Source organism: Ranitomeya variabilis, chromosome 1 (genome assembly GCF_051348905.1).
Source record: "Ranitomeya variabilis isolate aRanVar5 chromosome 1, aRanVar5.hap1, whole genome shotgun sequence".
In the NCBI taxonomy this organism is placed as follows: domain Eukaryota; kingdom Metazoa; phylum Chordata; class Amphibia; order Anura; family Dendrobatidae; genus Ranitomeya; species Ranitomeya variabilis.
Window position 1 is genome coordinate 863,725,602 of NC_135232.1, and position 288,358 is coordinate 864,013,959.

At 44.4% G+C, this 288,358-nt stretch overlaps 1 protein-coding gene and 1 long non-coding RNA gene across 2 annotated transcripts; one reads left to right on the forward strand and one right to left on the reverse strand.

Moving 5' to 3' along the window:
- Positions 1-238: 238 nt before the first annotated feature.
- LOC143788001 (uncharacterized) lies at positions 239-7,773 on the forward strand. The gene is made up of 4 exons (XR_013218528.1): positions 239-410; positions 486-547; positions 1,380-1,805; positions 7,674-7,773. It is a non-coding gene; the product is annotated as an uncharacterized LOC143788001 (long non-coding RNA).
- A 5,467-nt stretch (positions 7,774-13,240) lies between these two features.
- HPGDS (hematopoietic prostaglandin D synthase) lies at positions 13,241-143,014 on the reverse strand. Its single transcript, XM_077277305.1, has 6 exons — positions 142,886-143,014; positions 97,456-97,596; positions 28,441-28,533; positions 24,199-24,299; positions 19,490-19,579; positions 13,241-13,618 (listed from the first exon to the last, which is right to left on the reverse strand). The coding sequence occupies exons 2-6, from the start codon at positions 97,586-97,588 to the stop codon at positions 13,454-13,456; spliced, it is 582 nt and encodes a 193-aa protein (XP_077133420.1). The 5' UTR covers positions 97,589-97,596; positions 142,886-143,014; the 3' UTR covers positions 13,241-13,453.
- Positions 143,015-288,358: the final 145,344 nt, after the last annotated feature.

The following is a 288,358-nucleotide window of genomic DNA, read 5'->3' on the forward strand; positions in this document are numbered from 1 at the left end:
GAGCAGGACAAGTATGTGGTGAATAGTAGAAAGGAATTCAGTTCACGCAATATTGATATTGATGATTCTGTTGGGAAAGAAAATGGAATAGTATAGTATAGATAATGGAATGTATAATGGAATGTATAGTTGCTCACTATAATGTGATATACAATCACCAGCGTTCTCTGGATAACACAGACCAAGCCACTCCCCGCCAGTGGAACACAAATCATCTCCACTTCCGCCCTGTGGACAGCATGTGTCCCCTCCTGCCTTCCATCCCAGGCTGCAGCTCACAGCATGATGGGCTGCACTCTGCTTTCTATAGATAGCCACCAGCTGTTTTCCCCTCACAAGGCTTTGTCTTGCAGTGGACAGTGGTGGACACCCTGACATATACTCTGATACTCCGCAGATATCTAGTTTGGGTAAGTTAACTCTTCACTGGCTTTGCTGCTCTTCTCTAAGAGCTATCACAGTACTAATTATAACCTATTGTTTAGGTCACAGTATACCTGATTTCAGGTCACTGACCACCCACGCTCTGGGCTACATCGTTAAGCTGGTATGTCACAATACACTTTGGCTCTTTCATAGTATTATCATGGCCCTGTAATTTACCTCCTCTTCTCTCTACTCTAGATCTTTGGCTACTGTTTGTGTTCTACTCACAATAGCATCTAAAAATTAACCCTATGTAGGTGTGCTCTGGCTCCCTTTTATTGATTTTGATCTCTAGGATGTTCTCAAGCATATTGGATTGTTCTCCCTTATGGTTATCTTCATAGATTGCTGTATTTATTTGACCTGTGAATATGTATATACTTTTTTGTTTATTATTGCACTTTTTCTTTTGTAGTACACTGATGATGGTCTATCACGGCCGAAACGTTTGTAACTAGTTGCTACTGTATGTATTAAATTTTGATCTTGCACCAAAAATCCCTGAGTGTGCCCGGTATTTGATACTTAACTATAAGGTTTGGGAACCTACTGTGTGGCACCTCCAAGTTTGGCTGTGCTAACATTTATTCTTATACGTAGCAACCCTTATGTTGTGCACACCTTCAAGGTCATGAGCTCACTTACCTTTTCTTATAACCCGGATGAGACTTCCAATATCATTGCCCTTTCCAAGGTCCCAAGTGATTTTCTAACAATCCCCCCCCCCCCCCCCAATGAAACTAGGGGACGGGATTGGGAAAGGGCAGTCCGTCACCACACTGGCTTGGAGCTTCACGGGGCTACTCTAACTGAATACCTCAAATCACAGAGAATAACCCGGGGTCTCCGGGTTTCACTCCTCCCCACTCTCTTTAGCGAATCCACTGAGTTTTGCTCTAAATTTGAATTGATTTTAAATAAATGTTCTTTTGATCTTATGGTTCTTACATTAGAACACCTCCATAAAGAGATCTCCGCAAGACAAGAAAAAGTTAAAAGCATCGAAAGTCAACTCTCTACCACTATCCCCGCTGAAGAATTTCCGCTCCTTGAAATCTAAAATTGAGACTAACACCAGCCAACACTGCAGAGACATCGAACAGAGAAAAAGGGCTAAGTTTCAACGGGACCTAGAGGACTACCAACTTGGCAGGGTATACAGATGGCGGGACAAGCCTACATCCAGACAAACCTTCAACAGACAAGGTCACCGATCTTCAGTAGATTTTTCTACCTCTGGCTCGGACATGGAGAGGCCAGAAAGAGCCCCCTACCCAGGTCGTTTTTTAGGAAGACAACGGCAACTAAAAAGAAGAGGCCCAGACGGAGGAGTCGACGTTCAAAGAAATCCAAACTTTCAACGAGTGACACGCTCACAGGTACTAACTCACTCGTAGTTAATATTTCCTCTAAATCACGGTATAGCAGAACACCAGGTCCTCCAAAAAGGGCTATCTTTTTGTCCTAGTTACAAAAATAGCACCTTCAATCTCGAAATGGACCTTCAGAGATTTTACAGATCACTACGTCTTAAATTACACTTTGCCAATAGTGACACAGATAACACTGGCCAACAGTGAAAATGTGTCTGAAATGAAAATAGCTGGTTTGTAATAATTTTAGCATCCTAAAAACGAATATGTTACTTAAAAATCATTATTAGCTCTTGTTGCTGAGATACATGTCATCCCTTCACCCCCGGAGCTTTTTCCGTTTTTCCGTTTTCGTTTTTCGCTCCCCTCCTTCCCAGAGCCATAACTTTTTTATTTTTCCGTCAATTTGGCCATGTGAGGGCTTATTTTTTGCGGGACGAGTTGTACTTTTGAACGACATCATTGGTTTTACCATGTCGTGTACTAGAAAACGGGAAAAAAATTCCAAGTGCAGTGAAATTGCAAAAAAAGTGCAATCCCACACTTGTTTTTTGCTTGCCTATTTTGCTAGGTTCACTAAATGCTAAAACTGACCTGCCATTATGATTCTCCAGGTCATTACGAGTTCATAGACACCTAACATGACTAGGTTATTTTTCACCTAAGTGGTGAAAAAAAATTCCAAACTTTGCAAAAAACAAAACAAAACAAAATTGCGCCATTTTCCGATACCCGTAGCGTCTCCATTTTTCGTGATCTGGGGTCGGGTGAGGGTTTATTTTTTGCGTGCCGAGCTGGCGTTTTTAATGATAGCATTTTGGTGCAGATACGTTCTTTTGATCGCCCGTTATTGCATTTTAATGCAATGTCGTGGCGACCAAAAAAACGTAATTCTGGCGTTCCGATTTTTTTTCTCGTTACGCCGTTTTGCGATAAGGTTAATGCTTTTTTTTTATTGCTAGATCGGGCGATTCTGAACGCGGCGATACCAAATATGTGTAGGTTGGGGGTTTTTTTTATTGATTTATTTTGATTGGGGCGAAAGGGGGGTGATTTAAACTTTTATGTTTTTTTTATTTTTTTCACATTTTTAAAAACTTTTTTTTTTACTTTTGCCATGCTTCTATAGCCTCCATGGGAGGCTAGAAGCAGGCACAGCCCGATCGGCTCTGCTATGCAGCAGCGATCATAAGATCGCTGTTACACAGCAGAATTGCAGGTGTGCTGTGAGCGCCGACCACAGGGGGGCGCTCACAGCCACCGGCAATCAGTAACCATAGAGGTCTCCAGGACCTCTATGGTTACCTTCCTGATGCATCGCCGACCCCCGATCATGTGACGGGGGTCGGCGATGCGCTCATATCCGGCCGCACGGCCGGATGCGGTAGTTAAATGCCGCTGTCTGTGTTTGACAGCGGCATTTAACTAGTTAATAGCGGCGGGTGATCGCGATTTCACCCGCCGCTATTGCGCGCACATGTCAGCTGTAAAAAACAGCTGACATGTCGCGACTTTGATGTGCGCTCACCGCCGGAGCGCACATCAAAGCGGGGGTCCCGACATGTGACATACTATACCGTCACATGTCGGGAAGGGGTTAAGATTATTATGCAGGAAAATAGGGAAATTTTGAATTTTCAACAAATGTGTATTGGTAAACCTGATTACAGACCTGTTGAACCAATGTCAGCCATTTTATTCATTGTGTCTGCATAGTTTGTACTAATTGAAGTCTCTTTCTCTTGTTGCAGTAATTTTGTGGAGAGAATTTACACTTTGAAAATGCCTCGTAAATGTGCAAATATTGTTAACAATTTTTGTTACGTGTGTGGTTATGTGACATTTGCCAACCAAAGAAGACCAATTACTCCACTTGTGAAGACTGCTTACCATCATTACTTTGGTGTAAAGGTTGGTGATCAGGAGAAGCCCTGGGCTCCACACATTTGCTGCAATAGTTGTTCAGTAAATCTGGTTGCATGGTTGAAGAATAAAGGACGTTCTATGCGTTTTGGTGTGCCAATGATTTGGAGGGAGCCAAGAAATCATGTAGACGACTGCTATTTCTGCATGGTTGCTCCTCTTCAGCATGGCATGTCAAGAAAAAAGAAGGGGACTATTGAGTACCCTAACATCCCCTCGGCTATAAGACCAGTCCCACATGGGAAAGATCTTCCCGTTCCTCGCCCTCCAAAGGAATATGTACTGGAATCAGATCAGGAGGAAGAATCGCCCGGAAGTTCATCACAAGATCTTGAATATGATTCACAGTCTGCATCAAATGAACCACATTTGCTTTCTCAGGGTGAACTCAATGATCTGATACGCGACCTGGACCTGTCGAAAGAAAAGGCAGAGCTTCTGGCTTCAAGATTAAAACAATGGAACTTTCTACTGTACAATGTTAAAGTGACTGCCTATAGGCATCGACAAAGAGATTTACATGTTTATTTTAAAAAGCAAGACAATCTCGTTTTCTGCACCAGTGTTGATGGTTTAATGTCCGCTATGAATGTTCAGTACAACCCACTAGATTGGAGACTTTTCATCGACGGTTCAAAGGTTAGTTTAAAAGCTGTACTATTGCACAATGGAAATGTTCTTCCTTCCGTTCCTGTAGGCCATGCTGTTTGCATGAAAGAAACCTACAACAATATGAAACTGCTTCTGGACGCAATAAAATACAGTGACCACCAATGGCAGATCTGTGCAGACTTGAAAGTGGTTGCAATATTGTTAGGCATGCAGTTGGGATACACAAAATATTGCTGTTTCCTATGTGAGTGGGACAGCCGTGCTAGATCTTCTCACTACAATATAAAAGTGTGGCCTACAAGGGACAAAATGTGTCCTGGAATTAAGAATGTTCAACACTGTCCACTTGTTGAACGCAGTAAAATCATTCTGCCGGCGCTACACATTAAACTTGGTCTTATGAAAAATTTTGTTAAGGGAATGAACCAAGAAGGAAATGCTTTTAAGTACCTCAGAGGGAAGTTTCCACAACTCAGTGATGCTAAAGTGAAAGAAGGTGTCTTCATTGGTCCTCAAATTCGTGACCTACTTAGGGATGGAAATTTTGACGAGATCCTACAAGGCAATGAGAAGGCGGCATGGCAAGCCTTCAGAGATGTTGTACGTGGCTTCTTGGGAAACAGACGAGTTGATAACTATGTTGATATTGTGAATAACCTTCTTACGAAGTATCATAAATTAGGCTGCAACATGTCATTAAAAATACACTTTCTGGACTCTCATCTGGATTTCTTCCCGGACAATTGTGGTGCAGTAAGCGATGAGCATGGTGAGCGATTCCACCAAGATATTTTAAATATGGAACAAAGATATCAGGGCAAGTGGAATGCTTCCATGCTTGCAGACTACTGTTGGACATTAATCAGAGATGTACCAGAAGAAAACTTCAATAGACAAGCAAAAAGAAAGCGTTCTCGTGAATAGGTCTTGTCTGAACTGTTGTGTTCAGTTAATGTATTGTGTTCTTGCTATTTTAATCATATTTTAAACAATATTTCAAGTTTGAACATGACATTTGTGTGCAATTTATACTCTTGTAATGAATGCTTCTCGCTACCTACAGCACATACATCCATGGCGTGTATCTAAAAAACGAGAGCTAATTAAACAATTCTGTGGGTATATTTGAGTTTCTCGACCCAAAATTAGTAATATTTGCCTATTTTCATCAAAGAAACATAAAAAAAGTTGTTTTTTGTTGGCCTGTGTAATCAACCCTCAACTGCCTCCTCTGTTAAATGTTTGTCCGCTGCAAGCCTTGGCCTGCGCAATAAGAGCACATACAGGCCTCCATTAGGCTCCCACGCGGTCGAAACATTTATTCAGTTTGGTGATACTGCTTTCCAGAAACTACGTAATGATACTGATAGAGGACTACTACATTAACACCTTAATCTTTCTCCATTAGACCGCCAGGCTCTCAGTTCTTTACAACAGAAAGACCTCATTATAAAGCTGGCAGATAAGGGCTGCGCCATCATGGTGATGGACAGAGCGCTCTGTCAGTGAGGTCTGCCGTCAACTTAATGATGTTAATACATACAAGAAACTCACAAGCAACCACACTAATCAGATTCAAAGGGATATACAGAATACCCTGCAGGAATTCCTAGCTAGGGGTGTAATTGACAAAGAAACATGTAATTTCCTGACGAAAAAATACCCTATTACACCAGTCTTCTACGTCCTGCCTAAAATTCATAAGAGCCTTGTTAATCCTCCTGGCAGACCAATAGTAGCCTCTACTGATTCCATTTTGTCCCCCATCTCAATATACTTAGAAAAGGTAATTACCCCACTTATAAAGAATACACCCTCCTTTCTCCTTGATACCGGAGCATTTCTTGTTAACATAATGAAATAAGTCCTGTTCCACCAGATGCAATATTAGTTTCCTTTGACGTGAAGGACTTGTATACGTCCATACCTCACTCTAATGACATAGCCTCAACACGCCACCTCTCTAACTCCAATATAGACCCAGACCAAATCGACCTCTGCTGTGACCTCTCTATCGTCCTCACTAAGAATTTCTTCCTTTTTGAGGATTCTTACTACCTACAGGTAAAAGGCACCGCTATGGGCTCGAACGTCGCACCCCCATATCCAAATGCTTATATGGCCCACTATGAGGAGTTTATTTACATCAACGATCTCTTCCGGACCCATGCGAGGGTATGGAAGAGATTCATAGATTACATATTTTGCATCTGGACAGGGGACCTTACATCTCTAGAATGTTTCTTCACATTCCTGAAGACCTCTTGGCCCGGTCTGGATTTCACCATGACACATCATAGTGAACAAATTAGTTTCCTTGACACTTTGGTCATCAAGGACAGCAGGGGCAATCTAACAACTGACTTGTACTCTAAACCCACTGACAGGAATAGCCTTCTACATTTTGATAGTTTTCATCCTACAAGAATGAAGGAATCCATACCGCACTCCCAAATCAAAAGGGTTACCAGAATAGTTACTGACCCCCAGTCACAAATACTTTGCGTCAGCGAGATGAAATCTAAATTTTTGGAGAGGGGCTACCCTCCGCATGTCTTTGACTCTCATATGAACACAACGCCTTCTAGGGACAAGAATACCAGTGGACGTATACCATTTGTCCACCATTATCATCCATCACCATACCTCATTCACAAGTCAATAAGAAAAAATTGGCACATACTACAAACTGCCCATCCATCCATTGAGGCATTTAAACAACCCTTTTTACCCTGCTTTAGGAGGCCACGCAACATATGGGATACCCTTGTTAGAGCCAGTATTGGCACAACTAGGCCAGACACTACGCAATGCTTTCTCTGAAATCCTAAAATGGGCACATTCCCATGCCTTGACTGTAACCAGTGTGTAACAATGTTCTCAAAGGGGACATTATCCACCATCCGCACACTGGCAAAAGATACAACATTAATAAATTCTTTACCTGTGTACCTGATCAAGTGCCCATGTGGTCTGCTCTATGTGGGAGAAACCACACAATGTATTAAAGATAGAATATCAAAGCATAAATCTACCATTAGGTGTAAACCCCCTTCTACCCATCCCCCACCACTTTGTATCAATGGGACATAATATATAACAACTGCGCTTTCAAGTAATCAAACACATTTCCGCACCACGACGTGGTGGAAACCGTATTAACCTATTGAAATGCAGGGAGGCGTTTTGGATCCACGAATCAAATACCCTTGCCCCGAAAGGACTTGATAGGGATTATGATTTACAATCGTTTGTTTAATGCCAAACTGTACATTTTCTTTTTTTTCTTGTGATATTCTTATTGCCATCGTGTTCTGATTCCATTTTCTTTCCCTACAGAATCGTCAATATCAATATTGCGTGAAATGAATTCCTTTCTACTATTCACCACATTCTTGTCCTGCTCTGGACCCATTGGATCCACCTCTCCACTTAGGGTACCGTCACACATTGAAATTTCCATCGCTACGACGTTACGATTCGTGACGTTCTAGCGATATCGTTACGATATCGCTGTGTCTGACACGCTACTGCGATCAGACACCCTGCTGAGAATCGTACGTCGTAGCAGATCGTTTGGAACTTTCTTTCGTCGCTTGATCACCCGCTGACATCGCTGGATCGTTGTGTGTGACAGCGATCCAGCGATGTCTTCGCTTGTAACCAGGGTAAACATCGGGTAACTAAGCGCAGGGCCGCGCTTAGTAACCCGATGTTTACCCTGGTTACAAGCGTAAACGTAAAAAAACAAACCGTACATACTCACCCGTCGGTGTCCTTCAGGTCCCTTGCCGTCTGCTTCCTGCTCTGAGTGCCGGCCGGAAAGTGAGAGCAGAGCGCAGCGGTGCTGCGCTCTGCTCTCACTGTACGGCTGCACTCAGAGCAGGAAGCAGACGGCAAGGGACCTGAAGGACACCGACGGGTGAGTATGTACTGTTTGTTTTTTTACGTTTACGCTGGTAACCAGGGTAAACATCGGGTTACTAAGCGCGGCCCTGCGCTTAGTTACCCGATATTTACCCTGGTTACCCGGGGACTTCGGCATCGCTCCAGCGCCGTGATTGCAACGTGTGACCGCAGTCTACGACGCTGGAGCGATGATCATACGACGCTGCGACGTCACGAATCGTGCCGTCGCAGCGATGAAAATTTCAATGTGTGACGGTACCCTTAGTTCCTCACTATACTGTGATATACAATCACCAGCGTTCTCTGGATAACACAGACCAAGCCACTCCCCGCCAGTGGAACACAAATCATCTCCACTTCCGCCCTGTGGACAGCATGTGTCCCCTCCTGCCTTCCGTCCCAGGCTGCAGCTTACAGCATGATGGGCTGCACTCTGCTTTCTATAGATAGCCACCAGCTGTTTTCCCCTCACAAGGCTTTGTCTTGTGGTGGACACCCTGACATATGATACTCTGATACTCGGCAGATATCTAGTTTGGGTAAGTTAACTCTTCACTGGCTTTGCTGCTCTGCTCTAAGAGCTATCACAGTACTAATTATAACCTATTGTTTAGGTCACAGTATACCTGATTTCAGGTCACTGACCACCCATGCTCTGGGCTACATCGTTAAGCTGGTATGTCACAATACACTTTGGCTCTTTCATAGTATTATCATGGCCCTGTAATTTACCTCCTCCTCTCTACCCTAGATCTTTGGCTACTGTTTGTGTTCTACTCACAATAGCATCTAAAAATTAACCCTAGGTAGGTGTGCTCTGGCTCCTTTTTATTGATTTTGATCTCTAGGATGTTCTCAAGCATATTGGATTGTTCTCCCTTATGGTTATCTTCATAGATTGCAGCATTTATTTGACCTGTGAATATGTATATACTTTTTTTATTTTTGTTTATTATTGCACTTTTTCTTTTGTAGTACACTGATGAAGGTCTATCACGACCGAAACATTTGTAACTAGTGGCTACTGTATGTATTAAATTTTGATCTTGCACCAAAAATCCCTGAGTGTGCCCGGTATTTGATACTTAACTATAAGGTTTAGGAACCTACTGTGTGGCACCTCCAAGTTTGGCTGTGCTAACGTTTATTCTATTACTCCAAAAGAAACATAAAAAAAAGCTAGATTAATGTTTGCAAATGCACACTGGAACAAAGACCTTCATTTTTGGAGACATGTCTTTTGGTCTAATGAAACTAAAATTGAACTTTTGGGGCATAATGACCATCATTACATTTGGAGGAAAAAGAGAGAAGCTTGGAAACCTAAGAGCACCATCCCAACCATGAAACTTGGGGGTGGCAGAATCATGTTGAGGGGTTGTTTTGCTGCAGGAGGGACTGGTGGAATTTGCAAAATAGATGGCATCATGAACTTGTGGGGGGTTTCCACTGTTTAGGCACATCAGGGGCTCTCCAAACGCGACATGACATTTGATCTCAATTCCAGCCAATTCTGCATTGAAAAAGTCAAACGGCACGCCTTCCCTTCCAAGCTCTGCTGTGCGCCCAAACAGTGGTTTACCCCCACATATGGGGTTTCGGCGTATTCAGGAGAAATTGCACAACACATTTTATGGTTCATTTTCTCTTTTTGCACTTTTGGAAATAAAAGAAATTGGTTCTGAAGTAAAATGTTTGTAAACAAAAAAAAAAAAAAGTTAAATGTTAATTTTTTTCCTCCCACATTGCTTCAGTTCCTGTGAAGCACTTAAAGGGTTAATAAACTTCTTAAATGTGGTTTTGAGCACGTTGAGGGGTGCAGTTTTAAGAATGGTGTCACTTTTGGGTATTTTCTGTCACGTACACCCCTCAAAGTGACTTTAACCCCTTCACCCCCAGAGCTTTTTTTGTTTTCGTTTTTCGCTCCCCTCCTTCCCAGAGCCATAACTTTTTTATTTTTCCATCAATATGGCCATGTGAGGGCTTATTTTTTGCGGAACGAGATGTACTTTTGAACGATACCATTGGTTTTACCATGCCGTGTAACAGAAAACAGGAAAAAAATTCCAAGTGTGATGAAATTGCAAAAAAAGTGCAATCTCACACTTTTTTGTTTGGCTTTTTTGGTAGGTTCACCAAATGATAAAACTAACCTGCCATTATGATTCTCCTGGTCATTATGAGTTCATAGACACCTAACATGTCTAGGTTATTTTTTATCTAAGTGGTGAAACAAAATTCTAAAATTTGCTTAAAAAAAAAAAAAAATTGCTCGATTTTCCGATACCCGTAGCGTTTCCAATTTTCGTGATCTGGGGTCAGGGGAGGGCTTATTTTTTGCGTGCCAAGCTGGCGTTTTTAATGATACCATTTTGGTGCAGATACGTTTTTTTGATCACCCGCTATTACATTTTAATGCAATGTCGTGGCGACCAAAAAAACGTAATTTTGGCGTTTTGATTTTTTTTCTCACTACGCCATTTAGCAGTCAGGTTAATCCTTTGTTTTTATTGATAGATCGGGCGATACCAAATATGTGTATGTTTGTTTGGGGTTTTTTTTATTGTTTTATTTTGATTGGGACGAAAGGGGGGTGATTTGAACTTTTATATATTTTTTATTTTTTTTATATTTTTAAACATTTTTTTTTTTTTTTAATTTTGGCATGCTTCAATAGCCTCCATAGGAGGCTAGAAGCATGCACAACTCGATCGGCTCTGCTACATAGAGGTGAAGCACAGATCACCTCTATGTAGCAGAAATGCAGGTGTACTTTGAACGCTGACCACAGGGTGGCGCTCAAAGCAATCGGCCATCAACAACCATAGAGGTCTCAAGGAGACCTCTGGTTGCTATGGCAATGCACCGCTGACCCCCGATCATGTGACGGGGGTCAGCAGTGCGAGCACTTCCGGCCGCGCGGCCGGGAGCGCTAGTTAAATGCCGCTGTCAGCGCTTGACTGCGGCATTTAACTAGTTAATGAGGCACCTGCCGGATCGCGATTCTGCTCACGCTCATTGCGCGCACATGTCAGCTGTACAAAACAGCTGACATGTCACGGCTTTGAGGTGGACTCACCGCCGGAGCCCACCTCAAAGCAGGGGATCTGCCAGCTGACGTACTATTCCGTCAGCTGGCAGAAAGGGGTTAAAATGTGAGATGGTCCCTAAAAAAAAAAATGGTTTTGTAGATTTTGTTGTAAAGATGAGAAATTGCTGGTCAACTTTTAACCCTTATAACAAAAAAAAATGTTTACAAAATTGTACTACTGTAAAGTAGACATGTGGGAAATGTTAACTATTGTGTGACATCTCTGATTTACAGGCATAAAAATTAAGTTTGAAAATTGCTAAATTTCAAAAAATGTTGCCATATTTCCTTTTTTTTCATAAATAAACTCAAGTAATATCGAATTTACCGCTATCGTAAAGTGCAGTATGTCACGAAAAAACAATCTCAATTAGTGGGATCCGTTAAAGTGTTCCAGAGTTATAACCTCATAAAGTGACAGTGGTCAGAATTGTAAAAATTGGCCTGGTCTTTAAGCTGCAAATTGGCTCTGTCACTAAGGGGTTAAAGGAATAAAACTTTATCAGTTTAAAAATTGTGAATTTTGTAAATTTTTACAATATTTTAATAAACACATAAAGTACAATGATTCACAAAAAGCAGTCTCAGAATCACTAGGATATGTAGAGGAATACCAACTTTATTACCTTATCAAGTGACACGTGACCTTTCATAATTTTGCCCTGATTGGGAAATTGAAAACTGGTTTAGGCAGGAAGTGGTTAGCACATCTAGATAGGACCTTAATTGTAACAGTGTATCCAACGCAGTAATGAAGACCACCAGACAAAAAGTAACTTATAAAAATAATATATGTAAATGATGAATCTGTTACTTTGTGTAAAATGGATAAATATTGGCCAAAACTGAATGTTAAAGGGAGCCTGTCATGAGCTGATCAGATATATATACATTTTTGTAGTAAAACTTTCAGTAAAACTTGCATTTTATTTGCTGAAATCCCAGGTACTTGTAGCCTATGAGTCAAGTGGGCAGTCCTACTTGGTGATTGACAGCCTTCAGTGTATGACCTAGCATGAACATATAGATTCCAATCATTGAGTAGGACAGGAGTCTGCATACTAACACCAGGGATTTCACTGAATTAATACAAGTTGCACTGAATCTTTTCAAATCACACCATATATCATTTTGCTCAGCTTCTCCTCTATACCATACTGTCTCTGTGATTTTGTTGGTTAAACAGCTGTTTCCTTGCAAGATAAAGTGGAAGCCTTGCATTGGCACAGGACTATTGTGGTTTTCAGCCTCCGCAAGACAGCTGCTTGTGAACATAGCCAGTGAAATAACTTGTGTTTTGGGCAAAATTCATACAGCTGTATTTTTGGTCCGACATGATCTTGAGGAAGAGAAGGATCTGGTCTGTTGGGTTTCAATGTCGGCTATTTTTGGTTCTCCTTCGGGATAGGAAACACCGGTTCAGTCGGTTGAGCACTCCTGTGAATAGAGGCGGCGGGAGGGAATCTGTCAGCCAAATGTTTGTTCAAACAACTGCTATCTAAGGTATGTGGAGGCCATTATTTTGGGTTCTTCTCAAATGACTGATTAATAAAGAGTAGAGTAAGAATAAGGCTAGGTCTACATGGTGACTTTGCCAGCAACACCAGTGATGCAATCAAAGATTGCTAAGTATCGCTGAGTGTCTCATTCCAACCACAAGGATACCGGGTTGAGCAAGTCGCTAATAATCTGACATGATTAAACTTTTTTACTTGCTTGCTGTGGGCACAGTACCCTCATGGTCATAGTGTGACCCCCCATTTCTTTGTATTGAGCTGCGATGTACCAGCGACACCTAGTACTCTTTGGCAGAGCGAAAGTCGCCATGTAACCCAAGCCTAAAAGATTTCATTGTAGGATGTAGCTGTTAAGCTGATGAAGTAATTAGGATAACCACATATTACACTCACAGTTCAACCCAACTTTATTTAGAAATATGCTATTGGCGTTTTACTCAGGGATTAATGCAGAACACAATTTTCAAAATTACTTTGGTTATTATATTTGCAATATGAAAAGCAGCCACAAAATTATTAAAGGGATCACAACAACATCTGGTCTTTAGGAACACCAGAATAATTGTAACTTTCAATATGATTTCTCCCAGTCTATTGCTACATTAATATGGTGTCTGGGGTCTTCTCTTTATCCATGCAGCAATCTTTGGTAGCTCCTTCACCCTTTTCTTCAGAGACAGAAGATTTGGGTAATCTTTGAAATATCCAGGTTGGTAATACTCAATGCTATCACTGCAGATGTCCCAATAAAGATCAGCCCAGGTTACCTGATGAGAAACATGAATTCCAAGAATTAGAAGAATTTAGATTTGTTTAAAATATGTGCAAAAAATATATATAAGGGTTGGCAATTATTATGGAATGCATTAAATCATTAAATTCATATACACTATATAGAAACAGTTATTACTATTGATCAATTTATATCTGCTTTTTTTTGCTTTAAAAGAAGTTACCTTTTCTATATAAAGTTTGCATTTTGTAACAAATCTTTTTTTTATTTCCTTTTGTTCTAGTCCCATAGGTGGATTTATAATTTTGATTATTTTTTTACTCTAAAATGGTGGCATTTAGCAAGTATAGAGAGTGGTGGATGTGACTGTACCCTCAACACTGACTGACAGCAGGCTCAGCTGTCAGTCAGTGTCGGGGCGCTCTCGTAGCCGCTGTTTTCTATGCACAGAGCGGTGACTGAAACTGTGTTGGCTCTACTCCGATGACTGAAAGAGTGAGTCTATCAGGGGGAATAAAGTTCATTTGCTCCTGGCAGTTGCGCTCTTAATGCGAGCACTGCACAGTGTCAGAATGCTATTAAACCTGCAGATTAACCTTAGATTAACCTATGCTTGCTGTTTGAAGGACTAGAAGTACTATCTACTCTAAGCGAGGGCTTCTGAGCAGAGAAAGGGCTGTCTTTAAGTACAGAGCTACAGCTAAGTACATAGTTAAAACGCAATATCATAGTTTAATGCAAGAGCATAGTTTGGTGTATTTTCTGCTTTTATCTGTACGATTTATCTCCATTGAATAATTGCTCCATGATAAATGCAACCCGGTGTGCGTCTATGAGATTTATGCATGCCTTGAACAGCCATGTGAGGGTGAATATGTCTGCACTCGATGTCAGCGAGTTACATGTTTGCAAGCCCAGGTAATAGATCTAAGTGTGCAGCTTGCCTCAGTCAGGAGCATTGCAAACTTAGAGAGGAGTTTAGAGCTCACTGAGCTTGGGAAGGCTGGGGCCAGTGATATGGAGGAGGGTGGAGGTGGGGAAGATCAGGATAAGTATGTAGCTGAGTAAATGTTGAAATAAGCAGTAGGGGGAAAAGTGTCGGGGAGCTCAGTTCTGATCTGCCACAACCCAGTAAATATGCCTGTTTGGCTGATATTAGGAATGCAAGCCCAGGACTGGGATCACTACAGCAGGAAAACGATTGGTCTTTGCGGCACTCCTACATCCCTTTTTCCTGCAGCAAACAGATGTTGGTGGTAGGGGACTCTATAATTAGTTGGACAGAAAGGGTCAACTACCGTCCGGTAAGCCTAACATCAGTCGTGTGCAACGTTTTTGAGGGCATTATAAGAGATGACCTGCAGCAATATATTGTACATAATATAATAGCTGAAAACCAGCATGGATTCGTGAAGAAGACGTCATGTCTAATTAACATGTTGGTAATGCAGCTGATGTAATTTATTTGGACTTTTTAAAGGCATTTGATACTGTTCCACATAAAAGCTTTAAACTGAAGCTACAGAAACAAGGACAGGGGGGATCTATATGCAGATGAGTAAAGAATTGGCTAAGTGACAGGAAAAAAGTTTGCATAAATGGTACATAGTCAGCAGTGGGGTAAAACAGGGATCAATGCTAGGGCCGATTCTTTTTATCTTCTTTATTAATGAGCTTTTGGATGGGATTGAAAGTAGTGTGTCAGTCTTTGCTGAAGACACCAAACTATGTAGGATATAAAAATTTTGACCTTGATATTACAATATTACAATTTTACAACGATCTGAATAAGATATCTGAATGGGCTAACACTTGGCAAATGAGGATTAATGTAGATAAATGCTGCGTAATGCACATGTGTCAGAGTAATCCTATTGTTGCATATACATTAAATGGGAGTATACGCAGGACTACAGAACAGGAGAAGGACTTGGGTATTCTCGTTACAGGTAAGCTGAGCAGTAGCACTCAATGTCAAGCAGCAGCTGCAAAAGCAAACAAATTTAGGGTATATAATAAGAGTTATAAAATCCTGCGATCCCAATGTATTGTTACCCTTTTATAAATCACTTGTGAGGCCACATCTAGAATTTGGGATCCAGTTTTGGGCCCCACATTTAAAAAGGACATTCAGAAATGAGTCAGTTCAAAGGCTGGCAATTAGATTATTACAAGGGCTGGAAGGCCTCTGATATGATTAGAGGTTGAAAAAGTTGGGCTTGTTAAGCTTAGAAAAAAGACGCCTCAGAGGAGATCTGATTTACATGTATAAATATACACTCACCGGCCACTTTATTAGGTACACCATGCTAGTAACGGGTTGGACCCCCTTTTGCCTTCAGAACTGCCTCAATTCTTCGTGGCATAGATTCAACAAGGTGCTGGAAGCATTCCTCAGAGATTTTGGTCCATATTGACATGATGGCATCACACAGTTGCCGCAGATTTGTCGGCTGCACATCCGAAAGATGCTCCATACAAGGCAGGATGGATCCATGCTTTCATGTTGTTTACGCCAAATTCTGACCCTACCATCCGAATGTCGCAGCAGAAATCGAGACTCATCAGACCAAGCAACATTTTTCCAATCTTCTACTGTCCAATTTCGATGAGCTTGTACAAATTGTAGCCTCAGTTTCCTGTTCTTAGCTGAAAGGAGTGGTACCCGGTGTGGTCTTCTGCTGCTGTAGCCCATCTGCCTCAAAGTTCGACGCACTGTGCGTTCAGAGATGCTCTTAGGCCTACCTTGGTTGTAACGGGTGGCGATTTGAGTCACTGTTGCCTTTCTATCAGCTCGAACCAGTCTGCCCATTCTCCTCTGACCTCTGGCATCAACAAGGCATTTCCGCCCACAGAACTGCCGCTCACTGGATTTTTTTTCTTTTTCGGACCATTCTCTGTAAACCCTAGAGATGGTTGTGCGTGAAAATCCCAGTAGATCAGCAGTTTCTGAAATACTCAGACCAGCCCTTCTGGCACCAACAACCATGCCACGTTCAAAGGCACTCAAATCACCTTTCTTCCCCATACTAATGCTCGGTTTGAACTGCAGGAGATTGTCTTGACCATGTCTACATGCCTAAATGCACTGAGTTGCCGCCATGTGATTGGCTGATTAGAAATTAAGTGCTAACAAGAAGTTGGACAGGTGTACCTAATAAAGTGGCCGGTGAGTGTATGTGTGGTCAGTACAAAGGACTGATGCATTACTTATTCCTTCCAAAGACCATACTGAGGACCACTCATTTTGAGTGGAAAAAATGTGATTCCGACAGCTAAATAGGAAAGGGTTCTTTACAGTTAGAGAAGTCAGACTGTGGAATGCCCAACCACAAGAGGTCATAACAATAACAGTAGGTGGAGGCTTTTGGGACTATTATTCCACTGCCGCTAATAACAGTGACCCGCCATCTGCGCTATAAGTAAATAAATTAATGAAAAACCCAGCGTGGGTTCCCCCATATTTTCTATAACCAGCCAGGCAAAACTCAGCTGGGGGCTGCAACCCTCAGCAGTCAGCTTCAGCTTCAGGCTGGTTGTCAAGAACAGAGGGGTCCCCACGCTGTTTTAAATTTTTTTTTATAATTTTAAAAAACAGCATGGGCCGCCTACGTTTTTGACAACCAGCCTTGCTGGGGCTGGTATTCTCAGGCTGGTAAAGGGGCTATTGATATAGGCCACCCCAGACTAAAAATAGCAGCCCTCAGCTGCCCAGAAAAGGTGCATCTATTAGATGCGCCAATTCTGGCGCTATGCCCAGCTCTTCCCAATTGCCCTGTAGCGGTGGCAAGTGGGGTTCATATTTGTGGGCTTGATGTCACCTTTGTATTGTCAAGTGACATCAAGCCTACGGCTTAGTAATGGAGAGGTGTCTATAAGACTCCTATCCAATACTAATCCTATGGTTATATGGTAAATAAAGACACAGTCAGAATAAAGTCTTTTATTAAAAAAGGAAAATTGTTTTATTTCTATTTAAAAACAACAAACACAGTTATACTCACCTAATTCCACCGAAGCCCTTGTTCTCCTGTAGTAAAAAATAAAACAATAATATCCCTCACCTATCCATCCTGTCCCACACAGTAATCCATGTCTGGAGGATAAATAGTTTTCAACCTGGATGGTGCCAAGATGCCACCGTCCAGGCTGAGAACCACTGGTGACTGAGCTGCTGCGAGAATCATTGACCAGCGGTGACATCATCGAGGTTGCCGCCAGTCAGTGGGGCAGTGTTCCCAGCCGGGCTGAACTGTGTTGACCTCAAGACCATGGGAAAATGCAAATGATGAAGTAATCGCAGTTCAAGCTCAGCGTCTTCACAGCAGATCACTGTGAGCTCATCTATTGACTAAAATGTCCTTTGTTTGTGGGACAACCCATTTAATGAAAAGCATGCATGAATAAGATGCACCAAATTCATGAAGAGATGCACGCCACTTCATGAATTCAGCACATCATATCAGTGTTGTGCGCCTTGCCAGAAATGTTGCTCCAGTAATAACGATATTCTTGTTTGGGATCTCCTGTACCCCCTCATTGACATTGGGATCTTAGATTTACATTATTGTATACATAATTCTATAATGAAGAACCAAATAAACCACTGGGCATGGATCAAAGAAAGAATTAGTGATGGGGCAAGGTGATAGAATAAAATACCTTTATTGAAAAGTGGGTGGTAAAAGTTGGCATTGTGTGACGAAGGACTAAGTTCCGAAATGCGCGTCGGGGTGTGCGCCTCACTTTGAACCAGGTACCACCACTAGACCACCACCAGGTAATGCCTTTTGATGTTATTTATTCTTACATCATCCTCTCCATATAGATTAAGCGGTACACATGTCTCTCCGTATACTTGCTTCCTATTTTATTTAGGAGATTGACTGATGACAATACATCATGGATTTATTTATGGATCTCATAGACATACCCTTCATAGGATTAGTATCATCCTGCATTACATTGTACCCATACAGACTATATTGTGCCTACGCCCTGCATGCCTCTAATATTATTTTGCATTACCTTGTACATGCCCCACAGATCAGCTGTCATGTGCAGGGAAAGATGCGAGCTGGATGCCAGAGCCCACATCAAAGGCTAGGACATAACCTTGGATATACCTATACGTCCAAGGTCATGAAGGGGAGGACCAATGTGGTAATGGTTTGAAAAATCATTAGATGCCAAAATCAGAAAGGGTTCCTGTGGATATGCTTCCACCCTGCTGAATGTATAAAGACATCAATCCAGACATAAGATGATGAAAGAAATTTGTGGTTTATTCTGTGTTCTATGAATTTCGAAGTTACAATCACTTCTTCGGGAAGAAACCACATGTACGCAGAAAATAGAGGGATGTTTCTTATATATATATATTTTTTTTAATCTGGGCGCCAACGCAAAACATGACAGACATGTCAGAGTTCAGAGTGGCACTACAAGATTCAACACCTAATATACACAATTGAAAAAGGAAATTTACATATAGTTTAGGTATTGTCATATTAAGTTATCAACTTTAATTATCATAAATTAGTTGAGTGAATAAAATATAAAGAAAACTATGTATTTATCAAAATTGGGTCTAGAATCTGTGTTTCACACATCAAAAAGGAGTGAGTTTGGTGTCTATAGTTTTTCTCTATGTAGCAGAAAAACTAGTTCTGTTAAATATACTAACCAATCAGAGCTTAGTTTACATTTTTAAACTACTGTGGAAAATTGTAAGCGTTGCATTGTGGACAACAAGGACAGTTTTATGAGATCCTGTATTCTTATAGCAATGTCCTACAAGTTGAAAGATTTTAGGTTCCTCACTAAAGTTATCGTGCTCTTACTACTTTTAACAGTTGTACGCATTTGTTTTTTAGAATTAGACACATACTAAAATTGTACTTACATATTCACCAGCGAACCACTTATTTTCTCCCAGTTCCTTCTCCAAGCCAGATGTCACACTACCATTTTTATCCAAGTACTCCTTTATCGCCTAAAGAATTGAAAAATATTTCTCCATTTCAAGAACATATAAATGTAATAAATGGTAATGAGAAATATGAGATAATTGCAGTTTGTGGATGAATAAAGCAAAAATAAGACTATATTTATCTTGGAGGCAGAAACTAGTTAAAATTTGGTCAGAATTCTCTTATTGAATACACACACAGGAGAGCCCTATCGGTCACTCAGAGCAAGATGAGGAGAAGCCAGAGAGACAAACGAGCCATAAATCATCTGCCATGTTCCTTTAAGTTGATTGAAAAAGTTGGAGGAAAATCAAAATGCAAGATTTTCCCCAGGTGCCTCATCTAAAACAGTCATGGCCAAAAGTCTTGGTATGTTTTGTTAGGGCTGTCCCACACGTCCAGATAATTCCGGTACCGAAATAAATCGGTACCGGAGTTATCCGTGTCCGTGTGCCTGGGAACTCACGTAGGCCATACGTGCGGCACACGTGTGCCGCCCGTATGGCGAGTGGGTACCACACGGAGCATGTGGTACCCACGCGTGTGGTACCCTGCATCGTGCTGAAGCCGTGATTCATATGTTCCCTGCAGCAGCGTTTGCTGCAGAGAAAATATGAATAATAGTGTTTAAAATAAAGATCTATGTGTAATACGTGCGCTCCCACGAACACTGACATGTCTCCGTGTTTGGCACACGGAGACACGGTCCGCAAAAAATCAATGACATCTGAACAGATGCATTGATTTTTATGGGTCTACGTGTGTCAGTGTCTCCGGTACGTGAGGAAACTGTCACCTCACGTACCGGAGCCACTGACGTGTGAAACCAGCCTTACACACATGTTAATAATAATAATAATAATAATTTTATTTATATAGCGCCAACATATTCCGCAGCGCTTTACAACTTATAGAGGGGACTTGTACAGACAATAGACATTACAGCATAACAGAAATCACAATTCAAAACAGATACCAGGAGGAATGAGGGCCCTGCTCGCAAGCTTACAAACTATGAGGAAAAGGGGAGACACGAGAGGTGGATGGTAACAATTGCTTTAGTTATTTGGACCAGCCATAGTGTAAGGCTCAGGTGTTCATGTAAAGCTGCATGAACCAGTTAACAGCCTAAGTATGTAGCAGTACAGACACAGAGGCTATTGACTGCATAAAGTGTATGAGAACATGATGCGAGGAACCTGATTTTTTTTTTTTTTTTTTTTTTTTATAGGCCACACAGGGATAGTTAGGTTAATGCATTGAGGCGGTAGGCCAGTCTGAACAAATGCGTTTTTAGGGCACGCTTAAAACTGTGGGGATTGGGGATTAATCGTATTAACCTAGGGAGTGCATTCCAAAGAATCGGCGCAGCACGTGTAAAGTCTTGGAAATGGGAATGGGAGGTTCTGATTATTGAGGATGCTAACCTGAGGTCATTAGCCGAGCAGAGGGCACGGGTAGGGTGGTAGACTGAGACCAGAAAGGAGATGTAGGGTGGTGTTGAGCCATGGAGTGCTTTGTGGATGAGGGTAGTAGTTTTGTACTGGATTCTGGAGTGGATGGGTAGCCAGTGTAATGACTGGCACAAGGTAGAGGCATCGGTGTAATGGTTGGTGAGGAATATGATCCTGGCAGCAGCATTCAGGACAGATTGGAGCGAGGAGAGTTTGGTAAGAGGGAGTCCGATTATTAGAGAGTTACAATAGTCCAGACGAGAATGAATAAGTGAGACAGTAAGAGTTTTTGCAGAGTCAAAAGTAAGAAAAGGGTGAATTCTAGAAATATTTTTGAGATGCAGATAAGAAGAGCGAGCCAGTCATCGGATGTGGGGGGTGAATGAAAGCTCGGAATCAAGGATGACCCCAAGGCAGCGGGCATGTTGCTTGGGAGTAATGGTGGAACCGCACACGGAGATGACAATGTCAGGCAAAGGTAGGTTAGTAGAGGGAGAGAACACGAGGAGTTCAGTTTTTGACAGGTTCAGTTTCAGATAGAGGGAGGACATGATGTTAGAGACAGCGGTAAGACAATCACTGGTGTTTTCTAAGAAGGTCGGAGTGAAAGCAGGAGAAGAGGTGTATAATTGGGTGTCGTCAGCATAGAGATGGTACTGGAAACCAAATCTACTGATTGTTTGTCCAATAGGGGCAGTATACAAAGAGAAGAGGAGGGGGCCTAGGACTGATCCTTGAGGAACCCCAACAGTAAGGGGAAGGGGAGAGGAGGAGGAACCAGCAAAACATACAGTGAAGGATCGGTCAGAGAGATAGGAGGAGAACCAAGAGAGAACGGTGTCCTTGATGCCGATGGAGCGGAGCATAGTGAGGAGGAGCTGATGACTATTAGATTTAGCTGTTAGTAGGTCATTAGAGACTTTAGTGAGGGCAGTTTCAGGAGAGTGTAAAGAGCGGAAGCCAGATTGAAGAGGGTCGAGAAGAGAGTTATCTGAGAGATAGCGGGTAAGACGGGAGTGGACCAGGCGTTCCAGGAGCTTAGAGATGAAGGGAAGATTAGAGACAGGTCTATAATTAGCGGCACAGTTTTGGTCGAGGGAGGGTTTTATTTCCTTTGCGTGTATTGAAACAATACAAAAAAGAGAAAAAAGGAAAATTGGACATAAATTCACACAAAACCCCAAAAATGGGCTGGACAAAATTGTGGGCACCCTCAACTTAATATTTGGTTGCACACCCTTTGGAGTAAATAACTTCAATCAATCACTTCCTAACCATCAACAAGCATCTTACACCTCTTAACTGGAATTTTGGACGACTCTTTTTTTGCAAACTACTCCAGGTCTCTCATATTTGAAGGGTGTCTTCTCCCAACAGAAATCTCTCACAGATGTTCAATGGGTTTTAGATCTAGACTCATTGCTGGCCACCTCAGAGCTCTCCAATGCTTTGATTCTATCCATTTCTGGGTGTTTCTTGAAGTATGTTTATTATCATTGTCCTGCTGGAAGACCCATGAACTAGGATGTAAACCCACCTTTCTGACACTGGACACTACATTGCAAGCCAAAATCCATCTGTAATTTTTAGATTTCATGATGCATTGCATACTGTCAAGACACCCACCATATTTGACTGTCTGTACTGTGGGGGTTTTTGTAGACCTCATTGCATTTTTGGTAAGCAATAGTATGATGAGCTTTACAAAAAAAAAAAATCTATCTTTGTATCATTTATTCACAAGATGCTTTCCCAGAAGGATTTTAGTCTACATACATTTTGGCAACCTGCAGTCTAGCTTTTTTACAGTATGTATCTCTGGCATCAGTGGGGTCCTCCTCGGTCTCCTGGCATAGCATGTAATTTCAATCAAACATCGATGGATGGTATGTGCTGACACTGATGCACCCTGAGCCTGCAGGGCAGCTTGAATTTCTTTGGAACTTGATTGTGGCTGCTTATCCATCATCCGGACTATCCTGCGTTGCAATCTTTCAATCGTTTTTCTTTGTCGTCCACATCCAGGGAGATTAGCTACAGAGCCAAGAGTTGTAAACTTCTTGATTATGTTGCGCACCATGGACAAAGGAGCATCAAGATCTCTGGAGATGGACTTGTAACCTTGAGATTGTTGATATTTTTCTACAATTTTGGTTCTCAAGTCCTCAGACAGTTCTCTTCTCTTTCTGTTCTTCTCTCCCTGCTTATTGTGGCACACACAGACACATGATGCAAAGATTGTCAACGTCTCCTCTTTATCTAGTAGCAGGTTTGATTTTCACACTGCCCACACCTGTTACTTGCCACAGGTGAGTTTTAACGAGCATTACGTGCTTGAAACAAAGTTGTTTAACCACAATTTTGGAAAGGTGGCAACAATTTTGGGGCTGTGTGAAGTTATGTCTAATTAGCCATTTTTTCAGGGTTTTTTTGTGTTCCAATATATCCAAAGGAAATAAACTTGCATAACAAAACAAGTGTAACTGCAATAATTTTCTGCAAGAAATAGTTCAATTTTTGGAACAATTTCAAGGGTGCCAACACTTCCGGCCATGACTGTATAGAGAGGTGCTTGAAAATTTGTGAACCCTTCAGAATTTTCCATATTTCCACCAACATTTCACACAAGTCCTAAAAGTAGATAAAGATAACCAATTCAAATGTCTATGATTGGCAAAAGTATGTACCTTTAGGACAGTACATAATGTCAAGATCCGCTTCTGGCAACTCCTTTTGCAATTGCCGACCAATGATGTCTCAGATGTGCTGAATGGGGCACAAGTCCAGAGACATTGCAGTCCATGGTAGCACATTTAGGACTCACAGGCTGCTCACAGCAGCAAGAGCATCAGAGTTGAGAAATGGGCCACTTTGGAGATATGGTCGTATCACTGATTCATTGATTGATACATTTTATGCTGCAAATGAAATTGGATATCTGGCTCAGAAATGGCAGCAACTAGTGGGATCCATCTACATCTGTCTACTGTTTGGAGAAATCTGGCCAAAAGAGGTCTTCATGGGAGAATAGTGACCACAAACTATACCTTCAACGTGGAAACAAGGCCAAGCGACTCATCTATGCACAAAAATAAAAGTGAAGAGCAGGAAAATTGCAGCAAAATGAATAAGAACCCTATTGATATTTCTGAGCCAAAGAATAAGCCTGTGTTTAATCATTTCTATACCTTTTCATCTCCACTCCATGGAAATAATGATATGAAGTCATCAATGGTGTCTAATAAGGCATCAATGCGAAGGTCATCCAAATCAGTCTTTCCTGTCAGACCTAGGGAACAAATCAGCCAAACATTTTAGGTACACATGTACTTTATATCTCCATATATTATAAGTACAGGGCTTTGAGTCTAGTTTATCTACAAGGTCCAATAAACCAGCTCATTCTACCATACAATACACAAGAACAGTATACAGATTTATTAGGCATACGAAACAACCAGAACACAACAGGCAAAATAAAGAAGCATTTACTTTTTCACTAACTTTCTAAGAAAGATACAGATTTGTACATTTTTTGCAAGTTATATATTAATATAAATCCTTTATGTATCACTGGTCCACAATACTAGAGTGTGGATGATATATTGTCATTCATACTTGTGTAGGTTTGCTGCAAATCATTGTTATTCCCACTACTGATGACAATACTGCATTTTTTTTACAATGTCTAAGCTTACGGTATATTTAGTACTTTACTAAGGTTCATGGAAAAACAGTATTCTAAGCTATCTGGGTCACTTGTATTCATCTGTTGTGGAACATCTGTTATTATGGTGCTCAGATTATTATTTACCCTTTTCATGGTTCCTGGACCATTATACTAGCAATAAATGATAAAGGTTCTATGAAATTCTTAACTTTTCACTGTTGAGGTTTGCACTGTAATAACAAGGTTACACAGTTAGGTCCAGAGACATTTGGACAATGACAGAATCTTCGTGATTTGGCCTCTGCATGCCACTGATTATTTAAAATGAAACTGAGAAGCAATTGAAGTGTAGACTTTCAGGCTGAATTAAAGGGGTTGAACAAAAATATTCTGTGGAATGTTTAGGAATTGCAACCATTTTTCTACATATTATTTACCTACAAATGTACAGTAGCAAATGCCAAGTATTTTTTAAAAAAGTACTTTTTTTTTGTACTTTTTTTAAAAAAAATACTTGCATTTGCTTCTGTATATTTGTAGGTAAATAATTAATTGTGTAAGTGCCATTAAAAAAGCTAGGTCATTTTTTAGCTTGGTTGTACATTTTTCTACAAAGCCTCCTCATTTCATTGACTCTAAAGTAATTGGGTAGATTAACTTTGCCATAAATAAAATGTTCATTTTTAATATTTTGTAGAGAATCCTTTGCAGGCAATAACTGTTTGAAGTCTGGAAGCCATGGACGTTACCAAACGCTGGCGCTGGGGTTCCTCCTTTGTGATGCTTTGCCAGGCCTTTACTGCAGCTGACTTCAGATGTTGCTTGTTGAGCTTTCTACCTTAGTATGAAATGCATACTGGATGAGGTTGAGATCTGGTGCTTTACTCAACCATTGCAGAATATCCCACTTCTTTGCTTTAAATAACTCCTGGGTTGCTTTTGCAGTATGTTTGGGGTCATTGACTATCTATACTGTGAAGCGCCATCCAATCAACTTTCTTGCATGTGGTTGAATCTGAGCAGAAGGTATAGCCCTATAAACTTCAGAATGTATCCAGCTGCTTCTGTTTTCAGTCACATCATCATGAACACTAGTGACTAACTGCCATTAGAAGCCATGCATGCCCAAGCCATCACACTGCCTTCACAATGTTTTACAGAGGATGCGATATGCTTAGGATCATGAGCCATTCCAAGCCTTCTCCATTCTTTCTTCTTCCCATCTTTCTAGTACACATTGATCTTAGTTACATCTGTCCAAAGAAAGCTTTTCCAAAACTGGGTTTGCTTCTTTAGATGTTTTTTGGCACACTTTAACCTGGCCTTTCTATTTTTAAGGCTGATTAATGGTATGCACATTGTGATGAACCCTCTGTATTTGCTCTCTTTAAGTATATCATAAAGAAAAGACTTCAACACCTACTTCCTGGAGAGTGTTCTTCAATTGGGTGAATGTTGTGAAGGGGTTTTTCTTCATCATGGAAATGATTCTGTGATCATCCACCTCTGTTATTTCCATGGACGTCCTGGATTTTTTGAGATCCCAAACTCACAAGTGCTCTTTTTTTTTTTTGCTGAATGTACTTTAAACAGTTGATTTGACCAATCCTAACATTTCTGATTTCTCTCTGATAGATTTCTTCTTTTTATCTGCCTGATGATCTTCTATTGAGAGCTTATTTGATTGCATGTTGTGGGTTCAGAGCAACAGCTTCTAAATGCAAATGCACACCTGGAATCACCTCCAGACCTTTTACCTGCTTAATTGATAATCAATTAATGAGTGAAAGACCATTAAAGAGCTTTTGAGATAATTGTCCAATTACATTTGGGCCTTTGAAAAAGAGACAGCTTCATATTAAAGAGCTGTCATTTCTAAACTCTTACTTAAACTAGGATGTGAATACCCTCAAATAAAATTAAAGCTGAGAGTCTGCACTTTAAGCCCATATTTATTACATAACTGTATCTTGAATGTGTTTTATTACACAACTAAAATGAAAAAATATGTCACTGTCCAAATATTTCTGGACATCAACTGTAAGTATTGGTTGGGGCTTACAGTAAATTGCATGTCAATGTTTAATACAGATTACAAAATGAATTTGCAGGTCAATGGATAAAAAAGTATAATGGGGTAGATAAATTGTCAGTAGCTTACGTTTAATACTTTACTGAGGTTCATGGAAAAACAGTATTGTAAGTTATCTATGTCACTTGTACTCATCTATTCTGGAACATCTGTTTCTATGGTGGCAATAGTAAGATTTACCCATGTCATTGATCCTGGACAGTCATACTAGCAATAGATGATAAAGGTTCTGTGAAACTCTTAACTTTTCACTATGATTTGTGCCTAATAGTACATCGCATGTCTATGCTTAATACAGATTACAAAATGAATTTGCAGATCAGTGGGCAAAAACATTGTTAAAAGGGGTAGCCAAATTGTCAGGTCTCATAGTCTTAGTAAATCTAATATAACTAGAAATCTAAATAACTAAAAATAAAGAAACTAAATAGCTCTCTGAACAATAAAATGAATATAACAATTGTATATCAGTGAAAATATGGTGATCATATGGGGTACAGGTTCTGTATGATCTCAGATACACACACACACACACACACATTATAATATGTGTATATATATATATATATATATACATACATATATATATATATATATATATATATATATATATATATATATACATACATATATATATATACATGAAAAAGGATCTGTTACCAGATGTCAAAGTATAAGGTGCATACATAATGAAACGCATCTCTTAAAACAGATGAGGCTGAAGTACTTACTTTAGTATTCCATTTCAGAATGGTTGCAAAATTGTTATTGAAATATAAGCCTAATTTCCCATCCACATAACCTGATTAACAGCTCCTCAATGTCCCTTCTCCCTGCTGTCGCTGTACAAGCTGCATCTGTCAATAAGGCTGGGTGGCTGGAAATGTAATACACTTGGACTCCTGAGTTTTCTCATTCTCTATATGGAGTCATAAAATTCCTATTTTAATATTCAATATTTACAGCCATTCTGCGTTTTCAGAGTAAGGACACCAGCCTCGTTAGGTCTGAGAGATTAATTCAATAATGTATGCAGTTTTTATTGTGGAATCTGGTGACAGATCAAATTAATGGTCAGCTATACACTAATTCTTTTTATTTTCCATTCACAAACATTTAGCATTATGTGTTAAAACTTCTCCACAGAAACGTGAGCAAAAATATATTTGACCTCTCATGAAACTAAATCCCAAATCACTTCTTTTTCTCAGAATATATCAAGTCTTCCAAACCCTTTTCTGTCCATCAGAGACAGATTTTCCCATCAGTGTATTTTAATGCTTAAGTAAAGATGGTAAAGTGCAGAAATCTCTCTGGTACTCTTTTCACTTTTCCGTTTCCTTACGCCTAGCTAATTCTGATTTTAGAGTTGTGTTTCTACTTCACCAGTTTCAAGGTTAAACTAATTTTTTACATATTACACCCACTTGTTACAATGTAGTCTGTGCATTTACTTTGTGTCATTTTCCAGTGTGACATCAGAGATGTGACTTAAAACCCCTCTGCCCCAATGTAAAGTCTCTAACAAAGCCACAGGTGAAACCTTGATGTCTTCCTATGTCGTAGAGGAGCTTTTTGACCCACACAGCCCCTGAGTGCAATTGCCGCTACTTCTCCGACTCTTAACCACCATACACAACCATATATATGCATAGTAAATTATATTACCTGCTTTTTTAGCTAGAAATCTCCCAATGGCAAGGCTTTGATAGTACACAGTTCCATCAATTTCTAAAACTGGAAGTTTTCCAAATGGGTATTCTGAGGGGAAAAAAAGGTTAAGGTGAATTCTAATGGAATTTGTGCAACTATTAGAAGCTCTTACACACATTATTCATTAACCCTGCTGATGGCAATTTCTTTACTGTATGAAAAGCAGGCTTATCTTCCATTCACTGGTCCAGTGTTTTATATCAATTACAGCAATGGTGTTCATGTACAGTGATAAAGTTGCCATGTAAATGAAGTATGTTTGGCCACAACAGAAAATAAGCAGCAATTTCACTGTATGAAATCTATTGTGAAGAAATGCAGTCACTAAATGCTAAATAATGGTGGCCGAGAATAGAAACGCAAGCTATGATTATGTAAGACAAAACCTGATGACAAGTTAGCTTTGTCACATGTTCTTATTGTGCCATTACTTTAGCTAATGAAAGTCAAAGGTAACATAGTCTGATAGTATGAGACAAATGGAAAGAGAGAAACAGTGAGACAGTAAGAGAGAAAGAAAGTAGGAAAGTGAGCTAGAAGTAGTGATGGGCGAACCCATGGATGTTTGGGTCCAGCAAGTTCGGACAAACATATCAAAAATTGTCTGGTTCGGGTAAAAGAAAAGTAGCTGAACCCAGACCCTATTCAGGTGAATTTGGATTAGGATTAGGCATAGGGCGAGTATAACTGTGCTTCTTTAAAAAAAAAAAAGAGTTGTGTCTTTCTTTCAAATAAAAGATTTTATTCTGGCTGTCTTTTTTTACAATTTAACTATGGGTTTAATAATGGGGGTGTCTTATAGACGTCTCTCCATCGCTAACCCCTGGGCTTGATGTCAGTTGACTATACAAAGCTGACATCAACCTTACAAATATTACCCCACTTGCCACCGCACCACGACATGTGGGAAGAGTGAGGCTAAGTGCTAGATTTGGTGCATCTTGTTAATGCAACATTTCTGTAAGGCTAAGTTGATATTTTTAGTGTGGGAGGGGGACAATAATCATGGCCCTTTCCTAGGCTATTAACATCAGCCCCCAGCTGTCTGTTTAGAATTTGCTGGTTATTAAATATAGAGGATCCCCCCACATCATTTTTGGGGGCTTTCAGCCCACAGCTGTCAGTTTTGCTGTGCTGGTTATCAAGAATAGAAGAGACCCCATTTTCTTTTTTTAAATTTAGTGTGGAGGCCAGAGACACAAGGCAGGCAATTGTCTCCCCAGAGCTCCAACATGGGTTAAGTTTCCAAGCCAAGGGTTATGTGTTCCCGAGTCTGGCACTTTTTTTAAAGACAGTCCAATTAATAAAAAAAAAGGCCATTTGCAACATCTGCCATGCCAGCATCAGCAGAGGCAGCACAACTACAAGCCTGTCCACCACCAGCATGCTCAGGCAAATGCAAGCAAAGCACCTGACTACATTGGCTAAATGCCAGGGTCCCAAAACTGCAAGTGACACTACTGCCTCTTCCTCTATTCTGTGGGCTCACTAGTCCCTTGTCCATGATATAGGCGAAGATGACTCCCACCCTGTACCTGTCTTTGCACATCTGCAACCACCGTCAGCAACTATGTCCTTGTCCCAGCACAGCGTTCAATTGTCCCTACCCCAGTCCTTGGAACGTGAGCGTAAATATGCAGCCACCCACCCACAGGCTACAATACTATCAATACTAAACGGCCAAATTTCCAGACTGCTTGCCCTGGAAATGTTGCTATTTAGGCTTGTGGAGACAAAACCTTTCTGCAACCTCATGTTGGCAGCCATCCCTCAGTAGTTGATCCCCAGCTGCCACTATTTCTCCTGGTCTGCCACCCCCGCCTTACACAAGCACATGTCCCATAACATCAACCTTGCCCTGAACAATGCTGTGACTGGGAAGGTCCACTTAACCACCAACATCTGGACATGTGCTTGTTACCACGGATGCTGCATTTCCCTGATGGCACACTGGGTGAATATTGTGTAAGCCGGGACCCAGTAGGACAATGGGATGGAATACGTGCTACCAACACCAAGGAATGAGGGTTCTGGTTCAATCAGGGTTGCTCCCACTTTCTACAGCATTTTTGGCACCTCCTCTTCCTCCATTCCACAAATATGAGTCACAAGCTGGAAGCACTGCCTTGGCCAAGCGGCAACAGGCTCTGCTGAAGATAATCTGCTTAGGTGACAAACCGCACACCTCCAGAGTTGTTGAAATGTCTAAAGGTACCTTCACACGAAACGACTTTACAACGAGAATGACAACGATCCGTGACGTTGCAGCATCCTGGATAGCGATATCGTTGTGTTTGACACGCAGCAGTGATCTGGATCCTGCTGTGATATCGCTGGTCGTTGAATAAAGTTCAGAACTTTATTTGGTCATCAGACCGGCGTGTATCGTCAGGTTTGACACCAAAAGCAACGATACCAGCGATGTTTTACGCTGGTAACCAGGGTAAATATCGGGTTACTAAGCGCAGGGCCGCGCTTAGTAACCCGATGTTTACCCTGGTTACCAGCGTAAAAGTAAAAAAAACAAACAGTACATACTCACCTGCGCGTCCCCTGCCGTCCGCTTCCTGCTCTGACTGAGCGCCGGCCCTAAAGTGAAAGTAAAAGCACAGCGGTGACGTCACCGCTCTGCTGTTAGGGGCCGGCGCTCACACAGTACAGGAAGCGGACGCCGGGGGACGCGCAGGTGAGCATGTACTGTTTGTTATTTTTACTTTTACGCTGGTAACCAGGGTAAACATCGGGTTACTAAGCGCGGCCCTGCGCTTAGCAACCCGATGTTTACCCTGGTTACCCGGGGACCTCGGCATCGTTGGTCGCTGGAGAGCGGTCTGTGTGACAGCTCTCCAGCGACCAAACAGCGACGCTGCAGCGATCGGCATCGTTGTCGCTATCGCTGCAGCGTCGCTTCGTGTGAAGGTACCTTAACAGACCAGACTGATCTGTGGTTCTCACCCCTGAACCTACAATCAGGCATGGTCGTGTGTGACAATGTCTGTAACCTGGTGGCGGCTCTGAAGCTTGGCATCCTCGCACACGCACCATGACTGGCCCACGGGCTCAACTTAATGGTTCAGTATTTACTCAAAACCTACCCAGATCTGCATGAGCTACTTGTGAAAGTATGCCACTTTTGTGTCCATTTCATCAAGTCAGCTACAGCTGTCGCCACCCTAGCAGTGCTGCAGCGTTTCCATCACACCGACTGATGTGGGATGTCACCACGCATTGGAACTCAATGTTATATATGTTGGCAAGGCTTTGTGAGCAGCAGAGGGCAGTAGTTGAATACCAGCTACACCATGCCCGTCTGTATTCCGGTCAGCCTCCGCACATTAGAGCTGATGAATGGGCATGGATGTCTAACATCTGTGCGGTTCTCCAAAACTTTGTGGACTCAACCAAGATGGTAAGTGGCAATGACACCATAATCAGTGTCACCATCCCGTTTCTCTGGCTATTAAAACATTTGCTGATCACAAAAAAAGATGAGGCTTTGCAGACAGAGCAAGTTTTGATGAAGCAAAAAACAATATTGGGTGATGCTACACAGCCCAAACTCATTTCATCTTCTCAACGTGGATTGAGTGATAATCAGGAGGAGAAACAGGAGCTCATTGTCTACACTTCACACGGTACTACCCTCACCACCTTCATCCCGTCTCATCAGCGTGTATGGCCTGAAGAGGAGAGGGAGGAGGACCTGGAAAACAACATGGACCGTTGTCCTTTTGGTGGGGACAGGGAAGTGTTAACTAATGGTAGTCTGCCATACATGGCTGAGTTTAAGTTCCACTGCCTTTCCCATGACCCTCATTTTCTACATATTTTGGCCAACACTAATTATTGATTGGTCACCCTTCTAGACCCGTGCTTTAAGGAGAATTTTACATCTCTTCTTCCCATGGCGGAGAAGTCTAATAAAACGTTGCAGTACAAAAAGGCCCAAGTTGAAGAATTATTTAAAAAAAAATCCCATGTGACAATGCTGGCGACAGAGGTCACAGTTAGACAACCAAGGAAGTGGAGACTAGGGAGACACACCAGATGCAAAAAAGACAGGGGAACACTCTCAAAGGTCTGGGACAGTTTTCTCAGATCCTCCCAGCGCCCTGGCCCTGATGCACGGGGTACTCCGTGATTCCTCTGTACCTTACAACTATTGGGTATCCAAGCAAGACACGTGGAATGAACTGTCTCTCTATGCCTTTGAGGTCCTGGCCTGCCCTGCTGCTAGCATTGTGTCAGAGTGGGTTTTTAGTGCCGCCAGGTGTATTATAACTGATAGGTGCATCTGCCTGTCAACTGAAAATGCTGACAGGCTGACTCATCAAAATGAAGGGCTGGATTGACTTCTGTACACCACCAGATGACAGCAGTGGAACATAAACTCAAATTCAGTGTTTTTTTTTCTGGTCTATTCCCATGCACCTCTTCCCAGCCAAACATTGGAATACACTTCAGTATTTCAGCTTCAGTTTGCTCGGCAATAGGGAAATGGCCAATGCTGTGGTTCAGGTCTACTGGGGCAGATGGTGACAAAGCAGAGATGTTTCAGCTCTCCACAGGTAGAGCTAGGCTTCAGGGCAGTTAAAGAGTTAAAGTCAATGATGGTGAATGTTGTGATGCAGGGCAGGTGATGCAGTAATAATTCAGAGGACACAGCAGGGTGCAGTTTCCACACTTTTACTCACAGTACATAAATGCAGTCCCAGCCAGGTGCTGTGTCCTCTGGGTCTGTGGACCAGCCAGCTCTCAGGTAATTTGGGGTCCACTTTGCCAGAACCCCCTTATGTGCCTTCCCTTGTCGTCTCACTGCCCTGGCTTCTGCCTCTCCTGCCCTAAACCTTCACGCAGTGTCCCAAGCCAGCAGCCTCGGATCCTGTCGAGCGATGTCCTCCTGGTCCCCTTGATCCTATGTGGCTGCCTTTTCAATGAGTGTGTGTGGTTCTGGCTGTGGAACGTACAGATACTACAGCCTCCAGCTGGCTAGCTGAGTCATGTAGTTCTCCACTAGTCTGGGGGCCGGTTTCCCCACTGTGACCTGGTCCCCACCACCCAACTACAGTCGGTGTGAATATGGGCCCCATGGGTGGATTCCTCACTACCCGTGCCCCTAGGACCCCTTCTCTCGCTTCTTTCTGTCAGGAGCTTCTGTTCTCACCTACTCCCTAACTCCTCCCTCTAGTTTCCATGACAACCCCTCTCTGTCACGCAATCTAGTCACTGACTCCTCCCCTCTCTACTTCCTCCACCCACACCCTCCTAGTTCCCTCCAGGCCTATAGAGGTCTTGTGTTGCATGCTAGTGTGTGGGTCCTGGGTAGTGTCCCCTCCTTACCTAAGAGCAGAATACCACACCTCTGGCTGAGGTGCAGTACCTCTGGTGACTGGACCCTCAGGGGCGCCACACAAATGGGGGAGAGGGAAAAGGGAAACAACATGTCGACCCGTTTCAAACACAGACAGCATTTTTCCTCAAGGCCTGATGGGAATGGATTACTGTTATGACCCCAGTGGACAGGGTCTCAGAGGAACGTGTAAGTCTGCGAAATACAAAAATCCTGCTCATAGGGCTGTGGTAACTGGGTTGACCAAATAGCTACTCCTAACGCCAACACTAGAAGTAGCCGGGGATCATGCCTACGGAGATCGCTAGATGACTCGCGCCAGCCGGAGAATCTAACTACCCCTAGGAGAAGAAAACAAAGACCTCTCTTGCCTCCAGAGAAAGGGACCCCAAAGCAAGATACAAGCCCCCCACAAATAATAACGGTGAGGTAAGAGGAAATGACAAACACAGAAATGAACCAGGTTCAGCAAAGAGAGGCCAGCTTACTAATAGCAGAATAAAGCAAGATAACTTATCTGGTCAACAAAAACCCTATAAAAATCCACGCTGGAGATTCAAGAACCCCCGAACCGTCTAACGGTCCGGGGGGAGAACACCAGCCCCCTAGAGCTTCCAGCAAAGGTCAGGATACAGATTGGAACAAGCTGGACAAAAATACAAAACAAAACAAAAGCAAAAAGCAAGGAAGAAGACTTAGCTTGAAATACAGGAACCAGGATCAAAGGACAAGAGCACAACAGATTAGCTCTGATTTCAACGATGCCAGGCATTGAACTGAAGGTCCAAGGCGCTTATATAGCAACGCCCCAAGAACTAACGGCCCAGGTGAGGATAAAGAAAAAGACAGACGCTCCAGAGTCAATTCACTAATGACCACTAGAGGGAGCAAAAAGCAAAATCACAACAGATTACCCATAAATCTTACATACATGAGGGGCTGATTTCAATTGGGTGCAGGAATCACATGACATTTAAAACAAACATCTAAATACAATGAAAACAATGGCATAGAAAACACAAAACAAGAGATGAGAATGAAAAACTGAAAATATATAATACTCCAAAAAAAAGCATCTCTGAGTCCCAGGGCGTTGCAGAGAACAATGTTGTCCGAATATTACGGCACTTTTACCGACTGCTGTTGGCATTTGACAGCGGCACTTAACATGGTAACAGCCGTGGGTGGATCGTGATTCCATCCGTGGCTGTTAGGGGCACATGTCCGCTGATGCCCACATCAATGGGGGAGACCCAACATGCACCATATATGTATGGCCCATATCGTGAAGGGGTTAAGGAGTGGGTATCCTAGACTGCTAATGCCCATGCACTAAGTGCATGGGGTGAAAAACACTTGCCTCTGATGGGTATACATGTATATAAAAGAATGTTCAAGGTAGGCCTCTAAAAATTGTCAATGCAAGTATCATAAACACCCTTAAAAATTTATAGCTAGGGTAGCATGTTGATATGGTGGTGGTGGAGGAGGAGGAGGAGGACACAAAAAAGCTGCTTTGCACACTCTTGGCATTCTCTTGATGAGCTTCAAGAGGTAGTCACCAGGAATGGTCTTCCAACAATCTTGAAGGAGTTCCCAGAGATGCTTAGCAGTTGTTGGCCCTTTTGCCTTCACTTTGCAGTCCAGCTCACCCAAAACCATCTCGATTGGGTTCAGGTCTGGTGACTGTGGAGGCCAGGTCATCTCACTCTCCTTGTTGGTCAAATAGCCCTTACACAGCCTGGAGGTGTGTTTGGGGTCATTGTCCTGTTGAAAAATAAATGATGGTCCAACTAAATGCAAACCGAATGGAATAGCATGCCGCTGCAAGATGCTGTTGTAGCCATGCTGGTTCAGTATGCCTTCAATTTTGAATAAATCCCCAACAGTGTCACCAGAAAAGCACCCCCACACCATCACACCTCCTCCTCCATGCTTCACAGTGGGAACCAGGCATGTAGAGTCCATCCGTTCACCTTTTCTGCGTCGCACAAAGACACGGTGATTGGAACCAAAGATCTCAAATTTGGACTCATCAGACCAAAGCACAGATTTCCACTGGTCAAATGTCCATTCCTTGTGTTCTTTAGCCCAAACAAGTCTCTTCTGCTTGTTGCCTGTCCTTAGCAGTGGTTTCCTAGCAGCTATTTTACCATGAAGGCTTCCTGCACAAAGTCTCCTCTTAACAGTTGTTGTAGAGATGTGTCTGCTGCTAGAACTCTGGGTGGCATTGACCTGGTCTCAAATCTGAGCTGCTGTTAACCTGCGATTTCTGAGGCTGGTGACTCGGCTAAACTTATCCTCAGAAGCAGAGGTGACTCTTGGTCTTCCTTTCCTGGGGTGGTCCTCATATGAGCCAGATTCTTTGTAGTGCTTGATGGTTTTTGCAACTGCACTTGGGGACACTTTCAAAGTTTTCCCAATTTTTCGGACTGACTGACCTTCATTTCTTAAAGTAATGATGGCCATTCATTTTTCTTTACTAAGCTGCTTTTTTCTTGCCATAATACAAATTCTAACAGTCTATTCAGTAGGACTATCAGCTGTGTATTCACCAGACTTCTGCACAACACAACTGATGGTCCCAACCCCATTTATAAGGCAAGAAATCCCACTTATTAAACCTGACAGGGCACACCTGTGAAGTGAAAACCATTCCCAGTGACTACCTCTCAAGCTCATCAAGAGAATGCCAAGAGTGTGCAAAGCAGTCATCAAAGCAAAAGGTGGCTACTTTAAAGAACCTAGAATATAAGACATATTTTCAGTTGTTTCACACTTTTTTGTTAAGTATATAATTCCACATGTGTTAATTCATAGTTTTGATGCCTTCAGTGTGAATGTACAATTTTCATAGTCATGAAAATACAGAAAAATCTTTAAATGAGGTGTGTCCAAACGTTTGGTCTGTACTGTACATGTATTTCGTGACATATTGGGCATCATGTTAGTGTTAAATTTAGGTCGATAATTTCTGAGTTTATTTGTGAAAAAAATGGAAATTTGGCGAAAATTTTGAAAATTTTGCAATTTTCACATTTTGAATTTTTATTCTGTTAAACCAGAGAGTTATGTGACACAAAGTAGTTAATAAATAACATTTCCCACATGCCTACTTTACATCAGCACAATTTTGGAAACAAATTTTTTTTTTGCTAGGAAGTTATAAGGGTTAAAATTTGACCAGTGATTTCTCATTTTTACAACAAAATTTACAAAACCATTTTTTTTAGGGACCACCTCACATTTGAAGTCTTTTTGAGGGTTCTATATGGGTGAAAATACCCAAAAGTGACACCATTCTAAAAACTGCACCCCTCAAGGTGCTCAAAACCACATTCAAGAAGTTTATTAACCCTTCAGGTGTTTCACAGCAGCAGAAGCAACATGGAAGTAAAAAATGAACATTTAACTTTTTAGTCACAAAAATGATCTTTTAGCAACAATTCTTTTTTTACAAAGGGTAAAAGGAGAAACTGGACCACGAACGATGTTGTCCAATTTGTCCTGAGTACGCTGATACCTCATATGTGGGGGTAAACCACTGTTTGGGCGCACGGCAGGGCTCGGAAGGGAAGGAGCGCCATTTGACTTTTTGAATGAAAAATTGGCTCCAATCTTTAGCGGACACCATGTCGCGTTTGGAGAGCCCCCGTGTGCCTAAACATTGGAGCTCCCCCACAAGTGACCCCATTTTGGAAACTAGACCCCCCTAGTTACTTATCTAGAAGCATAGTGAGCACTTTAAACCGTCAGGTGCTTCACAAATTGATCCGTAAAAATGAAAAAGTACTTTTTTTTCACAAAAAAATTATTTTAGCCTCAATTTTTTCATTTTCACATGGGCAACAGGATAAAATGGATCCTAAAATTTGTTGGACAATTTCTCCTGAGTACACCGATACCTCACATGTGGGGGTAAACCACTGTTTGGGCACATGGTAAGGCTCGGAAGGGATGGAGCGCCATTTGACTTTTTGAATGGAAAATTAGCTCCAATCGTTAGCGGACACCATGTCGCGTTTGGAGAGCCCCTGTGTGCCTAAACATTGGAGCTCCCCTACAAGTGACCCCATTTTGGAAACTAGACCCCCAAGGAACTTATCTAGATGCATAGTGAGTACTTAAAACCCCCAGGTGCTTCACAGAAGTTTATAACGCAGAGCCGTGAAAATAAAAAAAATATTTTCTTTCCTCAAAAATTATTTTTAGCCTGGAATTTTTTATTTTCCCAAGGGTAATCGGAGAAATTGGACCCCAAATGTTGTTGTCCAGTTTGTCCTGAGTACGATGATACCCCATATGTGGGGGTAAACCACTGTTTGGGCACACGGCAGGGCTCGGAAGGGAAGGCACGCCATTTGGCTTTTTTAATGGAAAATTAGCTCCAATCATTAGCGGACACCATGTCGCGTTTGGAGAGCCCTTGTGTGCCTAAACATTGGAGCTCCCCCACAAGTGACCCCATTTTGGAAACTAGACCTCCCAAGGAACTAATCTAGATGTGTGGTGAGCACTTTGAACTCCCAAGTGCTTCACAGAAGTTTATAACGCAGAGCCATGATAATAAAAAATAATTTTTCTTTTCTCAAAAATTATTTTTTAGCCCACAATTTTTTATTTTTCCAAGGGTAACAGGAGAAATTGGACACCAAAAGTTGTTGCCCAGTTTCTCCTGAGCACGCTGATATCCCATATGTGGAGGTAAACCAATGTTTTGGCACACGTCAGGGTTCGGAAGGGAAGTAGTGACGTTTTGAAATGCAGACTTTGATGGAATGCTCAGCGGGCGTCATGTTGCATTTGCAGAGCCCCTGATGTGCCTAAACAGTAGGAACTCCCCACAAGTGACCCCATTTTGGAAACTAGACCCCCAAGGGAACTTATCTAGATGTGTGGTAAGCACTTTGAACCCCCAAGTGCTTCACAGAAGTTTATAACGCAGAGCCGTGAAAATAATAAATGTATTTCCTTTCCTCAAAAATATTTTTTTAGCCCAGAATTTTTTAATTTTCCCAAGGGTAACAGGAGAAATTTGACACCAAAAGTTGTTGTCCAGTTTCTCCTGAGTACGCTGATACCCCATATGTGGGGGTAAACCACTGTTTGGGCACATGCCGGGGCTTGGAAGGGAAGTAGTGACATTTTGGAATGCAGACTTTGATGGAATGGTCTGCGGGCATCATGTTACGTTTGCAGAGCCCCTGATGTGCCTAAACAGTAGAAACCCCCCACAAGTGACCCCATTTTGGAAACTAGACCCTCCATGGAACTTATCTAGATGTGTGGTGAGCACTTTCAACCCCCAAGTGTTTCACAGAAGTTTATAACGCAGAGCTGTGAAAATAAAAAATAATTGTTCTTTCCTCAAAAATTATGTTTTAGCAAGTAATTTGTTATTTTTGCAAAGGTAACAGGAGAAATTGGACCCCAATAGTTGTTGCCCAGTTTGTCCTGAGTACACTGGTACCCCATATGTGGGGGTAAACCACTGCTTGGGCGCACGTCGGGGCTTGGAAGGGAGGGAGCACCATTTGACTTTTTGAACGCAAGATTGGCTGGAATCAATGGTGGCGCCAAGTTACGTTTGTAGACCCCTGATGTGCCTAAACAGTGGAAACCCCTCAATTCTAACTTCAACGCTAACCCCAACACACCCCTAACCCTAATCCCAACTGTAGCCATAACCCTAATCACAACCCTAACCCCAAAACACCCCTAACCACAACCCTAACCCCAACACAGCCGTAACCCTAATCCCAACCCTAATCCTAACCCTAATCCCAACCCTAACCCTAATCCCAACCCTAACCACAACTGTAACCCCAACACACCCCTAACCCTATCCATAACCCTAACCACAAGCCTAATCTTAACCCTATTTCCAACCCTAGCCCTAATTCCAACCCTAACTCTAATTCCAATCCTAACCCTAAGGCTTTGTGCCCACGTTGCGGATTCGTGTCAGATTTTTCCGCACGATTTTTGAAAAATCTGCAGGTAAAAGGCACTGCGTTTTACCTGCGGATTTACAGCGGATTTCCAGTGTGTTGTTGTGCGGATTTCACCTGCGGATTCCTATTGAGGAACAGGTGTAAAACGCTGCGGAATTCGCACAAAGAATTGACATGCTGCGGAAAATACAACGCAGTGTTTCCGCACGGAATTTTCCGCACCATGGGCACAGCGGATTTGGTTTTCCATAGGTTTACATGGTACTGTAAACCTCATGGAAAACTGCTACGAATTCGCAGCAGCCAATCCGCTGCGGATCCGCGGCCAATCTACTGCGCATCCGCGGCCAATCCGCTGCGGATCCGCAGCCAAATCCGCACTGTGTGCACATGCCCTAACTAACCCTACCCCTAACCCTACCCCTAACCCTAACCCTACCCCTAACCCTACCCCTAACCCTAACCCTAACCCCAGTGGAAAAAGAAAAAAAATATTTTCTTTTTTTATTATTGTCCCTACCTATGGGGGTGATAAAGGGGGGGGGGTTATTTATTATTTTTTTATTTTGATCGCTGTGATAGAACCTATCACAGTGATCAAAATGTACTTGTAAGGAATCTGCCAACCGGCAGATTCGGCGGGCGCACTGCGTATGCGCCCGCCATTTTGGAAGATGTCGGCGCCCATGGAGAAGACAGACGGGCACCGGGAGCCTCGGTAAGTATAAGGGGGGGAGATCGGGGCACGGGGGGGACGTCGGAGCACAGGGGGGTGGCATAGGAGCACGGGGGGAGCGGACAGGAGGACGGGGGAGCGGTGGCTTGGGGGGGCGATTGGTGGGGTGGGGGGGGGCTCACATCAGTGTTTCCAGCCATGGCCGATGATATTGCAGCATCGGCCATGGCTGGATTGTAATATTTCACCAGTTTTTTAGGTGAAATATTACAAATCGCTCTGATTGGCAGTTTCACTTTCAACAGCCAATCAGAGCGATCGTAGCCATGGGGGGGTGAAGCCACCCCCCCTGGGCTGAAGTACCACTCCCCCTGTCCCTGCAGATCGGGTGAAATTGGAGTTAACCCTTTCACCCGATCTGCAGGGACACGATCATTCCATGACGCCACATAGGCGTCATGGGTCGGATTGGCACGGGTTTTCATGACGCCTACGTGGCGTCATGGGTCGGGAAGGGGTTAAAAAGATGAGAGAGGCCTGTAATTGACATCATAGGTAGACCACAACTATGAGACTCAAAATGAGAAAACAAATCCAGAAAATCACCTTGTCTGATTTTGCAAGATTTAGCAACTCCTAGCGCCAAAAAGGTATACATTTCCATTGTAAAATACTTCAATGCAGTCCAATAATTTGACAATCCTTTTTAGTTCTGTATCTTAATCATCTAAACCATTGTATTAGATTAATAAATAATCTTTGGTTAAGTTACAGTTGTGTCATCTTCTGCGCCATGGCATCCACGCGCCTTAAGTGACGTCCAGCAAAGAATCATTTTCTTGAGTTTGTTTTTTGGTTGTAACTTCTTTATGCTCTATGTGGCTTTACTTCATTTTTCTTGCATAAAAGTTTGAACATTTTAGGATTTACAATGCTGTGTGTTGTCTGTTTCACAAAATATGTTCTGACAAGCCAGTGAGCAAAACTAACTCCCACTGAGCATTTTGCCAGAAAATCTGGAGGAAGCAAGGCTAAAAAAAAGGCTACAAATCTATATTAAGATTGTCAACATAGTTCATAATACTTATGGCCATGTGAGCAAGTTCTTAAATAAAGAGACTTCTATATACTGTATAACAATCTTCACATTCTGCAAGCTTCTGTGAAAAAGTAATGCAGCACAGTCAAAGAAGCCTTCATAGTGCAGGATGAGGGAGCACAGGCAGTTCTCTGTTCCATGGCTTCGGATTTCTATCTTTGTACGTGGCATGCATACTACAGCCAGCCCGAGTTTGGTTTTAAGTTTATTCTTTATCCTCTTGACTGCATTATGCTTCTTAGTTCAGATGGGAAAGTTTAATGTCCAACCCTATGTACAATAAAGCAGCTGAATATTATGAATTCCTAATAACTACTGTTGCAATCAAAATGTCTCTTTATGGTTATAGTGGATTTTCTCTATGGAACTAGTATTGTATGTGCATGAATAAGCATTTTTGTGTAGAGCTCTGCAGACTTATGAATCCCCCCAGCGTACGCACTCTGCACTGCGGAGATTCGTCAGTTTCTGAGCCAAGAGCGGTAAGTACTCATGCATTATGCATACTCCTGGCCAGAGCCGGACTAGTGGCGTGGCTTGCTCCACTTGTATTGAGTGAGGCCACACCTCAAAGTGTGACATTCCCATTGGACAGGTGCATCACTAGATGAGGACTGGTCTCGCTCTAAACAAGTGTATGGAGCAAGGCTGCGCCCACTGGTCGGGTTGTGGCCGAGAGTATTCATAACTCATACATACCCGCTGCTCCCGGCTCAGAAACCGGCGAATCCCCACAGTGCACAGTGCATGATTGCAGAGTGACTGCAGACTTAGCATTTTTGACCGGACAACCGCTTTAAATATTGTGCATCTGCAATAAGCTCCCACTAGTGGCGAGAGGAGGCAGCCTAAAAATTTACATCTTTGCTGGGAATTGAGAACTCAATATCAGAAATAAAGTTGCAGTTGTTATATATTAAGAAATTGACAAATAATTTTAAATGAACAACTAGAGTTGAGGATAACATGTATTATGATACCAGCAAAGGTATACAAAGGTAAGTCACCCATAATTCTCTCGGTAATTAATGTGTATACAGCAAGAGTACCTTAAAACGTAACATTTAATCAAACCAAATACAGTAAAACCCCCAATCAGGATTCATATTAGTTAAAAGCAGACAATACATATAAAATACATGGATTTAAATATATGCAGATATAACATACAGATGCTTCCTACAAAATTAGAATATCATCAAAAAGTTAATTTATTTCAGGTCTTCAATACAAAAAGTGAAACTTATATAGAGTCATTACAAACAGAGTGATCTATTTCACATGTTTATGTTAATGTTGATGATTATGGGTTGCAGCCAATGAATGAAAACCCAAAATGTTTCAGATATATATACATATACTAGATTGTGGCCCGATTCTAACGCATCGGGTATTCTAGAATATGCATGTCCCCGGAGTATATGGACAATGATGATTCCAGAATTCGCGGCAGACTATGCCCGTCGCTGATTGGTCGAGGCAATCTTTTTGACATCATCGTCGCCATGGCAACCATTATGACATCTACGTCGATACTGTGCCCGTCGCTGATTGGTCGAGGCGAATTTGCGGCAGACTGTGCCCGTCGCTGATTGGTCGAGGCAACCTTTATGACATCATCGTCGCCATGCTGTGCTTGTCGCTGATTGGTCGAGGCCTGGCGGGATTTCCAGGACAGACAGACAGACAGACAGAAAAACCCTTAGACAATTATATATATAGATATATATATATATATATATATATATATATATACAGAGAGAGAGATATACACACTGTGTATATATAGCTATCTATATCTATATACTGTATATATTGTGATGCAGTGACCCCTGTAACAGATAGGGGGCGCTGCGTGGTCTCCCCAGTATACGCAGGGAGGCGTATTGAGGCCATAGGAATGCATGGCAATCGCAGGCATGACTGTGGTAATGTGATAAAGTCTGGCAGTATTGTGAATGGCCCTATATGTGTGTCGCAGAGGAGAAGACTCTACGCTGCCAGCCTGAAGCAATGTGGTGTTCTGGGACCTGTAGTCCTACTAGTATAGTGTTGTATAATAGTCATGGGAGGCTGGCAGGGCTAGTTATGTGAGATGGGCGGGACAAACTAACCACACACCCACACTCCCACCCAGGGGAGTGGTTACACCCAGATAATGTGACCAGGGTGTGGGTCAGGGGGTTCACTGTGAGTTTCCTGTTTGAAGCCTGTGTTGGAAGACCTGGGATGAGGCTTCCTGAAGAGCACATGGTGGGGCTTCAGACCTGGTGGCCTGGGGTGTTGGACTAACATCCTGAATATCACCCGGACAGGTCATATGCCTGGGGTGTTGGACTAATGTCCTGAACAGCACCTGGACAGGTCACATGCTTGTGTGTTGGGAGGTCCTGGGAGTAGGACTGGATCCCTGTGCAGCGCACAGTGAAACTGTGGACCTGGAGGGTCTGTGTTGGGGAAGCTACCGTCCTTCGGTGGGTCTGGACTGACTAAGGTGTGCCGACCAGGCAATTTGGTGATCCCCGTGAGGCAGCTTTCCCAGAAGAGAGGACTGACAATGAGTCAGCAGGTGGAGCAGGAGCTCCCGTCAGGTACCTATACAGACTGTTGGTGCTTGTGATGTTCTATGAACTGTGTGGTAACCCACGGCAACTGGTCACGAGAGGACCAGCGTGTTTAGTTGCTGCAAATGGATAATGTATGGCATGCGGTCACCCATGATAACTGGACACAGAGGTTTGGCATGTTTAGTGACCGCGTTTTAAAGCCATATACTATGATGTGAAGATTGATGTAAAGACTGTTTGCTTGTTGTTCATATTTTCTGTGGTTTATGATGCCATAATACACCATGTGGACTGTTTAAGTGGAGAAACCGTGGCTAAGTGCTTGAATCCCGTGCCAAGCGAGTGTCCCCCAATACACTCAGTAAGTGCAATCTCACAATATATACTGTACATACAAAGATTTTTTTTTACTTTTTTTATTTTTGGTTAGTCTCTCTATGAGATTAGAACACTCAATAGTCTGATTGCTGATTTAATGAACCGCAATACTCATGTTACATTTAGTTGTACACTGATAGGACACCTTTTAGACCCCGCTTATGGCCTTGCAGACCACTATATCTGGCTGACCACAAAATCATAAAAACCATTGGCAAACCATGATTACGTTGAGAGGTTCCAATAGAGAATGGAGTGAGGCTAAGTTCACATTAGCGTTCAGGGGCTTTGCGGAGGGCTGCGTATGTTCTCCGTTAAGCCCCGCATACTTCTGCATGCGTCCTGCATACCTATCTTTAAACATTGGGTACGCAGGACATGTGGATGTATGCAGATGCGTTGTTTTGACGTGCCCGCCGACCGCACGGGAACGCAACAAGTCACATAGAGTGACGGTAGACTTTCATCACAAACAATCACTTTTTACAATGCAATTACATGTGATCTCTGGGACTTCACATCAGCGTTACATCCACTAAATGTAGGGATTTGCTCATGTAGGCATTAGGCAGCCTTCACACAGGTATGCAGTTTCTTTGTCCAAGCAGGCAGATTTATTACAGTTCATAAATCTTTTCTATTCAAAGAGATAAGCAGCCTTTTGGCATAGGGCAAAAAAAAAAGTCATACAGTTATACAGGGCTTACCCCATCGAAATATTGTCCGTATTCTCACCGCACAGTCTGACCAGAAGAAGAAGGTTTCTCCAGCTCCCACATAGACCAAGTCTCAGAGATCTTTCCACATCTACAGACAGTTATGAGCAGGTCAACTGCACTTTTAACCCAGGTGCACCTGATAGATTGGAGGATGGGAATGACCTGACCCGCTCATCACCAGTCATTCCTGACACCGTAACCCTTTTCTGCTCTACTAAATAAAAACTCAGCACACTATCAGTGCTGGACCTATTGCAGGTGTCATATCAACGAGGCCAGGTACCTCGGTGACAAATCACTCCATCTAGGACTTGTTGGCAGCAAATGCCATCTTGCTAACTGTCTACTCTACAATATATGCAATATATATATATATATATATATATATATATATATATTGTGGTGCAGTGACCAATGTTACAGCCAGGGGGTGCTGTGTGTGCACTTCAAGATGCACTTGGAGGCATAGTTGTGATGAAACAGTGACTGGCAGTGTTGTGAATGGCCGATATGTGTCGCAGAGGGAGTTTGCGTGGTAAGTCTGATGTAACGTGGTTGTTCTGGGACCTGTAGTCCCTGAAGAGTTTGTGTAATGTTGTATAATAGTCAAGGGAGACTTACTAGGCTAGTTGTGTGAGATGGGTGGGACAAACTAGCCACACAACTACACTCCCACCCATGGGAGTGGTTACAGGTAGATAATGTGACCAAGGTGTGGGTCACATGTTCCTGGGAGGTTCCTGTGCTTGGCACTGAGTGGCCTGTGTGCTGTAGGTCCTGGAAGCACCTAGAGACCGTAGACCTGGACGGTCTGTGTTGAGGACCTGGGACTGATGTGAAGTCAGCGGGGAGGAGTGGAACTCCTGAAAGGTAACCCCGGACAAGGGGATTATAATATACGGCAGAGAAGCCTATCTGCTACATGAACTGACTGATGTCCTATCATGTTTCATGGCTGTAATGAAACGGACTGTACCCTGTCTGGTTTATGCGGGGTTTAAATAAACCATTTGACCAGATTTGTGTGAGGTACCGTGCCTGAGTGCTTGAATCCTATGCCAAGCGAGTGTTCCCCAAGACCGGTAGTGGGTGAAATGCTACAATATACATATACATATATATATATATATATATATATATATATATATATATATACATACATACAGTATTTCATATATTTCACATTGACATGCTTTAGCACTACAAAGTGCAACTTTTTATGTTTATTGTATATGGATGTAGCTGCTCCTAGTTGGCACCAGTTCACATTAGCTTGTCAGTCTTTTTTGTCATTGTATATTAGCTTTCTGATCAAGCACTCCACCCTTCAGCATGTGGTGGATTTTAATTGCAGCAAGGTCCTACTTACCCACAAAATCAGACCTGGAAGAGAGGTAGTCACATCACATTTTATTTCATTAAAAGACTTTATTCTTAACGTGTGTGTATTTTTTTTAACCCATTCATACTATTGGGTTAATAATGGAAAGGATTCTTATTGACACCTCTCCATTATTAACCAGGCTTATGTCACCTTACAATGGCAAGGTGACATTAACCCCTTATTACCCCATATGCCACCGCTACAGGGTAATAGGAAGAGAAACGCTAAGTGCCAGAAAAGGCGCATCTTACAGATGCGCCTTTTCTGGGGTGGCTGGGGGCAGATGTTTTTAGCCGGGGGGGGGGGGGCAATAACAATAGTCCCTCTCTAGGCTATTAATATCTGCCCTCAGTCACTGGCTTTCTCTCTCTGGCGGACAAAATTGTGCAGGAGCCCACGCCAGTTTTTTCCGTGAATTAATCCTTTAATTTAACACCTACAGCTCCAAAATTTTACACACACACTACTAACATTATTAGTGAGGAACATATAAAAATCTGACGGATATGCAATGGTTTACTGTATGTAAACCACGTTTCATATCATGTCGGGTTCGGTAATGATTTTACAGAACCCGACAATTGAATTATCAGCTATTCTGCTATCTAGCTCTGTATGAAATATAAAGATATATATATATGTGTCTCACTGATATATATATATATATATAGACTGTATATATGTTTTCATGAATATTTGAGGCCATGGATCCATTATATGTCCATTTTGCAAGCCAGCGAGAAAATCTCGCCATACGGATGACATGCGGATGTTACACGGATACTTAGATGAAAAAAAAATTGCATCCTTACATTGCACACAGATGACATATGGATCACTGTTCGGGAACATTTGTGCGATTCTTGGCCATGAAAAATAGACCGATTTTTATATACGTTATGTGTGACTCCAGTTTTAGAGAGGTATTCACATTAGACATGTTAGGACCCATCAGTTTTGAGACCACCTTGTCGTTGGTTGATGGGCATGCATGAATTGGCCAAATTATGTGATAAGCATCTAATTTTTTTCTTAGTATCCAGAAGCCGTATTGCTATACATATTTCATATATTTCACATTGACATGCTTTAGCACTGCTGAGTGCAACTTTTTTGTTTATTCCAAGTACAAAAAAATATTTGGGATATCACCATGCTCTTTAGAGTTTGGTCTAAACAATGACACCTAGATCAGCTCTACGTTGTTTAGCATAAAACAAGATTTCATATTGCAATAATTAAAATAGCGATACATGTTACCAGTTGTAAAGAAGAGTAAAGCAGGGTTAGGTAAAAAAAAAATAACCCAAGCTCTGAACATCTCCTGGAGCACTGTTTAATACATCATTCAAAAATGGAAAGAGTATGGCATAACTGCAAACCTAAACGGAGAGGCTCATGGTCATTCTGGAAGATCTACAGAGAACCATAGCTCAGGTGGGAGAATTTGTCCACAGGACAACTATATATTCATATATTCAACAAAGTCTGGCCCTTATAGAATAGTGGCAAGAAGGAAGACATTTTTGAAAGGAAGCCATAAGAAGTCCTGTTTACAGTTTGCAAAAAAACATGTAGGGGACACAGCTAGTATGTGGCAAAAGTAGCTTTGGTCAGCTGAGACCAAAGTCAAACTTAATGGACTAAATATCAAACGCTATGTGTGGTGAACTCACACTGCACATCACCCTGAAACACCATCCCCACCATTAAACGTGGTTGTGGCAGCATCATGCCATTCCAATAGGGCAAATACTGTGAATGTACTGCTAGAGATATAATGGAATGGTTTAGATCAAAGCACATTCATATGTTTGAATGGTCCAGTCAAAGTCAAGACCTAAATCCCACTGAAAATGGGATGCTCTCCATAAAATCTCACTAAGCTAGATGTCATCATCTAGATGTGCAAAGCTGGTAAAGGCATACCCCGAAAGACTTGAAGCAGTAATTATAGCAAAAGGTGGTCCTACAAAGTAGGGGATTAAATACACATGCACATCACAATTTTCAGATTTATATTTTAAAATAATTAGAAAACAATGTATAATTTCCTTTACACTACACATGTGGGTGTAACGTGAAAAAATTTGGAAAAGTTTGCAGGGTATGAATACTCTCTCTATATATACAGATTTTATACAGCGTCATATTGCATAGCACTTTACAGTGCTGTCCCAAAAATTTATGTCTTTGGAGTGTAGTAGGAATCCCACGAAAAGACAGGGAGAACATAGAAACTGCTTATGTAACACCCCAGGTAACCGGTTGTTACAGTGATGTTGCCTTCCTTTCTGGGAGGGTGATGTCATGCTTGAGGCAAGGAGGATTCCCTTCACCAGGTAAAGCACCTACATGCAGCACAGTCTGAATCCAGGCCAGAAGGGGGACCTCTGTGTTGTGAACTCTGTTTTCAGGCTCCCTCTTGTGGTCACTGGTGGTATGGTGTGACTTTTGCTTTGGGCTCCCCCTGGTGGCTTTGTTTGTTATCCTGCTGGTCTCTGGCTATCAGCTGGTTCGTTATCCTCTGGGAGGTTCCTATATAGCTCTGTTTTACTTTCACTTGTTGCCGGCTGTCTATGTAATCAGTGCTACTCAGATTCCTTCTGACTACCTTGCTCCCAGTCCATCCAGGACAAGCTAAGTTTTGTTTGCTCATTTTTTGATCAGCAGTGTTTATCATGTTTTCTTGTCCAGCTTGCTAAAATGTGATTCCCTCGCTTGCTGGATGCTCTAGTGGACTGAGTTTCTCCCCACACACCATTAGTTGGTGCGTGGGTTCTTGAAATCTCAGGATGGATATTTTGTAAGGGTTTTTTATTGATCGCATAGACCCCTGCTCTATTTTCTGCTTTCTAGTACTAGTGGGCCTCTTTTGCTGAATCTGATTTCATCCCTATGTATGTGCCTTCTTCTTACTTCACCGTTAATATTTGTTGGGGGCTTCTAAATCTTTGGGGATTATTTCTCTGGAGGCAAGCGAGGTCTTTCTTTCTCGTTAGGGGTAGCTAGTTCCTCAGGCTGGCTCGAGACGTCTAGGAATTTTTTAGGCACGTTCACCGGCTACCTCTAGTTGTGTTGGATAGGTTCAGATTTGCGATCAGTCCAGTTACCATATCCCTAGAGCTTGTCCTTAGTTTATTCACTTGCTGGTCTATTTGTGATCCTCAGCCACTAAGGATCATAACAGTACAGCCGGCCAGTAAAGTGTTAATTGCATGGCAGAAGCAGGAGAAAAGAAGCCTTGAGAATTTTTTTTTTTTTTTGTTGCCGTGTGTCTAGCTGTTGTGGCTAGCTTCTCTCCTCCTCTTAATCTTGGTGTGGCTCTGAGTTCAGCTGCTGACATAGATGTCCAGAGCTTGGCTTCCAGTCTGGATCATCTTGCTGCTAGGGTTCAAAGTATTCAGGATTTTGTTGTTCACAGTCCTATGCCAGAGCCTAGAATACCTATTCCGGAGTTGTTTTCTGGAGATAGATCTAGGTTCCTGAATTTTAGGAACAATTGTAAGTTGTTTCTTTCTTTGAAACCTCGTTCCTCTGGTGATGCCGTTCAGCAAGTTAAGATTATCATTTCCTTTTTGCGCGGTGACCCTCAAGATTGGGCCTTCGCATTGGCGCCAGGGGATCCTGCATTGCTTAGTGTAGATGCGTTTTTTCTAGCCCTTGGATTGCTCTATGAGGAACCTAATCTTGAGAACCAGGCTGAAAAACGTTATTGGCCCTCTCGCAGGGGCAAGATGAAGCAGAGGTGTACTGCCAGAAATTTCGGAAATGGTCGGTGCTTACTCAGTGGAATGAGTGTGCCCTGGCTGCAAATTTCAGGGAAGGTCTTTCTGAAGCCATTAAGAATGTCATGGTGGGGTTCCCTACGCCTGCAGGTCTGAATGAGTCAATGACTCTGGCCATTCAGATTGATCGGCGTTTGCGGGAGCGCAAACCTGTGCACCATTTGGCGGTGTCTTCTGAACAGACACCTGAATCTATGCAATGTGACAGAATTCTGACCAGAAGTGAACGGCAAAATTATAGACGGCAAAATGGGTTGTGCTTTTCCTGTGGTGACCCAGCTCATGTTATCTCAGCATGCTCTAAGCGCAAAAAAAAGGTTGATAAATCTGTCACCATTGGTACTTTACAGCCTAAGTTCATTTTGTCTGTTACCCTGATTTGTTCCCTGTCATCTTACCCGGTTAATGCTTTTGTAGATTCAGGTGCCGCCCTGAGTCTGATGGATTGGTCATTTGCCAGGCGCTGTGGTTTTGATTTGGAGCCTTTAAAATTCCCTATTCCACTAAGGGGAATTGATTCTACACCATTGGCTACGAATAGACCTCAGTACTGGACACAAGTGACCATGTGCATGGCTCCTGTTCATCAGGAGGTGATTCGCTTTCTTGTACTGCATAATTTGCATGATGTCGTCGTGTTGGGTCTACCATGGTTGCAGACTCATAATCCAGTCCTGGATTGGAAAGCTATGTCGGTGTCAAGTTGGGGTTGTCAGGGAATTCATGGTGACGCTCCTGTGGTGTCAATTGCTTCGTCCACTCCTTTTGAAGTCCCTGTGTTTTTGTCAGACTACCAGGATGTATTTGAGGAGCCCAAACTCAATTCTCTACCTCCTCATAGGGACTGTGATTGTGCTATAAATTTGATTCCTGGTAGTAAGTTTCCTAAGGGACGACTTTTCAATTTATCTGTGCCGGAGCATGCTGCCATGCGGAGTTATATAAAGGAGTCTTTAGAGAAGGGACATATTTGCCTGTCCTCATCCCCTCTTGGTGCAGGATTCTTTTTTTGTGGCTAAAAAGGATGGTTCCTTGAGACCCTGTATTGATTATCGCCTTTTGAATAAAATCACGGTCAAATTTCAGTATCCTTTGCCATTGTTAACTGATTTGTTTGCTCGCATTAGGGGGTCTAGTTGGTTCACCAAGATAGATCTTCGTGGTGCGTATAACCTTGTGCGTATAAAACAGGGTGATGAATGGAAAACTGCATTTAATACGCCTGAAGGCCATTTTGAGTACTTGGTGAAGCCTTTTGGACTTTCTAATGCTCCTTCAGTCTTTCAGTCCTTTATGCATGACATCTTCCGTGAATATCTGGATAAGTTTATGATTGTGTATCTGGATGATATTCTGTTTTTTTCGGATGATTGGGAGTCTCATGTTAAGCAGGTCAGGATGGTCTTTCAGGTCCTGCGTGACAATGCTTTATTTGTGAAGGGCTCAAAATGTCTTTTTGGAGTCCAGAAGATTTCTTTTTTGGGTTTCATTTTTTCTCCTTCTACTATTGAGATGGACCCAGTCAAGGTTCAGGATATTCATGACTGGACGCAGCCTACATCTGTTAAGAGTCTTCAGAAGTTCTTGGGTTTTGCTAATTTTTACCGTCGCTTCATAGCTAATTTTTCTGGCGTTGTTAAGCCTTTGACGGATTTGACCAAGAAGGGTTCTGATGTGACTAATTGGTCTTCTGCGGCTGTGGAGGCCTTTCGGGAGCTGAAGCGTCGGTTTTCTTCGGCTCCAGTCTTATGTCAGCCAGATGTCTCACTTCCCTTCCAGGTGGAGGTTGATGCTTCAGAGATTGGAGCGGGGGCTGTTTTGTAACAGAGAAGCCCCGATGGCTCTGTGATGAAGCCATGTGCTTTCTTTTCAAGAAAGTTTTCGCCTGCCGAGCGGAATTATGATGTCGGTAATCGGGAGCTGTTGGCTATGAAGTGGGCATTTGAGGAGTGGCGACATTGGCTCGAGGGAGCTAAACATCGTGTGGTGGTCTTGACTGATCACAAGAATTTGATTTATCTCGAGTCGGCCAAGCGGCTGAATCCCAGACAGGCTCGTTGGTCGTTATTTTTCTCTCGTTTTGATTTCATGGTCTCGTACCTGGCGGGTTCGAAGAATGTGAAGGCTGATGCTCTTTCTAGGAGTTTTGTGCCTGACTCTCCTGGAGATTCAGAGCCGCCTGGTATCCTTAGAGAAGGGGTGATTTTGTCTGCCATCTCCCCAGATTTGCGACGTGTGCTGCAAAAGTTTCAGGCGGATAGACCTGACCGCTGTCCACCGGAGAGACTGTTTGTCCCGGATAGATGGACCAACAGAGTCATCTCCGAGGTTCATTCTTCAGTGTTGGCGGGCCATCCTGGAATATTTGGTACCAGAGACTTGGTGGCCAGGTCTTTTTGGTGGCCTTCTTTGTCGCGGGATGTGCGTTCCTTTGTGCAGTCTTGTGGAATTTGTGCTCGGGCGAAGCCTTGCTGTTTTCGTGCCAGTGGTTTGCTGTTACCTTTGCCTGTCCCGAAGAGGCCTTGGACGCACATTTCCATGGATTTTATTTCAGATCTCCCTGTCTCTCAGAGAATGTCTGTCATCTGGGTGGTGTGTGATCATTTTTCTAAGATGGTCCATTTGGTGCCCTTGCCTAAGTTGCCTTCCTCCTCCGAGTTGGTTCCACTGTTTTTTCAAAATGTGGTTCGTTTGCACGGGATTCCTGAGAACATTGTTTCTGACAGAGGATCCCAGTTTGTGTCTAGATTTTGGCGGACCTTTTGTGCTAAGTTGGGCATTGAATTGTCTTTTTCGTCGGCCTTCCATCCTCAGACGAATGGCCAAACCGAGCGAACTAATCAGACCTTGGAGACTTATTTAAGATGTTTTGTTTCTGCTGACCAGGATGACTGGGTTACTTTTTTGCCGTTGGCCGAGTTTGCCCTTAATAATCGGGCTAGTTCTGCTACTTTGGTTTCTCCTTTTTTTTGTAATTCGGGGTTTCATCCTCGTTTTTCCTCGGGTCAGGTGGAGCCTTCTGACTGTCCTGGAGTGGTTGTTGTGGTGGATAGGTTGCATCAGATTTGGAATCATGTGGTGGACAATTTGAAGTTGTCACAAGAGAAGGCTCAGCTCTTTGCCAACTGCCGTCGCTGTGTGGGTCCCCGACTTCGCGTTGGGGACTTGGTGTGGTTGTCTTCTCGCTTCGTTCCTATGAAGGTCTCCTCTCCTAAGTTCAAGCCTCGGTTTATCGGTCCTTATAAAATTCTGGAAGTCCTTGGCCCTGTGTCATTCCGTCTGGACCTCCCGGCATCATTTGCTATTCATAATGTGTTCCATCGCTCGTTGTTGCGGAGGTATGTGGTACCTGTGGTTCCTCCGGTTGAGCCTCCTGCCCCGGTGCTGGTTGAGGGAGAATTGGAATACGTGGTGGAGAAGATCTTGGATTCTCGTGTTTCTAGACGGAGGCTCCAGTATTTGGTCAAGTGGAAGGGCTATGGTCAGGAGGATAATTCTTTGGTTGTCGCCTCTGATGTTCATGCGGCTGATTTGGTTTGTGCCTTCCATGTGGCTCATACTGATCGCCCTGGGGGTTTTCATGAGAGTTCGGTGACCCCTCCTTAAGGGGGGGGTACTGTTGTGAACTCTGTTTTCAGGCTCCCTCTTGTGGTCACTGGTGGTATGGTGTGACTTTTGCTTTGGGCTCCCCCTGGTGGCTTTGTTTGTTATCCTGCTGGTCTCTGGCTATCAGCTGGTTCGTTATCCTCTGGGAGGTTCCTATATAGCTCTGTTTTACTTTCACTTGTTGCCGGCTGTCTATGTAATCAGTGCTACTCAGATTCCTTCTGACTACCTTGCTCCCAGTCCATCCAGGACAAGCTAAGTTTTGTTTGCTCATTTTTTGATCAGCAGTGTTTATCATGTTTTCTTGTCCAGCTTGCTAAAATGTGATTCCCTCGCTTGCTGAATGCTCTAGTGGACTGAGTTTCTCCCCACACACCATTAGTTGGTGCGTGGGTTCTTGAAATCTCAGGATGGATATTTTGTAAGGGTTTTTTATTGATCACATAGACCCCTGCTCTATTTTCTGCTTTCTAGTACTAGTGGGCCTCTTTTGCTGAATCTGATTTCATCCCTACGTATGTGCCTTCTTCTTACTTCACCGTTAATATTTGTTGGGGGCTTCTAAATCTTTGGGGATTATTTCTCTGGAGGCAAGCGAGGTCTTTCTTTCTCGTTAGGGGTAGCTAGTTCCTCAGGCTGGCTCGAGACGTCTAGGAATTTTTTAGGCACGTTCACCGGCTACCTCTAGTTGTGTTGGATAGGTTCAGATTTGCGATCAGTCCAGTTACCATATCCCTAGAGCTTGTCCTTAGTTTATTCACTTGCTGGTCTATTCGTGATCCTCAGCCACTAAGGATCATAACACCTCTGAACCCAGATTCAGGGGGCTTCCCTCAGATAGATATATCTTGGTCTGGAGGAGGAGTTAGTCAGTTGTTCAGAGACAGTGGAGGAGAGAGGAGTGTGAGCAGAGAATGAGGCCGTGCAGCCACATGTGAGCTGCAGCTCCAGGAAAGGAAGATAACCTGAAGGGTTGGAATGTAGTGAGCATCTGAGAAACAAAGCACAGGAGAAGGAAAGGGCTTAGAGGGGAACTGTGACTGGGCACCCTCTGAGCCAAAGCGCAGGAACCAGGCACCGGGAGCCCAAGGCTGTGTTGTACTCCAGGTCGCACAGCAGAACCGGAGGGCAAAGGACTTTATGTAGTTTGCCTGCACCCACACCTGAAGGTGAAGCAGTACACTAGGAGCCCGGGTCGTGATAGAGACCCTATAAAAAGGCTTGCACTGCCCACCATACAGGTAACAAGACAGGAGAGAGAGGACTTTGTAAGGAAGCCACAGGCAGCAAGGACCTCGCATATGAGCACAAGTAGGAAGGCTTATGGACCTCCCCCGGGAGAGGAATCCACCTTTGCCTCCAGGCTGGCCGGACCATATCACCACCTGTTTCTGGTACCCTGGACTGTGACCTGATACCACCAATAAACCAGGTAAAGACGTTACCACCTTGTGTCCTCCGTTTATTTGCCGGAATTCACCACCCTTGCAATACACATTGGGAGCCCTGGGGACCCCGCTTCACCTGTGGGAAGCATCACCATCTTTGCTGCAGTAACATCATCATTTAAGCAGCGTCGGTCCCCTCTGACCGAGAACCACAGGTGGCATCATGAACACAAACTTTATTACAACTCTCTTAAAAGACTATTCCCCTTTTACTTGGGCGCCCAGGGCCACGGACCGGGTCGTTGCCACCATGACCAATCCTTTAATTGCGACCAGACCCGGTACACCAAGTACCCCACGGCCCTGGCGGACGACTCACAGATGTAGGATTTGAACCCAGTACCTCATCTCTATGGGGCTAATCACGAGTCACTATAACGTTCATTTCAGGAGACTGTTGTGAGTCAGATATGTTATGTATTGTATCTGATCCACATTGCTGATTTCTGGCTAGCGCAGGTCATCACATAGTATCCTATTGTCCTGCTCAGCTGCAGTGAGTTATAACCCTGAAGTTATATAAAATTGCTACTGTAAAACATTTCTTATTCATACAAAAATGTATTAAAGTATTCTTTCTTTTCCACAGCTGCTAAAACATATCTTCCCAGAGGAATTTCACGCTGTACTTTTCTCCCTCGCACAGTTTGATTGGGATACAATATTTTTGAAGCACACTGTCCAAACCTCTGAGATTTCTCTCAGCGAGCTCATCCCAGTACTTTATCAGTGGCTTCTGCTTATTTTAAATACAACAGAATAAAAGACCAGGCACAGCAATCAGATACATAGCTCTGAAGTAAGCATGTTACTCCTAACAAATATCCAATGTAAAAGTAGATTTTATACACAGTGGATTGTTTTTTACTGGCCTGCATAGTCCTAAAGAATGAAAGCATGATTATGGCTAGTAAATTACAGCTGACCTAGTATTACATATAGGAAACATATATATCTTGGTACTGTGTTAGCCAGTGAACAGAAAAATATTTAGAATTGAGAGTCCTCATTGGTTGACATCTTTTAATGGCTAACTGAAAAGATGGTAACAAATTCAAAGCTTTCGAGACTACTGCGGTCACTTCATCAGGCATAGACTAAAAGAAATTCTGAAGAATCACATACCGTATTTATGCACAATACAGCATAGAAATAATGCCATAGATAAGACACGTGATGTGAAGCAGAACTACCCTTACCACATAATGCTTCACGTCACCTGTCTTATATGGCATTATTTCAGTTAGCCATTAAAAGGTATCAACCACTGCAGACTCTCAATTCTAAATATTTTTCTATTATTACATAGGCATATACAGGAAATTGCAAAAATAAAAACTGTAATGTAGAGTAAACATTTGTCATATAAGGCTATATTCAAAAAATGTTTTTTAGTAGTTTTTTTTTAAGCAGATCCTCTGAAATAATCATCTACAAAATCTCTTGGAAAAAAATTCCAATACTTTTATATGGGAAATCCATTTTGGTATTTATTTGAGGAGTTTTTTAACCTTTTTTGTAGGAATAGGTTTTGAAAAACAACAGGTGGGAAAAGAAAGTACATGTCAGTTATTTGAAGAGGATCCTATAGGAAACCTTTCTAAACTAAACATTGTCTGATCAAAAAGCTGCAAAGAACACTACAGTAAAAAAAACTCTTCCAAAATACATCAAAACTAAAGATGAGCAAGCTCTAAAAATGCTCAGTTGCTCATTACTCGAACCGAGCAATTCCAAATGCTTGGGTGCTCGTTTCAAGTAATGAGCATAATGGGAGTCAATGGGAAATTCAAGCATTTTTCAGACAGACCCTACAAAGAGGTCTGGAGGGCAGTGAAAATATTGAAATGCATGGAAAAAGTGCTGAATTAAGGGAGAACAGCATGGGGAAGACCCTTGGAAGCATCTCTGACTCCCACATTGCTGCTGAGAACAATGGTGTCACATTTTTACTCAACTTTAACCCCTTCCTGACATCCGACGTACTATCCCGTCGAGGTGGGGTGGGCCCGTATGACCGCCGACGGGATAGTACGTCATAGCCGATCGGCCGCGCTCACGGGGGGAGCGCGGCCGATCGCGGCCGGGTGTCGGCTGCATATCGCAGCTGACATCCGGCACTATGTGCCAGGAGCGGTCACGGACCGCTCCCGGCACATTAACCCCCGGCACACCGCGATCAAACATGATCGCGATGTGCCGGCGGTGCAGGGAAGCATCGCGCAGGGAGGGGGCTCCCTGCGGGCTTCCCTGAGCCCCCCGCAGCAACGCGATGTGATCGCGTTGCTGCGAGGGTCTTACCTCCCTCCCTGCCTGCTCCAGACCCGGATCCAAGATGGCCGCGGATCCGGGTCCTGCAGGGAGGGAGGTGGCTTCACAGAAGCCTGCTCAGAGCAGGCACTGTGAAGCAGCCTGCACTTCTCTCAGATCGGTGATCTGTCAGAGTGCTGTGCAAACTGGCAGATCACCGATCTGTATTGTCCCCCCCTGGGGCAAAGTAAAAAAGTAAAAAAAAAAATTTCCAAATGTGTAAAAAAAAATAAAAAAAAATATTCCAAAATAATGAAAAAAAAAAAAAAATATTATTCCCATAAATACATTTCTTTATCTAAATAATAAAAAAAAAACAATAAAAGTACACATATTTAGTATCGCCGCGTCCGTAACGACCCCACCTATAAAACTGCCCCACTAGTTAACCCCTTCAGTAAACACCGTAAGAAAAAAAAAAAAAAACGAGGCAAAAAACAACGCTTTATTACCATACCGCCGAACAAAAAGTGGAATAACACGCGATCAAAAAGACTGATATAAATATCCATGGTACCGCTGAAAACGTCATCTTGTCCCGCAAAAAACAAGCCGCCATACAGCATCATCAGCAAAAAAATAAAAAAGTTATAGTCCTGAGAAAAAAGCGATACCAAAATAATTATTTTTTCTATAAAATAGTTTTTATCGTATAAAAGCGCCAAAACATAAAAAAATGATATAAATGAGATATCGCTGTAATCGCACTGACCCGAAGAATAAAACTGCTTTATCAATTTTACCAAACGCGGAACGGTATAAACGCCTCTCCCAAAAGAAATTCAGGAATTGCTGGTTTTTGGTCATTCTGCCTCACAAAAATCGGAATAAAAAGCGATCAAAAATGGTCACGTGTCCGAAAATGTTACCAATAAAAACGTCAACTCGTCCCGCAAAAAACAAGACCTCACATGACTCTGTGGAGCAAAATGTGGAAAAATTATAGCTCTCAAAATGTGGAGACGCAAAAACTTTTTTGCTATAAAAAGCGTCGCTGGTTTCACACTTGCGTTTTTGTCTGCAGCGTTTTTTGCACAAAAAAACGCATGCGTTTTTTCCCTATATTTAACATTGAAAACGCATGCGTTTTTTTTGTACACGTTTGGTCGCGTTTTCAAACGCATGCGGTTTTTTTCTGCATGCGTTAATTTTCAGAAATACAACCTGCAGTATTTTCTTGGTGTTTTTAAGCACATGCGTTTGTTTGCGTTAAAAACGCATGCATTTTTATCGAAAAAAAACAGAAAACACACTGAAAAGCCACCCACCACCATCAAGGTGATAAAGGGATCCAAACCCTAACCCTAACTCTACCCCTAACCTCACCCCTAACCGTTTAATGAACATTTTCTGACAGTCATAGTGCCACGTATTTCAGTGCCACGTATTTCAGTGCCACGTATTTCAGTGCCACGTATTTCAGTGCCACGTATTTCAGTGCCATGTATTTCAGTGCCATGTATTTCAGGGCAACGTATCACGTATTTCAGTGCCACGTGTTTCAGTGCCACGTATTTCAGTGCCACGTATCACGTATTTCAGTGCCACGTATCACGTATTTCAGTGCCACATATTTTAGTACCACGTATTTCAGTTGCACGTGTTTCAGTGCCACGTATTTCAGTGCCACGTATTTCAGTGCCACGTATTTCAGTGCCACGTATTTCAGTGCCACGTATCACGTATTTCAGTGCCACGTATTTAAGTGCCACGTATCACATATTTCAGTGCCACGTATTTAAGTGCCACGTATTTAAGTGCCACGTATTTAAGTGCCACGTATTTAAGTGCCACGTATTTCAGTGCCATGTATTTCAGTGCCACGTATTTAAGTGCCACGTATCACATATTTCAGTGCCACGTATTTAAGTGCCACGTATTTCAGTGCCACGTATTTCAGTGCCACGTATTTCAGTGCCACGTATTTCAGTGCCACGTGTTTCAGTGCCACGTATTTAAGTGCCACGTATCACATATTTCAGTGCCACGTATTTAAGTGCCACGTATTTAAGTGCCACGTATTTCAGTGCCACGTATTTAAGTGCCACGTATTTAAGTGCCACGTATTTAAGTGCCACGTATTTCAGTGCCACGTATTTCAGTGCCACGTATTTCAGTGCCACGTATTTCAGTGCCACGTATTTCAGTCACGTTTAGGGTTAGGGTTAGGGGTAGGGTTAGGGTTAGGGTTAGGGCTAGGGTTGGAGGTAAAGTTAGGGTTGGGGCTAAAGTTAGGGTTGGGGCTAAAGTTAGGGTTGGGGCTAAAGTTAGGGTTAGGGTTTGGATTACATTTACGTTTGGATTAGGGTTGGGATTAGAATTATGGGTGTGTCAGGGCTAGGGGTGTGGTTAGGGTTACCGTTGGGATTAGGGTTAGGGGTGTGTTTGGGTTAGGGTTTCAGGTAGAATTGGGGAGTTTCCACTGTCCAGGCACATCAGGGGCTCTCCAAGCGCGACATGGCGTCCAATCTCAATTCCAGCCAATTCTGCGTTGAAAAAGTAAAACAGTGCTCCTTCCCTTCCGAGCTCTCCCGTGCGCCCAAAAAGGGGTTTACCCCAACATATGTGTTATCAGCGTACTCGGGACAAATTGAACAACAACTTCTGGGGTCCAAGTTCTCTTGTTATCCTTAGGAAAATAAAAATTTGGGGGGCTAAAAATCATTTTTGTGGGAAAAAAAAGATGTTTTATTTTCACGGCTCTGCGTTATAAACTGTAGTGAAACACTTGGGGGTTCAAAGTTCTCACAACACATCTAGATAAGTTCCTTGGGAGGTCTAGTTTCCAATATGGGGTCACTTGTGGGGGGTTTGTACTGTTTGGGTACATCAGGGGCTCTGCAAATGCAACGTGACGCCTGCAGACCAATCCATTTAAGGCTGCATTCCAAATGGCGCTCCTTCCCTTCCGAGCTCTGTCATGCACCCAAACAGTGGTTCCCCCCCACATATGGGGTATCAGCGTACTCAGGACAAATTGGACAACAACTTTTGGGGTCCAATTTATCCTGTTACCCTTGTGAAAATACAAAACTGGGGGCTAAAAAATCATTTTTGTGAAAAAAAAAAATAATTTTTATTTTCACGGATTTGCGCTATAAACTTTAGTGAAACACTTGGGGGTTCAAAGTTCTCAAAACACATCTAGATAAGTTCCTTGGGAGGTCTAGTTTCCAATATGGGGTCACTTGTGGGGGGTTTGTACTGTTTGGGTACATCAGGGGCTCTGCAAATGCAACGTGACGGCTGCTGACCAATCCATTTAAGTCTGCATTCCAAATGGCGCTCCTTCCCTTCCGAGCTCTGTCATGCGCCCAAACAGTGGTTCCCCCCCACATATGGGGTATCAGCGTACTCAGGACAAATTGGAAAACAAATCTTGGGGTCCAATTTATTCTGTTACCCTTGTAAAAATACAAAGCTGGGGGCTAAAAAATCATTTTTGAGAAAAAAAAAAAAATTATTTTCACGGCTCTGCGTTATAATCTGTAGTGAAACACTTGGGGGTTCAAAGCTCTCAAAACACATCTAGATAAGTTCCTTAGGGGGTCTACTTTCCAAAATGGTGTCACTTGTAGGGAGTTTCAATGTTTAGGCACATCAGGGGCTCTCCAAACGCAACATGGCGTCCCATCTCAATTCCAGTCAATTTTGCATTGAAAAGTCAAATGGCGCTCCTTCCCTTCCAAGCTCTGCCATGCGCCCAAACAATGGTTTACACCCACATATGGGGTATCAGCGTACTCAGGACAAATTGCACAACATTTTTTGGGGTCCAATTTCTTCTCTTACCCTTGGGAAAATAAAAAATTGGGGGCGAAAAGATCATTTTTGTGAAAAAATATGATTTTTTATTTTTACGGCTCTGCATTATAAACTTCTGTGAAGCACTTGGTGGGTCAAAGTGCTCACCACACATCTAGATAAGTTCCTTAGGGGGTCTACTTTCCAAAATGGTGTCACTTGTAGGGAGTTTCAATGTTTAGGCACATCAGGGGCTCTCCAAACGCAACATGGCGTCCCATCTCAATTCCAGTCAATTTTGCATTGAAAAGTCAAATGGCGCTCCTTCCCTTCCAAGCTCTGCCATGCGCCCAAACAATGGTTTACACCCACATATGGGGTATCAGCGTACTCAGGACAAATTGCACAACATTTTTTGGGGTCCAATTTCTTCTCTTACCCTTGGGAAAATAAAAAATTGGGGGCGAAAAGATCATTTTTGTGAAAAAATATGATTTTTTATTTTTACGGCTCTGCATTATAAACTTCTGTGAAGCACTTGGTGGGTCAAAGTGCTCACCACACATCTAGATAAGTTCCTTAGGGGGTCTACTTTCCAAAATGGTGTCACTTGTAGGGAGTTTCAATGTTTAGGCACATCAGGGGCTCTCCAAACGCAACATGGCGTCCCATCTCAATTCCAGTCAATTTTGCATTGAAAAGTCAAATGGCGCTCCTTCCCTTCCAAGCTCTGCCATGCGCCCAAACAATGGTTTACACCCACATATGGGGTATCAGCGTACTCAGGACAAATTGCACAACATTTTTTGGGGTCCAATTTCTTCTCTTACCCTTGGGAAAATAAAAAATTGGGGGCGAAAAGATCATTTTTGTGAAAAAATATGATTTTTTATTTTTACGGCTCTGCATTATAAACTTCTGTGAAGCACTTGGTGGGTCAAAGTGCTCACCACACATCAAGATAAGTTCCTTAGGGGGTCTACTTTCCAAAATGGTGTCACTTGTAGGGGGTTTCAGTGTTTAGGCACATCAGGGGCTCTCCAAACGCAACATGGCGTCCCATCTCAATTCCAGTCAATTTTGCATTGAAAAGTCAAATGGCGCTCCTTTCCTTCCGAGCTCCGCCATACGCCCAAACAGTGGTTTACCCCCACATATGGGGTATCAGCGTACTCAGGACAAATTGTACAACAACTTTGGGGGTCCATTTTCTCCTGTTACCCTTGGTAAAATAAAACAAATTGGAGCTGAAATAAATTTTGTGTGAAAAAAAGTTAAATGTTCATTTTTATTTAAACATTCCAAAAATTCCTGTGAAACACCTGAAGGGTTAATAAACTTCTTGAATGTGGTTTTGAGCACCTTGAGGGGTGCAGTTTTTAGAATGGTGTCACACTTGAGTATTTTCTATCATATAGACCCCTCAAAATGACTTCAAATGAGATGTGGTCCCTAAAAAAAAATGGTGTTGTAAAAATGAGAAATTGCTGGTCAACTTTTAACCCTTATAACTCCGTCACAAAAAAAAATTTTGGTTCCAAAATTGTACTGATGTAAAGTAGACATGTGGGAAATGTTACTTATTAAGTATTTTGCGTGACATATGTCTGTGATTTAAGGGCATAAAAATTCAAAGTTGGAAAATTGCAAAATTTTCAAAATTTTCGCCAAATTTCCATTTTTTTCACAAATAAACGCAAGTTATATCGAATAAATTTTACCACTAACATGAAGTACAATATGTCACGAGAAAACACTGTCAGAATCGCCAAGATCCGTCAAAGCGTTCCAGAGTTATAGCCTCATAAAGGGACAGTGGTCAGAATTGTAAAAATTGGCCCGGTCATTAACGTGCAAACCACCCTTGGGGGTGAAGGGGTTAAGGATTGACAATAAAACATTCAAAATCGAACAGAACTTGTTGCTTACAGGAAAAAAAATGTTAAACATTTTTTTCCTTTTTTATGACTTGTATATAAGGAAAAATTTAAAAAGTATTTAAAAAAATAGTTTAAGTAAACCAAAATTGAATTTTTGATGTCATTTTTTTAGAAAATGTTTGTGCAGTTTATGAAAAAAGCAAGAAGTGCCAAAAATTAGGGGCTTAGATTAATCCTGTATTAGACATAAAGGAGGGCCTCATACACTTTCTGTTCGAATTGTCATGTAGTGGTACTCCTATACTCATAAAGGCTATGCACTAAATGCAAAGGCTGCCAAAAATTACAAGCTGTGTCATCCACACACCTTTCAAGGCACTAACTGTACTATCTCATTCAAATTTTGCAAACAAAGTGTAGTTGTGGTACTTCTAAACTCATAACAGCTCTGCACACAGTGCCAGGCCTGTAAAAATTTATAAGGAGGGTAATACAGTCATCAAAAGACTCTTGAACGCACCTATTTGCGGGTCTAATTAAAATATTTTGAACATATACTTGATGTACACTTACACTCATAAAGGCTTGAACATATAGTTGATGCACACCTACACTCATAAAGGCTTTGCACAAGGGGCAAAGCCAGTAAAAATTCTAAGGCAGGTCATCCATACACCCTTGAAGGCAACAACTGAAGGGCCTCATTCAAATATTGAACATTAATAACACTGCTGTCCTCTGGTTGTGTGGAAAAGTGAAGGCTAATCAAGGCTTTGTTAATTTTTATCAGAGTGAGCCTGTCAGCACTTTCTGTTATGACCCCCAGGGTGACACTAAAATCCCGCTCAGACAAGATGCTAGCGGCAGGGCAACACAACACCTCCAAATTATAAAAGGACAGCTCATGCCAGGTGTCATGCTTTGAGACCCAATAGTTGAAAATCAAAGAAGAATTAGGCAATGTGCACACGTTGCGGATTGGTGTGAGGATTTTTCTGCACCGTTTTTGCAAAATCTGCAGGTAAACCGCACTGCGGATTACCCGCGGATTTGCAGCGGATTTACCACAGTTTTTCTGTGTTTTTTGTCCCGATTCCACCTGCGGATTCATATTGAGGAGCAGGTGTAAACCGCTGCGGAATCCGCACAAAGAATTGACATGCTGCGAAAAAAACAACTCTGCGTTTCCACGCTTTTTTTCTCCAGCATGTGCACTGAGGATTTTGTTTTCTAAACGTTTACATGGTACTGTACAACGCATGGAAAACAGCTGCAGATCCGCAGCATCAAATCCGCTGCCGATCCCCAGCAAAACCCGCAACATGTGCACATAGCCTTAAGGAGTATGCTGGTTTGGTCGCTCATAGCTGATAAGCATTTTTGTTGCACATAGCAAAGCTGCAGCCCTTCTATGTGAAACACAAGCGATCAGAAGATTGCAGCATCTAGTCTCCCATAGGTACTATTGAAGCAAGTAAATAAAAAATTTAAAAAACATAAAAGTTCAAATCACCACCCTTTTGCCCCATTCAAAATAAAACCATTAAAAAAATACACATTAATGCATTAACGCCTGATCTATCAAGATATAAAAAGAATTAAACCAATCGGTATACGGGGGTAGCGAAAAAAAAATCAAATTGCCAGAATTAATTTTTTTAGTCGCAGCAACATTGCAAGAAAATGAAATAACAAGTGATCAAAACATGGTATCTATCCCATAATGGTGCCAATAAAAATTTCAGCTCGGTACCCAAAAAATAAGCTCTCACTCAGACCCGTCCTGAAAAATGGCGACTTTTTTTTGTTTTACAAACTTTGAATTTTTTTTCACCACTTGAGTAAAAAAGAACTTATGCGTGTTTGTTATTTACGAATTTGTAATGACCTGGGGTATCATAATGGCTTGTCCGTTTTAGCATTTAGTGAACATGGTAAGAAAAAAAAAAAACAATTGTGGAATTCCACTTTTTTTTTGCAATTTCATCACATTTAGAATTTGTTCTTGTTTTCCAGTACATGATATAGTAAAACCAATGGTGTCGTTCAAAGATAAAACTCATCCTGTAAAAAACAAACCCTCACATGGCCATATTGATGGAAAAATAAAAAAGTTATGGCTCTGGGAAGAAGGGGAACAATAAACTGAAATGCAAAAATGGAAATTCCCCCAATCTTTAAGGGGTTAAGTAGGCACAGTAGCAGGATAGTTGTGCCTAATATGGTGTCATCGCTGCTCACCATCTTTGTAGAGTCCTCAAAGTCTTGGAGAACCACACATATGTCCGACACCCATGCCCACTCTTCTGTTGTTATTTGCAGAGGCTGACCAGAATAATGACGGGCGTGTTGGAGCTTGTACTCAACATCTGGCCTCTGCTGCTCCCAAAGCCTTGCTCTCATGTGAAGTGCTGTGTTCCAGTGTGTAGGCACGTCGAACACCAGTCAGTGAGCTGGCACTTGCTGCTGCAGCACTGCCAGAGGGGAGTTTGCTGAAGCTGACCAGCAGTAATGGGCGTTGACACAGCGTACCTTGACCAGAAGTAAGTTTATGTTTAAGTAACTCTGCTACAGAGTGTGGTTTGTCTCCTTGACAAATTAGCTTAGGCAGTGCTGCAGAGCTTTCAGCTTTTGGCTGATAGGGACGACATGCTCAGAGATAATACATCGGAGATGAGGGATGAGGAGGAACAGGAGGGGGTGCAGGAACTAATGTATGATGTGGAGGAAACTCTGATAGAAATAGGTACAGCAATCATCGGCGTCAGGAGCACATGTGCTGTGCCAGGGTGGGACTCGGCCCCGGTTTCCACAATGTTCACCCAGTTTGCCGTCAGTGAAATGTAGCATCCCTGACCACAAGTGCAGTCCAGATGTCTGTCGTTAAGTGGACAATAACAATAACTATGTTGGTAAGGGCAAGGGTGATGTTCCTGGTCACGTGTTGGTACAAGGCGAGGACCACACATAGGGACAAAAAGTGGCAGCTGGGGACCGAGTTCCTAAGGACCACTGCCACCATGAGTCGGTTGAAATCCTTGTTCCAACACAGCAAGCAGTCTGGAAATGTGCCAGTTTAGGGTTTGTGCCTTTGGGTGGGAGCAAGCTTTCTCTTTCTTTCCAAGGCATGGGGTAGGGATAGCTGAACACTGTGCTAGGACAAGGATTTGGATGGACCTGATGATGGTGCATCAGAATGTGCAAGGACAGGTGCAGAATGGGAGGCATCAGCACCAGTGTCATGGACAGGGGATTGGGAAGCACCTAGCACAGGGAAAGAGAGAGTATTTGCTTGCACCAATCGTGCACCCAGGCATTCAACCCACTGAGTCGGATGCTTAGATGACATTTGCCTGATTATGCTGGTGGTGGTTAGACTCTTAGTGGTCAGGTCCCTGCTAATCTTGGAATGGCACAGGTTACAAATGTCCATTTTTTGTCTCATAACTCTCAATAAAAAACTCCCAGACAGGGGAACACCTAACTCTTTGACGGAGAAACTCAGGAGTGTTGGTGCTCTGTGGAACATTTTGTCTGCCCTCTCCTTCTGGTTACCCCACTGCCTCTTCCTGACTGCTTTGTTGCTGCCAATCCCTTCCTCTTAGCTCTGCTGGCCTCTCCCCATGCCAGCTTCCCAGGTTGGGTGAGTTACTTCATCATCCACCACCATGTCTTCCACCGCTGCACCCTGGTCCTCCTGGCTTGGAGACTTAACAACCTGATGTATCAGCAACTGTGTCTCATCATCATCTTCCTGCCTTGACAAAATTCTTGACAATGGCTGTTCTATGTTTTGTGCATCACTAAACAGAATCTCCACCTGTCCCTCTTAGAACATGCAGGGTGAGAGCCCACAATCAAGAAGTGATGTTGTAAAGTGCTCCACGGAGTGTCCTAGTGTGGGATCACTAGTTTCAACATGGTGCTGCCACCATGTTTTCAGTCACTGCTCTGTGTTTAGAGAGCAGCGGCTGTAACCGCATCTGGCACTGACCGACAGCCAGCTCAGCACCGTCGGCCCCCAGTAGCTATCCTACAAATAATAGTGCTTCTTAAGTGCCTAGTAAATATTTAACCAAGTGTCCTCAGTCCCCCTATATACAGTAATAATGGCTCCACATCACTGACGTGAGCAGGGGGTCATGTGACGACTCTTTCAGCTACTCTCAATTCTCTTCAATTGAGAGAAGTCAAACTTATCTAGTCGACACTTGCAAATAGCAAATGTGGAGGCATGACCGCCTGATAATGCCAGTGATATTGGGATCTCATGACAGCAGGTGCACCCTATCATGATTTGGCAGTCATTTGTCGCAAGCCATTAATAACTTTCTAATAATAAATTGCTTATCTTGAAATTCTTAAATAGAATGCAGCTTGTGGATACTGTATTGTTATACTTGTTAAGGGGCAGACAGACAGACGTATTACTCGTGCGAGCATTGCATCACAATCCTTGGACTGACCGTCGGCTCTTCTGACCTGAGCGTGACAGCTGCATAGTAATCCAACACGATGTCACGCTCATGTCAAGAGCGGTGCCGGCCAGTCCAAGGATTGCGATGTGATCCTCGCATGAGCGTAGTTGTGACCGCTGTGTGCCCTGCTGGTGACCTGGCTGTGACCTGCCTAGGATCGGAGGGATCCTAGGCAGGTGCCATGGTCACCAGGGCCTGCAGGGATTGGTGGGATCGATGTTATCATTCGATCCCACCAATGACAGCTCACACCAGCGGTGTGACCGCTCTGTTACCTGTCTGTCACCTGCAGGTGACCTGTCTGACTGCTCTGCAGGGGTCCCCACTCTAGCTGAGGACTCCTGCAGAGTGGTCACACAGCCAGATCTTGTCTTGCTGGGCCTTGTGGTGCTACAGAAGCCTGTAACACCACAATCCCCTGCGTTAGAAAAGAGTGAAAGAAAGAAGAAAGAAAAAACGAAGAAAGAAGAGAGACTACAAACGTAAGTGTTAACAGCCCCTACCCGATCTCTCTTCACCCCCCCATCCCCCCTTCCCCCCCTTCCTCTCCATCCCCCCTTCCCCCTCTTTTTTAACCCCCTGCGTCCCTCTTTGCGCTTCCTCCATGCGCACGTTGAGCTATACCGATAACTTTTACTCCAGTATCCCACTCTACAAATCTCTCTCTGCGCAAGGTACCGCAGCCTGTGGTACTGTCCGCAAAAATCAGAGAGGCCTCCCGAAGACGCTACTTGGGCAGACTCTCAGAAAAGGTGAGAGCAAAGCCCAATGTAGTGACCACCTGATGGTGGTCAAGTACAAGGACAAAAGGGATGTCCTTCTATTGACCACCATACACGGTGATGGCAGCGCCCTCAGCACTGTAAGGGGTACCTCTACAGAGGTCAGCAAACCGACCTGTGTACTGGGGTACAACAAAAACATGGGGGGCGTTGATCTCTCTGATCAACTCCTCCAACCGTACAGTGCTTTGAGAAAGGCCAGGGTGTGGTACAAAAAGCTGTCCATGCACATTGTACAAATGGCAATGCTTAACACTTTCCTGCTGTCACGATGTGCACACAACACCGATACGTCGTACCTTCATTTCCAGGAGGTAGTGGTTAAGGCCCTGATGTTTGGCACGAGGGAAGGAGCGGGCCCCAGTACTTCTGGAACTGAAGGTACACGTATCGTACCAGGTCAGCATTTTCCGGGGGTGGTCCCACCAACTGGAAGTAAAGGTAAGCCGCAAAAAAGGTGCCGAGTGTGCTACAAAAGAGGAATACGCAAGGACACCATCTATCAATGCGACACCTGCCCTGAAAAACCTGGCCTGTGTATGAAGGATTGCTTTAAATTGTACCACACCTCCATGCACTACTACAGGAAACAGATTCATTCCAAAGGAGGCACATCTACGTAAGTTCTTTGGGGGCCTACTTTCCAAAATGTTATCACTTGTGGGTTTTTTTCCTGTTTAGGCACATCAGGGGCTCTGCAAACGGAACATGACGCCCGCAGACGATTCCATCAAAGTCTGCATTCCAAAACTTCAGTACTTCCCTTTCGAGCCCCAACGTGTGCCCAAACAGTTTTTTCCCACATATGGAGTACCACTTTACTCAGGACAAATTGGACAACAACTTTTGCAGTCCAATTTCTCCTTTTACCCTTGGGAAATTAAAAAATTGGGGACTAAAAGATCATTTTTGTGGGCAAAAAATAGGATTTTTTATTTTCACACCCGGGCGTTATACACTTTAGTGAAACGCTTTGGGGTTCAAAGTTCTCACCACACATCTAGACAAGTTCCTTAGGGGGTCTAGTTTCCAAAATGGGGTCACTTGTGGGGGGTTTCCATTAGTTAGGCACATCAGGGGCTCGTCAAACGGAACATGACGACCGCAGAACATTCCATCAAAGCCTGCATTCCAAAACATCACTACTTCCCTTCCGAGCCCTGACGTATGCCCAACAGTAGTTTTTTTCCCACATGTGGGGTACCAGCGTACTCAGGACAAATTGGACTACAACTTTTGCAGTCCAATTTCTCCTCTTACCCTTGGGAAATTAAAAAATTGGGGACTAAAAGATCATTTTTGTGGGCAAAAAATAGGATTTTTTATTTTCACACCCGGGTGTTACAAACTTTAGTAAAACACTTGGGAGTTCAAAGTTCTCACCACACATCTAGACAAGTTCCTTCGGGGGTCTAGTTTCCAAAATGGGGTCACTTGTGGGGGGTTTCCACTGTTTAGGCACATCAGGGGCTCACCAAACGCGACATGGCGTCCGATCTCAATTTCAGCTAATTTTAGCTTGAAAAAGTCAAATGATGCTCCTTCCCTTCTGAGCCCTTCCATGCGTCCAAACAGTGTTCCCCCCCACATATGGGGTATTGGCGTACTCAGGACAAATTGGACTACAACTTTTGCAGTCCAATTTCTCCTCTTACCCTTGGGAAATTAAAAAATTGGGGACTAAAAGATCATTTTTGTGGGCAAAAAATAGGATTTTTTATTTTCACACCCGGGTGTTACAAACTTCTGTGAAGCACTTGGGGGATAAAAGTGCTCACCACACATCTAGATAAGTTCCTTAGGGGGTCTAGTTTCCAAAATGGGGTCACTTGTGGGGGGTTTCCATTGTTTAGGCACATCAGGGGCTCACCAAACACGACATGGCGTCCGATCTCAATTCCAGCTAATTTTAGCTTGAAAAAATCAAACGGCGCTCCTTCCCTTCCAAGCCCTGCCATACGCCCAAACAGTGGTTCCCCGCCACATATGGGTTATCAGCATACTCAGGACAAATTTGACAACAACTTTTGCTGTCCAATTTCTCCTGTTACCTTTGGGAAAATAAAAAAATTGTTGCTAAAAGATCGTTTTCATGACTAAAAAGTTAAATTTTCATTTTTTTCCTTCAACATTGCTTTAGCTCTCATGAAGCACCTGAAGGGTTAATAAACTTCTTGAATGTGGTTTTGATCAGCTTGAGGGGTGCAGTTTTTAGAATGGTGTCACTTTTGGGTATTTTTTGCTATATAGACTCCTAAATGTGACTTCAAATGTGAGGTGGTCCCTAACAAAAATGGTTTTGTAAATTTTCTTGTAAAAATGAGAAATTGCTGGTCAACTTTTAACCCTTATAACTCCCTAACAAAAAAAAAATTTGTTTCCAAAATTGTTCTGATGTAAAGTAGACTTGTGGGAAATGTTACTTATTAAGTATTTTGGGTGACATATCTCTGTGATTTAAAGGAATAAAAATTCAAAGTTGGAAAATTGTGAAATTTTCAAAATTTTCCATTTTTTTCACAAATAAATGCAGGTAATATCAAATAAATTTTACCACTATCATGAAGTAGAATATGTCACAAGAAAACAATGTCAGAATTGCCAAGATCCGTTGAAGCGTTCCAGAGTTATAACCTCATAAAGGGACAGTGGTCAGAATTGTAAAAATTGGCCTGGTCATTAACGTGCAAACCACCCTCGGGGCTTAAGGGGTTAACCTGCATTATTCTGCTTGTTATACTAATACTTATAAAAGACCCAGCTCACAAGTATAAAAAGCCCTCTACCTCCCCGTCTCCAACCCCCAAAACAGCAACTATTTCATGTGATGGAGTGCATAAAATCTCATAACATTAAACAATATAATAATCAGCCCCAAGCACCTCAACACCCACAATACCCTCATCCTCTCACATTCACCCCTCAGTGACCATGACATGCCTAAATTGAATCAATCTAATAAATTCCATCCCCACTTACCGAAGCAGTTTGCAGGCAGGACCAGGAAGTGTTGAGTGAAATGCAAGGTGGGCACTAGGACCCTGCCTGCCTGAGCCAATCAGAGTCTGCACAGCTAGAAACTAACTGCAGCTGCTACCAGCATGGAAGAAGCTCCTCAGGTCAGACAGCACCTCACACAGCACGGACTGAGGCTCTGCAACGGGCTACTGTGCAGAGTCTGTCAGACAGGGGAGCAGGCATTTTGCTGCTCTCTCCCTGACACCTCAGACTCGGCCTCATGACAAAAATGACCGTGGCTCCCGGTAGGCCCCTTCATGTGATGGGGCCTGGGGCAACAGCCCCCTCTGTCCCCCCAGTAGCATAGCTACTGGGTCTACAATATATAATATCATTACTAAAGGCATACATTGGAGTTTTGGAATAAAGTTGATTCTTAAAGATTTTCATCATCATTTTGCAATTTACTACATGGATCGCTGAGTAGCAAAATTGAGCTATGTCGTGTTGACTGTCCACATCTAGATCTGCTTTAGTTATACATCTCCTGATAGGAAATGTATTGCATAAACCTTGATTCGGTATGTGTCTTACTGAAGAGCTCTGTGTAAAAAGTTACACTGAGAACTCATTCAGACGAGCGTGTTGTACAGATGTGCACTGCCCATGTGCACCACAGACTGCATAGGGAAAGCCATGTGCCAGTGCACATGGCCAATTTTTCACATAGACCAGCTATTGCAATATTTATTTCTCTGCCCCTCTGCCAGTATATGTGCATCCAGATATGTTCTTCTGTGCTGAGCTACTCACAAAAGTCTCCATCAGGAGACCTGCTCTTAATAAATGTTTGATAAACATGGTGCAAATACACTAAGTTGGCAGACAGCCACAAGCCTCATGTCTCAGGACTGTGAGCCATGTCCCTCCCAAAACACAGGTTGGGACCCCTTCTTTAGGGTTGTATCCACCAAGAATTTTCCACTGCAGAAAAACCACTTGTGATTGCATTGATGTGTGACTCTAGTGATAATAACAAAAAATACTAGGCCTAGATAAATGGCACTTCCAAACTCAATATAACCTACAAATTCTACATGGAAGTAAATGCCCAAAAGTATATGAAAACTATATAAATTTTATTTCAACTACAAATTACATAACACATAAAATCAATACATATAAAAGGAATACAGACACAAAAAAGCAAACACAGAACATGTATCAAAAAGCAAAAAAATGGGTCAATGAGGCTAAAGTCAAGATTTTACCAAATATGGGTACCTATAAGCATAGGCTTTAAAATTTAACAATTCCAAGTGGGTTGCATAGAATTGTTGTTCCAACATTCCAATGAATTAATATGTATATAGAAATAATCCCCTTACTAGGACCCAATATGATAGAATTGTATGCCTCCTATGTGAATTCCGTTACTCCATCTACATCTCAGACTCTTAACAAAATATAATGAATTCATACACAATGTATCAGCCATAGCAGTGGAGAAAAAATAAATAATAAATAAATATTTATGCACCAATGTGCTTACTTTATATCATTAATTAGACCTAGAACTCCTGCATCAAATGTATGGATCATTCGAAAGAGTGCAAATATATGTAAAATTACACAATTAAAGTGCCAAGTGCTGAGTAAATATACAGGTGAGCAGATATTAATTATATAGCATACTTTGCACCAATGTGCTAATTATGTGCCAACAAATATCTACTGCAAGTAGATAGAAATAAATACATAAGAAACCAAAATAAATTGCCAGAGTGCTTAGTAAAATACACTTAATGATATGGCATACTTTGCACCATGTGCTGATTATGTGCCAACAAATATCAACTGCAGATAAATAAAGTTAAATCCATGAGTCCAAAGTAAAAAGCCAGAGTGCTTGATGAAATGCACCTAATGAAGGAATTCAGCTGTATGGCAAACTAACACGCAAGATGGAAGCATGAAAAAAGGCTGAGAAGTAGTGTTGAGCATTCCGATACCGCAAGTATCGGGTATCGGAATTCCGATACCGGGATTCCGATACTTGCCGCGTATCGGATACCGGAATCGGAAGTTCCAAGATTCAAAATGCAGAAATTCAGCCAATGAGAATGATTCCAAGTGTGGGCACATCCTGTTTAGCATGGAGGGCATGAAACTACTGGCAAGGCTGTGATTGGCTGCTGAAATGATGTCATGATGCAGTTTAAAAGTCGCTGGCGCCATTTTGCGATCACTCTGCTGTGAATTCAGTTAGTGACAGGACGCTGTTTGCTGACTGAGGGACAGTTTAGAGATAGCGATTTGCTTCTTTGTGCTTTCCAAAGGCTAATTTAGCAACCGCTGTGTTCACCTACTATTCACCTTGCTTTTGCCTTGTAGCGCTGTTTTCACAGCGATCTGCAAGGTCTGTGTGTGTGTGTGTGTGTGAGTGCAGCCCACTCTCTAGTCTGAGTGCAGCCACATAGGCCATCCATAGCTGGTTGTATTCAGTTCAGGGAGGGTGGTTCATTGCCTCATACTGTTCTTTTTTTTTTTTTTCAAGTAGTGTAGTCTGCTGCTAATTTATTCAAAAAAATCCTATTAGTGTCTTTCCACCCGTCTCCAGCTAATTTGTGGAAAAACACTACATAGGATAACGTAGAGGAGGGTTTTTGGGCCTTGCAGCGCCGTTTACGGCTGTCTGCACGGTCTCCGTGTGATTGCAGCTCGCCCTGTAGTCTGTGAGCAGCCATAGCCTGGTTGTCTCCAGCTCAGGGTTGTTCACTGCGTCATACTGCCAAATCAATTTTCATTTTGTTTTAAGTAGTGCAGGCTGCTGCACATTTTTTCAAAAAATTCCTATTAGTGTCTTTCCACCCGTCTCCAGCTAATTTGTGGAAAAACACTACATAGGATAACGTAGAGGAGGGTTTTTGGGCCTTGCAGCGCCGTTTACGGCTGTCTGCACGGTCTCCGTGTGACTGCAGCTCGCCCTGTAGTCTGTGAGCAGCCATAGCCTGGTTGTCTCCAGCTCAGGGTTGTTCACTGCGTCATACCGCCAAATCAATTTTCATTTTGTTTTAAGTAGTGCAGGCTGCCGCACATTTTTTCAAAAAATTCCTATTAGTGTCTTTCCACCCGTCTCCAGCTAATTTGTGGAAAAACACTACATAGGATAACGTAGAGGAGGGTTTTTGGGCCTTGCAGCGCCGTTTACGGCTGTCTGCACGGTCTCCGTGTGACTGCAGCTCTATCTGTTGTCAGTTCAGCCCCCAAAAAATAAATAAATAATAAAGTTCACCAAACACACCAGTTACACCACTTTACATTTGTGTAGGCCACATTAGCTCATATTAAAGTCTAGTCCACACTTTAGAAAATTAGTGTTTCTTATACCTGTAAGGAGGAGTTGCTCAGGAATAAGCACACAAAGCCGTTAGTACTTTTCTGCTTATCTTTATCAGTCAACCAAGATGAAGAAGGCAGTGAGTAAGGCACGTGGGCGTGGGCGTGGGCGCGGAGCAGGGAGGGGACGTGGGGATTCTGTGCCTGCTGCGGGCACCGGTGACTCATCAGCACCCACTTTCACAAGGGAACAGTCATTCATGTGCAGCTTTGTGTCAGAGCGCCGTACACCGCTGCTGCGTGAAGAACAAATTGAAGCCGTTGTCGGATGGATGGCAGCTAATGCATCAACTTCCATTAGTGCCACATCCTCTCAGACACAGAGCACTGGAGAGCAGCCATCTGTCTCTTCACCACCTGCCAAATTGCCCAGGCAGACAGAGAGCCCAGGACAGGAGCCGTCTCTACTTCTGTTCTCTGAATCTCTTGGCTTGGAAACAGGGGGCCAGCCAAGCAGCATTGGAGAAATGGAAGAAGAGGCAGGGTGCAGTGATGCCCAACAGCTTTTTCTCTCTTCCTGTGAAGAGGCGGGTGGGCCAGTGGCTCCGGTCACCACATCGCAGGCCGCATCAGCTGATGATGACACTCAGGTGCCACTTACTGGTGCGTGCTCTGCTGCTGAGACTACCCAGGAGGAGCAGTTGGGGGCAGAGGGTAGTGTAGATGATGAGGTCCTTGACCCATCTTGGCGTGAGGGACAGGAAGGTGGTGGGAGCAGCTCTGAGGAAGAGATTCCCCGTACGGCCCAAAGAGGGAGAGGGAGGGGGAAGACTGCGGATCCTGCAGCCTCCGCTTTGGCACCCGTTAGGAGCATGTCTCTTCCAAAAGCCAAAAAGGGCGCTCCCAAGACTTGCAGTGCCTGGTCCTTTTTTGACACAGTTGCAGATGACATTTGCTATGTCAGATGCAAGGTGTGTCATCAAAAAGTCAAAAGAGGTCGAAATGTCAGCAACCTCAATACCTCCAACATGTGGAAACATGTGCGCAACAGGCATCCGGCGGAGTTAGAAAAACACACTGAAGAGCTAGGCCAACCAACAGCGGCAGCTACCACCTCTTCAGCTCGTGTTGCCTCTTCCTCTAGCTCACACGCAGCTGGTTCGGCTTCCTCCCAGGATCGCCGTGGAAGAACCTCTGGCCCTGTTGTCCAGAGACCCGCTGTAATTCCACCCGCAGCACCACTTTCCCAGTCATCCACACACTCCCAGCCCAGTCTACAGCCATCGGTAGTACAGGCATGGGAGAAAAGGCGGCCTTTCTCGTCAAACCACCCACGAGCACAGGCTCTGACTGCAGGCATTGCCAAACTTCTGTCACTGGAAATGCTGTCATTCAGGCTGGTGGAGACTGACAGCTTCCGTGACTTGATGTCATTGGCAGTCCCACAGTACAATGTGCCCAGCCGCTTTTACTTCAGCAGGCAAGCCGTCCCTGCCCTGCACAAGCATGTGGAGGGACACATAAAACACGCGCTACTGAACGCCGTCAGTAGCAAGGTCCACCTCACCACCGATGCGTGGACCAGTCAACATGGACAGGGGCGATACCTTTCCCTCACTGCCCATTGGGTTAATGTCGATGAGCCGGGTACAGACCGTGCGAGTGGCGCAGGACGTGTCCTGCCCACTCCAAGGATTGCAGGAATCCATTCTGTACGCACTGACTCCTCCTCTTACACCAGTTCCTCAGAATCATCGCTGCAGGAGCCGTCACAGTCCACCTCCACATGGACCCGTGATGAACGTGTACCTGTTACGACCGACATGAGCACAGCCGTGGCCAAACGTCAACAGGCCGTCTTGAAATTAATTTTTTTGGGGAATCGTAGCCACACAGCGCAGGAGCTCTGGAATGCCATCAAGCAGGAGAGCGATGTGTGGTTTGTGCCAGCGAATCTCCAGCCAGGCATGGTAGTGTGTGATAATGGCCGAAATCTGGTGGCAGCTCTGGGCCTCGGCAACCTCACTCACATCCCATGTCTGGCACATGTGCTCAATTTGGTCGTGCAGAGCTTTTTGAGGGACTATCCGGATCTTGATGCACTGCTGCACAAGGTCCGCCTAGAGTGTGCTCACTTGCGGCGTTCCAGCACGGCAAAAGTGCGCATTGCGGCTCTGCAGCGCCGACACCGCCTGCCGGAACATCGCATCATATGTGACCTACCTACCAGGTGGAATTCCACGTTACATATGTTGGAGCAGTTGTGTGAGCAGCAGCAAGCTGTAATGGAGTACCAGCTGCTTCAGGCGCAAAGAAGTCGCAGTCAGCGCCGTACAGACTTCACAACCACAGAGTGGGCCACTATGAATGACGTCTGCCAGGTTTTGCGTCCCTTTGATTATTCCACGCGGATGGCGAGTGCAGATGATGCACTAGTCAGCATGACTGTCCCCCTTATCTGCCTGCTTGAAAAATCACTGCAAGCGCTAAGGGATGATGTTGTGGAAGAGGTGGAGGATGAGGATTCACCATTTCCATCATCTTCTGGACAGTCAGCGCCACGTGGTTCCTCACAAACGCGTAGGCAGGGGACAGTTTGTGAGGAGGATGAGAAGGAGTCAATGGAGGAGGAAAACATCCGTCCAGAGGAGGGAGTTACCGAATTGTCCAGTACTCAGTGTGTACAGCGAGGGTGGGGTGATGACGAGCGGGCAGAGATCACGCCTCCAGCAGGGGACAGCGTTTCTTGGGCAGTTGGCAGTCTGCAGCACATGGTGGATTACATGCTGCAGTGCCTGAGAAACGACCGCCGCATCGCCCACATTCTCAACATGTCTGATTATTGGGTGTTCACCCTCCTCGATCCTCGTTACCGGGACAACGTAGAAAGCCTCATCACACCGTTGAACTGGGAGCGAAAAATGCGGGAGTACCAAGACACACTGGTCAATTCCATCATCTTCTCCATTCCAACTGAGAGAAGTGCTGCTAGTGCATTCCAAAGCAGCTCAGTGCGTCCAGGCAGTGGTGGAGGCTCTGCACAAAGAGGGAGCAGAAGCAGTGCCTCTGCCCAAGGCAAGACCAGTATGGCCCAACTGTGGCACAGTTTTCTGTGCCCCCCACAAAAGTCTACACCATCACAGATGGCTCCAGTCAGCAGGAGGCAACGGTTCCGTCAGATGGTGACAGACTACATGTCTTGCCCTCTTGCTGTACTCCCAGACGGCTCTTCCCCTTTCAAGTTTTGGGTCTCAAAGCTGGATACATGGCCAGAGCTAAGCCAGTATGCATTGGAGGTGCTGTCTTGCCCTGCGGCCAGTGTATTATCGGAACGTGTCTTTAGTGCCGCAGGTGGTGTACTAACTGACCGTCGCATGCGACTATCCTCCGATAACGTTGACCGGCTTACTTTCCTGAAAATGAACAAGGCCTGGATCTCGCAGGAATTTGCCACTCCTCCTCCTGATTAAATAATTAGGTCACTGTATACGTTATCCAGGTCTCCTGTTGTGTTCATCTTTCTACCACCTGAACTTAAATTCCTGGGCTCCAACACCGCCAGTTGAGGCTCAGAAGTGCCGTCTGCACAGTCAAAACATACGACCCAGTGTTATTGGGTTTCAGTAACGTCAGCTGATCCCCAGCTGTGTAGCCGGCAATGTGTCATGCGACCGCCACGCTGACACAACAACTGAAATGTAAGGGAATCTGTCCCCCCCCCAAGGCGTTTGTTACTGAAAGAGCCACCTTGTGCAGCAGTAATGCTGCACAAGGAAAAGGTAGCTATTTTGGTTTAGCTCCTTGCACACGCAGAACTTAACACTTATAAAATGTGTCCACTGATACCATAAAACCGTCCCGGAGGTGGGACTTTCCTTCGTAATATGACGCAGCACAGCCGTCATTCCTACCCCCCTGGCGCCGCGCCCCGGCTCCTCAGCATTGTTTGATTCCGTCCCGGAGCCTGCGCTGTTATCTTATCCCGTGGCCAGGCACACTTAGCGCTGCCCGTCTTCTGGCATCATTTGGTGTCAGGATGGCTGCGCCTGTGCGGCCGCGCTGGCCGAGAGCCCGCCTCGCATTGTCTTCTGATTTAATCCCACTTTGGGCCTGGGATCCATGGACATGCGCAGTGCATATCTGAACCTCCACCTCTCACTCATCTCCCTATGGCTTCTTCAGACTGTTCGGTGTCAGCTGGTCCCTAATAGCATGCCACGGCCGTGACACCGCACAGTCTTAAGAAGCCGTAGGGAGGGGAGTGAGAGGCGAGGATATGCACTGCGCATGGCCATGGATCCCAGGCCCCCAGTGGGATTAAATCAGAAGACAATGCGAGGCGGGCTCTCGGCCAGCGCGGCCGCACAGGCGCAGCCAGCCTGACACCAAATGATGTCAGAAGATGGGCAGCGCTAAGTGTGCCTGGCCACGGGATAACATAACAGCGCAGGCTCCGGGACGGAATCAAACAACGCTGAGGAGCCGGGGCACGGCGCCGGGGGGGTAGGAATGACGGCTGTGCTGCGTCATATTACGAAGGAAAGTCCCACCTCCGGGACGGTTTCACGGTTTCAGGGGACACATTTTATAAGTGTTTAGTTCTGTATTTGCAAGGAGCGTGATGAAAAGAGCCACCTTTTCCTTTTGCATCTTTTGTGCTGCACAAGCTGGCTCTTTCAGCTACAAACGCCTTGGGGGGGGTAAAAGGTTCCCTTTCGACTTTCTCAGGCTTCGGCCTACATTGTGTTCCTCTGCTTTTCCACCTGTCCCTGGGCTCCAACACCGCCAGTTGCCGTCCAGAAGTGCTGTCCGCACAGTCAACAGTCCCTCCTCTGTTATTGGGGTTCAGTAACGTCAGCTGTTCCCCTGCTGTGTGTGTGGCAATCCCTCCTACCTCCTCCACCTCCTCCTCCTCCACCTGTCCCTGGGCTCCAACACCGCCAGTTGCCGTCCAGAAGTGCTGTCCGCACAGTCAACAGTCCCTCCTCTGTTATTGGGGTTCAGTAACGTCAGCTGTTCCCCTGCTGTGTGTGTGGCAATCCCTCCAACCTCCTCCACCTCCTCCTCCTCCACCTGTCCCTGGGCTCCAACACCGCCAGTTGCCGTCCAGAAGTGCTGTCCGCACAGTCAACAGTCCCTCCTCTGTTATTGGGGTTCAGTAATGTCAGCTGTTCCCCTGCTGTGTGTGTGGCAATCCCTCCTACCTCCTCCACCTCCTCCACCTCCTCCTCCTCCACCTGTCCCTGGACTCCAACACCGCCAGTTGCCGTCCAGAAGTGCTGTCCGCACAGTCAACAGTCCCTCCTCTGTTATTGGGGTTCAGTAACGTCAGCTGTTCCCCTGCTGTGTGTGTGGCAATCCCTCCTACCTCCTCCACCTCCTCCTCCTCCACCTGTCCCTGGGCTCCAACACCGCCAGTTGCCGTCCAGAAGTGCTGTCCGCACAGTCAACAGTCCCTCCTCTGTTATTGGGGTTCAGTAACGTCAGCTGTTCCCCTGCTGTGTGTGTGGCAATCCCTCCTACCTCCTCCACCTTCTCCACCTCCTCCTCCTCCACCTGTCCCTGGGCTCCAACACCACCAGTTGCCGTCCAGAAGTGCTGTCCGCACAGTCAACAGTCCCTCCTCTGTTATTGGGGTTCAGTAACGTCAGCTGTTCCCCTGCTGTGTGTGTGGCAATCCCTCCTACCTCCTCCACCTCCTCCTCCTCCACCTGTCCCTGGGCTCCAACACCGCCAGTTGCCGTCCAGAAGTGCTGTCCGCACAGTCAACAGTCCCTCCTCTGTTATTGGGGTTCAGTAATGTCAGCTGTTCCCCTGCTGTGTGTGTGGCAATCCCTCCTACCTCCTCCACCTCCTCCACCTCCTCCTCCTCCACCTGTCCCTGGGCTCCAACACCGCCAGTTGCCGTCCAGAAGTGCTGTCCGCACAGTCAACAGTCCCTCCTCTGTTATTGGGGTTCAGTAACGTCAGCTGTTCCCCTGCTGTGTGTGTGGCAATCCCTCCTACCTCCTCCACCTCCTCCTCCTCCACCTGTCCCTGGGCTCCAACACCGCCAGTTGCCGTCCAGAAGTGCTGTCCGCACAGAGCCAAACACCTCGCCAATGTGTTAGTGGGGTTCAGCACCGCCAGCTGTTCCCCTGCTGTGCAGCCGGCAACGTGTACTGCGACCGCCACGCAGGCACAACAAGTTAAATTTAAGGGAACCTGTCCCCCCCCCCCCAGGCGTTTGTTACTGAAGGAGCCACCTTGTGCAGCAGTAATGATGCAAAGGGAAAAAGTGCCTCTTTTCGTGGTGCTCCTTGCACATGCTGATCCTAACACTTATGAAAAGTGTCCCCTCCTACCGTGATACCGTCCGGTAGGTGGAACTTTCCTTTGTGATGTGACGCAGCACAGCCGTCATTCTTAACCCCTTGGCGCCGTGCGCCGCCTCCTCAGCGTTGTTTGAATCAGTCCCGGAGCCTGCGCTGTTAGGTTAGCCCTTGGCCATGCAAACAATTTGCGCTGCCCGTCTTCTGACATCATTTGGTGTCAGGCTGGCTGCGCCTGTGCGGCCGCGCTGGCCGAGAGCCCGCCTCGTACTGTCTTCTGATTTAATCCCACTGGGGGCCTGAGATCCATGGACATGCGCAGTGCATATCTGAACCTCCACCTCTCACTCATCTCCCTACGGCTTCTTCAAACTGTGCGGTGTCAGCTGGTCCCTAATAGCATGCCACGGCCGTGACACCGCACAGTCTGAAGAAGCCGTAGGGAGATGAGTGAGAGGTGGAGGTTCAGATATGCACTGCGCATGTCCCTGGATCTCAGGCCCCCAGTGGGATTAAATCAGAAGACAGTACGAGGCGGGCTCTCGGCCAGCGCGGCCGCACAGGCGCAGCCAGCCTGACACCAAATGATGTCAGAAGACGGGCAGCGCAAATTGTGTGCATGGCCAAGGGCTAACCTAACAGCGCAGGCTCCGGGACTGATTCAAACAACGCTGAGGAGGCGGTGCACGGCGCCAAGGGGGTAAGAATGACGGCTGTGCTGCGTCACATCACAAAGGAAAGTTCCACCTACCGGACGGTATCACGGTAGGAGGGGACACTTTTTATAAGTGTTAGGTTCAGCATGTGCAAGGACCATAATAAAAAGAGCTAAGTTTACCTTTTCCAGCATTAGTGCTGTACACGATGGCTCTTTCAGCTACAAACACCTGGGGGGGGGGTTAAAGTTTCCCTTTCAACTTGCTCCAGTGCAGGCTTCGGCCTACACTCTGCTCCCTCTCCTCCTCCTGCTGACCCTAACACCGCCAGTTGGGGCCCAGATGTGCTAGCTGCACAGAGCCAAACACCAGCCAATGTGTCAGTGGGGTTCAGCACCGCCAGCTGTTCCCCTGCTGTGTAGCCGGCAACGTGTCCTGCAACAGCCACGCAGACACAAGAACTGAAATTGAAGGAAACCTGTCCCCCCTCCCCCAGGCGTTTTTACGTTTTACAGCCACCTTGTACGACAGTAATGCTGCATGTGTGCAAGGTGGCTCAGAAACTTATTCTCCTTGCCCATGTTGAAGTGAACACGTCTAAAAATGAGTCATCTGCGACCATTAAAACGTCCCTCAGGTGTGATTTTCCTTTGTATTGACACGCTGCAACCCCCTTGGTAGCGCTGCCCGTCTTCTGGCATCATTGTTTGGCTGCCTGCGCCTCTGCGGCCGCCCTGACCCACACAACGCCCCTCGGTGTCTTATTTATTGGGACTGCGAGGGTGTGATTGATGGGCATGATCAGTGCATCAGTTCGCCTGTCCCTCATCTCCTTCCGCCTTCTTCGGACTGTGCGGCTTCATGGCCGTGGCATGCGATAAGGGATCAGCTGACACCGCACAGTCTGAAGCGGGTGTAAGGACCCGAGTGTGAGAGGCGAACATATGTGCTGCGCCAGGCCCTGAATCCCAGCCCCGCAGTGTTTTAACAATGTTAAGACACTGCGGGGCTGGGATTCATGGTCATCGCGAACCGCACCGGCCGACATTAAATGATGTCAGAAGATGGGCAGCGCTAACAGCGCTAGGCCAGGGGATAACACGACAGCGCAGACTCCTGTACAGCAAATAACAACGCTCAGGAGGCTGCACCCAGCACCAAGGTGGGATTCTTGACATCTGTGCTGCGTCTCATTACAAAGGGAACTCGCGCCTCCAACACAGTTTGACTGTATAAAGGGCTAAATGTTATACGTGTTTCATTCAGCGTGTGCAAGGAGCAAAATTAAAAGAGCAACCTTTGACTTGTGCAGCACTACTGCTGCATAAGCTGTGGCTCTTCTACTTTGTAACCCCTGAGGGGGGGTTAAAGGTTACCTTTGAAATTGGTTCAATTAGGCTTCGGCCTACACTCTGCTCCCCCTGCAGAGCCCGGGCTCCAACACCGCCAGTTGGGGCCCGGTACTGCTAGCTGCACAGAGAAAAACACCAGCCAATGTGTCAGTGGGGTTCAGCACCGCCAGCTGTTCCCCTGCTGTGCAGCCGGCAACGTGTCCTGCAACTGCCACGCAGGCACAACAGACCCAAAAGCTGCCGCCAGTGCAGGCTTCGGCCTACACTCTGCTCCATCTCCTCCTCCTGCTGACCCCAGGCTCTAACACCGCCAGTTGGGGCCCGGTACTGCTAGCTGCACAGAGAAAAACACCAGCCAATGTGTCAATGGGGTTCAGCACCGCCAGCTGTTCCCCTGCTGTGCAGCCGGCATCGTGTCCTGCAAAAGCCACGCAGACACCAGAACTGAAATTGAAGGGAACCTGTCCCCCCTCCCCCAGGCGTTTGTACATTTTCCAGCCACCTTGTACAGCGGTAATGCTGCATGTGTGCAAGGTGGCTCATAAACGTATTCTCCTCGCACATGTGGAACTGAAAACACGTCTGAAATGTGTCCTCTGTGTGACCATTTAACCGTCCCGGTGGTGTGACTTTCCTTTGTAATGACACGCTGCAACCCCCTTGGTAGCGCTGCCCATCTTCTGGCATCATTGTTTGGCTGCCTGCGCCTCTGCGGCCGCCCTGACCCACACAATGCCCCTCGGTGTCTTATTTATTGGGACTGCGAGGGTGTGATTGATGGGCATGATCAGTGCATCAGTTCGCCTGTCCCTCATCTCCTTCCGCCTTCTTCGGACTGTGCGGCTTCATGGCCGTGGCATGCGATAAGGGATCAGCTGACGCCGCACAGTCTGAAGCGGGTGTAAGGACCCGAGTGTGAGAGGCGAACATATGTGCTGTGCCAGGCCCTGAATCCCAGCCCCGCAGTGTTTTAACAATGTTAAGACACTGCAGGGCTGGGATTCATGGTCATCGCGAACCGCACCGGCCGACATTAAATGATGTCAGAAGATGGGCAGCGCTAACAGCGCTAGGCCAGGGGATAACACGACAGCGCAGACTCCTGTACAGCAAATAACAATGCTCAGGAGGCTGCACCCAGCACCAAGGTGGGATTCTTGACATCTGTGCTGCGTCTCATTACAAAGGGAACTCGCGCCTCCAACACAGTTTGACTGTATAAAGGGCTAAATGTTATACGTGTTTCATTCAGCGTGTGCAAGGAGCAAAATTAAAAGAGCAACCTTTGACTTGTGCAGCACTACTGCTGCATAAGCTGTGGCTCTTCTACTTTGTAACCCCTGAGGGGGGGTTAAAGGTTACCTTTGAAATTGGTTCAATTAGGCTTCGGCCTACACTCTGCTCCCCCTGCAGAGCCCGGGCTCCAACACCGCCAGTTGGGGCCCGGTACTGCTAGCTGCACAGAGAAAAACACCAGCCAATGTGTCAGTGGGGTTCAGCACTGCCAGCTGTTCCCCTGCTGTGCAGCCGGCAACGTGTCCTGCAACTGCCATGCAGGCACAACAGACCCAAAAGCTGCCGCCAGTGCAGGCTTCGGCCTACACTCTGCTCCATCTCCTCCTCCTGCTGACCCCGGGCTCTAACACCGCCAGTTGGGGCCCGGTACTGCTAGCTGCACAGAGAAAAACACCAGCCAATGTGTCAGTGGGGTTCAGCACCGCCAGCTGTTCCCCTGCTGTGCAGCTGGCATCGTGTCCTGCAAAAGCCACGCAGACACCAGAACTGAAATTGAAGGGAACCTGTCCCCCCTCCCCCAGGCGTTTGTACGTTTTCCAGCCACCTTGTACAGCGGTAATGCTGCATGTATGCAAGGTGGCTCATAAACGTATTCTCCTCGCACATGTGGAACTGAAAACACGTCTGAAATGTGTCCTCTGTGTGACCATTTAACCGTCCCGGTGGTGTGACTTTCCTTTGTAATGACACGCTGCAACCCCCTTGGTAGCGCTGCCCGTCTTCTGGCATCATTGTTTGGCTGCCTGCGCCTCTGCGGCCGCCCTGACCCACACAATGCCCCTCGGTGTCTTATTTATTGGGACTGCGAGGGTGTGATTGATGGGCATGATCAGTGCATCAGTTCGCCTGTCCCTCATCTCCTTCCGCCTTCTTCGGACTGTGCGGCTTCATGGCCGTGGCATGCGATAAGGGATCAGCTGACGCCGCACAGTCTGAAGCGGGTGTAAGGACCCGAGTGTGAGAGGCGAACATATGTGCTGCGCCAGGCCCTGAATCCCAGCCCCGCAGTGTTTTAACAATGTTAAGACACTGCGGGGCTGGGATTCATGGTCATCGCGAACCGCACCGGCCGACATTAAATGATGTCAGAAGATGGGCAGCGCTAACAGCGCTAGGCCAGGGGATAACACGACAGCGCAGACTCCTGTACAGCAAATAACAATGCTCAGGAGGCTGCACCCAGCACCAAGGTGGGATTCTTGACATCTGTGCTGCGTCTCATTACAAAGGGAACTCGCGCCTCCAACACAGTTTGACTGTATAAAGGGCTAAATGTTATACGTGTTTCATTCAGCGTGTGCAAGGAGCAAAATTAAAAGAGCAACCTTTGACTTGTGCAGCACTACTGCTGCATAAGCTGTGGCTCTTCTACTTTGTAACCCCTGAGGGGGGGTTAAAGGTTACCTTTGAAATTGGTTCAATTAGGCTTCGGCCTACACTCTGCTCCCCCTGCAGAGCCCGGGCTCCAACACCGCCAGTTGGGGCCCGGTACTGCTAGCTGCACAGAGAAAAACACCAGCCAATGTGTCAGTGGGGTTCAGCACTGCCAGCTGTTCCCCTGCTGTGCAGCCGGCAACGTGTCCTGCAACTGCCATGCAGGCACAACAGACCCAAAAGCTGCCGCCAGTGCAGGCTTCGGCCTACACTCTGCTCCATCTCCTCCTCCTGCTGACCCCGGGCTCTAACACCGCCAGTTGGGGCCCGGTACTGCTAGCTGCACAGAGAAAAACACCAGCCAATGTGTCAGTGGGGTTCAGCACCGCCAGCTGTTCCCCTGCTGTGCAGCTGGCATCGTGTCCTGCAAAAGCCACGCAGACACCAGAACTGAAATTGAAGGGAACCTGTCCCCCCTCCCCCAGGCGTTTGTACGTTTTCCAGCCACCTTGTACAGCGGTAATGCTGCATGTATGCAAGGTGGCTCATAAACGTATTCTCCTCGCACATGTGGAACTGAAAACACGTCTGAAATGTGTCCTCTGTGTGACCATTTAACCGTCCCGGTGGTGTGACTTTCCTTTGTAATGACACGCTGCAACCCCCTTGGTAGCGCTGCCCGTCTTCTGGCATCATTGTTTGGCTGCCTGCGCCTCTGCGGCCGCCCTGACCCACACAACGCCCCTCGGTGTCTTATTTATTGGGACTGCAAGGGTGTGATTGATGGGCATGATCAGTGCATCAGTTCGCCTGTCCCTCATCTCCTTCCGCCTTCTTCGGACTGTGCGGCTTCATGGCCGTGGCATGCGATAAGGGATCAGCTGACGCCGCACAGTCTGAAGCGGGTGTAAGGACCCGAGTGTGAGAGGCGAACATATGTGCTGCGCCAGGCCCTGAATCCCAGCCCCGCAGTGTTTTAACAATGTTAAGACACTGCGGGGCTGGGATTCATGGTCATCGCGAACCGCACCGGCCGACATTAAATGATGTCAGAAGATGGGCAGCGCTAACAGCGCTAGGCCAGGGGATAACACGACAGCGCAGACTCCTGTACAGCAAATAACAACGCTCAGGAGGCTGCACCCAGCACCAAGGTGGGATTCTTGACATCTGTGCTGCGTCTCATTACAAAGGGAACTTGCGCCTCCAACACAGTTTGACTGTATAAAGGGCTAAATGTTATACGTGTTTCATTCAGCGTGTGCAAGGAGCAAAATTAAAAGAGCAACCTTTGACTTGTGCAGCACTACTGCTGCATAAGCTGTGGCTCTTCTACTTTGTAACCCCTGAGGGGGGGTTAAAGGTTACCTTTGAAATTGGTTCAATTAGGCTTCGGCCTACACTCTGCTCCCCCTGCAGAGCCCGGGCTCCAACACCGCCAGTTGGGGCCCGGTACTGCTAGCTGCACAGAGAAAAACACCAGCCAATGTGTCAGTGGGGTTCAGCACCGCCAGCTGTTCCCCTGCTGTGCAGCCGGCAACGTGTCCTGCAACTGCCACGCAGGCACAACAGACCCAAAAGCTGCCGCCAGTGCAGGCTTCGGCCTACACTCTGCTCCATCTCCTCCTCCTGCTGACCCCGGGCTCTAACACCGCCAGTTGGGGCCCGGTACTGCTAGCTGCACAGAGAAAAACACCAGCCAATGTGTCAGTGGGGTTCAGCACCGCCAGCTGTTCCCCTGCTGTGCAGCCGGCATCGTGTCCTGCAAAAGCCACGCAGACACCAGAACTGAAATTGAAGGGAACCTGTCCCCCCTCCCCCAGGCGTTTGTACGTTTTCCAGCCACCTTGTACAGCGGTAATGCTGCATGTGTGCAAGGTGGCTCATAAACGTATTCTCCTCGCACATGTGGAACTGAAAACACGTCTGAAATGTGTCCTCTGTGTGACCATTTAACCGTCCCGGTGGTGTGACTTTCCTTTGTAATGACACGCTGCAACCCCCTTGGTAGCGCTGCCCGTCTTCTGGCATCATTGTTTGGCTGCCTGCGCCTCTGCGGCCGCCCTGACCCACACAACGCCCCTCGGTGTCTTATTTATTGGGACTGCGAGGGTGTGATTGATGGGCATGATCAGTGCATCAGTTCGCCTGTCCCTCATCTCCTTCCGCCTTCTTCGGACTGTGCGGCTTCATGGCCGTGGCATGCGATAAGGGATCAGCTGACGCCGCACAGTCTGAAGCGGGTGTAAGGACCCGAGTGTGAGAGGCGAACATATGTGCTGCGCCAGGCTCTGAATCCCAGCCCCGCAGTGTTTTAACAATGTTAAGACACTGCGGGGCTGGGATTCATGGTCATCGCGAACCGCACCGGCCGACATTAAATGATGTCAGAAGATGGGCAGCGCTAACAGCGCTAGGCCAGGGGATAACACGACAGCGCAGACTCCTGTACAGCAAATAACAACGCTCAGGAGGCTGCACCCAGCACCAAGGTGGGATTCTTGACATCTGTGCTGCGTCTCATTACAAAGGGAACTCGCGCCTCCAACACAGTTTGACTGTATAAAGGGCTAAATGTTATACGTGTTTCATTCAGCGTGTGCAAGGAGCAAAATTAAAAGAGCAACCTTTGACTTGTGCAGCACTACTGCTGCATAAGCTGTGGCTCTTCTACTTTGTAACCTCTGAGGGGGGGTTAAAGGTTACCTTTGAAATTGGTTCAATTAGGCTTCGGCCTACACTCTGCTCCCCCTGCAGAGCCCGGGCTCCAACACCGCCAGTTGGGGCCAGGTACTGCTAGCTGCACAGAGAAAAACACCAGCCAATGTGTCAGTGGGGTTCAGCACCGCCAGCTGTTCCCCTGCTGTGCAGCCGGCAACGTGTCCTGCAACTGCCACACAGGCACAACAGACCCAAAAGCAGCCGCCAGTGCAGGCTTCGGCCTACACTCTGCTCCATCTCCTCCTCCTGCTGACCCCGGGCTCTAACACCGCCAGTTGGGGCCCGGTACTGCTAGCTGCACAGAGAAAAACACCAGCCAATGTGTCAGTGGGGTTCAGCACCGCCAGCTGTTCCCCTGCTGTGCAGCCGGCATCGTGTCCTGCAAAAGCCACGCAGACACTTGCTCTTGTACCTTCTGCTCCCCATCCTGGTTCCAGTACCGTCAGCTGGTTCCGGGCAGAGCCTTTGGCTTAGGTGCCTCCCTCTGGGTATCCGAGTTCCACCAACGTCAGGTGGTCCTTGGTAGTGCTTTCAGGCACGGGTACCTCCTGCTTAGTAACCGGGTTCCAGTAACGTCAGCTGGTCCTCGGTAGTTCCATTGGCTCTTGGACCTTCGGCTACCCATCCGGGTTCCAGCACCGTCAGCTGGTTCTCGGCAGTGTCTTTTGCTCTTGTACCTTCTGCTCCCCATCCTGGTTCCAGTACCGTCAGCTGGTTCCGGGCAGAGCCTTTGGCTTAGGTGCCTCCCTCTGGGTATCCGAGTTCCACCAACGTCAGGTGGTCCTTGGTAGTGCTTTCAGGCACGGGTACCTCCTGCTTAGTAACCGGGTTCCAGTAACGTCAGCTGGTCCTCGGTAGTTCCATTGGCTCTTGGACCTTCGGGTAGCCATCCGAGTTCCAGTTCCATCAGCTGGTTCTCGGCATTTTCTCAGCCTTCTTGTACCTTCTGCTACATTTCCAAGTTCAAGAGACTAAACACGATGACCCGGAAGACCACCCCTAAGATGACGACGACACCAGAGACGACAACCACCGTGATGACGACAACCCTGGAGACGATGACCCTGAAGACCACCCCGATGACGACGACCCCGGAGACGACGACCTTGAAGACCACCCCGATGACGACGACCCCGGAGACGACGACCCTGGAGACGACGACGACCTGGAAGACCGAGAAGCAGAAGAACAAGAGGCTGCAGAACAAAGAGCAGAAGAACATTAAGCATAACACTAAATATCAGAGCAAAAAATATTATCTAAATTATAAGCAGAAGAAGACTAAGCAGTGTATGGGGGTGAGTCCATTCCTCCTCGTGGTGCCCCTGGATAAAGCCTGATGCTGCAGGCCAAACTGAACGCGGACAAATGTAACTCTTTTGTGACAGGCAGAACGGAAGGTGTAATCTTCAAACTTTTATAGATAACAACTACGGGAATGCCTGTCACAAATAAGAATATGATGAAGAAGTAGAATATGATGAAGATAATAGTAAAATAAAAAGAATATGAACAATGTAACCAAAAAAATAATAGGTAGAAGATGAAGAAGAAGATGAATAAGGTGAAGAAGTTGATGTCAAAGAAGCTGATGATGAGGATAATGAAGAAGAAAGTGTGGGAGAAGTAAAAAAGAAGGTGAAGGGCGTGGAAGTAGTGAAACATCAATATCTGACATAAAAAAAAAAAAAATTAACATAGTCAAAATCTTTCTAACGCCGAACGTCATAAAAAAAAAAAAAATCCTGCTATTCTATTACATTGGGCTAAACCTCTGTGCCTTTAATGTCTCCGCCACGTCCCCCAATAGATCCTACATTATTCTTAGTTGTTTTCCTTCATGTAGAATGAACCTACAAGTTTATAAAGGGTTTATTTTAATTCCGATATTTTCGTCCCATTGACTTGCATTGGGATCGGGTATCGGTATCGGATTGGATCCGATATTTTGACGGTATCGGCCGATACTTTCCGATACCGATACTTTCCGATATCGGAAGGTATCGCTCAACACTACTGAGAAGTAGTAGATACATGACCTGTGTGAGCAGAGTGTATTTCATCAAGCACTCTGGCTTTTTACTTTGGACTCTTATGAATTTATCTTCATTTATTGTTCTGTGTTTGCTTTTTTGTGTCTGTATTCTTTTTATATGTTTTGATTTTATGTGTTATGTAATTTGTAGTTGAAATATAATTTATATAGTTTTCATATACTTTTGGGCATTTACTTCCACGTAGAATTTGTAGGTTATATAGTGATAATAAGTATGTCTATGGTAAATACCAATAGAGATAGATAGTGAGACGAGTCATTTAATTATGTTTGTTCTGCAGCCAATGCCAATAGAGTGAATCTGCGTAGCGTCTTGTCTATCTATCTCTATACGCAATACTCAGCCATGTGTCATGCCAGCTTCGGACTCGGTTCACACTGAGGAGTCTGATGTGCCGTCTTAGGCTTGTTTCACATTTGAGTTGGGCAGAGCTGCGGAGGGCTGTGTACTTCTTCCGTGAAGCCCGCCCACTGCCGCACCTCTGCCATTAAGCTCCGCCTACATCTGCATGCGTCCTGCGTACCTATCTTTAACAACATGTTGCATTTTGTGGCGGTCGGCGCAGCTTCAAAACGACGCATGTGGACGCATTCCCATACACCCGCATGGCCTGCGTACCCAATGTTAAAGATAGGTACGTAGGATGCATGCAGAAGTAGGCGGAGCTGAATGTAAGAGGTGTGGCAGTGGGCGGGGCTTCACAGAAGAAGTGCACAGCCCTCTGCAGCTCTGCCCAATGCAATTGTGAAACCAGCCTTAGACCTTCCTATTGCTCAGCGTGAGTTTGGGCGTCGGCGTTGGTTTGTTCTTGTTCAGCTTTGCAGGAGTTAACTTTTTGATTAGTGTCAATTCTAGGCTGAGGCTGCTGGGAATGCCTTCTCCCTTTAAGTATGGCTCAGAACATTCCTGGATGCCAACTATAGCATTTGCATGCCTCCTGCTTACCGGTCCTGTGTTGGAGTAGCTGTTCATCCTCAAATCTTTGTTTGGAAACTGATGAAGCATACTTTGTTGTTTGTTCATTTCCCTATTTGTATTGTGTTCTCTCTACCCACATATTGTGTTGTCCTGATAGTTTGCTTTGTGGTGCAGTTCACTTTATCTCTGTCGGTCAATATCAGTGTTTTCCTTTACGGTTCACCTTCTGGGGTGGGGGTTAAGCTCATGGCTGGACAGGAGATAGGGACAGGTTGGTGACTAAAGGTACCTTCACACGAAGCGACGCTGCAGCGATAGCGACAACGATGCCGATCGCTGCAGCGTCGCTGTTTGGTCGCTGGAGAGCTGTCACACAGCGACCAACGATGCCGAGGTCCCCGGGTAACCAGGGTAAACATCGGGTTGCTAAGCGCAGGGCCGCGCTTAGTAACCCGATGTTTACCCTGGTTACCAGCGTAAAAGTAAAAATAACAAACAGTACATGCTCACCTGCGCGTCCCCCGGCGTCCGCTTCCTGTACTGTGTGAGCGCCGGCCCTAACAGCAGAGCGGTGACGTCACCGCTGTGCTTTTACTTTCACTTTAGGGCCGGCGCTCAGTCAGAGCAGGAAGCGGACGGCAGGGGACGCGCAGGTGAGTATGTACTGTTTGTTTTTTTTACTTTTACGCTGGTAACCAGGGTAAACATCGGGTTACTAAGCGCGGCCCTGCGCTTAGTAACCCGATATTTACCCTGGTTACCAGCGTAAAACATCGCTGGTATCGTTGCTTTTGGTGTCAAACACGACGATACACGCCGGTCTGACGACCAAATAAAGTTCTGAACTTTATTCAACGACCAGCGATATCACAGCAGGATCCAGATCGCTGCTGCATGTCAAACACAACGATATCGCTATCCAGGACGCTGCAACGTCACGGATCGTTGTCGTTCTCGTTGTAAAGTCGTTTCGTGTGAAGGTACCTTAAGGCCTCCCTACCATCAAGGGTACCCCTGAGTTAAGGAAAGACAGGGCTCCTCTAGCCTGAGGGGCAATTCAGGGGCACAGGTTCCTTATCTCCTGCTTTCCCTTTGCTCCCCGTGATTCCATGACATTAATGCTGCAATGTTTTCACGGCAATTTTAACAATGCGTTTTTATTTTCTTCACAGATGTTAAACAGTCTACACTTAAAGAACTTCAATAAATAGATTGATTATTTAGTTACAGTGATACCTGAAATGGGTCGTACTGTATATATTAGTCAGTAACCGATCAGCACAGTCAACATCACCACCCAGTGCACCCGGGCAAGTGCCGTGACGTGGGACAAATGGGGGCCCCACTCGCAGTCGGGGAATCAGCACACTGTGGAGCCAGTGAGTCAGAGGAGCCCGGGGCCAGTGCTGGCACCTGCCATCCTCAAATACTCATCTCTCCCCGTTCTCCAAAGTTCCAGTATCTTCAGAGTCTGCAGACTCCCTGTGACATCTCAGGGCAGAGGGCGCAATGATGTCACTATAGCGTGCCCTCTGCCGAGCATTGCAGAAAGTCAGAAAACACTGAGAAGATCTGAGCAGTGGGGAATAAGGAGAGGTGAGTATTTGATATTCTATTTTTTATATATAGACCAATATATAGGGCATGTTATACTGTATGTAGTAATATATGGGGCTCATTATACTGTATGTAGCAATATATAGAGCCCATTATACTGTAGGAACATTATATAGGGCCATAATGCTATATGGAGCAATATATGGGGTTACTATACTGTAAGAAGCAATATGTGGGGTCATTATAGTGTATGGAGCACTATATAGGGCCATTATACTGTATGAAGCAGTATGTGGGTCCATTATACTGTATGAAGCACTATATGGGGCCATTATACTATATAGAGCAATATATGGGGTCATTATACTATATAGAGCATTATAGGGGACCATTATACTGTATGGATCATTAAATAGGCCACTATACTGTATGGAGGATTATATAGGGAAATTATACTGTATGGAGCATTATATGGGGACCATTATACTGTATGAAGCATTATATGAGGCCATTATATACTATATGGAGCATTATTTGGGGCCATTGTACTGTATGGAGCATTATATGGGGGACATTGCGGTATTTACTGTATGGAGCAATATAAGCAGTCATTATATACTATATGGAGCATTATATGGGCCATTATACTGTATGGAGGATTATATGGGGCCCATTATATTGTATGGAGCATTATATGGGGCCCATTATACTATATGGAGAATTATATTGGGCCCATTATACTATATGGAGCATTATATGCGGTCATTACACTGTATGGAGGATTGTATGAGGTTCAGTAGACTTTATGGAGCAATATATGAGGCCATTGTATACTATATGAAGCGCTATATGGGGCCATTATAGTATATGGAGGATTATACGGGGTCCATTATACTGTACGCAGACTTATATGGGGCACGTTATCTGTATGGAGCATCATATGGGGCTCATTATTGGCTATGGAGCATTATATGGGTCCATTATACAGTATGGAGCATTATATGACATCCATTATTCTGTATGGAGCAATATATGGGGCCCATTATACTGTATGGAGCAATATATAGGTCACATAATAATGTATGGAGCAATATATGGGACCCATAATACTGTATGGAGGACACTGTGGTGCCCATAATGCTGTATGGAGGACTATGTGGTGACCATAATACTCTATGGAGGACTATACTGTCTGGTCTAAAATGAAAAGTGTGCAGTCTGTGTGACCGCAGACTTTTAAATCCACCTGTCAGGACTCTGAACATTTTTTATTACCTTTTGTGCATTACTGCCCTTTTCCAAGATGGCATCTTTGGTCTCATGTGCACTGTGTCTTCCTGCTATAAAACTCCACCCCAGCCTTCAGTCTGTGCTAGAGTATTCTGCCTTGCATCCAGCTCCTGATCCTGGTGACTCCCTGGCTATATACCTGCTCCTGTGAACCTGTGTGGTGATCCTGCTACTCTGCTCTGAGTTCCTGCTGCATTCACCAGTTTCCAGTAATCCTCCTTCATCTGCTGCTCATGTTTACTTCCATCTGCATTTGCTGGACATGTAAGCTGTTGCTGCTCTGCAAAAAACTGAGACCTCACTGGTTGAGCTAAGATATTATTTGAACTGCCTTATAAGCATATCTATCTGTGTTTGGACTAAAACAAGGACTTATTCGTGTCAAGTATCCTCAATAATAATTGTGCTTCATAGACTTTCTGCATGATTGCATTTTCCTCTGAAGTTTCTTATAGACTTTTAAGCTGCGTTTTATATTTACACCAAGTGTTGTGGACTTGAGTTTCTCTCTGCACCTGTTTGAATCACTGTGTGATAATATAGTCTTTACCACTTATAAAACTGTGTCCTGTAGTTGTCTTGTTCCATGCAAAGAGTCTCCTGAGTTATCCCCTATAATTATTACACCGCCGAATGCACGCACTGTGCCCTGCGAAGATTTGCCGATTTCTGATCTATTGTAGAATTTACATAGCTATCACTCATGTAATGTAGGAAGTAAGTGAAATCTTTGGCATTGTACTATACCTATATTTCTTTGCTTTATCTGTGCATCATGAATCATGGCATGTGTTAAAGGGGCCCACTGAGATTCTTTCGCCAGGGCCCACAAAAACCTGGAGCTGGCCCTGACTGACAGATATTGAAGTTGAAGTTTTGTAAACTAAAAAATTAGGCAAATGTTAAGATGTGCCATGATGTAACAGCTATAAGGCCTCTTTCGCATGTCCTGGTGATTTTGGTACTGGAAAAAACAGAACTGATGAGATCCATGGTCCGTGTACGTCTGCCATCCGTGTATACGTATGGGACATCCATGTGTCTGTGTCTGTGTGTCAGTATGATGTCAGTATGAGGAATGAAATGCAGCATAGGAATTAAAGAGTGTTATGTATTAAAGATGTTCAAAGATATAGTGATGAAGAATATGAAAGATAGATAGAAATATTTCAAAAAATAAACGTGCGCTATATTATCATTGCTTTTTCATTTTTAATTTTCATAACCAGCAGAGGAAAAGCCGACTGCTGGGGGCTGATATTAATGGGAAAGGGCCATTAGCCCTAAATGCTCACAGGACTTTGCTTAGCCTTCACTGGTAGGTTTACAATGGGACCCCAGAAAAAATGACATAGGGTTCTCCTATAAATTCTAACCAACAAAGGCTAAACAGACAGCTGTGGGCTTATATTAATAGCCAGTTAATGAGCCTTGGATATTGGCCCCATCCCAGGCAAATAACATCAGCCATTTGCGGCCCCAGAATTCACGAAACAATAAGAAGCGCCAAATCTGGCGCTTAGCCTCGCTTCTTCCTCTTGACATGGTTTACCTTCCATCACTGGCATCGGCCAATGGAATGACTAAATATGCTTATGTATTGTAATTTATTTGTGTTTTTTTTATTCTTTAATCCCTTAACTCCCAGGCCATTTTCCATTTTTGCGTTCTGTTTTTTTGCTACCCTTCTTCCCAGAGTCATAACTTTTTTATTTTTTGGTCAATATGGCCATGTGAGGGTTTGTTTTTGGCAAGACAAGTTGTACTTTTGAATGACACCATTGGCTTTAACATATCATGTGATGGAAAACAGGAAAAAAATCCAAGTGCGGTGAAATTGCAAAAAAAGTGCAATTTCTCATTTGTATTTTTATTTTATCATGTTCAGTGAATGCTAAAAATGGCATGCCGTTATAATACTCCAGGTCATTACGAGTTCCCAGACTCCAAACATGTATAGGTTCTTATTTATTTACGTGGTTAAAAAATAAAATAAAAAATAAATAAATGGCGCCATTTTCCGAGACCTGTATTGTCTCCATTTTTCATGATCTTGGTCTGGGTTAGAGCTTATTTTTTGCACATTGAGCTGACATTTTTATTGATACAATTTTGGTGTAGATACAATGTTTTGATAGTCCGTAATTTTTTTCTCGTTATGCCATTTAGCGATCGGGTTAATTCTTTATTTATATTGATAGATCAGGTGATTATGAACGTGGCGATACCAAATATTTGATTTTTTTATTGTTTTATTTTGAATGGGGTGAAAGGGGGTGATTTGAACTTTTATTTTTTTAAATTTTTTTTAATATTTTTAAAAACATTTTTCTTTTACTTTTTGCATGCTACAATAGTCTACATAGGAGACTAGAAGCTACAGTTTTTTGATAGCCTCTCCTAAAAAAAGGCAATGATCAGATCGCAATGGCAATGACAACCACAGAGGTCTGCTGATGGGGTCACTGATGGGCGGGATTAGTGACACCCTTCCTGTAAGCACAAGTTAAATGCCGCTGTCAAAGATTGACAGCAACATTTAACTATTTAGCAGCTGCAGGTGGATCGCAATTCCATCCGCGGCTGTTGCGGGCACATGTCAGTTATATAGATCAGTGGTCATGTGCCCGGAAATGTGCGGGCTCAGTGCCTTAGCCCGCCCCAAACAGGAGGAATACGAAATGTGCGTATTATTACGGCACATGTCTGAAAGGGGTTAAACTACCAGAGAGCTGAACCACTACATGAATGGATTGTTACCAACATCTAGTGAGCACTTTATATCAATAGCACCTTTAGAAATATATTTACTTAGATAATTGGTGATGTGTCCAATACTTATTTCACCATCTGTATCTGTATATCTATTTGTGAAAGTCTGACAGTTACTTACGTAATTTCTTCATTATAACTTTCACATTTAAATTTAATCCAAGTATGTATAGCTCTATAATGATACATTAGACTTCAGAACTTACCATCTTTGTGTGCAGGCCAGTCTTTATAGTCAATTCTATGGTCTTCGAATTCAGTGTTTGTATAGGTCAGCAGGTAACGGAGAATCTCTGCTCTGCCTCTGAAATTGAAATATGTCAGCTTGTAATTCGACATGATCAATCCTGGAACAGAAGAAATACATAAACACATGAGGATTGAATCCATTTTAAATACAATATATGAGAAAGTAAGCATCTTTAAACTGTAATCACCTGTGCTTTTGGGACTTAATGCTCTCATTCAAACACTGATTGTAGGGATTTTAGCTCACAGGTAAGCTTAAATTTCAACAAAGTCAAAGGTCTTGATGCAAATATAAGTAATTTTTATTGCCTTTTTCTGCACTTCCACTGAAATTACTTTCTTCAGCACAAGAAGATACGATATAAACAGTCTTTTTTTTGGGCTAGGCAACACAAAGAAACTGTAACAGTCTCACCAGTCTCAGTGTCACAGGCAGGATGAACTCAAACAGTTTTAAATGCTTTCAGACACAAAACACAAATGTTCACCTCCAGCACAGAACACCTTCTGAGCTTTGTAAGCTGCTTTTCATCAGGCCAGGAAGATCTGGGGTATAGTATGGGAGTGTGGCGCCCCTGAGGGTCCAGTGACCACAGAGGTACTGCATCTTAACCAGAGGTGTGGTGCCCCAACTCTCTGGTAAGGAGGGGACACTGTACAGAACCCTAACACTTGCACCCATCACTAGACCTCTCCAGGCCAGGAAGGGATTAGGTAGAGGGTGTGGGTGGAGAAAGAGGACAAGGGAAGGAGAGAGTTAGGAAGTCAGAGGAATTGTTGAGGAGAAGTGAATCAAAGCAGACGTGGGAGTCTGAAGCTCCGGACAGTCTGAGAAGAGGGAAATTAAGGAAAGAATCTCTCAGAGGGAACAAAAGGGTCCTAGGGGCACGGGAAGTGTGGAAACCACCCGTGGGGCCCGCATCCATGCTGACCATTGCCAGGTGGAGGGATCAGGTCGCAGTTGGGGAACCAGCCCCTAAACTAGTGGAGGAACTAGAAGTCCCAGCTAGGAACCCGGAGGCTGTCGTGTCTGCAAGTGCGACAGCCACATGCGCATCTACTTTGCCGAAAAGGTAGATACAGAGGTTTCAGGGGACAGTGAAGATGTTGCCTGACAGGACCCGCGACTACCGGCTTGGGACACTGGGTGTGAAGCACGGGGCAGGAGAGGTGAGAGCCAGCACAGTGAGTTGGCCAGGGAAGGCACATACTAAGGGGGTTTTGGACAAGTGCCTCAAGTTACTGGAGAGTTGGCTGGACCACTGACCTGGAGGACACAGCACCACGGCTGGGGAATAACATCTGAACTGTGAGTAAAAGTGTGGAAACTGCACCCTGCTGTGTCCTCTCAATTCTTTCCTGCATCACTCGCCCTGCACCACTACCCTCCATCAATAACTTTACCATGCACTTCTTTAACTGCCCTGGGGACCTTGCTGCTTGTGTAAATGCACACTAAATGTTTCTGTGTAATGGTGCAATTTGTTACCATTTGTGGCTTCATTTTTAATTTTTGCCCAGGGCTATACTTTGTCTGAAATTAGCCCTGGCAGTAGCCTCTATTGAAACAAACTCAGAAAGAGGGTAGGAAAGGTCCAATAGCTGGATGTTCTAATGGACAGAAATGTCCAAGAAGGATGGGAAATTTTGCTAAATGAAATTCTCACTGCACAATCGATAACAATCCCGAAAAGAAGGAAGAATTGTAAGCATTTAAAGAGACCAGGACGGATAAACACAGAACTTAACCCCTTTCCGAAATGTGCCATAATAGTATGCACATGTCGGACTCCCCCTGTTTGATACCGTCATACAGGAACCACATCACTAATTCCGCCCATCAGTGACCCCGTCACATGATCGCGGGTCACCAATGGGTCGGCATGACAACCAGAAGTCTGCAGCAGGTTTTATAAATGAGCGCGCTATCTGTACCACCTAAAGTTCAGTCAGAACAGCAGAACATATAACAAATCAAATGATAGATAATGTCTTATTGAGCATGATAGTACATCTGTTGTTCATATGCATTGAAATTTTGAGAGATATAATGATTGAAATCTGATGTAGGGGAAGGTATACCCTATCAAATAATCTCTATAATTGTAAAAGAATCAATAAGAGGACTTGATGTGGTATAAGTCCAAAAGCTGTAAAAAGGATAATAATCTGTAAAAAATCCGAACATAGGAATAACAGGGGTAAATAGAATTTACATGGCATCACACTGGTTGTGGTAAAAAATCCCCCTGTTGTATCCATTGGTACTATATGTTTTATTGCCACTTTTTCCATATTTTGCACTAGCACTTTACTTTGCACGGTTTGTTATGCACTTTAGATAATGTGTGGTTGTTTTTAAGGAAAGTAGAAGTAAAAGTTACGTTTTATAAAACCTAAACCCACTGATATCCTATTAATTTTGGTTTGGGTTGACTCAAAGCCCCAGCTAACATACGATTTTGACATCTGCACGATAAATGTAGATCCTGCCGAAAATGATGTAAACCAGAGCACAAAGTGACTCTGCTTCATTAAAGTCAGTAGCCCCACAGGTGACTATGCCGGATTCCATTGATTTTCATGACTTTAAAAACAATCATCAAAGGAGCAGCTAATGACATGTTGACCGTTTTGATGTGTACCTGGCCTTACATGTATTGGGCATTTTTCAATAAACATTTCCACACATGTTAGGGCTAGCAGAATACACTGACTATAGGTGGGAAGCAACAAGGTGCGTTTGCAGCCCGGGGTCCACCGTGCAGAGTAATGGCGGATAAACTCTGAGCTTCACCCCATGTGAACTGAAAGCGATCTCTGTTGCCGCACAGAGTCGCGCTGTACACAAAAACTATAGCCCTAACTAGGGTTGTGCTTGCACGCAAGCCAACGGCTAATTGCCCCCACTGACGCTAACTGCCTGCCTGAGTGTACAGTCCCAGCGCTACAGTCTCACACCACATGTATAAAGAGTGGTATAGTATCCACTGGCCTAAGCTATACACATTTGATACTAGCACATCGCATGGCCGTGAGGCCATGCAAACGTTTTATAGTTGCAGCTCTTCAGGACCATCCTGGAGACCCAATAGGAGCTGCTACAGGGCCTGAGCATGTGACCCCCGACATCCAATGAGAGGTCCTCCCGTGAGCATGCTCAGTGTGTGCAAAGCAGGACTTAGTCCCAGAAAAGCCTGCTCACCGCTGACCAGCGCTGGCTACAAAGGCAGAGCCTGGAAAGGCAGCAGTAACCATTCGCACAGTACCAGGCTGAGCCAGACGCTGGGACTGATGTCTCCGCTGAGCAGGCTCCACTGCGGCCGATGTAGAATGAGAGACCGCACCAGACATGGTTCGAGATTCCCCCTGTGCAGCGGCAGGAACTCGACACCTAACATTACCCCCTTCCTAGGGCCTCGTTATGCTTGAAAGCTGCATTGAGCAGCGGAGCCCAAATGTGCTACACAGGTTCCCAGGTTCTGTCCTCGGGACCGTGACCCTTCCAGTCCACTAGATAGTATTTTTTGCCACGTACCACCTTGCACCCCAAGATAGAGTTCACCTCGTGGATAGTGTTGAGCATTCCGATACCGCAAGTATCGGGTATCGGCCGATATTTGCTGTATCGGAATTCCGATACCGAGATCCGATACTTTTGTGGTATCGGGTATCGGTATCGAAACAACATTAATGTAAAAATGTGTAAAAGAGAGAATTAAAATAAAAAATATTGCTATACTCACCTCTCCGACGCAGCCTGCACCTTACCGAGGGAAGCGGCAGCGTTCTTTGTTTAAAATTCGCGCTTTTCTTTCCTTACGTGAAGTCCCGGCTTTGTGATTGGTTGCGTCGCAGTCACATGGGCGACGCAACCAATCACAGCAAGCCGTGACGTAATTTCAGGTCCTTAAGGATTTTAAAATTACGTCCCGGCTTTGTGATTGGTTGCGTCGCAGTCACATGGGCGACGCAACCAATCACAGCAAGCCGTGACGTAATTTCAGGTCCTTAAGGATTTTAAAATTACGTCCCGGCTTTGTGATTGGTTGCGTCGCAGTCACATGGGCGACGCAACCAATCACAAGCCGTGACGTCACGGGAGGCTGGACACGCGCGCATTTTAAAATGCGCGCTTGTCCAGCCTCCCGTGACGTCCCGGCTTGTGATTGGTTGCGTCGCGATCAACCGATCACAAGCCGGGAGGCTGGACACGCGCGCATTTTAAAATGCGCGCTTGTCCAACCTCCCGTGACGTCCCGGCTTGTGATTGGTTGCTTCGCGGTCAACCAATCACAAGCCGGGAGGCTGGACACGCGCGCATTTTAAAATGCGCGCATGTCCAGCCTCCCGGCTTGTGATTGGTTGACCGCGGAGCAACCAATCACAAGCCGGGACGTCACGGGAGGTTGGACAAGCGCGCATTTTAAAATGCGCGCGTGTCCAGCCTCCCGGCTTGTGATCGGTTGACCGCGAAGCAACCAATCACAAGCCGGGACGTCACGGGAGGTTGGACAAGCGCGCATTTTAAAATGCGCGCGTGTCCAGCCTCCCGGCTTGTGATTGGTTGATCGCGACGCAACCAATCACAAGCCGGGACGTCACGGGAGGCTGGACAAGCGCGCATTTTAAAATGCGCGCGTGTCCAGCCTCCCGTGACGTCACGGCTTGTGATTGGTTGCGTCGCCCATGTGACTGCGACGCAACCAATCACAAAGCCGGGACGTAATTTTAAAATCCTTAAGGACCTGAAATTACGTCACGGCTTGCTGTGATTGGTTGCGTCGCCCATGTGACTGCGACGCAACCAATCACAAAGCCGGGACTTCACGTAAGGAAAGAAAAGCGCGAATTTTAAACAAAGAACGCTGCCGCTTCCCTCGGTAAGGTGCAGGCTGCGTCGGAGAGGTGAGTATAGCAATATTTTTTATTTTAATTCTCTCTTTTACACATTAATATGGATCCCAGGGCCTGAAGGAGAGTTTCCTCTCCTTCAGACCCTGAGAACCATCAGGAATACCGTCCGATACTTGAGTCCCATTGACTTGTATTGGTATCGGGTATCGGTATCGGATTGGATCCGATACTTTGCCGGTATCGGCCGATACTTTCCGATACCGATACTTTCAAGTATCGGACGGTATCGCTCAACACTACTCGTGGATGAACCTGATGTCCCGGCAGATGATTCGGAAAACTGGGACATATAGACGGACTTTAAGAGGGATACATGGAAAGTGTTGGTGATACCTAGGCGCGGAGGAATAGCCAAATGGTAGACTACAGGGTCAACCTGTTCCAGAATCTTGAAAGGGCCTATGCAGCGAGGTGCAAACTTAGTGGACTCAACTCAGAGCCTGATGTTACGGGCGGAGAGCCACACTATGTTGCCAGGAGCAAAGGTCGGAGCGGAGTGCCGGTGTGCATCGGCAGAAACCCTCATTCTCTCCTTGGAGGCCCGGATGGCATCCTGTGTGCGGTCCCAAATGTCACGTGCCTCCACTGCCCAGTCTGCCACCCTAGAATCGGTGGGTGACACGGGCATGGGCACAGAGACATGTTGATGCTGGCCGTAATTAAGGAGAAATGGAGTCTGCCCAGTGGAGTCAGCTACAGCGTTGTTCAAAGCAAATTCCGCCCAAAGTAGCAGAGATGCCCAGTCATCTTGCCTAGCAGAGACAAAATGGCGCAAATATGTCACCAGAGTCTGGTTGGCCCTCTCTAGCAACCCATTCGTCTGGGGATGATATGCAGAAGAGAGATTCAGTTCTATGCTGAGTAAGCAACAGAGCTCTCTCCAAAACCGAGATGCGAACTGTGGACCCCGGTCACTGACAATTTTGTCAGGCATGCCATGTAGACGGAAAATATGTTTTATGAACAAAGCTGCCAAGGCCCGTGCAGAAGGTAACCGTGGAAGTGGCACCAAGTGCACCATTTTAGAGAAATGATCGGTGACTACCCAGATAACAGTGCCACTACGAGACTTAAGTAAGCCCACCATGAAGTCCATCCCGACCATCTCCCAAGGCCTGTCTGCCACCGGCAGGCGGTAAAGTAGACCAGCAGGCCATTGCCGAGGAGACCGATTCTTGGAGCAGGAGACACATGCTGGAATATAGTCCCCGACGTCACAGGCCATATGTGGCCACCAGTATGTCCTCGCCAAAAGCTCAGATGTCCTCTTGGTTCCAAAATGTCCACCGACCCTGGACGAGTGAGCCCAAGAGAGAACCTCCGATCGCAAATTAGATGGATCGAAAGTCTTGCCTGGGGGCACAGACTCTAGCGAAACAGGAGCCACAGTTCTCAGGCTCTTTGAAGGGTCAATAAGCCGAGGCTCCTCCTCCTCCTCAGATGACACTATGGAGCGGGAGAGAGCATCAGAGAAAATGGAGAGAAAATGGAGGGTGAAATGGAACCGGGAGAAGAACAGGGACCATCTGGCCTGGCGAGAATTTAGCCGCTAGGCTGTCTGTAAGTAGACCAAATTTTTGTGGTCAGTAAAAACTTGGAAGGGAAAACGAGCCCCCTCCAGGAGGTGTCTCCACTCTGAGAAAGCCAACTTCATAGCTAGCAACTCCCTGTCCCCGATGGAATAATTCCTCTCCGCAGATGAAAAGGTCTTGGAAAAGAAGAAGCAAGGATGCTTCCGACCTTGAGCATCCTTTTGGAAGAGGACTGCTCCAGCACCAACGGATGAGGCATCCACCTCCATTATAAATGGCTTATCTACATTGGGGCGATGTGGATGGGAGTGACTTAATACAGAGAAAGGCCTTGGAGACCTCCTCCGACCACAATTTGGGATTTGCTACTTTCTTGGTGAGGGCAACCAAGGGAGCTACCAAAGTTGAGAAGTGGGGAATGAACTGGCGATAGTAATTAATGAACCCCATAAAGCGCTGCACCGCTTTAAGAGCATGGGGTTCCTGCCAGTCCATCACAGCCTGTAGCTTGGCAGGATCCATAGCCAATCCCTGGGCAGAGATGACATAGCCAAGGAAAGGCAAGGACTCCTGCTCAAACACACACTTCTCTAACTTGGCGTAGAGGGAGTTTGTCCATAAGAGGTCGAAGACTTTGCTAACATCTCTCCGGTGGGAGTCAATATCTGGAGAGTAGATGAGAATATCATCCAGATAGACTATGACCAAGGTGGTGAGCATATCCTGGAAGATGTCATTCACAAAGTCTTGGAAAATGGCTGGGGCATTACAGAGCCTGAAGGGCATCACCAGATATTCATAGTGCCCATCCCTGGTGTTAAAAGCCGTCTTCCATTCGTCCCCCTCACAGATGCGAATCAGGTTGTAAGCACCCCGTAGATCTAATTTAGTAAATACTCTTGCTCCCCATAGCCTATCAAAGAGATATCAGGGGTAGTGGGTACTTATTCTTAATGGTGATGGCGATAAGACCCCTGTAGTCTATGCATGGACTTAATTCCCCCTCTCTTCTTCTGCACGAAGAAGAACCCAGCCCCTGCAGGTGACACTGACTTCCTAATGAATCTTCTTGCCAGATTTTCTTGGATGTACTGGGACATTGCCTCTGTCTCCGGAAGAGAAAACGGATAGACTCGACCCCAGGGAGGCTCAGTACCAGGCAAGAGGTCAATAGGACAGTCATAGGGGTGGTGAGGCGGAAGGGTCTCCGCAGCCCTTTTAGAGAACACATCCGCATAGGACCAATAGTGCTTGGGGAGAGAGGAGAGATCTGCGGGTACCTCAGTTTTAGCAACCTGAACGCACTGCCTCTGACATCTACCCTCACAGGATTTACTCCATCCCAGAATTCTCCCAGAGGGCCACTCTATATGAGGAGAGTGGTAGCGTAGCCATGGTATCCCCAACAGGACCTCATCAATTCCCTCGGGAATGACTAATAGGGAAATAATCTCCTGATGAGATGGAGACATGGAAAGAGTAATTGGAATGGTTTGGTGAGTAATTTGTGAGGGTAGTGTACCACTTGAGTGGTCACTGGTTTGGCGAGCATCACCAGGGGTATTGCGTGTCATTGGGCGAAAGCAGATGACATAAAATTGCCCTCCGCCCCGGAGTCCATGCAAAGCTCTACCATAAGAGTGGATGGGCCTATGGTAATTGTCCCCTTGAAGGACAATTTGGAGGAAAACGTCACCGTATCTAGTGTACCTCCTCCAACAACAACTAGACGCTGACGTTTTCCCGACCGCTGAAAACACCTGGAGGCAAGGTGTCCTGACTGCCGGCAAACATGACACACCTTAAGTGCTCGAGCGGTCTGGGACTTAGACCCTGCTCATGACACCTCTATGGCCTCATGTTACTCGGATGCCTGGACCAGAGATTCCTGAGGTTTGGTGAAGGTGGGAGCCAGCCGAAACCTCTGCCTACACTGGGCTCACTCCAACCTTCAACCTTAAAACGAAGGTCGATGCGAGTTGATACAGCTATGAGCTCCTCCAGTGTGACGGGAATCTCCCTAGTGGCCAAAGCGTCCTTCACATGGTCAGCCAGCCCCCTCCAAAATACCGGGATGAGGGCTTTATCCGGACACTCCAGCTCAGATGTCAAAATCTGGAAGTGGACGGAAAAATGGCTGACCATGGACGTACCCTGAGTCAATGCCAGCAGTTGGAGCGCCGTATCATGGGTGACTTGAGGTCCTAAAAAGACCTGTTTCAGAGGGCTCAAAAACTGAGGAGCACTCTGCACCACATGATCAGCACGCTCCCACAGCGGCGTAGCCCACTCCAACACCCTGTCCGACAGAAGAGAAATAATGAATCCCACCTTTGCCCGCTCTGTGGGAAAAGGTGCAGCCAGGAGCTCGAGGTGAATATCGCACTGGCTCACGAAACCCCTACATGACTTACTGTCACCAGAGTATTTCCCTGGCAGTGGGAGGTGGGATAAGGTCAGAACAGGGGTGGCAGTGGTCAAAGTTACTGCAGCCACACTAACAGCCTGAACAGCTATTGTGGTAACATCCCCCGCTGATGTTGCACGCTCGAGAACCGCCAACCTACTCTCCAGCAGCTGGATGTACCCATGCAATTGCTGTTTGTCCGCCATTACTTAGCAGCTCAGGGTCCACTGTGCAGAGATATCTGCTGCAAAGTAATGACGGATAAACTCTGAGCTCACACGTGAGTTAAGCTTCACCCCGTGTGAACTGAAAACGATCTCTGTTGCCGCACGCTGTACACAAAAACTATAGCCCTAACTAGGGTTGTGCTTGCAAGCAAGCCAACGGCTAATTGCCCCCACTGATGCTGTGTGCCTGAGTGTACAGTCCCAGTGCTACAGTCTCAGACCACATGTATAAAGAGTGGTATAGTATCCACTGATCTAAGCCATACACATTTGACATTAGCACATGGCCGTGAGGCCATGCAAACGTTTTATAGTTGCAGCTCTTCAGGACCATCCTGGAGACCCAATAGGAGCTGCTACAGGGCCTGAGCGTGTGACCCCTGACCTCCAATGAGAGGTCCTCCCGTGGGCATGCTCATTGTGTGCAAAGCAGGACTTAGTCCCAGAAAAGCCTGCTCACCGCTGACCAGCGCTGGCTACAAAGGCAGAGCCTGGAAAGGCAGCAGTAACCATTCGCACAGTATCAGGCTGAGCGAGACACTGGGACCGACGTCTCCGCTGAGCAGGCTCCACTGCGGCCGATGTAGAATGAGAGACCGCAGCAGACATGGTTCGAGATTTCCCCTGTGCAGCGGTGGGAACTCAACCCCTAACACATATGCAAGTAATTACTGAAATGTTTTGGTTTGAACTCTAAACTCAAAGACCGACTTGCTGTTAGTGTTGAGAATTCCGATACCGCAAGTATCGGGTATCGGAATTCCGATACCGAGATCCGATACTTTTGTGGTATCGGGTATCGGTATCGAAGCAACATTAATGTGTAAAATAAAGAATTAAAATAAAAAATATTGCTATACTCACCTCTCCGACGCAGCCTGGACCTCACTGACCTCACTGAGGGAACCGGCAGCGTTCTTTGCTTAAAATGCGCGCGTTTACTTCCTTCCGTGACGTCACGGCTTGTGATTGGTCGCGTGCCGCCCATGTGGCCGCGACGTGACCAATCACAGCAAGCCGTGACGTAATTTTCAGGTCCTCAATGCCTAATTCTAGGCATTCAGGATTTTAAAATTACGTTCCGGCTTGTGATTGGTCGCGTCGCGGTCACATGGGCGACGCGACCAATCACAAGCCGTAACGTCACGGGAGGCAGGAAACGCGCGCATTTTAAAATTACGTCACGGCTTGTGATTGGTTGTGTGCAGCCCATGTGACCGCGACGCGACCAATCACAGCAAGCCGTGACGTAATTTCAGGTCCTGAATGCAGAATTAGGCATTCTCAGACGATCTGAAATTCTCTCCAGTATCGATCTTTGAAGGTGATACAGACTCGGAAGGAAATCCTGGGTTCATCTGGTCAGGGCCTTTTATTGTAGGTCTCCTGGGAAACCTGGGGTCCAGTGACCCCCCTTACAAGAGGGTGTAGTGTCACGATTAGTGTTGAGCGATACCGTCCGATACTTGAAAGTATCGGTATCGGAAAGTATCGGCCGATACCGGCAAAGTATCGGATCTAATCCGATACCGATACCCGATACCAATACAAGTCAATGGGACTCAAGTATCGGACGGTATCCCTCATGGTTGCCAGGGTCTGAAGGAGAGGAAACTCTCCTTCAGGCCCTGGGAACCATATTAATGTGTAAAAGAAAGAATTAAAATAAAAAATATTGCTATACTCACCTCTCCGACGCAGCCTGGACCTCACCGAGGGAACCGGCAGCGTTCTTTTCTTAAAATGCGCGCTTTTCCTTCCTTCCGTGACGTCACGGCTTCTGATTGGTCGCGTGCCGCCCATGTGGCCGCGACGCGACCAGTCACAGCAAGCCGTGATGTAATTTTCAGGTCCTTCTAGGCATTCAGTATTTTAAAATTACGTTCCGGCGTTGTGATTGGTCGCGTCGCGGTCACATGGGCGACGCGACCAATCAGAAGCCGTGACGTCACGGAAGGAAGGAAAAGCGCGCATTTTAAGAAAAGAACGCTGCCGGTTCCCTCGGTGAGGTCCAGGCTGCGTCGGAGAGGTGAGTATAGCAATATTTTTTATTTTAATTCTTTCTTTTACACATTAATGTTGTTTCGATACCGATACCCGATACCACAAAAGTATCGGATCTCGGTATCGGAATTCCGATACCCGCAAGTATCGGCCGATACCCGATACTTGCGGTATCGGAATGCTCAACACTAGTCACGATTCCTCTTATCTATGTGTCACAGTTAAGCTGTCCAATCTAGTGCTGGGCTTGCTGGGCAGTCAGTATGGTGATGGACAGCTTAGCCGTTTAATTGGAGGCTGGGGCATGCTGAGTTGTCAGTGTTGCAAGTGACAGTCCAGCTGCCATATCAAGGCTATGCCATGCAGGGTTTCCTCCATTTGTCTCCTTTTCTGACTTATTACCTGGCTATTTAGATGGCTCTCTGCTTCCAATTACTGCCAGTTGCAGCTTAGCTCAAGTGATGTGCGTTTGTTGTGTGTTCTGAGTTCTTATATTCTGATCTATGTTGCCTGACCTTGGATTTGCATTTGACCATTCGTTTGCCTTGGCCCTATGTCTTTATCCACTTTACCTTTTTGGAATTCTGACTCCTGACTGTGATCTGACTATGCCTTTGTCTTACCACTTTGTTTATGATGAGCTCTCTTGGTATCTGACCCCAGAACTCTTGAGTACCCTGCCTAATGGCTTGCCCATGAATAGTGACTAGCGTTACAGTAACAAATTGACATGACAATTCTAATTTGCCATAAAAAGATTAAATTATACACATATATGAAACAATGTAATCTATTTATGGCAGATTGATATTGTGATTTTCAATCATTACCCCATAAAATAACTATTTTAATGTAGTACAATAAAAGTTACACTTTATTGACCTGCTAGAGAGAGGTCATTTCTAGTGGGACTTTGTCCCTTTAGGCCTTTTTGGATCATGCCATGATTTATTTTATTGCTCTATTTCATGTATTCTGCATTTTGTATTTTTTACATTGTTATATTTTCCTTGTGCATTGAAATTTTATCCTTGTTTGTTCACTCCCTGCCATTCTTAGATGGGGCAGCAAAAACCTGGTGACACATTCTCTTTAAGATTTTCTTGTTTCAGATTCAATGTATAAACAAAACTTAAGTTTGTTTCCATATGAAAAGGTTCACTGCTATATTTGATGGTATAGAAAAACTTCTTAAATTGTAGACTTTTTTTAAAAACAAACAACAAGGCTTGCACTCGACTTTGCCCATGTTTTTAATTTTGGCCCACTGAGTATTTTAGTTTGACATCCCTGCTCTAACTAAAGGTGACGTAAAGGAACTGATGCTGTTCAGAAACGAGCTCTGCCGTTGGGGTTCAAAGACATTTGATATTGTCTGCTTGGTTGTCCCTGCTAAATATCCCTGCAAGCTATTTTTTTAAGGACTTCATAACAGTTTAAAAAATCAATTTGCTCCTATGACATCTGAATCAATATGTAATTTCCATTTTAGCATAAGGAATAAGGTTCCAGGTGAAATCATTGTGGTTTATACTGCTGAATTGTAGAAATTGACAGTAACAGTTTAGAGTTCCTATTATAGGAGAGACTCGTGTGTGGTGTCAAAGATGAGGAAGGAAGTTGGCTATGCAAAACCTATCCTGCACTATAGCACAACAGGAAGCACGAGCCTATGAAGCGGCTAGTCCAGTGCAAGCTTCAGTTGTAAATCTGCTGCATGATAAGGTCATGTTCACATGTTGCGAAAAATTTTCTCAGAGAGTTTGGATACAAATCTGTGACAAATCCCCAACAAACCGCAAATGTAATCCACATGTTATACTTGAAGATTTTGTTGCGGATTTCATCTTACTCCATTTATTAAGCATTGTATAGGATGATAGCCTCAAAAAAAATCCGCACAGAGCCAAAATACTGCAGATTTTACATCCACACTTTAACACATTTGACATCCACATGCTTTCGTTTTCGTGTGGATTTATTTCTTACAACATGTAAATGGGATTTTGAAGCAACCATTCAGTTGTTTTGTACTGTAAATTGCAATGCGAACTCTGAGATGAAAATCCACGACAAATCGGAGACAATCATGTGAACTTGGCCTTAAGTGTACGATGCCACATTAAAATGTAAACTAAGCAATACATCATAAATACAAAATGGATATTGCTACAGGTGTGGTGGAGATTACAGACGAGATCAGTGCCAAATGTCATCTGCCACCAGGATAAACATCACAGTCAAGAACATGGACAAAAAGCATGTCTATATTGAGAAAATTCACTAGCCAAATCATTCTGTAAGGTTATTATATCAATGATGTTCCTGAATTAGATGGCAGTGTATATGTCTCAGAAAATGTTAACATTTTAGAAACAGGCACAATTGGACAAAAAGAAGCATACAGAAGTGACAATGAATAGTGTGAAATGAAAACTAGTGGTAGATTCTGGAACTGAATATGCCATGATCTCTGAGGAAATCTTTCATACCTTGTAGTTAATAAATAATTCTTCTAAAGTGCCATGTGAAGTAAGACTTATAGGTTATAATAAACAGTAAGCAAAAGTATTGGCGTCTGGTTAATGGAAAAGACATGAAAAAGGAGGAGGCAAGCTTGCGCCTCATCATTACTGAAGGTGAACGTGGAAGTTTACTAAGAATTGTAGAATGGTTTGGGTTGAACCTCTAGCTATTCAATGAATACTGAGTTTGTCGCCATTGTGAGGTACATACTGTATATTTTGGAGTTATGCGCCTGACAGTGTGTACTATTAGAATGGCTGCCTAGACTGTGATATCTGTCCACCATGGGGACCCATTTTAAAGAAACTTATCCCCCATGGTATTTGTTTCTTTGCAGTTGCCCTCTGTATAGGAAAGTACCGTCTGCTGAGCATTCTAATAGAGTAAAACCAACAGTATGCTGATGCATACCGGCCAGATGGAGGCTGAACACACTTTAGGCCTCCATCAATAGAATGGTCGCCTGTGATGAAAGAGCAGTATGTGTCAGTAAAGCTCTCCATGTATACTCTAGGCTAGTCTGCACCGAACCTTAAGGCATACACAATGTAGAGCTGGCCTTTCTGCAACATGTCAATAATAATAATGCTATTTATATAGCGCCAACATATTCCACAGCACTTTCCAATTATACAGGGGATTTGTACAGACAATAGACATTACAGCATAACAATAAACACAGATCAAAACAGATACCAGGAGGAATGAAGGCCCTGCTCGCAAGCTTACAAACTATTAGGAAAAAGGGGAGACACGAGAGGTGGATGGTAACAATTGCTTTCGTTGTTCGGACCAGCCATAGTGTAAGAATCGGGTGTTCATTCAATTCTGCATTAACCAGTTAACAGCTTAAATATGTAACAGTACAGACACAGAGGGCTATTAAATGCAAAAAGCGTATGAGAACATGATGCGAGGAACCTGATTATGGTTGAAGTTTTTTGAATGGGCCACACAGGGTTACTTAGGTTAAAGAGTTGAGGTGGTAGGCCAGTCTGAACAAATCCATTTTTATGGCACGCTTAAAGCTGTAGGGATTGGGGATTAATCGTATTAACCTGGGAGTGCATTCCAAAGAATTGGTGCAGCACATGAAAAGTCTTGGAGTCCGGAGTGGAAGGTTCTGATTAATGAGGATGTTAAAGAAGAAGTTGTGTTCAAAGAAGGTCTTGACAAATTTAAAGGGGGCTATCAGGAAGGTATTGTTGAGTCAGAACACAAACAGGTGAAAGAGGCGAGTAGGTTACCCCTACTCAACCCAAGGGACAAACTCAACTCTGACCCTATGACAGGGCTTATCGGTATGTACGATGACCAGTCTAGTGAAGTCATGGAGGTCCTTAACAGACATTGGGCAATTTTGAGAGTTGACACAGACAACAGTGACTTTATCTCCCCTAGATCATCGGTCACTTTTAGAAGAGGTAGGTCCATCAAGAATTGTATGGTGTGAAGTTTTTGTCAGTTTGTCTGTCTATCTAAGAACTTCTCTAGTGCCTACTCTAAACGGGTATATAACATGAAATGTTTTGCCAACTGCAAAACTGTGGAGGTAGTATACATGTGTACCTGCAAGTGTCCCATGGACTATGTGAGCAAGACAGAACAGAAATTATGTGTCAGGATTAGTGAACATCTGGGTGACATTAGACATGTCAGAGACACCCCATTCGCATGGCACATAAACCAGAAACATGGGGGAGACAGTAGTAATATTTCTTTCCAAGTGTAAACCAGAAACATGGTGGAGACAGTAGTAATATTTCTTTCCAAGTGATCGCATAAATTCAACCCGCAGTAAGACAGGGAGTGTCACGAAGTGACTGACCCGGTATAAAATGACCCAACTGTAGGTCCATCACGAACAGCGCAACACACAAGGGAACACCGGGGACACAATTAAAACGGTGGGCCCTGTCGGTAGGGACTGGGGGAATGAGCACCTCCTGCACTGACCTGCAGATGTGCCCTGATCTTGCTACCATCCCTATATGGGTTCTTTCAACCCGTCACCGACCAGGATACCTAGTCTCTCACTTGCCCTGCACCTATCCCTAAGTAAGGAACTGGCAGGTGACAGCACTGGTCCCACCACTGCACTAACACAACACGGGGTAAGGAAATACAGACAAGGTAAAGCAAAACAACACTTAGCTTAATGCTGCAAGGCACAGCACAGCGAGAAGAAACACCAGATTCACCGGACACAGCAGAAGAAAAACTGTTCCCAGCAAGCTCCTACTCCCAGCTTGGTCGCTGAAGAATGAACTAACACCGACAGTCAGCTGATGAACCAGGTGACCTCTTAAAGGATGGAGGGAGTGGTCACCACCAACATCAGCTGACCCAGCAGCAATGCAATGCAATAACACCAGCGGCCACCAGGGGGGGGGGACTGCATAAACCCCCGATGACCAGAAAGGAAAAAAGGTCTTAAACTGAGGGATACCAGATCTGCCACAATTCCAAAATTGGATCGTGACAGTGAGATTGGGACCGCAAGATTATTCAGCACAAAACACGCTGCATTTTCCGGCTGGATTCTCTCAGCCCCAAAGGTTTAAATTTAAGTTTCTCTAGCTTTATCTAACAATATGGTCGCAGATACGTCCAGCATACTTTATGTACTGTATATGGGCCTGTTTTTTGAGCTATGATGGTAGAATTATTGCACCTATTAAGGTTGCTTCTTTTTAAATTAGTTTTTTTTAATTATACTGTGTACATACTTCCTCATGCTTATGCACTATATATATATGTTTTGGTGTAGGTGGTAAATACAGAAATTCTATTGATTGGGTTAATACGTTATTATAAGAAATTTGCCATCGTCAATATATACCCCTTCCCCCCTTCCTTTCCTCCCCATGATCATTTTCCCAGTTTTCTACTCAATATAGGACAAGGAATGAGGGGCATACTTGTGCCTTGTTTTCTAATATGTCGAGAGGTAGGAGGAGCGTATTCGCACCCTTTCATTCATCTCCAATTATGCCCGAAAGTGCTTTAGTGGAATGCAGTCTGCGTTCTACACGCTGCCTCTCAAAACCGGAAGTGACTTCACTTTCCACACGTGGGTATGTGACACACAGTCTGCGTTCCACATATCATCCCACGGCGCAGGTAATGACGATGTCAATATGGAATGGCGCTGCAGTCTATTATTTCAACGTGGATGAAATGCAATATGCATTCCACATATCGACTTGCCATGCCTTGGAGGTGGAAGTGACATCTAATAGTGGCAACTGACATAAATTTGCCGCACCTACACCTCCATCTTGCCACACACAGCATTGATCTTGGCAAAAGAGAAGTCATTGGAGCCCTCAACCCTGGATCTCCTGATGAACCCTTGCATCTTTTAAAAGGGAAACGCTTTGGGAAAAAGAGGGAGCTAAGTACCACAATTTTATGGGATAACTCTTTATGGTAATTTAATGTTCATCTTTATCATTGTACCCATATGATCATGTTTGGTAGCAAGGGGGAATTATTTTTTGTGTCTATGCTATAGGATTGTTATCACATTGATATTTGTAAAACACTCATCCCCCTGCTATTATAACAGTTATATGAATTACAATTAGAGATGGTCTCCATCTTTAGAGAAAAGGGACTTATTATCTAGGCTATTGAGACATCTATATAAGTCTTTCCTTTGCTACATCATTGAGGATAAAAGTCAATTGTTATTCAAGTGATCGCACGTTTTGGCTCTATCCCCCCCCCCTTAGTCACTACAGCGGTTGACGCCGCAAGGGCAGCATCACTACAGGCTGCATCCACTATTCACTAGGCGCCATCCAACGATTACTACATAGACTTTTGATTATCTACAGCCACCCTACGCTTTATTTCCATCTTCCAAAGTACGTTACTGATGAAGATCTCCTGTTGGGACCGAAACGTCTGACTATTTTGGGACTGGATAAAACCAATTCCTTCTCACTGCAAAGTTGAGTGCTGGGTTCTGATTTATATACAACAAGGGTGCCAACCTCCGCTGACAGGTAGGGCGATTTCTTAGGGCTCTTCTAGGGAGAGACTAGTCCTTATATTATAGGTTACTATACTTAGTCCCTGCTGGCCCATATACTCTTACACTGCACCACTTTTTAAGTAAAAGTTGATTTTTAATATATCAATTAAAGTTATTTTTAGAGGTCTTTTTTTCCTTTGGTTCCTAACAAATTTAAAGGATCACCATTTTCTTTTAAATCAGATCCACAAGCAGTGACCCCTAGTGACACTGAGTAATAATGCAATACTACTAGAATTTATAAAATATCAGAAAATGTGTATTGAAGCCTACATTTTGATCTATAACGGCCTGAGCCTGCACTACAGATATTAATAATAACACAGCCTTTTCTGCCTTCTGTCAGTTACAGTGTTATCGTGGAGGCTGTGTGTAGTACAGAAAATGGCATTAAAAGTTCTCAGTATTGCAGGCTTAGGCCTCAGGACTGAAACTTAAAGTGATCATATATATCATTTCTTTTAAAGGGAAATTGAGAGAATGGATCTCTTCTCTTATCCAATTATCACAAAAGTTTAATGTAGAAAAAAAATAAGCATGTTCTATCATTGATAATGCACTTTAGACTAGCGAGCAGTGTTTATAAAATGAGATTAGTAGTTCCTTGAGTTATATTAATGTTTCCTTCCTTGCAATTGTTTTCTTGTTTTACAAGATATCTGTCATATATTGCAAAGCAAGTATAGTACAAAACTTTGATTGAGGATAATCCTTTTTCTTGGAATCGCTGCATTTTTTTCCTTTTTTAATTCTTCCCTTTTGAGCACAGATGATGACCTTCTATTGTTTTGGAGTTTTTTCTCGTTACACCCACAAACCTAAATTTTATTGGGACTTTATCTGATATACCAACACTAATTAGCAAGTATTTGTGAAGTGTAAAGGAAATTATACATGGTTTTCTAAATATTTTAAGAATATAAATCTGAAAATTGTGATGTGCATTTGTATTATGCTCCCTGTAGTCTGATAAACCTTAAGAAAATCCTGAGTGACCAATTGCCTCCAGAAGTCACATAATTAGTAAATTGAGTTCACCTGTGTGTAATTTATTCTCAGTATAACTACATTTGTTTTGTTGGGTTAAAAAACAAATATGCCAAGCTCTAAACATCTTATGGAGCAGTCTTCAATGCATCGCCTAAAATTAGAAGGAGTATGTCACAACTCAAAAGTAGTTGAGCATTCCGATACCGCAAGTATCGGGTATTGGCCGATACTTGCGGTATCGGAATTCCGATACCGAGATCCGATACTTTTGTGGTATCGGGAATCGGAATCGGAAGTTTCCAGTGTATGGTTCCCAGGGTCTGAAAGAGAGGAAACTCTCCTTCAGGCCCTGGGATCCATATGAATGTGTAAAATAAAGAATTAAATTAAAAAATATTGATATACTCACCTGTCCGGAGGCCCCTGGACATCACCGCTGGTAACCGGCAGCCTTCTTTGTTTAAAATGAGCGCGTTCAGCACCTTCCAATCCCTTCTAGGAATTTAGGACCTGAGGGATGACGTCACGGCTTCTGATTGGTCTCGTGGTGGTCACATGAGCGGCACGCGACCAATCAGAAGCCGTGACATCATGGAAGGTGCTGAACGCGCTCATTTTAAGCAAAGAAGGCTGCCGGTTCACAGCGGTAAGGTCCAGGCTGCGTCGGAGAGGTGAGTATATCAATATTTTTTATTTTAATTCTTTATTTTACACATTAATATGGATCCCAGGGCCTGAAGGAGAGTTTCCTCTCCTTCAGACCCTGGGAACCATCAGGGATACCTTCCGATACTTGAGTCCCATTGACTTGTATTGGTATCGGGTATCGGTATCGGATCAGATCCGATACTTTGCCGGTATCGGCCGATACTTTCCGATACCGATACTTTCAAGTATCGGACGGTATCGCTCAACACTACTCAAAAGCTATCAAGACATGACAGTCCACCAAAACTGACATCCCAAACAAGGAGAGCACTATTTAGAGAAGCCAATAAGAAGCCCATGGTCATTATGGAGGAGCTGCAGAGATCTACAGCTCAGGTGGGAAAATCTGTCCAAGGGACATCTATTAGTGATATACTCCACAAATCTGGCCTATCTGGAAGAATGTCAAGAAGAAAGCCATAAGAAGTCCCTTTTGCAGTTTGGAAAAAGCCATGTAGGGGCACATGTAGCATGTGGAAGAAGGTGCTCTAGGCAAATGAGACCAAAGTAGAACTTTTTGGGCTAAATGCAAAATGTTATGTGTAGCAGAAAACTAGTACTACACATTATCCTGAAAATACCAGGGAAACTGGTCAGAGTTGATGACTGCAATTGAGAATCTGTGGCAAGACTTGACAATTGCTGTTCACAGACGCTCTTCATTTAATCTTACTGAGCTAGAATTAGTGTGCAAAGAAGAATCGACAAACGTTTCCGCCTCTAGATGGAAAAGCGGGCAGATACATACTCCAAAAGACTTACAGCAGTAATTGCAGCCAAAGGAGTTCCTTCAAAGGAATGAATACTTTTTCAAGGCACTCTATGATGCAGAACTATTCTCTAAGTACTCTGTACTTCTATCATGGGTCTGGTCAAGTTCAAAATTTACATTCTATTCTTTGTGCCAGGATAAAGATAATGCATTTTAGACTAGCGAGCAGTGTTTATGAAATGAGATTAGTAGTTCCTGGAGTTCTATTAATGTCTCCTTCCTTGCAATTGTTTTCTTGTTTTACAAGATATCTTTCATATATTGCAAAGCAAGTATAGTACAAAACTTTGATTGAGGATAATCCTTTTTCTTGGAATCACTACATTTTTTTCCTTTTTTAATTCTTCACTTGTGAGCACAGATGATGACCTTCTATTGTTTTGGGGGTTTTTTCAGGACATCTGGCAAAAATAAGGACAGTTCAAAATGTTTCATTTCTCACCTCTTCAAATAGATTAAACACCCCATGAAAGCCTGCTGTTAGAGGTATAGACTTATGGAATATATGTCACTAAACAGCCGGTTATGGAAGTCATACAGTGACATTTGTTACCAAGCTGCTATATCAATACATACTGTAAATATAATAAATAATAAATATATTTAAAGTGTTTTTTTTTTGTGGCCCTCTGTAGAAGAAAGCACAGTCTGTTGGGCATCCCTGTATGGCTGAAAAAAGATATGCCAATCAGGGACAGACATACTATTGGTGCAACCTATGCAGCTTCACAGGAGCCCGAGAGGTAAATGGGCCACTGCTACTTCAAAATCAGGTGGAGTAGTGCACTATGGTGAGCTATTGGACTGCAAAGGGCCCATATATATTATTTTTGGACAAGGGTCCTCTGTCTGTCTCCATTCTTGATACCAATGTTTGCTTGATACAGGCTAAAAGGACACTCTTTGGGACTCCAGTGATATTTTTAATGCATATGCTATGATCTTTTCCTGGTGAACATTTTTCTTGTAGTGCTCAAATGCAGTGCACTTAACCTCTTCTTTACAGATAGTGGGTGGCTTATCATAATAACAGGATAGTAAGAATGGACTGGCCATAGTGCAGCCAGAGAGAGAAGGCTCGAAGATTAAATAATTCCCATTCTCTTCTACTAATGTAATGCCCCAAAGTTGTTGTGTTTGTGCCTTTAAGGGGGTTGTAAAAAGGTCACATGGTTAGACAACATGACCGGGTCAAAGACTGAGCAGTGAAGGAGGAGACAATTTGTGCAGGAGTGTAGGCGTCCCAGGGAAGCTAAAGGAGCATGTAAGGGAGAAGCCATAGCTCCTGTATATAAGAAACCACAACCTCCATTCAAGACAGCTGTGTAATCAGGACTATGCATATAAGCAGAAGTTGAAGCTCAGAAGTCTCTGCACCATTTATATATCTGCATTACTATACAGGGAAGTAACTGATTGCTGCATAGGAATGGAATCTCTGTTCAATCATTGTTTATCTGGATGTACCTGTGTATTCGTGCAACAAGTAAAAGTTATCAACAGTCCTTCTGGCCTCCCTGTTTTCTAGACTATTTGGAGTACACCACATTACATCACACTACCTAGATGCAGAGGTTAATTAAGTGCACCCTGGCATCACAAACTTTATTTTCTTTTATTTTTGTCACTACCATAGCAAAGTGATAACGTCCGCACACCACATGGTGCGTGACCTACGGCATATTGCAGTACACATGCATGACACATTGTCTCCTACCCTCTACTGCTGCACCTTTAAAAGGTCTTTTGAACTAATTTACCTCTACAACTTGAAATCATGTCTGTCAACATACAATAAGTGATGTGACACAATGTCATGTAACTGTGAGTTTTAAGCAATCAGCAATACAGAACCTCAGTAAGTGACTGAAAAACTGAAAAAAATGGAGAATATTAGCCACAGGTTCCAACTTATGGGCATTGACTTTGTTCTAACCTATTGTAATTGTCCTTTTGTTTAGACAATGTACAGTATATATGTTGGATTGTTACACTTATGCCTAAGTTAGCCTATAACTAAGGGTGTGTATACATCTGAAACGCATCAGGTACGAGGCCTCGCCTTTAAGGCTATGTGCACACATTCAGGATTTCTTGCAGAAATTTCCTGAGCAAAACCGGACATTTTCTGCAAGAAATCCGCATGTGTTTTTCTCGCATTTTTAGAGCATTTTTGATGCGTTTTTTGTGCGTTTTTTTCCCGGAGCTTCCCAATGCATTAAATAGCGGGAAAAACGCAAAAAATCAGCAAAATTAATGAACATGATGCGTTTTTTACCGCAATGCGTTTTTTTTTGCGGAAAAAAAGCATCATGTGCACAAAAATTGTGGAATGCATTCTAAATGATGGGATGCATAATGCATGCTTTTTTTATGCGTTTTTATAGCGAAAAAACTCAAAAAATCTGCAACGTGTGCACACAGCCTTAATGTTTTAACTGCGTTTGAATAAAGAATTCATTTTATCTCTGGATGGTTGTGCTGGAATCTTTCCCAATTTCCCAGTCAGCTTTTAGTCTTATTGCTCCACATTGATTGTTAAGAGTGGCATAAAAAACCCATTCCCCATTATTTGGGCCATAATATGGTTTGAGTGTCTATATGTTGCAATGTACCTAGTGAATCTATTGCTATCCATTGCATCATAATGTAAGTGAAGATGACAAGCAAGTTTTAGTGGCTGTGAAAAAATTCCAAAGAACCTTGTGGGAAAAAACAGAGAAGTAATTCTAACTATTTTGCCTCTCATTTGTCTCAATTTGATACCACAGACAGATTGATACAAGATCCCAAGTGTCTTCTAGCTGTAGCAAGTTCATGCGTAATAATATTTCCTACCATGTATGAAATAAAGTCAGATAAAACTGCAATATTTCATTTGCTAATGTTGAACAAGTTGTCTGTTTTAAAGGAAGGTAAACCATGCAATTTATAGATTGAATGTTTCCAATTGTGAAATCTCCTTGTAAATTTGCAAGACCTTTGTACTCCACATTTAACCAAATAAATATGTCTTATCTTATTTTGTTGTAAACCTTTTTCTTATCAAGTTAACCTATAAAAAAATTCACTAAAAGACCATTTTGTTTTATTTGTCAATTAGATTATGCCAGCAACCACAGTTGTGGCAGAGTGTAGTGCGCGACTATTCACAAGGAAAGTATTGTAAAGGCAGACAGTGTACAGTAAGAACTGGCAGTGCCTTGAAAAAGTATTCTTATGCCGTGAACTTTACCATATTTTTTTTTTCTCGTTACACCCACAAGTCTAAATTTTATTGGAACTTTATCTGATATACCAACACTAATTAGCAAGTATATGTGAAGTGTAAAGGAAATTATACATGGTTTTCTAAATATTTTAAGAATATAAATCTGAAAATTGTGATGTGCATTTGTATTATGCTCCCTGTAGTCTGATAAACCTTAAGAAAATCCTGAGTGACCAATTGCCTCCAGAAGTCACATAATTAGTAAATTGAGTTCACCTGTGTGTAATTTATTCTCAGTATAACTACATCTGTTTTGTTGGGTTATAAAAAAAATATGCCAAGCTCTAAACATCTTATGGAGCAGTCTTCAATGCATCGCCTACAATTGGAAGGGGTATGTCACAACTCAAAAGCTATCAAGACATGACAGTCCACCAAAACTGACATCCCAAACAAGGAGAGCACTATTTAGAGAAGCCACCAAGACGCCCATGGTCATTATGGCGGAGCTGCAGAGATCTACAGCTCAGGTGGGAAAATCTGTCCAAGGGACATCTATTAGTGATATACTCCACAAATCTGGTCTATCTGGAAGAATGTCAAGAAGAAAGCCATAAGAAGTCCCTTTTGCAGTTTGGAAAAAGCCATGTAGGGGCACATGTAGCATGTGGAAGAAGGTGCTCTAGGCAAATGCAAAATGTTATGTCTGGCAGAAAACTAGTACTACACATTATCCTGAAAATACCAGGGAAACTGGTCAGAGTTGATGACTGCAATTGAGAATCTGTGACAAGACTTGACAATTGCTGTTCACAGACTCTCTTCATTTAATCTTACTGAGCTAGAATTAGTGTGCAAAGAAGAATCGACAAACATTTCCGCCTCTAGATGGAAAAGCTGGCAGAGACATACTCCAAAACACTTACAGCAGTAATTGCAGCCAAAGGAGGTCCTTCAAAGTATTGACTCAGGGGGGCTGAAAGCAAATGCACAATACAATTTTCATATATATATATATTTAAAATAATTAGAAAAATATGTATCATTTTCTTTACCCTTCACAAATACTTGCTACTTTGTGTTGGTATATCTCATAGAATCCCATTAAATACATTTAAGTTTGTAGGTGTAACGTGAAAAAATGTGGAAAAGTTCACAAGGAATGAATACTTTTTCAAGGCACTGTATGATGCAGAACTATTCTCTAAGTACTCTGTATTTCTATCATGGGTCAGGTTAAGTTCAAAATTTCCATTCTATTCTTTGTGCCAGGATAAAGAGACAAAGACAAATAATAGAGGGCAGCACACAGCCACAAAAGTCATTTCTGTGAACTCTCTATTTGCAAAGCTTTGCAGACATTATGAAAACTAGTTCCATATTAACTAAACGTGACCATTTAGGCTGAGCTTCTACTGGTAAATTCTAACATATTATTAGAACCTTATCAAATTGCAAACAAACCTTCTAAGGCTACGTTCACATTTGCGGTCAGCGCCGCAGCGGCGCCGCATGCGTCATGCGCCCCTATATTTAACATGGGGGCGCATGGACATGCGTTGTGCTGCGTTTTGCGCCGCATGGCCGCAAGCGTTGGACGCAAGAAACGCATCAAGTTGCATTTTTTTTGCGTCCAACTTTCGGCCAAAAACGACGCATGCGGCGCAAAACGCAGCGTTTTAGCGTGCGTTTTGCCGCATTTTTGTTTGCGTTGTGCGCTGCGGCGCCGACGCTGCGGCGCACAACGCAAATGTGAACGTAGCCTTATGCCAACTTTTCAAAGCAGGAAATGTGATCTGAGGTAAAGCCTTAACTTAAAATTCCTGGGACTTCAGTTACAGCACCACACTTCACTTTGTAAGCAATTAATATTTTAATATTTTAATAATACTAGACAATAGAAGTGTGACCTCAAATCAACTCACTACAGGGGGAAGAGGCATACAAAGATAACCACTTGAAAAGGATTATTTAAAAAAAATAACATGCTTTATTAATTAAATGCCTCTTGTGTGAGGGACTGAGGAAGTTACTACGAAACGTGCGATGGGGTAAAGGGAAGCACTGTCAGACCCCGCAATAATACGGGGGATCTTCATGGTTTCCTTTACCAATAGGTACAATTTACAGTCATCTTATGTTTCTTCCATTTTCTAATAATTGAGCCAACATTTGATGCCTTCTCACCAAGCTGCTTATCGATTGTCCTGTAGCCCATCCCAGCCTTGTGCAGGTCTACAATTTTGTCCCTGGTGTCCTTAGACAGCTCTTTGGTCTTGGCCATGGTGGAAAGGTTGGAGTGTGATTGATTGAGTGTGTGGACAGGTGTCTTTTATACATGAAACGCATTCAAACAGGTACAATTAATACAGGTAATGAGTGCACAGTAGGAGGGCTTTTTGAACAAATACTAACAGGTCTATGAGAGCCAGAATTCTTTCTGGTTGGTAGGTGATCAAATTCTTATTTCATGAAATAAAATGCAAAATAATTATGTAAATTTCATACAATGAGATTTTGTTTTTTAATTTTATATTAAGACTCTCACAGTTGAAGTGTACCTAAATTACAGACCTCTCCATTCTTTGTAGGTGGGAAAACTTGCAAAATCGGCAGTGTATCAAATATTTATTTTCCCCACTGTATATCTGAGATCTTGAAAAAGTACTATACTGGGTAGCAAGAATACCTGATTAAGGGTCTATTTACACTGATTAGTAATTTGGAATGACTGTTCTTAGGAATTATTGCCAATTATTGGTCTATTTAAAGGGAATCTGTCACCCGCTGGAATGCTTTTAAGCTATTACTGTGGGCGTATCGGTGACAGCATTGTTAAAAAAGTCCTACCTGTGTGTCACATACCTGCAGTCTTGTTGCTGAGAAATAGACTTTTAATCTTTTTTGCTAATTAGTTCTTCCAGGATTCGGGGCATTTGGTGCCTGGAAGAAAACTCTGCTTCTGGTTTTAATTTGTAACGGCGCAGAAGAACGGTGAAGACACTGCCCATAGAAGGGCAGAAAAAGCAATAATAATAGTGCAAATGCAGAGCACAGGTGTGAGATTCCAGTGCCATCATTGCACGTCACATGCAAAAAAACCACACATTGCTATATTGACACTGCAGTCCTGTGCATCCATTTGAAGTGGGCACATTTTGCTGGCATTGTAATACAGCATTTTTTTTGAGTAGTGAAGTCTTATACCACATTTATTGTGCTACAGTTGAGCCTCAAAACCACAAAAAAATTTTTTTTGCTAAATAAATCTCATTGCTATATTGATACTGCAGTCTTATGCATCTATCTATAATTGGCAAATTGTGCTGGCATTTAAATAATGTCTGCAGCGTTTTCTCAACAGGGATATATCATATGCAATTTAAAATGGGCAAGCTGGAAGTACTGCAGCACTGGCTCGACCAAGCAGCAACAAGCTCTGCTTAAGCTAATCTGCTCAGGTGACAAACCAAACACCACTGCAGAGTTGCTGAAACAACTAACGGACCAGACTGATCTGTAGCTCTTGCCCCTGACACTACAACCAGGCAGGCATGATCGTGTATGACAATGGCCATAACCTGTTGGTGGCCCAGAAGCTTGACAATCTCGCATTCATACCATGCGTGGCTCAAATGCTCAACTTAGTGGTTCAGTGGTTTCTCAAAACCTTCCCAGATCTGCCTGAACTACTTGTGAAAGTGCGCCGTGTGTGTGCCCATTTTCGCAAGTCAGCTACAGCTGCTGCCGCTCTAGCAATGCTGCAGCAGTGTTTGCAACTTCCAGCTTACTGACTGGTGTGCAAAGTCACCATACATTGAAGCTCAATGTTACATATGTTGGCAAGGCTTTATGGGCAGCAGAGGGCAGTAGTTGAATACCAGCTAAACCTGTCGGTATTCTGGTCAGCCTCCGCACATAAGGGTTGATGAGTGGGCATGGATGTCTGACATCTGTGTGGTTCTCCAAATCTTTGAGGACTTGACCAGGATGGTTATCTGCAATGAAACCATAATCAGCATCACCATTCCACTTCTCTATCTACTGAAACGCTCGCTGCTCTGATTTAAAGAGGAGGCTTTGCATGCGGAGCAAGTTGAAATGCATCAAAAAACTATACTGGGTTATGCTACACAGCCCAGCCTCTTGTCATCTTCTCAACGCAGATTGGGTGATAATGAGGAAGAGGAGGAATAGGAGCTGGTTGTCTGTCCTACAGACTGTAGTACTCACACCACCTTCATCCAGTCTGGTCAGTGTGGATGGCCTGAATAGCCCGAAGATGCGGAGGAGAGGAATAATGAGGAGGATGAGGAGGAAAACATGGACTGTTGTCCTCTTGGTGGGAACAGGGAAGTCTTGACTATTGGCAGTGTGGTACACATGGCTGAGTTTATGTTCCACTGCCTTTCCCGTGACCCTCGTGTTGTATGCATTTTGGCCAACACTAATTAATGGTTGGTCATCCTTCTAGACTCATGCTACAAGGCGAACTTTGCATCTTACCTTCCTGTGGCGGAGAGGTCAAATAAAATGTTGCAGTATCAAAAGGCCCTAGTTGAAGAATTATTTAAAAAAATTCCATCTGACAATGCTGGTGCAGAGGTCACAGTTCCTTGAACAACCAAGGAGTGGAGAATAGGGAGACACACACCAGATGTAACAGACGCATGGGAACACTCTCAAAAGTCTCGGACAGTTTTCTCAGGCCCTCCCATCGCCCAGGCCTTTATGTGTGGGGTACTATGACAAGGAGCTAAAAGTTTTAGAAGATGCTGAAGGAGTACCTTGACAACCGGCATCCCTCTTGATTCCTCTATGCCTTACAACTATTGAGTGTCCAAGCTAGACACGTGGCATGAACTGTCTCTCTACACCTTGGATGCCCTGACCTGGCCTGTCACTAATGTTTTATCAGAGGGGTTTTTTAGTGCCACTGGTGGCATTATAACCGATAGGCAGATCCACCTGTCAACTTAAAATTATGATAGGCTGACTTTTCAAAATGAACAAGGGCTGGATTGGGCCAGACTTCTATACACCAACGGATGACAGCAGCGGAACATAAACTCAAATTGAGTGTTTTTATGTTTCTTTAATGATCTATTCCCATGCACCCCTTCCCACCCAAACATGGGTATATACGCTTCAGGATTTTGTCTTTTTTGTGTCGTTCTCCTCCACCATCATATTAAAAGGGTGATTATGCAACCCTCGCTATAATTTTTTTAAGGATGTTTATGATGCTCACATTAACAATTTTCTCTAATCCCCTCCATGACAGCACATAGGAGGTTGCCTCCCAATCCTAATTAGGGATGGAAATACAAGAGGTTTAAATAGCCCTCCCCTTCCCTCTATCCTCAGTGTTTTCCTGTCCCTAAGGGATGAAGAGGTGTTGTGTTTTTCTCCTAAGAGCTGAGCCGGCTACAGACTTTCTTGCAATATACCTTTTAAGCTGGGCAGCCTGGGTCAATCGTACTGGACCTTCCTCCGGCAGCTGCTACTGCCCGAGGTGGGACGCACCATTCTCCGGTGCCTGTTGGGCAATGCTGGGTGGTGAGGAGTGGCTGGGGGGCTCCAGTAGGATCTCTCCCCTCGTTCCTGTAAGCTGGCAGTGTCTTCTCGTGGTTCTCTGGCAGAGCTAGGCGAACATAAGAAGTGACGTGCACCGCTGAGTCAGAAGGCGTGGTGTCACTACCGGCTTGCCTTCCACGGTGCAACACACCACCATTTTGGCAGGAAATTTGACATTTCAAATCGTGAAAGATGCCTAGAACCAGGACCTGATGCAGAGGGGGAGAGATCTCATCCTATTGGATGAGAGGAAGCGCTAGGTCTCGATTCTTGCATTAAAGGACCCTGACTGAAGACTCCATAAGGTAAGACTAAAGTTCTAATAATGGATGTGTCTTCACTTAGATCTGCATCTTCAGAGCCCAGCACTAACCCTGGCCCAGTGACTATACCTGGTAAGGGTAGGTCTTTTTGGTACAGGATCCATCCCTATGGATTTCCCCTCTCCTAGTGACACAAGGAGAAGGCACCAAAATCAAAGGAAAAATCTGAAAATCGCAAATGTTTCATTTACAGTAAGAAATTCCCATCCAACCATAGAAAAGCTTTATGTCAGCTATGTACGGAGAAAATCATCCATGAGGAACAGCCATCCCTGATGAATGAGGTTACAGGAATGGTGCGACAGGAAATCCAGTTGTCCCTAGCTACCTTCTCCTAGTCCTTTCCAGGGGGCCCCTCTGTCCCAAAAAATAGAAAATATGCCCCTGAAGATAGCTCAGACTCAGAAGCTGAAATATCAGGTCCTGAAGAATGGTTGGGAGAGGGAGAGCTTACTCCAAGTCATATGGAGGATAATAAAAAATTCTTGTTTTCCTCTGAGGACATGGAGGAATTATTGTTTGCGGTCAGAAATGCGATGGTAGTTGAAAAGGAGAATCCGTCCCACACAGTCCAGGATAAGATGTTCGGGCATCTGAAATCTAGAAGGAAGATGGTATTTCCCATCCATGACAATATTCAGAATGTAATCCTGAATGAATGGGAATTGCCAGAAAGGAAGCTGAACGTTCCAGGTGATCTGAAGGATAGCTTTCTCCTGGATGAAGACATCTCAAAGTGCTGGACTGAAATTCCCAAAGTGGATATCCAGGTGGCTAGGGTAGCCAAGAAAACTACCTTACCCTTCGAGGACTCCTCCCAACTCGAGGATCCACTTGACCGCAAGATGGACAGTCTACTGAGGAAGTCTTGGGAAGCTTCAGCGACCTCCTTAAGGACAAATGTCGAATCCGCCTGCGTCACGAGAGGAGAGCCCTATTTCTCTGGTAAGAACAGTTGGAAGACCATATTAAGGGAGGTACTCCTAGAGAAGATCTTTTGGCCTCGTTATCCCTCTTTTAGAAAGCAACAAGATTTCTTGCAGATGCCTCTGCTGAATTGGTCCGCATTACTGTGAGAACTTCTATGCTCTCCAACACCACAAGAAGAGCCCTATGGTTAAAGATGTGGAGCGGAGACATCCTATCCAAGTCTAAACTATGCTCTATACCCTTCAAAGGGAAATACGTGTTTGGTTCTGCCCTGGACGAGTTGTTGGAGAAAGTGGCAGACAAAAAGAAAAATCTTCCTCAACCAAAATCCCTGAAAATGAGGCAGTTTCTTCCATCTCAGACGCAAAACCAGAATACAGAGGGAAAGGCAAATCTGGGTGTTGGAGTTACCCAAAAGGAGGTAGAAGTATTTTTCAAAACCCACGTTCAGATAGGCAATGATGCCGAATGAGTAGGGGGAAGGATTTCAAACTTCTTCCCAAAATGGCGGGAAATAACAACAGACCGCAAAACCCTGGGCTCAGTCAGGAGGGGAATGAAGATGGAGTTTTCCTCCTTTCCCCCACAGAGACTAGAAGTGACATCTCTGCAGTCAACAAGGTACAGAACATCCTGAACACAGAGCTCCATCAAATGCTATCCTCTGCAGTAATATCTCCAGTTCCAGAAGCAGAGCAAGGCCAAGGTCATTACTCCAGTGTGTTCCTTATAAAAAATCAAGTGGAGCCCACTGTATTATTATCAACTTGAAATGGCTGAATCAATACATTGTATACTGACGATTCATAATGGAATTTGTAAAATCTACAATCCCATTGATTTGGAAGGACTTCGCCATGGCCACTATAGACCTCCAGAATGCATATTACGATGTACCCATTCATCCAAGCTAAGATTAATATCTGAGGTTTGCCGTAACTCTAGGCCAGGAGTTGAGTCACTTCCAGTTCAAGGTCCTTCCCTTCAGCATATCTTCTGCTCCTCGAACATTCACAAAGTTCATGGTGGAGGTAGGAGCCTTTACATCTGCATCGTTCCCTACCTGGACACCCTTCTCATCATGACTCCTTCTACTGTGATTCTAAGGACACATCTCCAGTCAGTCCTACATACCACTACACACTCTAACATACCCCTACATACCCAAAGTATGAACAGAGCAAGTAGGACCTGGGGTCCTGCCATCCGGCTCAGGGTCATCTCTCTATTTCTGGTAAGCTCTGTGCCCTGGTGCTACTTGTTTATACAAATCAGTTATTTTGCACTTCTGCCCCTACTTCCTCTGTTCATACTTTGGAACCGACCTTACTGGTATATACTACCTGCTATACATGCACTTTCTATGCATTGTTATTTAACATATACAATGTTCGATTTCTCTTTTATATCTGACAGGTTACCCTGTTATATCTGTTTGTCTTTGCATTGCATCAATTAAACCTTGTTACCCGTTCTTATTAATGTTTTTCTAATAAAAACGTATGCTTTTATTGTATTCATCTGTTACTCCTCATTCTCCTAATAATTTCATGTTTTTTGAGTTGGTGTTGTCTTCTATAGGGTGGGCCACTACTAGTGTCACCACCCTTGCTTCCAGTATGCTACTGGGATTTTTGCTCTTATACCCTAACATCTTTAGGCTGCATCATAAATCAGAAAAAAATCAGATCTGACCTCATCAACCGAGAAGGTCTTTTTAAGGATCCTCTTAGACTCTCAAAACCAGATATCCTGTCCTCCGGTCACCAAACAGTTAAACATAAGATCAAGAGTTCGGATCCTAAACAAAGAATAGAAGGTGTCCTTAAGATTTGCCATGATAGTCCTGGGATCAATGACAGCATATATTCAGGCAGTTCCCTGGCCCCAGGCTTGTTCGAAGATCCTCCAAAAATGTATCCTCTTTCACTGGGACAAAACTCCAGAAGCACTCAATACAAGAATCTCCCTTCCTCACCAAGTAAAATTATCCCTCAACTGGTGGCTCAGCTGAGAAAATCTGGTGAAGGGAATACCTTGGATCCAACACTCGGTCTCTTTGGTAACAACAGATGCCAGCAAATGAGGTTGGGGAGCAGTGACATCATGAGAAGTCTTTCAGGGAACTTGGCCCAAAAAGATGGATAACCGATCTTTCAAGCAGCAAGCAGCAGCAAAAGCGATACTCCAGGGAACCCATGTCTGAATCAACTCTGACAACATGACCACTGCGGCCCATCTATGTCAACAGGGCAGCACAAGATTCGAGAGTCTGCAACAGGTCTCAGCAAGAATTTTTCTTTGGGCAGAACATCATCTTCTGTCCTTGTCGGCTCTTCATCTAAAGAGATCTGACAATATTGAAGCAGACTTCCTGAGCAGAATGGATCTAGATTCAGATGAATGGAGCCTCAGTATGAGAGTTTTCTGGTCAATAACCAAAAAAGGGGGTCGCCCAGATGTGGACCTGTTTGAGAATCAGCAGAACGCAAAAGTATTATGTCTCCATAGGTCCAAACGAAACCAAATCAAAGGTGGATACCTTCTCTCACCCGTGGAATTTCAGGTTGGCCTATGCGTTCCCTCCAATTCCGTTATTGCCAAGGACGTTACAAAAAGTCAGAACGGACAGGGTCAAAACCATTTTTATAGCCCCTTTCTGACCATAGAGGAGCTTATTAGGGGCTCTGAAATTCCTGACCTCAGAGGACCTTTTACCCTGCCGCTAGACCACGACCTTCTACATCAAGGTCCCATTTTCCTTCTGGCTCCCCACAGCTTACGCTTGGCAGCCTGGCTTCTGAAGCCACAGTCCTGAAAGCCAGAGGCCTCTCAGATGCCATCATAACCACTTTGCAAAAAAGCAGGAAACAGGTCACTAATACCATCTACTTCAAAATATGGAAGATCTGCTCGGCATGGTATGGATCCACTCCTATCGATCCTTTCCACCCTGACATGGCTAAAATACTAGACTTCCTACAGGATGGCTTATCAAAAGGACTAAAACCTAGTACCTTAAAGGTCCAGGTGTGCTCTGAACTCCAACTTTGATCAGAACCTGGCAGACCACCAATGGATAAAGAGGTTCATGACAGCTGCCTCCAGAATCTGCCTAAGAAAGGCCAATGTAATTCCAACTTGGGACTTGAATATAGTGATGAAAAGTCTAACTATTCTACCCTTAGAGCCTATGGACCAGGTCCAAATAGACAAACTCTCCTGGAAGGCGGCTCTATTAGTGGACATTACAACAGCAAGATGGGTGGGCGAGATACAGGCCCTATCTATTACTGAACCTTATTTGAAAATTCTGGATGACAGATTAATCTTTCATCTAGATCCTTCAGTCCTTCCAAAAGTATCTTCTGACTTCCACATGTCCCAGGAAATAATTCTACCTTCCTACTGTGACAACCCAAAGGACGATAGAGAAGCAGAATTTCATTCTCTAGATGTTCGGCGAATCATTATCTTCTACTTAAGTCAAACAAGACCTTGGAGGAAAAATCAGAACCTTTTTGTCCAATATGGTCGACCAAACAAAGGAAAGAAAGACTCCAAGAGCTCTCTGGCGAACTGGATTAAAAAAGTGATCATGGAAACATAAAAATCAAGATTTATCTCCTCCAGAATCGCTAAGGGCCCATTCCACTAGAGCTGGAGCCGTCTCCTGGGCTGAAAAGGCCAGTGCTTCCATCGAGCAGATCTGCAGAGCTGCTACCTGGTCCTCAGTCCATAGCTTTACTAAGCACTACAGATTAGAACTAATGTCTATAAGAGTTCTAGCCTTCAGCAGAAAAATGTTTAGAATTGAGAGTCCTCAGTGGTTGATACCTTTTAATTGCTAACTGAAAAGATGGTAACAAATTGCAAGCTTTCAAGACTACTCAGGTCTCTTCATCAGGCATAGACTAATACAAATTCTGAAGAATCACATATTTATGCACAACAAAGCACAGAACAAAAAAAAAACATGGATAAGACAGGTGGCATGAAGCAGAATTACCATGAGTGATAAACAGTTATGTCCATAAATGTTGGGCCAGTTCTTAGATAAGGAATGTTTTATTGTCCTGATTGGGGTCTCTGTTGTGATGACCCCTTATAGTCTGAGGGGCAAGTTCTTTAGTTGATGTAAAAAGACATAAATCCATGCGACACATTCATTCCACCACTAAGACAGTCAAAGGTCGCCATCAGTTTATATTCCCAGACTCTTCTGTCTCTCTGTGTTTTGAAGTTACCTTTCAATACAAGTAATTTCATGTGCATAATGCTATGATTTGGGAAACAAAAATGTATTGCCACAGGTAGATCCATTCTTTTTTCTCTTATTGTATGGCGGTGAGAATTCATTCTTGTTCTAAGCTTTTGCCCTGTCTCCCCCACATACAGACCCCCAGTTGGACATTTAGTACATATAATTAGGTACAACACATTAGATGTGATGCAGCTGAAAGTACCTGGTATCTTGTAGTCCTGATGTGAGTTGGGGATCTTTATCTTGTCTGTGGTCAATATAAATGGACAGGTTTTACATTTTTTTTGATTGCAGGGAAAGGTACCTGCAGCTGTTGGAGAGGACAGGGAGCTCTTGACAATGATGCTTCTTAGATTTGGGGGCTGTCTAAAACACAGTAGTGGGGGGTCTGGAAAAATGGATTGTAATCGGGCATCTTTTTGTAGTAAAGGTTATAATTTCCGTGCAGCTCCCCTTAGCACCTCCAGATTTGGATTGTAGGTAACTACTAGAGGTACCCGGTTACTTTCTTCTTTAGCTTTGTAATGTAGCAGGTGATTCCTTGATATTCTGGTGGTTCTTGTAATCTTGTTTTCAATTGTTCTTGGATGGTAGCCCTGATACAAAAAGGTCTTTCTGAGGTGGCCTCATTCTTTTATATATATGTATACCCCCAGATGTTTTTCTGTCTATGCACTTAGTGCATGGGCATTACCAGTCTAGGATACTCACTCCTTAATAATGGGAACATTTATTTTCTGAGGCCCTCCACTACGTCTCTTAAAATAGGTATTGGAGTGCCTTCTTCTAATTTTTTGCATCAATTGCACTTAGTGTATATGCTTTGCCAGTGTTGGAGACCCATTCCTTAATAATGGGAAAAAATGCTTTTCTGTAGATCCACCTTCTAGTTGAGGGAAAATTTTTTGAAACCAAAAGAGCAGATAAGTTCTATTATGCGATCCAGGGCCTTGTTGTGAGCTGTCAGGTGGTCATCACATAGGGAGTTCTCACCCTGCATACAGGATTTTACAGTGGTACAGGAGAGTTTGTACATTAAGTACAGAAGATCCTAGTATACTCCATATCAAGCAGAGTAGATGTGAAATCTTCCATTATACTCCCCAGCAGGGTTGATGAAATAACAGTTCTTGATTCTGCTACATTAAAATTTGCTGGAATCATTAGTGGACGCCATGCCATGTTTGAAGAGCCCCTGATGTGCCCAAACAGTGGAAAACCCCACACAAGTGACCTTATTTTGAAAACTAGAGCCCACAAAGAATGTATCTAGATGTGTGGTGAGCACCTTGAACCCACAGGTGCTTCACAGAATTTGACAACGTTGATCTGTGAAAATGAAGAAATAATTTCCTGCAAAAATGTTTGTTTTGTCCCAAATTTTTCATTTTCACAAGGGTAATAGGTGCAAAATGGACCATACAATTTGGTGTGCAATTTCTCCTGAGTACATCGATAGTCCATATGTGGTTGAAAACTACTTTTGAGGCCCAGCGCAAAGTTCAGAAGGAAAGAACTGCCATATTGGAGAAATCCCCCATAAGTGATGTCATTTTACAAACTACACCTCTCAATATCAACTACACCTCCCCCACTAACATGTATATCATGAAGGAAGAGAAATTACATGATTGTTATTTTTCATTGAATAACGGGAATCACGTGATTGGGGACCGGATAATCTGGCCCTGATCGTGTTCTCCAGGGTCACAGCTACCCATGGTAGCTGAGACCCCATAGATTATTTGACTCTGTGGGATGCTGTAGGCTTATTCCCTCATTGCCGCTTCAAAACGGCAATAAGGCTCCTTAGCGGCCGCCATTTTAATGTGAATCAGCAGTCGTTAAGTGGTTGAACAAACCTTTCAGGCCTTTACAGCCATAGTTACACTGAGAATAAATTACACACTGCTGGATTCAATTTACTAAGTATTTTATTTAGGGTTATCAGACTACAAGGGGCTGAATACAAATGCACGTCACACTTTTCAGAATTATACTTTTGAAAATAACAAATTATACTTTACATATAACAAATACTTGTTACTTTGGTATATCACATAAAATCCCAATAAAACACATTTAAATTTGTGGGTGTAATGAGAAAAAAATGTGGAAAAATTCATGAGGTATGACTACATTTTCAAGACACTGTACTATACACATGAATAAACTTACATACGCTTACCCTACACATGTACACACTTAAGCTGCATTTACACTGAAATATAATCGTGAATGAGCATTTTTAAGGGTGTCGGTTTCTCAATAATCTTTTATTGTAGACAGTTTGTTGATCCCTGAGTGAATGAGCAAAACATTCATCTGATGAAATTATGTTTTGTGAAAAACAAAAAATCTTCAGTCTTAGTGGTACAACGTCTTGTGTAAACAGGACTCACACTGCCGAGACTCATGGCAGTTTGTGGTCATTGAACAATCTACTACAGATTGCTCTGTGCATATCATTTGCTGTGCTCTGCCTGTGTATATAGGCTATTAAAAGACCCCCTATCAGTAAAGATTCAACAGTTGTTTAAGGCCCCGTCTCACACAGCGACGCTGCAGCGATACAGACAACGATGCTGATCGCTGCAGCGTCGCTGTGTGGTCGCTGTGTGGTCGCTGGGGAGCTGTCACACAGACAGCTCTCTCCAGCGACCAACGATCAGGGGAACGACTTTGGCATCGTTGAAACTGTCTTCAACGATGCCGAAGTCCCCCTGCAGCACCCGGGTAACCAGGGTAAACATCGGGTTACTAAGCGCAGGGCCGCGCTTAGTAACCCGATGTTTACCCTGGTTACCAGCGTAAATGTAAAAAAAAACAAACAGTACATACTCACCATCTGTTGCCCGTCAGGTCCCTTGGCGTCCGCTTCCCGCTCTGACTGAGCCGCCGTACAGTGAGAGCAGAGCGCAGCGGTGACGTCACTGCTGTGCTCTCACTTTACGGCGGCTCAGTCAGAGCAGGAAGCAGACGCCAAGGGACCTGACGGGCAACAGATGGTGAGTATGTAGTGTTTGGTTTTTTTTACATTTACGCTGGTAACCAGGGTAAACATCGGGTTACTAAGCGCGGCCCTGCGCTTAGTAACCCGATGTTTACCCTGGTTACCAGTGAAGACATCGCTGGATCGGTGTCACACACACCGATTCAGCGATGTCAGCGGGACCTCAACGACCAAAAAAAGGTCCAGGCCATTCTGACACGACCAGCGATCTCGCAGCAGCGGCCTGATCGCTGGTACGTGTCACACATAGCGAGATCGCTACTGAGGTCGCTGTTGCGTCACAAAACTTGTGACTCAGCAGCGATCTCGCTAGCGATCTCGCTATGTGAGACGGGGCCTTTAGAGCTGCTGCTTGGCCCATAAACACTCGCTCACCATACACATGAACATACTGATTACTCGCTTATCACATACATGGACACATTTTTATACTTGCTCAGTAAACACAAGGACACACTTATACACTTGCTCACCATACACGTGAACGCACTTACATATACGTTCACAGTACATAAGAACACACTTATTCAATTGCTCAACATACACACATACTGTATATACCTATGGAGCCATTTTCTGGCGCTCCATATGCATACACTGTAAAAGCAACTTGCAGCTCCCACATAGGCCCGATTTATCAAGTCTGGCGTTGTTAATGAGATGTGCTGGAGTCAGGTTCCACTGATTCATGAAGAGGCATAGGCCTCTTCAGAAATCAAGAGTGTAGGATGAATGGTGTATAACACTGTGTGTACCATGCCCCAAAACCTACTACATTCCCTGCTGGAGAAAGATTTGTAGTATAGCAATCACGGCTGTCCATTAAATGTATGACTTTGCTATGTTCCCATGCCTACCCCCCAACCTTCCCACTTTGCTGGAGATGGTAAAAATTGTGTGAGAATGCCAAAAGTAGCAACATTTTTGCGCAGCCTCAGGTTGCACCAAAACTATGTAACTTTTCAAAGCTTTTTACAATAGAACACTGGAGTAAAAGCTTGGATGAATCAGTCCCATAATAAACCCTGGTGTGGTCCCCTGGTGAGAGTCGAAACTTCAGTCATGTGATTCTTAAGGGAACCGCAGTGGCACTGGAAAACTGAGATGATAATGAGTCTGTGAGTATATCAATGCACCTACACTACACTGCATATACATTCTCACAGGATTAAACCGATAAACAATTGAATGGGAGTACTTCTTTAAGTTTAAAGAGGTTGTCCATTACATTCTATAATGCGCCCACTGATTTAGAATTTGTAATGAAGTATTTCTGTAAATACTCTTCTTGCCATCTCTGCCTGTGAGCGGCGCTATCGCTGACTGCTCACTTGGCATCACGTGACCCCAGCCAGTATCCAGAGCTCGCTTGTGGCTAATGAAAGCAGAGGAGAGAGCATGTGCTGGATACTGGGCTGTGATGTGCTGTGAAACTCCATCCACAGTCCAGTCAATCAGGAGGGGTGTGCATGACAGTGGATGTCAGCGGAGGCAGCAGCCAGGGTCATGTGATGCCGAGTTAGTGGTCAGCGATAGCGCCGCTCACAGGCACAGATGACAACAAGAGATATTTGCAAAAATACTTTGTTACAAGGTTTAAATCAGTGGGGGCATTATGCAAAGTAGTGAACAACCCCTTTAAGATGCAGGACTGAAGGAAAGAGGAATGCAGATTTGATATGTACTATGATGGAGTCATATCTCCAGCCAGGCCTATACTATGTTATTTTGCTGTTAGCAGATAAACCTTGTACATTCAAATTACTAAAATGTATTTCCCTATTTCTTGTCATGTGAAATGCTATCCATTTCCTATTCCACACAACACAATTCATTCTCTGTGAAGCAATGAATCATCTAATGAGAGAGATCACTGTTTTCCAGCCCATCACAGGTATAAAGTCTGTTACTGTCCATGTTTTATAGATACAGGCTAATATCTCCATATGGTTCATGCTAGAATGTGTTGGACAAGCTGGGATTCAGACTGATAATGCTGTATGCTATGATTGCCTAATAATCTTTTGGTGTCAAACTGAAGGAAAGGAAAACAGTACATAGTACACAGATATCAACTTTTTTATTGTGACCGTTGGACTTAGAGAGACCAGTTTATTTATGAAATCAAGTCATACAGAGGTCTAGGAGCCCACACAAGGCTTTTTTATATGAATCCTTTAGGACGTTTAAGTTTTGTTTATGAGGCACTAAACATCAGTGAACTGAGCTTGTAATAGCTCACATGGCATTTAGTGTGGACCACAACAAGACCATGTATCCATTAAGACCAAATGTAATAGCTTCTCTACAACTTGCCATTTGCTCTCAGTCCATAAGGTAACCTTAGACAGAGGTGTAAACAGGTTTTCTAGCACCCCGGGCAAGAATTCATTTTGGTGCCCCCTTCACTCCTCCCCCTCTCAAGTGGTTTGAGTAATTATCATGTGACCACTTATATGCAATTTGCATATTTAAAGTCATGAGCCAGGATTGGAAGAGCGAATGGTTATGTAAATGCAAGTATGCGATTTGCATACATCAGTCACATTCCAGCTAGATGTGTCCTGCCTCGCTCAATTCACTTGAATTGAATGAGTCCACACCTGTCTAGTTGGCATATATGTGTAAGGAAGAGAGCCAGCGTCACCGTGCCTTGTCCGGGATGAGTCCGGAACTATCGGTGCTGTCACCCAAGTTGCAGGGGGGAGAGTTTAGTGACCTTTGAACTTGAGATCAAGGGGCGTGAAGAGTATAAGAGGGGAACAGTGAGCGAGAACAGGAACTCGGTTGGCAGAAAGCTGTAGTGTGCGGAGGCAAAGTGAGAGCCCTCCTTTGCTGAACAGTCAGGACACATTAGGCTTAAGTCAGAGAGGCCTATGAAGACTTACCAGAGACTGTAGGAAGAGTCATCCCCTAAGAACCCTGACATCTACTCCCGCAGTGTCACTGAGTGTGATTGAGCCCTCCCCATGACCAGACCACAGAGGCGCCGTTCGAGACTCGAGATCCCGGGCCTAACCAAGTGTGGCCGTCGTACGTAGACTCTCCTGCCTGTATTAGCGTGGTGCCGATGCTTAAAAAGAATGGACTGTCCTCTCTCCATCGTGACACATCGTGGAACCAGGACCAACGAAAGGACCGTCCAGGACCCTCGCCGACACCGGAACCCAGGACCCATCTCCGACAAGGACGCCGACGGATTCTTCAAGCGTTCAGGCTGGAACACCACCGCTATCTTCACAGAGACTGATCCTCAACCATGCCAGACTGTTAAGTTTGATACCTTTGTACTTTCCTCAACCCTCTATTGCCCCTGCTATACCTACGTTTTAGTATCCTTATCTCCCCCATTTACCCTCTCCCTGCGTGGAGTAACACTGTTCCATTAAAATCCCCTGTTAACCCTTGTTCTCCCTCCATCCGTTACTGCATCCTGATACCTGCTCACATATGCATATATGCAAATCTCAGGTTGCATGACCTCCTGCTCTAACTGCGAGGACCTGAGACACCTGACAGTGGGCAGTGAGTTTGTTGTGAGAATTCAGAACAAACATGGACAAACCCTTTAATACTTCTAACATAAATACAAATGTAGTAACTCTTAACTTGCCGGACATTATGCCGGACGGCATTATACTATGTAGAGTCTACCTATGGGGAGTGCATTATACTATATAGAGTCTGCCTATGAGGGGTGCATTATACTATATAGCATCTGCCTATGGGGAGTGCATTATACTATAGACAGTCTACCTATGGGGAGTGCATTATACTATATAGAGTCTGCCTATGGAGAGTACATTATACTATATGGAGGCCTATGGGGAGGGCATTATACTATATTAAGGACTATCTAGTGCATTATACTATCTAGTGGCCATGACACGAAGTGGAGATTACAGTATGCCTTCAATTTTGAATAAATTCTCAACAGTGTCACCAGCAAAGCACCCCCACAACATCACACCTCCTCCTCCATTCTTCATGGTGGGAACCAGGCATGTAGAGTCCATCCGTTCACCTTTTCTGCATCGCACAAAGACACGGTGGTTGGAACCAAAGATCTCAAATTTGGACTCATCAGACCAAAGCACAGATTTCCACTGGTCTAATGTCCATTCCTTGTGTTCTTTAGCCCAAACAAGTCTCTTCTGCTTGTTGCCTGTCCTTAGCAGTGGTTTCCTAGCAGCTATTTTACTATGAAGGCCTGCTGCACAATGTCTCCTCTTAACAGTTGTTGTAGAGATGTATCTGCTGCTAGAACTCTGTGTGGCATTGACCTGGTCTCTAATCTGAGCTGCTCTTAACCTGCGATTTCTGAGGCTGGTGACTCGGATAAACTTATCCTCCGAAGCAGAGGTGACTCTTGGTCTTCCTTTCCTGGGGCGGTCCTCATGTGAGCCAGTTTCTTTGTAGCGCTTGATGGTTTTTGCCACTGCACTTGGGTACACTTTCAAAGTTTTCCCAATTTTTCGGACTGACTGACCTTCATTTCTTAAAGTAATGATGGCCACTCGTTTTTCTTACTTAGCTGCTTTTTTCTTGCCATAATACAAATTCTAACAGTCTATTCAGTAGGACTATCAGCTGTTTATCCACCATACTTTTGCACAACACAACTGATGGTCCCAACACCATTTATAAGGCAAGAAATCCAACTTATTAAACCTGACAGGGCACACCTGTGAAGTGAAAACCATTCCTGGTGACTACCTCTTGAAGCTCATCAAGAGAATGCCAAGAGTGTGCAAAGCAGTCATCAAAGCAAAACGTGACTGCTTTGAAGAACCTAGAATATAAGACATAATTTCAGTTGTTTCACACTTTTTTGTTAAGTATATAATTCCACATGTGTTAATTCATAGTTTTGATGCCTTCAGTGTGAATGTACAATTTTCAGAGTCATGAAAATACAGAAAAATCTTTAAATGAGAAAGTGTGTCCAAACTTTTGGTCTGTACTGTATATCTGTGTTCAGAACAACTTACTACTGTTATCAGTTCTTTACAAATCTTATTGCAAAGAGTCAACTGCGCTTGATACTGACGCAAACCTGGAAAAGTAGTTTTGAATAGCAACATCATCAATGCCACCTAATGTCTTATGTCTCCCCAAAAAGAAGCAGCTCCAGCCATCACATTAGTGATAAGTTAATTAAATGCTTTGACCATATATACCGTATTTTTTGGACTATAAGACGCATCAGACCATAAGACGCACCTAGGCTTTAGAGGAGGTAATTAGAAAAAAAATTTGAAGCAAAAAATGTGTTCAATTCTAAACTTTAGATTCCCCATCCTGATATGCATGGCTCCCTTATCCCTATCCTGGTATGCAGGACCCCCATCTCTGTCATGGTATGCATGGCCCCATCCTTATCCTGGTATGCAGGGCCTCCATCTCCATCCTGGTATGCATGGCCTAATCCCTATCCTGGTATACAGGGACCCCATCTCTATCCTGGTATACATAGCCCCGTCCTTATCCTGATATGATTGACCCCCATGCCCATCCTGGTATGCACGACCCCATCTCCATCCTGGTTACATGGCCCAATCCTTATCCTGGTGTGATTGGCCCCAATCCCTATCCTGGTATGCAGCGACCCCATCTCCATCCTGGTATGAATGGCCCCATCCTTATCCTGGTATGATAGTCCCCTTTCCTATTGTGGTATGCATGGCTCCCAGCAGGAAAATAACAAAACATTCTTACCTTCCCTGCGTGCCCTCGCAGCATCCTGCTCTGGTGCCAGCAGCTGCTTTACGCTTGTAAGCAGCGCATGTCAGTGACGTCATGCACTGCTTACAAGCTGCCGAGGACAGCTGCCGGAATACTCACTATTCTCCACACTGGGACTGTGTGCATGGAGCGCAGTGAGTATTTATTGCTCTTTAGCGAGCACAGTGTCAGCCACAGCTGCAAGGTTCCTGCAGCTGCTGGGCTTTCACTTATGCCACTACTAAAGTGAAGGAATATTCTTTGCATTCCACGCCTATGGGAGTGGAATGCAGTGAATATTCATTGCCTTAAGTAGCCGGCACACTCAAATGCCCGGCAACTGCAAGAAGCCGGCTGCTGCCGCTAACACTGTGCTTGTTATTAAAGAGAAATGAATATTCACTCCTTTCCACGCCTGTGGCAATGGAATAGAGTGAGTATTCATTTCTCTTCACAGTGGGCACAGGAGATAGCCGCAGCAGCCGGCTCTTGCTTCCAGAGACTCGCTGCTCCGCCGCTGCCGCTCCTCCACCTCCCCATCACAGCCAGATTAGGGACATCCGAACTATAAGATGCACTCCCCATTTTCCTCCACATTTTTGGAGGAAAAAAGTGTGTCTTATAGTCCGAAAAATATGGTAGATACATTTCAAGTTGATAATTTTGTATGGACCCAGAATGATGTTATAAATATCCAAATAATCATTGGCAGAAAAAAAGATGTTTCCAATGACCCTGAATGAACAAAAAAAATCAGTGAACATTTTGTGTATGAATGTGGTCATAAAAATCCAATTCATAGCTACTGTATGCAACATATACATAAAGAGATGAACTGGAATATAAGCGTTTTGCAAATAAGGGTGTGGCCTCCATTTTGTTTGAGGTGGACATTACATTTATATTGCGCTCCATGGCTGGGCATCCATTAGTCGGGATCTCAGTCCTGCTTGGCCCTTAGTCACAGTTATGTCATTTAACAAATGGTAAGGTTTTAATACTAGAAGTTAGGACCATACTCAATAGGGTCACCTTGATACTGTGGGATGGCAGTTACTTTTTTAAATCAAAATTATGTTAACAAAGTACCCTATGTTATTTTTACCCACTATTGCTGTCAAGTTATTTACTCATTTTGTTTTTATCTTAGGTTTTGTCTGTTTAGTTTTCAGTGTAAACATGCGCCTACACTTTGCATGCATACCAACTTATATTCCAGTTCATCTCTTTAGGATTTGTTTCAGGGTTTTGCACAACATGCAAATAAGTGTGTGTCCTTCCTTTTATTTGAGGTGGACATTACTTTTATGTAGCTCCCCATGGCTAGGTGTCCATTTGTTGGTATCTCGGTCCTTCTCGACCCTTATTCACATTTATGTCATTTAACATATCATAACGTTTTAACACTAGAGGCTAGGACCGTCCCGAAAAGGGTCACTTCGATGTGGTGGGATGGCATTTACGTTTCTTTGATAAAACTTATGTTACCTAAGTACCTTATATTATTTTCATGCACTTTTGCTATTTACTGCAGGGTATTTGCTCATTTTGTTTTTTATCTTAGGTTTTCTCTGTTTTATGGCCAGTGTGAACATGCGCCTATGCATTGCATGCTCATTTTGTTTTTATCTTAGGTTTTGTATGCAACATACAGTATGCATATCATACTACTCAACACAGCATTAAATGAAATACAAAATTAGATTGGAAATATGCATTATAACATATTTTAATTGCTAAATATTGAACATACAAAATAGTTGTATGCTGGGGCTATAAGCCAACATTTGTATTTGTGAAATTGATTAGTTCAAACACTAATATATCAGAAAATGAATTCTTAATCTACTGCACATCTCAGAAGTCATAAACATTTGGCTTAACTTCAGCATATGTGTGTGATGATTGTTTAGTTACTTGTTTATTTTCTGTGAAATTAGTACTTGGATTTACCATACCTCGGGTAGAAGCACTCACTATATATATCTGTACTCTGTTAGTGTTTCATCTATCTTCCAAATGAAAAAAGATGTTTTACAGAGTGCATCAAAGTAATATGAGTGAATACAGTAAGACTACAGAATATTCCGCTATGCATTAGTATTTCAGTTTACACAATCTTATCTACTGCATTCAATTCTCAAGAGTTATAATCCACATGTCATAAATGATCTATAGTATATGGATAGAAGAGACTAAAACAAGGAATTTTCATTTTACCTTACAGTCTGGAGTCCTCGGAAGAACGGAGCTGCACTAAGCCTGGCCTCACAAAGAGAAGAAATGACTTTTGAACTGCTTCTTGTATTACTACATCCACCCAACGGAAAGATCTGGCAATCATTACTTAATATTGCCCCCTAGGGGACAGTCTAAGGAACAATTCATTGAACATTTTCGCAATAATTTGTATAATTTGATCCAAAACTAAATAGAGAGGTTAAATAAGGTAATTCTGCAAATAAATTAGAAAAATGCTTAAAAATCTATTATATAATACTTGCAAACTTTCATTTCTGAATATTAGCATTTAGCAGACACAATTTAGCCCTAGATTAAATATATAGGTAGTAATACAAACTACATTTTGTAGGTTTGTTTGTAACTCAAATATGAATGTAAGTTGGAAAAAGGCCAGAAAAAAGAAAATTACTGTACTCACCTCACAGCTGACCGCTCCAATTGATCTGCTGCTCACCATCTGATGTGTGAGTGCATGTAATGCAGTGATGTGTATAGTCTTGGCTAAGAAAAATTCACAATTCCACTGTCTGCATATTACAGTATACACAGCTCTGCCATGCACACATTTAACAATATAACAATATTGCTTTTTAAGTGCCCTCTTAAAGGAACCTGTCACCCCCCCCCCCCAAGTTGTTTCAAACTAAAAGAGCCACCTTGTGCAGCAGTAATGCTGCATTCTGACAAGGTGGCTCTGTTAGTTCTGGGTGCTGTAACTAGAGAAATAATCCATTTTTTAATTTGTAAGAAATACCTGCGTGGCCGCCCTGCCTGTGAATCCCAGCCCCGCAGTGACTTATGATTTATTCACATTGGGGGCTGGGATTCACAGGCAGGGCGGCCGCACAGGTGCAGTCAGCTGGACTGCATATGAGGAAAGACGTTAAACTTTAAACTTTTGTGAAACTCCTGAGGGTTCAATGTTCTCACCACCTATCTAAATCAGTTCCCTGAGGGCTCTAGTTTTCAAATTGGTGACACTTGTTGGAGATTTTCATTGTTTAGGCATATCAGAGGCTCTCCAAAGGCAACACGGTGTAAGCCAATCGTTACAGTTAATTTTGCATTCAAAAAGTCAAATGGCACTCCTTCCCTCATGAGCTCTGCTGTGCACTCAACCGGTGTTTTTCTCCCTCATATGGAGTATCGGCATGCTCAGGAGAAATGACTCAACAAATTTTGGGGGCCATTTTTTCCTGTTACCCTTGTCAAAATAAAAAAAATTGGATCTAAAATCAATTTTTTGTGAAAAAAGTTAAATGTTATTTTTTTTAAAATGTTTTAAATTCCTGTGAAACACCTGAAGGGTTAATAAACTTCTTGGATGTGGTTTTGAGCACCATGAGGGGTGCAGTTTTTAGAATGGTGTCACTTTTGGGTATATTCTTTCATATAGGCCTCTCAAAGGGACTTCAAATGTGATGTGGTCCCTAAAAAAACAGTTTTGTAAATTTTGTTGGAAAAATGAAAAATACGCTGGTCAACTTTTAACCATTATAATATCCAAATATTTTTTTTTTTTTTACCATTATTATTCTGATGTAAAGTAGACCTGTGGGAAATGTTATTTAATAGCTATTTTGTGTGACATATCTCTGTGATTTAAGGGCATGAAAATTCAAAATTTGAAAATTGTGCAATTTTTCAAATTTTCGCCAAATTTCCATTTTTTTCACAAATAAATGCAAGTCATACCAAAGAAATTTTACCACTATCGTGAAGTACAATATGTAATGAAAAAACAATCTCAGAATCCATGGGATCCATTGAAGCATTCCAGAGTTATAATCTCATAAAGTGACAGCGGTCAGAATTGCAAAAATTGGCCCGGTCATTAATGTGCAAACCACCCTCGGGGGTAAAAGGGTTAATATGACAACTTTCATATTGTTTATGTTTTGTCCTAGACCACAGAAATGTTTGGCCACCGGTAAAAGGTTTTTTTTTATCTGTAATTGTGTTGTGATAAGACCTCATCCTTGGCAGAAACTGAGAGCAAAGATGTTGTCTCATCACCACACAATTCCAGATGAAAAAAAACATTTACCGGTGGTCAAACACTTTTGTGGTCCAGGACACAACATAAACAATATGAAAATAAGCAAAATCCTTAGAACAGAGTACATAAAATAATCCGTCAGACCCTATACCTAGTCTTGGAGGGGGCCAAAGTAATACAGGACACTCAAATAATTAATGAAAACACAAAGAAAAATAGAGCATATATAAACTTTCAGGCAGAAATATACATAATAATAAGGACTTTTAGGAAAGTAACCGGTGTCTACCAGAGGCAGAGCTTACCAGAAAGCAAAGGCCCAGACCCTGGACCGGATGGCAGAGACTCCAACACACGTTTTGCATGTTTCCATTCTGCTTTCTCAAGGGGATGCAGTGGGAATGTGTGACCATAGTATCCAAGGTGACAATCCATTTAGTTTCTCTTTGGGCAAGAAGTCTCTTATTGCTGTTCCATCTGATCCCCATATGAATGGTGTCAATATCCCTTACCATAAGTGATTTGGCATCACAATTATGATATGCCTTAAAATGGCGGGGAATAGTTTTTACATCAGAGGGATCGGCCACTATCTTGGCTGTGCAAATGTCAAGCACATGCTCGCGTACCTGCACTCGTAGTTCCCTGGAGGTGAGATCAACATATATCTTGGAGTACCCGCATGTCACATAATAAATCACATTGGTACTGCAACATGATAATGTTGAATTGTTGGGAATCGTCTGAGGAGTGGAAGGTCAAGCAGCGCAGGACATTTGCGCAGGAGAGACAGTGGTTGCAAGGGATGGAACCAGGAACAGGACCCCTTGTACCAAATGGATTGGTAACCTCAGGGATATAATGACTTTCAACCAAGAGGTCATTGAGATTTTTTGACCTCCTAGAGATTATGGATGGAAGGTTACCAACTGAGGGTCCCAGGAAAGGTTTGGCACTTAGAATGGCCCAATGTTTGGTGAGAATTCATCTCATGTTAACCCACTCATGGTTATAGATGGAGATAAACTGAATTTTGTTATCTCCATCCATATTTCTAACTTTTTTGATGGATACAGGATGCTATTGTGGGGGGTCTTCATTGCCCTCTCATAGCCACGCTTTATGCACCTGTGACTATATCCACGGGTCTCAAACCGTTTCTTGAGGTCCAAAGCCTGTGCTTCAAATCTGTTCTGGGAGGAGAAGATCTGCTTCATCCTTAGGAACTGTCTGACCGGGACAGCCCTAATTGTGTAGGGATTGTGTCATGAATCGGCATGTATAAGAGCATTAACCAAAGTTGACTTCCTGTAGATGTTTGTCTTGATGCGCCTGTTGGCATCCATCTCCAGAGATACATCCAGGAATTCAATTTTATCAAGATCAAACCTGTGAGTCAGTCTGATGTTAAATGGGTTATGGTTAAGAGATGCCATAAATTCCTCAAGCTGATGCACCATCCCATCCCACAAAAACAAAATATATCTAAGCCAGAACAGCACATGGGAGGTGGCCAGCATGTCCCCATCGCCAAAAAGGATTTCTCCTAGAAGCCTAGGAATAGATTAGCATATAAGGACACGCAGGCCACGTCCATGGACGTGCTGCGTTTCTGTAAATAAAAGTAGTCCTTGAAGACAAAAAAGTTGTGGTTAAGGACAAAGTGCATCAACTAAAGGATGAGGTCATACAAAGGGCCATCCAGGTCGGAGGTCGCCTAAGAAGAGGTGGATCGCATCCAGGCCATGTGAGTGGTCAATGCACTTGTACAGAGTTTCTATATCTGTGGTGACAAAAAATGTATTTTTGTCCACAATGACGCTGTCAACCTATGCCAGGACATGTATCACGGACATACGATGGTAACATTTCAAGAAGGGGGTTTGAGATAAAAGTCAATAAATTTACAAACATGATTACAAAGTTCCTCTATCCCTGACACGATCGGATGCCTCGGGGGTAAAGGGTGTCCTTGTGGACTTTCGGCAAGAGATAAAAGGTAGAAATTTTAGGGGACCTGACTGTTAGACCCTCTAGAACCCCCTTAGTAATTTCATTCCCCTCAAAAGCTCCGATGAGGATCTGTGGGAGTTCAACTGAGAAGGAGGACACTGGATTGTATGGTAATTTAATATAGGTATTGAGATCCCTCAATTGGCAAAAAGCTTTGTGTTCATATTTTACATTTGGCCAGACGACGATGTCCTCACCCCCTTTTCGTCTGTTTGAACATAACGTCCAAAAGTGACTGTAATTCCGTTATAGCCTGATGCTGCTTTACTGTTAGGTAGCGTCTTGAGGAAAGTTTTTAAAATCCTCAAATACAAGCCTGTTGAAAATTTCAATGGCTGGGCTGAGGGACAAGGGGGAAAACCTCATCGATTTAGGCAGTATGGAGGGTGGAAACTTACGTTAGTGTTAAACGGTTTGTTCACCAAGTAGATCCTCTGAATTGCGTAGTGCCTCCCTCCCAATGTCACTCATAGATTCCTGGGACAGATTTTTGCAGTGCAATTTTCTCAGTACAAGATTACGGGAAAAAAGGTGCAGGTCCTTCAGAGCTGAAAAATAATTAAAGGAATTAGTGGGGTAGAAGGTCAGGCCCCTACCCAAAACCTCCAATTTTGTGTCATGAGAACATGAGTCGAAAGATTCAGTACCTGAAGCGCTCCCTGGGCACCACCAGAAGCAGTCCTCCCACTAGAGGGTTTATTCTTGGGGAATTGCCTAGTAATAATCTGCTTGGCAGAAGGGTCGAGAGAGGTTTGCTCTCCATGTTGAGATGTCCGAGGTAATGGATCCTCATCACAAGATATATCAGATTTAGTAGAGGTAGATCTTGACCTAGAGTGGGAGGAGTTTCTGTACTGCTGGTGAGATCGATCATTGGGGTTACGCCATCTATAGACTCTAGATGATATTTTATCCTGGACATCTCTTTTAAATTTTTTAGATTTAGTGGCTTGAATTTCATTGGCCCATTTTTGAAGCTCTGCATCAGTATTTTCATTAAACTTTTTAAGGTCGACTCTTCACCTGTCATGTCTCTCTGCAAAATAGTTTGCAGGGCTTCAATTTCTGTTTCAAGAGACTCCAGGGAGTTTTGATTCATTGCTTTAAGCAGTTCCATAAACCCCTTTGAACAGGTGTTCGTTAATTCCTCCCATTTGTTAAATAATTGATAAATAAATTAGTACAAAGAAGGTAACTGATATTGAGAGACATAAGTGAGGAACCAACAAAGGAGAAGTGTATATCACTAACAGAAGTGATCAGATGTAAAGTGAGGGAAATAAATATTTGATCCCTTGCTGAATTTGCAAGTTTGCCCACTGACAAAGACATAAACAGTCTATAATTTTAAGGATAGGTTAATTTTAACATTGAGAGATAGAATATCAAAAGTAAAATCCAGAAAATCACATTGTATAAATTATATAAATTTATTTGCATTTTGCAGTGAGAAATAATGGTTGATAGGAGATCAAATACATAAGAGTTCTGGATCCTACAGACCAGTTAGACACTCCTAAAAAAAACTCGCTACCTGCATTTAAGTTAGCTGTCTTACATGGTCCCCTTTATAAAAGACTCCTGTCCACAGACTCAATTAAGCAGTCAGACTCTAACCTCTACAACATGGGCAAGACCAAAGAGCTTTTTAAGGATGTCAGGGACAAGATCACAGAATCACAGACCTGTACAAAGCTAGAATGGGTTACAAAACCATAAGTAAGATGCTGGGTGAGAAGGAGACAACTGTTGGTGCAATAGTAAGAAAATGGAAGAGATGCAAAATGACTGCCAATCTACATCGATCTGGGGCATCATGCAAATTCTCACCTCATGGGGTATCCTTGATCATGAGGAATATGAGAGATAAGCTTAAAACTACAAGGGGGAACTTGTTAATTATCTCACCAAGAAAACCATTGGTAACACCAATCCTGCAGTGCACTCAAGGTCCCCCTGCTCAAGAAGGCACATGTGTAGGCCCATCTGAAATTTGCCATTGAACACCTGGATGATTCTGTGAGTGATTAGGAGAAGGTACTATGGTCATATGAGACAAAAATTGAGGTCTTTGGCATTAACTCAACTCGCCGTGTTTGGAGGAAGAGAAATGCTGCCTATGACCCAAACAACACCGTCCCCACTGTCAAGCCTGGAGGTGGAAACATTATGTTTTGGAGGTGTTTCTCTGCTAAGGGCACAGGGCTACTTCAGTGCATCAATGGGAGAATGGATGGAGCAAAGTACCGTAAAATCCTGAGTGACAACCTCCTTTCTCTGCCACGACATTAAAAATGGGTCATGGCTGGGTCTTCCAGCAAGACAATGACCCAAAACATACAGCCAAGGCAACAATGAAGTGGCTCAAAAAGAAGCACATTAAGGTCATGGAGTTGTCTAGCCAGTCTACAAACTTTAATCACATAGAAAACTTATGGAGGGAGTTGAAGCTCCGAGTTGCCAAGCGACAGCCTCAAAATCTTATAGATTATCTGCAAAGAGGAGTGGATCAAAATACCTCCTGAGTCCTGACATGTGCACAAACTTCATCATCAACTACAAAAAACATCTGACTGCTGTGCTTGCCAACAGGGTTTTGGCACAAAGTATTAAGTCTTGTTTGTCAGGGGATCAAATACTTATTTCTCACTGCAAAATGCAAATACATTTATGTAATTTATACAATGTGATTTTCTTGATTTTATTTTTGATATCCTATCTCTCAATGTTAAAATTAACTTAGCCTTAACATTATAGACTGTACATGTCTTTGTCAGTGGGCAAACTTACAAAATCAGCAAGGGATCAAATACTTATTTCCTCCACTGTAGTCCCATTTTAGTGATGTTTCCTTTGTTTCCTGGCCTGTCAGTCTTCGTCTCCTTTCTGCTCAACTTGTCCTAAAACCAAGATCAAAATAAGCACAGAAAAATGCCATGGCCGAGAAAGGCAAGAGCCCTGCTCCCTACATAAATGCATATATGCAACAAAGTATATGAGCTAGTGTAATGCTCCTACAATATACCAACACCAAATAACATGGAGTACAGAAAACACCAAAAAGGTAAAAATAAAAACCAAAATAGTTTATTCAATCAAATACACATACAAAAAATGCTAGCCAAATAATAGGGCTATAAACAGGAGAGGGGAGTAAGTATAGGGAACCTGCTGGTACAGCAGGAGGAGCGACAAGTGATACAGGTAAAGTAGCCAAGGGTGAGTATAGCAAACCCTAATCAAACGGGTAAATATGGGGTCATGAAACCCTAATAGGTGCAAAGTAAAGGTGCTATAAATAGATACCATAGACACTGCCTAATAAGGCAAGTCCCCAAGAACCCCACATATCCCAAAGGTTATATCCTCACCTCGCCCCCTAACTGTCGGAGTCCCACAAGGTTCAGTCCTAGGGCCCCTGCTCTTCTCCATTTACACCTTTGGCCTGGGACAGCTCATAGAATCTCATGGCTTTCAGTATCACCTCTATGCTGATGACACACAGATCTACATCTCTGGACCAGATATCACTTCCCTACTAACAAGAATCCCTCAATGTCTGTCCACTATTTCATCCTTCTTCTCCGCTAGATTTCTGAAACTTAACATGGACAAAACAGAATTCATCATCTTTCCCCATCTCACGCGACCCCCCAATGAACCTATCCATTACAGTTAATGGCTGCCCACTCTCCCCAGTCCCACAAGCTCGCTGCCTCGGGGTAATCCTTGATGCTGATCTCTCCTTCAAACCACATATCCAAGCCCTTTCCCCGTCCTGCCGACTTCAACTCAAAAATATTTCACAAATCCGTACATTCCTCAACCAAGAATCTGCAAAAACCCTAGTCCATGCCCTCATCATCTCTCGCCTTGACTACTGCAACCTCCTGCTCTGTGGCCTCCCCTCTAACACTCTTGCACCCCTCCAATCTATTCTAAACTCTGCTGCCTGACTAATCCATCTTCTCCCCGCTATTCCCTGGCCTCTCCCCTCTGTCAATCCCTTCACTGGCTCTCCATTGCCCAGAGACTCCAGTACAAAACCCTAACCATGACGTACAAAGCCATCCACAACCTGTCTCCTCCATACATCTGTGACCTCGTCTCCCGGTACTTACCTACACGCAACCTCCGATCCTCACAAGATCTCCTTCTCTACTCCCCTCTTATCTCCTCTTCCCACAATCATATACAAGATTTCTCTCGCGTATCACCCCTACTCTGGAACCCTCTACCACAACACACCAGACTCTCGCCTACCATCGAAACCTTTAAAAAGAGCCTGAAGACTCACCTCTTAACCTGCAGTAACCACCGATCAACCAAACCGCTGCATGACCAGCTCTATCCTCGCCTACTGTATTCTCACCCATCCCTTGCAGATTGTGAGCCTTCGCGGGCAGAGTCCTCTCTCCTCCTGTACCAGTTATGACTTGTATTGTTTAAAATTATTGTACTTGTTTTTATTATGTATACCCCTCCTCACATGTAAAGCGCCATGGAATAAATGGCGCTATAACAATAAATAATAATAATAATAATAATAATAATACAACTCACCCATAATAGCCAATAGTATATAGATCCTCCCACTGCGAGCCCTTGACGCGCGTTTCACGTAGATGCTCCTTCAAGAAGGGGAATGGCGTGTGTTGTGTCCCCAAGGTTTAAATAATACAGCCCCCAATTGCCGGCATATGCGGCGCATGCGCACCGGAACCCGCACACTGGAAGTGACCCTCTCTCCCCGTGGCCGTAAGTACGATGTGCGCATGCGGGCAAAATCTTGCCCGGTGACATCAAAGGGCATGCGCACATCGTCTCGTATGATAACCGCAAGGACAGGCAGGCAGTGCGCAGATCGTAATGCGCATGCGCACTCCGGCAGCCATATTGCCGAAGACACAGGCGGCGACCATGATTGGGTGTATCAAAGAAAGATGAAGCGATGCACTGTATAACATTAGAACTGTGCAAGGAATAGAATAAAGGTGAAAGAGAATACTGTATAGAAAAAGGACAATGTGCAACCATTATGACAAGAACCTAATAAAAGGTACATAAAATGCATAGGGTGTATAAACGTACAAGAAGGAGATCCGATATATAAAAATGTGCAAATGGTATAACAAGAAACCTAGCTACAAAATGATGCATACAGCACATAATAAAGTGACAAAGTGCAATAACATAAAGTTAAACAACATTAAAACCATATCATAATATACATAAATATCAAGTCAACACCGTCACAAAACCATCCTGATAAACGCCAAGCCTGTTCGTTCAATTGGTATAGTAGAGGTAAGATGGTACTGTCACCAAAAGGCATGCGCCAACTCCCAAGATGTGTATTAAGTCCATCTCAAATGTTCAGGCATGGTAGGGTCACCAGCAGTTTTACTCATCTCATGTGGTATGGGAGAAGCGGTAATGTCATCAGAGGGCGTGCACCAACTCATGGGGCATATAAATATGCAAACACTAAAAACTAAAAGACAACACAACAATTAGAACAAAACATTTAAAAGATAGGGTGAGAGAATAATAGAAAATAACTATAGAGAACGGGAAATTTGCAGCACAGCGGACAAGGACAAAAGGGATTTCAGGGTCAAAAGTACAGGGACCAATGAGACCAGCCACTACAAAAAGGAGGCAAAGGACAACTTCTCATTCAGCCCCTTGGGGGTCATGGTATCAAGAGTGGCAATCCACCTGCACTCTCGTTGTGCAAGAATTTGATTAAGGTTCCCACCCCTAATTCCACCATGAATTTTATCAATCCCCCACACTATCAGTCCGCTGGGATCAGATCCGTGAAGGGATCTAAAATGTCTCGGTATAGTTTTTAAGGATGCCAAAGCCTGGGCGTCAACAATGTCTCTGGCAGCTCTAATATCCCACACGTGTTCACGCGTCCTGACTTTCAACTCCCTTGATGTTAAACCAATGTAAATGAGGGAGCATGGGCAGGTGGCATAATAGATTATATGAGTGGTGTTACAAGAAATGTAATCACGGATCTTAAACTCCCTATTCCCATCCGATGATTTGAAAGTGCCACATCGCAGGATATTAGGGCATGCAACACAGGACCCGCAAGGGAAACAGCCAACTCTACGAGCACCAGAATTACACAAAGTCTGGGGCTTCGTGACATAGTGGCTTTTAACAAGATAGTCTCTCAAGTTTGTCCCCCTGCGTTGTGTCATATAGGGACTTGATGGTAAATGTGCCGCAAGAGCACTATCAGTATGAACGACCGACCAATGTTTAAAAAGATCCCACGGATCTGCTCCCAGCGGCAATTTGAGGTGGAGATGAATCTAATCTCGTTTGATGCCTCTCGGGGCTTGATTTTCGGCACCAACAGATCTTCCCTTTTCATATATCTAGCTCGCCTGTATCCTCTCTTAATACAATGACGACTATATCCCCTTTCTTTAAAGCGGTCCATAAGGGTGACTGATTGCTGCTCAAAACATACCTCTGTCGAGCACACCCGCCTGTTCCTCAAGAACTGACCAACTGGGATGGCTTTAATAGTAGAGTAATTATGCGCTGAGGAGGCATGCAACTTGTCCCTAGTCCAATTATCCTATCTGACTCTAGAGACTCTCCTCCTGGTGTAACAGCTTCCTTGAAGATCACCATCCTTTTTTTTTTTCTGTGACCCGGCTGACATCTTCCTCACAGAGGAGACAGGAGTATGGCTTTCAATACCCCTTCCGGATCTCAAGCCCAAGATTGACCCGACGTCCAGACAAACCTCAGAATGTGTCCTCATGCTGTGTGGAAACTTAACCTTACAGCATTCATTCAGCTCTGCTGCATCTGCCCTTCTTGCTCCTGCTAAAGGGTGTCTTGGTCAGGTTTTACTCTCCGCTTACGTCACTGACTCTTTTAACTTGCACATGACTGAGTCCTGGACTCTGACTAACTACATGATGACCTGTAACCTGGAAACCTTTTCTATAAAACCTGGTTTAACCCGTCCCTAACTGTGGGCTAATCCCAACTGAATTAACTATCCACTCCCTAATGTAGTGCAAATTATATCTCTATCTATTATATGGTTCCCCTAGTGGACAGACCTCCCGCATTCCAAGTGATGGCCTTAGACATAACCTATAAGAAAACTGAACAAACAACACCGGCCAGAGGGATAAAACATAAAATTACTTTTATCACACCCATATAAACATTAATACATAAATCTACAAACAACATCATAACAACCCCCGTTATCACAATGTCTTCATCATCCCAGCCTTCCCCCTACAGCAGAGTGCAACGAACCAATAAACAACCCTGGCGCAACAACCTCACTTAACCCATTATCTACCAATGTCCTTTTTTGGGACGCCTAATCTTTAGCTTCTAGCAACTAAGATTTAATAATTTTTATAATTAGGTCCAATGTTTGTGCTGTGTTTGTAAAATGAATGTTTTCAAAATAGGAACTCATGTCATTGTCATTTTTAATTGAATATTGGGACGCCCTTTTCTGAAAAATCCGTACTTGTAAAAATTTTAATTTGGCAAGTAATGGGTTAAAAGCTTCTGCAAGTATCCAGGATTGTGGAGCGGCACTGGAAAAAAGCACAGTAACAAGACAACTTCACCACATTCAAACAAGCAGTTTTCACATTCGAGTCAGACCTCACCTCTTCTAAACAAGACTACTTCACAACCCTCATATCTTCTTTATCTCACAGCCCTAAACAGCTATTCAACACTTTTACTTTCATCCTCTGCCCACCACTGCCCCCTCCAACCTCCCTCACCTCTGCACATGACTTTGCCGCACATATCAAAAATAAGATCGACCAAACCAGGTGTCATGATCCAGACCGGATTTTGTTTTTTCCTCTCCTTTCCCGGTCTGGTCATGTCAGGGGTTACCTTTCACAGCCTCATTCCCATGTCAGGTCTGCTATATATCTGTGCTGCTCCCTGTATTCAGTGCCAGTTATATTTCATGCCTACGGTGTGTGTAGCTGGCTCTGGTAAGAACCAGATTTGTCATGCTGAATTTAGTCTTCTTTGCCCGTGGCTGTTCATTGCTCTCTTCCCATCCCAACTCTGTGTGTTCCTGTGTGTTTGGATTCCCCAGTACTCAACTCTGCTTTGGCTATTACCTGATTCTGTCTTTTGCCTCTGGTACTTCTGCTACAGAACGTTACTGACCTTTGGAGCTCCTCTGACACTGTGTTTGGATTTCCCTTGGTACTGCGCTACTGTCTGATATCGACCCAGCTTATCTGACTTTTCTGCTGCCATCTGGTGGTAGCCTCACTGCATTTCTGCTGGTCTGCTCTGAGCAGGTCTTTCAGCCCTCTTTCCACTCTGCTGCCATCTGGTGGAGTTTGCATTTACCTGCAGTGCTGCAGCGTGACACCAGGCAAGTTTTACTGCTCAAACACCACAAGCCTTATGTTTAACAGACCTCTGCTGTTCCCCCATAACCTTCATCCCCCGCCATCACTGAAGGACAGATTATTTATCTTCTCTCCAAATTGCACCTCACCACTTGTGCACTTGACCCCATCTCATCCTCCAGCTTCCATCCCCACCACTCCACTAAAACTGCCCTAAACAAAATAACTAACTCCTTATAGCCATAGCTAACAGACAATTCTCTATATCCCTCCTATCAGACCCGTCCTCTGCCTTTAATACAGCTTCAAAGAACTTGCTCTCTCCTAAATCTCTTCATACCTTTCTAAATGCATATTTAGTGTTTCCCACTCCCTTACTACTTCCTCATCCTACCCTATCTGTGTCAGTGTCCCTCAAGGCTCTGTCCTGTGACCCATATGCTTCTCAATTTATACCTTTGCCATGGAATAACTCATAAAGTACCATGGCTTACAGTACCACTTACATGTTGATGCCACTCAGATCTACCTCTCTGGCCCAGATATCACTTCTCTTCTGTCCAGAATCCCAGAGTGTCTATAAGCCAATTTCTCCTTCTTCTCATCATGCTTCCTAAAGCTCATTGTGGACAAAACCAAACTCATCATTCTTCCTCCATCTCACCTAACTTCCCTACTACCCAATCTATCCCAAAAAATGACAACATGCTTTCCCCTGTCCTTAAGACCGCTGCCTCAGACTAACCTTCAAATCTTCCCTATCCTTCAAACTGCACATCCAAGATCTTGCCACCTTCTGCCATATCCAACTCCAAAAAATATTTCCAGTATCTGTCTTTTCCTCAGTATGATGGTCCCTACTCACTATGATACACTCCAAAACCCCACACAGTATAACTGCCCTCACAACTCCCACACAGAATAATGGCCCTCACTATGTTGCTCTCACAGCCGATCAGTATGATTCTTTCATATACAGTACCTAACTCAGTATGAACCCACACTCCCCCACACAGTATGATAGCCCCTCAGTTTGATTACAATTGTGCATCACTCTGTTCTATGCAGTGTGAGTACTAATTCTTCGCACAGTAGGTGCAATGTAGTGACATCGACGTGCTTACAGTACACGAGTCATGGATTCTTGTAAAGAAAGTAAAAAAAGAAATGTTTTATTTCTTTGAGGGTTCTGAATAAAGCTGAGCAAGTTGGAGAAACACTTCTGCTATCAGAGAGATGGATGGGTGTAGCAAAATACCTCCAAATTTTCTGGACAAATGTAGGCGCACAACGTCTGGTAGGAACTGCAAAATTGATGAAAAGCAATTTTTCTTAATTTTTACAGTCTTAGAAATAGTGTAAGGCTCACAAGTCAGTTTTTCAAGTAGACAAGAAAGCTGTTCAGGCTGCTTGAAATAGGGGACTTTGAGCCTTGAAATGAGTTGTTTCTGAGACTTTGAAAATAAAAAAAATCATTGCATTTCATCAACATTGAGTTTTCTAGTGGAATTTTGCACTTATATTTTTTATTTTTCTTCTACCTCAAATTGGCAGACAAAGCTCAAGAGTGTGGATAATGGCTGCTGCTTTATCCAGTTTTCTGAGAGCCTACTGTGATGCTGAGTGACTTCTCATGGCTAAGTCATGAGTCAGGATTGTCAAGGAGCCCAAGATCAGAAGGCGTAGTCATGTAACGCTCCGAGGTCAGAATACCAATGAAAGAGCTGTGGGAAAAATCAGCACAAAATAGGGCCTTATCCGGTGGATATTAAAAATAATTGCTCTGATCCTATTAACCTGATATATCCAATAATAGAGCGAAAATCATTAGGGAGATGTCAGCTGCTGCAGATCCACGGGTCAACAGGTGACCATATCAAACTTTACAATGTGGATATTACCCACGCTGCTGAATAAAATTCCAGTCCAAACAAAATAAGTGAAAGATGGTGGTTTATTCTACGCCTTTCGAAGTATTCCATAACTTCCTCATCAGGAAATCACCACTTGTATGGAGAAAACAGAAGATGGTTGCTGCTTAAATAGATCAGATTTTGAAAAAAACAGTGCCAATGAAGCCACATGACAAACAATGTCAAAGTTCAAAGGGTTAACACATGGTGCAGCACATGACACATACAAAATCAGTAGGATAAAAATTTATGTTAATAAATGGACATCATCAATAATAATTTTCTATTTTACAGCTATAAAAGCAGAAGCACAATTAAAAAAGAAAAAAGAGAATAAAGAGGGAAAAAAATGTGTTTTGGCAATGCTGGAGGAGAACCCATGCTGAAAAAAACAACGCAGGAAAACCCCACAGTTTGTCTTACCTGTTGAAATAATTTCACTGATGGACAAAAAAATAGAAAGAACAACAATCAAGGAAAGTTATTTATATATAAACATGATTTTTTTTAAAAAAAGTATAAAGGAAAAACGAAAATGAATTCCTTTGCTGAAGGCCATTGTTATAATATGTTTTCATGTATTTCAGCTGAAATTTCTCATACTGCCTTGCTCTCTCTGTTACTAATAGTGTTGAGCGATACCGTCCGATACTTGAAAGTATCAGTATCGGAAAGTATCGGCCGATACCGGAAAAGTATCGGATCTAAGGCTAGTTTCACACTAGCGTTAACTGCAATACGTCGCAAATGCGTCGTTTTGCCGAAAATACGCATCCAGCAAAAGTTCTTGCTGGATACGTTTTTTCGTCATAGACTAACATTAGCGACGCATTTGCGACGCATTGCAAAACGTTGCGTCCGTTTTGCGACGCTTGGGCGTGTGGTAGCGGACCGTCGGGAGAAAAAAACGTTACATGTAACGTTTTTTGCTCCCGACGGTCCGCTTTTTCCAACCGCGCATGCGCGGCCGGAACTCCGCCCCCACCTCCCCGCACTTCCCCGCACATCACAATGGGGCAGCGGATGCGTGGGAAATTGCATCCGCTGCCCCCGTTGTGCGGCGGAGACCACGCTAGCGTCGGGAACGGCGGCCCGACGCACAGCGACGGGTTGTTCCCGACGCTAGTGTGAAAGTAGCCTAATCCGATACCGATACCCGATACCAATACAAGTCAATGGGACTCATGTATCGGACGGTATTCCTGATGGTTCCCAGGGTCTGAAGGAGAGGAAACTCTCCTTCAGGCCCTGGGAACCATATTAATGTGTAAAATAAAGAATTAAAATAAAAAATATTGCTATACTCACCTCTCCGACGCAGCCTGGACTTCAGCGAGGGAACCGGCAGCGTTGTTTGCTTAAAATTCGCGCTTTAACTTCCTTACTTGAAGTCCCGGCTTGTGATTGGTCGCGCGCCGCCCATGTGACCGCGACGCGACCAATCACAGCAAGCCGTGACGTAATTTTAGGTCCTTCAGGATTTTAAAATTACGTTCCGGCGTTGTGATTGGTTGCGTCGCGGTCACATGGGCGACGCGACCAATCACAAGCCGTGACGTCACGGGAGGCAGGAGACGCGCGCATTTTAAAATACGCGCGTCTCCTGCCTCCCGTGACGTCACGGCTTGTGATTGGTCGCGTCGCCCATGTGACCGCGACGCAACCAATCACAACGCCGGAACATAATTTTAAAATCCTGAAGGACCTAAAATTACGTCACGGCTTGCTGTGATTGGTCGCGTCGCGGTCACATGGGCGACGCGACCAATCACAAGCCGTGACGTCACGGGAGGCAGGACACGCGCACATTTTAAAATGCGCGCGTCTCCTGCCTCCCGTGACGTCACGGCTTGTGATTGGTCGCGTCGCCCATGTGACCGCGACGCAACCAATCACAACACCGGAACGTAATTTTAAAATCCTGAAGGACCTAAAATTACGTCACGGCTTGCTGTGATTGGTCGCGTCGCGGTCACATGGGCGGCGCGCGACCAATCACAAGCCGGGACTTCAAGTAAGGAAGTTAAAACGCGAATTTTAAGCAAACAACGCTGCCGGTTCCCTCGGTAAGGTGCAGGCTGCGTCGGAGAGGTGAGTATAGCAATATTTTTTATTTTAATTCTTTATTTTACACATTAATGTTGTTTCGATACCGATACCCGATACCACAAAAGTATCGGATCTCGGTATCGGAATTCCGATACAGCAAATATCGGCCGATACCCGATACTTGCGGTATCGGAATGCTCAACACTAGTTACTAATCTTATCCTGATACCGCACATCTTGTTCTTCCTAGTTAGTGCCGTCGTAGTACACACGTAGAATATAAGAATGGTAGAGTTGGAAGGGACCTCCTGGGTCATCTGATCCAACCCCTTACTCAAAGCAGGATTCACTAAATCATCCCAGACAGATGTCTGTCCAGCCTCTGTTTGAAGACTTCCATGGAAGGAGAATTCACCACATCTCGTGGCACCCTGTTCCACTCATTGATCACCCTAACTGTCAAAAAGTTTTTTCTAATATCTAATCTGTGTCTCCTCTCATTCAGTTTCATCCCATTGCTTCTAGTCTTTCCTTGTGCAAATGAGAATAAAGATGATCCTTCTACAATGTGACAGCCCTTGAGATATTTGTAGACAGCTATTAAGTCTCCTCTCAGTCTTCTTTTTTGCAAGCTAAACATTCCCAAGTCCTGCAATCGTTCCTCATAGGACATGGTTTGCAGACCAGTCACCATTCTGCAAACCAGTCAGCTCTTCTCTGAACTTGCTCCAGTTGGTTGATGTCTTCTTTAAAATGTGGTGCCCAAAACTAGACACAGTATTCCAAATGAGGTCTGACCAAAGAGGAGTAAAGGGCAATAATGACCTTGTGTGATTTAGACTGTATGCTTCTGATAATACATCCCAGAATTGCATTTGCCTTTTTTGCTGCTGCATCACACTGTTGACTCATGTTCAGTTTATGATCTATTAGTATACCCATATTTTTTTCACATGTGCTGTTGCTTAGCCCTATTCTTCCCATTCTGCATATGCGTTTTTCATTTCTATTGCCCAGATGTAGTACTTTGCATTTTTCCTTGTTAAAAACCATTCTGTTAGTTGCTGCCCACTGCTCCAGTTTAATCCACTTTATTTATATGTTTTTGAGTCCTCTTTCTTCTCTAGTATTAGCTATCCTTCCTAGCTTTGTGTCATCAGCAAATTTAATCAGTGTACCATCAATTCCTTCATTGATAAAGCTGTATTGATAAACAATACAGGGCACAGGACAGAACCCTGCGGTACCCCACTTGAGACATTCTTCCAACTGGATGTGCAGTCATTTATGACCACTCTTTAGGTCCGATCACTAAGCCAGTTATGAATCCACTTAACAGCTTCCTTGTCCATTCCATACTTAGTCATTTTTTCAATAAGGATGGTTTGAGATACTTTGTCCTTTGTCAAATGCTTTGCTGAAGTCAAGATATACTATATCTACAGCATTTCCCCGATACACCCAGTCAGTGACATGACTTATTCGTTACAAACCCATGCTGACTCTGGTTAGTCACGTGATTCTTATCCAGGTACTTACATACATGTTGTTTAATAATTTTTTCAAAGATCTTTCCTGGTATAGAAGTCAGACTCATCGGCTTATAGTTCCCTGGGTCCACTTTCTTCCCCTTTTTGAAGATAGGAACAACATTTGCTCTTCTCCAGTCTTCTGGTACTTCTCCTGTTCTCCAAGAATTTTCAAAGATTATGGAGAGTGGTTCAAAAATTTCTTCTGCTATCTCCTTCAGTACTCCGTGGTGTAATTCATCTGGACCTGGAGACTTGAATTAATTTATGTTAGCTAAGTGTTTCCTCACTAGCTTTCTTTTTATAGATATCCTGGATTCTTCTATTCCTTTAATAGGACAGTGAAGATCAGCTGATGTTACATTTCCTTTCTGAGAGAAAACAGACGCAAAATAAGAATTTAAAAGTTCGGCCTTCTCAACATCCTTTATTACCATTTCATCATTTGCATCCTGTAAAAATGCTATAGCATCTTTGACTTTTCTTTTACTTTTGACATATCCCAAAAATCATTTTTTATTGCTTTTGCCACCTCTTGCAAGCCTTAATTCATTGTCAGCTTTAGATAATCTGATTCGTGCTCTGCAGGTTCTGCAGACAGCATTATATTCTTCTTTAGATATACCTCCCTCTTTCCATTTAATAAACATTTCTTTCTTCCTTTTTAGCATGTGTTTAAGTTCTGTGTTCATCTATCCTGGTTTCAAATGCTTCATGTTCTTTCCTCTTTTTAGAATTATTAACAATTGTGCTTTGAGAATCTCATTTTTCAAGATTTCCCATCCTTCCAGGACATTTTTGTCCTTAAGGATATCCAGCCATTGGATCCCTCCAATTCTCTTTCTGAGTCCCTTAAAATCTGCCTTCCTGAAATCCAACTTTGAAGTCTGAGTCTTCACAGGTCTTCCTCCTCTAGTTATCCAAAATTCTAAAACGAGCATCAGACCTGGAAACAGGATTTTGTTGTTACCTCTATCCTCCATGCTCTTTTCTCTATTCGTCATCCTTGCTCTCTCATCTTCTCTAGACAACTTTACCTCATCATTTCTCAAGGTATTAAAAAAATTACCTATACATTTGTCCCCACACATATCCTTTTTAAAAAAAAATTCAAGCTAAGAAAACAAAAGGAAAACACTGCAATGCAGGTATGTGGAACCTGATATTGGGTAAATATACCTTAAATTATTATCACAAATTTAATGCAGAAAAAATTGTAAATATGGGTCTCACAAAACCTGTTATATATCATGATCAAAGTGCTAGTGCATAGTATAAAGTCTGATGACCCATTTAAAGGTGAAAATATATTACATTGCATTACTTTATTCAGTACATGATAATATAGAACAGTCCTTGATCAAAAAAGAGTGTATCTATATATAAATTAATCAAATTTAAACTAATGGATCCCAGGAAATAAATAGATAAATAAATGAATTAGAGGCAGATGTGTTTCCCCAGACCCTCTATAAGGTACTTACAAAGTGATTTGTGCTATATCTCAGGTGTGTCATGTTTCCTGACCCTGATGATGCTGATTCACCATGACCATCATCTATGTTGATATGTGTGGAAACATTATACGGTGATGTATTGCATTACTCCCTTAAAAGATTGTGTTAATAGAACTATAAATTTGTCTACTGCATCTGCCTCCCTGGATTATCTATGTGCACCTGGTCAGGCAAGACAGGATAGAATAGTGAGTAACCTATCTACCATTGCTTGTACAGAGATCCATCCTCACATCCTACAGTCACATCACACCTATGAACATTGGTGGCAGATTGTTATGTCACAGTAGCTTTCTAGATTGAATCTAACTTCTGCTGTTGCAAGAGCTTCAATATGTTCTATTTATGGTAAAATAAGGCTAAGTTGACATGTTGCAGAAGTGTTGTGGATTTGTGATGTGGATTCCGCATTGTAAATCCATAGCAATTTATTGTATAATACGGATAAATCAATTTTTCAAAATCAATCACATATTATGTAAAACAAATATCTGCATGAAAATAAAAGTAAGGTGTGGATTTCAAATCTGCTGCATGCTCATTCTTGTGAGGATTTTCATTGCGGTTTACACTCTATTAAAAGGTTCGTATATGAAAATATGCAAATATCAAAATATCACAGGTAGATTCTGTCTACAGTTTAGTCTCTAATCTGTGACCAAATCTGCAAGGGGAATTTTCCGCAACATGTGAGCCTGGGCAAAAGTGCAGTACATAGACTGAACAAGAATATTGGGGCAACTACACATTGCAACTACATAAGTTGATAGGAAACCTTATTCAAAATCTCAATATGGATTTGGTCCACCCTTTGCGGTTTTAAAAATTTCCATACTATTACTTCTACTAGAATTTGGAGTGTGTCTATGGGAACTTTTGGCCTTTTCATCCAGAAGAGCATTTGTGAGGTGGAGATTTGTTTTGGTGCCATTTTGGGATACAAAACATTTTTAATTGCTTTTTATTCAGAATTTCAGAAGCAGAATGAACAAAAAACAGCAATTCAGTTATTGTTTTTATATTTCTTCTTTGCGTGGTTCACTGTGTGGTAAAAATGATAAGACCAATTTGTTATTTTGGTTGGTATGATTACAGCGATACCAGAGTTATATCATATTTCTTATCCTTCATTGCTTTTACACATTAAAAGCGATATTTTACAAAAAATGAATTTGTTCTTGCATTGCCACATAATGTGTAACTTTTTTTTGCTGAATGAGCCATATTAGCACTTATTTTTTGTGGGATGGTTTGCCGTTTTCATTTATACCTTTTTTTCATATGACTTTTTGATCATTTTTTAAAATTTATTTTTCATGTGTGAGTATGTTAACCCCTTTCTGCCATATGACGTACAATGCCGTAGAGGTGATCTGGGACTTAATTCCCAGGGACGGGATAGTACCTCATGGGCGATCAGCCGCGCTCACATGGGAGCGCGCCGATCGCCGCCGGGTGTCAGCTGATTATTACAGCTGACATCCGGCACTATGTACCAGGAGCGGTCACGGACCGTTCCAGGCACATTAATCCCCGGAACACTGCGATCAAACATGATCGCAGGGTTCCAGCGGCATAGGGAAGCATCGCGCAGGGATCAGAGATCTGACACTATACAGTGATGTCCCACCCTGGGACAAAGTGAAAAAGTAAAAAAAAAAAATATTTACATGTGCAAAAAAAAAAAATTCCTAAAAAAAAAAAAGTATTGTTCCAATAAATACATTTCTTTATCTAAATAATATAAAAAACAATGAAACATATTTAGTATCACCGCATCCGTAATGACCCGACCTATAAAACAGTCCCATTAGTTAACCCCTTCAGTGAACACCGTAAAAAAAAAAAAACGAGGCAAAAAACAATGCTTTATTATCATACCGCCGAACAAAAAGTGGAATAACACGCGATCAAAAGGACTCATATAAATAAATGTGGTACCACTGAAAACATCATCTTGTCCCGCAAAAAACGAGCCACCATACAGCGTCATCAGCAAAAAAATAAAAAAGTTATAGTCCTCAGAATAAAGCGATGCAAAAATAATTATTTTTTTTATATAAAATAGTTTGTATCGTATAAAAGCGCCAAAACATAAAAAAATGATATAAATGAGGTATCGCAGTAATTGTACTGACCTGAAGAATAAAACTGCTTTATCAAATTTACCAAACGTGGAACGGTATAAATGCCCCCCAAAAGAAATTCATGAATAGCTGGTTTTTGGTCATTCTGCCTCACAAAAATCAGAATAAAAAGTGATCAAAAAATGTCACGTGCCCAAAAATGGTACCAGTAAAAATGTCAACTTGTCCCACAAGAAATAAGACCTCACATGACTCTGTGGACCAAAATATGGAACAATTATAGCTCTCAAAATGTCGAGACGCAAAAACCATTTTTTGCAATAAAAGGCGTCTTTTAGTGTGTGACAGCTGCCAATCATAAAAATTCGCTAAAAAAACCTGCTATAAATAGTAAATCAAACCCCCATTCATCACCCCCTTAGTTAGGGAAAAATAAAAAAATAAAAAAAAGTATTTATTTCAATTTTCCCATTAGGGTTAGGGTTGGGGCTAAAGTTAGGGTTAGGGCTAGAGTTAGGGTTGGGGCTAAAGTTAGGGTTAGGGTTTGGATTACATTTATGGTTGGGATTAAGGTTGGGATTAGGGTTAGGGGTGTGTCAGGGTTAGGGGTGTGGTTAGGGTTATGGTTGGGATTAGGGTTAGGGGTGTGTTGGAGTTAGGGGTGTGGTTAGGGTTGGGATTAGGGTTAGGGGTGTGTTGGGGTTAGGGGTTTGGTTGGGATTAGGGTTAGGGGCGTGTTCGGGTTAGGGGTGTGGTTAGGGTTGGGATTAGGGTTGGGGTGTGTTTGGGCTAGGGTTTCAGCTAGAATTGGGGGGTTTCCACTGTTTAGGCACATCAGGGGCTCTCCAAACGTGACATGGCGTCCGATCTCAATTCCAGCCAATTTTTCGTTGAAAAAGTAAAACAGTACTCCTTCCCTTCCGAGCTCTCCTGTGTGCCCAAACAGGGGTTTACCCCAACATATGGAGTATCAGTGTACTCAGGACAAATTGGACACCAACTTTTGGGGTCCAATTTCTCTTGTTACCCTTGGGAAAATACAAAACTGGGGGCTAAAAAATCATTTTTCTAGGAAAACAAATGATTTTTTATTTTCACGGCTCTGCGTTATAAACTGTAGTGAAACACTTGGGGGTTCAAAGTTCTCAAAACACATCTAGATAAGTTCCTTGGGGGGTCTAGTTTCCAATATGGGGTCACTCGTGGGGGGGTTTCTACTGTGTGGGTACATCACGGGCTCTGCATACGCAATGTGACTCCTGCAGACCATTCCATCTAAGTCTGCATTCCAAATGGTGCTCCTTCCCTTCCAAGCTCTGCCATGCGCCCAAACGGTGGTTCTCCCCACATATGGGGTATCAGAGTACTCAGGACAAATTGGACAACAACTTTTCACTGGGGGTTCAAAGTTCTCATAACAGAACTAGATAAGTTCCTTAGGGGGTCTACTTTCCAAAATGGTGTCACTTGTGGGGGGTTTCAATGTTTAGGCACATCAGGAGCTCTCCAAACGCGACATGGCATCCTATCTCATTTCCAGTCAATATTGCATTGAAAAGTCAAAAGGTGCTCCTTCCCTTCCAAGCTCTGCCATGCGCCCAAACCGTGGTTTACCACCACATATGGGGCATTAGCGTACTCAGGACAAATTATATAACAACTTTTGCTGTCCAATTTCTCCTGTTACCCTTGGTAAAATAAAACAAATTGGAGCTGAAGTAAATTTTTTGTGAAGAAAAGTTAAATGTTCATTTTTTGTTAGACATTCCAAGGATTCATGTGAAACACCTGAAGGGTTAATAAACTTCTTGAATGTGGTTTTGAGCACCTTGAGGGGTGCAGTTTTTAGAATGGTGTCATACTTAAATATTTTCTTTATCCCCTTCCCGACCCATGACGCCACGTAGGCGTCATGAAAGTCGGTGCCAATCCGACCTGTGACGCCTATGTGGCGTCATGGAATGATCGCGTCCCTGCAGATCGGGTGAAAGGGTTAACTGTATTTTCACCCGATCTGCAGGGACAGGGGGAGTGGTACTTTAGCCCAGGGGGGTGGCTTCACCCCCCCGTGGCTACGATCTCTCTGATTGGCTGTTGAAAGTGAAACTGCCAATCAGAGCGATTTGTAATATTTCACCTAAAAAACTGGTGAAATATTACAATCCAGCCATGGCCGATGCTGCAATATCATCGGCCATGGCTGGAAACACTTATGTACCCCCCTCCACCACCACCGATCTCCTCCCCGGTCCTCCGTCCGGTGCTCCGCTCCCCTCCGTCGTCCTGTCTGCTCCCCCATCCTCCTGCCCGCTCCCTCCGTGCTCCGATCCCACCCTCCCGTCCTCCGATCCACCCCCATGCTCAGATCCCCCCCATCATACTTACTGGGCCTCCCGGTGTCCGTCCGTCTTCTCCATGGGCGCCGCCATCTTCCAAAATGGCGGGCGCATGCGCAGTGCGCCCGCCGAATCTGCCGGCCGGCAGATTCGTTCCAGGTATAGTTTGATCACTGTGATATAACCTATCACAGTGATCAAAATAAAAAAAATAGTAAATGACCCCCCCCCTTTATCACCCCCATAGGTAGGGACAATAATAAAAAAAAGAAAATATTTTTTTTTCTTTTTCCACTAGGGTTAGGGTTAGAACTAGGGTTTGAACTAGGGGTAGGGTTAGGGGTAGGGTTAGGGGTAGGGTTAGGGGTAGGGGTAGGGTTAGGGGTAGGGTTAAGGTTAGGGCATGTGCACACAGTGCGGATTTGGCTGCGGATCCGCAGCGGATTGGCCGCGGATCCGCAGCGGATTGGCCACGGATCTGCAGCGGATTGGCCATGGATCCGCAGCGGATTGGCCGCTGTGAATTCGTAGCAGTTTTCCATCAGGTTTACAGTACCATGTACACCTATGGAAAACCAAATCCGCTGTGCCCATGGTGCAGAAAATTCAGTGCGGGAACGCTGCATTGTATTTTCTGCAGCATGTCAATTTTTTGTGCGGATTCCAAAGCGTTTTACACCTGTACCTGAATCCGCAGGTGAAATCCACACAAAAAAACACTGGAAATCCGCTGGAAATCCGCAGGTAAAACGCAGTGCCTTTTACCTGCAGATTTTTCAAAAATCGTGCGGAAAAATCTCACACGAATCCGCAACGTGGGCACATAGCCTTAGGGTTAGGGTTGGAATTAGAGTTAGGGTTGGAATTAGGGCTAGGGTTGGAAATAGGGTTAAGATTAGGCTTGTGGTTAGGGTTACGGATAGGGTTAGGTGTGTGTTGGGGTTACAGTTGTGGTTAGGGTTGGGATTAGGGTTAGGGTTGGGATTAGGGTTAGGATTAGGGTTAGGGTTACGGGTGTGTTGGGGTTAGGGTTGTGATTAGGGTTATGGCTACAGTTGGGATTAGGGTTAGGGGTGTGTTGGGGTTAGTGTTGAAGTAAGAATTGAGGGGTTTCCACTGTTTAGGCACATCAGGGGTCTCCAAACGCAACATGGCGCCACCATTGACTCCAGCCAATCTTGCGTTCAAAAAGTCAAATGGTGCTCCCTCCCTTCCAAGCCCTGACGTGCGCCCAAACAGTGGTTTACCCCCACATATGGGGTACCAGCGTACTCAGGACAAACTGGGCAACAACTATTGGGGTCCAATTCCTCTGTTACCCTTGCAAAAATAAAAAATTACTTGCTAAAACATAATTTTTGAGGAAAGAACAATTATTTTTTATTTTCATGGCTCTGCGTTATAAACTTCTGTGAAGCACTTGGGGGTTGAAAGTGCTCACCACACATCTAGATAAGTTCCTTGGGGGGTCTAGTTTCCAAAATGGGGTCACTTGTGGGGTGTTTCTACTGTTTAGGCACATCAGGGGCTCTGCAAATGCAACATGATGCCCGCAGACCATTCCATCAAAGTCTGCATTTCAAATGTCACTACTTCCCTTCCAAGCCGTGAGGTGCACCCAAACAGTGGTTTACCCCCACATATGGGGTATCAGCGTACTCACAACAAACTGGGCAACAAATATTGGGGTCCAATTTCTCCTGTTACCCTTGTGAAAATAAAAAATTGCTTGCTAAAACATCTTTTTTGAGGAAAGAAAAATGATTTTTTATTTTCACAGCTCTGCATTGTAAACTTCTGTGAAGCACTTGGGGGTTGAACGTGCTCACCACACATCTAGATAAGTTCCTTAGGGGTCTAGTTTCCAAAATGGGGTCAATTGTGGGGGGTTTCTACTGTTTAGGCACATCAGGGGCTCTGCAAACGTAACATGATGCCCGCAGACCATTCCATGAAAGTCTGCATTCCAAAACGTCACTACTTCCCTTCCAAGCCCCGGCATGTGCCCAAACAGTGGTTACCCCCCACATATGGGGTATCAGCGTACTCAGGAGAAATTGGACAACAACTTTTGGGGTCAAATTTCTACTGTTACCCTTGGGAAAATTAAAAAATTCTGGGCTAAAAAAATATTTTTGAGGAAAGGAAACACATTTATTATTTTCACGGCTCTGCATTATAAACTTCTGTGAAACACTTGGGGGTTCAAAGCGCTCACCACACATCTAGATAAGTTCCCTTGGGGGTCTAGTTTCCAAAATGGAGTCACTTGTGGGTAGTTTCTACTGTTTAGGCACATCAGGGGCTCTGCAAACGCAACCTGACGCCCGCAGAGCATTCCATCAAAGTCTGCATTTCAAAACGTCACTACTTCCCTTCCGAACCCCGACGTGTGCCAAAACAGTGGTTTACCTCCACATGTGGGGTATCAGCGTACTCAGGAGAAACTGGACAACAACTTTTGGGGTCCAATTTCTCCTGATACCCTTGGGAAAATAAAAAATTGTGGGCTAAAAAATCATTTTTGAGAAAATAAAAATTATTTTTTATTTTCATGGCTTTGCGTTATAAACTTCTGTGAAGCAATTGGGGGTTCAAAGTGCTCACCACACATCTAGATTAGCTCCTTGGGAGGTCTTGTTTCCAAAATGGGGTCACTTGTGGGGGAGCTCCAATGTTTAGGCACACAGGGGCTCTCCAAACGCGACATGGTGTCCGCTAATGATTGGAGCTAATTTTCCATGCAAAAAGCCAAATGGCGTGCCTTCCCTTCCGAGGCCTGCCGTGCGCCCAAACAGTGGTTTACCCCCACATATGGGGTATCATCGTACTCAGGACAAACTGGACAACAACATTTGGGGTCCAATTTCTCCTATTACCCTTGGGAAAATAAAAAATTCCGGGCTAAAAATCATTTTTGAGGAAAGAAAAATTATTTTTTATTTTCATGGCTCTGCGTTATAAACTTCTGTGAAGCACCTGGGGGTTTTAAGTGCTCACTATGCATCTAGATAAGTTCCTTGGGGGGTCTAGTTTCCAAAATGGGGTCACTTGTAGGGGAGCTCCAATGTTTAGGCACACAGGGGCTCTCCAAACGCGACATGGTGTCCACTAACGATTGGAGCTAATTTTCCATTCAAAAAGTCAAATGGTGCGCCTCCCCTTCCGAGCCTTGCTGTGCACCTAAACAGTGGTTTACCCCCACATATGAGGTATCGGCGTACTCAGGAGAAATTGTCCAACAAATTTTAGGATCCATTTTATCCTGTTGCCCATGTGAAAATGAAAAAAGTGAGGCTAAAATAATTTTTTTGTGAAAAAAAGTACTTTTTCATTTTTACGGATCAATTTGTGAAGCACCTGGGGGTTTAAAGTGCTCACTATGCTTCTAGATAAGTTCCTTGGGGGGTCTAGTTTCCAAAATGGGGTCACTTGTGGGGGAGCTCCAATGTTTAGGCACACGGGGGCTCTCCAAACGCGACATGGTGTCCGCTAAAGATTGGAGCCAATTTTTCATTCAAAAAGTCAAATGGTGCTCCTTCCCTTCCGAGCCCTGCCGTGCGCCCAAACAGTGGTTTACTCCCACATGTGAGGTATCAGCGTACTCAGGACAAATTGGACAACATCGTTCGTGGTCCAGTTTCTCCTTTTACCCTTGGGAAAATAAAAAAATTGTTGCTAAATATCATTTTTGTGACTAAAAAGTTAAATGTTCATTTTTTACTTCCATGTTGCTTCTGCTGCTGTGAAACACCTGAAGGGTAAATAAACTTCTTGAATGTGGTTTTCAGCACCTTGAGGGGTGCAGTTTTTAGAATGGTGTCACTTTTGGGTATTTTCAGCCATATAGAACCCTCAAAATGACTTCAAATGTGAGGTGGTCCCTAAAAAAAATGGTTTTGTAAATTTTGTTGTAAAAATGAGAAATCACTGGTCAAATTTTAACCCTTATAACTTCCTAGCAAAAAAAAAATTTGTTTCCAAAATTGTGCTGATGTAAAGTATACATGTGGGAAATGTTATTTATTAACTATTTTGTGTCACATAACTCTCTGGTTTAACAGAATAAAAATTCAAAATGTGAAAATTGCGAAATTTACCACTAACATGAAGCCCAATATGTCACGAAAAAACATTCTCAGAATCGCTAGGATCCGTTGAAGCGTTCCTGAGTTATTACCTCATAAAGGGACACTGGTCAGAATTGCAAAAAACGGCCAGGTCATTAAGGCCAAAATAGGCTGGGTCATGAAGGGGCTATATAGACCCCTCAAAGTGACTTCAAATGTGATGTGGTCCCTAAAAAATGGTGATGTAAAAATGAGAAATTGCTGGTCAACTTTTAACCCTTATAACTCCCTAACAAAAAATGTTTGGGTTCCAAAATTGTGCTGATGTAAAGTAGATATGTGGGAAATGTTACTTATTAAGTATTTTGTGTGACGCATCTGTGATTTAAGGGCATAAAAATTCAAAGTTGGAAAATTCAGAAATTTTCAACATTTTTGCCAAATTTCCATTTTTTTCACAAATAAACGAAGGTAATATCAAATAAATTTGACCACTATCATGAAGTACAATATGTCACGAGAAAACTTTGTCAGAATCATCAGGATCCGTTGAAGCATTCCAGAGTTATAACTTCATAAAGGGACAGTGGTCAGAATTGTAAAAATTGGCCCGGTCATTAACGTGCAAACCACCCTTGGGGGTTAAAGGGTTAAAAAAGCCACATTTTGGGCTTGCTTTTTATTTTCTACTTTATATACCATATGGAATAAATAACATGACAGTTTTATAGCTGAGGTTGTTCTTGATGCAGCGTTTCCAATTATGTGTACTTTTTTGTTTATTTTTGCTTTAACACAAATGCTACGTTTTTCGTGACAAAACTTTTTTGTGACTTGTGTGTGTTTTTTGTATGTGCTTTTTTTTATTTTTTATCCATTTTATTTCACTTTTATTTTTTTTTACTTTTCACTTAGTCCCAGGATACAACAGGCCACCATACACTGGTGTCATCAAAAGACCTCGGGTTATCACGGCAACGACTGACATCCACAATTACGATTGGGTGGGGGTTGATCCTCTCAAAGGGGAGTATTTTAACCCGCTTTTAATTTCTTAGATACCGCTATCACAATTAACAGTGGTATTTAAAGGGAACCTGTCACCCCCAAAATCGATGATGAGCTAAGCCCACCAGCATCAAGGGCTTATCTACAGCATTCTGAAATGCTGTAGATAAGCTCCCGATGTATCCTGAAAGATGAGAAAAAGAGGTTAGATTATACTCACCTGGGGGGCTGTCCAATCTGATTGGTGTCACGGTCCGGGGCCTCCTATTTTCTTACGATGACGTCCTCTTCTTGTCTTCATGCTGCGGCTCCGGCACAGGCATACTTTGACTGCCCTGTTGAGGGCAGAGCAAAGTACTGCAGTGCGCAGGTGCCGGTCCTCTCTGACCTTTCCCGGCGCCTCAACAGGGCAGACAAAGTATGCCTGCGCCAGAGCCACAGCGTGAAGACAAGAAGAGGACGTCATCGTAAGAACATGGGAGGCTCTGGACTGGACCGCGACGCCCATCGGACCGGACCTCAGCGGGACCGCCCCTAGGTGAGTATAATTTAACCTCTTTTTCTCATCTTTCAGGATACATCAGGGGCTTATCTACAGCATTCCAGAATGCTGTAGATAAGCCCCTGATGCTGGTGGGCTTAGCTCATCGTCGATTTTGGGGGTGACAGGTTCCCTTTAAGGGGGTAATCGGCTCACATTGGTTCCAAAATCATTCCAGGATGATGCAGCAGTGCATCCGCTGTCATATACAGCTGTTACCTGTGGGATTTTTTTGCCCATTGTGGGGTGCTATTCACTTATTTCTCAGCACCGTGAAAAAGTGGTGCCTAGGAATAAGGCCCCTTAACCTTAAAAGGCACATCAGCAGTTGTTGAGGGGTTAAATCTGACAAAAAAAGTGAGAAAAGTTGAAAAACATGGTGTACTTTTTCCAGTCATTTAAAACTGTGTGTGAAAAGAGCCCTTAGGGGGTTAAAACCATTAGATCACATATTTTCAGACTCTTTCTGAACACAGTTGCAATTGATTTGATTCAATAACCTAATGTTATTATTTTCCAGCTTGTTTCCTAGACCCACATTGTAGGAGTGAAAAGGGGAATAATTTCACCTAATAATCTTTACAGAATATGCCATATATAAGCAACTCAGTGAATCAATCTGAAAACAAAAGATAACGTTTAATATCAACAGCATAACTAGTAATCGCATTAAGAAACCATAGGATGGGACAGTAAAAACAAATCAGATAAATGCTACCCAATATAATTGGAACTTGCTGTATATATGAGGAACTTTACATGTTATAATGAAACCGTATATGCACACTATTTACACATCAATGTAATGTATTTTAAATCTTTATATAGCATCTGACCTTTCCGAATATCTTCCTGCTGATTAAATGCTTGACCTACTGTTGCAATGATGTCTATTAAATGAGACATAATCAATTACTAAAAAGCAGCTGGTGAAAGCTCTGGGAAGCTTCAAAGATCAATGGAGGCTTATGGAAAGTCAAATGAATGCTGCATTACAGACTTCATAACTCCAACTAATCAGCTCATTTTCACATTTCGGAGCGAACACATTGTGATCTCAAGGATGAGCAGTGATGTACAACTTACTGAACTGCATTTACCTTATCGGTTTTTATTTGCCAGCAAGTGCAAATTCCCAGTTGTCAATCTTTTCTTCTGAAAGGCTATGTTAACACATTAACATATGCGCAATATTTGAACTCATGAACTGAATTAAAATGCTTAGTTTGGGGATAGTAACTGGTTAGCAGTCTGCACAGAGCTATTAGCAAATCCCTCAATAATAACTATGGCTCCATTGATTAATTAGAAGTTCAACTTTCTAAAAAAAAATGTTATGTATAAAATAATTTAAAATGATAAATTTCATGATGTACGTAGCCCTAAAAGACCACGTGGGGCAACGCACATCATGATGTCAGAATGCACATCGAAGCCTAGCTGGCAACTTGATTGTTGGTGAAAGTGAAGAAAAGACAGGTGCTGGAGAGGATTGAGGGCCCAGAAACCAGCAGTGGACCTGCGGGAAGCTGTGGTGGCAGGGACAGGTGAGGAGTTAGTTGAATTTGATTTTAGAACCAACTCCTGGCCCATCCGTTTATAATGTTTTTGGAGTCAGGAAACCTGAAAGCATAATAAAGAGGGGTTTTTTTAATGGCAATCAGCGCCCATTCAATTTGCATTGAATAACATCAATACAAATTGAATTTCCCATCCAATTTTGAGCAAATCTACGTAATTTGAATTTCAGAAGATTTGCACAGCTCTAGTATGTATGTGTAATGTTTATATGTGTATGTGATATGTGTAATGTGTTTGTGAAATATGGATTTCTATATAATACAACTGTAAAAACACATGGACTGCATAACCAAATATTACGGTATACACTAATCTACTGCTTTTATGCAACATTTCCTAAAAAGAACATGGTTTTATTTAAGTTTTTTCCCAAAATTATCCAAACTCCCCTGTCATGGTTTTATTGGTAAATCGTAGTAGGGGTAGGGTTTTGGGGTGGGGGACAATAAGGGATAATATTGCAGATATTTCACCGGAGGATCGTTGATACCAGTGTCATGTGATTTAAAGAGCTGTAATAAATGTTCTTGTTCAGTAATAAAACATACGTGCCTTTTCTATGGGGACTTCAAGTGTCTCTTACAGCCAGATCCCCAATTCTGCATCTACGTGATTGCGATCCTATGCAGTTATGTTTTTGTAATGTGTCACAGAGTAGAAGCAGAACTGTCCAGAAGTTTCAGATTTATGGGCGGTCAGGACACAGTTGATGGGGTTATCTGTGTTAATTATTTTTTATTCATTGGTTTTATTCTGTTTAAAATTTACAAATATCTATTGCCACTCCAGTTTTGAATGTCCTCTGCTACAGTCAATCATTATGATTAGCAGTCTGATGCAGTCTACCTCATTATCACCATTATAAGCTGCAGCATTTACGTGATGTGGACATAACGGTATCAAAGTAGATCCTTGTGCATACATGTGTTTTTAATGTATATGTGTGTAATGTGCATACTTATGTATAATGTGTATGCACTGTGCAATGCGTTTGCAAGTGTAATCTGTGTTTGTAAATTGTGTATACATGTGTGAAATGAGCATATACTATATATACATGTGTAATATATAAATGTGTAATGCATTTACAATGTGTGGCACGCAATGCATATATTGAAACTATTAACATATATGTTGATTTTTTGGGCCCTGATCCAGCCGCCATGTTAATACTACTTAGTTACCAGAGAAGAGCACTGTGAACCATCTATCACGTGATACATCCTCTGCATCTCTCTGATTAGTCCCCGAAGCGTTTATATGCTGTGAAGCAATGCACCTATGATGTTGCAGGGTCTTACTAATTAGAAGAAGCACTGGAGAATGGATGTACGTAGTTTGTGGTTGCCTGTCCACAGCTTACTATCGATGTTGCTACTGGACCAGGCTCCTGCAAATCTTTTTGCTCAACTCTATTTATTTCATTACATAATGAAACATATATTTTTTTCACTTTTTTGCAGTGTTGGCACTAGCTTGAAAACTAAATTGGCTTGCAGCATGGAGAACTCAGTTCAGACACACAGTAAGTTTAGATCTTCACATATCAGAAATGCTGTGGATTTTACCCAAGAATTTGTGCAGGTTAATTTCACAATGATTTACAGAATATGAATGAGATTTTACAAATCTTTTAACGATACGTCATGTAAATTTCTCTTTTACTGTAAATTCTCCCTCCCCCCATGTACAGTATTCACACATGCAGATTTTGCTGCTAGCATGCTACCGATTTGCAGTAAAAATGTATTGTATGTTGATTTACCCTGAAGGTTCATTGCCATGTTTAAAATTTGCCCTGTCTTTTCTTCTTAACCCGCTAAGTAGCACTTGCCATTTTGTTTTCTTGAAAAGATAAAAGATTCATTTAAACTACATTAAGTATAGAATTATATTTCCATTTAAAGAGGTTGTCCATTACTTTTATATTAATGACCTATCTTCAGATATGCACCTAATTTATTTAAACCACTTGTAAAGGTGGAAAAGATGGTTAACACCCTCTCTGAAGACCCCCTTTTTTATTGTTTGCAAATAGTATTTTACTTTGTGTTTTATCTCCATGTTGGCTGTAGTTTACTGTTAGGAGGAGACAGGGTTAACTGTAGGGCCAGCCCAGAGTTGGGGAGGAGTAATGGGCATTGGTGTGTTAGTTCCTGGTTTTATAGGTAGTTGATAGTGAGCTACAGATAAGGAAGGACACCCTCAAAGGAGAATCATCATCACTGGGTGTGTGTGGAGGCAACAAATTGGCAAGGGAGCAAATTAATCAAAAAGTTATCCTACAGTGGAGGTAGTTCCTCACAAAAGGCAAACTGAGGCACCTAATCTGGAAGAGATTAAGAAGATTGTTGTGTTTGAGACAGACCTGGAGATCAGTCATGAAGGAATTTAGGGTCAGCCAGGCTGGAGCACATCAGTAAGGTGGTAGCTAGTTAGAGCTCCTTTACAAATGTAGTTAGAGTGCAGTGGGCACAAAGAAATATATTGACCTGTGTAGCCCTGTACCAAGAAGATGGAGTTACCCAATTTGTCCTTTTTTTCCTCAGCAATGTTCATCACAAGTATTGTGCTGCAGTCCAAAACCACATTATATCCTGCTACCATTTGTTCATAAGTTCTGTTGTCAGTAAAAAGATTTTTTTTACAAACTTGTCTGGTTTCTTGACCAGGAAGCAAGGGGTCTGGCGCTGAATAAATTGTACCAGTACATAATCTGAAGGTGTTCGCACCCAAAATGCAACTGCACACACCCCCAGGGACCAGTATGTAATATGTTTAGATGCGCAGAAATAGAAGTCGTGCAATTTCCCCCCTTACACACTGTCAAAGGAGATAAGCTGATTGATGGAGGTCCCACTGTTTTACACCCACCAATATCATACTTCTGAAATATCCAAGGCCATGTTTACATAGCAGTATTTTGGTCAGTATTTTTTATTTCAGTATTTGTAAGAAAAAAACAGTAGTGGGTGAAAAATACACAAGTGTTGAATGTGTTGCTATTATACTCTGTTTATTCGCCCTCTAATTTTGGCCTACAAATACTCAGGTAAAATACTGACCAAATTACTGCCATGTGAATGTGGCCATAGTATAAAAAAATAAGTTATGTACATCCTCCTATAACAATCCAGATAACATTGAGTTTTACAAAATTGTTCTTGCTGTGTCTCTCTTTTGGAACATTTTGCACTCTTGCACTGAAAATGGCACCTTATAGTGTCAAAGGGTTTTGGGACTTAGCTGTCAAAAATTGAAGAAGTAGTATGCTACAGGCACTATGCAACAGCTTAAAACCATGGGATTTAAAGGTGCAACATGGTAAGTTGGTAAATATGCCTGTTATTCCCTTTACGCTGAATGACCGTTATTTCAAGTTGAAGGACACTTTTTTGGTCTCCTGCAAAAACATGCTTACAAACCAAATGAATACCATTTTTTTTTCCTTTTTAAATTTAGTCGTAAAGGCTTAAACTTAAGGATTCTAATAGGAAGCACATATTATTTTAGTTGTATAGTATACATTTACTATTTACACTGTAATGGTTTAAGTGCAGCTGTTGACAAATAAGCATGTATTTCATCATACTGTAGAAGAGAACCCTGAGATGTAAATCACTCTGGTCATAAACCCTCTCATGCAATATACTTCATTTCAGAAATTCCTATAAACCTGATGAAGCATGAAAAAAACAAATTGATTTTATAACAAGCTATGACAGCTACTGAAGCCCAATGGTGTTCAGAAGTATGAGTGTCCAGTCCTGTTAGCTTCATTTCAGCAGCTCTTTTTTCCAATCAAGACTTCACTTACTAAAACCAAGCACACAACAGAAACCTGAGATTATTACTTTAAATACTTTAAGAAAAAAAATTATTAAATATATTCTTGATAATGGGCGGTAAAATTCAAAAATCCCCTAGACCACCCAACAAGCTTTTGAGGATTTTGGTTTCTAGATGAACTTGAATTACTGACACATTCAGTGCAGGTTAGCTGCCGGCGGGGGACGTGACAGACATCAGAAGGGGAGTATGTAGTGTTTTTTTTTTACTTTTACAATGGTAACCAGGGTAAATATCGGGTTACTAAGCGTGGCCCTGTGCTTAGTAACCCGATATTTACCCTGGTTACAAGTGAACACATCACTGGATCGGTGTGACACACACCGATCCAGCGATGACAGCGGGTGATCAGCGACGAAATAAAGTTCTGGACTTCTAGCTCCAAACACAACGAGATCACTATCCAGGATGCTGCAACGTCACGGATCGTCGTTGTTCTCGCTGCAAAGTCGCTTAGTGTGAAGGTACCTTAAGATCCTTAGTGATCGAAACGCGTTGCCATAATCTGTGCAATCACTTGCCTTGTCTGCAATCTGTAAGGATTATCCTTTTTTATGACTACATTGGATCAATAAAGAATTTCACCATTTTATGGGAGCTGGAGTATCTACATGTTTGTATCTGCTGCTGCTTGGTGTCCGGGACAGGACGAACTCTCGTGCTCCACATCTGATGGTCTGGTTGGTGAGCTGGCTGCGGCTTTTGGCCGTTTTTTTCTTGTTTAACACAATTCAATCTACTGGCTGCTTGGCAATGTCTCTTCCACCAACAGTTTACTTGAATTGCCAGCAGTCAAAAATCAAGGCAGCTCCAATATGTGAGACATTAGACATAAATACCTCCTAAGTGTCCTAAATCCAGGGCAGTCCTGAACTTTGGGAGCTATCACACTATCATAGTAGGACGAGGGCATGTCCAAACTTCAACTGAATCTGTGTATTCAGGACACAGATACAATAGAATATAATAGTACAGCAGAGAGCCATCAGATCCATGCTCCACTGTTCAATGTGGGTAATGACTGAAGCACTTGCAAGGATCTTCATGTCATGTAATATTTTCATGTTAAATGACTGGCAGCAGAGCCCAGCTCAACATTAACCCCTTCATTTTAAAGCCTTTTTTCATCTTACTGACCAGGCCAAATTTTACTATTCTGACCAGTGTCACTGTATGTGATTATAATTCTGGAACATTTCAAATGGATCCCACTGATTCTGAGAAAGTTTTCTCATGACATCTTGTACTTCATAATAGTGGTAACATTTGTTCGATACGACTTGCATTTATATGTGAAAATATCGGAAATTTGATGAAAATTTGGAAACTGTTACAATTTTCAAACTTAATTTTTATGCTCTTAAATCAGAGAGCTATGTGACACAAAATAGTTAATAAATAACATTTCTCACATGTCTACTTTACATCAGCACACATTTTGAAACATAATTTTTTTCTGGTTAAGAAATTTATGTTTAAAGTTGACAAGCGATTTCTCATTTTTACATCAAAATTTACAAAACCATTTTTTTTGAGACCACATCACATTTGAAGTGACTTTGAGGGCCCTATATGACAGAAAATACACAAGTGACACCATTCTAAAAACTGTACCACTCAAGGTGTTCAATTCCACATTCAAGAAGTTTATTAATCCTTCAGGTACTTCACAGGAATTAATGGAATGTGAATGAAAAAAATGAACATTAACCCTTGTCCATATCCCTCACCTGTCCGTCGTTCTGTCCCACGCCATAATCCATGTCTGGGTATAAACAGTTTTCAACCTGGACGGTGCCAAAATGTGACTGTCCAGGCTGAGAACCACTGGGGAATGAGCTACTGCAAGTGGAGCATCAGTAAGCAGCATTGTCATCGAGGTCACCACTGGTCACTGAGGCTGCATTCCTAGCCAGGCCCCTAAACTGTGGGGACCTCAGTGAGATCACCACTAGCACAGTAAGAAAGTCTAATGGTGAAGAGGTGAGTTCACTGGGAGAAATGTTCACGCTGGAAAGTTCAGGGAGCGTCGGCTAGGCCAAATGGCATGCGGTTGAACTCGTATAGACCCATGGGAAGAATTATGACAGTCTTTGCTCGATCTTGTTCAGACATGGGGACTTGTCAGTAGCCACTGGCGAGGTCCAGTGTAGAGAAGAACTTGGCTTTCCCCAAAGCAGACAGGGACTCCTCAATCCGGGGCATTACTTTTTCCAAGAAACAAGCTCCCTGATGGGAGTGAATTCTCTTCAGACACCCATAGGGTGACTGAATCAGATGGGAGAGAAAATGCCCATGCTTGCGGGTCCCCTTGCAGGAGCGAGAAAACAATCTCCACCCATTGCTCCTCTGTACCAGAGGATACCAGACGCAGCCAGAAATAAAGTATACAGGCCTCACGTAACACAACAAACTTGTCCCCCCCGCCATAGAACCTGTCTGGCAGTGTGACCTTGGGCTCCACAATGGTTTGCCTGGAGGGCGAGATCCCCACACCAGATGTAACAGAGTGCTGTGAAACCAACGCACGTAAATCTGCCACCTCCAAACTGAGCTGCTGAACCTGCCCTGTCAGAGCTGTGATAGGATCCATCATGGATCAGAAAAGGCTTTTGGTCTGAGTTAATGTCACGATAGGACTGACGAGTAAACTGGGACAAGGTGCACCTTTCCAGGCCCTAGCACTAGGGGGCACCCTACTTCGCTCTGTTCCCCAGGATACCTCAGATAGCAAGGATGCCGGGGCTTCTGCCTTTGCCCTGTTTCCTTACTGCAGCCCTGTGTCTGTCCCCTTCCTCCACCCGGGGAAGAGAGGAGCTACTGTTTACTGCAGTACACCAACCCGATAGACAGGGGAACAAAGACAAGGGTAAAATAAAATTCCACTCACACAATTATACTCTCAAAAATAACAGAGGTATTTACCAGGGTGTGAAGGACGGGGGGGTGTGGGTTGAAGAAAATAAGGCAGGTAAGGATGAGAAATTTCCAAGCGTACAAACCAAGCAACAATCGCACAATAAACTCCTCCAGCTCTCCAGACACCAGCCCTCCACCCTCCAGGTCTATCTCTAGCAAGTGCTAACTCAGACAAGGATCTGGCCAGAAGGCCTAGCTTTTATAGGAGAGAGGAGTGGTTAACCAAGCACAGCTGAAAGCAGGGATTTCCACATGGCCGATTAACCCTATCCTGCTGAAAGAAAACAAACACATTTAATACACTGGAGAAGTACTTCTTCTCAGTGGCGAAGCAGGAGCCATCAGACGCTGCGGTCTTCTGGTACTGCTCTGTCGCGGTAACTCCGTGACACCCTGCTTGTACCATTACTGTTCTTATACATAAAGAACTTGTTAACCCTTGTTCTGCCTCCTGTGTGTCACTGCATCCTATGCACATGCTAGCATACTACATGCCCTCCATAGCCACATATCAAACCCAGCACCTCTAGTATATCAGGCGGCAGGTCTTCCTTTTGAGCTATTTCAGCTCGCTTGACAGTTCCTTGCTAACCCAGATGTTCGTTCGTGTGTAATTCCCAATCAGTGCCAAAGAAACAGGTGGCCCTGCACAGCTGCTGGGGGAGTGGCCCGGGTCCCCTAGTGTCCTGGTCGTGAGTGGGCCCCCCCATTTGTCCAGTACCACCGCACTTGCCCAAGTGCACTGGGTGCTGATACCGACCCTGGTGTCAAGTCACATGATCATCAAACAGCCAATCATCTCATATAGCCGAGCCAAAGCATGATCAAGCATGCACAGCAGCCCTTAGCGGTTTGCTCAAACAAGTAATGGCAAGTTCGTACCTGTATGGTATAATTTCTCTTTAGGCAGTCATCATTTTTACAATGGGACAAAGATTCCTTTTTACCGTGCATGATTTGCATTATTTTACAAGAGATTTATATACCTATAATGAGCATTATTCACCCCATGGCCAATGGCAAAATTCATTTCAACCCATGGTTTTATATTATAATGGTTTTGGGAAAACCATCATGTTTGCATACATCATCCTGACCAAAGCACTCCAAAATTCCCCCAGTGGTCAAGGCATTTTCAGATGCCTGTGATCATGCGTGATCATGCTTTGACCCGGCTGTGATATGAATGGCTGTTTGGCAATCACAACGATTGACATATAGATGCCGATATCGGTGCAGTTTATGAAAGTAATATACTCTGTGACAATACTTATGTGAGTGAGTCATATGCAACTCTAACAAACACATGACTCAATCATCATATCATCATATCCATTATGTATATATGCACAATATAATCTTGTTTATATACTGCATATGTCTTATGCACTTTGTAACACTTCGTTTTTAATCTTATTTTGTAAATTATTTGTAAATTGCACAATGATGAAATGTTCCTATATATACTTCCTACTGTATGTACACTTATTCCACTGCTTGAGAAATGTTCCATGAACCATATGGGCTACATAAAGTCCACTTTCTTTTGGCAACTATTGGAGTGCTGCCTACTTTTTCCATTTTTATATATTTTTACAAAGGTCTGATGTTTTGTATGGGAGGCTTTGCACCTATCTTGCACTTTTTAATTGTGCTGTTCCAGTTTCTATTTTAGATAGATATTCTGCAGATGTATAATTTCACAACCCCTCAACATACTGTATTTTAAAATTGCACCCTTTAGTGCCTCATGTGGAGATTATTCTATAACTTTTTATGCTTGTTTAACCTAATAAATACTTTTATTTAAAAACGACATAGGGTCCCCCCTATTTTTGATAACAAGCAAAGGTAAAGCAGTCTCGTCTGATTTAAGCATCCATACGCAGCATGCTGCAATTTTTTTCCTTACACCAAATACAGTTGAGAAAAAGATAGCCCATCTGCACTGCCCCACTGAATAACATTGGTCCGAGTGCAATCCAATTTTTTAAATGGGTTGAACTAGTCAGTTTTATACGCAAGTGTGAGCAAACCCATAATCGCACATTTGCATTGCACGTGCATAACAAAAGGTAAACCATATTTATGCATGAGAATGGGACCACTTTTTTATACGCTAGTGTGAGCATACACTTACATTGCTATCTTTATGCATCAGCTACCAGTGTGCATGCCACATGCCAGCTTCCTCCATGGGTACCGAATTAATATAACTTCTTTCCTACGCGGTACCCCAGAAAAGAAATAACTGTGCCATAAACTTGTCTTGCAAGTGTGATGCACAAGTGTGCCAACCTTACATACAGTATGCTATTCATGTCTGCCTTAGAAACTCACAAAACAGACATAGAACACTGCTACATTACTGCCACTGATGTGCCATAACAATGATCCATGCACTGATGCTCCCATATCAGTTAGTTCACCAGACATTTCCTAATATTATGTAATTTAAAACTGAAGTGTTAGCCATATATTGTCAAAATATATCATTATCATATAAATGGTTGTTTGCCAAGGTGATGGATGATGGATAGAGTATTTTACTACTTTTTAAGCTACAAAAATATCAACCCTTTTTATCCATGCCAACATATAGAAGGCACAAATACTAAGAGAAAATTAACTTTATTCTTCCAGAAAGCCACTGCCTTTCAGTCATAGAGGCGTGCCCGGAACAACTAAAGTCATTGTTCACAGAATTGTGAGTGGTGGCTGTAAGCATGCCCCAGCAGTTTGATGGACAACGCGCTCTTCACAGATGCACTGTGCCAGGGAGTGCTTACAGCTGTTGCTCACTGTGCAGAAACTTAAGCTGCTTTGGGCATGTCTCTATAACTAATTTACTCCAAGCCAGCCAATCAGTTTTTATCTTGTAGATCAGCCCGATATTTACAGATTAATTGTGTTTGAGGACTTGACTGGTTTACTTTTATTCATATAAAAATATTCGAATCTGTTAATCTAATGGGATTTGTTCAACCAAATATGTGTGCAAAATTCAGACAACATACTTATATGGTGGTCAGTGGCGGATTATAATGAGGTCAATCGGGGCGGTAGCCAAGGGCCCCGTGGTGTGGGGGGCCCTGGGCAACCGCTCAGATTGACCGCCGTCATCAGGGCATTACTGCCCTGACTGGCATATGGGCTCAGTGGGCAGAGGGGGCCCGCATCGGGCCCCGTCTCATCTGCTCACCGGGCCCCTACCAGCGCTGCAGCAGTTTAACGCTATTGACATGCTCGCGCGCGCTCACACGTCAATAGTTAACAGCCACCAGCCAATTGGGGCTGCCAGCTGAAGTCAGCCGCAGCGCGCACGTCACTGGCGTCTGATGTCATTGTCAGTCGCTGGCGAGTACATGCTTCAGCAGCATGGAGGGAGCTTCGCCAAAGGAGCACGGACAGGTGAGGAGAACTCGTTTTTTTGTTTTTTTTTATTGCGAACGGCAATCCGGGGGGCCCGGGCCGGAATGCTGGATACTGGGGGCAAAGATGCTGGACACACTGGGGGCAATATGCTGGACACACTGGGGGCAATATGCTGGACACACTGAGGCAATATGCTGGACACACTGGGGGCAATATGCTGGACACACTGGCGCAGATTGCTAGACACACTGGGGACAGAATGCTGTACAAACTGGGGGCAATATGCTGGACACACTGGGGCAGAATGCTGGATACACTGGGGGCAATATGCTGGAGATACTGGGGCAGATTTCTGGACACACTGGGGGCAATATGCTGGAGACACTGGGGCAGATTGTTGGACACACTGGGGGCAATATGCTGGAGACACTGGGGCAGATTGCTGGACACACTGGGGGCAATATGCTGGACACACTGGGGGGCAGAATGCTGGACAAACTGGGGGCAATATGCTGGACACACTGGGGGCAATATGCTGGACACACTGGGGGCAGATTGCTGGACACACTGGGGCAGAATGCTGGACAAACTGGGGCAATATGCTGGAGACACTGGGGCAATATGCTGGAGACACTGGGTGTAATATGCTGGAGACACTGGGGGCAGAATGCTGGACAAACTGGGGGCAATATGCTGGACACACGGGGGGAAGATTGCTGGACACACTGGGGGCAATATGCTGGACAAACTGGGGCAATATGCTTTACACACTGGGGCAGAATGCTGGACACATTGGGGGCAATATGCTGGACACACTGGGGGCAATATGCTGGACAAACTGGGGGCAATATGCTGGACACACTGGGGGCAGATTGCTGGACACACTGGGGCAATATGCTTTACACACTGGGGCAGAATGCTGGAGACACTGGGGGCAATATGCTGGACACACTGGGGCAGAATGCTGGATACACTGGGGGCAATATGCTGGAGATACTGGGTCAGATTGCAGGACACACTTGGGGCAATATGCTGGAGACACTGGGGCAGATTGCTGGACACACTGGGGGCAATATGCTGGAGACACTGGGGCAGATTGCTGGACACACTGGGGGCAATATGCTGGACACACTGGGGGGCAGAATGCTGGACAAACTGGGGGCAGTATGCTGGACACACTGGGGGCAATATGCTGGACACACTAGGGGCAGATTGCTGGACACACTGGGGGCAGAATGCTGGACAAACTGGGGGCAATATGCTGGAGACACTGGGGCAATATGCTGGAGACACTGGGTGCAATATGCTGGAGACACTGGGGGCAGAATGCTGGACAAACTGGGGGCAATATGCTGGACACACGGGGGAAGATTGCTGGACACACTGGGGGCAATATGCTGGACAAACTGGGGCAATATGCTTTACACACTGGAGCAGAATGCTGAACACATTGGGGGCAATATGCTGGACACACTGGGGGCAATATGCTGGACAAACTGGGGGCAATATGCTGGACACACTGGGGGCAGATTGCTGGACACACTGGGGGCAGAATGCTGGACAAACTGGGGGCAATATGCTGGAGACACTGGGGCAATATGCTGGAGACACTGGGTGCAATATGCTGGAGACACTGGGGGCAGAATGCTGGACAAACTGGGGGCAATATGCTGGACACACGGGGGAAGATTGCTGGACACACTGGGGGCAATATGCTGGACAAACTGGGGCAATATGCTTTACACACAGGAGCAGAATGCTGGACACATTGGGGGCAATATGCTGGACACACTGGGGGCAATATGCTGGACAAACTGGGGGCAATATGCTGGACACACTGGGGGCAGATTGCTGGACACACTGGGGGCAGAATGCTGGACAAACTGGGGGCAATATGCTTTAAACACTGGGGCAGAATGCTGGACAAACTGGGGGCAATATGCTGGACACACTGGGGGCAATATGCTGGAAACACTGGGGGCAGATTGCTGGACACACTGGGGCAGAATGCTGGACACACTGGGGGCAATATGCTGGAGACACTGGGGCAATATGCTGGAGACACTGGGTGCAATATGCTGGAGACACTGGGGGCAGAATGCTGGACAAACTGGGGGCAATATGCTGGACATAATGGGGGCAGATTGCTGGACACACTGGGGGCAGAATGCTGGACAAACTGAGGGCAATATGCTTTACACACTGGGGCAGAATGCTGGACACACTGGGGGCAGGATGCTGGACACATTGGGGGAAGAGATGCTGGATACATTGGGGGCAGAGATGCTGGACGCTGGGGGCAGAGATGCTGGACGCTGGGGGCAGAGATGCTGGACGCTGGGGGCAGAGATGCTGGACACTGGGGGCAGAGATGCTGGACACTGGGGGCAGAGATGCTGGACACACTGGGGGCAGGAGTGGAGGCAGATGGGGCAGGATTGGAGACATGGGCAGAATGTAGATACGGGGCATGATTGGAGACACGGGGCAGAATGAAAGACATGGGGCAGGATTGGAGACAGATCGTGCAGGATCATGGGGCAGGATGGATACGATGGAGACTGATGGGGCAGGATGGGGAGATCATATGGGGCAGGATGGGTACTCATGAGGGCAGGATGGGAGAACATATGGCTGGAGCCAGGAATGACATACACGGGGCCAGGATGGGTGATATTATTATTACCATAGGGGCTAATTAAGGGATATTATTACTGCAGTGATGTATTTATTTTATTTTTTGAGGACACTGTTTTAAATGGGGGGCGGTCCTGTTACGGTGTAGAGTGACACTATGGCGCCTTTTTTTCTTCATGTGGTGTAATGTAGAAGTTGGGAAAAATTAAGTAATGTGTTCTGCAAGCAGAGCTCGAGATAACTGTGTTATTTCCTGCAGAGACGAGTCCTGGCTGGATGAAGTGATGGCGGTATGCGCTGGATGAAAGATGAAGGACTTCACCTAGAGACGTCACTGGTGAGTCAGTGTTACCTATACACTGACACTATACACTGTATACTATATACAGAGGTCCTGTGTATAATGTCACCGGTGATCACTGTATTACCTCTGCACAGACACTGCATACTAAGTACAGATCTCCTGTGAATACTGGCACTTATGGTGATAGTATTGTGGGTTTTTTTTCTGTTTTTTTCTTCCTAACTGAAGGGTAAATTGACTAGATCAATGGATGTTTGACAGGTTATAGTTTCACACAGCAATTATTTTTCTGGAATAATCTGGTTCTGGTATATGATAACCCCGTCGCATTACCCCGTCACATTACCCCGTCACATGACCCTGTCACATGACCGGGGGGCCCACAGTGTCTGAACAGCCCGGGGCCCTGGCTGTTGTGAACTATACTTCTTGGCTCCCTCTTGTGGTCACTAGTGATTTGGCACTTGGATTGTCTTTTACCAGGTTGGTACTCATCTGCTTCGTTAGTCCTGGGGTGTTGCTATTTAAACTTCCTGGATTCTCAGTCCAGTGCCTGGCATCGTTGTAATCAGTTCATTTCTGTTTGCTCCTGTCTTCAGGTCCTGGTTCTTTGCAAGATAAGCTAAGTCCTGCTTTCTTATTTTTTGTTATTTTGCTTTGTTCATATTTTTGTCCAGCTTGTACAAAATGTGATTCCTGATATTGCTGGAAGCTCTAGGGGGCTGATATTCTCCCCCCTCACCGTTAGTCAGTTTGGGGGTTCTTGGATATTCAGCGTGGATATTTTGCAGGGTTTTTTGCTGACCATATAAGTCATCTTACTATTTTCTGCTATTAGTCAGTGGGCCTCTCTTTGCTAAAATCTAGTTCATTCTTACGTTTGTCTTTTCTTCTTACCTCACCGTTATTATTTGTTGGGGGCTTGTATTACTTTGGGGTCTTTTCTCTGGAGGCAAGAGAGGTCTTATTTTCCCTGATAGGGTTAGTTAGTTCTCCGGCTGGCGCGAGACGTCTAGGATCAACGTAGGCACGTTCCCCGGCTACTGTTAGTGTTTGTGCTAGGATCAGGTATATGGTCAGCCTAGTTACCACGTCCCTATGAGCTGGTATTTATGTTTGCAGACTTTGCTGTAATCTCTGAGATCCTTGCCATTGGGATCATAACAGTATGCCAGGCCCATGAATAGTTAATGCATTGCAGAAGTGGGATTAAAAGAAAAGGAGTTCTGAGTTGTTGTTTTTTTTCTCTCCTCTTTCTTCCTTCCCCTTTTTCTCAGAGTGGCTGTAAGCTTTGCTGCAGACATCAATGTTCAGACCTTGATTACTAGTGTGGATCAGCTTGCTGCACGAGTGCAGAGCATTCAGGATTTTGTTGTTAGCAGTCCTATGTCTGAGCCTAAGATACCTATTCCTGAGCTGTTCTCTGGAGATCGATTTAAATTTAGGAATTTTAGGAATAATTGTAAATTGTTTCTATCTTTGAAACCTCGTTCGTCTGGAGATTCAGCTCAGCAAGTTAAAATTGTTATCTCCTTTTTGCGTGGCGACCCTCAGGATTGGGCTTTCTCGTTAGCGCCAGGAGATCCGGCATTGGCGGATGTTGATGCGTTTTTTCTGGCGCTCGGATTGCTTTATGAGGAGCCTAATCTTGAAATTCAGGCAGAAAAAGCTCTACTGGCTATCTCTCAGGGCCAGGATGAAGCCGAAGTGTATTGCCAAAAATTTCGGAAATGGTCCGTGCTTACTCAATGGAATGAATGTGCTCTGGCCGCAAATTTCAGAAATGGCCTTTCTGAAGCCATTAAGAATGTGATGGTGGGTTTCACAATTCCTACAAGTCTGAATAATTCTATGGCGCTGGCTATTCAGATTGATCGGCGTTTGCGGGAGCACCTGTTTCAATGCAATGTGATAGAAACCCCGATCCAGCAATGCAATGTGATAGAATCCTGACTAGAACCGAACGACAAAATCATAGACGACAGAATGGGCTGTGTTTTTACTGTGGTGATTCTACACATGTTATATCAGCATGCTCTAAACGCCTAACCAAGGTTGTCAGTCCTGTCTCCATTGGTAATTTGCAGCCTAAATTTATTTTGTCTGTGACTTTAATTTGTTCATTGTCTTCCTACCCTGTTATGGCGTTTGTGGATTCAGGTGCTGCCCTGAGTCTTATGGACTTGTCGTTTGCCAAGCGCTGCGGTTTTGTCCTGGAGCCTTTAAAAATTCCTATTCCTCTCAGAGGAATTGATGCTACGCCACTGGCGGAAAATAAACCGCAGTTTTGGACACAAGTGACCATGTGCATGACTCCTGAACATCGGGAGGTGATTCGTTTTCTTGTTCTGCATAAAATGAATGATTTGGTCGTGTTAGGTCTGCCATGGTTACAGACCCATAATCCTGTTTTGGATTGGAAGGCTATGTCTGTGTCGAGTTGGGGTTGTCAGGTAATTCATTGCGATTCTCCGCCGGTGTCTATTGCTACTTCTACTCCTTCAGAGGTTCCTGAGTACTTGTGTGACTATCAGGATGTACCATGTAGAGAAATTCACCGCACACTCAATTCTGGTATGATGCAAAAAAGGTATGTGCCAAATTTATTTAAACACGATATACAGAAGATTGCCACATTGATACTTGTGAAAAGAACCCAACGTTTCGACCCTCCCGGGTCTTATTCATGGGGTTGCTAGAAAAGTAAAAACAACAGTATAAGCAACTCTTTGTCATACAACAATATTATATACAATGATAGCAAAACAACATAAGGTAAAATAAAATAACAAAACAACACCAAAAAATTAGAGGTAAGATTAAAAACAGGCAGCCAGAGGTGATGAGGGACTAACAATGGGAAGCAACGAAAATCAGCATCCGGTAATATGCTAGGTCGGGTAAGTTATAGTAGGTAAAAAATGCATTTTCATTACCTCAGATCCTTGGTATATATATACACAAAACAGTGGCAGTGGTAAAGGATAAGTAAACGATCCCTTCCAGGCATAACCTGTCGTTATGATAAGATGTTAATTATATTAAACTGTATGGATGAACAGTATATACAACAAAGAATGTTATTAATGTAATAGGGAGAAGGAAAAGAACCCCTAGTGGTCGTAGGTGCCTGTAGCTGTGGAGAGTGTATTAGGTATGTTATCAGAATACCCACATATATGCGGTCATGTAAAAGGCGTTATAGGACATATAGGTAAGGTCCCATAAGGTGTGTCCCTGAATAGAGGAAACAGAAGAGGGGTCCTACTATATATGGCAGTAAGATGTCCACTAGTTCAAGACTGGTCCCAAGAAGTGTGTCCATAATAGTCAAAATATAAAGTATGGTGGAATGCATAGCAGAAGGAAGGGGGAGAAAAGAGGGGAAAAGCTCCATAGAATACCTTGTTGTAGGGCCAGATATAGTTTCTGTGTCCCAGGTGGATGGAGCCTGATTATGAGGGCCGTCACAATATGGAGTGGCCTGTCAGTTGAAAGGTTATACACATAAATAGAATGGAATGCATGGCGACTGACTAGGAAAGGAGGAGAGGGGGAAATGTAAGCGACTGCTGTACCTGTGTAGGCTCGTGTCCTGCCTGCTGTCAGCGGCGCTCCCGCGCCCTGCTGTGGGAGTGAAGTGGGGGAGAGCTGGAGTGCGGCCTGATAACATACCTAATACACTCTCCACAGCTACAGGCACCTACGACCACTAGGGGTTCTTTTCCTTCTCCCTATTACATTAATAACATTCTTTTTTGTATATACTGTTCATCCATACAGTTTAATATAATTAACATCTTAACTCTCCACAGCTACAGGCACCTACGACCACTAGGGGTTCTTTTCCTTCTCCCTATTACATTAATAACATTCTTTTTTGTATATACTGTTCATCCATACAGTTTAATATAATTAACATCTTATCATAACGACAGGTTATGCCTGGAAGGGATCATTTACTTATCCTTTACCACTGCCACTGTTTTGTGTATATATATACCAAGGATCTGAGGTAATGAAAATGCATTTTTTACCTACTATAACTTACCCGACCTAGCATATTACCGGATGCTGATTTTCGTTGCTTCCCATTGTTAGTCCCTCATCACCTCTGGCTGCCTGTTTTTAATCTTACCTCTAATTTTTTGGTGTTGTTTTGTTATTTTATTTTACCTTATGTTGTTTTGCTATCATTGTATATAATATTGTTGTATGACAAAGAGTTGCTTATACTGTTGTTTTTACTTTTCTAGCAACCCCATGAATAAGACCCGGGAGGGTCGAAACGTTGGGTTCTTTTCACAAGTATCAATGTGGCAATCTTCTGTATATCGTGTTTAAATAAATTTGGCACATACCTTTTTTGCATCATACCAGAATTGAGTGTGCGGTGAATTTCTCTACATGATTGATTAAGACCACACGGTCCGTTTCACCAGCACCTCCGTGTCCCTGACTTGAGTGCACACCATTATTCTCACGACTATCAGGATGTATTCAGTGAGTCCAGGTCCAGTGATCTTCCTCCTCATAGGGACTGTTACTGCGCTATAGATTTGATTCCTGGCAGTAAATTTCCTAAGGGACGATTATTTAATTTGTCTGTACCCGAGCATGCCGCGATGCGTTCTTATGTCAAGGAGTCTTTGGAGAAGGGGCATATTCGTCCATCCTCTTCCCCTCTTGGTGCGGGATTCTTTTTTGTGGCCAAGAAGGACGGGTCTTTGAGACCTTGTATAGACTATCGGCTTCTGAATAAAATCACTGTTAAGTTTCAGTATCCTTTGCCACTATTGTCAGACTTGTTTGCTCGGATTAAGGGTGCCAAGTGGTTCACCAAGATAGATCTTCATGGTGCGTACAACCTTGTGCGCATTAGGCAGGGAGATGAATGGAAAACTGCATTCAATACGCCCGAAGGTCATTTTGAATACTTGGTGATGCCCTTTGGGCTCTCTAATGCTCCTTCAGTGTTTCAGTCCTTTATGCATGATATCTTCCGGAAGTATCTGGATAAATTTATGATTGTTTATCTGGATGATATTCTGGTTTTCTCGGATAATTGGGATTCTCATGTAAAGCAGGTCAGGATGGTGTTTCAGGTTTTGCGTGATAATGCTTTGTTTGTGAAGGGCTCAAAGTGTCTCTTTGGAGTGCAGAAGGTTTCCTTTTTGGGTTTTATTTTCTCCCCTTCTGCTGTGGAGATGGACCCAGTCAAGGTCCGAGCTATTCATGATTGGACTCAGCCCACGTCTGTTAAGAGTCTTCAGAAGTTCTTGGGGTTTGCTAATTTCTACCGTCGCTTTATCGCTAATTTTTCTAGCGTTGTTAAACCTTTGACGGATATGACCAAGAAAGGTTCTGATAGTGGCTAATTGGGCCCCTGCAGCCGTGGAGGCCTTCCAGGAGCTGAAGCGCCGGTTTACTTCGGCGCCTGTTTTGTGCCAGCCTGATGTCTCACTTCCCTTTCAGGTTGAAGTGGATGCTTCTGAGATCGGTGCTGGGGCTGTTTTGTCGCAGAGAGGCTCTGGTTGCTCTGTGATGAGACCGTGTGCTTTTTTCTCTAGGAAGTTTTCGCCTGCTGAGCGGAACTATGATGTTGGTAATCGGGAGTTGTTGGCCATGAAGTGGGCATTTGAGGAGTGGCGTCATTGGCTCGAGGGTGCTAAGCATCGTGTAGTGGTCTTGACTGATCACAAAAATCTGATGTATCTCGAGTCTGCTAAGTGCCTGAATCCTAGACAGGCTCGTTGGTCATTGTTTTTCTCTCGTTTTGACTTTGTGGTCTCGTACCTGCCTGGTTCGAAGAATGTTAAGGCTGATGCTCTTTCTAGGAGCTTTGTGCCTGACTCTCCTGGAGTCTCGGAGCCAGCTGGTATTCTTAAAGAGGGAGTAATCGTGTCGGCCATATCTCCTGATTTGCGACGTGTGTTGCAGAGATTTCAGGCTGGTAGACCTGACTCTTGTCCACCCGACAGACTGTTTGTTCCTGATAAATGGACCAGCAAGGTCATTTCCGAGGTTTATTCCTCGGTGTTGGCAGGGCATCCGGGAATTTTTGGTACCCGAGATTTGGTGGCTAGGTCCTTTTGGTGGCCTTCCTTGTCAAGGGATGTGCGGTCATTTGTGCAGTCCTGTGGGACTTGTGCTCGGGCTAAGCCTTGCTGTTCTCGTGCTAGCGGGTTGCTTCTGCCCTTGCCCGTCCCGAAGAGGCCTTGGACACACATTTCCATGGATTTCATTTCTGATCTTCCGGTGTCTCAAGGAATGTCTGTCATCTGGGTGGTGTGTGATCGTTTTTCCAAGATGGTCCATTTGGTACCCTTGCCTAAGTTGCCTTCCTCTTCCGATCTGGTTCCTTTGTTTTTTCAGAATGTGGTTCGTTTACACGGCATTCCGGAGAATATCGTGTCCGACAGAGGATCCCAGTTTGTGTCCAGATTCTGGCGATCTTTTTGTGCTAAAATGGGCATTGATTTGTCGTTTTCATCTGCCTTCCATCCTCAGACTAATGGTCAAATGGAGCGAACTAATCAGACACTGGAGGCTTATTTGAGATGTTTTGTTTCTGCGGACCAGGATGATTGGGTGACCTTCTTGCCGTTGGCGGAGTTTGCCCTTAATAATCGGGCTAGTTCCGCTACTTTGGTTTCGCCATTCTTCTGCAACTCTGGTTTTCATCCTCGTTTCTCCTCGGGTCATGTTGAGTCTTCTGACTGTCCTGGGGTGGATTCCGTGGTGGATAGGTTGCAGCGGATTTGGAATCATGTGGTGGACAACTTGAAGTTGTCACAGGAGAAGGCTCAGCGTTTTGCCAACCGCCGCCGCGGTGTGGGCCCCCGACTTCGTGTTGGGGATTTGGTTTGGTTGTCTTCTCGGTATGTCCCTCTGAAGGTTTCCTCTCCTAAGTTTAAGCCTCGCTTTATTGGTCCTTATAAAATTTTGAAAGTTCTTAACCCGGTTTCTTTTCGTTTGGATCTTCCGGTGTCGTTTGCCATTCACAACGTGTTCTATAGGTCTTTGTTGCGGCGGTACGTTGTGCCTGTGGTTCCTGCTGTTGAGCCTCCTGCTCCGGTGTTGGTTGAGGGCGAGTTGGAGTACGTGGTAGAGAAGATCTTGGATTCTCGTCTCTCTAGACGGAGGCTTCAGTATTTGGTCAAATGGAAGGGCTATGGTCAGGAGGATAATTCCTGGGTGGCCGCCTCTGATGTTCATGCGGCCGATTTGGTTCGTGCCTTCCACGCTGCTCATCCTGGTCGCCCTGGTGGTCTTGGTGAGGGTTCGGTGACCGCTCCTTAATGGGGGGGTATTGTTGTGAACTATACTTCTTGGCTCCCTCTTGTGGTCACTAGTGATTTGGCACTTGGATTGTCTTTTACCAGGTTGGTACTCATCTGCTTCGTTAGGCCTGGGGTGTTGCTATTTAAACTTCCTGGATTCTCAGTCCAGTGCCTGGCATCGTTGTAATCAGTTCATTTCTGTTTGCTCCTGTCTTCAGGTCCTGGTTCTTTGCAAGATAAGCTAAGTCCTGCTTTCTTATTTTTTGTTATTTTGCTTTGTTCATATTTTTGTCCAGCTTGTACAAAATGTGATTCCTGATATTGCTGGAAGCTCTAGGGGGCTGATATTCTCCCCCCTCACCGTTAGTCAGTTTGGGGGTTCTTGGATATTCAGCGTGGATATTTTGCAGGGTTTTTTGCTGACCATATAAGTCATCTTACTATTTTCTGCTATTAGTCAGTGGGCCTCTCTTTGCTAAAATCTAGTTCATTCTTACGTTTGTCTTTTCTTCTTACCTCACCGTTATTATTTGTTGGGGGCTTGTATTACTTTGGGGTCTTTTCTCTGGAGGCAAGAGAGGTCTTATTTTCCCTGATAGGGTTAGTTAGTTCTCCGGCTGGCGCGAGACGTCTAGGATCAACGTAGGCACGTTCCCCGGCTACTGTTAGTGTTTGTGCTAGGATCAGGTATATGGTCAGCCTAGTTACCACGTCCCTATGAGCTGGTATTTATGTTTGCAGACTTTGCTGTAATCTCTGAGATCCTTGTCATTGGGATCATAACACCTGGCTACCCTTAATCCACCCCTGATGGTGGTGTGGCTTGATGCACATCTGCACCACTTGGAATGTTGCAGTGTATTGCCTTATTGATTGATATTTATTCTGCCACCGATGTACATGGGTGAGATGTGTCTGAAGGATGTGACCACGGATCTATCTACACGCAATAATAGATAAGTTACTCGCTATTCTTGCCTCTCTAGGTCGATCAGCTGCATGTGGATGATCCAGGAAGGAAGATGCAGTGAACAAACATTTAGGTAGATTATTCACAGTACCTTTACAAATGATGAAGTTGAGATGTCAGGGAAGATGAAGGGTTGAGGATGAGGTGGAAGATGGACGTTGGAAGATCGAGGTAACATGAGAATCCTCTCTTCAGCTTTGATGCTTACTTTTGCTAAGATGGCACTACCCAGAAAGAAAGGATGTGAGGGACAAATATAGGAGGAGTTACAGAGAGAGAGGCATGATGGGAGTTAAAGATACAATGCGTGAGAACACATAATAACAATGGCCAGTCGATGGCACCAAAGGGCATCGAATAATGCAGAATAATCACTCCAATGGAATCAAAATATTATGCATAAATCCTTGTAATAGTTGTAAACTGAGAATAAGATAGCTGGACAACACAATATGACTAATCTCAACAATACTTCCAGAGATGACTCTGGAAGAATCCAGGGGAAAAAGGGGCTAATGGATAGAGAAATTGAAGGGACTGTCAAGTTCAGTGGAGGAAGCCTGATGATATGGGGTTGTTTCACAGCCAAAGGCATTAGATACTTTCCCAGGATCGGTGGTTACTTCCATTTATGCAGGAGGCATTTATACAGATTTTATCCAAGTGCCATCCATTCCAAAGTGCCAGGACAGTTAGACATGGCAGTTGGACAGGGCAGGACACAGGTAAACATTCAAACAAACTTCCTTCGAAGTCATCTGATTTGCAAAGAATATTCATCATATGTATTTGTGCCATTTATATTCTGGCTGCTGCAATCACTCACATCTACCGTCCTTTCACAAACTCGGCACACTCCATCCATATCAACCCCTTTCTCCTCTGTTCTCCTATGTACAGCTCTCATGCTCTCTTCACAATGTTAATCCGCACAGATCCAATCATTCCCACCATACAACACAAGAGATGCTTACACAAGTCACTCAACTATCTTCTCAATCTATTTTCCTTCTCCTAGTTGCAGGAGATATCTCTCCTAATCCAGGCCCTTCTTGTAATAATAAGACCAACTTCTTCCTCGCTACCCTCAGAAACCCTGCTAATCTCATTAATATTCCTTGCATGCCTTCTGTCTCTTTTAGTTGTGCTGATTGGAACGCTTGGTCAGCTTGTAACAAACTCGCCTACATCTATGAATTTTTCCTTTCGAATTCACTTAACCTTCGGACTCTTAGGCCATGTGCACACGTTCAGTATTTTTCGCGTTTTTTCGCTATAAAAACGTGATAAAAACGCGAAAAAAACGCTTATATATGCCTCCCATTATTTTCAGTGTATTCCGCATTTTTTGTGCAAATGTAGCCTTTTTTTCCGCGAAAAAATCGCATCGCGGAAAAAAAAGCAACATGTTCATTAAAATGCGGAATTGCAGGGGATTCCGCACACCTAGGAGTCCATTGATCTGCTTACTTCCCACACGGGGCTGTGCCCACCATGCGGGAAGTAAGCAGATTATGTGTGGTTGGTACCCAGGGTGGAGGAGAGGAGACTCTCCTCCACGGACTGGGCACCATATAATTGGTCAAAAAAAAAGAATTAAAATAAAAAATAGTCATATACTCACCTTCGATGTCTTCCCGCCTCTCCACTGCACGCTGTCGCTTCGGTTCCTGTAGCTGGTGTGCGGTGAAGGACCTGCCGATGACGTCTCCGTCTTGTGATTGGTCGAGACCGGTCATGTGACCGCTCACGTGACCGCGACGTCATGGAAGGTCCTGCGCGCACACACCATCTATACGGAACGGACGCCGGTGAGGAGATCAGCTGTCTGCGGGTGAGTATAAGCATTTTTTTTATTTTTTTAAATTATTTTTAAACATTCTATCTTTTACTATAGATGCTGCAAAAGCAGCATCTATAGTAAAAAGTTGGTCACACTTGTCAAACGCTATGTTTGACAAGTGTGACCAACCTGTCAGTCAGTTTTCCAAGCGATGCTACAGATCGCTTGGAAAACTTTAGCATTCTGCAAGCTAATTACGCTTGCAGAATGCTAAAAAAAACGCGAAAAAATCGGAAAAAAAAACGCAAAATAAAAATGCGGATTTCTTGCAGAAAATTTCCGGTTTTCTTCAGGAAATTTCTGCAAGAAATCCGGACGTGTGCACATACCCTTACTGAAACCTGCATCCAGCAGTCGGATGCCACCGTGCTGCTGCTCTCATATCGTGGCCTACACTTTTCTCCTTTTCTTTCTCTGACCCATACCATCGCTTATCCCTGCGAGTGGTGATTGTGTATCACCCTCCAGGCACCACCCATCAATTCCTGGATCATTTTGCCACATGGCTTCCAAATTTTCTACCCAACTCTCATCATGGGGGACTTTAACATCTTCACTGGTGATCCCCTCTCCCCATCTGCCACCTACCTTTTATCTCTAACTTTATCCCTTGGTCTTTCACAGCTTCTCAACTCTCCTAAGCATGAAGATGGTAATTCGCTGGACCTTTGCTTAGTATATGACTTCATTAAATCCCATCTTCCACTCTCTGACCACAACCTTTTTTCATTCTCTCTCCAGAATTGTCACCTCGCTCAGAACATCCCAACTTTCCACACATATAGAAATATACATGCCATTAACAATCAGAAATTTCTGAAGAAATTGCAGTCATCATTGGCCCCAATCTTGTCCCTCTCATGTCTTGACTCTGAAACATTATAATGAGAATTTGCAATGTGCCCTGAATGATGCTGCGTCTTTTACATTTAGTGCAACTCTGAACAGATGGCATCAACCTTGGCAAACCCCACAAACATGTTTTCTCCAGCGTTTCTCCAGGTGCACCAAAAGTCTGTGGAGAAAATCTGCTCTGGCTGAAGATTTCATCCATTATATATTTATGCTTACAACATACAACTCTGCCCTTCACATCTCCAAACAAACCTACTTCAACACCCTCATCACCTCACTATCCAATAATATTAAACAACTCTTTGACAGTTTTCACTCACTCCTCAATCAAGAGGTACAGGCCCCCACCACCGACCTCAACACTGATGATCTGGCCAATTATTTCAATGAAAAATTTACCATATCCGACAAGAAATTTTCTGCCAATCCCCTAATGTTGTGCATTCTCCTCTCTCCTGCACTGCATCTTGCTCACTTTCTGTCTTTGAACCAGTCACACAAGAAGAAGTGACCAGGCTCCTTGCATCTTCTCGTTCTACTACCTGCACCAGTGACCCTATTACCTCACATCTCCTCCAGTCCCTTTCCCTGCTGTTGCCATTCACCTAACTAAATTATTTAACTTTTCCCTCTCCTCTGGTATTTTTCCCTCCTCATTTAAATACCCTAGCATACATCCATTACTTAAAAAACTATCCCTCAACCAGAACTGCGCTGCTAACTACAGACCTGTCTTACATCTTTCCTTCATCTTTAAACTGCTGGAACGTTCTAGTTCAGTCTAATCTGCCATCTCTCAGAAAACTTTCTTCTTGACACTTTACAATCTGGTTTCTGCCTTTTACATTCTACTGAAGCTGTCCTCACTAAGTCTCTAATGATCTACTAACAGCTCCTCCTCACTTTGCTCCACTCTATCGGGCTCAAGGATACTCTTCTCTCCTGGATCTCTTCCTACCTCTCTGACCACTCCTTCACTTTGTCTTTTGGTGGCTCCCCTTCTCTCCCTTTCCCCGGGGTTCCTCAATGATCAGTCTAGGCCCCCTCCTTTTCTCCTTGTACACCACACATATTGGACAAACAATCAGTGTATTCAGTTTTCAATACCATCTCTATGCTGATGACACTGAATTATATACCTCTTCACCTGATATAAACCCTGCATTACTACAAAATACCAGTGATTGTCTTTCTGCTGTCTCTAACATTATGTCCTCCCTCTATCTAAAATTGAATCTGTCAAAAACTGAACTCCTTGTGTTTCCAAAAATTGTCATTTCCATGTGTGACTCCACCATTACCCCCCAGCAACATGCCTGCTGTCTTTGATTCAGATCTTTCCTTCACTCCCCACATCTGATCACTGCAAGCTAATGTCACCTACACCTCAAAAACATATCTAGAATTAGACCATTTCTTACCTTTGACTACGCAAAAACCTTTATTATAGCTATTATTTATTCTCGTCTGGACTATTGCAACTCTTTACTAATCGGTCTCCTTCTTACGAAACTCTCTCCTTTCCAATGCGTCCTGAATGCAGCAGCCAGGATCATATTTTTTTGCCAACCACTGCACCGATGCCTTTTCCCTGTGCCAGTAACCGCACTGGTTGCCCATCCAATACAAACTTCAATATAAACTTATCACTCTCACCCACAAAGAGCTCCACTATTCAGCACCCCTACATCTCCTCTCTCATTTCAGTCTACCACCTTACCTGCGCCCTTTGTTCTGCTAATGAAAATCCTCAATAATCCTAACCTCCCATTCCTATCTCCAACACTTCTTGCATGCTGCGACAATTTGATTAATTCCCAATACATACAGTTTTATGTAAAAGCTGGTTAAAGGGTTGATATTGACTTTAAGGATTGCTGCTTCCAATAGTTCAAGTCCTCTTATTCTCTGATGTGGCAACTTACATATTTAATTTCCCAGAGGAGCATTGCATGATTTAGGCCTCCTTAGACTGGCATGCCAGGCAGGGCCGGCATCACCACCCGGTGCATCCGGGCAAGTGCTGGGGCCCACTTGCCATCGGGGAAACCAGCAAGCTTTGGGGTGCATGTGTCAGGGGAGCCTGGTGTCAGCGCTGGCACCAGCCCCGACCTCAAATACTCCTCTCCATGTTCCCCGCAGCTCCAGTGTCTTCAGCATCTTTTGACTCTCTGTGATGTCTCAGGACAGATGGTGTGATAACATCACTAAAGCGCACCCTCTGTGCTGAGCACTGCAGAGAGTCAGAAGACAATGAGGAGACCAAAGGGGAATGGAAGAGCTAAGTATTTCATTTATTCTTTTTTATGTATGGAGAATTATATGGGGCCCATTATACTGTATGGAGCAATATATGGGGCCCATTATACAGTATGGAGCAATATATGGAGCTTATTATACTGTATGGAGGAATATATTTTGCCCATTATACTGTATGGAGCAATATATGGAGCCATTATTCTGTGTGGAGCAATATATTGGGCCATTATACTGTATGGAGCAATATATGGGTCCAATATTCTGTATGGAGCATTATATGGGGCCAATATGCTGTTTGGAGTATTTTATGGGGCCCATAATACTGTATGGAGGGCAATGTGGTGCCCATAATACTGTGTAGAGGACTATGTGGTGCTCATAGTACTATTTGGAAGACTATTTGGTGTCCATAATACTTTATGGATGACTATGTTGTGCGCATAATATTGTATGGAGGACTATGTGGTGCCCATAATACTGTTTGGAGGACTATGTGGTGCACATAATACTGTATGGAGGACCATGTGGTGCCCATAATACTGTATGGAGGACTATTTTGTCCGGTCCAAAATGATGGGTTTGAAGTCACTCTGTGTACTGTGCACTGCGAGGATTTGATGTTTTCTGAGCTATTGTAGAATTTACAAAGATATCACTCATGTAATTTAAGAAGTAAGTGAAATCTTTGGCATTGCACAACACCTATATTTCTTATACAGGTATGTGCATCATGAATTGTGGTATGTGTTAAAGGGGCACACTGAGAGTCTTTCGACCGTGGCTCACGAAAACCTGATACCAGGCATTTTACTCTACACAAGGAGTGTGATCCCTGCCATAAAAACAAAACCCCAAAAAACAGTTTGCATTTTCTTTCCTATTTTTTAGTACATTAATAGTGTAAAATGAATGGAGTCATTAAAACTACAACTCGACTCAAACAAATTCCCTCATATGGCTATGTAGATGGAAAAATAAATAAGTTGCTCTTTGACAAAGAAAAGGGAAAAAAATGAAAACTTAAATATCAAATAATGACTGTCATTTAGGGGTTAATTGAATAATGACTACATTTGCAAATGGGAGGATATTTAAGCTCTTGAATCTACTGTTTTTTTATGCATAACAATGATTAGTAATATACATTTATTAAATGCACCATGCTCCTTCCTGGCAAGTCACACGACTTCTTGCTAGGTAATGCTTTCCTAAGTATATAAACACATAAATCATGTACACAAAATAAACCAGAATTATGACACATTTAGCTTAGTGAATCTTGCTTATTGTTTTAGCTTCAAAAGCTGTTTTAAAGTAAGAAAGTTATTTAGGTCTGTTCTTGAAGTGGCGATGATGTAAATGTATAAAATTATGTGTGTGAGGATATGGGGGTCCTACTAAACTCATCAAAAGGAATGTTCTGCCACACTGAATTTACTTGGGCATGCGAATCATAAAACATAGAATACTACTATTACATTACTGCCACAGATGCCCCACAACAGTGTTATCCATTCACTCATGCTCCAACAATAGTTTGTGCATCACATATATTTTCCTATAATAGTTTGCCAGCCATCCCATCAGACAATGTAATTTAAAATTGAAGTGTTTGTGATGTGTCCTAATGGCATCTCAGCCACAGATGCCCCTAAAATAGTATCCAAGCCCATGATTAACAACCATACATCTGCTGGTGTGAAGGAGGTCAATATCTGTGCTTTGTCACTATTTCACTCTTCAGCTTACTCATTCTCTCCCTAAATAACTCACAAGATATAGAATTTCATTAGGAATCAGTGGGAAAGGGCTGCGCCCTATACAGGAATTTGTCATACTCATCACTATGATCAGTAGATGTGGATACACCAGGATTGGCAATTAATTTTCATAAGGGTTCACAGGAGAGACCATGACCTAAATGTCCTACCGTGGCCTGCTGTGTCTCTGGACTTGTCTTCGATTGAGCACATCTGGGACATCATTGGTCAGCAATTAGAAAGGGAGCTACCAGCAGCAGATCTTTACGACTTATGTGCCAAAGCATATTCAGTGTGGCGGAAAATTCATCAGAGAAAAATGAATAACCTCATTGAAAACATGCTAAGATATCTAAGTGCATATGTTTGCCGCTTATACTCGATGCTGAATAAATTGAGTTGTTTTGAAATTTTAGTTTCAATTTTTTCATCATTAACTTGTCTATTAATTCTGTGATTTTCAGAATTCCATGACATTTACTAGTTTCAATTTCAATGTCGAAGAGTATATTTTACAATTTTTCTTTGCAAAGTTATTTTCTATGTATTTTATATCTACCACTTTTACAATATAATAGTGACTCGGCAAGCTTTTCTCTGCTGCTAGATCCTTCAGCTAGCCTGCAAGTAGCCAAATAGTCAAAATGACTCCATTATAAACAGATCATGACAGAACATAAAAATGTCAAAGACCAACCCAAATAAAAGGTTTAAAAGTGAAATACATTGGAATATCTTGTTTCTGGACTTAAAATAACACCAGATGCCATATACTGTAACTCAAAAGAAGTTCTGAAGTTGTGTGGAGAAAAATTTCAGAATTTTCATATTTCTACACTCTAGAGAAAGAGTCTTAACATGTACAAATTGAATAATGTGTAAATTTATAGCAATAACTATATTGTTGCGTGTTGCTTACCACAATATACAACATAAAAGTTCCTGTAAACAAATCACAGAAATATCAGCAAGGAATGTGACCTCCAAAAGACTCTTCATATATTATAATACTCATTCCCAAATATTTATGTTGCATGTAGGTAACAGATTGTGAGTGGTTTTGAAGTAGTATATTCTTGCAGCATATCTAAAGCGCATGTAAAGTATTATTTTTTTGTAGATATGCATTAGCTGGGCCAGTTCTGCCATAAGGAGAGATAAGCTGTTATGCTCATGCCCTGATTGGATGGCACGAGCGTGGGGATTGTGGTCCCACTGTGCCACAAACCAGACAACCCTGGAAGGGGCGTGATTAAGCAGCTACCTTGGTGTTTACTGGAGCCTCTGACAGTGATATCAGGCTTGTGCGGCAGGTAGCTGCCAGGTACCACTCCAAGACACTGTCTGGCTGTGGCAGCTGATCCCACTGAGGGACTGAACACTATTAACAGGTGCAAGCAAGTACAGACGAGCACGACTGGTACTTTGGTGGGCAAGACTGGCACTCTGGCAGGCAGGCAAGCACAGCTGGCAGGCAGGCGGGCATGGCTGGCACTCTTGGCAGGCAGGTGGGCACGGCTGGCACTCTAGGCAGGCAGGTGGGCATGGCTGGCACTCTAGGCAGGCAGGTGAGCATGGCTGGCAGGCAGGCGGACATGGCTGGCACTCTTGGCAGGCAGGTGGGCATGGCTGGCACTCTGGCAGGCAGGTGAGCACAGCTGGCAGGCAGGCGGGCATGGCTGGCACTCTAGGCAGGCAGGTGAGCATGGCTGGCAGGCAGGCGGACATGGCTGGCACTCTTGGCAGGCAGGCGGGCACGGCTGGCACTCTAGGCAGGCAGGCGGGCACGAACAAACTGAAGGAATCAGGATGGTAACAGGTAGGGCAGGAACACAGGCAGGTACAAGTAGGGAACAGATAGGAACCAGTTCAGAATGGAGGGACAGGAACTGTTAGGAACCAGTTCAGACTGGAGGAACAGAAACTGCTTCAGAAGACACGGGAACACAGGCAGGTATGAGTAGGATAAGGGAGCAGGTAGGAACCAGTACAGACTGGAGGGACAGACTAGAAGGACAAGGGCACAGGGCACGAAGTGGGAGCAGAGCAAAGCAGAACTGCAGGAGGCAGAGCAGAGCAGAAACTTAGGAGGCGGAGCAGAGCAGAACCACAGGAGGCAGAGCAGAGCAGAACCACAGGAGGCAGAGCAGAGCAGAACCACAGGAGGCAGAGCAGAGCAGAATCGTAGGAGGTGGAACAGAGCAGAGCCGTAAGGTGTGTAACAGAGCAGAGCTGCAAGATGCACAGCCAAGAGCAGAACCGCAGGACCTGGAGCAAAGAGCAGAGCCGCAGGACGTGGAGCAACAGGCAGAGCCACAGGATGCGGAGCAAAGGGTAGTGCCGCAGGCTGCAGAGAAAAGAGCAGAGCAGCAGGATGCAGAGCAAAGAGCAGAACTGCAGGACATGAATCAAAGAGCAGAGCCCCAGGATATGGAGCAAAGGGCAGAGCCACAGGATATGGAGCAAAGGGCAGAGCCACAGGATGTGGAACAAAGGGCAGAGCCGCAGGACACAGAGCAAAGAGCAGAGCCGCAGGTTGCAGAGCAAAGAACAGAGCTGCAGGTTGCAGAGCAAAGAGCAGGGCCACAGGCTACAGAGCAAAGAGCAGAGCTGTAGGATGCAGAGCAAAGGGCAGAAGGAGTGAACACAAGGAAACACACAGCAGGATAGGAAAGGCTACAGACAGGGATACAAATGGACACAGGTATAGGACTTAGTTCAGACAGGGTCAGGTATGGGACAAGGCAGAGAAACAAGGATTAAGGCCAGGGTACGAAGCCCCCTGGGTGGCAGAAAGGAGAGACACAGGACACAGGTACGGGCCAGGGTATGAAGACCCCGTGTGGCAGAAACGAGAAATAAAGCAAGACAGGACCTGGCAACTCAGCAGCAAGACTCTAACTGAGAAAGTACATTGCTCAGGCATCCCCCTAGGGGTGGAGATGCCTTAAGTACCTGATGCCTTTTGGCAATTAGCTAGGGACACCTTAGGAAGGTGCACACAGTACAAGAAACAGGAAGTGACAGGGCTGCCACCCTAAGCATACAGCCAGGAAGTATGCAGCAAGCAAGGACATGAGACCCAAAGCATGGAGCCGGGAGAGGACAGAACTCACAGCATGGCCCGGAGTGGTGAGTAGGAGAGGAGATGGGAAGCCATGCAGTGATGCCAGCAGGAATGTTACATAAGCATCTCAACTCAGATGGTGGTCCGATGTGTTTTTCAGGGGTCGGCATTTTGTTAATTCCCAGGAATGGAACTTGCAAAGTTCTCCAAAATTGTTGTTAATGGGAACCTGTCACCAGGTTAGGCCAATGCCAGTTATGGCCACCCACTTTCAGGGCTTATGAACAGCATTCTATAATGCTGTATATAAGTCCCCAATCCGACCTGTAAGAGAAGAAAAATAGAATTATTCTTACCGTTAATTCGGTTTCTAGGAACCTTCCACGACGGCATACGGAGGTTCCCTCTTTGCCCTAATGGGGAACAGGAAATGGAGAGGTTAAAAGGCCCTCCCACCTCCCTCTCACCAGTGACTTATAACTGAAAACCATAGCACCGGTTTACCTTGAATCCCAGATTTAAATCCAGGAGTATAGGGAGGGAACTAGCGCCGTCGTGGAAGGTTCCTAGAAACCGAATTAACGGTAAGAATAATTCTATTTTCTCTAGTCACCTTCCACGACGGCATACGGAGGAATACCAACTGATTGGCGCTAGGGAGGGACAACGGCCTGGAGTACTTTCCGGCCGAAGGCTAAATCCTTGTTGGGCATTACATCCAATCTGTAATGCCTGGAGAAAGTATGCAATGAAGACCATGTGGCTGCCCTGCAGATTTGCTCTGCTGATGCACCTGCTCTTTCTGCCCAGGAGACTGAGGTTGATCTAGTCGAATGAGCCTTGATTCCCACTGGAGGAGTTTTGTCTTGAGCAAGGTATGCTTCTGCTATTGCTTTCTTTATCCAGTTGGCAATAGTACTTTTGGCTACCTTTTTTCCCTTATTTTGTCCTGATAGATGGATAAATAGATTGTGGTCAATTCTGTAAGAACTGGTTTGTTCTAAGTAAAACAATACAGTGCGCCTGACATCCAGCATATGGAATCTCTCTTCTTTGGGATTTTCAGGATTTTGGCAAAAAGAAGGTAGAATAATTTCCTGGAAGCGGTGGAAGTCCGATACGACCTTTGGAAGAAAGGAAGGGTCTAGGCGCAGTACTATAGAGTCATCTCGAATGGATAGGTATGGTTCTCTTATTGAGAGAGCTTGTAATTCTCCCACCCTCCTTGCTGATGTAATAGCCACTAGAAAAATTGTTTTGTAGATTAGGTTTTTCTGGGAGCAGGAGGATAATGGTTCGAAGGGGGGACCTGTGAGCCCCTGTAATACTAGGTTGAGATCCCCCAGTGGTACTGTTATTTGCTTCTTAGGGTTCATTCTAGAAGCCGATATCATGAATCTCTTGATCCAGCGATGATTTGCCAGATCCTGATCAAATATTGAACTGAGCGCGGACACCTGGACTTTTAAGGTGCTAGGCCTGAGGCCTATTTCTAAGCCCTTTTGCAAAAAGTCTAGAATTTTTGAAATATTCGGGTTGAAGGGATCCGGCACCTCAGGGAGACAAAAGGATGAAAATTTCTTCCAGATTTTATTATATATTGCAATGGTTACCGGTTTCCTAGATTTTTGAAGTGTGGAAACCACTGCTTCTGATAGTCCTCTGGCTCTTAATATTTGGGCTTCAGTAGCCATGCCGCCAGATTCCACTTGTGGGCATCTTGGAGATGGATTGGTCCTTGAGAAAGAAGGTCTTCTTCTATCGGAAAGTGGAGCGGCCCATCCACCTGAAGGTCCACTATCAGGTTGTACCAACTCCTCTTGGGCCACAGCGGAGCTACCAATATGGTAGGCGTTTGTTCTTCTCGCACTTTCTGTAAGACTTTCGCCAGTATTGGGATTGGTGGAAACGCATAAGCCAGCCGGAAATTCCACTTCTGGACCAGTGCATCCACTCCTTTGGAGCCGTCTCTGGGGTTCAGAGAGAAGAATGCTTCGACTTTCGCATTTCGGCTGGATGCAAAGAGGTCGATTTCTGGGAGACCCCATTTGTTCACCAGCATCTCGAAGCTTCGGTTGCTCAGGCACCATTCCCCCGGATGTATGTTTTGGCGACTTAGATAGTCTGCCTGAATGTTGGACGAGCCTTTCAGGTGAACCGCTGTCAGAGATAAGAGATGTCTTTCTGCCCAGGAGCATATCCGGGCAGATATATTCTTCAGGCAATTGTTTTTTGAACTGCCCTGATGTCTGATGTGGGCCACCGTGGTCACATTGTCCGAATATATCCGAACGTGATGTCCCTTGATCAGATGACCTCCTACTAGTAGGGCTTCTTCTACAGCTTTTAGCTCTCTGTAGTTGGAAGATTTCTTGCTTGTTGACTGGTCCCAGAGACCTTGGAAAGGGGTGTGATTTATCATGGCCCCCCAGCCTCTCTGGCTGGCGTCTGTTGTTACTGTGATCAGTGGGACTTGCGTCCAGCTGACCCCTTTTTGTAAATTTTTTGGGGACATCCACCATGCCAGGGAGGCTTTGACACGGCCTGGCGTGTACACCCTTTTGTTCAAAGAACTGGGATGGCCATCCCAATTCTGCAGGATATGTGCCTGAAGAATTCTGGAATGGGCCTGGGCCCATGGTACCGATTGAATGCAGGCTGTCATCGAGCCTACAAGAGACATGCCTTCTCTGATTGTAGGGGATCTGGTGTCCCTGAACGTTTTGACCTTTGATAAAAGGGTTTGACGGTGTTCCACTGGGAGGAAGGACATTTGTCTTGCAGAGTCCAGGAGAACTCCCAGGAATTTCCTGCATTTGGAGGGTCGTAGGTGAGATTTTTCCAGATTCGGCACCCATCCAAGAGATGTCAGGATTTCGAGTGTCTTGGATACATGAGACTCCAGGGCCTGTTTGGAAGGAGCTATTAACAGAAGGTCGTCTAGGTACGGCACTATACAGACGCCTTGCTTCCGGATAAAGGAGACTACCTCCCCCATTATTTTGGAAAATACCCTTGGAGCCGAGGAAATTCCAAATGGGAGGACGTTGAATTGATAGTGCTCTATCAGACGCCCTCTCTGTACAGCGAATTTGAGATATTGGCGATGTCTTTGGTGAATGGGGATGTAAAAGTAGGCATCTTTCAGATCGAGAGTGGCCATGAAGGAGTGTGGACCTATTAAGGGAATGGCATTCTTCACTGATTCCATCTTGAATCTTCGGTACTTTATATGCCGATTGAGATTCTTTAGATTTATAATGACACGGGACTCGCCCGATGGCTTGGGAACCAGGAATAAGCGAGAGTAGTGGCCTCGATCCCTCTCCGATTCCGGTATCTGGGATATCGCACCTGACATCTTTAGGGCCTTGAGACCGGACGCCAATTTTGACTGATCTTTCAGGGAAGGTAGGGAGGTGACTTTTAGACCCCGTGGGGGGGAGGAAATGAATTCTATTAGGAGACCCTCTTTGATGACATTGAGGATCCAGGGGCAAGAGGTGATGTTTTGCCACTGGGAGTAAAAATTTGAAAGTCTCCCCCCCACTGGATCGAAGTCACCGTTTCTCCTGTTGAGACTGCTGCTGCTGTTGTTGAGGGATGAGGATGTTTCTCCCCCCTCCCTTTGGGTAACTCCACCTCCCGGACTTGCCTTTCCTTCTCTGAGAGGTTTGGGCCTGAAAGGGACGAAAAAACTTCTTTTTGGGAGTTTTTTGTTCTGGGAGGGCTTTCTTTTTATCGGTTGCTTTCTCCAAGATGTCATCAAGAGAAGGCCCGAAGACGTAGTTACCTTTAAATGGTATGGCGCATAACTTGGCTTTGGAGGTGATATCACCAGACCACATTTTTAACCACAGCGCCCTTCTGGCCGAGTTAGTCTGTACTAACAACCTTGCAGCAATTCTGATAGTTTCCATCGAAGAATCTGCTAGGAAACCCGTGGCTCTAAGGAGACTAGGAAGGGAGTCTAATAATTCAGCTCTTGAAGTGCCCTGGGATATGTGAGACTCCAGTTCACCTATCCAGCGGAATAGAGCTCTAGCCACGCATGTTGATGCTATATTAGCTTTAAGGGCTACCGAGGAGGTCTCCCATGATTTTTTTAATAGACTCTCTATCTTCCTGTCCATCGGATCCTTTAATTGTGACGAGTCTTCGAATGGAAGAGCCGTTCTTTTAGCCACTCTTGCCACCTGAGAGTCAACTTTAGGGACATCCCATTTGGTCATTTCGCCTTCTAAGGGGAATCTACGCTTCATCTCGGATGGAGTACTGAGGCGTTTTTCAGGTAATTCCCACTCTTGGTCAATCATATCAGAAATATTCTGGTGGATTGGAAACCCCACCCGTTTACCCTTAGTTATGCCACCAAACATCTGGTCCTGTATGGACTGGGGTTCTGGCTCCTCCTCCAGCCCCATAGTACTGCGTACTGCGGCTACTAAGTCCTCAATCCAGTCAGAAGAAAAGAGATATTTTCTGGCCTCAGATGTAATAGAGGATGCAGATTCCTCCTGACGACCTGAGGATGAGGCATAAGAGAGGTCTGACTCAGATTCAGAATCCTCTTCCTGGATCTTCCTTTTTTTGGCTGGAGAGGGTGGTGGAGGGGGTGGCGGAGGGGGTGGAGGGGTAAAGGCTGCTAGGGAGGATTGCACCTCTTGCTTGACCAGGGACCGGATTTCCTCTAGTAAAGAAGGTTGCTCTGCCCTGACAACTTTGTCAGTACAGGTCCTGCAGAGTTTTTTCTCCCATGAAGGTGGCAGCTTAATATTACAGATGGCACACTTCTTTTTAACAGTAGTTTTGGGGGTAGACCTTTCTCCCTGCAATGAGAGGGGAGAGAGAGAGTGACCAAGGATACCCCAAAGTTACTATCTAAGGACCCCTGTCCCTGCGGCACTTACTGTGGCAGGGGCAGCGCTGGGCTCTGCAAGCGCAGGGCAGGTACTGCTCTCCATGATAGGAACGGTCTTACCTGCGACGTTTTCTGGCAGGTTTTATACACAGCGGTATGCACCTGCCCCCAGCGATGAGGATACACCTCCTCCTCCCCTCCATGGTCCAGGCGTGGAGGACGCCATCCTGCACGAGACCCCGCCGGCGGAAGTGCCTCCAGGGAGCGCAGAAAGGACCGGAAGTGACGCGCGCGATCACTTCCGGGTTGCCAGCAGCATGTTGGAGGGGAAGGAGACCGGAGAGCTCCAGGAGGACTCCGGTCAGGAACACTAGCCTGCTTTGCCCTCACGGGGCGCGGGAAGGCTAGGCACAGGTCCCGAGGACACCGCAGCGCGGCGCGACGGGAGCAGCATAGGAGGGGAGTTAAGATACGACCCCATGCTGCCCGGTTATACACAAGCTGACGCTTGTTAGATGCAGCAGTCACCGGCCACCACTGCATACGAAAGTAAACCTCTCCTGTCCCATGGGGAACAGGAAAGACACTGGTGAGAGGGAGGTGGGAGGGCCTTTTAACCTCTCCATTTCCTGTTCCCCATTAGGGCAAAGAGGCAACCTCCGTATGCCGTCGTGGAAGGTGACTAGAGAAAATAACTTTTATTATACTCATCTGGGGGGCGGTCCAGTCCAATGGGCACCACTGATCTTGGTCCGATGCCTTCCTTCTTCTACGATCCCCGTCCTCCTGCTTGCTTCATGTGGATGACGCATCCCTGCATTATCCACACAGGCTCCCAGGAATCGCGCTCATGCACAGGCATACTTATCTGCCCTGTTGAGGGCAGAGCAAAGTCCTGCAGTGTGCAGGCACTGGGCCTCTCTGACTTTTCCCAGCACCTGCACACTGCAGTACTTTGCTTTGCCCTCAACAGGGCCGATAAGTACGCCTGCGCAGGAGCGCTATTCTGGGGAGCCTGTGTGGATGATGCAGGGATGTGTCATCCACATGAAGCAAGCAGAAGGACGGGGATCGTAAGAAGATGGGAGGCGCCGGACCAATATCAGAGGTGGCCATTGGAAAGGGCCGCCTCGTCGGTGAATGTAATAAAAGTTATTTTTCTTCTCTTACAGGTTGGATCAGGGTTTTATATACAGCATTATAGAATGTTATATATAAGCCCTGAAAGGTGATGGCCGTATCTCATATCGACCTAACCTGGTGACAGGTTCACTTTAAACTGGCAAACATCTCAGAGAACAGGTATATCACTTATTCCCTGCTCTTTGCATTTAATGATATTCGTGTCTTTCAAATGGGAATGCAATTGAATATATAAGCAGTGCACCAGCACTTCCTGGGTCAAAGCAACTTGCAGCAACTTGATGAGGTCAACTGATCATGGTGTTGATGTTTTTATGTGAGGCCAAAGTATAGTGGGTACATTATGCTACTGAGGTTTCACTATGAAAGGGGGCATGGTATGTAGAGCAGCAGCATAGAAGAGCATTTTGAAGAACCAGCAATGTGGGGAGCATTGTGAGAACACTGAATTGGGGGTATTATTGATTGGTAAGGGTGGGTGGTAGTGTTGAGATGGGTACAGTGTCAAGGAAAAATAGTGGAGAGGAGACAGCCTAAAAGTTTGGAAAGTATGAAGGACAAAGTTTTTAAGGGCAGACAACATGGGGGTATTAGTGCCTTATGAGTGACCAGTGTGGAAACAAAGTACCATAAGTGTGGTCAAATTTTGCGTAGGGAGCACAGCAGGGGGCAAATAATTTGTTCAGGGACACAGCATGAATGCATAGTTTTAGACAGGTAACGTTATAATGACACTGATAATTTAAAGGATACTGTGTTAAAATTTACGGCATAAGACAAGAGAATAGAAAAACCTGTTAAGACGAGTTGTGGATCTTTAAAATGATCATGGTGTATGAACCAGATGAAGCAGAAAGAGATGAGAATAAGTCCACCAAGAAAAGTTGTCACCTGTAAGTTACCTGGTGTAAATATTTATTATTGATACTGACTGCAACTAATCAGCAATGTGCTTCCTGCATGGTCCACAGTTTGATGATGGCTTGTAAGAAAAACTCCCAGCATCACTTCACAAACTTAAGAACATACTGTGAGTTGTGTGTTCATTTGATACAAGTTTACATGGCTAGAGCTGACCTCACATTGCAATTGCTCACTGCACTAAGATTGGTTTTGTATTCATGTACTGATTATAATGATGAATTATTCATGTATTGATGGTGGTTCTGATTATTTATTAATTTATTAATTTACTGATGGTGGTTCTGGTGATGTATTCATGTGATGATATTGGTTCTCGTGATGTGTTCAAGTATTCATGGTAGTTCTAGTTTTCTATTTATGGTCTGATGATGTTCTGGTGCTCTATTCATAAACTCATGGTGGTTCTTGTGATGTATTCATGTGCTGATCATTGTTCTGATAATGTATTCATCTACTAAAGATGGTTCGAGTGCTTATTTCATGCTTTATTCATATACCGATAGTGCTTCTGATGCTGTATTAACCCCTTTCTGACCTCGAATGGGATAGTACGTCCAAGGTCAGATCCCCTGCTTTGATGCAGGGCTCCGGCGGTGAACGCGCATCAAAGCCGGGACATGTCAGCTGTTTTGAACAGCTGACATGTGCCCGCAATAACGGCGGGTGAAATTACGTTTCACCTGCCGCTATTAACTAGTTAAATACCGCTGTCAAACGCTGACAGTGGCATTTAACCGGCGCTTCCGGCCATCCGGCCGGAAATGAGCGCATCGCTGACCCCCGTCACATGATCGGGGGTCAGCGATGCATCAGAATGGTAACCATAGAGGTCCTTGAGACCAGGCTCGGACTGGCCCACCGGGGAATCGGTGGATCCCCCGGTGGGCCCAGGCACTGACACCTGCTGGCAGGGCCCCCACTGCTCCAGGGGCCCCCACTGCTCCGGGGGCCCCCCTGGCTGCCCCCCACCCACCCTCCTTGAAGACGATACTCACCCTGCTCCAGCGATGGTCTCGGCGTCTGCTCTGCACTGCATCTTCTTCCTGCTTGTGCGGTCACGTGGTACCGCTTCATTAAGGCCATGAATATGCGCATATTCATGACTTTAATCAGTATCACATGACCGCACAAGCACAAGCAGGAAGAAGATGCAGTGCAGAGCAGACGCCGAGACCATCGCTGGAGCAGGCAGCAGGGTGAGTATCGTCTTCAAGGAGGGTGGGAGGGTGGCGGCCGGGGGGCCCCCAGAGCGGCCCCCGGAGCAGTGGGGGACACTGGAGGGGGGGGGGGCAGAATGCTGGACACCCACTGGGGGCAGATTGCTGGAGACACACTGGGACAGAACGCTGGACAGACTGGGGGCAGAACGCTGGACAGACTGGGGGCAGAACGCTGGACAGACTGGGGGCAGAACCCTGGACAGACTGGGGGCAGAACGCTGGACAGACTGGGGGCAGAATGCTGGACAGACTGGGGGCAGAACGCTGGACAGACTGGGGGCAGAACGCTGGACAGACTGGGGGCAGAACGCTGGACAGACTGGGGGCAGAACGCTGGACAGACTGGGGGCAGATTGTTGGACACACGGGGGTAATATGCTGGACACACTGGGGCAGATTGCCGGACACACTGGGGCAGATTGCCGGACACACTGGGGCAGATTGCCAGACATACTGGGGCAGATTCCTGGACACACTGTCTGGGGGCAATGCTGGACATACTGGGACAGATTGCTGGACACTGGGGCAGATTGCCGGACATACTGGGGCAGATTGCTGGATACACTGTCTGGAGGCAATGCTGGACACACTGGGGCAGATTGCTGGACACTGGGGCAATATGCTGGACATACTGGGGCAGGTTGCTGGACACACTGGGGGTAATATGCTGGACACACTGGGGTAGATTGCTGGACACACTGAGGGCAGGACTGGAGGCATGGGCAGAATGTAGATACAGGGCATGATTGGAGACACGGGGCAGAATGAAAGACATGGGGCAGGATTGGATCATGGGGCAGGATGGATACGATGGAGACAGATGGGGCAGGATGGGGAGATCATATGGGGTAGAATGGATACTCATGAGGGCAGGATGCGAGAACATATGGCTGGAGCCAGGAATGAGATAAACGGGGCCAGGGTGGGGAATATTATTACCATAGGGGCTAATTAAGGGATATTATTACTGCAGTGATGTATTTATTTTATTTTTTGAGTATACTGTTTTAATTGGGGGGGCGGTCCTGTTACTGTGTAGAGTGACACTATGTCGCCTCTTTTTCTTCATGTGGTGTAATGCAGAAGTTGTGAAAAATTAAGTAATGTGTTCTGCAAGTGGAGCTCGAGATAACTGTGTTATTTCCTGCAGAAATGAGTCCTGGCTGGAAGAAATGATGGCGGTCTGTGCTGGATGAAAGATGAAGGACTTCACCTAGAGACGTCACTGGTGAGTCAGTGTTACCTATACACTGACACTATACACTGTATACTATATACAGAGCTCCTGTGTATAATGTCACCAGTGATCACTGTATTACCTATACACTATATACAGAGCTCCTGTGTATAATACCACCAGTGATCTCTGTATTACCTCTACACAGACACTGCATACTAAGTACAGATCTCCTGTGTATAATGTCACTTAGGCTGCCGTCACACATTCAGTATTTGGTCAGTATTTTACATCAGTATTTGTAATCACACGTAATTGCTCTATGTTTTTACAAAGACAAATCCCTTCAAAACGAAGGGTATATGTACCACCCAGCAAAACTTCCACATATAGTGGGATCTATGCAATAAAGCGATCTCCACTATGGTACTAATATAAAATAAATTTTATTGAACATAATGTTAAAAACACAAATAGGATAAAATTACTACATGTAAGAAAGGTACACAATCCAATAAAAGGGACTATACTGCCATGGGAGATTGCAAGATGGCTCAGGCTGAATGCAGTATATATACAATGAGAAATACCTATGCTATGATATGAGAGTCCATGGATGGAAAGCTGCCTCTATCAACGATACCTAGCTTAATAATATGGTGTCCTAAATCAGACCCCTCAAAAATACATGGCATATGCTAGAGGGACGCCGGGGTCATTGCAGCAGGCGAACAGTAAGGTAATATCCTTTTACTACCTCTAGCATATGCCATGTATTTTTGAGGGGTCTGATTTAGGACACCATATTATTAAGCTAGGTATCGCTGATAGAGGCAGCTTTCCATCCATGGACTCTCATATCATAGCATAGGTATTTCTCATTGTATATATACTGCATTCAGCCTGAGCCATCTTGCAATCTCCCATGGCAGTATAGTCCCTTTTATTGGATTGTGTACCTTTCTTACATGTAGTAATTTTATCCTATTTGTGTTTTTAACATTATGTTCAATAAAATTTATTTTATATTAGTACCATAGTGGAGATCGCTTTATTGCATAGATCCCACTATATGTGGAAATCAGTATTTGTAAGCCAAAACCAGGAGTGGGTGATAAATGCAGAAGTGGTGCACATGTTTCTATTATACTTTTCCTCAAATTGTTCCACTCCTGGTTTTGGCTTACAAATACTGATGTAAAATACTGACCAAATACTGCTAGTGTGACAGCAGCCTTATGGTGATAGTATTGTGTTTTTTTTTTTGTTTTTTTTATTTCTGATCAGTATTGTAGTATTCAGTCACTATGTGGTGGTAATATGTGGTCTGGAAATGGTGTTGTGGTATTTGTCCCTTGTATGTGCTATTTGGTCACCAAGTGGTGGTAATATGTGGTGTTGACACGGTGCGGTGGTATTTGTCCCTTGTATGTAGTATTATTCGGTCACTATGTGGTCTGGTCATGGTGTGGTGGTATTTCTTCCTGTATGTGGTATTATTGGTCTTGGTATAGTGGATTGTGTTGTGTATGGCAGTCATTTGTTCTCTCTGATATTAATTAGGAGAAGATTCTTTATTTCCATTAGAGTTTTAATGCTTTGTACACAGCGGCGGAGATGCACTTACAGGGGTTTCCTGTTGAAAAAAGTAATCACCTCTCCACAGGATAAGTGATAACATATTGATTGGTGGGGGTCTGACTGCTTGGATCCACTCAGCAAAATGTGGAACTTTTCATCCCCATTAGACTGGAGTGGCATGTCCGACTAGATCACTGATCCATTCATTCCCTCAGTGGCTGCACTTGTTTTTTTCTGGAAGCCCCAAAGAGAATGAATGGAGCTGCGGTCAGAAATCCCACCTGCCGCTGCATTTTAAAATAGTGATAAAAGTGTCCTGTCAGGGATAAAACTTCCCCAGTTTCTAATGGTCGGATCTAAGCGATCACCTATCCTGTGGAGCCCATGGATCAGTGATAACTTGTTTTACCTAGAACCACATTAATGTAAACTACCGTAATTATACATCCCAGTTATTGGGGCACACGGTAGATGTGCAGCAGCCGCCGGTGTTTTACAGCTGATGCTCCACTATAATGACAGATATTTGCATATAGCTGTAGGGTGGGCCCCTAGAGTCCATTCCTCTGGTGGGCCCCAGACACCCCAGTCCGACGCTGCTTGAGACCTCTATGGTTACTGATCCCGGCTAGCTGTGAACGCCACCCTGTGGTCGGCGCTTATAGCAACCCTGTTATTAAGCTACATAGCAGCGATCTGATGATCATTGCTATGTAGCAGAGCCGATTGAGTTGTGCCAGTCTCTAGCCTCCCATGGAGGCTATTGAAGCAAAAGTAAAAAAAAAGTTAAAAAAATGTGAAAAAAATAAAAAAAAATATGAAAGTTTAAATCACCCCCATTCAAAATAAATCAATAAAACAAATCAAACCTGCACATATTTGGTATCGCCATGTTCAGAATCGCCCGATCTATCAATAAAAAAAGGATTAACCTGATCGCTAAACGGCGTAGCGAGAAAAAAATTGAAAAAATTGAAAAAAATTGAAAAAAAATTGAAACGCCAGAATTACGTTTTTTTGGTCGCCGCAACATTGCATTAAAATGCAATAACGGGTGATCAAAAGAACGTATCTGCACCAAAATGGTATCATTAAAAATGCCAGCTCAGCACAAAAAATAAGCCCTCAACCGACCCCAGATCATGTAAAATGGAGACGCTACGGGTATCGGAAAATGGCGCAATTTATTTAATTATTTTTTTTATTTATTTTTTTTAGCAAAGTTTGGACATTTTTTTCACCACTTTGATAAAAGAGAACCTAGACATGTTTGGTGTCTATGAACTCATAATGACCTGGAGAATCATAATGGCAGGTCAATGTTAGCATTTAGTGAACCTAGTAAAAAAGCCAAACAAAAAGTGTGGGATTGCACTTTTTTTGCAATTTCACCGCACTTGGAATTTTTTCCCCATTTTCTAGTACATGACATGCTAAAACCAATGATGTCGTTCAAAAGTACAACTTGTTTCGCAAAAAATAAGCCCTCGCATGACCATATTGACGGAAAAATATAAAAGTTATGGCTCTGGGAAGGAGGGGAGCGAAAAACGAACCCGGAAAAACAGAAAATCCCAAGGTCATGAAGGGGTTAATATACTGATGTTTGTTCTGCTGGCGGATAAGAGAGTGGTGTAAGCCTTCTTAGCTGGGAGCTCTCAGCTGGCCTCTATCATCCAGACAATTACACGATTGTGCTACGATCAACCAAGGATGCCACAGGATGTTCAGAATAATTATTTCTCCGAAATCTAATAGTGAGCATATCCACCTCCGGATTAGAATGCATGGAATATGTGTATATCCCATCGTACGATCATTGCTAACTCCACGATAACCTCACATTCTTTGCTGCCACCACCATTCTTGTTTATAAACAAATAAATAAATACAGGCGGATTAGACGCCATTCTTCTTTTGAGGTCACACCATCAGTGTCTTCCATCCCCTCTCCTGCAGAGTAGCGGTCACATACCAGAGGTCACAGAGAAGTCTCTTAAAGAAGAAGTTACAGGTCTATGAGAGCCAGAAATTTTGCATGTTTTTAGATGACTAAATACTTATTTTCCACCATAATTTGCAAAATAAATTTTGCCAAATCAGACAAGGTGATTTTCTGGATTTGTGTTCTCATTTTGACTCTCATAGTTGTGGTCTACCTATGTTGTCAATTACAGGCCTCTCTCATCCTTTTAAGTGGGAGAACTTGCACAATTAGTGGCTGACTAAATACTTTTTTCCCCATTGTACAAGTGTGATGTGTAATGGTTACTAGTGATACCTGTGTGAGACATGTAATGGCCGCTCTCTGCACTCCTAATCTCACTGCAGAGCTGTGTGTAATTATAACTGACACATCTGCAGGTTTCTTTTAGTGCTTCAGCTTCTATCTCACAGCCAGTGTTGCAATACAGCAGATCGGTGAGGGCAAATGTGTTTAAGGAGACAACGTTCAGTTCTCCTGTACTTTGGTAATTACATGTCTCACACTATTAACATCTTCTTTCATTTTAAAATAAACTCTGGAGGCAGATTCTCAGGGAGATTTGTATCCAACCCTTAGATCTTAACAGCTCATTTACACATCAGAAAAACAGAGATTTTCCTGGAATAAGACATAGGATTGCAGATACCAAGTTATGATTTCATTCAGTTTCCTACAACCTGCATGCCCTTATAGAGAGCTTAAGAAGGTTAACTCTACTGATATATTCCCTGTCATGTGAAAAAAATGCTATTAACCTGCAGATACAGGGTTAATCTGAAGGTTAATAATGTCCTGACACCAGGCGGCTGCCACACTGAAAGACCTGCTGTTGTGAGGAAATCAAATGTATTCATCATAACAGCCATACCTCTCAACTTTCGAGGAAGGGAAAGAGGGACAAAGTCAGCGTCGTGCGCAGCGCGCCGCTGCAAGTTTTTGGCCACACCTCTGACCACACCCATCTCACAACTAGTCATGCCCCAACCACACCCATTTAGCACTTCTGATCACAATGTTTCGTAAACAATAATTCTAAACAAAAAAAAATATGGCCAGACATGATGCTCCATACTGTATAATGGCCACACATGATGCTCCATACTGTATAATGGCCACACATGATGCTCCATGCTGTATAATGGCCACATTATGCTCCATACTGTATAATGGCCCCACATGATGCTGCGTACAGTATACTTGCCCCACGTGATGGTCCATACAGTATAATGGCCCCACATGATGCTTTGTACAGTATAATGTCCCCACACAATGCTGGGTACAGTATAATGGCCACACATAATGCTGGGTACAGTATAATGGCCCCTCACGATGCTGCATACAGTATAATGGCCCCACACAATGCTGGGTGCAGTATAATGGCCACACATGGTTACCCCACCCCCATCATTGCCTTCTCCATGACTACACACACACCTTTCACCGCGCTCCCTCGCAGCAGCCGGCAGTTTCCACTCCCACGGCGCTGAATGGTGTCATCCAGCTGCCCCACTGACTGCTCACGTCGCTGCAGCTGTGATACGCCACTGATAAAGACCTCCTGTGCCAGTCAGTGTCAGAGCGAGGAGCAATATCTGCTCCGATCCAACACAGCCAGCATCCACTCCGTACACCTCGTACACATGCGACTCCGCTCCATACACCTTGCACATGCGGCTCTGCTCCGTACACCTCGTACACACACGGCTCCACTCCATACACTTCGTACACACACGGCTCCGCTCCATACACCTCGTACACACACGGCTCCGCTCTATACACCTCGTACACACATGGCTCCACTCCATACACTTCGTATACACACGGCTCCGCTCCATACACCTCGTACACACACGGCTCCACTCTATACACCTCGTACACACACGGCTCCGCTCCGTACACCTTGTACACACACGGCTCCACGCCATACACTTCGTACACACACGGCTCTGCTCCATACACCTCGTACACACGTGGCTCCGCTCTATACACCTCATACACACATGGCTCCTCCCCATACACCTCGTACACACACGGCTCCACTCCATACACTTTGTACACACACGGCTCCGCTCCATACACCTTATACACACATGGCTCCGCTCTGTACACCCCGTACACACACAGCTCCGCTTCGTACACCTCATACACACATGGCTCCACTCCGTACACCTTATACACACACAGCTCCACTCCATACACATTGCACACGCTGCTCCGCTCAGTATACCTTGCACACACACGGCTCCGCTCCGTACACTTCATACACATACGGCTCCTCTCCATACATCTCGTACACACACGGCACCACTCCATACACCTCGTACACACACGGCTCCGCTCCATAAACCTCATACACCTCATACACACACGGCTCCACTCCATACACCTCGTACACACACGACTCCACTCCATACACCTTGCACATGCGGCTCTGCTCCGTACACCTCGTACACACACGGCTCCGCTCCATACACTTCGTACACACACGGCTCCGCTCCATACACCTCGTACACACACGGCTCCACTCTATACACCTCGTACACACACGGCTCCGCTCCATACACTTCGTACACACACGGCTCCGCTCCATACACCTCGTACACACACGGCTCCACTCTATACACCTCGTACACACACGGCTCCGCTCCGTACACCTTGTACACACACGGCTCCACGCCATACACTTCGTACACACACGGCTCCGCTCCATACACCTCGTACACACGTGGCTCCGCTCTATACACCTCATACACACATGGCTCCTCCCCATACACCTCGTACACACACGGCTCCACTACATACACTTTGTACACACACGGCTCCGCTCCATACACCTTATACACACATGGCTCCGCTCCGTACACCTCGTACACACACAGCTCCGCTTCGTACACCTCATACACACATGGCTCCACTCCGTACACCTTATACACACACAGCTCCGCTCCATACACATTGCACACGCTGCTCCGCTCAGTATACCTTGCACACACACGGCTCCGCTCTGTACACTTCATACACATACGGCTCCTCGCCATACATCTCGTACACACACGGCACCCCTCCATACACCTCGTACACACACGGCTCCGCTCCATACACCTCATACACCTCATACACACACGGCTCCACTCCGTACATCTCGTACACACACGGCTCCGCTCCATACATCTCGAACACACACGGCACCACTCCGTACACCTCGAACACTCATGGCTCCGCTCCATGCACATTGCACATGCTGCTCCACTCAGTATACCTTGCACACACACGGCTCCGCTCCGTACACCTCATACACATACAGCTCATACACTTCGTACACACATGGCTCCACTTCGTACACACACGGCTCCGCTCCATACACCTTATACACACACGGCTCCGCTCCGTACACCTCATACACACACGGCTCCTCTCCATACACCTCGTACACACACGGCTCCGCTCCATACACCTCATACACACACGGCTCCGCTCCATACACCTCGTACACACATGGCTCCACTCCATACACATTGCACTCGCTGCTCCACTCCGCACACCTCGTACACACGTGGCTCCGCTCCGTACACCTCTTACACACACAACTCTGCTCCATACACCTTTCACACGCTGCTCTGATCCATACACCTCGTACACACATGGCTCTGCTACATCCACACTGTAAACACCTCCTGACCTCACACATACGCTTACCAATACCTTCCTCCAGCGCCATGACAACCAGCAGAGTCCTGTACACGGAGGACCTCCCGATCATGTGACCCCCTGACTCCTCCCATCCTGTGACTTCATCACAGGTCCTGTGCACACAGAGGAGCCAATATGTGGTGTGCAGGTGCAGGGGCTCAGGGAGCTGACCGGGTGATATATACACCTCCCAACCAGTGCGGGACAACTAATGTCCCGCCCGGGATCGCGGGTCTGACTGTCAAAATCGGGACAGTCCCGCTGGATCCGGGATGGTTGGGAGGTATGTAACAGCCTCTGTTTTTAAGTCATAGAAGTTCATCCAGCATGGCTTCAGTCAAAACCCCGTACAGCGTACGCAGCGGCTATAACCATGCTTGGACACTAACTGACAGCTGGCTGTGTACTGATAGACTGCTAAGTCAGTTGGCTATCTATCAGTTCCGGGGAGTGGTTACAGCTGCGGCTCACTGTGTACTGAATGGTGACCGAAGCCTCTGTGACCAAAAGCCAGAGGCTGTCAGGAAGAATAAAGTCCATTTCCTCCCGGCAGCCAGGCTTTTAGTGCAGTGGCCTCATGGCGTTAGAACGCAATTATCCTGCAGATTAACCCTAAATCTACAGGTTAATAGCGTTTTTCACATTACAGATTGTCTTTAACCCCTTCACCCCCAAGGGTGGTTTGCACGTTAATGACCGGGCCAATTTTTACAATTCTGACCACTGTCCCTTTATGAGGTTATAACTCTGGAACGCTTCAACGGATCTTGGCGATTCAGACACTGTTTTCTCGTGACATATTGTACTTCATGATAGTGGTAAAATTTCTTCGATATAACTTGCGTTTATTTGTGAAAAAAATGAATATTTGGCGAAAATTTTGAAAATTTTGCAATTTTCCAACTTTGAATTTTTATGCCCTTAAATCACAGACATATGTCACGCAAAATACTTAATAAGTAACATTTCCCACATGTCTACTTTACATCAGCACAATTTTGGAACCAACATTTTTTTTTGTGACGGAGTTATAAGGGTTAAAAGTTGACCAGCAATTTCTCATTTTTACAACACCATTTTTTTTTAGGGACCACATCTCATTTGAAGTAATTTTGAGGGGTCTATATGATAGAAAATACCCAAGTGTGACACTATTCTAAAAACTGCACCCCTCAAGGTACTCAAAACCACTTTCAAAAAGTTTATTAACCCTTCAGGTGTTTCACAGGAATTTTTGGAATGTTTAAATAAAAATAAACATTTAACTTTTTTTCACACAAAATTTATTTCAGCTCCAATTTGTTTTATTTTACCAAAGGTAACAGGAGAAAATAGACCCCAAAATTTGTTGTACAATTTGTCCTGAGTACGATGATACCCCATATGTGGGGGTAAACTACTGTTTGGGCGCATGGCAGAGCTCGGAAGGAAAGGAGCGCCATTTGACTTTTCAATGCAAAATTGACTGGAATTGAGATGGGATGCCATGTTGCATTTGGAGAGCCCCTGATGTGCCTAAACATTGAAACCCCCCACAAGTGACACCATTTTGGAAAGTAGACCCCCTAAGGATCTTATCTAGATGTGTGGTGAGCACTTTGACCCAACAAGTGCTTCACAGAAGTTTATAATGCAGAGCCGTAAAAATAAAAAATCATATTTTTTCACAAAAATGATCTTTTCGCCCCCAATTTTTTATTTTCCCAAGGGTAAGAGAAGAAATTGGACCCGAAAAATTGTTGTGCAATTTGTCCTGAGTACGCTGATACCCCATATGTGGGTGTAAACCATTGTTTGGGCGCAGGGCAGAGCTCGGAAGGGAAGGAGCGCCATTTGACTTTTCAATGCAAAATTGACTGGAATTGAGATGGGACGCCATGTTACGTTTGGAGAGCCCCTGATGTGCCTAAACATTGAAACCCTGTACAAGTGACACCATTTTGGAAAGTAGACCCCTTAAGGAACTTATCTAGATGTGTGTTGAGCACTTTGACCAAACAAGTGCTTCACAGAAGTTTATAATGCAGAGCCGTAAAAATAAAAAATCATATTTTTCACAAAAATGATCTTTTCGCCCCCATTTTTTAATTTCCCCAAGGGTAAGAGAAGAAATTAGACCACAAAAGTTGTTGTGCAATTTGTCCTGAGTACGACGATACCCCATATGTGGGGGTAAACCACTGTTTGGGCGCATAGCAGAGCTCGGAAGGGAAGGAGCGCTATTTTACTTTTCAATGCAAAATTGACTGGAATTAAGATGGGATGCCATGTTGCGTTTGGAGAGCCCCTGATGTGCCTAAACATTAAAAAACCCCACAAGTGACACCATTTTGGAAAGTAGACCCCCTAAGGAACTTATCTAGATGTGTTTTGAGAGCTTTGAACCCCCAAGTGTTTCACTACAGTTTATAACGCAGAGCCGTGAAAATAAAAATTCTTTTTTTTTTCACAAAAATGATTTTTAGCCCCCAGTTTTGTATTTTCACAAGGGTATCAGGATAAATTGGACCCCAAAAGTTGTTGTCCAGTTTGTCCTGAGTACGCTGATACCCCATATGTGGGGGGGAACCACTGTTTGGGCGCATGACAGAGCTCGGAAGGGAAGGAGCGCCATTTGGAATGCAGACTTAAATGGATTGGTCTGCAGGCGTCATGTTGCATTTGCAGAGCCCCTGATGTACCCAAACAGTACAAACCCCCCACAAGTGACCCCATATTGGAAACTAGACCCCCCAAGGAACTTATCTAGATGTGTTGTGAGAACTTTGAACCCCCAAGTGTTTCACTACAGTTTACAACGCAGAGCCGTGAAAATAAAAAATCTTTTTTTTCCCACAAAACTTATTTTTTGGCCCCCAGTTTTGTATTTTCCCAAGGGTAGCAGGAGAACTTGGACCCCAAAAGATGATGTCCAATTTGTCCTGAGTACGCTGATACCCCATATGTTGGGGTAAACCCCTGTTTGGGCACACGGGAGAGCTCTGAAGGGAAGGAGCACTGTTTTCCTTTTTCAACGCAGAATTGGCTGGAATTCAGATCGGATGCCATGTCCCGTTTGGAGAGCCCCTGATGTGCCTAAACAGTGGAAACCCCCCAATTATAACTGAAACCCTAATCCAAACACACCCCTTACCCTAATCCCAACAGTAACCCTAACCACTCCTCTAACCCAGACACACCCAACCCTATTCCCAACCGTAAATGTAATCCAAACCCTAACCCTATCTTTAGCCCCAACCCTAACTGTAGCCCCAACCCTAGCCCCAACCCTAGCCCTAACCCTAGCCCTAACCCGAGCAATAACCCTAGCCCTATCACTAGCCCTAACACTAGCCGTAACACTAGCCCTAACCCTAGCCCTAACCCTAGCCCCAACCCTAGCTCTAACCCTAGCCCTAACCCTAGCCCAACCCTAGCCCTAACCCTAACCCTAGCCCCAACCCTAGCCCCAACCCTAACCCTAGCCCTAACCCTTGCCCTAACCCTAGCCCTAACCCTAGCTCTAACCCTAGCCCTAACTCTAGTCCTAACTCTAGTCCTAACTCTAGCCCTAACCCTAACCCTAATGGGAAAATGGAAATAAATACATTTTTAAATTTTTTTATTTTTCCCTAACTAAGGGGGTGATGAAGGGGGGTTTGATTTACTTTTATAGCGGGTTTCTTAGCGGATTTTTATGATTGGCAGCCGTCACACACTGAAAGACGCTTTTGATTGCAAAAAATATTTTTTGCGTTACCACATTTTGAGAGCTGTAATTTTTCCATATTTGAGTCCACAGAGTCATGTGAGATCTTGTTTTTTGTGGGACGAGTTGACGTTTTTATTGGTAACATTTTCGGACACGTGACATTTTTTGATCGCTTTTTATTCCGATTTTTGTGAGGCAGAGTGATCAAAAACCAGCTATTCATGAATTTCTTTTAGGGGAGGCGTTTATACCGTTCCGCGTTTGGTAAAATTGATAAAGGAGTTTTATTCGTCGGGTCAGTACGATTACAGCGATATCTCATTTATATCATTTTTTTTATGTTTTGGCGCTTTTATACGATAAAAACTATTTTATAGAAAAAATAATTATTTTGGTATCGCTTTATTCTCAGGACTATAACTTTTTTATTTTTTTGCTGATGATGCTGTATGGTTGCTCGTTTTTTGCGGGACAAGATGACGTTTTCAGCGGTACCATGGTTATTTATATCAGTCTTTTTGATCGCGTGTTATTCCACTTTTTGTTCGGCAGTATGATAATAAAGCGTTGTTTTTTGCCTCGTTTTTTTATTTTTTTTCTTACGGTGTTTACTGAAGGGGTTAACTAGTGGGGCAGTTTTATAGGTTGGGTCGTTACGGACGCGGCGATACTAAATATGTGTACTTTTATTGTTTTTTTTATTTTATTTAGCAAAAGAAATGTATTTATGGGAATAATTTTTTTTTTTTTTCTTTATTTAGGATATTTTTTTTATTTATTTTTTTTTACACATGTGGGGAATTTTTTTTTAACTTTTTTACTTTGTCCCAGGGGGGGGACATCACAGATCATTGATCTGGCAGTGTGCACAGCACTCTGCCAGATCTGCGATCTGCTGTGCAGGGCTGCAGGCTTACCAAGTGTCTGCTCTGAGCAGACACACGGTAAGCCACCTCCCTCCCTGCAGGACCCGGATGCCGCGGCCATCTTGGATCCGGGACCTGCGGCGAGGAGGGAGGTAGGAGACCCTCGGAGCCACGCGATCACATCGCGTTGCTCCGGGGGTCTCAGGGAAGCCCGCAGGGAGCCCCCTCCCTGCGCGATGCTTCCCTATACCGCCGGTACACCGCGATCATGTTTGATCGCGGTGTGCCGGGGGTTAATGTGCCGGGGGCGGTCCGTGACCACTCCTGGCACATAGTGCCGGATGTCAGCTGCGATATGCAGCTGACAGCCGGCCGCGATCGGCCGCGCTCCCCCCGTGAGCGCGGCCGATCGCGTATGACGTACTATCCCGTCGGTGGTCATACGGGCCCACCCCACCTCGACGGGATAGTACGTCAGATGTCAGGAAGGGGTTAAAGTGCTCTGCAGCAATTGTAAACAGCCATTACCTGGTAGTGGGCCCACTAAGAGATGTTTTACTGCCCTTGGGTTGAATCTATAGCTACATCTCTGCTATCAGCGTATTCTGAGTCTCAAAATTTAGTCTGCACTTCATGCAGTCTGGCAAGTAATTCTGTATTCAGAATGTCAAACACCTGGCTATGTTATATGTGATATGTGTAATGCCTGCTGCAGTGCAGTAGCACACAACCTCCACCAGGGTGTGCGGGTAAATGAAAACAGGTATACTCTCAGTGAAATCACCAAGCAGCAGGCAGGAGCCACTAGGTGGCGAAAGAGTAGTAAGACAAAACCAGGTCAGCAACAGAGCGTGAATGAAGTACCAGAGGCCACAGCAATACACGTAGTCAGAAACAAGCCAAAGAAGTCAGCCGATCGGGAGCAGGAAAGCCAGAAATGCAAGACAGTCAAACAGGTCAGAGAACAAGCCGAGTCAAATACCAAGGGTTCACAATACGGAGAGCAAGAACAACAACGAGCAAAGTCACAGGGGAAAATAGGAACAGGACCTAGGTAAACGGGCAGAGGATAAATCAGGGTATAACAGGGTCAGCTGCTCAAGCCAGAGACAGAAACTATAACTGACACTGCTTGCAGGTAACAGCGGACTGAAATAGCCAGACAGATCCCAAAACGAGGCAAGGAAGATTAACCCCGCATGACCATCTCAAGGAAAGAATAATCAGAAACAAACCCCGGACTGGATCATGACAGTACCCTCCTCTCAATGGGGGGTCACTGGACCCTCAGGTTTCCCCGGATACCGTGCATGAAAGGTGTGGACCAACAAATCCGCATGGACTGAGCGAGCCGGTACCCAAGACCGGTCCTCCAGACAGTAACCTTTCCCATGGACCAGATACTGAAGTGAACGGCGGAGCATCCAAAAATCCACGATCCGTTCCACCTCATACTCGGTCTGATCATCCACCAGAACAGGAAGCCGACAAGATGGAGAATCCCCTGAGAAGGATACCCACGGTTTCAAAAGAGCCTTATGGAATACATTGGGGATTCACAGCAACGGGGGCAAGCACAGGCAAAAGGCAACAGGGGAAAACAGGAATGGGACCTAGGTAAACGGGCAGAGGATAAATCAGGGTATAACAGGATCAGCTGCTCAAGCCAGAGACAGGAACTATAACTGACACTGCTTGCTGGTAACAGCGGACTGAAATAGCCAGACAGCTCCCAAAACGAGGCAGGGAAGATTAACCCCTGTGTGACCATCCAGGGGAGAGAATAACCAGAAGCAAACCCCTGACTGGATCATGACAATATGATAGTACTGCTGATATCTCAGAGGAAAGAGCATGTCTTTCACATTTTTAACAGTGAACTTCTGAATTGTGACATTGTCACTAGATTCCAGCATTATGCACCACATTGAAATCCTTTTGTTTTGACTGTGCAGAGAAAAGTCTGAATGAGAATCAAACTATAGCTCTTAGCTTTCAGACCCTCAACAAAATTAGAAACATGCCTCCTTGTTTATATGCAATGTAGACTTCAAATTACTGCTGTTTTCTTATGCTACTGTTTTCTCCTTTCAACCGACCCAATTCGACCTTAGCTGCTACTGGAAATTTTGCACCCCCTATAACTATGCAATTGATAAATACAAGGGATAATCACATTTTTCTTTAGATTTTAATTAGTCAGGTTCAACAAATCTTTCCTAAAAATTTGATGTGCAGTTATTATTTTTAATTATATTGCCATTTATTTGTTGGTGCTTTAGATGTGAAAATGGGTAATAAAATCAAGGCCATTCTGGCTTTTTGTATTGGGGAACAGCATCACAGATGTTATCTGACCTGGCGTTCCTTTCAGACCCATCCTTCCCGCAACACTTTCACCTTGTTTTGATTCCACTGGGTTCTGCTTGAGCAGTATATGGCAGCCTCCGGTCTCGAATATTGCACAATGCTGGGTAATCTCATCTTCTATGGTACACTCTCTTACAGTGGTATAGTGGAGCGAAGATTACTGGAGGTTGTAGGCTTGTCAGAAGAGGTTGGTCTGCAGGTTCCTTTTGAAGGTTTCCATGGTAGGTGAGAGTATGATATTTTGCAGTAGAGAGTGCCAGAGTATGGGGGATGCACGGAAGAAATCTTGTATGCGATTGTGAGAGGAGATAAAAGGGGAGTAGAGAAAGAGATCTTGCTAGAATCAGAGGTTGGGTGCAGGTAAGTACTGGGAGATAAGGTCACAGATATGTGGAGGCGACAGGTTGAACATGACTTTGTATGTCATGTTTAGGGTTTTGAACTGGAGCCTTTGGCCAATGGAGAGCCAGTGAAGGGATTGGTAGAGAGGAGAGGCCGGGGAATAATGGGCGGTAGGTGATTTAGTAAGGCAGCAGAGCTGAGGACAGATTGGTGGGGTGCCAGAGTGTTAGAACGGAGGCCACAGAGCAGTTGGTTTCAGTAGTCGAGGCATTAGATGATGATAGCATGTACTGGTGTTTTTGCAGATTCTTGGTTAAGGTACAGTATGTATGGATCCAGGAAATATTTCTTATTTAGTTTATGTTTAGATTAGTTATTTGATTTGCCATATATTGAAGTACTGCAAAGCCTCCAATGTTCTAAAATGATTTGTCTAGCACTCTGAGGCCTCTTACGACTGCATCAAAGACATTAAAAGCTCTAACTCAAAAACATATGGTGAGTGGTGACCCCTTTAATAACCAACAGCCTCTTTATGAACACAGTTGGTGCAAATTGATTCACAGAAACTGGTTCATTGACCACTAGTGATGAGCAAACATGCTCGGTGATACTTAGATATCACTCAAGCATCTGGGTTCTTGGATATCCTTGGCATTTGTCGAGGATGGCTGGTGCTCAGATTGAATGCTCGAAGCCTTGCATGGAATTCCGGCCCTGCCGACTGTCATTTATCAGCAAAAATTTTTTACTTGCCCTATGCCTCCTCAATGCTCATATGAGCCTCCTCCCAGACCTCCCCCAACCGATGAATGGCAGGATTGCCTGCCAGTTACTGTAATGCCATATCCAAGATCTTGGTAGTGGCATTACTGTGATTGGATGAAAGGATTACCACATCAGAGGTTATAAAAGGACTGGCGTTGCCACACGTGGCACAATGATGCCATTGCACAGCTCAGGGACTGATTGGAGAAAAGAGTAGTTGTCCACGTCGGTATGCACAGTTTTAGGAATCTGAGTCCTCTACTGCTGATACATTGCTGAACTATCATCCTAAAAGTCCTTCTAAGGACTAATTGTATGCTTTACTGTTTATATCAGATGCAATCTGCATTTAGCCTACAAATATCTGATGGAGCAGGGAGAGTGGCTGAATACAGCCTCTAGGCAGGGCTTAGGGCTTTGCAGTCCAGTGCTAAATATATAGCTGCTTCTTTTTTTAATAAAAGAAAATGAGTTTCAATTAATCAAGGAAACTTGGTTTCCAGAGTCCTGACAATTAGACAATGCCTAAGGTGTTTGGTAAGGGATGGGGAAGTGCTGATGATGGTGCATGCAGATGGCGAGGACAAGAGGTAGGTGAGACTACACCTGTTGTTGGTGGAGCACAAGCAGCACGCCCATCCACAACACATAGCTCCCTATCCCAATGTGCAGCGAGGCATGGAACACCATTTATGAAGCCACACCAGTGCAAACAGGTGGTTGGTTAGATAAAAGATAATGCTTCCAGAATGCTTGCCAGCACCACCCAGTCTTCGTCATGGTCCAGTCTCACAACCCAAGAGTCTGGATCACTTAATCCTCACCTTGATCCTCCTTCCTCCCACCATGTCAAGTCCCAGGATCTCACACTAGGACACTCCAATTAGCTTTTTACATAATCATTTCTTGATTTTGGCCTCTCACCCTGCATCTTCCAAGAGGGACAGGAATACATACTGTTTAGTGAGCACAAAATTTGGAGCAGTCACGGTCACAAGAAGATGATGTTGGGGAATGGCAAATTATGTGTAAGGAGATAGATGAAGATGAGACACAGCTGCTGATAAGTCAGGTTGTTGTCAAATTACAAAGTCAGGAGGGCCAGGATGTGGCGGTGGAAGACGAATCGGGGGATGACAAAGTCATTAACCCAACCTGGGAAGCTGGCATGCAAAGCAATGTCAACAGTGCTGAGGAGGAGGGATCACCAGCACCGAAACAGGCAAGAATAGGCAGTGGTGTAATCAGAGGGAGAAGGTGGGCTACTGTTACACAGAGCACCAACACTTGTGAATTTCTCTGTCAAAGATTTAGGTGATCCCCAGTCTGGGACTTTTTCAAAGAGCATTTTGAGACAAAAATGGTTATTTGCAACCTGTGCCATGCAAATAACAGCAGGGGCTGACCACTGAGAGACTAACCACCACCAGCATGGTTAGGCACGTCAGCTAAGTACCCAACTCAGTGGGCTGAGTGACTGGATCCACAATTTGTGTTAGAAGGTGACACTACTGCCTCTTTTCCCTGTGCTTGGCGCTTGCCAAGCCCTGTCCATGACATTGGCGCAGGTACCTCCCGCCCTGCATGTGTCCTTGCATATTCTGAGACATTATCATCAGCTACTTCTAAACCCTTTTAACAGCACAGCAGTCAGATGTCCCTACCTCAGGCCTTGGAACTGCAGTAGTGCATGCAAGTGCCAGCTCATTGACTGGTGTGTGACATGACCACATGCTGGTCCTCATACCGCCCATGTTGACAAGGCTTTATGAGCAGCAGAGGCCAGTTGTGGAATACAAGCTCCAACACGGCTGTCAGGATTCTGATCAGCCTCCACACATAACAACTGAAGAGTGGGCATCGATGTCTGACATTTGTACAGTTCTCCAAGAATTTGAGAACTCCACAAAGATGGTGTCATGTCGGACGCTGTTCAGACCAGGTCGTCCGACAGACAGCGGTAATTCCGCTTTTGTCCACTATGCGCTCATTGGCGTCTGCTAGATTTTATCTAGCTGGTCTGGGGTTAATTTACCTGGTGCTCGGATTGGAAGCTGGGCCATGCCTACTGCCTTTAAATAGTTCTCCTGAACATTGGGCGTCGCCGATTATAGCTTCTGTCTTGTGCGTGGTTATCTCGGTCTGGAGTGGTGAGCTAAGTAGTTGGAGTTTCGTTGCTGGTGGTGTATTTCCCTTTGTCTTCTTTTCTCCTTCCCATATTTGTATTTGTTTTGCCCTTTGCATTTATAGTGTATTCCTGAGTGACTGCGGCGTGGTGCTTATTTTTCCGTTATCCTTGTCTGTGCTAACTGTGGGTATTGGAGTGTGGTCTCTTCACTGGTGGGGGGGGTGGTGGTTTCAGCCTAGGGTTGAAACAGGAGATAGGGCGAGGGTGGAGGCCCAGACATGCACACCATCAGTGTAAACTCTGGGAGAGGGTCAGTCAGGGTTTCCCTAGTCTGAGGGAAATCGCAGGGGCCCGGGTTATTAGCTCTTTCCTACCTAGGTCTCCCGTGACAGATGGTGAGCCATAATGACACCATCATCAGTGCAACAAGTGCAACAATTCCGCTTCTAAGCCTATTAAACCATTGCTGCTGACAATTAAACATGAAGCTTTGCATGCGGACCAGGTGGAGATGGAGGAAAACATGAGACAGGGAAATACTACCCAGCCTTTCTCATCTGCTCAGCGTGGATTGGTAAACAATGCAGAGATGGAGGAGGAGCAGGAGCTGGAGCTGGTTGGTAACACAACAGAGGCTAGTACCCACACAAGCCTCATCCTCTTTCTCTTACTTGGATTGGTTGAGGAGGGGAATGAGAAGGAAGAGAGGGAGGAGGAGGATGAGGGAAGAGGAGGAGGAAATGGAGCGTCATTTCATGGTGGAGACAGGGAAGTGTTGGCTGTATTGAGTTTGGCACATATGGACGTCTTTATGTACTGCTGTCTTTCCTGTGACCCTCACGTTATTTTCATCTTGGCTAAAAAAGTGTACTGGTTGTTCACGCTGCTAGACCCACACTACAAGGAGAACCTTGCATCTCTCCTTTCTGAGGCGGAAAGGCCTGTTAAAATGGGGCTGTATCAGAAGTCCATTGTGGAAAATATGTTGAAAAAATTCCCATCAGACAACACTAGCAGCAAGGAGCAAGCTTCCTTGCCCAATCGAGAAGGATAGGGGAGGGAGATATACACCAGGTACAGCAGAGAATTGGGTACACTGTCAAAAGCCTGGGACAATTTCATGACACCCAGAGTGCAGGCCCTGATAACAGGCTATTTTTTGCAAAGAGGGAAATGTTTTTAAAGATGGTCAAGCAATACCTGGCCGGCATACTTACTAATTCCTTTGCAACCTTCCACTATTGGGTTTTAAAGCTGGACTCATGGCATGAGCTGTACCTCTAAGTTTTGGAGGTGCTGTCCTATCCAGCTGATATTGTCTTGTCTGAGCGGGTTTTTAGCACCATTGGGGGGAGTCATAACAGACAGCTGCTTTTGCCTGTCAACAGAAAATGCTGAGAGGCTCACCCATAAAAATAAACAAAGCCTGGATTAGCTCTGACTTTTCCCCACCACCAGATGAAAGCAGCACATAAAGAATTTTTAATCTTCAATATTTGAATGCGGTCATACTGTTGTTGCCTTTAAGGTTGTATGAATGACCCTCCTTATAATTTTTTTCTGGCTTTGCACTATGTGCAGTGCCTTTATGTGTGTAGAAGTACCACAACTACCCTTTCTTATTTTTTAAAGAGACATTCCAGTTGGTGCATTCATGGGTGTATGGATGACCCTCCTTATAATTTTTTTATGGCTTTGCAATGAGGGAATACCCTTTGAGTGTAGAAGTACCACAACTACATTTTTGTATTTTTTATGAGGCCCTATAGTTGGTGCCTTCAAGGATGTATGGATAACCTTGCTTGTAATTTTTGACAAGCTTTTGCACTGTGTGCAAAGTTTTTATGAGTGTAAGAGTGCCACAACTACACTGTTTGCAATATTTGAATGAGGTACTACAGTTCTTACCTTTAATGGTGTATAGATGCCCCTTCTATTTTTTTTAGCACCCTTTTACACTTAGTGCATAGCTTTTATAAGTCTAGGAGTACCAGTACACAACAATTTGAATAGAATGTGTATGAGGCCATCCTTTTAATACAGGGTGTATCTGAATCCCTCTTCCATCTAATTTTTTGAATTTTTTGCTTTCTTCAAAAATTATACAGAAATTATCATTTTTTAAATTGAAGTTTCATTTTTGGTTTACTTAAATTATTGGGGTTTTTTTAAATCCTTTTTGAATTTTGCCTTAAATACAAGTTATTATAACGGAAAAGTATTTCTTAACCTTTTTTTCCTGTAGACTCAAATTTCTCTTTGATTTTGAATGTTTTATTGTCAGTCTTTAAAGTGGAGTAAAAGCGTGACATCATTGTTCTCAGCAATGATCTGGGAGAAATGTTTCCAGCGGTCTTCACCGTGCTGTTCTCCTTCCATTCAGCACTTTTTCCATCCATTTCAACATTTTCACTACTTCTCAGTAGGGAAGCACGAACAGAACCTGCTGCAGTTCACAAGACTTCCATTGATTTCATCACCATTAGGTAATGCTTTGTTAATTTATAAATCCACTTTTAGCTTTCAACACTATTTAATCCTTCTGGACATGCTCTAAATTCCAAATTAAATATGTCTCAACTGAAATCTGATCCCAGGTCTCTTCTATACATTCCCAAAGTTGGTACATACTGGTCAACTCATTTGGGTATGTATACAGATTTTTCTTCAACTCTACCCACAAATATTCAATTGGGTTGAGGTCTTGGGAGTGTGGAGTCCAGTCCAGCACTCTACTTCATTGTCATTGAGCCGTTTCTTCGCCAATCTCAACATATGCTTCGGGTTGTTATCCTGCTGGAACACTATGTTGTCCTTTTCATACCCATAGTATTCTATTCTATGAAGTAACTCGCCTTGCAGAATACTCACATATAGCTCAACACTGAGACTACCATCAACCCTGGTCAAGTATTCAATTCCTTTGGCTGTGAAACAACCCCATATCATCACGTTTCCTCCACCACCTTCAATTTCTTGATCCACTGGATTCTTTTTCCCTTGTTTCATCCAGAACCATTTGCAACCATCAGAGCCTAATCTATTGACTTTCATCTCATCGCTCCAAATCACCTATTTCTTCTACTGTTCACTTTTCACACTTTTTTGCAAACTCGAGCCAACACTTCTTATGGCGATATTAAAGTCGAGGCTTCTTCACCTTTTTTCGAGCCAGCATTCCAGACTTGAGTAATGTGTGTTGCACAATGCATGCATGGACGTCTGTCATCTCACTATTACGAAGCATAAGGGCCACCTCCAATGCTGTGTTTGTCCAGTCAGAACTGATAGGCCTTGTGATGAGCAGACATATTGACTCAGATAACGGCATCTAGCCCAGGAAATGCTTTTGGGCCTAGTAGAATTTAGTGCTACTCAGCAGCGTACCCCACCCATGAAGCAAGCTACACCGCCTGTTTACCTAACTGCTATTTTGTAACAGCATCTAGCCCAGGAAATCCTTTTGGGCCTAGTAGAATTTAGTGCTACTCAGCAGCGTACCCCACCCATGAAGCAAGCTACACCGCCTGTTTACCTAGCTACTATTTTGTAACGGCATCTAGCCTGGGAAATCCTTTTGGGCCTAGTAGAATTTAGTGCTACTCAGCAGTGTACCCCACCATAAAGCAAGCTACACCGCCTGTTTACCTAACTACTATTTTGTAACGGCATCTAGCCCAGGAAATCCTTTTGGGCCTAGTAGAATTTAGTGCTACTCAGCAGCATACCCCACCCATGTCGCAAGCTACAAAGCCTGTTTACCTAAGTATTATTTTTAACGGCATCTGGCCCAGGAAATCCTTTTGGGCCTAGTAGAATTTGGTGCTACTCAGCAGCGTACCCCACCCATGAATCAAGCTACACCGCCTGTTTACCTAACTACCATTTTGTAACGGCATCTAGCCCAGGAAATCCTTTTGGACCTAGTAGAATTTAGTGCTACTCAGCAGCGTACCCCACCCATGAAGCAAGCTACACCGCCTGTTTACCTAACTACTATTTTGTAACGGCATCTAGCACGGAAAATCCTTCTGGGCCTAGTAGCAATTTCTGCTACTCAGCAGAGTACCCCACCCATGAAGCAAGCTACACCGCCTTCTTTCTTTCTCAATCTAACCCCTCGGCTCTGGGGTGTCCACTCTCCTTCCAGCTCTCTCCTTCTCAAAGGTGGACTACCACGTGTTTTCACACTGTAGCGAATCTTTTGGGCCCAGGCATAAGAAGTCGTCGAGGTAATGGATAATATGTGCCACCTTACAAACATCCATGACGACACATTCGAGGAAGCGATTAAATGCCTCAAATAGTGAGCAGGATATGGAGCACCCCATGGGCAAACAGCGATCTATGTAGTATGCTCCTTCACAGAAGCAGCCCAATGGGAGGACACTATTTGGAGGCACAGGTAGTAACCGTAACGCCCCCTCAATATCTGTTTTGGCCATTAGGGTGCCCCTTACCAACTTCTTGACCCGCCTGATTGCCTCATCAAAGGAGGTACAGTACATAGTACTGTACTTGGTTCCGCGTCGATGTTGTCGTTTACTGACCTTCCCCTTGGATATGACAAATGGTGGATGAGTCTGAATGTATTGGGTTCATTTTTTGGCACAACTTCCAATGGGGGTACCACTACGTCTTCTAAAGAAAGTGTTCTGAATGGACTCGCCGCCATTCTACCTAAAGATATTTCTTTTTTTCTTTTTTTTGTCAAGACGTCTGGGTGTTGGTAGAGTGAGTTTAGATTTTTACTCCAGCCTTTCTTGATTTTAGAAGGGCATGACATGCCTATATCTGTGTCTCCTCCTCCACCTCTTTTCTTTTCGCATGACTATATGTAGTTGTGACTTTTCCATGTGTTTGTTGCATCTTCTGAGCAGTTTATCAGCTTTTGGACACCTTTTAAGGTGTTTTCTATGTGTTCTCCATGTATTTGTATGTGTTTGTGTTTGCCTGCCATTGGTTTCAATAGGGTTTGACGGTGTTCGTCGAACGTTTGATGAACAGTTCGTCGAACATGTCCCTGTTCGACGAACCGAACCCGAACACTAGGGAGGTGGCTCATCTCTACTAGGTAGCTCACATTGCTGTGCACCATGTGTTTCTAATCGAACACTGGAGATACCAGGGATGCTGAGTAGTGTTGAGCGATACCTTCCGATATCGGAAAGTATCGGTATCGGATTGGATCGGCCGATATCAGCAAAATATCGGATCTCGCCAATACCGATACCCGATACCAATGCAAGACAATGGGACGAAAATATAGGAATTAAAATAAACCCTTTCTTTCCTTGTAGGTTAATTCTACGTGAAGGAAAACAACTAAGAATAATGTAGGATGTATTGGGGGAGGTGGCGGAGACATTAAAAGCATAGAGGTTTAGCCCAATCAAATAGAATAGCAGGAATTTTATTTAATTTTTTTTAAGACGTTTGGATTTACCAAGATATTGACTATGTTAAGATTTTTGTTATTTTGTCAGATATTGAGGTTTCACAACTTCCATGCCCTTCACCTTCTTTTTTACTTCTCCGACACTTTCTTCATCATCCTCAGCAGCAGCATCTTTGACATCAAGTTCTTCTTCACCTTATTCATCTTCTTCATCTTCTACCTAATTTTTTTTTTGTTACATTCTTCATATTCTTTTTTTTCAACTATTCTTCTTCATATTCTACTTCTTTATCATATTCTTATTTGTGACTGGCATTCCTGTAGGTGTTATCTATAAAAGTTTGAAGATTACACCTTCCGTTCTGCCTGTCACAAAAGAGATACAACAGGATTTGTCCGCGTTCAGTTTGGCCTGCAGCAGCAGGCTTTATCCAGGGGCACCACGAGGAGGAACGGACTCACCCCCATACACTGCTTAGTCTTCTTCTGCTTATAATTTAGATAATATATTTTGCTCTGATGTTTAGTGTTATGCTTAATGTTCTTCTGCTCTTTGTTCTGCAGCCTCTTGTTCTTCTGCTTCTCGGTCTTCCATGTCGTCGTCTCCAGGGTCATCGTCTCCAGGGTCGTCGTCGTCGTCATTGGGGTGGTCTTCAGGGTCATCGTCTCCAGGGTCATCGTCATCTCAGTGGTTGTCGTCTCTGGTGTCGTCGTCATCTTAGGGGTGGTCTTCCGGGTCGTCGTCTTTAGGGTCTTGAACTTGGAAATGTAGCAGAAGGTACAAGAAGGCTGAGAAAATGCCGAGAACCAGCTGATGGAACTGGAACTACCCGAAGGTCCAAGAGCCAATGGAACAACCGAGGACCAGCTGACGTTACTGGAACCTGGTTACTAAGCAGGAGGTACCCGTGCCAGAAAGCACTACCAAGGACCACCTGACGTTGGTGGAACTCGGATACCCAGAAGGAGGCACCTAAGCCAAAGGCTCTGCCCGGAACCAGCTGACGGTACTGGAACCAGGATGGGGAGCAGAAGGTACAAGAGCAAAAGACACTGCCAAGAACCAGCTGGCAGTACTGGAACCCGGATGGGTAGCCGAAGGTCCAAGAGCCAATGGAACTACCGAGGACCAGCTGACGTTACTGGAACCCGGTTACTAAGCAGGAGGTACCCGTGCCTGAAAGCACTACCAAGGACCACCTGATGTTGGTGGAACTCGGATACCCAGAAGGAGGCACCTAAGCCAAAGGCTCTGCCCGGAACCAGCTGACAATACTGGAACCAGGATGGGGAGCAGAAGATACAAGAGCAAAAGACACTGCCAAGAACCAGCTGACAGTACTGGAACCCGGATGGGTAGCCGAAGGTCCAAGAGCCAATGGAACTACCGAGGACCAGCTGACGTTACTGGAACCCGGTTACTAAGCAGGAGGTACCCATGCCTGAAAGCACTACCAAGGACCACCTGACGTTGGTGGAACTTGGATACCCAGAAGGAGGCACCTAAGCCAAAGGCTCTACCCGGAACCAGCTGACGGTACTGGAACCAGGATGGGGACCTATTCAAGCTTGTCTTCCTAGAGCCCCAACTAGCAGTGTTGGAGCAAAGGGTCAGCAGGGGGAGCAGAGTGTAGGCCGAAGCCTAAACTGGAGGCAGTTTTAGGTCTGTTGTGTCTGCTTGGCGTTTGCAGGACACGATGCCAGCTACACAGCAGGGGAACAGCTGGTGTTGCTGAACCCCACTGACACATTGGTGGGTGTTTTTCTCTGTGCAGCCAGCACTTCCGGGCACCAACTGGCAGTGTTAGAGCCCAGGGTCAGCAGGAGGAGCAGAGGAGCAGGGTGTAGGCCGAAGCCTGCACTGGCGGCAGCTTTGTGTCTGCGTGGCGTTTGCAGGACACGTTGTCAGCTACACAGCAGGGGAACAGCTGGCGTTGCTGAACCCCACTGACACAGTGGCGAGTGTTTTCTCTGTGCAGCCAGCACTTCCGGGCACCAACTGGCGGTTTTAGAGCCCAGGGACAGCAGGAGGAGCCTAGTTTAGGCCGAAGCCTAATTGAACCAATTTTAAAGGTAACCTTTAACCCCCCTCAGGTGTTACAAACTAGAATAGCCATTACTGCTGCACAAGTAAAAGGTTGCTCTTTTAATTTTGTTCCTTGCACACGCTGAATGAAACACGTATAAAATTTAGCCCCTTATACCGTCAAACTGTCTTGGAAGCGGGACTTTCCTTCTTAATGAGACGCAGCACAGCTGTCAAAAATACCACCTTGGTGCTGGGCGCAGCCTCCTGAGCGTGGTGTTTTCCTGTACAGGAGTCTGCGCTGTTGTGTTATCCCATGGCCATGTGCTGTTAGCGCTGCCCGTCTTCTGACATCATTTCATGTCGGCCGGTGCGGTTCGCGATGCCCATGAACCCCAGCCCCGCAGTGTCTTTTCATTTATTCACACTGCGGGGCTGGGATTCATGGCCTTGCACAGTAAATATGTTCACCTCTCACTCATGTCCTTACACCTGCTTCAGACTGTGCGGCATCAGCTGATCCCTTATCGCATGCCACGGCCATGAAGCCGCACAGTCTGAAGAAGGCGGAAGGAGATGAGTGACAGGCAAAGATATGCACTGCTCATGCACATCAATCACACCCTCGCAGTCAAAATAAATAAGACACCGAGGGGCGTTGTGTCGGGCAGGGCGGCCGCACAGGCGCAGCCAGCCTGCCAACCAATGATGTCAGAAGACGGGCAGCGCTACCAAGGGGGTTGCTGCATGTCATTACAAAGGAAAGTCACACCTCAGGGACGGTTTAATGGTATCAGGGGTCACATTTTATACATGTTGAGTTCGACGTGTGCAAGGAGAATAACTTAATGAGCCACCTTGTACAAATGCAGCATTACTGCTGTACAGGGTGGCTGTTATACATAGAAACACCTGGCGGGGGGACAGGTTCCCTTCAATTTCAGTTGTTGTGTCTGCGCGGCGTTTGCAGGACACGATGCCGGTTACACAGCAGGGGAACAGCTGGCGTTACTGAACCCCACTGACACATTGGCTTGGTGTTTTTCTCTGTGCAGCCAGCACTTCCGGGCACCAATTGGCGGTGTTAGAGCCCAGGGACAGCAGGAGGAGTAGAGGGAGCAGAGTGTAGGCCGAAGCCTGCACTGGAGGCAGTTTTAGGTCTGCTGTGTCTGCGTGGTGTTTGCAGGACACGATGCCGGCTACACAGCAGGGGAACAGCTGGCATTGCTGAACCCCACTGACACATTGGCGGGTGTTTTTCTCTGTGCATCCAGCACTTCCGGGCACTAACTGGCGGTGTTAGAGCCCAGGGTCAGCAGGAGGAGCAGAGGAGCAGAGTGTAGGCCGAAGCCTGCACTGGCGGCAGCTTTGTGTCTGCGTGGCGTTTGCAGGACACGTTGCCGGCTACACAGCAGGGGAACAACTGGCATTGCTGAACCCCACTGACACAGTGGCGAGTGTTTTCTCTGTGCAGCCAGCACTTCCGGGCACCAACTGGCGGTGTTAGAGCCCAGGGACAGCAGGAGGAGCCTAGTGTAGGCCAAAGCCTAATTGAACCAATTTTAAAGGTAACTTTTAAGCCCCCCTCAGGTGTTACAAACTACAAGAGCCACCTTGTGCAGCAGTAATGCTGCACAAGTAAAAGGTTGCTCTTTTAGTTTTGTTCCTTGCACTCGCTGAATGAAACACGTATAAAATTTAACCCCTTATACCGTCAAACTGTCTTGGAGGCGGGACTTTCCTTCTTAATGAGACGCAGCACAGCTGTCAAAAATACCACCTTGGTGCTGGGCGCAGCCTCCTGAGCGTGGTGTTTTGCTGTACAGGAGTCTGCGCTGTTGTGTTATCCCATGGCCATGCGCTGTTAGCGCTGCCCGTCTTCTGACATCATTTCATGTCGGCAGGTGCGGTTCGCGATGCCCATGAATCCCAGCCCCGCAGTGTCTTTTTATTTATTCACACTGTGGGGCTGGGATTCATGGCCTTGCGCAGTAAATATGTTAGCCTCTCACTCATGTCCTTACACCTGCTTCAGACTGTGCGGCGTCAGCTGATCCCTTATCGCATGCCACGGCCATGAAGCCGCACAGTCTGAAGAAGGTGGAAGGAGATGAGTGACAGGCGAAGATATGCACTGCTCATGCCCATCAATCACACCCTCGCAGTCAAAATAAATAAGACACCGAGGGGCGTTGTGTCGGGCAGGGAGGCCACACAGGCGCAGCCAGCCTGCCAACCAATGATGTCAGAAGATGGGCAGCGCTACCAAGGGGGTTGCTGCGTGTCATTACAAAGGAAAGTCACACCTCAGGGACGGCTTAATGGTATAAGGGGACACATTTTATACGTGTTGAGTTCGACATGTGCAAGGAGAATAACTTAATGAGCCACCTTGTACAAATGCAGCATTACTGCTGTACAAGGTGGCTGTTATACATAGAAACGCCTGGGGGGGGACAGGTTCCCTTCAATTTCAGTTGTTGTGTCTGCGTGGCGTTTGCAGGACACGATGCCGGCTATACAGCAGGGGAACAGCTGGCGTTACTGAACCCCACTGACACATTGGCTTGGTGTTTTTCTCTGTGCAGCCAGCACTTCTGGGCACCAACTGGCTGTGTTAGAGCCCAGGGACAGCAGGAGGAGTAGAGGGAGCAGATTGTAGGCCGAAGCCTGCACTGGAGGCAGTTTTAGGTCTGTTGTGTCTGCGTGGCGTTTGCAGGACACAATGCCGGCTACACAGCAGGGGAACAGCTGGCATTGCTGAACCCCACTGACACATTGGCGGGTGTTTTTCTCTGTGCAGCCAGCACTTCCAGGCACCAACTGGCGGTGTTAGAGTCCAGGGTCAGCAGGAGGAGCAGAGTGTAGGCCAAAGCCTGCACTGGAGCAAGTTGAAAGGGAACCTTTAACCCCCCCCCAGGCGTTTGTTGCTGAAAGAGCCATCTTGTACAGCACTAATGCCGCAAAAGGAAAAGTTGGCTCTTTTAATTATGCTCCTTGCAAACGCTGAACTAGACATTTATGTAATGTGTCCCCTCACACCGTAAAACCATCCCGGAGGTGGGACTTTCCTTTGTAATGTCACGCAGCACAACCGTCATTCCTACCCCCTTGGCGCCGTGCGCGGCCTCCTCAGTGTTGTTTGATTCTGTCCCGGAGCCTGCGCTCTTATGTTATCCCTTGGCCAGGCGCACTTAGCGCTGCCCGTCTTCTGACATCATTTGGTGTCGGGCTGGCTGTGCCTGTGCGGCCGCGCTGCCCGAGATCCCGCCTCGCAGTGTCGTCTAATGTAATCCCACTGCGGGCCTGGGATCCATGGGCATGCGCAGTGCATATCCTCGCCTCTCACTCCCCTCCCTCTGGCTTCTTCAGACTGTGCGGCGTCATGGCCGTGGCATGCTATTAGGGATCAACTGACGGCGCACAGTCTGAAGAATGCGGAGGGAGATGAGTGAGAGCCTGAGGTGAAGATATGCACTGCGCATGCCCACGGATCCCAGGCCCCCAGTGTGATTAAATCAGAAGACACTGCGAGGCGGGATCTCGGGCAGCGCGGCCGCACAGGCGCAGCCAGCCTGACACCAAATGATGTCAGAAGACGGGCAGTGCTAAGTGTGCCTGGCCAAGGGATAACATAACAGCGCAGGCTCCGGGACAGAATCAAACAACGCTGAGGAGGCTGCGCACGGCGCCAAGGGTGTAGGAATGACGGCTGTGCTGCGTGACATTACAAAGGAAAGTCCCACCTCCGGGACGGTTTAACGGTGTGAGGAGACACATTTCATAAGTGTGAGGTTCAGCATGTGCAAGGAGCACAACGAAAAGAGGCACCTTTTCCTTCTGCAGCATTACTTCTGCACAAGGTGGCTCTTTCAGTAACAAACGCCTGGGGGGGGGGACAGGTTCCCTTAAATTTAAGTAGTTGTGCCAGCGTGGCGGTCGCATGACAAGTTGCCGGATACACAGCAGGGGAGCAGCAGGCATTACTGAACCCCACTAACACATTGGCAAGGTGTTTGGCTCCGTGCAAACAGCACTTCCGGGCAGCAACCAGCAGTGTTGGAGCCCAGGGACAGCAGGAGGATCAGAGTGTAGGCCGAAGCCTGCACTGGAGGCATGTAAATGTCTCTTAGTGTGCCAGCATGGCGGTCGCATGACACGTTGCCAGATACACAGCAGGGGAGCAGCTGACGTTTCTGAACCCCAATAACACGGCAGCAAGTGTTAACTGTGCAGCCAGCACTTCCAGGCACCAACTGGCGGTGTTAGAGCCCAGGGACAGCAGGAGGAGCAGATTGGAGGTATTGCCGCACACACAGCTGGGGAACAGCTGACGTTACTGAACCCCAATAACAGAGGAGCGACTGTTGACTGTGCGGACAGCACTTCCAGGCACCAACTGGCGGTGTTAGAGCCCAGGGACAGCAGGAGGAGCAGATTGGAGGTATTGCCACACACACAGCTGGGGAACAGCTGACGTTACTGAACCCCAATAACAGAGGAGCGACTGTTGACTGTGCGGACAGCACTTCCAGGCACCAACTGGCGGTGTTACAGCCCAGGGACAGCAGGAAGAGCAGATTGGAGGTATTGCCGCACACACAGCTGGGGAACAGCTGACGTTACTGAACCCCAATAACAGAGGAGCGACTGTTGACTGTGCGGACAGCACTTCCAGGCACCAACTGGCGGTGTTACAGCCCAGGGACAGCAGGAGGAGCAGATTGGAGGTATTGCCACACACACAGCTGGGGAACAGCTGACGTTACTGAACCCCAATAACAGAGGAGCGACTGTTGACTGTGCGGACAGCACTTCCAGGCACCAACTGGCGGTGTTAGAGCCCAGGGACAGCAGGAGGAGCGGAGGAACACAGTGTAGGCCGAAGCCTGATTAGAGCAAGTCAAAAGGAAACCTTTAACCCCCCCCAAGGCGTTTGTAGCTGAAAGAGCCATCTTGTGCAGCACTAAGGATGCAAAAGGAAAAGGTGGGTCTTTTAATTATGCTCCTTGCAAACACAGAACTAAACACTTATAAAATGTGTCGCCTGATACCGTGAGACCGTCCCGGAGGTGGGACTTTCCTTCGTAATGTGACGCAGCACATCCATCATTCCTACCCCCTTGGTGCCGTGCGCGGCCTTCTCAGTGTTGTTTGATTCTGTCCCGGAGGCTGCGCTGTTATGTTATCCCTTGGCCAGGTGCACTTAGCGCTGCCCGTCTTCTGACATCATTTGGTGTCGGGCTGGCTGTGCCTGTGTGGCCGCACTGCCCGAGATCCCGCCTCGCAGTGTCGTCTAGTGTAATCCCACTGCGGGCCTGGGATCCATGGGCATGCGCAGTGCATATCCTCGCCTCTCACTCCCGTCCCTCTGGCTCCTTCAGACTGTGCGGTGTCACGGCCGTGGCATGCTATTAGAGATCAGCTGACGGCGCACAGTCTGAAGAAGGCGGAGGGAGATGAGTAAGAGCCTGAGGTTAAGATATGCACTGCGCATGCCCATGGATCCCAGGCCCGCAGTGTGATTAAATCAGAAGACACTGCGAGGCGGGATCTCGGGCAGCGCAGCCGCACAGGCGCAGCCAGCCTGACACAAAATGATGTCAGAAGACGTGCAGTGCTAAGTGTGCATGGCCAAGGGATAACATAACAGCGCAGGCTCCGGGACAGAATCAAACAACGCTGAGGAGGCGGCGCATGGCACCAAGTGGGTAGGAATGACGGCTGTGCTGCGTCACATTACGAAGGAAAGATCCACCTCCGGGACGGTTTTACGGTATCAGTGGACACATTTTATAAGTGTTAAGTTCTGTGTGTGCAAGGAGCTAAACTAAAAGAGCTACCTTTTCCTTGTGCAGCATTACTGCTGCACAAGGTGGCTCTTTCAGTAACAAACGCCTGGGGGGGGACAGGTTCCCTTAATTTTCAGTTGTTGTGTCAGCGTGGCGGTCGCAGGACACATTGCCGGCTACACAGCTGGGGATCAGCTGACGTTACTGAAACCCAATAACACTGGGTCGTATGTTTTGACTGTGCAGCCTGCACTTCTGAGCCTCAACTGGCGGTGTTGGAGCCAAGGAATTACAGTTCAGGTGGTAGAAAGATGAACACAACAGGAGACCTGGATACTGTAGACAGTCACCCAATTATTTAATCAGGAAGAGGAGTGGCAAATTCCTGCGAGATCCAGGCCTGGTTCATTTTCAGAAAAGTAAGCCGGTCAACATTATCGAAGGATAGTCGCATGCGACGGTCTGTTAGTACACCACCTGCGGCACTAAAGACGCTTTCCGATAATACACTAGCCGCAGGGCAAGCCAGCACCTCCAATGCATACTGGCTTAGCTCTGGCCATGTATCCAGCTTAGAGACCCAAAACTTGAAAGGGGAAGAGCCATCTGGGAGTACAGTAAGAGGGCAAGACATGTAGTCTGTCACCATCTGAGGGAACCGTTGCCTCCTGCTGACTGGAGCCGCCTGTGATCGTGTAGACATTTGTGGCGGGCACACAAAACTGTGCCACAGTTGGGCCATACTGGTCTTGCCTTGGGCAGAGGCACTGCTTCTGCTCCCTCTTTGTGCAGAGCCTCCTCCACTGCCTCGATGCACTAAGCTGCTTTGTAAAGCACTAGCAGCACTGCTCTCAGTTGGACTGGAGAAGATGATGGAATTCACCAGTGTGTCTTGGTACGCCCGCATTTTACGCTCCCGGTTCAACGGTGTGATGAGGCTTTGTACGTTGTCCCGGTAGCGAGGATCGAGGAGGGTGTACACCCAATAATCAGCCATGTTGAGAATGTGGGCGATGCGGCGGTCGTTTCTCTGGCACTGCAGCATGTAATCAACCATTTGCTGCAGACTGCCAACTGGCCAAGAAACGCTGTCCCCTGCTTGAGGCGTGATCTCTGCCCGCTCTTCATCACCCCACCCTCGCTGTACACACTGACTACTGGACAACTGTGTAACTCCCTCCTCTGGACGGATGTCTCCTCCTCCATTGACTCCTCCTCATCCTCCTCACAAAGTGTCCCCTGCCTACGCCTTTGTGAGGAACCACATGGCGCTGACTGTCCAGAAGCTGATGGAAATGATGACTCCTCATCCTCCACCTCTTCCACAACATCATCCCTTAGCACTTGCAGTGTTTGTTGAAGCAGGCAGATAAGGGGGACAGTCATGCTGACTAGTGCATCATCTGCACTCGCCATCCGCGTGGAATAATCAAAGGGACGCAAAACCTGGCAGACGTCCTTCATAGTGGCCCACTCTGTGGTTGTGAAGTCTGAACGGCGCGGAGTGCGACTTCTTTGCGCCTGATGCAGCTGGTACTCCATTACTGCTTGCTGCTGCTCACACAACCGCTCCAACATATGTAATGTGGAATTCCACCTGGTAGGTAGGTCACATATGATGTGATGTTCCGGAAGGCGGAATCGGCGCTGCAGAGCTGCAATGCACGATCTTGCTGTGCTGGACGCCGCAAGTGAGCACACTCTAGGCGGACCTTGTGCAGCAGTGCATCAAGCTCCAGATAGTCCCTCAAAAAACTCTGCTCGACCAAGTTGAGTACATGTGCCAGACATGGGATGTGAGTGAGGTTGCCGAGGCCCAGAGCTGCCACCAGATTTCGGCCATTGTCACACACTACCATGCCTGGTTGAAGATTCGCTGGCACAAACCACACATCGCTCTCCTGCTTGATGGCATTCCAGAGCTCCAGCGCTGTGTGGCTTCGATTCCCCAAAGAAATTAATTTTAAGACGGCCTGTTGACGTTTGGCCATGGCTGTGCTCATGTCGGTCGTAAGAGGTAAACGTTCATGGGTCCATGTGGAGGTGGACTGTGACGGCTCCTGCAGCGATGATTCTGAGGAACTTGTGTATGAGGAGGAGTCAATGCGTACAGACTGGATTCCTGCAATCCTTGGAGTGGGCAGGACACGTCCTGCGCCACTCGCATGATCTGTACCCGGCTCAACAACATGGGCAGTGAGGGAAAGGTATCGCGCCCCTGTCCATGGTGACTGGTCCACGCATCGGTGGTGAGGTGGACCTTGCTACTGACGGCGTTCAGTAGCGCGTGTTTTATGTGTCCCTCCACATGCTTGTGCAGGGTAGGGACGGCTTGCCTGCTGAAATAAAAGCGGCTGGGCACATTGTACTGTGGTACTGCCAATGCCATCAAGTCACAGAAGCTACATAGTTATTAAGGTTGAAGGAATACTTTAAGTCCATCTAGTTCAACCCATAGCCTAACCTAACATGCCCTAACATGTTGATCCAGAGGAAGGCAACAAAAACCCATGTGGCAAAGAGTAACTCCACCTACGGCAATCAGACCAGTTCCCTGGATCAACGCCCTATCAAGGAATCTAGTGTATATACCCTGTAACATTATACTTTTCAAGAAAGTATCCAGTCCCCTCTTAAATTTAAGTAACGAATCACTCTTTACAACATCATACGGCAGAGAGTTCCATAGTCTCACTGCTCCTACAGTAAAGAATCCGCGTCTGTTATTATGCTTAAACCTTCTTTCCTCCAGACGTAGAGGATGCCCCCTTGTCCCCGTCTCAGGTCTATGATTAAAAAGATCATCAGAAAGGTCTTTGTACTGTCCCCTCATATATTTATACATTAAAATAAGATCACCCCTTAGTCTTCGTTTTTCCAAACTAAACAGCCCCAAGTGTAATAACCTATCTTGGTATTGCAGACCCCCCAGTCCTCTAATAACCTTGGTCGCTCTTCTCTGCACCTGCTTTAGTTCAGCTATGTCTTTCTTATACACCGGAGACCAGAACTGTGCACAGTATTCTAAGTGTGGTCGAACTAGTGACTTGTATAGAGGTAAAATTATGTTCTCCTCATGAGCATCTATGCCTCTTTTAATACATCCCATTATTTTATTTGCCTTTGTAGCAGCTGCCTGACACTGGCCGCTGAATGTGAGTTTGTCATCCACCCATACACCCAGGTCTTTTTCATTGACAGTTTTGCCCAGAGTTTTAGAATTAAGCACATAGTTATACATCCTATTACTTCTAACCAAACACATAACACAAAGAAGCATAGCAGATGGTAAGTATTATCGATCCAATGGTCCAAAAAGGTAAAATTAACTATGCCAAAAATAGAGAGGACTTATAAGTCTGGATTAGTCGCTATCACATATAGAACAAGAGCTGTGGGTCACACGGACCCAAAAAAACGACCAAAAAATCCAAATAGTAATATATATAAAAGTATAAACTTTATTGTTGCACAATATTTATTAAAACATCACACATAAGGAACAGGTGAGGCACAATACTGCGGGGTGTACAAAGACACCACTAAAGGAGCATACTAAGGGCGCACGGAGCCGGGAACAAAACATACACCCATAGAAAATTGATAGTGGACTACGGGTTAAGATGGCTTAAATCCCATACTGCTATATAGACCAAAGTACCAACCCCAACATCCACATAGCCAGGCATAAGGCCCGAGTTCAGATAGTATAACACATGTACATTACCTCAAGTGGGACAGGCGGGTGAGATGTATCTGGGGTCCGTGCGCCCTCCCTGACGCACGTTTCGGTGATTAGACCTTCTACCCAAGTGCATGACCTTACATTTATCCCCATTAAAGCTCATTTGCCATTTATCAGCCCAAGCTTCTAGTTTACATAAATCACCCTGTAATATAAAATTGTCCTCCCCTGTATTGATTACCCTGCAGAGTTTAGTGTCATCTGCAAATATTGAAATTCTACTCTGAATGCCCCCTACAAGGTCATTAATAAATATGTTAAAAAGAAGAGGGCCCAATACTGACCCCTGTGGTACCCCACTGCTAACCGCGACCCAGTCCGAGTGTGCTCCATTAATAACCACACTTTGTTTCCTATCCCTGAGCCAGCTCTCAACCCACTTACACATATTTTCCCCTATCCCCATTATTCTCATTTTATGTATCAACCTTTTGTGTGGCACCGTATCAAAAGCTTTTGAAAAGTCCATATACACTACATCTACTGGGTTCCCTAGGTCCAGTCCGGAACTTACCTCTTCATAGAAGCTGATCAAATTAGTCTGACATGAACGGTCCCTAGTAAACCCGTGTTGATACTGGGTCATGAGGTTATTCCTCTTCAGATACTCCAGTATAACATCCCTTAGAATGCCCTCCAGGATTTTACCCACAGTAGAGGTTAAGCTTACTGGCCTATAATTTCCGAGTTCAGTTTTTGTCCCCATTTTGAATATTGGCACCACATTTGCTATACGCCAGTCCTGTGGTACAGACCCTGTTATTATGGACTCTTTAAAGATTAAAAATAATGGTCTATCAATGACTGTACTTAGTTCCTGCAGTACTCGGGGGTGTATCCCATCCGGGCTCGGAGATTTGTCAATTTTAGTGATTTTTAAACGCCGCCGTACTTCCTGCTGGGTTAAGCAGGTGACACTTAATGGGGAATTTTTGTTGTCACTGATCATATTGTCTGCCATGGGATTTTCTTGTGTAAATACTGATGAAAAAAAGTCATTTAGCATATTGGCTTTTTCCTCATCCTCATCCACCATTTCACCCAGACTATTTTTAAGGGGGCCAACACTTTCATTTTTTAGTTTCTTACTATTTATGTAGTTAAAGAATATTTTTGGGATTATTTTTACTCTCTCTGGCAATGAGTCTCTCTGTCTCAATTTTTGCTGCCTTGATTTGCTTTTTACAGAATTTTTTTAATTTTCTGTATTTATTTAATGCCTCCTCACTACCTACTTCCTTTAATTCTCTAAATGCTTTCTTTTTGTCACTTATTGCACCCCTTACAGCTCTATTTAGCCATATTGGTTTCCTCCTATTTCTAGTATGTTTATTCCCATACGGTATATACTGTGCACAGGTCCTATCCAGGATGCTAAGAAACGTCTCCCATTTTCTTTGTGTATTTTTATGTCTCGGGATATCATCCCAGTTAATTCTCTCTCATCCATTGGAAATTTGCCCTCCTGAAGTTTAGTGTCCTTGTCACCCCTCTACTACACATCTTATTAAAGGATACATGAAAACTTATTATTTTGTGATCACTATTCCCCAAGTGACCCCCAACCCTTATATTTGCTATGCGGTCTGGCCTTTTGGTTAATATTAGGTCTAGCAGTGCCCCCCTTCTTGTTGGGTCCTGAACCAGTTGTGAAAGGTAATTGTCTCTCATAGTTGTCAAAAACCAATTACCTTTGCTGGAACTGCAAAGGTAAACTGTCAGTCTCCACCAGCCTGAATGACAGCATTTCAAGTGACAGTAGTTTTGCAATGCCAGCATTCAGAGCCTGTGCTCGAGGGTGGTTTGCCGAGAATGGCCACCTTTTCTCCCATGCCTGTACTACCGATGGCTGTAGACTGGGCTGGGAGTGTGAGGATGACTGGGAACGTGGTGCTGTGGGTGGAATTACAGTGGGTCTCTGGACAACAGTGCCAGAGGTTCTTCCATGGCGATTCTGGGAGGAAGCCGAACCAGCTGTATGTGAGCTGGAGGAAGAGGCAACACGAGCTGAAGAGGTGGTAGCTGCCACTGTTGGTTGGCCTAGGTCTTCTGTGTGTTTTTGTAACTCCACCGCGTGCCTGGTCCGCACATGTTTCCACATATTTGAGGTATTGAGGTTGCTGACATTTCTCCCTCTTTTGATTTTATGATCACACACCTTGCATTTGACAAAGCAAATGTCATCTGCAACTGTGTCAAAAAAGGACCAGGCAATGCAAGTCTTGGGAGCGCCCTTTTTGGCTTTTGGAAGAGGCATGCTCCTAACGGGTGCCGAAGTGGAGGCTACAGGCTCCGCAGTCTTCCCCCTCCCTCTCCCTCTTTGGCCCGTTCGGGGAATCTCTTCCTCAGAGCTGCTCCCACCACCTTCCTGTACCTCACGCCACAATGGGTCAAGGACCTCATCATCTACACTACCCTCTGCCACCAACTGCTCCTCCTGGGTAGTCTCAGCAGCACAGCACGCACCAGAAAGTGGCAGCTGAGTGTCATCATCAGATGCGTACTGCGGTGTGGTGACCGGAGGCACTGGCCCACCCACCTCTTCAGAGTCAGAGAGACAAAGCTGTTGCGCATCACTGCACACTGCCTCTTCTTCCATTTCTCCAATGCTGCTTGGCTGGCCCCCTGTTTCCAAGCCAAGAGATTCAGAGAACAGAAGTAGAGATGGCTCCTGTCCTGGGCTCTCTGACTGCCTGGGCAATTTGGCAGGTGGTGAAGAGACAGATGGGTGCTCTCCAGTGCTCTGTGCCTGAGAGGATGTGGCACTAATTGAAGTCGATGCGTTAGCTGCCATCCATCCGACAACGGCTTCAATTTGGTCTTCACGTAGCAGTGGTGTACAGCGCTCTCCGACAAAGCTGTGCATGAAGGACTGTTCCCTGCTGAAACTGGGTGATGATGAGTCACCGGTGCCCGCAGCAGGCACAGAATCCCCACGTCCTCTCCCTGCTCTGCGCCCACGCCCACGCCCACGTGCCTTACTCCCTGCCCTCTTCATCTTGGTTGACTGATAAAGATAAGCAGAAAAGTACTAAGGGCTTAGTGTGCTTATTCCTGAACAGTGTGGACTAGACTTTAATATGAGCTAATGTGGCCTACACAACTGTAAAGTGGTGTATTTGGTGAACTTTATTATTTATTTATTTATTTTTTGGCAGAACCGACTACAGGGCGAGCTGCACTCACACGGAGACTGTGCAGACAGCCGTAAACAGCGCTGCAAGGCCCAAAACTCCTCCTCTAGGTTATCCTATGTAGTGTTTTTCCACAATTTAGCTGGATATGGGTGGAAAGCCACTAATAGGAACTATTAGAAAAAATGTGCAGCAGGCTGCACTATTAGCAAAAAAGGACAATGGATTTTACGGTATGAGGCAGTGACGCACCCTGAGATGAATACAACCGGCTGTGGCTGCACACAGACTACAGGGCGAGCTGCACTCACATGGAGACCGTGCAGACAGCCGTAAACGGCGCTGCAAGGCCCAAAAAACCTCCTCTAGGTTATCCTATGTAGTGTTTTTCCACAATTTAACTGGATACGGGTGGAAAGCCACTAATAGGAACTATTTGAAAAAATGTGCAGCAGGCTGCACTATTAGCAAATAAGGACAATGGATTTTACGGTATGAGGCAGTGACGCACCCTGAGCTGAATACCACCGGCTGTGGCTGCACACAGACTACAGGGTGAGCTGCACTCACACGGAGACCGTGCAGACAGCCGTAAACGGCGCTGCAAGGCCCAAAAAACCTCCTCTAGGTTATCCTATGTAGTGTTTTTCCACAATTTAGCTGGATACGGGTGGAAAGCCACTAATAGGAAATATTTGAAAAAAATGTGCAGCAGGCTGCACTAATAGCAAAAAAGGACAATGGATAGAACAGTATGAGGCAGTGAAGCACTCTGAGCTGAATACAACCGGCTGTGGCTGCACACAGATTACAGAGTGAGCTGCACTCACACACACACACACACACACACAGACCTTGCAGACAGCTGTGAAAACAGCGCTGCAAGGCAAAAGCAAGGTGAACACACAGCAGTTGCTAAATTAGCCTGGGGAAAGCACAATGAAGCAAATCGCTATCTCAACTGGCCCTCAGTCAGAACACAGCGTCCTATGCCTAACTGAATTCACTGCAGAGTGAGCCCGAAATGGCGGCAGCGTTTTTTATACTGCATCATGACATCATTTCAGCAGCCAATCACAGCCTTGCCAGTAGTTACATGCCCACCATGCTGAACAGGATGTGCCAACACTTGTAATCATTGCTCATTGGCTGAATTCGTGCAGTTTGAATTCTGGGAACTTCCGATTCCGGTATCCGATATGCGGTAAATATCGGAACTCGGTATCGGAATTCCGATACCGTAAATATCGGCCGATACCCGATACTTGCTGTATCGGAATGCTCAACACTAATGCTGAGGTAAGAAAAGGCTGCTCACACTGTTGTTCAACCTTTCTTTCTGATCTAATACTGGAGATACCAGAGGTACTGAGGTAAGAAGAAGCTGCTCACACTGCTGTCTACTCCTGTCTATCTGATTTAATACTGGAGCTACCCATGGTGTTGAAGTAAGAAAAAGCTGTTCACATTGCAGTCTACCCAGTAAATTTGATATAATACTGTAGCTATCAGATTGCTTAATTAAAATAATGCTGCTCACATTGCTTTGCCCCATGTCTTACTGATTTAATACTGGAGATACCAGGAGTGCTGAGGTAAGAAGAGACTGCTCACACTGCTGTTCACCCTGTCTATATGATCTAATACTGGAGATACATGGGGTGCTAAGGTAAGAGAAGGCTCCAGAAGTGAAACTATACCACATGCTATTTCCAGGTAACAACAGAAACATTTATCCACTGCCAAAGGTCAATGGAACTTATCATTATAGAACAGGTTTCAGTAATTGATCTATGACAGGTTTCTGTCAGAGAAAGTAAACACTTAACATTTTACTGTATTATACTGGGTACCCTGCTAATTAAAGGTAATAAGGAATTTATTTATAGTGACATTTCCTTAAGCTACATTTTTTTATTCCCAGATGAACATCCTCCTTAACCCCTTTATCCCATATGACTTACTATCCCGTCAAGGTGACCTGGGACTTAATTCCCAGTGACAGGATAGTACGTCATATGCGATCTATCGCAGCTGACATCCGGCACTATGTGCCAGGAGCGGGCCGCTCCTGGCACATTAATCCCAGGAACACTGCAATCAAATATGATCGCAGCGTTGCAGCGGCATAGGGATGCATCGCACAGGGAGGGGGCTCCCTGTGTGCTTCCCTGAGACCCTCAGAGCAACGCGATGTGATCGCGTTGCTCTGAGGGTCTCCTACCTCCTTCTCCCTGCAGGCCCCGGATTCAAAATGGCTGCGGGGCTGCTTCCGGGTCTTGCAGGGAGGTGGCTTGCAAGCGACTGCTCAGAGCAAGCGCTTGCAAGCGTCCCTGCGGTGCCTGTCAGATCACTGATCTGACACAGTGCTCAGTGATCTGTCACTATATTGTGATGCCCTCGCTGGGGCAATGTTATAAAGTAAAAAAAAAAATATTCACATGCGTAAAAAAAAATAAATAAATTCCTGAATGAAGAAAAAAAAAATATTGTTCCCATGAATACATCTATTTATCTAAATAAAAAAATCAATAAAAGTACACATACAGTATTTAGTATTGCCGCATCCGTAACAACCCGACCTATAAAACTGTCCCACTATTTAACCCCTTCAGTGAACACCGTTAAAAAAAATGAAGCAAAAAACAACGCTTTATTACCATACCGCCGAACAAAATGTGGAATAACACGCGATCAAAAATACGGATATAAATAACCATGGTACCGCTGAAAACGTCATCTTGTCCCGCATAAAATGAGCCGCCATACAGCATCATCAGCAAAAAAATATAAAAGATATAGTCCTCAGAATAAAGCAATGCAAAAATAATTATTTTTTCTATAAAATAGTTTTTATTGTATAAAAGCGCCAAAACATAAAAAAGATATAAATGAGGTATCGCTGTAATCGTACTGACCCGAAGAATAAAACTGCTTTGTTAATTTTACCAAACGTGGAACGGTATAAACGCCCCCCCCCCCACAAAAGAAATTCATGAATAGCTGGTTTTTGGTCAAAAAATGTCACATGCCCGAAAATGGTACCAATAAAAACGTCAACTCGTCCTGCAAAAAACAAGACCTCACATGACTCTGTGGACCAAAATATGGAAAAATTATAGCTCTCAAAATGTGGAGATGCAGAAACTATTTTTTGCAATAAAAAGTGTCTTTTAGTGTGTGACAGCTGCCAATCATAAACATCCGCTAAAAAAACGCTATGAATAGTAATTCAAAACCCCCATTCATCACCCACTTAGTTAGGGAAAAATAATAAAATAAAAAATAAGTATTTATTTCCATTTTCCCATTAGGGTTAGGGTTAGGGCTAGGGTTAGGGTTAGGGCTAGGGTTGATGCTAGGGTTAGGGTTGGGGCTAGGGTTAAGGCTAGGGTTGGGGCTAGGGTTATGGTTGGGGCTAGGGTTAGGGTTGGAGCTAGGGTTAGGGTTGGGGCTAGGGTTAGGGTTGAGGATAGGGTTAGGGTTATGTTTGGGTCCAGGGTTAGGGCTAGGGTTGGGGCTAGGGTTAGGGTTGGGGCTAGGGTTAGGGTTGGGGCTAGGGTTAGGGTTAGAGTTGGGGCTAGGGTTAGGGTTAGGGTTGGGGCTAGGGTTAGGGTTGGGGCTAGGGTTAGGGTTGGGGTTAGGGCTAGTGTTAGGGTTGGGTCTAAAGTTAGGGTTGGGGCTAAAGTTAGGGTTAAGGTTGGGGCTAAAGTTAGGTTTAGGGTTTGTATTACATTTACGGTTGGGATTAGGGTTAGGGGTGTATCAGGGTTAGGGGTGTGGTTAGGGTTATGGTTGGGATTAGGGTTAGGGGAGTGACGAATTTAGGGGTGTGGTTAGGGTTGGGATTAGGGTTAGGAGTGTGTTGGGGTTAGGGGTGTGGTTGGGATTAGGGTTCGTGGCATGTTCGGGTTAGGGGTGTGGTTAGAGTTATGGTTAGAGTTGGGATTAGGGTTAGGGGTGTGTTTGGGTTAGGGTTTCAATTAGAATTGGGGGTTTCCACTCTTTAGGCACATCAAGGTCTCTCCAAACGTGACATGGCATCCGATTTCAATTCCAGCCAATTCTACGTTGAAAAAGTAAAACAGTGCTCCTTCCCTTCCGAGCTCTCCTGTGCGTTCAAACAGGGGTTTACCCCAACATATGGGGTATCAGCGTACTCCGGACAAATTAGACAACAACTTTTGGGGTCCAATTTCTCTTGTTACCCTTGGGAAAATAAAAATGTGGGGGGCTAAAAAACCCTTTTGGTGCGAAAAAAATTATTTTTTATTTTCACGGCTCTGCGTTATAAACTGTAGTGAAACACTTTGGGGTTCAAAGTTCTCACAACACATCTAGATAAGTTCCTTGGGGTCTAATTTCCAATATGGGGTCACTTGCGGGGGGTTTCTACTGTTTAGGTACATCAGGGGCTCTGCAAATGCAATGTGATGCCTGCAGACCAATCCATCTAAATCTGCATTCCAAACGGCGCTCCTTCCCTTCCGAGCTCTGCCATGCATCCAGTGGTTCCCCCCACATATGGGGTATAAGTGTACTCAGGACAAATTGCACAACAACTTTTGGGGTCCAATTTCCCCTGTTACCCTTGGGAAAAAAAAAAACTGGGGGCTATAAAATAATTTTTGTGAAAAAAACACAGAATTTTTATTTTCACGGCTCTGCGTTATAAACTCTAGTGAAACACTTGGGGGTTCAAAGCTCTCACATCACATCTAGATAAGTTCCTTAGGGGGTCTACTTTCTAAAAAGGTGTCACTTGTGGGGGCTTTTAATGTTTAGGCACATCAGGTGCTCTCCAAACGCAACATGGCGTCCCATCTCAATTCCAGTCAATTTTGCATTGAAAGGTCAAACGGCGCCTCTTCCCTTCCGAGCTCTGCCATGCACCCAAACAGTGGTTTACCTCCACATATGGTGTATTGGCATACTCAGAACAAATTGCACAACAACTTCTGGGGTCCATTTTCCTCTGTTACCGTTGGTAAAATAAAAAATTGGGGGCGAAAATATCAGTTTTGTGAAAAAATATGATTTTTTATTTTTACGGCTCTGCATTGTAAACTTCTGTGAAGCACTTGGTGGGTCAAAGTGCTCACCACACATCTAGATAAGTTCCTTAGGGGGTCTACTTTCCAAAATGGTGTCACTTGTAGGGGTTTCAATGTTTAGGCACATCAGGGGCTCTCCAAACGCAACATAGCGTCCCTTCTCAATTCCAGTTAATTTTGCATTGAAAAGTCAAACGGCGCTCCTTCCCTTCAGAGCTCTGCCATGCGCCCAAACAGTGGTTTACCCTCACATATGGGGTATCGGCGTACTCAGGACAAATTGCACAACAACATTAAATGTCCAATTTCTTCTCTTACCCTTCGGAAATTAAAAAATTAGGGGTGAAAAAATAATTTTTGTGAAAAAATATGATTTTTTATTTTTACGGCTCTGCATTATAAACTTCTATGAAGCACTTGATGGGTCAAAGTGCTCACCATGCATCTAGATAAGTTCCTTAGGGGGTCTACTTTCCAAAATGGTGTCACTTGTGGGGGGTTTCAATGTTTAGGCACATCAGGGGCGCTCCAAATGCAGCATGGCGTCCCATCTCAATTCCAGTCAATTTTGCATTGAAAAGTCAAACGGCGCTCCTTCCCTGCTCTGCCATGCACCCAAACAGTGGTTTACACCCACATATGGGGTGTCCGCGTACTCAGGACAAATTGTACAACAACTTTTGGGGTCAATTTTCTCCTGTTACCCTAAAATAAAACAAACTGAAGCTGAAGTAAATTTTTTGTGAAAAAAAGTTAAATGTTCATTTTTTTTTAAACATTCCAAAAATTCCTGTGAAACACCTGAAGGGTTAATAAACTTCTTGAATGTGGTTTTGAGCACCTTGAGGGGTGCAGTTTTTAGAATGGTGTCACATTTGGTTATTTTCTATCATATAGACCCCTCAAAATGACTTAAAATGTGATGTGGTCCCTAAAAGAAATAATGTTGTAAAAGTGAGAAAATGAGAAATTGCTGGACAAATTTTAACTCTTATAACTCCCTAATAAAAAAGTTGGTCCCAAAATTGTGCTGATGTGAAGTAAATATGTGGGAAATGTTACTTATTAAGTATTTTGTGTGACATATCTCTGTGATTTAAGGGCATACAAATTCAAATTTGGAAAATTGCGAAATTTTCAAAATTTTCACCAAATTTCAGTATTTTCACAAATAAACGCAGGTAATATCAAAGAAATATTACCAACTACATGAAGTACAATATATCATGAGAAAACGTTGTCAGAGTCATCAGGATCCATTGAAGCGTTCCAGAGTTATAACCTCATAAAGGAACAGTGGTCAGAATTGTAATAATTGGCCCGGTCATTAACGTGCAAACCACCCTTGGGGCTTAAGGGTTTAAATATTCTCACCCTATGTACACTTTTCAAAAGAAGCAGAAAACCCCTTCAAAAGACTAGATTATGTACCATGAGCTTTTATTTTTCAGAATTATCTACCACCCACATGGAGCTTTCAGAATATAACCTTGCAAAATTACAGTACAAGAACTAATTGTCTAATTGGTCTTCCAGAGTGCTACCAATTAGTTGTGTTCTATTGAAGTTTCAGCACAAATAATGGATGTTTGCTAATCTTCTGGTCCTGTAGTCAGTACTTATCTCACATATCCATCCATCACTAAACTTGTTGTTTGTGACCTGGACACCCAGGGTGCTTGCTTCTTGCACAAATAGAATGCTTTTAATTACAATGTATACACACATTTAGATATAGAGAGGAATTATGCAGTCAGTGTGGTGATTTTGCATTAAAAATGAATCTTATATTGACATCAAATGATGCTACACAAATCCACAAAGGCTTGTATAGCTTTTCACATCTATATCTATAAAGAACTGCTAAAAGAAAATAGAAATATACAGTTTGGTAAGTCCTATTACAATTTTCTGAATATTAGGAATATTAAGAATTTTGAATATTAAGTTTAGTTCAGCAAAATGATTATTTTAAAACTTTAGTGACCGGGCCAAATTTTTGAAATCAGACCAGTGTCACTTTTTTGTGGTAATAACTCTGGAATGCTTCAACATATCCCATTGATTTTGAGATCGTGACATATTGTACTTTATGATAATGGTAAATGTATGTCAATATTTTCTGCATTTATTTTGAAATATATCGGAAATGTTACAAAAATTTAATTTTTTTGCAATTTTCAAATTTTGAATGGCTATCCCTTTAAACCAGATAGTCATACCACACAAAAACGTTAATAAATAACATTTCCAACATGTCTGTTTTACAGCACGATTTGTAAAATGTAGTTTTATTTTAATAAAATTTTAGAAGGTTTAACCCCTTAGCGACCTTTGACGCATACGCTGCGTCATGAAAGTCGGTGCCAAAACGACCTATGACGCAGCGTATGCGTCATGGAGGGATCGCGCTCCTGCAGATCGGGTGAAGGGGTTAACTCCGATTTCACCCGATCTCCAGGAACAGGGGGAGTGGTGCTTCAGCCCAGGGGGGGTGGCTTCACCCCCTCGTGGCTACGATCGCTCTGATTGGCTGTTGAAAGTGAAACTGCCAATCAGAGCGATTTGTAATATTTCACCCAAAAAAACGGTGAAATATTACAATCCAGCCATGGCCGATGCTGCAATATCATCGGCCATGGCTGGAAAACCTAATCTGCCCCCACCCCACCCCACCGATCGCCCCCCCAGTGCTCCGGTGCGCGGTCCGCCCCCCTAATTAGTTCTGTCCGCTCCTGCGTCCTCCTGTCCGCTCCCCCCGTGCTCCGGTGCCCCCTCCCTGTGCTCCGGTCCCCCCCCCGTGATCCGATCACCCCCCCCCTACATACTTACCTGGCCTCCCGGTGTCCGTCCGGCTTCTCCATGGGCGCCGCCATTGTCCAATATGGCGGGCGCCTGCGCACTGCGCCCGCAGAGTCTGCCGGCTGGCAGATTCGTTCCAGATCTATTTTGATCACTGCGATATAGCCTATCGCAGTGATCAAAATAAAAAAAAGTAAATGACCCCCCCCCCATTTATCACCCCCATAGGGAGAATAATAAAAATAAATAAAATATATTTTTTTTTTTTCTGCTAGGGTTAGGGTTAGAACTAGGGTTAGAATTAGGGTTAGAATTAGGGGTAGGGTTAGGGGTAGGGTTAGGGCATATGCACACAGTGCAGATTTGGCTGCGAATCCGCAGCGGATTGCCGCGGATCCGCAGCGGATCGGCCGCGGATCCGCAGCGGATTGGCCGCTGCGAATTCGTAGCAGTTTTCCATCAGGTTTACAGTACCATGTACACCTATGGAAAACCAAATCCGCTGTGCCCATGGTGCGGAAAATACCGTGCGGAAACGCTATGTATTTTCCGCAGCATGTCAATTTTGTGCGGATTCCGCAGCGTTTTACACCTGTTCCTCAATAGGAATCCGCAGGTGAAATCCGCACAAAAAAACACTGGAAATCCGCTGTAAATCCGTAGGTAAAACGCAGTGCCTTTTACCTGCGGATTTTTCAAAAATGGTGCGGAAAAATCTCACACGAATCCGCAAAGTGGGCACATAGCCTTAGGGTTAGGGTTGGAATTAGAGTTAGGGTACCGTCTCACAGTGGCACTTTTGTCGCTACGACGGTACGATCCGTGACGTTCCAGCGATATCCATATGATATCGCTGTGTCTGACAGGCAGCAGCGATCAGGGACCCTGCTGAGAATCGTACGTCGTAGCAGATCGTTTGGAACTTTCTTTCGTCGCTGGATCTCCCGCTGTCATCGCTGGATCGTTGTGTGTGACAGCGATCCAGCGATGCGTTCACTTGTAACCAGGGTAAACATCGGGTTACTAAGCGCAGGGCCGCGCTTAGTAACCCGATGTTTACCGTGGTTACCAGCGTAAAAGTAAAAAAAAAAACAAAAAAACGTACATACTCACATTTCGGTGTCCTTCAGGTCCCTTGCCGTCTGCTTCCCGCTCTGACTGTCTGCCGGCCGGAAAGTGAGAGCACAGCACAGCAGTGACGTCACCGCTGCGTTCTGCTCTCACTGTACGGCGGCACTCAGTCAGAGCGGGAAGCAGACGGCAAGGGACCTGAAGGACACCGAAATGTGAGTATGTACGTTTTTTTTTTTTTACTTTTACGCTGGTAACCACGGTAAACATCGGGTTACTAAGCGCGGCCCTGCGCTTAGTAACCCGATGTTTACCCTGGTTACCCGGGACCTTGGCATCGTTGGTCGCTGGAGAGCAGTCTGTGTGACAGCTCCCCAGCGACCACACAATGACTTTCCAACGATCACAGCCAGGTCGTATCGCTGGTCGTGATCGTTGGTAAATCGTTATGTGAGACGGTACCCTTAGGGTTGGAATTAGGGCTAGGGTTGGAAATAGGGTTAAGATTAGGCTTGTGGTTAGGGTTAAGGATAGGGTTAGGGTTGTGTTGGGGTTACAGTTGTGGGTAGGGTTGGGATTAGGGTTAGGATTAGGGTTGGATTTAGGGTTACGGGTGTGTTGGGGTTAGGGTTGTGATTAGGGTTATGGCTACAGTTGGGATTAGGGTTAGGGGTGTGTTGGGGTTAGTGTTGAAGTTAGAATTGAGGGGTTTCCACTGTTTAGGCACATCAGGGGTCTCCAAACGCAACATGGCGCCACCATTGATTCCAGCCAATCTTGCGTTCAAAAAGTCAAATGGTGTGCCCTCCCTTCCAAGCCCCGACGTGCGCCCAAACAGTGGTTTACCCCCACATATGGGATACCAGCGTACTCAGGACAAACTGGGCAACAACTATTGGGGTCCAATTTCTCCTGTTACCCTTGCAAAAATAAAAAATTACTTGCTAAAACATAATTTTGAGGAAAGAACAATTATTTTTTATTTTCACGGCTCTACGTTATAAACTTATGTGAAGCACTTGGGGGTTGAAAGTGCTCACCACACATCTAGATAAGATCCTTTTGGGGTCTAGTTTCCAAAATGGGGTCACTTGTGGGTTTTTTCTACTGTTTAGGCACATCAGGGGCTCTGCAAATGCAACGTGACGCCCGCAGACCATTCCATCAAAGTCTGCATTTCAAATGTCACTACTTCCCTTCCGAGCCCTGACGTGCGCCCAAACAGTGGTTTACCCCCACATATGAGGTATCAGCGTACTCACAACAAACTGGGCAACAAATATTGGGGTCCAATTTCTCCTGTTACCCTTGTGAAAATAAACAATTGCTTGCTAAAACATCTTTTTTGAGGAAAGAAAAATTATTTTTTATTTTCACGGCTCTGCGTTGTAAACTTCTGTGAAGCACTTGGGGGTTGAACGTGCTCACCACACATCTAGATAAGTTCCTTGGGGGGTCTAGTTTCCAAAATGGGGTCACTTGTGGGGGGTTTCTACTGTTTAGGCACATCAGGGGCTCTGCAAACGTAACATGATTCCCGCAGACCATTCCATCAAAGTCTGCATTCCAAATCGTCACTACTTCCCTTCCGAGCCCCGCCATGTGCCCAAACAGTGGTTTACCCCCACATATGGGGTATCAGCGTACTCAGGAGAAACTGGACAACAACTTTAGGGGTCAAATTTTTCCTGTTACCCTTGGGAAAATTAAAAAATTCTGGGCTAAAAAAATATTTTTGAGGAAAGAAAACACATTTTTTATTTTCACGGCTCTGCGTTATAAACTTCTGTGAAGCACTTGGGGGTTCAAAGTGCTCACCACACATCTAGATAAGTTCCCTTGGGGGTCTAGTTTTCAAAGTGGGGTCAATTGTGGGGAGTTCCTACTGTTTAGGCACATCAGGGGCTCTGCAAACACAACGTGACGCCCGCAGAGCATTCCATTAAAGTCTGCATTTCAAAACGTCACTACTTCCCTTCCGCTCCCCGACGTGTGCCAAAACAGTGGTTTACCCCCACATATGGGGTATCAGCGTACTCAGGAGAAACTGCACAACAACTTTTGGGGTCCAATTTCTCCTGTTACCCTTGGGAAAATAAAAAATTGTGGGTTAAAAAATCATTTTTGAGGAAAGAAAAATAATTTTTTATTTTCATGACTCGGCGTTATAAACTTCTGTGAAGCACTTGAGGGTTCAAAGTGCTCACCACACATCTAGATTAGTTCCTTGGGAGGTCTAGTTTCCAAAATGGGGTCACTTGTGCGGGAGCTCCAATGTTTAGGCACACAGGGGCTCTCCAAACGCGACATGGTGTCCGCTAATGATTGAAGCTAATTTTCCATTCAAAAAGCCAAATGGCGTGCCTTCCCTTCCGAGCCCTGCCGTGCGCCCAAACAGTGGTTTACCCCCACATATGAGGTATCATCGTACTCAGGACAAACTGGAAAACAATATTTGGGGTCCAATTTTTCCTATTATCCTTGGGAAAATAAAAAACTCCGGGCTAAAAATCATTTTTGAGGAAAGAAAAATATTTTTTTATTTTCATGGCTCTGCGTTATAAACTTCTGTGAAGCACCTGGGGGTTATAAGTGCTCACTATGCATCTAGATAAGTTCCTTGGGGGGTCTAGTTTCCAAAATGGGGTCAATTGTAGGGGAGCTCCAATGTTTAGGCACACAGGGGCTCTCCGAACGCAACATGGTGTCCACTAATGTTTGGAGCTAATTTTCCATTGAAAAAGTCAAATGGCGCGCCTTCCCTTCCAAGCCTTGCCGTGCACCCAAACAGTGGTTTACCCCCACATATGAGGTATCGGCGTACTCAGGAGAAATTGCCCAACACATTTTAGGATCCATTTTATCCTGTTGCCCATGTGAAAATGAAAAAATTGAGGCAAAAACAAATTTTGTGTGAAAAAAAAGTACTTTTTCATTTTTACGGATCAATTTGTGAAGCACCTGAGGGTTTAAAGTGCTCACTATGCATCTAGATAAGTTCCTTGGGGGGTCTAGTTTCCAAAATGGGGTCACTTGTGGGGGAGCTCCAATGTTTAGGCACACAGGGGCTCTCCAAACCTGACATGGTGTCCGCTAACGATGGAGATAATTTTCATTCAAAAAGTCAAATGGCGCTCCTTCCCTTCCGAGCCTTACCATGTGCCCAAACAGTAGTTTACCCCCACATATGAGGTATTGTCGTACTCAGGAGAAATTGCCCAACAAATTTTAGGATCCATTTTATTCTGTTGCCCATGTGAAAATGAAAAAATTGAGGCTAAAAGAAAATTTGTGTGAAAAAAAAGTACTTTTTCATTTTTACGGATTAATTTGTGAAGCACCTGGGGCTTTAAAGTGCTCACTATGCTTCTAGATAAGTTCCTTGGGGGGTCTAGTTTCCAAAATGGGGTCACTTGTGGGGGAGCTCCAATGTTTAGGCACACGGGGGCTCTCCAAACGCGACATGGTGTCCGCTAAAGATTGGAGCCAATTTTTAATTCAAAAAGTCAAATGGCGCTCCTTCCCTTCCGAGCCCTGCCGTGCGCCCAAACAGTGGTTTACCCCCACATATGAGGCATCAGCGTACTCAGGACAAATTGGACAACAACATTCGTGGTCCAGTTTCTCCTTTTACCCTTGGGAAAATAAAAAAATTGTTGCGAAAAGATCATTTTTGTGACTAAAAAGTTAAATGTTAATTTTTCCCCTCCTTGTTGCTTCTGCTGCTGTGAAACACCTGAAGGGTTAATACACTTCTTGAATGTGGTTTTGAGCACCTTGAGGGGTGCAGTTTTTAGAATGGTGTCACTTTTGGGTATTTTCAGCCATATAGAACCCTCAAACTGACTTCAAATGTGAGGTGGTCCCTAAAAAAAATGGTTTTGTAAATTTTGTTGTAAAAATGAGAAATCACTGGTCAAATTTTAACCCTTATAACTTCCTAGCAAAAAAAAAATTTCTTTCCAAAATTGTGCTGATGTAAAGTAGACATGTGGGAAATGTTATTCATTAACTATTTTGTGTCACATAACTCTCTGGTTTAACAGAATAAAAATTCAAAATGTGAAAATTGCAAAATTTTCAAAATTTTCGCCAAATTTCCGTTTTTTTCACAAATAAACTCAGAAATTATCGACCTAAGTTTACCACTAACATGAAGCCCAATATGTCACGAAAAAACAATCTCAGAACCGCAAGGATCCATTGAAGCGTTCCTGAGTTATTACCTCATAAAAGGACACTGGTCAGAATTGCAAAAAACGGCAAGGTCATTAAGGCCAAAATAGGCTGGGTCATGAAGGGGTTAAAAATGTAGCAGAAATTTTTCATTTTTTCAAGAAAATTCACAAAATGTATTTTTTTAGGGACCTATTCAGTTTTGAAGTGACTTTGATGATCCTATATATTGTAAACCTCCAAAACTGATACCATTCTGAAAACAGCATCCCTTGAAGTATTGAAAATGGCTTTCAGATCCTTTATTAACAATTCAGGTGCTTTTCAGGAATGAATGCAAAGTGACATGACAGGAATGAAGATGTTTATTTTTACCACGTAAATTTTGATAACTTCTGAACTGGCCATTGTAGCCGGCAGACTTTAAAGCCATTATTTCACCATGAATTGCCTTGGGAAACTTCAAGACCACACGATCAAGATCTCAGGGTCGATGGGGTTAAAGAGGGAGCCCCCACACTCTGCTAACCATCTAGATGCTGTAGTCATTACTGACAGCAGCATTTAAGGGGTTAAACAACTATAGTAGGTACCAATGTAAAGCCCTTATAATGGGGGGCTTTCCATTCACTGCTATACACCTCCACAAGGCATTCACGATAATGACCACAGACACAGGTCTCGGGGATAACAGTTGTATTTACTTTTGCAGGAACAGGACAATATGACACGGAGTAAATGCTTCACAGTTCACAGGGTTAAACCACAGCAAATACAGTACAGAGTTAGATTCTGACATGGAATTGAGGCTTCGGAGCTTTAAGAACCTGCTCCTTTAGATGTAATGCTTGTAAGTTGTTATAGAGAGATTCAAAGTATTTTGTAGCTTTATGCAGAAGATTTTACATAGCAAGAGTATTTCACCGACCTTGGAGTCCCGGGGTAATTTCTAAGCTTGTCAGGCCTACCAGTGGGTCTTGGAGAGAGGGAACCTCCACATGTCCTCTGCTCCCATAGACAGCTTGCTCCAGACTGGGGTTTTCCCAGCTCTCCTGGTCTAGACAGGGTAGAAACTAGACTAGCCCCTCCCCTTGAAACCTCAATTCTCATGTCAAAACTTTACATTGTATGCATTTTATGAGCAGATGGTGCTGGAACTCAACAAATAAGAAAATACCCAGAAAAATACATGGCTCAAATGAAAGCACATGTCTAATAACAGTAAAAGGGGTAGCTAGAATGTGAGCTGTAGTATACAGGATTACTCATGGTCCAAGGGTATTTAAAGGGACAGTCATAACCTGGACCATGTCAATACATACTCTCCCTCTTATGGTGAGCCGTCCCCGGTGATTGTACAAATAGAGGACTGCTAAAAAAGGAAGGAGAGATATATGCAATCTTAAGTAACAACATGGCAATAATGTTCAGACATAGGGAAGAACAACATGCAATAACAACTGTAAAACAATAGAGTCTCTTTCCGCAATATACTATCGTCCATATGAAAGGCTCTGGAATGGCACTTTTAGAGGCAAGAAACAGTCCATGGCTGTAAATAAAATAATGCAAAGAATAAACAAGGTGCTTGGTATTACCTAGGATCTGAGGTTTAAACTTGCTAAACTAACTATCTAGCTGACCAAAGAAGTACAAGAATATACACACATGGGAAAAGATATGGCCTTTTAGTCTCTGTAGTGGGCTGGAAGTATTCCTTTTGTTCTTCGCTCTGAACATCTCAACACTTGATCTTCCTCTTGGGTAGGAATGATACAGTCTGCTGGTTCAGGTGGAGTTGGTGGAGGAGCAGCGACTGGGGCAAGAACTGAGACAGGAACATACTGATAGCACGGAAGGATAAATTGATAGTTGTAGAGGGGCTCCTTTACCATAGGTTGTCTGGGTGGTGGTTCCACGACAGGAACTGGTGTGTAGACGGCATGACTTGAGGATGAGGTGAGGACATCACCAGGAGATCCTTTTTGGTACATAACTTCATGTGGTTTCTGTGCACCATCTGTGGGGCCATTCTGGGTTTCTTCACTTTATATAAAGCTGACTCAGGGTATAAGATACAGCTCTGGCTAAAATTAAGAGACCACTGCAAAATGTTCAGTTTGTCTGATTTTTCTCTTTATAGGTATATTTTTAAGTAAAATGTAAATTGTTTTTTATTCTATAAACTTCTTACAACATGTCTCCAAATTTCCAAGCAATAAATTTTGTATTTTTTTCCCGAAAAGGAGAAATGGTCAAAATTAAAAAAAAAAAATAGCCAGTGCTTTAAGACCTCAAATAATGCAAAGAAAACAAGTTCATAATCATTTAGAAACAACAATACTAATGTTTTAACTCAGTAAGAGTTAAGAAAACAATATTTTGTGGAATAACCATGATTTTTAATCACAGCTTTCATGCATCTTAGCATGCTTTCCACCAGTCTTTCACACTGTTCCTGGTGCAAAAATTTAAGCATTTCTTATTTCTTTGATGGTTTGTGGCTATCCATCATCCTCTTGATTACATTCCAGATTTTTTCAATGGGGTTCAGGTCTGACTGTTGGGCTGCCCATAACAGGGTTTTGATGTGGTGGTCTCTTAATTTTTGCCAGAGCTGTAGCTGTAACAATGTATAGCTCTGTTTCCCAAAGGGAATCGAGTTTCCCTGTATGGTGGTACTTCTTTAACCATACCTTGTCTCCAATTTGAAGTGGGAAAGCATTAGCTCTTTGGTTGTAGCTCTCTTCCTGTCGACAGTGAGCCTCACCCATGCGGTAATTGACAATCTGTTTGGCTTTGTGTATTCTTCGCTGATGCTCTGAGACCCAATCAGTTTAAGGCAAGATATTGATAACATCAGGAACTTGGATTCCAAGAGCATGATCTTTTGGAAGCTGGCCTTGTCTTCCAAACATCAGGTAATATGGCAAGTAGCCTGTAGAACAGTGGACAGTATTGTTGTAGATTTCCACTAACTCGCCAAGTAAGTGAGGCCACTAAGCTTGTTTGGTAAGAGATGCTGTTCGCAGCATAGTGATGAAAGTCTGGTAGACTTTCTCGCAAAGTCCATTCCCTTGGGGATGATAGGCAGTTGTTCTTAGCTTCTTGCACTCATGGAACTGGCAGAGTTCCTTTTATAATTGTGACTCAAAGGCAGGTCCACGGACTGTGAGAACTGATTCGGTGCAACCGTAACGTCTCACATATTCATGGTAGAATGTGATAGCTGTAGACCGAGTTGTGAGATCTTTCACTGGTACAATGGCAACCCACTTAGTATAGTGGTCCACCATGCTAAGGGCATACATGTAGCCTGAATGAGTTGGCTAAATGTTTGCCAGCCAAAGCTTGAGAGGAGCAGAGACAAACAATAACAACTACAGATAGTTCAAGTTAAGTCCTAGCTCTTGTGTGGGCAGTCACAGAGCAGTTCAAAGATTACCTTGCGGCTACATCCTTCACTGTTTATACCGACAATAACCCTTTCGCTCACCTTAATACTGCACGGTTAGGTGATCTGGAACAGAGATGGGCTTCAAGATTGGCAAATTTCTGTTTTGACATTAAGTATCACAGTGGCAAGACCAACGTTAATGCTGATGTGTTATCTCATCTGCCTGTAGAAGAGAACTCCTGAGGAAGATCTGTGGGAAGATGTTGAGATGCCACCTTTCTATCAAAGGTTCGCTACTCAGAATGCCGTTGCTGCTGCACAAACTAATGAAGTCCCTTAACAGAAACCTGACCTATTCCAAGATTCATCGAGATGGCGAAACTTCAAAATGAGTCTTGTGTCCTAGGTGAGACCTATGATTACCTAACTACGGGAAGAAAAACCTGTCAGAGGATGCAGACGATGCCCTGATTTTGAGTTTAATCGTCTTTGGAGGCAGCGCAAAAGACTCTTCAATCAAAATGGCTTGATCCTGCACAATACCTTAGATTCTGCTTCAGGTGAAAGGTTACATCAGATTCTAATCCCACGGCGAGATCCCCAGTTGTGGTCACGTAAAAGATTGTTTCCTCCTACGCATAACAAAGCTAAGAGGTTGAACTCCACCATCTCCAATCTGTTAGCCAAGGAAATGCTGCCTTTTTCCCTGGTAGATACAGATGGTTTCTGAAAGCTGATGGCCTCGCAGTCCTCCAGTACCAATTGCCGAGTCTCCATTACATTTCAAAGAAAGCTGTGCCTGCGCTACACCAGCACATCGCAGACAACGCACCTGTTCTTTGACTAAATCTTTGTCTGCCAAGGTGCATTTCACCACAGACACTTGGACAAGAAAGCATGGCGAAAGGCGTTACATCTTGCTAACTGGGCACTGGATGACTCTGGTGGCTGTGGGGGCAGGCGATGCTTCACAAGTTTTGGAATCCCCAAGGCTTGCAGGACAAGCCTCTACATTTAACACTTCCTCCACTGCTTCTGCCTCATCGTCTATCTCCTCTAATGCCTTAACCTGCATCCTCAACCTCTGGCTTAATGAGACATGCGTTCCAGCAGTGCAGATCGAATCTCCACCACCACCGTACTGCACAGCCAGGGCTCACCACAATCATGAAGTATTAAAATTGATATGCTTTGGAGATCGCAGTCATACAGCTGAAGAGTTGTGGACAGCTCTCCAGGCTGAGTTTGGTCAATTGCTGTCTCAGCTGAACCTGCATCCAGGGAAGGCTATGTCCGACAATGGTGCAGACTAGGTTGTGGCCCTACGGCGAGGCAAGCTTAGACACGTGCCTTGCATGGCTCACGTCCTCAACCTGGTGGTACAGCATTTTCTCTGCCACTATCCTGGCCTGGGTGAGCTGCTCCAGAAAGCACGTAAGCTGTGTGCTTTTTTCCGCTGTTTGCACCCCTCAGATCATTGACTTGCATCGATACAGAGGTCTTTGTCCATAACACGGTGGAATTCCACTTTGGACATGTTGCAGTGATTGTGGCAGGAGCAGCGAGCCCTGACGCGGTATGTCATGTCGTATAGTCTGAGCCAAGCAGTACGGACATGGTGAATATCACTTTTATGGAGTGTGCACAGATTAAGGACCTCAGCACAATTCTGCACAGTTTCAAACTGGCTACTAAGATTGTTAGCACTGATGACGCCGTCATCAGCATCATTCATCATTATTCCGGTCATCTATATGCTGGAGCAGACTTTGAAAAGCCTTTGGGAGCAGATGATGGTCCCAGAAGGAGAAGAGGAACCAGAGGATTATGCGGAAGGGATAACATTGTCTCTAAGTTCCAAACTGTCATTACACAGGCGGTGCCAAGGGAGTGTGGACTACTGTGATCGAGGGGGGCTGATGATTAAAGACAAACTGTTATCAAAGGTGCAAGATCTGAAGAACAAATGGAGGAAGAAGAGGTGATAGGCAAGCAACTATCAGATGAAGAGGATAATCCTCCCCTCTCTGTTGTTTGTGTTTGGCGGGAGGGGACAGAGGAAACAAGCCTCATTGTTACCCAGCCACCAACATAGCATGGGCTTGGACCTCATGGTAGATCCCGACATATGAGTGCCTTCTTGCTGCACTATCTGCAACATGATCCCCGTATAGTTATGATTAAGAATACTGCTGATTACTGGGTTGCCACTCTGTTAGATCCACATTATAAAACCAAATTTTGCCAGATGCTTCCCACCCTGCAAAGGGACCTGCGAATGCTTGAGTATCGAAACACGTTTTTACACAACCTTAAGGGAGCTTTTCCCCAAGACAGCAGTGAAGCACACAGTTCACATCGCAGCTCTAGATTTCCAACCTCCTGCATGTCAATTCTTCAAGGCCAAAACATTAGCAGCAGCAGCGGTGTAAGTGGAAGAAGCATTTTCTGTGAGTCTTTTGACACTTTTTCTAGACCAGCTTGTGTACTAGCACAACAGATTTCAAGTCTTACACGTGGTGAATGAATTAAGACAGGATGGTACAGGAGTATTTAGAACTGAAAATGAATACCATCAGGGAGGTTTTGGACCCTTCACATTTTGGTCTTCCAAAATGGATGAGTGAACTAAGCTCGCCTCACACGCCTTGGAGGTTTTATCGTATCTGGCAGCCAGAGTTCTCTCAGAACGTTTCTTCAGCACTGCTGGTGGTGTCCTGACAGATAAGTGCAACCGGCTGTCCCCTGAAAATGTAGACCATCTAACTTTCATCAAGATGAACAAGTCATGGATATCCAAGGACTTTTGCACCCCAATCGCAGACTGTACAGACTAGGTGATATTGCATTTTTTAGCGTGATGCATTAATGTCGCATAACTGCACTCTGTGATATCCTTATTGTGGCTTCTGAACCTGCTGTGGCTGCTGCTGCTGATGTTAACACAAATTTGTTGAAATGTGAATAGTCATGGTTGGTCTATATCTGTTGAGATAGCTTCAGTGGAAGACGTGTCGGTCCCAATTATACTATTTCTATTCTCGTGGCAGTTATTACACTTCTTTGGTGTCAGGCCCTCATTTTTTTAAATGTGAACACTCCAGGTTGGGTGATCATCTGTTGGATTTTGCATAGTGGAAGACCTGTCAGTCCGTATTGTACTATTTCTACTGCGGTGAAATTAATGCCACTTTGATATTGTCTGCCAATAATTTTTGGAAATGTGAGCACTCTTGGTTGGGTGTCCATCTGCTGGATTGGGTGTAGTGGAAGACCTGTTGGTCCCTATTATACTATTTCTAGTCTCATGAAATTTATGCCACTTCTGTGTTGTAAGGCCCTCATTTGTTTAAATGTGAACACTCCTGGTTGGGTGTCCATCTACTGGATTGGGCATAGTGGAAGACCTGTTGGTCCCTATTATACTATTTTTAATCTCGTGAAATGTATGCCACTTCTGTGTTGCAAGGCCCTCATTTGTTTAAATGTGAACTCTCCTGTTTGGGTGTACATCTGTTGGATTGGGTGTGATGGAAGACATGTCGGTCCCTATTATACTATTTCTACTCTTGTGAAATTTATGCCACTTCTGTGGTGTAAGGCCATCATTTGCTTAAATGTGAACACTCCTGGTTGGGTGTCCATCTGCTGGATTGGGTGTAGTGGAAGAACTATCGGTCCCTATACTATTTCTACTGTGGTGAAATTGATGCCACTTTGGTATTGTCTTTATTGGTACCATTTTCAGACACATGACATTTTTTTGATTGCTTTCAATTTTATTTTTTGGGAGGCGGTACTATTACAGCGATACTTTTTTTTAAAGTTTTGGCACTTTTACACAATAAAAACAATTTTATAGGAAAAAATTATTATTTTGCATCGCTTTATTCTGAGAGCTATGACTTTTTTTGTTTTTATTTTTTATATTTTTACAAGTATTTTAAAACATTTTTTTTCACTTTTTTATTTTTTTTTATTTTGTCCCACTTTAGGACTATCATTTTTTGCAGGGTCACCATGGCAACTATTGGGATCCCGTGATGACGCGGTGGGGTCTTCGATCCAAGGGTCGAGGAGCTGTCTTCCCTCTGCCTGCTCATGGAATGCTGTGATCGAGTTTGATGGCAGCATTTAGGGGATTAAAGTACGGGACCGCTCCAGGCACTTAACCTGTGTGAACGCACTATCGCGTGTACATTTTATTCCATCCCGAGTCATTGAGTACCAGGGCACAGGGATGTATTACTGTGGACCACTTCGGAAAGAGGTTAATCTGCTTCTTGGAGGAAATATTCATGTATTTGTGTCTTAAAAGTTAATATTTTCAGTTCAAGTGGGCTTTACCAGAGAGATTTTACTGGGTGGCGTGTGCTTCTTCCTATTTCTGATGATGACTAATGATAAGCAAGGAGGAACACACTAGGGATAGACATACATGGCCCCCAACATAGCTTAGAACAGGCTCAGTGTGACACGTGTATTGACAATCAGTCTGCTCTCTTCACTGCAAAGTGCTGGAGTACAGCAGAGCTGAGTATGATTAACTGACAGTTTTCACCTCTGATCTCTGGCAATCAGTATGGGATGAGTGGCTGTAAGTTTCAATGCAATTCAAATCCCACATCCTAGATAACACTGAATGAAATATTACCGTTGTAAATCTTTATTCATTACATACTGGAATGTGTTGAGAACAATGAAACCTAAAAATTATCAACGTAAATCACAACTAATATCCCACAGAGGTCTGGAGTTGGAATGATGCTCAAAATCAAAGTGGAAAATGAAGTTACAGGCTGATCCAACTTCAGTGGAAATGCCTCAAAGCAAGGAAATCATGCTCTGTAGTGTGTGTGGCCTCCACATGCCTGTATGGCCTCCCTACAATGCCTGGGCATGCTTCTGATGAGGTGGGTGGATGGTCTCCTGAGGGATGTCCTCCCAGACCTGGACTAAAGCATCCGCCAACTCCTAGACAGACTGTGGTGCAACGTGATGTTGTTGGATAGTGCGAGACATGGTGTCCCAGATGTGTCCAATCGAATTCAGGTCTGGGGAACCGGTGGGCCAGTCCATAGCTTCAATGCCTTAATCTTGCAGGAACTGTTGACACACTCCAGCCACATGAGGTCTGGCATTGTCCTGCATTAGGAGGAACCCAGGGCCAACCACACCAGCATATGTTCTCACAAGGGGTCTGAGGATCTCATCTCGGTACCTAATGGCAGTCAGGCTACCTCTGGCGAGCACATGAGGGCTGTGCGGCCCTCCAAAAAATGCCACCCTACACCATTACTGACCCACTGCCAAACCGGTCATGCTGAAGGATGTTGGCAGCAGATAGATCTCCACGGCGTCTCCAGACTCTGTCATGTCTGTCACATGTGCTCAGTGTGAATCTGCTTTCATCTGTGAAGAGCACAGGGTGCCAGTGGCGAATATGCCAATCCTGGTGTTCTGTGGCAAATGCTAAGCGTCCTGCACGGTGTTGGGCTGTGAGCACAACCCCATCTGTGAACGTCGAGCACTCAGACCATCATCTGGTTCTAACCATTTGTGCAGACACATGCACATTTGTAGCCTGCTGGAGGTCATTTTGCAGAGCTCTGGCAGTGCTCCTCTTGTTCCTCCTTGCACAAAGGCTGAGGTAGCAGTCCTGCTGCAGGGTTGTTGCCCTCCTACGGCCCCCTCCACGTCTCCTGGTGTACTGGCCTGTCTCCTGGTAGCACCTCCAGCCTCTGGACACTACGCTGACAGACACAGCAAACTGTGCCACAGCTCGCATTGATGTGACATCCTGGATGAGCTGCTACCTGAGCCACTTGTGTGGGTTGTAGAGTCTGTCTCATGCTACCACGAGTGTGAAAGCACAACCAACATTCAAAAGTGATCAAAACATTAGCCAGAAAGCATTGGTACTGAGATGTGTTCTGTGTTCCCCACCTGCAGAACCACTCCTTTATTGAGTTTGTCTTGATAATTGCCAATAATTTCCATCTGTTGTCTATTCCATTTGCACAACAGCATGTGAAACTGATTGTCAAACAGTGTTGCTTCCTAAGTGGACAGTTTGATTTCACAGAAGTTTGATTTACTTGGAGTTATATTCGGTTGTTTAAGTGTTCCCTTTATTTTTTTGAGCAGTATATATATATATATATATATGTATATATATATATGTCTACTATATGTTAGGGCTAGCGGAACGCACTGAGTAAATATAGATGATGTTATTGGTGCGTTCACAGCCCGTGGTCCACCATTCTTTTTTTTTGAACGTGCATTTGAACAGCAAGGTGGCTTGTTGTTGATGGGAAATAGAGAGAGAAAAAAAAAACTAAAAAACTATAAATCTTCAGCATAGCGAGTGTGAGCGAGCTGAGTGTGACCTGAGCGTAAGTGTGGACGGCGGTAAGTGTGACTTGTGATTCAGTGAGGAGGTATTTGGAAGGCCTTTAACAAATACCTGTGTGAATTTGTGTGAGTTGCTGAATTGGGAGTAGCTATATTCACAAGGGGTTAACTTAGGGTGGGCGGTCATAATCAAGGGTTTATAAGGGGCAGCTGTTTGGGGCTCAAGTCCTTTTTGAAAGTGCATTTGAACAGCAAGGTGGCTTGTTGTTGAAGGGAAATAGAGAGAGAAAAAAATATATATAAATCAAATCTTCAGCATAGCGAGTGTGAGCGAGCTGCGTGTGACCTGAGCGTAAGTGTGGACGGTGGTAAGTGTTATGGATCTCAATGGCAAGAGAACATAGCCCAGCAAACATAAGAACTAGCTCTTGGAAGGATGGAACCTAAACTGACCATGAACTAAACCTGCCGCACAACTAACAGTAGCCGGGTAGCGTAGCCTGCGTTTTATCCCTAGACGCCCAGCGCCGGCCGGAGGACTAACTAATCCTGGCAGAGGAAAATATAGTCCTGGCTCACCTCTAGAGAAATTTCCCCGAAAGGCAGACAGAGGCCCCCACAAATATTGGCAGTGATTTTAGATGAAATGACAAACGTAGTATGAAAATAGGTTTAGCAAAATTGAGGTCCGCTTACTAGATAGCAGGAAGACAGAAAGGGCACTGTCATGGTCAGCTGAAAACCCTATCAAAATACCATCCTGAAATTACTTTAAGACTCTAGTATTAACTCATAACATCAGAGTGGCAATTTCAGATCACAAGAGCTTTCCAGACACAGAAACGAAACTACAGCTGTGAACTGGAACAAAATGCAAAAACAAACAAGGACTAAGTCCAACTTAGCTGGGAGTTGTCTAGCAGCAGGAACATGCACAGAAAGGCTTCTGATTACAATGTTGACCGGCATGGAAGTGACAGAGGAGCAAGGCTAAATAGCGACTCCCACATCCTGATGGAAACAGGTGAACAGAGAGGATGATGCACACCAGTTCAATTCCACCAGTGGCCACCGGGGGAGCCCAAAATCCAATTTCACAACAGTACCCCCCCTCAAGGAGGGGACACCGAACCCTCACCAGAACCACCAGGGCGATCAGGATGAGCCCTATGAAAGGCACGGACCAAATCGGAGGCATGAACATCAGAGGCAGTCACCCAAGAATTATCCTCCTGACCGTATCCCTTCCATTTGACCAGATACTGGAGTTTCCGTCTGGAAACACGGGAGTCCAAGATTTTTTCCACAACGTACTCCAACTCGCCCTCAACCAACACCGGAGCAGGAGGCTCAACGGAAGGCACAACCGGTACCTCATACCTGCGCAATAATGACCGATGAAAAACATTATGAATAGAAAAAGATGCAGGGAGGTCCAAACGGAAGGACACAGGGTTAAGAATCTCCAATATCTTGTACGGGCCGATGAACCGAGGCTTAAACTTGGGAGAAGAAACCCTCATAGGGACAAAACGAGAAGACAACCACACCAAGTCCCCAACACAAAGCCGAGGACCAACCCGACGCCGGCGGTTGGCAAAAAGCTGAGTCTTCTCCTGGGACAACTTCAAATTGTCCACTACCTGCCCCCAAATCTGATGCAACCTCTCCACCACAGCATCCACTCCAGGACAATCCGAAGATTCCACCTGACCAGAAGAAAATCGAGGATGAAACCCCGAATTACAGAAAAAGGGAGACACCAAGGTGGCAGAGCTGGCCCGATTATTGAGGGCAAACTCCGCTAAAGGCAAAAAAGCAACCCAATCATCCTGATCTGCAGACACAAAACACCTCAAATATGTCTCCAAGGTCTGATTCGTCCGCTCGGTCTGGCCATTAGTCTGAGGATGGAAAGCAGACGAGAAAGACAAATCTATGCCCATCCTAGCACAGAATGCTCGCCAAAATCTAGACACGAATTGGGTACCTCTGTCAGAAACGATATTCTCCGGAATACCATGCAAACGGACCACATTTTGAAAAAACAGAGGAACCAACTCGGAAGAAGAAGGCAACTTAGGCAGGGGAACCAAATGGACCATCTTAGAGAAACGATCACACACCACCCAGATGACAGACATCTTCTGAGAAACAGGAAGATCCGAAATAAAATCCATCGAGATGTGCGTCCAGGGCCTCTTCGGGATAGGCAAGGGCAACAACAATCCACTAGCCCGAGAACAACAAGGCTTGGCCCGAGCACAAACGTCACAAGACTGCACAAAGCCTCGCACATCTCGAGACAGGGAAGGCCACCAGAAGGACCTTGCCACCAAATCCCTGGTACCAAAGATTCCAGGATGACCTGCCAACGCAGAAGAATGAACCTCAGAAATGACTTTACTGGTCCAATCATCAGGAACAAACAGTCTACCAGGTGGGCAACGATCAGGTCTATCCGCCTGAAACTCCTGCAAGGCCCGCCGCAGGTCTGGAGAAACGGCAGACAATATCACTCCATCCTTAAGGATACCTGTAGGTTCAGAATTACCAGGGGAGTCAGGCTCAAAACTCCTAGAAAGGGCATCCGCCTTAACATTCTTAGAACCCGGCAGGTAGGACACCACAAAATTAAACCGAGAGAAAAACAACGACCAGCGCGCCTGTCTAGGATTCAGGCGTCTGGCGGACTCAAGATAAATTAGATTTTTGTGGTCAGTCAATACCACCACCTGATGTCTAGCCCCCTCAAGCCAATGACGCCACTCCTCAAAAGCCCACTTCATGGCCAAAAGCTCCCGATTCCCAACATCATAATTCCGCTCGGCGGGCGAAAATTTACGCGAGAAAAAAGCACAAGGTCTCATCACGGAGCAATCGGAACTTCTCTGCGACAAAACCGCCCCAGCTCCGATTTCAGAAGCGTCGACCTCAACCTGAAAAGGAAGAGCAACATCAGGCTGACGCAACACAGGGGCGGAAGAAAAGCGGCGCTTAAGCTCCCGAAAGGCCTCCACAGCAGCAGGGGACCAATCAGCAACATCAGCACCCTTCTTAGTCAAATCAGTCAATGGCTTAACAACATCAGAAAAACCAGCAATAAATCGACGATAAAAGTTAGCAAAGCCCAAAAATTTCTGAAGACTCTTAAGAGAAGAGGGTTGCGTCCAATCACAAATAGCCTGAACCTTGACAGGATCCATCTCGATGGAAGAGGGGGAAAAAATATATCCCAAAAAGGAAATCTTTTGAACCCCAAAAACGCACTTAGAACCCTTCACACACAAGGAATTAGACCGCAAAACCTGAAAAACCCTCCTGACCTGCTGGACATGAGAGTCCCAGTCATCCGAAAAAATCAAAATATCATCCAGATACACAATCATAAATTTATCCAAATAATCACGGAAAATGTCATGCATAAAGGACTGAAAGACTGAAGGGGCATTTGAAAGACCAAAAGGCATCACCAAATACTCAAAGTGGCCCTCGGGCGTATTAAATGCGGTTTTCCACTCATCCCCCTGTTTAATTCGCACCAAATTATACGCCCCACGAAGATCTATCTTAGAGAACCACTTGGCCCCCTTTATGCGAGCAAACAAATCAGTCAGCAGTGGCAACGGATATTGATATTTAACCGTGATTTTATTCAAAAGCCGATAATCAATGCACGGCCTCAAAGAGCCATCTTTCTTAGCCACAAAGAAAAAACCGGCTCCTAAGGGAGATGACGAAGGACGAATATGTCCCTTTTCCAAGGACTCCTTTATATATTCTCGCATAGCAGCATGTTCAGGCACAGACAGATTAAATAAACGACCCTTAGGGTATTTACTACCCGGAATCAAATCTATGGCACAATCGCACTCCCGGTGCGGAGGTAATGAACCAAGCTTAGGTTCTTCAAAAACGTCACGATATTCAGTCAAGAATTCAGGAATCTCAGAGGGAATAGATGATGAAATGGAAACCACAGGTACGTCCCCATGCGTCCCCTTACATCCCCAGCTTAACACAGACATAGCTTTCCAGTCAAGGACTGGGTTATGAGATTGCAGCCATGGCAATCCAAGCACCAACACATCATGTAGGTTATACAGCACAAGAAAGCGAATAATCTCCTGGTGATCCGGATTAATCCGCATAGTTACTTGTGTCCAGTATTGTGGTTTATTGCTAGCCAATGGGGTGGAGTCAATCCCCTTCAGGGGTATAGGAGTTTCAAGAGGCTCCAAATCATACCCACAGCGTTTGGCAAAGGACCAATCCATAAGACTCAAAGCGGCGCCAGAGTCGACATAGGCATCCGCGGTAATAGATGATAAAGAACAAATCAGGGTCACAGATAGAATAAACTTAGACTGTAAAGTGCCAATTGAAACAGACTTATCAAGCTTCTTAGTACGCTTAGAGCATGCTGATATAACATGAGTTGAATCACCGCAATAGAAGCACAACCCATTTTTTCGTCTAAAATTCTGCCGTTCACTTCTGGACAGAATTCTATCACATTGCATATTCTCTGGCGTCTTCTCAGTAGACACCGCCAAATGGTGCACAGGTTTGCGCTCCCGCAGACGCCTATCGATCTGGATAGCCATTGTCATGGACTCATTCAGACCCGCAGGCACAGGGAACCCCACCATAACATCCTTAATGGCATCAGAGAGACCCTCTCTGAAATTCGCCGCCAGGGCGCACTCATTCCACTGAGTAAGCACAGCCCATTTACGGAATTTCTGGCAGTATATTTCAGCTTCGTCTTGCCCCTGAGATAGGGACATCAAGGCCTTTTCCGCCTGAAGTTCTAACTGAGGTTCCTCATAAAGCAACCCCAAGGCCAGAAAAAACGCATCCACATTGAGCAACGCAGGATCCCCTGGAGCCAATGCAAAAGCCCAATCCTGAGGGTCGCCCCGGAGCAAAGAAATCACAATCCTGACCTGCTGAGCAGGATCTCCAGCAGAGCGAGATTTCAGGGACAAAAACAACTTGCAATTATTTTTGAAATTTTGAAAGCAAGATCTATTCCCCGAGAAAAATTCAGGCAAAGGAATTCTAGGTTCAGATATAGGAACATGAACAACAAAATCTTGTAAGTTTTGAACTTTCGTGGTGAGATTATTCAAACCTGCAGCTAAACTCTGAATATCCATTTTAAACAGGTGAACACAGAGCCATTCCAGGATTAGAAGGAGAGAGAGAGAGAAAGGCTGCAATATAGGCAGACTTGCAAGAGATTCAATTACAAGCACACTCAGAACTGAGAAAAAAAAAAAAAAAAAATCTTCAGCAGACTTCTCTTTTCTCTCCTTTCTCTGTCAATTAATTTAACCCTTTTGGGCCGGTCAAACTGTTATGGATCTCAATGGCAAGAGAACATAGCCCAGCAAACATAAGAACTAGCTCTTGGAAGGATGGAACCTAAACTGACCATGAACTAAACCTGCCGCACAACTAACAGTAGCCGGGTAGCGTAGCCTGCGTTTTATCCTTAGACGCCCAGCGCCGGCCGGAGGACTAACTAATCCTGGCAGAGGAAAATATAGTCCTGGCTCACCTCTAGAGAAATTTCCCCGAAAGGCAGACAGAGGCCCCCACAAATATTGGCGGTGATTTTAGATGAAATGACAAACGTAGTATGAAAATAGGTTTAGCAAAATTGAGGTCCGCTTACTAGATAGCAGGAAGACAGAAAGGGCACTTTCATGGTCAGCTGAAAACCCTATCAAAATACCATCCTGAAATTACTTTAAGACTCTAGTATTAACTCATAACATCAGAGTGGCAATTTCAGATCACAAGAGCTTTCCAGACACAGAAACGAAACTACAGCTGTGAACTGGAACAAAATGCAAAAACAAACAAGGACTAAGTCCAACTTAGCTGGGAGTTGTCTAGCAGCAGGAACATGCACAGAAAGGCTTCTGATTACAATGTTGACCGGCATGGAAGTGACAGAGGAGCAAGGCTAAATAGCGACTCCCACATCCTGATGGAAACAGGTGAACAGAGAGGATGATGCACACCAGTTCAATTCCACCAGTGGCCACCGGGGGAGCCCAAAATCCAATTTCACAACAGGTAAGTGTGACTTGTGATTCAGTGACTTTAGAATCAGGGAGTTTCCAAGGGAGGAATTGCTGTCTGTTTTTTTTTTTATTAATACTTTGTATTTATTTTTAATTAACGTTTGTGTGGTGCAATCCCCATTAGGAAATGTGCTCCACTATTGTTAATGCCATCCAGTGCACATCTTGCCACATGTATGCAGTCCTTGATCAGCCGGTCGAGGGTGCATACTGCTGTGCAAGATGTGAGCACGTTGTGCATTTGGAAGCCCAGATTCTGGATCTAAATGTGCAGCTGGCAACACTGAGATCCATAGACAATATGGAGAGGAGTCTTCTGCTCACTGAGCAGACGCTCAATGGGATAGATGAGGGGGGGGATGGTAGGATGGAGCTGCAGGACAGTGAGGCTGTTAGCTGGGTGACAGATAGAAGGCAGGGTAGAGGGAAGAGTGCCAGGGAGGCTAGTCCTGATCTGGCACACCCCAATAAGTTTGCTAGGTTGGCAGATGAGGGGGGTGCCAGTACAGGGGTAGCACTGCTGCAGCCAGGCATGCCCTCTGAAAGCCGGAGGAGTGACTGCTCCAGTAAGGAGGGAAATAGGAAAGCAGGGCAGGCCAGACAGGTGCTGGTAGTGGGGGACTCAATTATTAGGGGAACAGATAGGGCAATCTGTCACAAAGACAGGGATCGTCGAACGGTGTGCTGCCTACCTCACGCTCGAGTCTGACACATCGCTGATTGGGTGGACAGATTACTGGGAGAGGCTGGTGAGGACCCAGCGGTCATTGTGCACATTGGCACAAATGACAAAGTTAGAGGTAGGTGGAAGGTCCTTAAAGATGATTTCAGGGAATTAAGCTGCAAGCTGAAAGCAAGGACCTCCAACGTGGTATTTTCCGAAATACTGCCTGTACCACGTGCCACGCCAGAGAGGCAACGGGAGATTAGGGAGGTTAATAAGTGGCTCAAGAATTGGTGTAGGAAGGAGGGGTTTGGGTTCCTGCAGAACTGGGCCGACTTCTCAGTTGGCTACAGGCTCTACGCTAGGGACGGGCTGCACCTCAATGGGGAAGGTGCAGCTGTGCTGGGGGAGAAAATGGCTAGAAGGTTGGAGGAGTGTTTAACCCTAGAATGCGTGACCATAGAAATCTACACTATTACGTACCTGGGGCCTTTGAGGCCTGTTTTCAAATAACATGGAATAACTCAAAAAAATTTTTTTTTCAAAGTTATTTGAAAGTAAGCATGCATTCCCACTAGCTCTGGGGTCCACCTGGATGGGATTTCGTAATGGATCTGACCTCCTGGTGACCCCGGCTAAGGCTGGTAGAACGCGTACCTGGGGCCTCGCAGGCCTGTCAGGTTACTTTTTTATTATTTTCTGTAAAACTACTTTAGTTACAATTTTGAAACTCTAGGTATTCCTCAGCTATATAGTTGTTAGTAATTTCCAGTTGTTCGTATATTTTTATGTTATAGGCATTTCGTATAGCAACGCTTTTTTTGTGACTACCCCATATTCACGTACCTGGGGCCTTTTAGGCCTGTGTGCAAATAACATGGAATAACTCAAATAAAAATACTTTTCAAAGTTTATTTTAAATTTGCAAAGTAAGGATGCATTCCCACTAGCGCTGGGGTCCACCAGGAGGGGATCCGTAATGGATCTGACCTCCTGGTGACCTCAGCTAAGGCTGGTGGAATCCCGGCATTCCATCAGCCTTAGCTGGAGTTACCAGGAGGTCAGATCCATTATGGATCCCATTCTGGTGAACCCCAGCGCTACTTGGAACATAGCCTAAGATGTGTATAATTCCAAAAAAAAATTATGTACATAAAACAACAAAAATGTAACTAAACGGGCACGCCCAATATATTCATTCAGTACAATTTTTTATGATGGATACATTTTTTCTTATAAAAAGTTTTTACATAAAGTCTGTAGCAAACTTGGTGCAGGAATATTTATTTTCCACTTTACATATTCCCCTGACAATTCTTGCATATTATTTTTTCTTCAGAATGTTCCCTGCATACATTTTGTCCGCAAGTAGAACAGAAACGCTCCGATTTTCTTTCTTTCTTTGCTGGACAAATATAGCAGCGCTTTCTTTTTTTTTTCTCTTTGCTCTGGCTGTTCCTGAAAGCATATTCCACATCGGATCATTGCCTCTGTAATTTGCCTTGATAAGCATTTTGTGCTGCTTCTCTCTAGCATAGTAGGCATCAAAAGTTCATAACAAAGTTCTGTCAAAAATATACGTCTATTGTCCTTCCTGTTGGCATGGAATTCTGGATTAGTTTGACAATAAACAATATAGCTATTGAGGGATGACACATCAAGGATATTGGAAAAAAGGGCAACAGGCCAACGTTTAGTCTGCCTTTTACACGAATATTCAGTAATCATTTCGTCCATCTTGTCGACACCTCCTTTTGTCTTATTATAATGAAGTATAATTTCAGGTTTTTGTTTCCTGTCATTGGTGTCAATACTTTCATCGTGATGCATTGTGCTCAGTAATATCACAGATTTTTCTTTCTTGGCTTTATAGGACACCATTGTTGCCTCATTGCAGAAACCGAATACACTCTCGTAGATTGGTCGCTGTGCATTGTGCTTCATTATTGGTGGAATTTCGCGGCGGTTTGGTCTCATTTTACCAACAAGTGTTAGTTGTTTCTGAAGCAAAAAATTGGCCAGTTCTAAATTAGTAAAATAATTATCCATAGTGATATTTTTTCCAGAATGGAAAATTGGTAAAGCTAGTGTTTTCACTATGTTGGAACATAGATCTTTCTGGACTGGAGCGTCAGCTTCTTTTCCACAGTAAATCATGCCATTCATCCCATAATAAGTTGCTGAATCGCACATCCAGAAAATTTTTATGCCGTATTTAGCTGGCTTACTGGGCATATATTGGATAAATTTGCAACGTCCCCTAAAGGCAAGAAGTTGTTCGTCCACTGTCACATATTCGCTAGAATTGTAAAGTTTGTAACAGTTCTTGATAAAAAGATTCCATATATAGCTAATAGGCGCTAATTTATCGGTTGCCAACCTCACAGGCCGAGTTCTCTTTTCATCAAAACGAATGCATCTCCGAATAGCCTCAAATCTATCTACGGACATAGTGGCTTTGTAATGTGGATCTGCAAATGGGTTCAGAAATAACTCTCTGATTGGCACATCATATGATTTAGTCGACCCTGCCAGAAGAGTAAGGCCAATATAGGCATATAGTTCCTCTTTAGTTAAATGTTTCCAAGTTTGTTTTTTTTCCGAAGCAATACGTTTACCTTCCACATTCGTACACAAAACTACCTCATCTGCAATATCATCTGAAACAAATTTACTGAAAACATCTTTTTTGGACATGAATTGGGAAATTCCGACAGCTCCTTGAGGAACTCTAATAATGTTATGTGATGGGGTGCGTGCATGAGCCACAGCAGTACTGTTCCAAAAAACATTTGTTTTAGATGTTCTACTTGCACATTCTGCTGGATCCATTACTTCTTCATCATCTGAGGAATCGCTGGACGATGAAGTTGATACATTAGCTGGTGGAATATACTCTTCATCCGACAAAGAAATGTCACTGTCTTCATCACTATTGAAAATAATCGCCTCAATTTCTTGGACAGTCAATCCCCTTGATGTAGACTGTGCCATTGTAATCTTAGATGTGAGTAAACTAAAATGAAAAGTAAAAAATAAAGATTACAATCAGGCTTGTGCACTATACACTGTGTGCTAAGACTTTGTTAGTGTTTGTGTGCTTAGGGTAAAGTACAGCCCCCCTACTCTTACCTTCAACAGATCCCTTTCTTGTAAGTGCAGTAGAAGCCTCTGGTTTTGGAGCTCAGAAAGGTTCTTTGTTACAGACCAAAGAAAGCTGACTTCTTCCTCCAAAGTCTCTCCAGCAACTAGGATTTAGGACTAAAGGACCTGTACTGACATCATAATCACGTTACTTTGTGAGGGGAAACTCCCTTCCAGGATCACATTACCATGTCAGGCAGAATCCACACTCTTCCCAGCAACAGCCATCGACCAATAGTCATAAAGACTGAGTCATAAGTTCTTCCCCAACAACAGTACAGACAAAAAGACTGAGGAGTACATGTAAACCAAAGCAGGCCTCAAAGGCCCCAGGTACATGAATCTGGGGTAGTCACAAAAAAAGCGTTGCTATACGAGATGCCTATAACATAAAAATATATGAACAACTGGATATTACTAACAACTATATACCTGAGGATTACCTTGAGTTTCAAAATTCTAACTAATGTAGATTTACAGATAATAGAAAACAAGTAACCTAGCAGGCCTGCGAGGCCCCAGGTACGCGTTCTAGGGTTAAACTAGGGATTGGGGGGGAGGGTATTCATTTTATAGGAGGGGAAGATAGTGCAGATAGAGACCTGGGCACAAATAAGGAAGTTGGGGGTGGCGGTGGCATGGGGGGTGGGGTTAGAACAGTTAGTAATTTAAGAAAGAATAGAGGTACAGAGAGGAACATCAAGTGCATGTATACTAATGCCAGAAGCCTCGCCAACAAAATGGACGAATTAGAATTAATGTTGTTGGAGCATAATTATGACATGGTGGGGATATCTGAAACATGGCTGGATGAGAGCCATGACTGGGCTGTTAACTTGCAGGGCTATAGCCTTTTCAGAAATGACCGTACAGATAAGCGAGGGGGTGGGGTGTATCTGTATGTAAAATCGACCTTAAAACCCATCCTGCGTGATAATATAGGTGAATCTAATGAAAATGTAGAGTCCCTGTGGGTGGAGATAAGGGGAGGGGGAAAAAATAAAAAATTACTGATAGGGGTTTGTTATAAATCTCCAAAAATAATGGAAGCAATGGAGAATATCCTCGTAAAGCAAATAGATGAAGCTGCGACTCAAGGAGAAGTCATTATTATGGGGGACTTCAACTACCCTGAAATAGATTGGGGAACAGAAACCTGCAGTTCCAGTAAAGGTAATCGGTTTTTGACAACTATGAGAGACAGTTACCTTTCACAACTGGTTCAGGACCCAACAAGGAGGGGGGCCCTGCTAGACCTAATATTAACCAACAGGCCAGACCGCATATCAAATATAAGGGTTGGGGGTCACTTGGGGAATAGTGATCACAAAATAATAAGTTTTCATGTCTCCTTTAATAAGATGTGTAGTAGAGGGGTGACAAGGACACTAAACTTCAGGAGGGCAAATTTCCAACGGATGAGAGAGGATCTTGGTGCAATTACCTGGGACGATATCCTGAGACATAAAAGTACACAAAGAAAATGGGAGACGTTTATTAGCATCATGGATAGGACCTGTGCACAGTATATACCGTATGGGAATAAACATACTAGAAATAGGAGGAAACCAATATGGCTAAATAGAGCTGTAAGGGGCGCAATAAGTGACAAAAAGAAAGCATTTAGAGAATTAAAGGAAGTAGGTAGTGAGGAGTAGTGTTGAGCATTCCGATACTGCAAGTATCGGGTATCGGCCGATACTTGCTGTATCGGAATTCCGATACCGAGATCCGATATTTTTGTGATATCGGGTATCGGTATCGAAACAACATTAATGTAAAAATGTGTAAAAGAGAGAATTAAAATAAAAAATATTGCTATACTCACCTCTCCGACGCAGCCTGCACCTTACCGAGGGAAGCGGCAGCGTTCTTTGTTTAAAATTCGCGCTTTTCTTTCCTTTACGTGAGTCCCGGCTTGTGATTGGTTGCGTGCCGCCTATGTGACCGGGACGCAACCAATCACAGCAAGCCGTGACGTAATTTCAGGTCCTTCAAGATTTTAAAATTACGTTCCGGCGTTGTGATTGGTTGCGTCGCAGTCACATGGGCGACGCAACCAATCACAGCAAGCCGTGACGTAATTTCAGGTCCTTAAGGATTTTAAAATTACGTCCCGGCTTTGTGATTGGTTGCGTCGCAGTCACATGGGAGACGCAACCAATCACAAGCCATGATGTCACGGGAGGCTGGACACGCGCGCATTTTAAAATGGGCGCGTGTCCAGCCTCCCGTGACGTCCCGGCTTGTGATTGGTTGCGCCGCGATCAACCAATCACAAGCCGGGAGGCTGGACACGCGCGCATTTTAAAATTTTAAAATGCGCGCGTGTCCAGCCTCCCGGCTTGTGATTGGTTGACCGCGGCGCAACCAATCACAAGCCGGGACGTCACGGGAGGCTGGACACGCGCCCATTTTAAAAAGCGCGCGTGTCCAGCCTCCCGTGACGTCACGGCTTGTGATTGGTTAATGGCGGCCATGTTGCCGGGACGCGGACCAATCACAGCAAGCCGTGACGTAATTTCGTCACGGCTTGCTGTGATTGGTCCGCGTCCCGGCAACATGGCCGCCCTGACCAATCACAAGCCGGGACTTCACGTAACCAAGTAAAAGCGCGAATTTTAAACAAACAACGCTGCCGGTTCCCTCGCTGAGGTCCAGGCTGCGTCGGAGAGGTGAGTATAGCGATATTTTTTATTTTAATTCTTTCTTTTACACATTTATATGGATCCCAGGGCCTGAAGGAGAGTTTCCTCTCCTTCAGACCCTGGGAACCATCAGGAATACCGTCCGATACTTGAGTCCCATTGACTTGTATTGGTATCGGGTATCGGTATCGGATTGGATCCGATACTTTGCCGGTATCGGCCGATACTTTCCGATACCGATACTTTCAAGTATCGGACGGTATCGCTCAACACTAGTGAGGAGGTATTAAATAAATACAAAAAATTAAATAAATTCTGTAAAAAGCAAATCAAGGCAGCAAAGATTGAGACAGAGAGACTCATTGCCAGAGAGCAAAAATAATCCCAAAATATTCTTTAACTACATAAATAGTAAGAAACTAAAAAATGATAGTGTTGGCCCCCTTAAAAATAGTCTGGGTGAAATAATGGATGAGGATGAGGAAAAAGCCAATATGCTAAATGACTTTTTTTCATCAGTATTTACAAAAGAAAATCCCATGGCAGCCAATATGACTAGTGATAAAAATTCCCAATTAAAGGTTACCTGCTTAACCCAGCAGGAAGTACGGCGGCGTCTAAAAATCACTAAAATTGACAAATCTCCGGGCCCGGATGGGATACACCCCCGAGTACTGCAGGAATTAAGTACAGTCATTGATAGACCATTATTTTTAATCTTTAAAGAGTCCATAATAACAGGGTCTGTACCACAGGACTGGCGTATAGCAAATGTGGTGCCAATATTCAAAAAGGGGACAAAAACTGAACTCGGAAATTATAGGCCAGTAAGTTTAACCTCTACTGTGGGTAAAATCCTGGAGGGCATTCTAAGGGATGTTATACTGGAGTATCTGAAGAGGAATAACCTCATGACCCAGTATCAGCACGGGTTTACTAGGGACCGTTCATGTCAGACTAATTTGATCAGCTTCTATGAAGAGGTAAGTTCCGGACTGGACCAAGAGAGCCCAGTGGATGTAGTGTATATGGACTTTTCAAAAG

Coding starts and splice junctions, on each gene's coding strand:
- HPGDS (XM_077277305.1), bottom strand. CDS start 97,588: ATGTCGAATTACAAGCTGACATATTTCAATTTCAGAGGCAGAGCAGAG. Junction 24,300..28,440: donor ATTTCTAGCTAAAAAAGCAG/GTAATATAATTT, acceptor TTTGTTCCCTAG/GTCTGACAGGAAAGACTGAT. Junction 19,580..24,198: donor CATGGAGTGGAGATGAAAAG/GTATAGAAATGA, acceptor TCAATTCTTTAG/GCGATAAAGGAGTACTTGGA.